The sequence below is a fragment of the Toxoplasma gondii genome, chromosome V, assembly GCF_000006565.2.
Source record: "Toxoplasma gondii ME49 chromosome V, whole genome shotgun sequence".
NCBI lineage: Eukaryota > Apicomplexa > Conoidasida > Eucoccidiorida > Sarcocystidae > Toxoplasma > Toxoplasma gondii.
In genome coordinates, this window is record NC_031472.1 from 2,123,356 (window position 1) to 2,392,345 (window position 268,990).

Here is a 268,990-nt window from a genome sequence, read left to right on the forward strand (position 1 = left end):
GACCGCATGGACTATGGAACGACAGACTGCGCTCCCCTATACAAGGAGATTAGAACTTGGTTCCATTAAACTAAGATCCTCCAACGTGATACCTTACCCGTACGAGTGCACTAGACAGACAGCCGCCCACATAATTTGGGTTGTTGAGTGGCTAGACTGAACCTTCTTGCGGTTGGCAAAAAAATGGTGGCAAACGTGCCATGAAAAGAGCAGAAACAAGGCCTGTTTCCAGGCTGGAAACTTGCAGATGAAACGGAAGAGTTCAAGCCCACTTAGAAGGGGAAAGGGTCCAGCTACGAAGAGATATCGCGGAGAAGACAAGCGTACATTGACATGCAAATTTGTCGCGATATGATCAGCAAGGAGGGAAACAGTTTCATGATGAGAGCGTTGTTCTGAGGAGGAAATGAGAAATCCTTAATCTCCAAAATGGCAATCGCACATACCAAACTTTGTTCAACATGAAGCACGACTTTTCCCGTGTGCCGACAGGACGTCTGCTTCTCTGTTTTTCTCGTAGTCCAAAGACCAAGAGATCGAAGGAACCCGGTCAGACGAGTTATTGCCAAAGCCGTACTACCCTTGAATCGATATTTCGTCTTGGAAGCGTATTCAAAGACAGATACCCCCAAAAGTTGGTGGAGAAAGAGACTTTTTATCTCCTATTTTATGGACAGTAATGGATTTGCGGAGACACATGGCTGCTGTTGGTTGTTGTTTCTGTTCCACTTATATTACCATGATCAACTCATGTACGTTTTGCAGTAACCGCTTTTGCTGCTCCCTGTTTCGTACGCCGTGGTGACTTTCTTGTATTGTGTCTACACCTTTGCCAACCCACGGACATCGTTTTTTCTCGTTCTACCTCATTGAAACACAGTAACTAGGATTTGTTTCGACCATCTGAATCTCTTTGTGTTCCTCGATTTCCACAGAGGGTAGAGTCGAGAAACTCCCTTCAATGTATTTTTCCCCCCGTGTTTCGGGTTCATGTGCCACTACTGTGGTGAGCTCTGGTCGTGCTGTCTGCGGTGATGCGCCTCCTTGGTCAGTCGTATCCCTTAGTGTATCGGATTCGCCTTCTTCATCTCTGTCCTGTTCTTCGATGTCATCTTCTGGGTTTTCTTCTTGCGGTGTTCGCGGTTCCTTCAAATGCTGCTTCTTTCTCTTCGCCTTCCGTGCACGGGTGCATTGTGTACTTCCTCTACTGATGGACACTGCGTCTAATCCCGCCTCTTCACGGCCTTCTTGGTATTCGATTTCATCCCTTTTTCTGTGCAGGAACTTCCTCATCTTCCCTGCTGCACCAGTGATCCCAACGTTTGATCGTTCTTTCCCTCTATCTGCGCTATCCTCTTCGTTGCCTTCTTTTTCCCTCTCGACGGGTGTTTGCCCGTGCTCAAGCACCTTGTCTTTTCCGGCCTTTGACGGGTGCGAATCAGAGTCATCTTGACCTAGATGTTTCCGCAGTTGTCCTTCTAGCTCTACTTCGAGAGGTGTCTGATTGTCGTTTCCCATGAAAATGGAGGATTTATGTTCAATCTGACTCCTGATCTGTTGAGTTGTGCTCGTGCCCTTGTTTCCTGCAGAGAGAGGATGATCCGGTTGGCTCTGGGTAGAGTGTTTCTCCTTCAGTTTCCCTTCTACGTGCCCGCGTTTATCTTCCTCCTTTGTTCTTGCACACTCCCCTTGCCTTCGTTTGGCCCCTGTCTCCCGTTGTTCCTTCATGATATGCGGTTTTGACTTCGTGACTGCTGAAGCAGATTGGTTGTTGTCGGCGATACCCATAGTCGAGGACCGCGACCCCTCGACCCCATTCTTCTTGGAAACCATGTCTTTTTTAGACGCAGTGGCTTCTCCTTCTCCTGCCCAAATTTCTGCGTTCCCTGCCGCTGCCTGCCGCTGATATTCTTGCCTTTTTTGTTTCTTTGCTTGTTTGCGTAAACTGCGTTTTTCCTTCTTGCTCAACTTCGCTGCGTGACTCGTGGCCGATTCCCCGAACAGAGACGTTTCTGCCGGGTCAGCCTTTCCCTGAAGTTTATCTTGGATCCCAGGACCTCTTGCGTCTTCGGCAAACGATTGTGGCGTTACAGAATGCGCCTCAACATTTGTGTCTCCTTTCTTCTTCTTCCCCGTTCTCCGACCAAAGAAACCCATTGCTGCTGTGGCACCGACGGCTGCTTTCGTAAAAGCCCCCCCGAGTAGTTTTCTCTGAGGCATCTTCGTTATTTTGTGTGAGTGCTGTGTGTCGTGTGCCTGAACAGAATTTTTCGCTGCCGATCCCTGCTTAAGACTCGGCATCTTCGGTGCTTTTAGTTTCGCGGGAACCCTGATTTTCGGCATCTTTATTCGCTTAGCCTTGAGTGTACTTTCCTGGAGACCGTGTGCTCGCTTTGTCCAGTTCAGGGCGCTAGGGCAACGACCGAAGCATGCAACGCATGCAGAACAACAGTACTTGCTTATTTGTGCGAGCCGTTTCGAGAGGCTACCAGAGGCTCGGCTGGAGCAACGGAGAACTCCTCCGCACTTCGCTCTGAGGAAGCGCATGCATGCCTTGCACGATTTGCTGAGGATCCGAGCGAATCCCCCGCATGCTTTTACGAGACAGGAACAGTACGTTCGCAAGAAGAAGGCGAGAGCGGAAGCGAAACGCCGTGCAAAACCACAGAAGCAACTAAGCCCGACGCGGAGGAAAGGCAAAAGGACGGGACCGAAGAAGACGAGGAGGACTCCCGCCACAACGACTGCGAGGATAGACACAATCGTCGCCTTCAAGGCTGCGAAACACGTCCGAACTGCAAAGAGCCAGACAGAAAACAAAGAGAAGTGGAGGTTAAAGAACAGTTGTGCCTTTTCCGAAGATGAAGATCCACTGGGGGAAGAAGCGAGTGGCAAACTGATGGAACAACTGAAGACGTGAGGAGTACAGCATTCTGCCAGTAATTTACTTCTGTCGAAAACCAACCCGTCTTACGTGTTTGTTCACACGGTCCATCTCCACAGACTTTTCCATGGTGACTGGCTAAAGGTGTAGACGTCTGTTTTGTCTGTGGGAAAAAAGGACTCTATTCTGTTAGGAAATGGAGGATCCTTCTACACTGATCTCGAACACAGATACACTACGCCACTGCCTCCTGGCAACCCCTCAACTGTACGAGTGACAAGTTAATGAATTCTTTGTGGGGTCGTCTGGTGCTCAGACATCATACTCAAGGGGAGAAGAGAACAGTGTGTCAAAGGAACGAAATGGATAATCGGACAAAGCAGGCCGCTAAAAGTGTTGGATTTCAATAACTTACGACGCTAAATTTATTTCGCAGCGATTATGATACTGCGGTATCTCTCATTACAAGTAAAAGTGTTTCACAGCGGTCTTGTGGTAAACTTATAGGTAGATTACTGTTATATTCTTACATCTGAATAGGAGGCATACGCCGTTATACCATCTGCAAGGACACACTGCCGGGCCGGAAGGCCGTGTGATCCCAAAAAACCGCTCGAAGTTCGACAGACCGTCTTTGTCCTCCTGGAAAGGACACACAGAAATGATGAGCAAATGCCGAGATAAGCGGAATAGCCTGGGTCCGTCCACGAGTCAAGGAGCGGAAACAAACCCGATATACAATGCCTGATATAACATGTACCTTCCCCGTTGCCCTTGCTCCATTTCTTCACCTTCTGTGTAGCGAATCAGAAATGCAGGTATGGGCAGAACAGGGGTAGACCGAAAGAATCCCTGTTGATCCCGAACGCAAGAGTGTAAACTTCTCGTAACAACTTGTGGGCTTTGAATGCATGAATCCTGGCAAAGAGAGTAGAGGTGGATGCTTTTTTCGGTTTTTGAAATCCCAGGGGAGGGGCTGTTGAGACACAACCGCATGCGTGGTTTTCAAGGTACGGTGAGGCGGTCCCGAACACCTCGTTGAATCGATTAGAACACAATGCCGAATCGACAGGAGTCTTCTTCAACTGAGTGACGGCCATCACACTATCACTGTGAAACGCGAGGAGGAAAAAAGTCCTCATTGTCAACATTGGTTTGTGTGAGTGCGGATGTACCTTGCTGGATCACACCTTCTATGCTGTATGCTAAAGAAAAGACTTCGCGAAATAAATGAAACGAACTTCGAGTGCCCGGCTAATGTCTTGTTGATAACACCAGTCTGGGATCGTAGAAGGAAGGTGTATGGCTGATTGAGACTGGATGTTACTCCTGTGCGCTTACGAGATACGTTTTGTTGACGTGTACCTCACCGATACTCTCGTAAGGCAAGAAGACCATTTCCTGCTCATAGGAAAGCATAACATCTGGGTTCTTTGGTTTTTTCTTCGAGGCGACCCCATGATTTGTACCGACAGCAACGATGTGAGTGTGGAAATTCCCCGGAGCATAGTCATCGAAAGACAAGCAAGGCATAGGCAATTCTTTTGAGGCTCGTAGAGCAGATGCCCTACAGAAGCCCGCATGCTTTTGCCATATACGTGCATCCAGCTGCGCAAGCCCAGCACGAAATCAAACGCGGGGCCTCAGCAGTTACCTGGTATTCCGCATACAACGAATTCGCCAAAATACAGGAAAGGAGGCACGATGTGACATGAACGAGCACCCCCTTCAACACATGGGACTCCGCAACTTAAACTGAGGAGTCAAAGAGGTACAAACCTTGCAAGGATTAGTGACGCCCCTCTGTGTCTCAGAGCTGATACGCGGTTCTGTGTGTTAGACGAAAAAGTCAGGGGTAAATATACCGCGGCGACTCGTGCATCGATTGGTCTGTTGCCGCAACGCATTTAGCTGAGAAACGCGGAGGAGTCACCTGAGCAGCCGACGTCGTCACATTGAATGTCTTTTGGTCGAGCATGAGATGCTGGGCATCGTACAGCTTCATGAAACATGTAACGCCAAGACTACTAGAAGAAATGGCTTTAAAGGTTAACGTGAAAACAACCGTTTTGTCAGCAGGCACTGTCGTCCGAACTGGCGTAATGGGATTTACCTGAAACAAAACGGACAATGTGCCAGCCGAGGTGTCTTGCCTCCACCAGCTTGAACAGGTTTTTCATTTTCACGACTCAGTGGACAGAAAAACGACTGGGTCAGTAACTCCTCAACTACAGGCCGTGAACTCCGTCTGTCGGCAAAAGTCAGCTGCGATTCTCCTGTTTCGGTTCTTCCAACGCCAAAGTCGAGAGAACGTTTTCCCGTGTAAGCTCCAGCAACAAGGAGCTTGATAAACGTTCTGGTGTCAAGGCAAGGAAGCCAGAGGAGTACCCAATATGATGTTCGTGAAAAGCATGATGGAATTTTGATCCAGTAGCAAAGACCTTCTAGTTCTAAACCAGTAGTACAGCTCGTAAATCAGATCCTCTTCGCTCCCGTGGTCTGTGGTAAGTTAGCATTAAACGTATTCAGCGTAAAGTTTAAACGTAGGATAGCTAAAACTTCTGTGGTGTTAGGTGGGCAAGGGTCGTGTTGGGAATCTCCACTGTGGCGGAAGTACCGTATTGGCAAGAACATAAAGCAGATTACCACCGTTTACTAAAACTGAATGTCTCCGTAGGCGCTTATCGCCTCGTTTTGAGTTAGTTGTTTATCAAAATTTGAATCAGTAGTTGAAACACTAGCTGCAGCTTTGGAACGCAAGTGCTTTTCTAGGTTCTCCTGAAAGTTGGAGTCAGAACACAGCATCAGACCCAGTATGGTGTCTTACATCGATTGTTCGCTCCTTTGTAATCGAATCGATACAAAAGGGTACCTCTACTGCAAATGCAGCATCTTCGTTGCCTGCGCGAAAAGAAAACCAAAGTGTTGTAGAAGTAAGTGACACAAGTGTCCTGTGGTTTCTGCTCGGATGCACGTGTCTGCCACAGCTAATCAGACACCTACTGACAGCAAAAGAGTTTTTGTGAATCAGAAAGCGAACTCCGACGGAACAATGAAAGGCAACTTAAAGTGAGATGGCTCTGACAACCCATCTCCACACGGCGGAGCAGGTCGAACTCTTAGGTGTTCATTAACGACACTTTCTTTCCATACTACCAGGCATGCTGAAGATAGACTCCCTTGTATAGAGTATAAAATGAGATTCCTCGGTTTAAGTGGACTACCATTTTCTGGCGTACATCCTACTAGGTGGACTATTGATTTAGACTCCACGAGTTGGAGTACCGGCGTTGATCATGAAAGAGCTTGTTCACTGGATCCATGTACCGTTGAGTTAGCACGACTTCGAGAACACATCGTGTGAGTCTTTTTCGGGCACACAGCAGCTATTAAAAACCACTGGTCAAATCCTAGTACGACCAGTGTCATCATTCTGGAGACACGCATTTGTGAAACTCATTCACTCTTATATTTCAGCACAAAACGCTCCGCTAAGGATAGCCCTGTCCTTCTGCGCGCATCGGTGCTGTTGGCCACTAAAGGCGACTTTGACCTACTGTCTGCATATTCTATTTTTACGTTTGCAGTTATTCACGCATATATAGTCTCCTGAGAAGTATCTAACTGCCTTCACAAGGAGATTAAACAAAAACCTCCCAAACTTAGTCGCGACGAAGACCTTGAAGCGCCAATGTACCTGAATTCCAGACGTAGGCTTTCAGTGGACACCCGCCAATGGTACTGGACGAGCATGCGTCTAGCTGAGGCACCCTGAAGCCGCAAAAAAAAGCGTGAAGGAGCCTCGATCAGTGGTTATGCTTGTATTTACTTCACCTGTTTTTAGCTGGTGGATTAGTTAGGATTCTATTGGATTTACACGTGAGTGCAGAATTCTATGACTCCATTTACTCTGGAAAGAATGAATAATATCGGCATCTATTCTGGTTCTTGTCATGTCTAGAAGTATCAATTCTAATGTTTGCTTGTTATGGTATTGTCTCAAAACTGTGTATTCTCGTGCGAGATCGTGAAGAACTTAAAACCTCTACTAAGAGTAGAAACACATGGTTTATCTAAGACTTTGGCTTGTTGGTGAAAAACACTTTACCAAGGCATGTGCCAATCCCAACCCCCCTGCGGTGCAACGTTGTCAACCACCTTGGCTGTAAGAACATCGGAAGTGGATACCAGGATAGAAATGCTGGAGATGTTACGGCCAAAAATACACCAAGGAAAGTCAAGTTTAAAGGTTTTAATAAAGGCTTTCTGTGTGGGAGGCGAAACTGGACGGTTTGAAATCGTGCAACATGCTCCGTTCAACTAAATTTGCACGCAAGAAGCCGTTTCTGAGAAGGATCCTCGGATTCAAGTACACGAATTGGTTGATAACCAGATAACGATTAGAGAGACTGTTAGGCTGGGCTGACAGAGGTTGTCTCCCGAGAAAGGGTGATTTTTGGTGGCACTGGTAGGGCACTGAGATTGCCAAGATGCAGAATCGACTGCCCTGAAGTAGGGAAGCGAACCGCTGGACACTAAGCAGAAGTTTTAGCTAAGCGTCTTACACCTGTACAGGCCTGTTTACAAGAAAACAGTCCCTTCAAATCCACGGTATCTTACTCAATGAAGGTTATGTGACCGGGTGATGTTGCCCTCAACCATGTGACATCGGTTGCATCCATCTCGAAACGGATGTCTGAGTAGTGCTGCTCGCCAAAATCGTAGCCGAGGTAGTGTCTTGTGCCTGTTGTTGAAAAACCCGTTCCATTCATCGGGTTTGGCGCATATCGAGGGAAGCCCCCGAACTCCCGTTTCAGCTGAAGAGCCACATGAAATGCGTATGCTTAATCTGCAGAGGTACCTGTCATGAAAACCTGGTATTTTGGCCTCATCGATTTGTCGTGCGTATATCCGGCCACCGATTGTGGCTGTAATGAAAAGTGGGACAAGAGACGAAGCCTTCCCCAATTTCAAAACAACAAGTCGTGCAAAGCCCCTGTGGTCTTTATTTTTAGGGTAGGGATGCTCCGTTCAGACTCGGGGCTCGGACAGGGAACGCGCGACTTTCGCTTGACATTTCGCGGCGTTTCAGCAGCTCACTGCATATAATGGTGCCAGATTTTGTTCGATCCGTAGCTTGTCGACTTCCTTGAATTTCCGAAGCTGGCCAGTGATACAAGTCCCTGGTAACAGATTGCAAAACTCTCCTCTCATGTCTCCCCATCGATCGAGGCCGGTGCCAACTTTGTCGCATTCATAACCCGTGACAGAAACATAGTCCTTGTCCAAGATGATGGCGTGTTTCAAGCAAGACTTTGTATTGCAATAGACAGAACCTGGAACATACGGAAAACAAGAGTGGCACTGTTTGAGCACCGTTGTCTCAAAAGCAGAATTTGTCGGCGACTTTGTGCGAGGCCGACTGGAATGAGTTCTCTGGGTCACCCCGGTAGGACGGCGCGGCGTACAATTGAAGGCCTTTCACAATTCGCAACCACAGAATCAAGGATTCTCACAAAGCTTTCGCCGAAAGTTTCGTTCTACTGTCTGGATGACTGGCGATAAGTTTCTGCTCTTCATGAGGAGGGCTGCGAAGATGGCTTAGCTAAAAGTGTTGTACTTCAATCTCCTACGGCATTTAGGTTATTTCACGTCGGATATGTTCTAGGCATGTACTTGGGTGACTGTTACCACACCTATGAACAGCGAGAGAAACTTACTAAGAAGATGCTAGTATGGCCACTACCATCGTACTCGAGTATTCATCTCTGAAACAGGATTATTTATAAGTTCTTCTTGAAAGCACGTTTCGCTCTGTACCCACCTTGTTGGCATAATCTCCACAGGTCCGGATCATCTTCAGTAACACCCCACTCTGATGGGTCCGACTCAGTTGAGCATCCGTACTGTGAGAAACGAACACATTGGTCGATACTGTATTGGCCAGTGTGGGGAAAGTCTCATTGTTATTTTGTGCAGATAGGGCGATTCCCCGCTTGCCAACGAAACATTTGAACTAGAGTGGTCCTCGCCGTTGTCGGAGAGTCAGAGTACGACCGTAGCATTATTCGGCGAAAGTTGAGATATCTGAATTCGTTTCATTGCACCTGGGCCGCCGCTGTATTTGTGGAATAGATGGCTATTCTCCTCTCGTACCTCAAGCTTCGATTCTTTCACCCAAGGATGCTCTGGGGGCCAAGAAGGAATGAATAAGAATTTGCCCGCAAGCACATTCGCGACCTACAATGACGAAAGCAAGTTTTTGTAAGCACAGAGTTTGGGTGTTACGCTGTGTAGTGAATCCGTGAACTCGTAAGAACAGTTGCCACAAAGAGACGTGACTGGTAAAGGGAACGGTTTCAATGAACAGACCTTTCCATCTTTCCAGACTGAACGAACCCTCCAGCGTCTTTCGCTAGTTGACTCTGTTCTGACTCCGTTTCTCTAGAAGGCCACATAGATGATGCTGATCGGGGAGCTATAACCAGCCTATGTTCACACACTGAACTAACCTCTTTCAAAGTGCCGTCGGACTCCAGCGAAAGACGAATGTCAAATTCAGCTGCCCACACAGTCCACAATGATGCTCTGCTATTCTCATCGATGGAGTCTACAATTATCTCACCACCAAACAAGATACCTGGCAATAATAATCTGTCCACGACATCATTTCAGTTCGGAGGGAGAACTTGAGGCGGATTCTTGAGTGACAGTGATAAGGGTCCACTTCGACACTTCGGCGTTTGTTCTGCTCCTCTGAGCACGCCGTTTATTTAGATCGCGCTTACGGTCGAAGATTTCTGGTGTAGTGTAGTTCAGTGTGTAAACTCTGTCGGTGATGCCCAAGCGCTCGTGCTTCTCTCTTTCGCAATCTCGGTCCAATGGAACGGTGCCGTCTATTTTCCCGGCTTCACACTGGTCGTAGAGGGTTTCAGTCACCAGTTCCAAGGCGCGGGGCGGGGCTTCACGAACAATTTCACACACGGAACAAGACGTGAAGGGTGAAGTCGGCCCACAAGGAGTTTCAAGCGCACCGATTCCATCTAGCTCTTGCCTAAAGAGATGTACGCTGGTGTTCGTGTGGGGGCCTCGTGAGTGCAGATACACATCGGTGGACCAGAGTGGTCCACAAGGGACAGTCGAAGAGTATCTAGATCCCATCCCCGTTCAGCGTCGAGCGAAGCTCAAGAAATAATACTTCCGGCGCCGGGACGAATGTTAGGGGTGCAAGGGCGATTACAGCGAAACAGCCATTTCAGGTGGTCGAGAATTTGTTGCCTCACTGCGATGCCGTAGTCTAGTGAAACGACGGGTGCAACCGTGCACTGTGTTCTCAATGAAGAGATACCGACTGTATTGCTGCCGTATGGCTCTGCGACCTCTGATTTGAGTAGTGGCAAAGCGGATGGTTTGTGGTACGCACAGAAAGAACATTCCAGAGTGTGGAGAGAGTCGAGCGGAAAGGAAAACGCTCCCTGTGCTACAAAGCGTACGAGAATCGTTCCTGTATGTGCTAAATGAGGCCGGTGTTGTGCCGGCGATATCCACAAAACGTACTCCACCATCGCAGCTTTACTTCGACCGAAAAGCTCCACTCCTTCCCATCACCGATGCGCAGCATGCTGTACCATGGCAGTTCCGTTCTGGGGCAAGACTTGGTCACCCACAATGAACGCGAAAACACAAGCTCTGCACAATGCATCAATCACATCAAATGCGTCAACCGAACCCTAACGACAAGGAACCGTTTCGTCCGGTGAAGCTGGCGTCCCCTGCCTTACGTGAGAAAACGGTGACGTCAAATACTGCGTTGCATTTATCAAGCCGGGGTCTCAGAAACCGGGACGGCGTGCAAACCTTTGTTCGGCCGGAGGGCTGACCACCTCTCTCAGAGTTGACGACATGTCCACCGGTCGATGACACCTGGTCTGTTGCTTACCAAACCAATTGCAACGGAAGTTGCCCCTCTTCATGTTGTTGATATGCGTGAAAGCCAGCACTTCACTACACCAGCAGCAGCGGCCGTGGGCCCATGACAGGGGCTTGCCGTGAGGGTGGACCGCCAGCTTCCCATCTTCAGAGCATTTGTCTGTCGTGTCTTCGTAACAAAACTTCTCCGGCAGTCGCCCAGCCTCCCACCGGGAATATTCGTATATCTCTTCCCGATAATCGAACGGTACCTCCTGCGTCGAAGACAGAACAACACAAAGCGCGAATTCCCATCTTGCTTTTGGGCCAGTAGAGGGTGACTGGGCGTTAACATTCACCGTCTTCAGAATGCAGTATGCTGATGTAAATCTGTTCGGCGTAAGCATGTGAGTTTTTCGGAGTTCGCACTCTTGCATGGCCCGAAGTCTAATTTGCTACCGTTAAGACCTCTGTTTGCAGGATTCAAGTTCTACTGCGCCTTTCATGACAGGGATGTTAAGTGGATTAGGCGTAGCGGTATCCTCAGTTCAGACATCATATGGCTACTGGGTGCCATTGGAGGGGAATACACAAAGTCCAGCAGGGGCTCTCACGTGATATTAACGTTATTCCGCATCGGTTGTGTTCTTGGAGTAATATGTGGATGACTGCTACCATTCGTATTAACAACAAGAGAAAAGCCCATAACCTTTCTGGGCAACTTATGTTCGCTGCTCTTACCTTGATGTACTCTAGAGGCAGCGATATTGTTACGGGAGTCTTCGTAATGGTCACGACGAATCCGACATTTCCCACGTCAGCGTATGTCTTGTCCCGGGAATCGATGGTGTTTTGCATGACATTAAACGAAAATTTCTGTGGAAACAACATGCATGAACAAGGTATGGTTCTGCGTCATGCAGGGGACAACGTGTGCATGCACCAGAGAGCGGACACGTAATCCGACTGGCTTCTTGGCAAAATAAAATGGTTTTCTCCGAGCCAAACAGGGACTACGACTCTGGATACACGCCGCCTTACCTCTTTATTAGATATTCTCAGAGTCCCTAGAATCGTATCTTTGCACTGCATTCGTCTAGGATCATCCTTTCCATATGCGCCATTGACTGTGCAGATCTGTTGCCGTGACACGGCCTGAGGAATGTCGGCGTCCACGCCATTGTGACAGATGGTGGCGATGAGAAAAGCTGCCACAGCCACGGCTCTCCATCGCGGCAGTGGTGGATCCATACGGCCGGTCACAGGCGAATCACTGACGCATCGTTCCACAAGTTAGCGCCAGTCGTAAGGAGCTATGTGTGCGGGACGCTCGATAGCCGCGAAGAGCTGTAGTGCTGTTTCGAGTATCTGACAGAGACTTGCGTAACAGTCTGAGTCACCAAATGATCTCTGAATGGTGCTGTTCAAGGAGTGAGTATATGCGGATACCTGCTTACTCGTTGCCGACTGAGGCCAGAACATTCACCTGTGCGTGCCCCATATTACATTTTGTGTGCCGCAGAGGTGAAGTTCGTTCCCGGAAATGAGTGGATATTCGACGTCTAACGCGTTGAATAAGCCTTTAGAAAGAAGTAACCAGCAAGTTGACGGAGTAATATAACGACACCATTTCTGAAGATATTCTGTACACGGTGTTTCCCTACTCTTTGCAGACAGACGCTGTCAAGCCGCTAACGGTTGAGTTGGGTGCACCAGCTCGCAGGTCGTTGCTTAACTGAACTCAACTTGGACATGTCCTTCTCTGAACCCTTTTCCGAAGGAGAAAATCCGCAAAAGTAATGGTTTTCCTATGCTTATGCACGGGACCGTAACCCACGACAGCCTTTTTTTCTGCTTGCGTCGAGCCTGTTTGTAGTTCTGCATGGCGCAGCTCTACTTTTGCCTGCCTTCGCACTGGTGTGCGAAGTGCCACCGCTGAACGCATCCGCTTCGCACTGCTGTCAACTTCTCGACAGCCGGTAAACAACTCCTCGGTTTGTTCCCGGTAAATTAGGCATCGAATTACAGGATACACGATAGTGGACTCATTCTCAAACTGTTTCTGAGAACCTCAAGAGCACTCTGGGCACCGTCCGCATGTCGATTTCGCCTAAATTTGAACGCCCTACTTTTCCTGAGCATAAACGCATGGACCATAGACTCCTAACAGTTCGTTTGGAAGAATATTTGCAGAAATGGAGGTCAACGGGTAAAAAAAATATTCTGTAGAGTTGCTAGGTGAGAAAAGTTGACGCACCTCTCACAAGCGCTCACCCGCTACCTCGCGCTGTGCGTTCCCTGAACCCGCTATGGCAGTGTCTCTCGTAGCAGACAAACATCGACAGGGTGGCTCACCATGGCATGCCGTTGACGCTAGATGCAGCTGGCACGGATGTGCCGATTCAATTTTACCTGGCTGTGGATCTCAGATTTTTCCAAAATCCATGGTAGCATTCATCTGAGGTGCCTCAGCCGAACCCGACTGCTACATTTTTGCGAAGGAAAGTGTGTTTTCCCCCTCCTGCGGTTCAATCCGAGCGGACGAGGCGGACGGGGAGCTTTCGCGGCAGGTTGTCAACGAGACTCAGCCGCTGAAGGCTACTCAGCCTGCGTTGAATGCCTGCTTTGTTTATTCACCGGCACTTTTCGCGGAGCCAGCATTCTCATTCTCTTCTGTGCGGTACTGCAGCTCTGCGCGTCTCTTATCGTACGCGTACTGTCAGGATATTTTATCTCCTCATCAAGACCATCCCGATTCTGGAGCGTTTGCTCCTTCGGAACCTCGTTATGGCATGCATAGTAATTCATCTCTGCCCTAGTTGACAGTGGCAGTGGTTGCTTCACCACGTCGCTGACGCAGTGTGCGACTGAAGGGTCAACAAAGCTGACGTCGGTAGTATCTATCAACATGAGAATCCAGAACCAGTTACCCCCCCCGACGCACCAAAGCGGCTCCTTGACTTGGTGGCAACGGCCCCTCCGTCTTCTCGATGCTGTTCTTAGTGGATATGGTTTGCCGCTGGCGCTACGGTCGAGAAAAGGAAACAGCTTGATCGAACAGGTGAGCTTCTTCACGTGTGAAGTTGCCGGCGGGACGCGTGAGGGCAGACTGACAGCTTGCAGCATGCGCTACTCAGTTGCTTTTCCGTTCACGGAGTGACGCATTCGCCTGAGAGTGGTTTTGGAAGAGGTATAAACTACACCATTCGTCTTTGACTCATGAGGCTCGATTCTCGCTTTTCACATGCCCACTGCGTTGGATCTTCCGTGTAATTTAACGGGCATGGCCATTTGCGTGGGTGCTGTGTTCCCTCAGGTGCTGGTGACTATCCTGTGCGCAGTGCTAGTTTCCTTGTTGCTGAGAAAGCTGATAACTGACTACAGAGTCGATTTGATCTGGCAGCAATTCTTGGAGAAGCTGACGGAGGCGCTCGCGGTAAGCCAAACTACATGCAGATCGCCAGAGTCAGACACTACTTGTAAGACCGAAATCACTCAAACCCACTGCACCAGACCTCGGCGGAGGATCTAAATAACCGACTCGGAGCGTCCCGCGATATGCGAGACACTGTGCCACTCATACACCGAGAGACAGTCGTCGAATTTGCGTGACTCACTCCTCTGGGCATTTCTCTTTTGTGCCCTCAGGTAAACGAGCTGGACGTGTCTCACATTCAGCGCATGATTCGTTCAGAGCTATCTTCCCCCCAACTTAGCGGCAAGCTCCGCTCTCGTCATGCGTATGAGCTCTTTCGAACACTGCGGCTGCGGCAGGACATGATCCTGACTCAGGTAAGGTGTGCTGTACCAATCGTGGCGTGACGGGAGTTTCAGTTGTCAAGAGGAAAGTGAACATTCCCTGTCCTAATAGCAATTCGGTAGAACCGTTGGGAGAAACACGGGGAGCTGTCTCTCACAAAGGCCGTCACCCTGCAGACCACGCTCAACGAGCTGCAAAGAATAGCTGCGGTCGTGGTGTGGGTTTTTCAGGACTTCAACGCGGTTGCGTCGGAGGTCGCCGCACTCGGCGTGCCTGTAGATCTTGCACTTCTACGAGCTGAGACAAAAAGGTGAGGCTGGACTGAAGGTGAAGCGTATTTGTTTAACATAACAATGTAGAAGACCAACCTGCATTACCTTTAAACGTTTAACTGGTTGCGTTTTAATGTGCGGATATGATGCAGCTGTTCACTCTGTCCCTCACCGGTGTGAGGCGCACTATTTCATTTGCCGAAGCAGTACTGTGTTTTTCTTGTCGCAGACCTCAAACGAGGACATACACTACGGGAAGAGCATTAAAGATTTCTGACTGGGTCCGAATGGGTCCACCGATCAGGACGCTGTTGTTGCACATCGCGAGCATCTGCCGCCTTTTTATGCACACAATCCAAGAAGCTTCAGATATTATTTTCAACGACCCTGCGTCAAGTCTCGTGGCGCTTTGTATTTAATTCATCCCCCCCACCGTGATGGCGGTACTCTGTACACGCTAGTGATACTTCCATTCATTTTTGGTTTCATTGAATTTTGTCAAAGGGTAATGCAGTAAGTGCTTGCCATTTGTGTTCAAAAAGCGTCCGCTCAGTCAGGTACAGCCTCCTTGACACCGGAGATGCGTGTGAGTAATTATCCTTGGATGAAGCTAGTGATCGTGGTTGTGCTTATCTCGCCAAACAGGCAGCAAAATGTTTTCTACCGAAGTTGTGCAATGCGCATCTGATGCCTTCCTGATCGATTACAGAGTTGTGAGCTATTTTATGATTGGAATGCGACTCGAGTGGAACAGAGTCGTAATAATGCTTTAAATTTGTTTCTTTGTGAGCAATGTGGCATGCACAGTAGCAATGTAGCTTCGGTTGAAATCAGCATCAAACTCCAGATCTCCATTCAAGAAATCGGACGAATCGGATCAACTCCGGGAGGCATTTCCTTTCCACAGTGCTCACGGTGCTGGAGAATCACCCATAAAACTGCGCCAGTACATGCACACCGTGGACACGCGAGGCGTGACCCTCCGCATTTGGTGGTGGTCATAGTGCAGCGCTCTCTTTGTCACACACGACTGGAAGACGACCCGACTGATTGCGAATTTATCACACAGTGGCTCGTGCGCACGCGGGAGTCGGATGGATATACACTTCACTACCAGCGTTCTCAAGTGCGCAGCTTACTTGTTAACTCGGTTCCGTCTGAGTCAAGACTAACTAAACAGCTTATTGTCTATCGAATGGACAGTCGTTGACGCTGCGTGATTAGCATTACGTCTTCTTGTACGATCAGTTTCCCCAATGACAGACAAGAGGAATCCTCGTCGCCTGGCATGTTTGCCTGGTAGGGGCCGGCGGCACCGATGCGCTCAGGTAGCTAGGGTGGACCACTTTGGGCTTCGCTGGCTTCTCGATTTTGCAGTTACAAGTCCTTTCTTCCGAGGAGTGCGGCTTGACGCCGATGCGGTGGCAGCCCTTGCTACCGTTTGCCAGCACCAACTTGAGGACGCTCTCGGCTCGCCGTCAACGATACCGTCACGGAAAGTGACTTTCCCGGTCCCAGTTGACGACTTGCAGCCGAACGTTGAACTCCATCATAGACTCGCTCGAGTAGTTGCAAGATTCTACACGGGCGTCACCATCGGTCCTCCACGTTCACTTAAGAAAGACATCTTAGTGTATCTGAAATGCAGGCAAGTGTTTTGCCCTGTTGATTGTTCGAACAGATTTCTTGACCCTCAGATTGACAGGGGATCTGTTGATGCAATTCGGCTGATTCTGAATGACCAATCCATTCCGTATATGGAGTTTCACGTCGGGCGGTCCATCACGTCCGACACATTCAAGGATGAGTTCGTTGCCGCGAGGCTCCCAGACAGCCTTCCCTACTATTCAGACGGAACATGCGAAATGACTGGAGCGGGAACCGTTCTACGCTACGTGTCAGCAAAGACGGGTTTAATGGGAAGGTCACCGGAAGAAAGAATAAAAATAGATTCCATCATTGAATACGGTTTCTCTGTTCTTCAGTCGCTGTGGAGGGCAGAGTGTCAGTGCGGTGAAACACAGAGAATAGGCCAAGATCGAGCCAAAGCGAAGTTTGTCAAAGAGAAACTTCTTCCAGTTCTTCGAACTCTTGATGCTCTGGTGCCGGCGAACGGCCTAGCTGCGACATCATCAGCAGCAGACTGTCAGCAGGGGGAACTGAGTGCGTTTGAGCCCAGGCGGCTACAACCAACATGGGTACAGGACTTCGTAAGTACTGCAGGCCATTGAACAAGGACGCGGAAACGTGAAAAGTCCTTCTTTCAGTTCTCTGTCGCCGATATCGTCATCTACTCGTGTGCTTCTTCTGTTGTCAGGTACTTACAGTTGAATGTTGTTACACGAACTCCGCAACTCATGGAGCTTTGCAGAGAGTTCGGACAGAGCATCCTGCTGCCTTTTGTTAACATTGTGAGGCATTCGGAAGCTGTCGAAGGCTACAGGCCCAACATCAAGGCCTTCTCGGAATCACCTCATCGTTACTGAAAGTGTGTACTGTTGGTGGAAGAGTGCCACCAACGAAACCGAAAGTGTTGTTCACTGTGTGAAAACTAGGGTCACTTTGAAAGGCGGCATTTCCTCAATTATCTCTCTGTACCAAAACTCAAAACGTTGCGGGAAAACCGATTCGGGCTTCCGCTGACACCCGACACGATATGTAAAGCAATGCCAATTTCACTGTGGTCTCCAAAAGAAACTCCTACAGTTCGATCATTCGTCCAACGCAACTAAACGGTTTCTTTAGAAAACTCTAAAAAATACCCATTTTGGGGCCTCCATATCACCGGGCAGTGCACCCAGTATCACAAAACGCCTGGGTCCGCCAAGGGCTGCCACGAGTAGGCTCACTCGGTTACAACGGTCTGTCGCGAATGCCATAGAGTTGTGTGACAAATGATCTATCTGCCAGTCAATAGAAACCAGAAATTCATTCGGATAGCACCGCAGCCGAAATTTAAGAAGCACGAAGAGTTTGACTACCACGGTTGATAAAAGAAAGGGTGATCAAGTTCTGTGTTACACGGGCGATCGCTCGTGGTGGACGAGTGGCAGTGCCCTATCAAGGTCACTGCGTTCGCTTGTGGTTGCTATAAGGAAAGATTGTTTGTTTTGAGAGACGCTTCGTGAAACTCGAGTCGCTGAAAAAAACGAAAGTCGTGCCATGCGATATAGACGGAAGGTCACATGCCCGCGCCTGGAAACATATCGATCCTCTGGCACTTTCACTAACGTGCTGCAGGGGATCATTGGTCACTCTGTAGCGCCCGGTGAACCATGAGTGGCACACCAATATTGAGTAGTCTGTCCCGTGTTGCAAATCGATAACAGGCCTGAGTGCCAAACTCGCTTATTCAGGAAACGATGGCGAGCGAACTGGGTTGATCCTCAACGCATTTTTCAAGCGTCCTTCCTCCAAATTCTTTGGGGCCGGACGGACAAGTCGAGCGATTCCTAGGTCTGCAGCGAGAGGAGACTGCGAAGCGCGACAGCGTGTACCCCTTCATAGTGACACGGCAGTCGCTACAAGTGATTTTCTCCAGAGGTTGTACTTCCGAAAGAAGGGGTCAACTGCTAGAACCCAAAGTGAAAAGTGCAACACTTGGGGTGTATTATCACAAAGGAAGAGTATTATTGTGGGGATACGCGACTTTTGCAGCGTAACCCGCCGTTTTCTATGTAGATTTCTTCTTCCCATGCGCGCCAGCACACCTAGGGGTTCAAAGTAGTATGTATGCTGCGTGGTTGGCCTGCCACATCTTCCCATTCCCGCCCGGCAGGGAATCCCAGCACGAGCACATGTTCTTATGCAATTTACCATTGTCTGTCGCCGCAGATTTTTTTGCGCAGTTTTCCTCCTTTTTGTGGTCGTATAGGGCTTGTAGGTTTTTTTCGGCCCGTTCCTTTATTCTGTAATAAAACCCCATGTGGGTTCCACGCACTTACATGTCTATGCGTTACGGTAGATTCGCGGGTAAAAAAGCCGCTGAGTACAAGTGTTGCTGTTTCCCTTTTTTGCATGTACGCGACCGTGTATGTCGTCCTGGGTATTCTTCGGTGTGTTTTATTTTTCTTCATAAAATGTAAGTCTGCTTCAGCCACATGTATGCGATCTGACCCTCCTAATCGTCCATCTTCCTCTCCAGAGCAAGAGTCCGTGTTCAACGTGTATCGGACAGTCATGTTGCCTTTTTACTCACACTCAATGCATACAAGCCGCAGTGTGGCGTTGGAAATGCTTTCTCTGCAGCGACAACATTTTTTCGCATTTTCGTAACCGTTTCTGAGGTTTCTGTTGCGCCAGCGTTTGGTTTCCATCTTGATATACCCACCAGTATAACACCACAAGTAAGCACTCGTACCATCAAGGGGTGGGACAGTTCGGTGTACATGTTGTGCGGGCTATCGAAACGCCGTAAAAGGAATAGGTACATTGAGACTTTTATACGTCGATTTCCTTTATCTCTCAGAAGCCACTGCCGCATTTCATCGCCCCTCTCGGCGTCTCTGAGCACGTTCAAACACTCCCCGTAACACACCCCGTAAAACAGATGCGGGATTACGGTGAAAATTAGGACAGCAAACGTGTATCCATTTTTTTCGTTGCCGCCTGTACAATTGGTCGACCGCATTTTCTGTCAACTCGGCTGCTGGTTCTGACTCTCTCCGGTTCATTCCCGCTAGGGTTTGCGGTGCCTGTCTGTGCCGTATCCTCGCTCATCCAGTGGTGCCTCGTGTTTTTAACTGGATTCGTTCTGATGTGCACTTCCACAGAGAAGCCCGCAAACTCAACTGAAGTGTAAGAAGGGGAAAAGCACAAAGTCGAGGGAAAGTGAGCAGCTGGTGAGACACACTGCACGTCTGTGGAAGCGTTCTTGACTACACAGCGTCTTTCCAACTCTGGAAAAGAACCCCCACACCGCGTCAGTTTGTCCGTTTCTCTACTGTGTTGGTCACCCTGGGGTGTACACACAGCGTCACGCCTTTCACCTCCCGTCTGGCCGTTACACAGTAGGGTCGCAGTACTTTTGAAGCTTCCCCTTTCCACGTCCCTTCCCTCTTCCGAGACCTCGGTAGCTTTTCTTGTTCTTCCATCCGCAAGTCTGATCGAAACTGCTTATCTCCCCCATTTAAGTTCCATCGTCACGAATGAGTTTCTAGAGCGTCGATTCGACTCCTGAGCTGTTGACGGGGCGAAAGCATAAGGGTGAGAATGGTTTAAAAGCGTCTTTTGTTCCCTGTCCAACCCCTCCCTGGCGCCGGTCGGCAACACCCCCGTTTTTAACTGTCACCATCTGCGTCGATCTCATGACAGTGACAAGAGATTTACAATCTTCTTTGCCTGAAGAAGCGAACCGCGCGGCAACACGGCTGCGTCATCCCCAGAACGATGGAGGTGCAGGCTTTTGGGCCTCTGTCCCGAGAGAGGGAGAGAAAGAGAACTGTGTGGTGCTTCAACACAGCAGGCTGGTGAAGCGCGAAAACACAGAGGAGGCAGAGCAGGAAGAAAAGCGAGAGCCTTCATGTCGACAACAGAACGACATGGTAGATCTGTCTTCGGGAGGACCGTGTGCTGTCGTCCCCCCCTGTCCTCGCACTGGGCAGAGCCAAGAAGCGAGAGAAGAGGAAACGCGGCAGACTTCGACTCGATCCGGAGGTGGCTCTGCGTCGGGCTCTAGCTCTCCGTGTGGATCCGCAAGGACTGACTGCGGGGGCGATGCAGGCGAGCAGCTTTCAAGCGGGAGGAGACTTCTGAAGTCACTCGACAGGGCGGAGGAAGCCGGGACTGGCGCAAGCACAGAGGCAGAAAACCCTGCCTGTCGGGCGAGGAGCGAGGAAAGTCTGCAGAAAGCGTTTTCGCCGTCTTCTGGACCTGCAAGCTGGCTGGAAGGAGACGCAGAGTGTCGAGACACTGCACGCGCGGGGAGAGGCCAAGCGGTACACTCTGGGAGCACAGGCGCCACGAGGCACGACCAGCCGCAGGCAAGCGGAAAGGTCGAGGGAGAAGAACAAGGAGGAAACGAATCGGTTGCTACGCAAGACGAGGGAGAAGCGACTTCTGAAAAAGAGATTGAAGGCGAAGCAGGACGTGCAGCCGAAGAGGGGAACGACGCGCCGGAAGGCAACAAGCGAGAAACAGCGTCCCCATCGTCTCCCCGTGTCTCTCTGCAAGCGTACGAAGGCGTCTGGAGAGGCAACAACCAACACGACACTGTGTTGATTTGTTTTTCCGATGATGGAGGAGAGAACGCCGCCGATGCATGCGACCACCCGATTCCTTCTCTCTCGTCCTCTGCGGTTTCTCTCGCTTCCTCCGGTCCTCAGTCTTCCAGTTGTTCCTTCTCGTCGACTGCCTCGGACTCTGTCAACCACCTTCTCCCCCCGCTCTCGTCTTGCCCCTCTTTCTCGCCGTCTTCTTCCTCGTTGACGGCTTCGTCTCCGACCAGTCCTTCTTCTCTCTCTTCTGAAGCGTCGTCGGTCTCCCGAGTCTGCTTCTCTTCATTGGTGTGCTCATCTTCCACCCTCTCCGCTTCCCCTGCTGCCGAACCGTCGCGGTCGGCCTCTGCCCCTGCCTCTCCTCCCTCATCCTCATCTTCTTCCTCCTCTTCTTCTCCCCGGTCTCTCTCTTGTTCTCTCTCGTCTGCGTCGTGGCTTTCTGCGGACTTGTCTCGGCGGGATGGGGAGACTCGCTGCGGCTTCGACTTGCAGCCGACACTCCCCGAGGAGGGCGTAGCCCACCGAACGCGACGGACGCGAGCGTCTCTGTTTCCTTCTTCGGATTTCCTCTCTGCTGCAGAAGATTTCCCGGCTCCCCACTCCGCTCTCTCGTCTGTGGAGTGTGGCGGGCCGAAGCTGGAGAGGAGCGACGGCGTCGACTTCACCGTCGCAAGAAAACGAGGAAGGACAAGAGGAGAGAAGAAGCCAAGGCGGGACCTTCGGAGCGACGGCGCAGACGGAACAGAACTTCTTTCTGAGTGGGACAACGTGATCTACAGATGTCGCGAAGCCGCTCTGGAACGTGAGAAACGCCGGGGGGCCTTCGGACCCGCCCCCCTCGCCTCTCGCCTTTTACGGCAGCCTCCAGGAGCGTCGCTCCTGCCTCTCGTCGCCCTCTGGTCAACCTTAGACGAGCTCGGGAGGGAAGAGGTCAGAGCCAGACGCCCTGCACACTCACGCGCTGAAGGCGAGGAACGGAGTGGAGACCGAGAAAACGCGAAGGAAGCGTGTGGTGTGCACCTTGTAGAGGATGAGGACAGGGGGCAACCTGGAGAGCGCGACGCCCGCCGTCCTGCACAAATGCCAGGAGGACAAGAGAGACGAAACGAAGAAGGAGAGGGAGAATGGAAGGGGAGAAAAGGACGAGCTGAAGATCAGAGAGAAGGAACTCAGCGGCTGCGGCCAGAGAGGAATGCGTCGTTTGCTTCGCCTCCTCCTCTCGTGACAGACAGTGTGTGTCTCTCGAGCGCGCGGCAGCACCATGTGGAAGAACGCAGCGAAATACGCGAGAGAGAAATTTGGAGCCACGCTGGTCAAAACAACCAACTTGGTTCAACTTGTGAGAACACGGAAGGCATTGGAGAGAGCGAGACGAGGACCCAGGTAGCCTCTGCGGGTTGGGTCCAGGGAACTGAAGGGAGGGAGGCGAGGCCAGACACGCCGAGCGCTTCAGCTCTTCTCGACTCCTCTTCTCAGTTGTCTCTGAATGAAGTTCCTTCGTCTGTCTCCGTGTCTTCTTCTGTGGAGTTTGATTCCTCTTCTTCGGCTTCTCCCTCTGTGACCGTCGGTGTTCCTCTTGAGGGGAATGGAACGACACCAGCTGCGGACAGCCGCTGCGAAGACACAGAAGCTCATCATGTTGATCTCTGTCACCCATCTCAGAGCCGTCAGAATGCCGCTTCTCTCGGGCAGATTGCAGAAGTCACTGAACCCGAAGCTCCACCCCTTCTTGCACCTTCTTCTCTTTCTTCTTCTCCTTCTCTCTCTTCTCTGTCTTTTCCTTCTCTGTCTCATTCTTCCTCTCTGCCACTGCATGCGTCCGCTGTCTCCTCTGTTCCTTTGAGTGTCTCTGTGAACTGTGGCGAAGAACCTTCTTCTCCGGAGTCACCCTTGCCGGCCGCTCCTGGGGAAGCCGGTGGAGACAGGGAAGAGGCGTATCGTCCAACAGTGTCCCCAGAGAGGGAGCAGGAGGCTGGAGAAGACGTGGGCAGCGCCGAGGCGAGAAGGAGATCGGAAGCACAATTGTCCGTCCCGATCGTTCCTCTTTCGCGGCCAATTCGCGAGACGAAGCAAGTTGAAGCGCAGCTGTCTCTCCTCCACCGTCTTCTTCTTCGAGTCGCTTCCTCACAGACTCTGTCGGGCATGCCTCCTCCTTCGTTGTCGCCTCTGTCTTCCCCGGCTCTCAGCCTCGAGCTTCCCGCTTGCAGAGTGGCGAGGAAAGACAAGGAAGGAAAGAGGAGAGGCGGGGCGCCCCGAAGGCCGAGGAAGCGCCTGAAGACAGACGCACCACCTGCTCGGGGGAGCTTGCAGGACAGCGAAGAAGCAGCGAACAAAACGCGTCTCGAATGCGGAAGAGGGAAGCCAGGAGATTCGGAGAGAGAAGACGCGCAGAGCGAGGCGAGGCGTGAGCGAGAAACACGGGGAGCGGACATGGAGCCAGTTCGAGAGAAACTGGAGAGGGCTGCTCTGGGCAAGAGAGAAGCAAATCGAACGGTTGCGTTGGCAAGCATTCGATACATCCGCCAGCGCGTTGAAGATGCACTGGCCCGAGTGCGCTTGGTTTTCGAGATGAATACTGCGATGAAAGAAACGAAAACCAAGGAAGACAGAGGTTGCGCAAAGCTGAGGGAAGGTGCAAACGAGGCACCGGAGGCGAACGAGGTGACTGCGGAACAGAGGGAAGACATACAAATGCGAACACAAGGCGACCGGAGCCGCGAGGAAGGCTACGCAGGAGAAGAGCGAGAGACGGGAGCAGATCCTTCGCAAGAAGGAGAAATGCCTGGGGAAGAGCAGGGAGAATCTGCGAGGATGCAGAGGAAGGTGGAGCCCGTCGAAGGCAATGACGAGAGAGAGAACAGCGGAGACACCAGAGAGAGCGGAGTTGCGCGGAGACCAATATCAACGGATTCCTCGAAGGGAGAAAATAACGAACTGCCACAAACAAGGCGAAACTCCGGAAGTGACTCACCCGATGCGGGAGGAGCGCCCACGCTGCCCTTGTCGTCCGCGGAAATGGGGGTGTCGAGTTCCAACTCGGATTCTCTCTCTTCTCCTTCTTCCGTTTCTGCTTCGCTTGCTTCTTCATGTCCTTCGTCCTTGTCGCTGGCTGTAACTTGCCCTTCGTCTGTCTCCTCGTCTCTGCATTTTTCGCTGCCGCTTTCGGAGCCCACAACGTCGGCGGCAACAGGCGGCTGTGGGGCAACCCAGGAGAGGCCTGGGGAGAAAGCCACTCTGTCTCCATGTTCAGAGCAGCCGACGGAGACAGCTACCAGATCCCTCGACAGGGAAGTTCGCCAGTTGTATCACCTCCTCACTGACGGGGCGAACCGACGGCTGGCGCGTCTGGCTCTGCTGCGCGAGGCGCTGGATGGCGTGTCGCTCTTCATCGAAGTAAGACGTCAATTCCCAGACGCAAGTTTCTCTTCTTTGCTTTTCTAACGTGGTTTCCTCGTGCCCACACGAAAACGCGGAACGCATCCCAGCGCATGCGAAAGCCATCTAAAGGACCTTCATATATATATATATATATGTATATATATATATGTATATATATATGTATATGTAGGTGTCTGTTTACACATGTTAGCATAGGTGCATAAAGATCTATTTATCTACATGTGCAGAGAGAGGTAGATACTCAGGTGTCCACGTGTTGGTTAGGTGTGTGCCTTCTTGTGCTTCTCTTGGCTTTCTCCGTTTACGTTTTCTTTTCGCGTTTTCATTTCTGGGGTTCTTTCCCGGACCAGTCTCACGTTTTTCTGCGTTTCTGTGGCGGTGCTGCAGGATCTCCGCGCGGAGTTTCCGGACCTCTACCTCGACAGTATCCGTCGCTCTCTGTCGCCGCCGAAGGCCGGCCAGACCTTCTTCAGTCGCGAGTTGCAGTTCCTGGAGGAAAGCGGGGATCTATTTCGGGAAGCAGAGAGACAAGAGAAGGAAGTTGAGGATGGCAGCGAAGAGCGAGAAGAGAGCGAAACGAAGGGAAAGAAAGAAATGGAGGAAGACAAAGTAGTGGAAGGATGGAGGAGGTCGCCCAGACGCTTGCATGCGAAACGGGGAAGCGAGGAGAAGCCGACGCACGAGACGCAGGCAGGCGCCTCTTCCCCGTCGTATGATGCTTCATTGTCTTCCGACGCTTCATCTCGTCTAGGGTCGTCTTCTGCATCGTTTTCTTTTTCTGGGGGCTCTTCGAACCCCGTTCCTGTCCAATCGGTGTCTCTGCCTTCTGGCTGTCGAATGCCGTCTCCGTCTTCTCCTTCCTGTGCGTCGTCTTCGAGGACTCCCGGGGAATTTCCGTTCCAGTCGCCACAGGACGTTTCCGATCTATTTTCGCCATCATCTTTCTCTTGCTCGGCCTCTCTCTCTGAGAGACTAAAACGCTCTGTCGGCATGACGCCAGGCCCTGCCCTTTCTGCTTGGCTTCGGCGTACATCTTGTTCTCCTCTTTCGTCCTCTTCCTCGCCGTCTTCTTCCCCTCTCTCCTCTCCTTGCTCTCCCTCGTCTTCTTCCTCACCATCCCTGTCTTCCTCCTCTTCGTCCTCGCCCTCGTCTCCCATTTCTTCCTCTTTTCCTGGATTTGATGGCTCTCGTCTGACGTGGCGTGACTGGGCTGAAGATCCGTTGCACGGTCCGCGTTCGAGGACGGATTCGTGTCGCGTAGAAAGGATGATGGTGGCGTATCACTCGTCGTTGTTGGAAGCGACTCGCGAGTCTGCGTACCAGTTGCTGGCTTCTTCACTGGTTTCTCAGGATCCGTCTTTTCTCCGCCAGGAGAGCCCTCCTGCGCGTCGGCCTCGTTCTGTCTCTTCGGCTTCCTCCCGGTCTGTCTTTTCCCCTCCTTCGCGTTTTCCTTTCGCTGTTTCCGCTTCTGCTTCCCTCCCTGCTTCGTATCCTTTCTCTTCTCCTGTTCCTTCCTTCTCGCCTCGCGCCCTTTCTATGTCTCCTTCAGGCCCCGTGAGGCCTGTAAAGAGCGATCGGTGGTGGACGACGCTGCAGGTGCATGCTGAGAGCGGCGGAAAACGCCGGGCAGACAGAGGAGCTCTTCCCTATTTCTTCGACCCATTCTGTCCTCCCAGTCTCCTTTACTCCCTGCGGCGCTGGGATCCACCCGCGTATGCGGCTTCGCAGCCGTCTGTGCTTCCGCCTCTCTCAGAGGTCAGCGGCAGACCCGTCGTCCGTCCCGCCTCTTCTTCAACCTCGAGTTCTTCGGCTTCTGCTCCCGTGACGGCCTGCTGTGCTGACGAGGAGGCACAGACTGCTTCCCTGCGTCTCCATCTCTCTCGGTTCATCCCTCGATGGTGTCTCCACTCTTCTCACCAGAACCCTCTGGCCTGTGGCGAGCGCAGAGCCGGCATTGCCTCACGATCCTCGTCTCAGCGGCGAGAAGAAGGAAAGAGCAGAGGACGAAGTGAGTGTGTGCCGTCGGCCGCGTCGCCTGTCCCCTCTCTGTCAGCGGGCGTTCCTTCTTCTTCCACGGCTTCCTCTTCTCCTGCTGCTGGCGGAGACAAAGAGAAGAGCAAAGAGGCAGACGAAGTCGACTTGTACGAGGGCTGTGAACGCGTGAGAGGAGTGGCGTTCTGCAGAACGACCAAGTACTGGGTCTGCAGCAAGATGGAAAACGGGAAGCAAAAGTGCAGGTCAGTGGCTGTATGCAGGCAACCGTGCCAAGAGGAAAACAAATCCGTTTCCATTTCTAAAGCATCGAGGTCCCAGCTCGGCTGCCCGAGCGTCGAAGAGTGTGGGTTTCACGACTCGGAGATTTTGTGCTTGTTGAAGATATCTACTCACAAGTTCCGACGTCTCAAGCCGTTCTTGTCAAAACACAGTCCATCGTATCTCGAGACTGAAAGACGCAAGACAAACGGAAATCCGTAGAGCACTTCAGAGAGAGATGTACCGTATGGACCAACGATAGGAATAAACTCAAGATGTCTTACATATTCTGTTCTTTGTTTGATTTCACGTTTTATTAACCATTAGTGAAGGCGTTCGCCATGCTCCCCCACTGTGGTTCGTAATATTGGATTGGATCGAAACACTATGTGCCTCAACTGCTTGATCACGCTCTCGGCAGATGGGCCGTCTCCTTGGTTCTGTGTCGAACGCTTCATTCGCTTCCCGCGGAATGGTAACGTGTGTTTTGGTTCAGTATCGGAAATGTTTTTTTCGCTATTTGTGTGTGCCTCGAGTCGTCGTCTTTGCCGTCTGACGCCCTCCTTCACTCTCTGTTTCAGTCTTCCGCGTTTGCGTCTGGCCGCAGATACTTCAGCACAAAGCAGTTCGGCTTTGACGGCGCTCGACGGCACGCGATTCTTCAGCGCCATGAGTGGAAACGCGATGTGCGTCCCGAGCTCCTCGCTGCTCTGCAGGCTTCTTCGCCTGCCTCTTCTTCGTGCTCTTCGTCGTCTTCTTCAGGCGCTGGGTCGAGTTCTGCGTCGAAGGTGAAGGCGGACGGAAGGGCGGACGACGGAGGACGCGAGCGCGAAGAGAGAGAAGAGGAGGGCCAAGGGGGTGGATCTCCCTCGAGGAGAGAAGAAAGAAGCGAGCGAGGAGACACTCCGGAGGAAACAGTGAAGAAGCGGAGGCGAGGCGAAGACGAAGAAGCGGTGAGGAGGACTCGAGGAACTCGGGCGTCGCCTCGGTGGCAACACAGGGCTCCACTGCTTTCTCTCTCGCCAGAGCTGCCTCTCGGCAACGAAGGCCAGGGAGAGACTAAGCGCAGGACCCGCGCCGACGCGGCGACGGCTGAGAAAACCTGGAAGTCCCTCGAGGAAGAACCAGCAGACTGTCGGAGACGCCGATGTGCCTCTCCGTTCTCGTCGCCCTCCCCTTCTCACTCTCGATCGCCCCCTCTCTCCACTGCCTCCAGTTTGTCTGGCTCCACCTCGGAAGCCGTGCTACGAGGAGACACTCAAGAAGACACTCAAGGAGATACCCACGGAGACACTCGAGGAGACACGCAAGGAGACACGCAAGGAGACACACAAGGAGACACGCAAGGAGACGCAAAGGCGGCAAGGGCCGGGAGTCTTGCCTCCTTGAGTTCGCCTTCCTCTTCGGGATCTCTTGGGAGTTCTGCTTTGCCTTCTGTTTCGTCGAGTTTCCTGTCGAGTCGACAACTGCGTCTGACTCGGCGCGTAAATCAGCGCGTCGACGTTCGAGCGGGCGAGGGGCGGGATGAAGAGTGTCGGACATCCGTGGAGATCTGCTCTGCGTCGTGGAGAGAAGGCCGGCGAGAAGAAAAAGGTGGAGATCTCCAGGGGGGAGACAGAGCAGAAGCGCCAGAGGGTCGATCTGTCGGTATGTCTGGCCGACGCAGAGACGAAGAAACACTCAGAACGCAAAAAGTGGAGGAGGGCGACCTGCGACAGCTGAGAAGGAGAGCCGAGAAGGGAGACCCGCGGTCGTATGTACCGTCGCTGCGGTACGGCTTTCTATGCGAGCCCGGGGAAATCGAAGAATCCGCAAAGCTTCCTCGAGATGTCGACTTACACAGCGACTCAGACTTCTGCACAGGTTCGTTATGTCTTTCTTTGTCAAGCACATTCACCTCGTTGCCCAACTGCTTTCACCTTTATCTTGTCAGTTGTCGTTTCTCCGTTCCTGTTCTCTTCTCTCCTTCGTCGTCACTTCTTTGTCCGTGTTCTCTTCTCCGTGACTCTTCCCTGCTCCGTTCATGTCATATCTTCTGTTCCTGTTCCCTTCATGTTTCGGCTTCTCCGTCCCTCTTCATTCGTCGAGTGAGGTCTTCCTCTGCGTTCTCTTTGTCTGCCAGACAACGAGGCGGACGACGAAGAAGAGCGCCAAGTACTTCTGGGCGTCTCGCCGTCTTGGGCCATGGGCACTGGAGGCGCTGCTCACTCGCCTGCTTCGACTTCTGTCGTTGATACTTCTTCTCTCTCCTCTCCAGAGCAGGAGCGAGGCGAGAGTGCCAGAGAAGAGAACGGCGTCCTCACGCTCTCTTCGGATCCATTGAAGTCCGAAGAAAAGCAGAATCTCCCGGCTCCTGTGTCTTCTGAAGGCTCCCGGCGTGGGCGCGCCTCAGGTTCTTCTGCGTCTGCACTCCGCAGCGCGACAGCAACGGCAGGAGAGACAGAAGAACAGATCCTCTCGACAGTCGAGGCGCTCGTTCAACTCAGCCGAAAACTCACCTTCAACGTCAAAATTCCCGGCATCGGGTTTCACAAAGGCGTCGAAAGTTGGGTTTGCATGTGGAAAGATTTCGAAGGAAGGTGAGGAGAAGAAAAACGTGCGGATTCTACGGTGCAAGTCATAGACAGAGAGAAAGAGGAAGAAAGATAAAGTATGGGCAATCGACGGTGAAAGTTCTACCTTCGAGTCTATACTCATGCGGGTGTGAAAGGGATGCACCTACTCATCTAAAATCAGGGATATATACATATATATATATATATACGTATGTATCCCGCTAAATAAATAAATATATAGATATAGATATATGTGTATACATGTGTGTGTAGATGTGGAGGTGTGTGGGGGCCAAGTTTGTTTCGACGGTTAGAGATAGAGAGGCATGAAAATGAAAGGAAAGGAAGTGAGGGTCTTCGCTTGGATGGGTGGCAGCAGGTGTCTTTCGGTTGTTATGAAAGGAGGGATGTGAAGGAGACAAAAATGTCGCCCTGCGAGAAGACATGCTGGTCTTTGACTCTGTGAGGAGATGTGGTGCATGTGTTCTGTATCTTGGTGTCTCCTCGCCGTTGCTTTTTTCTTTCTTCTTTCGCTTCACTCTCTTGTTTGGTCTGTTTTCTGCCCTCTGCAGATCCGTCAGTCGGTACTTCCGATGTGCGCGCTTCGGCTTTCGACGCAGCTACCGAATGAGTGTATGTACACTGCTTCGCCATGGTACGCCATCGGCAGTCAACAAGGCGCTGGTGGCGCTGAAGGAAATAAAACGACGCCGCCGCGAGTGTCGCCGCTCTCTGGAGGAAGGACGAGAGGTGTGGGACTCCAAGTTTCAGGTGAGGGGAGACGGAGAGACAGACGAAGTTCCAGAGAAGCGCAAAAGTCGAGGCCTAGGAGCCTGTCGACGAGGAGGGAGAACAGAGCGCGGAAAAGCAGGGCACCGTGTAGAGACACCCCACAACTTCGGCGCGGGAGACGCAGAGGCCGAGGCAGCCGACGGAGACCGCAGGGAGCGGGACAAGGAGACACAAAGACTCAAAGACGAGGAACGCCTTGAACAGGAAACCGCGGACCACGCTGGCAGTGCTGCGGCTTTTGTCGGCGAGAGACAAAGACGCAGAACAGCTCGACGAGGAGGAGGAGAAGAGGTGAAAAGCGCCGAGGTTGAGGGCCAGGAGAGACAAGACGAGGAAGAAGCTGGAAGAGAAAATGCAGGAGGGGGACAGGTCAAGGAAAAAGTTCCAGAAGAGGAACTCGCGGTCCCAGATGCGAGGAAGGCACACAGAGAACCGGGAACGAAACGAGAGGAGGCAGAAGCCGAGGGAGAAGGGGAAAGAAAGAGTGACCCAGATGTGGCGAAGAGCTCACGCAAACGCGAACAACAAAAACAACGCGAAGAGCTGGAGAGCCTCCCAGTCGCGGAGAGGAGATGCCAAGAAGAGGAGCAGAAGGGCGGTGCAACGGAGGGAGAAGAGAACAAGGAATCCGGCGTGAGGGCGCACACAGAGGGCAGTGGACGAGCAGAAGGAAACATGTGCGATCAAGAAGAAACGAAGGCACATGGAACAAAAGCTGAAGGCAGGAGTGAGCAAGCGGAGGTGAAGAGAGGAGACAGAGGAGACGGAAGCGAAGACACTCCGGGTGGCGAGAAGGCAAGTGGACGTCTCGAGCGGGTCGAGACGAACGGGCGAGAGGGAAAGAGAGGTGCCAAGGAAGGCTCGAAGGAGGCGGGCGAGGAGGAGAATCTGGCGAGACTGGATGTGGTTTCTCGAGAGAGAATCCTGAACGAAACGAGCACAGATGCTTCGTCGAAGAGAGACGAGAGCGCGAGACGAAGCTGGACCGAGCCGAACGCGGGTGGGAGCGTGGAAACGGAAGCCAGCTCGAAAGAAAGTGCAGCACCGCGCGTGGAGTTCAGACTGCGCCGCAGACGTACGACCGAGACGAGAACGGCATCGGGAGAAACCGAGAGGGCGCTCGCGCGAGGTCGCGGCGTGAATGAGAGCGGACCGACAGAACGCTTTGGCAAGCGGGAAAGAAGGCGAACGGCGAAGGCGGAGGCGGCGCTGAAAGAGGGCGAAGAGAAGATGAAGAGGCGAAGGAGGGATGCGTGCTGGATGGGTCTCCTGCAGAGAGATGAAGAGGACGAGTTTCAACGGGCCTTAAAGCGGGGACGAAGAAGCCGGCCGAGGGGCGAGGAGAAGGGGACAGAGGAAGTCGCGTGGCGAGAGGCGCCAGCGGAAAATGCAGAGGCAAATGCCGGTGGAGACCTGCTTCCTGTAGAGTCTAGGAATGGATCAGGAGAACAGGCCGACCACGTGAGCGCTTCGGCGAGAACAACTCTTCGTTTGGGGAGCTCACAACTATCAAACGATGACTTCAGCCTGAACTCATCGAGTTCGTCGCCCTCGATGTGTTCTTCCTTTTCTTCTTCCTCGGACTCTGTCTCGCCGTCTTCCCTCTCGTCCGCTTCTTCTCGTCCGCCGTCGTCTCCCTTCCGCGAGGTGTCTGGGCCTCTTTCTCCGTCCGCGGCCTCACTGTCTTCCTCTTCGCCTTTCTCATCTGCCTCGAGTCGAAGGCCTGTGCCTTTTTCCGCGATCTCTCCTTCTTCTGCCTCGGATCTGTCGACGCAGACAGCTGCATCGATCTCTCAGTCGACTGCTCTGGACCTCTCGCCGCAGGGAGAGCACAGGGAAACCTCTGCCTCTCCCCGACTTCCTTCTCTTTCGCCTTCTTCGCCTTCTCCTCTTCCGCCTGCGCGTGCTCCTCTCCGTGTCCCTCTCGGCGCAGCTCCTATTCATTCGCCATCTAAGAAGCCTGCCGATCAACAGCCGGGGGACCTTCGCGCTGTGACAGACTCCCGCCCTTCGAGCGGACTCGGCGGAGTCACGAAGCATGTCGGTCCCGCGCCACTCGCTTCGTTTCCCGGCTGCCGAGATGCGTCTTCTCTTTCTTGTCTCTCGTCTCCGAGTGCGTCTTCTGTCTCAGCTCCAGAGGCGCAAGAAAGCCGTGGCGAATGTCCATTGGATGAAAACAAAGACGAAGCTTTCGGGGAAGCGGAGAACGTCCAGGATGCAGGGATAGAAAAGGGGGACTTGTGTGGGCGGCCAGAGCGAGAGAGGCGTGGTCGACAGCCGTTAGGAAGAAAGGAGGACAATGACAGGGACTGCAGGCAAGACGCAGAAAAAGAGAAAGAAGAGACAGTCCAAGGCAGGCGGGGACGTGTAAAAAAGACATGACTCGAATCCACGTCTTCGCGACCAAGAATCTGACCATAAAACACATCCCTCTCACTCTCCGTCCCTGCGCTCGTCTACTCAATTACTCGCCGGCTCATATCTTTCTGGGTTTTCTCAAATGCCTTCATCTGCTTCCCTGTCGTCTTAACTCCATTATTCTCTGTCTTTTGCGCGTTGTTCAATTCCTCTTTCTCATCTGCGTCGGGCGAGCTCCGTGTTGTCTCTGTTTCTCCTTCACCTGCGGACTTGCCTTCGTCTACTGCTCCGGTTCTTCTCTTTCCATTGTCTCGCACAAAGCGAAAGAGGTAGTGAAGGAGGCGAAAGAAGAGTCTCTTCTTCGCTTGAAGAAAGCCTCTGAGGGCGCTGGTGAGAAAGCCATGCGACCAGAAAGAAGAAAAGTCAGAGGGCTGTCGATGTCTCCCTTGTCGTCGAGACAGAAAAAAGGGAGGAAAGCCGAAACGCATGGGCGACGACGGCTGGACACGCAGAAGCGTGTTCTTTTTCGCAACCTGGAAGTTTTGAATTTTCTGGAAAGAATGAATTTATGGCGGTGGAAGAAACACGGAGCGAGAGGAGAACGAACAAGTGGTGAAGGAACGAAACGAAAGGAACAGTGTAATTTTGGAGAAATGAGAAATCGGGAGATACACCGAACGGCAAGACGGGAAGAGGGGTAAACACACTCACCATGGAGTTCGCTCCTCGTGTTAACAACGGTACGGAGGCTGGGAGAAGGATTCTCATATTTCCGCAAAGCCGGGTCAGAGAAGGACAAAGAAGAACACTGTTCTTGTATGTGCGTGCACACCAGGATGGTGGCAGTGCAAAGACGCACATCAGAGTTTTGAGCCTGTTGGGGTGTCACTCGTGGGCGTATGAACGAAAGCGACACAAGCAATGAATTTCCCGATCTGTGGCTAAAACACGAAGATGTTCGGTTTGAAGCACGGAGTGGTGTCCTGGACGAACTCTGCAAGATGTCTGTTTCTTTTGTCTGCGTTTGTCTCATTAGACTCAACCATCAGTGTGCAGAAAGTGTGTCGATTCGTCTGTGTGAAAAAGCATATTTTGCGTGAGGTTGTGGGTAGATTTCTTTTTCTGTAGAGACAGGCAAAAACGTGCGTTTACAAACCGAGCGCCCGTGTGTGTAAGGACAACAACATATACAACCACCAAAATGTATACAGATTTGTGCATGTAGAGAGATACAAATGTGTGTTTCTACATCCTCTTCGCCTGTTCTTTTTTGGAATAAAGCATTGTGGTTCGTAACATTGGGGCTCTGGTCTTTCGACACCCCGCAACCCATTCCAGATCGGAACGGGCACCGAGAAGGGAACAAATTCGAGATTGTGAGGGCTGTGTAAACTTAGAATTGAGGTGTGTCTACACGGGTCCATGGCAGCAAGTGTGCATAAACAACCAATACGAGACATAGTCTTTCACGTGCAGAAAGCAAAGGTCTTTGTTCGAAAAACACGGGAGGCATACCGGCGGCAGACCTAGAGAAGATGAGCACCAGATACTGACCGTTCAAGTTTTTGAGGACGATGAACAACCAGGAAACCTATTGATGTTTTCGCTGATCTCTTGAATGATGCACTCTCGATTAACACTGGTCTGAGTTCGTTAAACGGCACATCCTCTAGGACCCGGATTATGGTGCCGATCAAAAAGAATGGCTCTTTCATCGCCTTTGGCTTCTGCTGTAGACGGTGACAACTCGCCCCCTAGCGCTATACGGGTATGTGAGCAACCGGTTTACTGTTCCGTGAACTGAAAAACATTTTTGACTTAATTTTTCTTATTCAGGAGCTTGGAACGCGTGTGTTGTTCTTCATGGATGCGCTGTGTAAAAGTCAATGTGTTCTGGTTGTGTCGCACGCGCCATGACGACGCTGTGGTTTTGGACTCGTGAATGTCTCCGACTAACTAGCTGACTGCTTGTCCCAGACAACCAGGTCCCGTTGGCTAGATGAACTAGTCAGGTTTCAGAATTGCAACCAGTGAAAGCTTTCTTGATTTTCATGAACGGACATACACATTAGGTTATCTTCGCTCCCCTGTTCCGAAGTCAAGATTCGACGTCCCTATACACAGATGCAAATTTGCGACGCTTCAGCAACGCAAGGCCTCGCATTTGGCATGAACACTTCTTCGAAAGGTACTGAGTGCGGTAATCAACAGGGCCAAACAAATCTGGTAGCTCTTCAGATTTCGTATCGAAAATCCATGGAGACCCCACAGTTTCGTCGCGTTTAACCACACCAATTTTATCCCGTAACTTATGCCCGTAGTGGTCCGTGGTATTTCTCGTCTGATGCTACCAATCCAGCACCCCCATCTACTGTCAGGGCCGTTTCAACCCCTCCCGAGTTTATACAGAAGGGATTCACAGTCGACGACGAAAAGGGAACAAGGAGCTGTACGGTCGCACAAGCACTTATCCAAATGGATGTCACGTGGCTGGTCCCGCTATGTACTTGAGACCACCAAGAAGGCAACATAGGACAACGGGAGTCCTTCCGCTGTCTCTCTGCCGTTTCAATTACATCCTGCTAACGCCCTCAAAAACATAATTTTCACTCAGAAGATACAAATTATCGTCTGACAAAGCCGCATCTGAAGTTGTCGAATTTTCCCTCACATTGGCGGCGCCCGTGGACGAGGCGTGCCTCCGGTTGCCTCGGTGGTACTGTGCACCCTACCATCAGGGTAGAAGTTTCCTCTCCTAGCTGAAACGAGTGAAAATAGTACTACATACGTTACACCTCCAACACAAGAGATGTCAAATCATCGCAGTGTCGTAGTGTACTGAAATCCAGCACTTTTAGCTGTCTTCAGCAGCGCAATGAAGTGGTGGTGCACAGCAGTCATACAGAATTTCGAAGGCTCTGTTTACCACCGAAAATCAGAACAGAGTGAATCACCGCCGCACTTGAGTTATATTTGGGAAGAGTCTGATACTGAGGCTCAGAACAGAAGCATTCCCTTGACACTGCTGCAGATCCAAAACTGCAGCAACATGATGCTGAAATGTGTCAATACAAGTAACGAAAAACATCGAACAATGCTTATTGCCGGACTGACGGCACTGCCCGGCTGTTGGACGCCATGGCTGGCGTTGTCTTGCAGGCTCCAAGCGGAGTTGACGTTATTGGCAGAGGACAGCCAAGACGGAAAAAGCAACGGAAGATTACGTGAAGTGTGACTGAAAACTGAAGCCAATTGCGAGCAACCCTACCTTTGAACTTATGCTTTTCTTGGACCATGAAGATGCCGGAAGCCTTCCCGAGAGGGCGGACAGCGGGTTAGGCGTCCCATTCAAGATGCGACAGAATGAGAAACGTCACCTCTCTCGCTGCTGCCAATCAGTATTTCTGAGAAGCAGAGCACGTCGCCAGCGATGCAGACTTGCCTCATTCCCATCATCATTGATACTGGGCCATACGATGTGAGTCACGCCCTCCGGTTTCCTCTTCAAGAAAAATGTTGCGGTTTGCATTCGGGGAAAACCAGCAGTGCTGTAGAGTGAGGCCGTATACTACTCAAGTATCGATCTCGAGTTCCGTGTCTGCGCAGCCGCAAGGGAATCGCAGCGATACGATCGGTGAGCACTACGAACACTACAGGTTACCCTTCTCAGAGAAGCACAATCTACGACAGCAATGGCCCGATGGAGTTTCATTGCATGACCCAATCTGATGAAATACATTGTCGGATATTTATAGTACCAGGAACAAATGTTCTGGCCTGACGATATTCTGGCTGACGACATTGTGGAGCAGCCTTTGTCCCTTTACACGCGACTATATTCCTCTAATGTCTGCCAGTGGCACGGAAAGCTTCAAACACCAAAGCATCTCTAACGAGAAGGCCGTGCAGCTAAAACGAACGCTGCAGCTTCGAGAATCGTCATGCATTAATCCATTACAGGGATCATCACACTAAGTGTCGGGTATCTCAACGAAGACAACAAGTAGCACCTGCAAGTCTGTGTACTTCCTCTCAAGTTGCTCTGCCGCAACCTGCTCACGCTTGCCCAACCCAGCCTCCAGTGAGTTGATACATGTCGATCGAAAAGAAAATCTCAAAACGTGAGATGCCCCCTCATGCGTGTCTCTCCCATTATTACCATTGCCTCATCCGGACAACAGAAATACGACGTCTCCTCCCCTGTCTTGGCGAGTTGCTAGCATTCAGTGCACAAAAGGGAGTTCTGTACCACACAAGAGTTTCCTTGCTATTACAACCCATATATTTGCACAACACTTGATCCGAAGGTGTGGAAGGGTCGATCAGAACGCAGAGCGGGATGAAAACCCGCGAAACTCGCAATCCAAAGACCAAGGACATATTCGACTAGCCTGAAAGCCTGCCGTAGTTTCCACGCGGAGGGAATACAACTGCGGAAGCGGCCTCAAACGACCGACACCTCTACCTGACTCTGTTTCGTGGACCAAGTTCGGCAACTCAATTTCCGGATGTCTCATGTTCCCCCCAGAAACCCAGCGTTCGTTTGTAAATACGCAGGTGCATCGTTGGTATGGGAACGTCGGTTCACAAACTCACAACTTCGGACAACTATACTCAGTCGACGCCACAATTCGGGTGCTACACAACGGAACGACAAGAAAAGCATAAAACCATCACAACATTTTCATCAACACGACAGGGATAGTGATAAGAGAGATCATCAGTGCCGTGTTCCACTGTCCATGCTCCGCTCGTGATTCGTTAGGCGGGGCAACTGTCGTGGAGCCGGTATCGGTTTCCTGCTTCGCGACCTTAATAAGAACTTTACACGTGTTTTGAGCTTCCCCTTTCATCTGTGCGTTTTTCTTTGTACACTGATAACACAGAGTTTTCTCCTCTGTCGGTAAACTTGTGACGCTGAACGTGTACGCTGGTTTCTTATCATCCGCTGCGTTGGTTCTGGCGTGCTGCACCAGGGAAGCACCGGAAAGATGCTCTGCCAGCGTCGACGAGGTGGTGCATTCTTTTGTGGAGAAGACCATGTCAAAAAGTTCTGGAGAAAGCGTTTCGTTGTCGCCGCAGGCAAATGTCACTGATTTTTTCGATGAGTTTACTTCAAGGCTCAGCGTTCCATTCTTGCAGGCATCTGGAAACAACAGTCACCACAGAACACGAGCCGCATCCAGTCCTTGTCGGCACTGTCCATATCTCCTCCAAATACGAAAGAAGGGTTTCGAAATGCCGATGAACAGCAGAGACTGTTTAACTGGTCTCACCAGTTGCCATCGCCACTTCCGAACTAGTGTTCGATTGCCGATACCAGCAATAGGGGACGCAGCAAATAGGTGTAGTCAGCCAGGAATAGCATGAGGTTTATTCGTGTTTCATGAACCCCAAGGTCGAAGGTCCAGCCTTTAGAGCATGAAAGAGGCAGATCATGACACCCATGATATTGATGTCACTTCCATTTCAACGAAACAAAAATAGCCTTAACCAGATCAGAGAAAGCGAACGCTTCCATTCTCTCAGCAGAGTGTCTCTCTGCAGCACCCCTTCATCTGCAAAGAGCGCGGTGCTCGCGTAGGCAGCAACATTTCGTCATTCATTCTTTTCATCAATTACCTCCCTTATCGAGTGAATGCAGATACGAGGGATGGGTGATTGATCGTCTAACTTCTAATTCGTGTGCAGCTGTGCGTTTCACTGCTACTGACGTCGTCAACATTTATCTCTATTACTCGTGAAACGCGTAATGCACCAAATGCATCGAGCCAACCAAATGTTACTACATGCGCTGAAACTGAAATCATTTAATGTTCTACCACACCTGCCGACACAAAAACCATCGTTGAGCGCGGTCAGCTACACACCACGGGAGTTGGACGTCTTAGATCAAACAGAGCATCTCTACCATAATCGTTCCTCATTTCTTCACCCTCAGGAAAACCCAAATCTCATCACTGCAAAGAATAACCAGAGAAGGGTGAAGAAGCGTGTGCCCCTTGTCTCGGATATGGTGGGAGGATGTTCTGAAGTGTTGCTCACATAGGATATAAACTTACCCGGTGTTGGATACTCCTTGGATCCTTTGATGGGAGGTCCCCAAACTGAAGTCTGAACTATGCATGTTTTTTCTTTCTCGGCTTCCTGACCAGGTTGACCAGCGCCAACGCGTGCAGCGGTATTTGCAAGTGAAGAGCACTTCAAATAAACTGTAGTAGCACCGACCGAGGCATCCGAGACAGTAAATGTTGCTTTCCCACTTGAATCCTTCACCAACGTAGCGTTAGGAATGTTTAACGGGACTTCATTTGTACAACTCGAGTTTTCGCAAACAATCGGAGGCGTTTTACCGGGATTCGGATGAAGGTTTGGCACTGCACCGCCGCACTTGAATTCAACGGAAGAGTTGCCCGTAACTCTCAGGTTCAGAAGAGAACCATCCTGGTCACACTTTTCTGGATCCGCACCTGCAATGGCTCGAATTTGAACTGTGCAGATAAAAAGACAGAAAAGGCACGCATTAAAGAACAGGCATTGGCGACGCGACGCCGCTAGCCTCTTGCAAGACACCATGGCTGTCGTCTTGCAGGATCACAGAGGAGGTGTTGCTAACTACTTTGGATGGAACAGAGTACAGATGCAAGATGTTAGGCGAAAGTACCGATCCAACAGTCTGTTTTGGTTGTGCGATTGAAAACTGAAACAACTTTTGAACAACTTCTTCGTGAATCCGTGCTTTTGTCGGGCCTTGAAGCTGGCGGCGGTTTCACCGAGGGTGGGGCGGCAGGAGAGTGATGTGTCTTGTGCGAGACCTCAACTGATGACAGGCGTTACGCCTCATGCTGCCGCTACTAGGCTTCTCCGGGACAATTGCGCCGTTGGCCGCTAAACAGCCACAACTTTCGTCTCATTGCTGGCACGACTTCGCCAAAAGCGAGTGTTGTCTTCCAACCCCCAGTTCTAGAAGCAAATACGCGTTGTCCAATCACGCAGCGGGCTTCTCGCTCGTTCTGGCGAGACGTAGAAAAAGCAAGTATTAACTTCGAGCTTCAAGTCACAGAAACCGCAAAGAGATTCTCCGCCCCTGTTGAATGGACGCAGCCATGACATAGACGATAACTACGCGGAGCGCGATATATGAATCCGAACAGCACGCAAACCGGTGACTGTGTCGACCATCACATCTTGAGCAAAGGCTGGAGTCTGAGGAACTAGAACTAATCCGACGGCACTGCCCAGCTACGTTTGCCTGTCTACATCGGACACACTTGGTATGATATGTCACTGTGGCAGGATATACACGACCCCCGAGCACACGGGTACTAATCCACGCACGTGCGATTAACTAATACAAAGTGATAATGTCATTTTCGAGTGTCACGTGATCTGATACCAACCATCTGTAGCAGTCATCAAGGGAACAACGGACTAACGGATAACGTGCAGCTCCTTTCTATGTTGTCCTTTTCACACTACTCACGGGTTCACCCACTGGGCTGTACTCTGATTATACATATGCTCGACAGAAGGAAAGCATCTGAGATCTCTAAAGGATGCCTCACGGGCTCCGTGCCCCCTATTAGAAAACGTCCTACTGTGTCGTGAGGTAAACATACGCGTGACGTTGCCTTCCGTGTCCGCACAACTTGCTAAGATTCGACGCGACGAAGAATTCAGTGCCGCGCAAGAGAAATTTCTCCGAAACCCACGTCATCGCACAGCACTTGATCCGGAGCTGGGAAAGGGTCTATGAGATTGCAAAAATGGGAAGCGATTCCAGATGGGGCGATGCTTCCAACTAAGAAAATACAGTTCAACAGACAGGCGCCTGCCACTGTTTCCATGATGATGGACTAGACTGGAGCAGCCACCTCAAACAGCACAACTCACTCTTTGACCGCGTCCCGTCGTTGAAGTTAGCCGCCCCAGTCTCCACATGGTATTACGTCGACAATCACTGCACGCACACATTCAGTTATCCTGTGTAGGTGAAAGCACCCATATTGCACTGGGAATATTTGACTCATATATTGGTCTTCAGATGGATTCTCATTACTCGACGCTACGCCATCGCCGCCAGGAACCGGAAAGCGATACACAGCGACAGGTTACTCAGAGGGCCAGAGCTTCAAAAGACTTTCTCTAAAACGACTGGGATGGTGACAAGCAAGGCGACCCTTGTTGCACTCCACTGTCCAGTCTCAGCTCCTGAATTGTCAAACAGGGATACTGTTGTGGATTCGGTATGAGTTTCCTTCTTTGTCACCTTAATAAGTACTGTACACGCGTCTAGGGGGGTTCCCTTCTCTTGTCCACTTTTCTTCGTGCACTTATAACAGAGCGTCCGCTCATCTGCCGGCAAATTCGTCACTCTGAATGTGTACGCGGATTTCGCATTATTGTCCGTCGTTCCTTTCTGGACGGCGTGATGCACGAGGGAAGCACTGGAAAGATGTTCATACAATGGAGACTCATCGCTGCACTGTGCGCTACTGAGGACCTGATCGAAAAGAGCGGGAAGGAGCATCTCATCTGCGCCACAGGCAAACGTGACTGACTTATTTGAAGAGTTTACTTCAAGGTTCAGCGTCTCTTTGTCCTCGCATGTACCTGCAAACACGACACCTCCCAGGTAATCAGCAACCACATCCAACCATATCCATCGCCACGGAAGTTGCCTGAAGTCCGAGAAGACTTGGGAACGATTGTGGGCTTCGAACACAAGACCTCTACCTTTTCAGTTCGCCACTGTCACTCCTGGATGAGTGTTTCCCTGTTGACGCCGGTAGACATAGGTGACATGTAATAAATGGCCGCCGTTGCTGGGGGCAGTCGTCGATAACTAATAGAATAAATAAACTGTAAAATGTAGTGTGTGTATTCCTGGTATTCACCGACAGCCGGCTTGATGCCTGTGTTACCCTCGGTAATCTGCGGTTGTGATGCTGTGCCCCAACGCAGAGGAACATAAACCTTTTAGCTGGCTACTCCTGCCGGGACTGCGTCCTCGCCACAAGACGTACAAGAAGACGCCAAAGCACCGTCCATGGGGAGGCGGGATAGTTGATTTGAAGCACTTCACCCTGATAATACAACTCCAAAGATCCTTCCACATATTTTTCACACTGCGTGCATAAAGGAAACAGCGAACAACAACTGGAGACACCGCTTTCTGCATAACTTTTGCCAGCGCAACCTGGTCGCAATGTAGCCATCTCTACATTCACTGAGGTGATGCGCGCAAGCGACCCTGTGGCAGCATTTGGTAGTTAGACTGACGCCTTATGCGAAGATCTTTCGCTACACGAAAACTAACCGAACTGCCTCTTGTATCAAACAGGAGTACAGTCCCGTATCAAGCAGCACCCACACTCTCACCTTCCGTGTCAGAACATGTCGCTTCCGTCCGATGCGCAGAAGTGGGTCCGGTGTGACGTTACACACCGCAAAATATGCTAAACAACACCGTTCGAATAGGAAGCGCATTTTTCATGAACCCCATCTTTGCACAGCGCTTGATCCGGCGGTGTTGAGGGATCGACGCTAACTAAAGCGGAGCGACTCTCGATTCGAAAAAAAACTCCCTACATTGTGAATCACATGAGAATCAAACAGCCGCAGGGCCCGCTACTTGTTGTAATCATACACACCATCACTAGAGGAGAGTTCTCGAACGGCGCATTCCAATATGCGAGTATCTTTGGGGTTCATTTCGGCGTCTCAGACTCTGTGGCAGCATGTTCAAAACGCAAGAATCGAATCGTTCTCTGCGAATGAACATACACAGCTTTTTTTGGGGAACACCAGTTTATTATGCCAGTATTTTTAAAGCACATGACTCATTTGACGCCACACTGTAGTCGCTAGGAAACGGGCATAGAGGCAAAGGGACAAGAAATTAGAGGGGGACAAAAGCTTCAAAGCGTTTTCATCAGCGCGGAAGGGATGGTGACAAGAGAGATCATCAGCGCCATGTTCCACGGCCCACGCTCAGCTCCTGATTCTCCAGGTGGGGCAGCTGTCGTGGATCCGGTATCGAATTTTTCCTTCGCGACCTTGATAAAGACTGTACATTTATCTCCATCGTTTCCGTTTGCTTTCCTAACGGAAGCTGCCTTGCACTTGTAACAGAACGTCGTCTCGTTCTTGGGTAAATTGGTGACTCTGAATGTGTAGGCTGATTTTGTTGTCTCCCCTGGAGCGGTGCCGTGCTGCACGAGGGATGCACCAGAAAGATGCGTTGCCAAGGGAGACTCCCCACTGCACTCTTCTGTTGTGAACACCTGGTCGAAAAGCGGTGGAGCAAGTGTTTCTCCCTCGCCGCAAGCAAAGGTTACTGATCCATTCGGTGACTCAACTTCAAGGTTCAGCGTTGCTCCGTCGTTTCCGCATTTACCTAGAAACACCACAACCGCCAGACCAAAGACACCTGAGCACTGTAACCAGCCCATCTCCAACAAAGCCTCCGCAATTACGGAAGAGGTTCTTGACACTGACAACTGGATGCTAGTGCTGTAACTATACCCTAAGAAGTAACCACCGGTGCTTCTATACAAGTTTCCAAGTCATGGCATTCGTATTCTGCAGAAAGCATACTATCAACACCCGCCACGACAGAGGGCGAACGTGAGTGGCTTCAGCGAATTTGTGTGAACAACTGAGCAAAAAACAGGATGGAGTAACCTTCCATGAAACAAAGGTCGAAGACTCAACTTACAGGACATATGTAGACCAAGATATCTCTTCGTTGGTCAAAGAAGCGGTACCCGTGAATTAACCAGATTACTGTCATCCATTCGCTTCGCTTATAACCTCTGCCATGTGAGAAGTAGAGAAAAAGGAAGATTCCTCCAACTTTCGGTTGCTATCCTCGGTGAAACTGCCTGTTGCACTGCAGTGAATTTCACCAACAACCTCTGTTACATCTGAAATGCGTTGTGCATCCGCTCTGTCGTCCCCGAAGTGCCAATTTTCTATGCAACGGCAACCAGAAAGGGTATCCCGCGTGGGGGTGAGGAATGCAGGGCTTCACCTGATGATATGCTGGACAAAACTGAACACACGCATTGTTGCCACTTTGCGTCTGTTAATTTTCTCGGGGAAATAAGAGTGACAAGCTTGTGGGCAAGGTAGGACAGAGAAAAAGCATCCGTGACCAGTTCTCTTATACCACGTGGTGCAAAGAGGCTCCGTGGAGGCATGGTGAAAGTATATTTTTTGCACACTTACTTGGTTCTGGGTGTGCAGTAGATCCTCGAGTTGGTGGACCCCAAACGGCAATTTGAACTGTGCACTTTTGCTCTGTCGGGACCTGATCTCTTTGCTCCGCTTCAGAGGGACTTCCGGTAGGTTGAATTGAGGAACATTTCAGATAGACTGTGCTTGCATGTGCGGGATTTTCCGTGAGGGTGAATGTGTTTTGCTTTTCGCTCCCATTGGTCAGTGTAGCCTTGGGAAGGTCTTCTGATACAATACTTGTACACGATGAATTGGCACATGCCGTGTACGGGCCTCCTTGAGACTGTTGGGGATAGAGGTGAGTAACGTTTTCTCCGCATGTGAATTGAACAGGCTTGCCTGTGGCGGTAGCAGTGAGACTCAGGACAGAAGTACTTGCCGTGCACTGCTGTGCTGCTGCCTGTGCAACAACCGGAGGGAGGAGTGTGCAAAGAAAAATAAGGGAAAAAGATGCTTCCAACGGCGTATATTGGCGACCTGGCACCGCTACCCTGCCTTTGGGCGCCATGACTGTCGGTGTCTTGCAAGGTGAAGGAGGAGGTGCCGTTGTTGCCGTTGAACAGAAGAAAGCCAAGGAAGGATGTGTGAAGAAACATCAGCAACAAAGATCGTTTAGTTGTTGTGTGGCTGGAAATCGAAACAATTTTCAAGCGAACGTACCTGCGAATTCGTGCTCTTTCTTAGACCTCGAGGTTGCCCACAGCCCATCCCTCCCGACAAGCGACAAGTGCAGGGGCGGTGGCTGCGGCGGGACTGGTAGCGGATCGAAGCTTGTACGAAACGTCAGGTCGCACGCTGCTGGTGTTAAGTCGCTCCATGCGACGTAAGCGCCGTCACTACCAATCAAACCCACAATTCCACTCTTCCCTGGTACCACACAATCAAAGGCATGTTTTGATGCAGCATTTTCCCCCCTAAGAAACGATAAGCCGCGCAAGCGGGAAAAAAACTGCGGGTCTCCCACTGGCCAGCTCAAGGGCGTAGAACACGGGAGGTCCAGTTCCGATTTTCTTGTCGCGTAAGCAGCACAAATGATCTCAGAAGGCTCTCTCTTGTTTCTGGCTCTAGTGTGGCATGGAAGAGAAATGAGTGAGTGCGCATTACACACTTCTAGCAAAAACACTACTAGCGAGTTCGATGGCTGTTAGACCACGAAAACCGCAGGGGTTGACGGCAGCAGGTATCTGTTGATCGTTTCTCTGTCGAGAAACTGATATTGGCGTGTAATCAGACTGGCTAGCAGAGTTCTGCCGCTGTGCACCCGCCTGCGACACCTGAACGCCACAGGGGGACTAAGGCGTCAGAGCATATGTACCAAGGAGGTACAGCTGGAAGGGGTCCGCTAGTAAACTTCGCATGAATCCAATGCGTGATTTACCACACTAGGTGCGTGAAGGCACAAACGAAATAACAAATTATAACATGACGTTGCCTCCTCCATCACAACTTGTTCAGCATCTCCCCAGTGTAGCCTCTACTCAGTTGTTCCAGGTGCCGGACCGGAAGGAACCACCTGAGATTTTAGAAAGCAAACAGAAGCACGAATTCTTCCATTTTTTCACGCTTTGCCCACGTTCAGTGCAAAACGACTGAGATCGATACCACAAAAATATTTAAGACAATTCTCTTTGCACAGCGATCAATCAGTACGTGAAAAACTCAAAGTTTGGATGGATCAATTCCATAGTTGAAGAACCTAAAAAATCAGAAAACGTCCCAGTAGCCGGTGCACTCGCCACGCATTCCAAGGTGAGGAAACGCAACTTGAGCATTGACTGTAAACAGTGCGCCAAGCCCCCCTGGCTACAACGAATTGAATTTAAGTACCTCAATGCTCAGATCCCGTTATCTGCAAACAACTCCTAAAATTAGAAAATCGAGCTGCCGTCTCCAAGTACATATCTACATCATGCAATGAAGAATTATTTTTCAGGTACTCAGTATCCCAAATGGTTCTCAGCATCGGACGCCACACTGTCGTCTCCACGAACGCGGAAGACGTTCATGAGGGTAGGACATGAAAATGCTGAATGCTTCAAAACATTCGCGTGAACACGACAGCGACTCTGAAAAGAGAGACTCTCAGTGTCATGTTCCACCGTCGAGTTTCAGCTCCTGATTCTTCAGGCCGGGTCGTTGTAACAGTTTTCTCCTTCGCGACCTTGATAACTACGTTACATTTGTATTGAACCTCTCCTGAGTTTTGTGTTTTGGCTGTACACTTATAATATATGTTGCCTCTTCAGTCGGCAAATGTGTGACTGTGAGCGTGTATGCTGCACCTGACCTTTCTTTTTCTGAGGTTGCGATATGTTGCACGAGGGAAGCACTCGAAAGGTGACACAGAAGCAGCAAGGGAATTCTAGTCGACATCGGATCTGCTGCTTGGACGCAGAGATAAGATAGGATGAAAACCCTGGGGGGAAACACAACATGATTTCTAACGGGTGCACACGCCCGTGGCTCTATGGATGATCAGCACTTTATGCTTTTGATCGCGTATGGGGAAAGCAGTGCTTTGGTGGATGTTTTCGCACAAAGAACAAGTGTTCCAGTCTGACGAGCCTTCACAGACAGGTTTGCGTCTCTCCATCTAACCGCAAAGAAGAGGTATTGGTAACTGAAGTGGGAAAATGAGATGACCTAGTACAGACCCCTACAACTATGTGCAACAGTGAATCAGAAATGGGATTAACTTTGTGCTTCATTTGAGACGGATCCACCAATGGATATGAAGAACGTGAAACGCAATCGGAGGGCTCGAACCGTCATCAAGAACACAGCAAAAGTAGAAGGATATGTGATCTAGCGATTTGACCCTGCTGCGTCTCTGGCAACCTGTCGACTCGAAACAGTTCCTTTTCGTCTTGTTTCGAGCACGCAAGCGCCTGTGTGAAAGCAACTCTTCCCCATTATTATGATTAAATTAGCTTCTTTCAATGCTGACACATCGAACGACCCTTTTACAAATGTATTCCTTTCCTTTTCATGTAAAAACGCCCCATATCGGGAACGCAGATGTTTCAGTTGTGATCGGAGCACGACAAGTAACCCCAGTGGATTGCATCGTGACCCATTTACAACGTCAGCGGCCAAGTTCCATCGAAATCCGTGCATCCTTTTTCCGTAAACAGCCGACGATGTGTGAGATGGTAGCGCTGGGTCATCGTCGATCTACACGTTTACGGCGGCCGGCAGTCGATCCTGATTACAGGGTGGAGAAGCTAATCCTATTCGAGAGCTCGTTGCCCACTATCGGTATCCTAAAAACCTCGCGAAACTCTCGCAAGAGAATGAAGCTGAATCTAATGTAGAAATGGCACACACAAAGCTTGATCATATCTTAGAAGACGAACGTGGAATTGCGGCTGAATCGCTTTTTGCGTACAACGTGTGATATGGAAGCACGATCGTTCCTTGTACTTTTCTGACGTTTCGCAAATGGAAGTTTACAATCCTCGAAGTGCTACTCACTTCCGATTTCTCAGACAATCATCTTTCCGCCGTTTTTTCTGCTACCGGAAAAACAAGCATCAGCACCCCTGAAAAAATCATTAGTTAGTTCTACATGCGCCCTTTATTTGTACGCGTGTCGACGCTGTACCGAGTGGCATCGACAAGCATTTCCTAGGCATATATTATATATCGCAGATGACAGCTCGGTGCTCAATTTCTCATCTGTTCTGTGGTGACCAAGAAACTCTGTGACAACGCCGTCGTTTCCTCAAGACCCGCTCGGAACGAGTGTCTGCCTGGCTGAACATCGAGAGGCGTTCGAATGCGAAATGCGATAGCGGCAATATTTTTCCGTGTGAACAGAACATGAGTAAATTGCCGAACAATCGTTTTCATGGCTTCTCTTTTTGAACATCAGAAGCTTCTGCGCGTCGTGATTCCTCGACGGATCAAAGTCACAGTCTCGATTCATTCGATTCGTTCGAACTAGTGACAGAAGCGGCTCATGAAGTGGCGTAACACCGCCAGCTTTAGAGCTGCGGAAGAGAAATGGAAACACAGTCGAGGAATGCATGCTACCGAATACATGTTGGAGCAGTCGTTCCAGTTTGAGTGACGAGGCAGGAAGCAATGCCCCCACCGAGAGGAAAATCCATCTCGTCTCGTTGGAGAGTCGAGGCGCAGAAGAAACTGAAGAGAAACCCATGACTAATCAAGACTCGAGCACACTCTCCTGGACAGAGAGCGACAAAAATTAGCAGTCTAAAGCAAAGGCAAAACGATGGGATCGCCCACACCCGCAGAACAAGTGGCGATTACGGACTTCGTTTACAACATGCGCGAGCACGTCACTGGAAATTATCTAGCTGAAAAATCTGTGAACTGCGCGTTCACAAAATGTGCGTCTGGAGTGACAAGATACTATAGAGCCTGTTGAATCCTTCCGCGCTGCTTTCAGTGTGTCCTCCGCTTCATGCGTTGCACCTGGGTCCTCTCTTTCTCTCGTTTTTTTCCGATTTATCCACCTGTTCTCTGTCGCCCCCGCACCCTTTGCTTCAAACACCCACACTCTGTGTAGTTGCTATGGAAGTCGTCCTCGTCACCCTGCTGGACCGTGTCGAAGGCCAGCCAAAGTATGGCTTTACTTCAGTACGCCACCGGGATTCACGTTTGCTGCAGAACTGGAGGGATCGACGACGCTTATTTTGCATTCGCTTCACCCGAGACTCATCAGTCGACACTCGAAGATGAGGTCACTGTTGGGCGGGATTGCGGGAGGCGCTCCGCGTCTGCCATACCCTAGAGCGCTGGGGATGAGGAGTCTGCGCGCCTCTCCCAACTGCATGCCCTTGACGCCGAGCTCCATGCCTTTGATGACTTCGCCTCTTCCGAGAACGAACTTGATTCTCCCACTATCGAAGCGTCGGAGATTCTTTGCCAGCAGTCCTTTGTACTGGATCGACACACGGTCCCCAGGACTCGCCGTCTCTTTCTTCCCCTTTGAACCGCCCGAGGGAAGACACACAACCTCATAGGAGACTCCAGAAGGCAGAGACACACGGCTTCCTACGCTCAGTTGGGCGGACCCCTCTACCGCAGGGCTCCTTTGCGCTGCACCCTGTTTTTCGTCTCGTTTCTGGGTCTTCCGGTCTTTCACACCCGATGCGTTCGCGTCCTTCGAACTCTTGTTCGGCTGCTCTTTGTGTCTCTCTTGTGAGGGAACTCCAGAGGAACTGCTGGCTGCGACCCGCTGCTCTCGCGCGTTCTTGTTCGCGCTTCCAGACTCCGGCGTCTTGCCCGCGAGCTTCTTCTGCTTCGAGACAGGTGTCTCTTCTTCTCGCGGCGAAGACGAAAGTTGGTCGGCGAGAGAAGGCAGAGAGGCAATGGGATCTGACAGCGTTGGGACGAGAAACCGTGGGTTTCCTTGGTCTGTCTTCCTCGCTTTCCCTGCCGGAGTTGCCTCTTCCTTCGCTCTCTGCTCTTGTCTCTGTTTCGCTGCCGTCTGGTGCACAGAAGTCGCCGGAATCAGCGTAGGTACCTCGCCGGCTTCAACCTCCTCCACAGCACTCCTCTTTCTCTTCTTCCCTTCGAGCCTTGTCACTTCTTCTTCTTCTTCTTCTTCTTCTTCTTCAGACTCGTCTTCACTGAGGTCACAGCAGTCGCATGGATGAGGAGCCGAGTCTCCTAGGAGCTGGACACCCCACTTGTCTGTGTGTCCAGGAGACAACAGCTTTGCCGAGAACTCTGCATCTTCCTGCGAGACACCGAGAAAGTCACCACTCAGGAACAACGCATGCAACGGAGGAAACCAAAAGAGACCCCCCCGTACCATCAGGTTGGGGCAAGAGGCCTCTTCGCCTGTGCACAGAAAACCACAAGCCGCGTTTTCCGGATCTTTGCCAGATCTAAAACTGGACTGGTAAATTCCATTGCACACAGACAGAGTGGTTTCACAAGGAAGCTCTTTTGTCTTCACTATACACTAGGTGAATGCCCTATTTACGCAACCGTTTACAGGTGATTCATCCCCTTCCTCGTCCAAGAGTCTAGGTGTGCATCCAAAAAGAAGACATCAGAGGGTCTCTGACTGTCTTGAGGACACTGGAACGCTAGACGTCTCGGTCGCGATAGAAAACGAAAAACGTAGCCACGGGCGAGGAAGCCGCAGGCGACGAAACCCAACTGAAACAACGACGACGCGATTCGAACTTGAACTTGTCTTTCCTTCTCTATCTCCTCACCTCGAACAACAATTTGCACCTCGCCTGCATGCGACGCCCGTCGAGAACCATAAGAGGCGAGGCGACCTGCCGACGGAGTGTACGTACACTCAAGAGAACGCGTGGCGGAGGCTCGACCGCGTCTTTTCCGTCCTTCACATGAAGAGGAACTAGCAAAGCCCCAGTGAAGCACAGACGTCCTTGCTCCGCATTGAAGGAGACAGCGGCGGACGAGGAGGAAAGAGAGATCACAGGACCTGTAAAAAAAGAGCAGACACACGAGACAGGGGACAAAGAACGCGAGATGACGGACCTGTGGGAATGCATGGGGAGAAGATTTGACAGATCCGACAAGGACGAGCAGATGCGGCATGAAATACAAGCGGTTTCTATAGCGGCAAATGCAGCCTCGAGGTCACCAAAAGCGTCGCCCCTCAACAAGGGAGACAGAACTGGATCTTCGAATCTGTTGAGGTCGCAGACCTTCACATCACTTATGCTAGAATTTTATCGGAAGCAGTTTCCTGCGTGAAGTCTTTTCCAGCTCGAGTTCTTACCCCACAACGCCATTTTAGAAAAGTTTTTCTCCTTGAGCTTCGAGTGCTTTTGCCGCCACTGAGCAGCGCGTCTCCTCTGTTGAGAGGAAAGGGTCTTGGGACTTCAAAAGGATTTGTCTAGGAGGATCTGTTCCACGTTCCGTTCAAATCTAAGGGAAGCCGAAGAAGATAGTCGCAGCTCCTCTCGTTGTGCCACTCTGACTCCGCCTTTCTTATGACCTCTGTCTCCATCAACGAGCCTCTTTCGCCCTCGACACTTGCCTCTGTCTCCTCAGTCCTTCTTCTTCTTCTTCTTCTTCTTCTCCTTCTTCTTCTTCTTCTATTTCCCCGTTCTTCTTTGAAATAGGTTTTTATGAAGTGACCAGAATTTCTCGACTGTGCAGCGACAAGCCAATCGGCGCTCTCGACGCTCTCGCGCTGCTGGGTCTCCGTTTCTCTCTCTTTCTCTGTGACTCGGAGCAGCGACTTGGTCGAGAAAAGACCGGAAATCACAAATGCAAGGCGCCGCACTCCTGCTTCTTGCGTCCGCGAAACGCACAAGACAGTTGGAAAAGTACGAAGGAAAGAGGTTTCTCCGAAAAACTAAGAAACGCGAGAAGAATCGACGGCAAGCTGACGGGCCTGTGGGGCTTTCGCGCGAAAAGTCGAAGGCTGCTCTGCAGGCCGAAGAGACAACTCCTTTCTCCGCATCCTCTCTGGTCTCTGTACCCCCCGAGTTGTGGATGACGCTTGCTTAAATTTGCAGAAAAGACTCTGCAAAAGAAAGTGAAGCGGCTCCTCCACACGCGGGCCGCCGGTGCAGACTGCAGTCTCTCCTTTCTGACGCTTGGCGTTTCCAAGGGAAAGACCCCTCTGTTGCATGCTAGCGATAAAGCGGATTTCCTAGTCTCGTCGTCGTGAGACTGCATCGTGACACGACAAACGACAACGAAGAGAACTCTTTAGGGAGAGACAAACGCGCGTTTGTCTTTTTCTTCGGACTCTCATCTCCTTCCGCTTCCAGTGTCTCGTCGTTTCCCGCGACTCGCGTCTGTCTTCTCCCCGTGTGTCTCCCCGGATTTCTGCCAAGAAGTCGCCAAAATGCCAGCACCTGGAGGCTCCGTCCTCCTGGGTTTCAGACGCGCTGTCTCCGGCCGTCGCTTCGCTTCTTCGCTGTCTCCTCCGAGCACCCTCCTCTTCCCTTCTTCCTCTTCTTCCTCTTCTTGTTCTTCTTCCTCTCGTGTCTCTGCCTCTGGTGTCTCTTCTACTCGTTTCTGTTCGTCTTGCTTCTCTGCGTCTGTTGGTTTCACTGGGAGGCATGAGGTGTGGAGGCGGCGCAGTCTGTTGACGACGTCGAGTTCTGCTTCTGTCTTCTGTGACGCTCCCCACTCACTTGCTTTCCCCTCCGTTTCGTCTCTGCCAGTGGGCGACGGTGGATCCGACTTCTCTCTCAGACTCGCTTGCGCCTTCTCCTCGACCCCTGGCAGGCCTGCGTCTCCCGGGGAGGCTGCACACCCGGGGGACAAGGCCGAGAAAGAGAAGCCTGTCGATTTGCCTCTCCTCTTCGACGGCGGGGAAGAGCGCCTGAGTCCGCAGCAAGTTGCAGAGAAGGAGCAACTGATAAAGGAGCTCACGCAGCGTTTGAGCGGCCCTCTCGCAGACTCCAATGGAAATGTGCCGACTGGTGAGTAGGGCCTTCTTGTCAACGGGCGTGATGCGAGTTGACACTGTCCCTCATCACGACGAGTCAGCCGGAATACACACAAGGATTTGGGGAACCGTCACCGCAGTGCGAGATGCTTCCTGTACGATGGCGCCGATGACGCAACATCGGAGAAGAAGAGGAAGCGCTACGCGTCTTCACACGGAGAGCAAGTGTCGAGGACGCGTTCCTGCTCCTCCTCTCGTAACTGACGGGGGGATTTGTATAGTCCTTCCCCCTGTCGTCGCTCTCCTCTCCACTCTCCCGTCTCTCTCTTCGTTTGCTCTTCTCTCTACTTCCTGTCCTCTCTTCCCCTTCTCTCGCAGCTCTTTTCCCTCTCTTTTCTTTCCTCTCTTTTCTCTCCTCTTTCTTCTCGCTTCTCTCCTCTTTCTTCTGTGTCCCCTCGCCCTCTTCTTGTCTCTCTCGACGCTCGCTGCGTTTGTGCCTCGCGGTGTCTGTACACCTCAACTTCGCTCTCCACATTTCTGCTCCCGTCTTCCTGCGTTTCCCCGTAGGCGCCGCGCGACCGATCGCGATTGAGGTCGACGGGCCTACTCACTTTTACGCGAACAGTACGCGGTACACAGCGTACACCAAGTTGAAGCACAGACTCCTCACTCGTATGGGGTACAAAGTTCTCCATGTCCCTTACTTCGAGTGGAGAAGACTCAGGTATTTCCCCGATCCCCCAAATCACACGGCTGCGTTTTCTTCGTCGACATCACACATACTTACATTTTCTTATGTATATTCATATACGGGTTCAGAGATTCATGTGTGTATTCATGTCTTCATATACATATTCATATGCTATATATATATATATATATATATATATATATAAATTCATATCTTCATATATATATATATATATATTCTTTTCTTCATATATATATATATATATATATTCATATATTCCTACGTATATTTAGATGTGTATATTCTTATATTCATGCATCTATTCATATATATAAAACCATTTATATATATACATATATGCGTGTACGCATATGGTTCAATTTATATATATATATATATATATATATATGTATACACATATTTATTCTTATGGGTGTTTCGTGTGAACATCGCTACTGATGTTTGTTGGAAAAAGCGCGTTCACCCGTTTCCGTAGATTGGGATTAACAGACTGAGTGTGTGGTTTGTCTTTGTTTTCGTTGCTACTTGCTTATTGCGCTGTTCACGCTGCTGTCGTACACCTGCGGTGGAGGTTTCTATGTTTCGAGAAGCGAAGGCGACAGACTTTTCTGAGAGTCTTTGGCCGAGAGGAAGTGGACTTGCATCTCATTGCGGCGCTAACAAGGAGAGGAGGGAAGGAAGATTCCTCGGGACACACAGAACAGAGGAAGACGCGTTTCTCTGTGTCTTTGTCGTTTGCTCTAGAGGCCAGAAAGAACGCGAAGAGTACATGCGGCGAAAGCTGATGGAAGAGCCGACAGAATGGCTGGACCCCGAAGATGAAAAGTTTTACAACGAAAGAATGAAGGTAAGTTTCATGGTTGGGACTTTCTTTTGCATGCGTGTGGTTTTCATGTTTGTATCGGAGACAAACAGCTGTCCCTTGGATCGGGACTCTTCTCCGTCGTGACTCAGTTGCCATTCTCAGGTTCCTCGTTTCTTCTTTCACCTCGCAATGCGACCATCGACACGAGCAGCGGTGGCCGTAGTGGCTTCACGCTGTTCTCTCTGGGCTGCACTATTCGATCTGCCTTAAATCTTTCTCAGCTTTGTCTCGTTCGCTTCTGTTCTCCCGCCTCTCCCTTCAGTCCTTCGTTTTTCCCCGTTTTCTTTCTCCTCACACCCTTCCTCCTGTCGCACCGCTGCTCCTTTCGTTCTCTCGCGCCGGCCGCCCTCTCTCACCGGCGCTTCGTCTCTGGTCGGCTCGGGTTGCTCGACTGTGTCTCCGTGGATGGATTCGCTCAGTTCTCCGTTCTGTCTCGGAGCGTCGGCGGGGGCCAGTAGAGACACCTGGGGGGCTGGTCGGCGAGAACGCGTCCTTCGCCGCTCCCTCAACTTCCTGCACTTTGTTTTTCGTTTCGCGTTTTATCCTGTGTCCTCTTTCACCTGCAAGACCCGTGACCATTCGAAGCACCGTTCTGGCTCGCGTCCACCTTTCTGAAACCTTCAGTTTTCTTCATGCACATCGCCTCTCCCTTCTCTCTTTTTTCCCCGCCTCTCTATCGTCTTTCCTCGTTTTTCCATCTTTTTCCCCGTCTGGCTCAGGTTCTGAAGCAACAGTACGAAGAAGAAGCGAGACGCGCTGCAGGTCTTGGGCCAGAAACCGCGGCTGGCGCGGCAGAGTCGGTCTCTGCCGTCTCCTCGGCTTCTCCACAAATGCCTGAGACTCGCATGTCTCCGTTTGAATCGTCTCCGTTGAATGCGAAGGCAGAGAGAGAAAGAGACACGAGAGGCCCCCCGCGGTCAGGCGAGGGGAGAGAGCGAACGCGCGAAGATCCAGAAAGACGCCTTCAGTTTTCTCCTCCTGTTCCTCCTCGTCCACCTCCACCTCCTCAAGGGCGGCCGCCTTACCAGTTTTTCAGCTCCTCTGGACCTGATGGAGTTTCGGCTCCTTTCCATCCTCCTTCTCGCCCCCCGCCGCTTTCTTCTCCAGGGAGAGGCTCTCCAGGATGGCCTGTCCCTCCCTACGGGGCTCCGCATCCTCCCTATGCACAGGGTCCGCCAGCCTATCCTCAACCGTCGAATCTACATCCTCCTCAGCATCCCCATCGTGCTGCCTACCCTGTTGCTTCCGCTCCTTCCTCTCCTCTCTCTCCTCCTACTCTTTCTCCTTCTCCTCCTCTCTCTCCTTCTCCTCCTCTTTCTCCTTCTCCTCCTCTTTCTCCTCCTCTTTCTCCTTCTCCTCCTCAGTCTCCTTCTCCTCCTGTTTCTCCCCCTCCTCTTTCTCCTTCCTCTTCCTCTCCCTCTTCTTCGGCGGACGCGGGGAGTATGGAAGAGACAATTGCTCAGATTAAGCAAAAGCAAGACGAACTCGCAAAGATGCTGGCGAAGTTGAAGAGTCTCGAGGAGGCTGTGGGCAAGAACGAAAGCGACGCAGTGGGAGAGGGAGAGGCGCCGGGACAGAGTGAAGGCCGATGAAAGAGGGACCTCGAACGCTAGCGGAGATATAGAGAACAGTGCAGACGACAGAAGACAGTGAATACAGAAGAAGGGTGGAGAGACAAGAAGATAGAGGAGACGGTAGGAGGAAAACGATCGAAAAAGATGAACGCCGTGGACTGGATAGGGGGGGAAGGCATGGGCATGAGGGCAATGAATATAAAAAGTGCATGCACAGCGGCGAAGGAAAAGAGAATGAAGCCGCAACCAAGACCGAGCCGTGGTAGCCTGAGAGCACACGAGGACCTCTTCTGTCTCTATGGTCTCTTCTGTCTCTGTCTCCGGTTTCCTAGCTGCACCTGTGTAGGACGTATTAGAAGATTTAAAGTTTTTCTTTCAGTCGGGGCAAAAAATGCGTGGATAGGTAAAGCAATTTCTCCTGAGATTGATCCGGTTGTTCGGAGGATGAATGCGGAGTAGACACAGCTTTTCAAACCTGGTTTCATTTCCCGCGGCTGGAAGCGGCCCGAGGAGGGAATGCCAAGAACGTGACGCGTGCATGAATGCATGCGTGCAATCGTGCGCCTCGCCTGTTAAGGCAAAACAGGCGAATTATGCATGCTTCTACTCGATTTGCATGCAACTACAAATTCGGTGGCTGGGTGTACTTTGGAAGGCGTGGATTATATCAACACGAGCCTCTCGGGACTTGCAGAGTTCGCCTGTTGTCTCCAGATTAGGTGGCGTCAATAGCGCAAATGGAGTTTTCGTTTTTCCTGCTCGCCTCCGTATCTTTTCACCTTATTGGTCGTCGCGCGTTCGTTTCCTTTTTCCGCTTAACTCCGACGACCTCGTCCCTCCAAGCACCGCTGCAGAGTGCGGCAGGACAGCGTATGAAGAGGAAAAAGTTGCTCAAGAAAGAGTGAAGAGTGCATTGATACTTTGCCTGCGATCGGGCTTGCTCTTTTGTCTTTTCATTTGTTTTTAAAACTCACGCGGTCAGCCTCCCGCGGCTCCTCAGCTCATCGACGTTCCCCTGTCTGCTCGAACCCAAAACGCGCTTCATTGAAATCGACGTTCCCCACCTTGGAGACAGAACGAAGTTGTCCGCCACCCGGCTCTTGATCGCGTCGCCTCCAGTTGCTACAGAGACGAGATTCGCAGCAACACTAGTCGCGCCATATGCGGAAGCACAGAAATCGTCTTTTGCATGATGTAAAGGGGACAAAGAACTTTCAACGAAGGAGACAGGAAAAGTCTTTTTTTCGATGCAAAAGGCGAAAACGTTTCTCAGGACGTAGAAAGGAAACAGGCTTTACCGTGGTGTACAAGGGCGATTGCCGAGTTTGACGGTAGAATACCACGAGAATCCTTTTTACAGTCTGAAAAGCTTGTCGCTGCCCTATTGTGGTGAGAGTGGAGAGAGAGTGGAGACACCTGGAGAGACGTATTTTCCAGCCAGAACAGAGAGTCTGCATGAGCGACTCGGCACCCCAAGGCAGTATACGTAAAAGGAGATCGCGTTGAGACTCGGGATGACGACAGTGAGGAAGGAAGTCTCAGAGCCGCTTCGACTTTCAGAAAGTGCGAACTGTTCTGGACAAGGAAAAAAGAAAGACGAAGGAAACCAGGATCCGTCGAGCGCCTGTTTCGGTCGTGTATATGGCGGTTAACTGCGTCTGATGTGATTCTCTGAAAAGTAAAAACTCCCAACTGGTCGAAAGGTCTTCAGGTGTCGTGGGCATGCACAGTGGCGATCTCGACACCGTTGGAGGCTTCTTTGGGACGGCCTCCCGTTTTTTGCGCAGTTCAAGAGAATTTGTGAAAACGCCGGAAGCGCTGCGGTGCAAGAAAAGGAAGCTGCGACCTCCCGTGGAAGGCCAGACGAAGGCCTACATGTCAAGCCAACCTATTTGTGAAGGCAAGGTAGACTGGCAAAATAAGAAAGAACCGTTTGGCGAGGCGTAAAGCTGGAGAGAAGCGAAGCGCAGAGAAACTCGAAGGGACAGAGTCGCCAACAAGAGGGGAAGCGAGGAGAAGAACCCAAGGAAAGGCGGAAGGGTGTGTCGCAGCAAACAAAACAGTTTGAGAGTGTGCTGTCGGAGAGGAAGGACTCGTGGAGAAGAGAACAAGGGAAGTGACTGACGCAGCAGTTTCATACGTTGGAGGAAAAGAGACTCGGAAACCAGTGTGGAAAGGGAGACTCCGCAACGGAAGGGGAAACCGGTCTAGTCTCTAGGGAAGCAAAGACAACACAAGAAAGCGAAGACAGAGAGAGATAGAGACACAGAGACACAGAGACAAGACGACAGAGAAAACGAAAAAGACACAGAGACACAGAGACAAGACGACAGAGAAAACGAAAAAAAAATCGGAGACAAAAGACAGCGTCTCATTTGTCCAGAGACACTTTTCACAAACCTTTCTCGTGAGTCGCATGTTGCATGCAGAAACCTGGAGACACTCCATCGCTCTGCATCTTACAGAAGTCTTGTTTTCTTTTTGGGCTTTGCCTTCTTCGCAACTTTCTTCTTCTTCCCGTAGTACAAGTCATTGTCAGGTTCTTCCTCCGGCAAATTCAGGAGTTTCTCCAACTTGTAAATAACTGAATACCTTGCAACTTCCTCTCCAAAGGCACTCTTCACCCCTCCCTCTATCATTTCTTCTTCTTCTTCTTCACTCAACTCCTCGTCTATCCTTTCCATCTCTTCCTCTGCAGTTTTCTTTCGTTTCTTCGCGTTCTTGGACGTTTCGGCTCGCCGCAGGCGCGTTCCTGAAACCTTCGCTTGCTCGTCTTTGTCTTCGACCGCGTACGCAATCTCCGCACCGAGCTCTCGTCTTCTCGCCGACTCCAGGAGCTCTTCCTCGCGTCTTCTCGCCTCGTCTTCTTCCATCGCTTCCGCGAGCATGCGCTTTACCTTGGCCAGCAGACTGGGAGGTTTCTCTGGAGCGGCGACAGCGAATTTGACTCTCGTGAGTCTCTCCAGAACGCGGGCGACTTCTTCCTTCTTCGCTCGCATGGCTGCCTGCTGGGCGGCGGTCCACCACGCGAGAGGCGCAGGAGACGCCGAGGAAGTCAGACGCTCGTGCAGAAGAGCGACGGACTCTCTCCAGCCGCCTGAAAAAATGACAAACAGGGAGAGCTTGAAGAAAGCTGAAAACGCGCGCCCACGCCTGAGATGTCGCGGCAGAGAGAGAGAGACAGAAGATCGGAGGAGGGCCCTCGAGACAAAGGAGACGAGACTGGGAAGACGGCGTTCAGGCGAGATTCACCGAGAAACCAACGGGGGCGGAAACAGGAGTGAACAGAGACGAAAAACTGAGGGAGACAATCTCATGAAGGAGACACGAGGGACAAAATAACAGGTTTTCGTTTGTGTTGGAATCTCCGGGATTTACGAGAAGCACTGAAGAAGACGCGCTTCCACGAACACACAGAGACACGATCGTAGGCAGTTCCATTGGAAGGTGGAAAGCACGAGCCATCCTTCCAATCTCCGTTTTCCTTCTTCGCTAGTCAGAAAAGGTGAGAGACGCCGATTCCTGCAAACGCTCTTCTGTGTACTGATGGCCTTTTCCTATCGTTCACGTTGTCGAGCCAGAACTCTGTTCGCGTCACTTCCTCAGTCTCCACCTCTCCTCTTCGTCCTGCTCTTCCCCGTTTTCTCTCTGCTCCGTCACTCTCCTTTTAACTCCTCACCCCGTTCGCCGAGAGCCTTCATCGCTGCTTCTTCGAGGTCTTCTCGGCTCACGATCTGCCCTCGCTCCAGACGTTCTTCGTCCTTTCCGCGGACTGCTTGCTTCCACTTTTGCACGAACGCGAAAATTGCCTGCGTGTCTCGCTTTCTTTCGCTCTCTGTCGATCTGGGACCGGCGTCTCCACCTTCTCCGACGACAGGTCCGCCTAGGAGCTTCAGCGCCTCCAGAGCACGCGAAGGAGATAGCAAGGCCTGCGGCGGATACGGCGCCTTCGCAGAAACGGAGACAGAGAGGAAGCACAGGCTTCATTTACCTCTTTTGCGCGGCCGGCCTCCCCTCACGGGGACGGAGCTCGGGCACAGCAGTGAAAGCGAGAGGAACAGAGGGGAGGACGGGGACGACAGAAGTGGAAGCAGGAAGGAAGGGATCGTCAGAGCTCTCTCTCGCAAGGTCTGTTACGAACACTCAAGACTGTCTCTGTCCTCTGTCGGTCGTCTCTCACCTCGACGAAGAACGGAAGAACTTCAAGCAGACGCTCTGCCTCGCCCTCACGCGATTCGCGAAGAGCAGCGAGAAAGGCCTCCTGGAGGAGACCCAGAGGAAGAGAAGAAGGAGAAGAAAACGGAGTGGAAGGCGAAGACGGAGAAGAAGACAAAGCCGACAGGAACGAGGAGGAAGATGGAAGGAGATAGCCTGAAGCCGGAGTTGGGGAGTCTGCTTGGACAGATTCTTGGAGAGCTCGGAAGACGCGCAAAGCCTCCGAGGGACGGGGCGCGTGACGGATGAAACTTCTGAAGACAACGGCCTCATCTCCGGGCTGCAGAAAAGGAAGAAATTGACAAGAGAGAAACGCAGTGGAAGCCTGCCAAGGATCCGGATATCGCGAAGAAAACAAACGCTGGGCAAGACACCTCCCCTCATCACTGTTTGCTTGGGCGTGAGTCTCCGAGGGGAGACAGAGGAGGAGACGCACATATGGAGGCGCGCAGTCAGAAAGCGAACATCAAAGGTGGAAAAAAGAAGCAGAGGCACAGCTGAGGCGCGCTGCGCTCGTTCTCGCATGCGAGGAAAATGACAGGCGAGAGCGAGACAGAGCAAAGAGCTGAGAGGGACAGAAAGCATAGGCCGCGGGCCAGCCTAGTCAAGTCGAAAACTCCCGAAAGCGATTTGCATGTGCGGCGTCATCCTCAACAGACATGGAAGTATTTAAAATGCAGAACGTTCTTTACAACGCGGAAGAAAAGCCGAAATGCCTGACAACCAGAAGAGAATTCTGACAAGAAGGTAAAGGAAAAAGAAACAACAGTTCGACAAAGAAAATCTCACTCCAAATGCCAAGCCAGGCTGGCTAGAGCGCAGGCGCCACAGACTGTGAACGACCGAGTAGGCCTCCTCGAAGGTCGTAGCTTTCCGCTGCAAAAAACGAACCGGAACGTGAGCAAAAGTCATATCCAAGGGATTCTCTCAGCGGAATCAGAAAGACGCAACGACTCACTTAAACCCACAGATGGACGTCTTAAATATTTACATATATATATATATATATATATGCATATATGCATGTGCAGAGGAGGAATCGCATGTGCAGTAACGTTTAAGTTTGTTCGCAGATACATTTGCAGTTGTTGTGTATCCGTGCATTTATTGGTGCAGGTGAGAAGATTTCGACATGTTAACTCACATCAGCTAACCCGCTCAAGACGAAAGCGCAACGACTGTCATAATTCGAGGAACGCCCCAGAGATACATCCACACAGATCTTGACAAGGCCCTTGCCAAATATGCGTCCCCACATAAGTATATATACATATATTTGACATATAGAAATAGGGATACTAACATGGCTCGACACATGAGTATCTACGTACATGCTTCTAAACAGAGGTACAAACCTAGAGGTGTACAGATACACATATATGGAAAACTATATATCTAGATGTGATTGAACGTACACACATATAAACAGGCAGCATACATGTATATCTATCTATCTAAATATATATATATATATATATATTCATATGTATTTGTGTACGTATGGATATGTTTATGTATATATGTTTATGTATATATATTTATGTATGTAAGCATGTACGTGCATCTATGCATATATGAGTAAACTTACGAGTTGCTGGATCAGTTCTCGCTTGATAGCGAGGCCAGGAGAGAGCGATACGTTTTGCGCTTTCCACTGCATGGCTGTTGCTTCTGAAATTTCTCCATCTCCACTTCGCGTCCCAGCAGAACTTGACTGTTCTGTCTGCACCAAGGCGGAACGAGAAAGGACATACCCCGACTGGAGATCAACATCTAGTGAACACTCGAGCAGCGAAGACATGCATAGGCTTTAAAGAGCAACGGATTCACAGAAAAGAGCATCCGGTGTGCCTACACGGTTCGAACGGCATCACACGTGGATGCCTATATCTATATCTATCTATATCTATCTATCTATATATCTATCTATCTATATATATATATATATATGACGGTTTACAAATATAAGCATGCAGTATATATATGTGCAGGAATACATAAACGTGGAGACAACTACATGGAGTTGGGGTACACTTCTTCATGATGCGGAAACAAGGATGAGAAGGTGGATTCGACAAAGGCACAGAAACGCCGCATTATCGTGAAAATGAGACACCTGGAAAACGACATAGGAAGGCGCCGACGCGCCTGCCGTGGTAGTAACTAACATGAAGTGACCGTAAGTGATACGCACACCAGAGAAGCGTAAAAAAAATATCCTCTTCATGTCCTCGTTGTTTAAGGTTTGGAACCGGGTCCGGAAGGCGCGCCGAGATCCGACTCTAGAGAAAGACACCTACTAACATTACATGGTAGCTCCGCCGCACACGGTGTCTGTCTACGAAGATGCGTCTCTCTCGTTATTTGTATTTCAGTGCCGGCCTCTTTCGACATCTCTTTGTCTCGCTAGGAGTCGCTATCCAAGAAGTTCTGTCAACCATATCTCGACTCCTCGCCTGCGTATCTGTGGAAGGCTGTGTTCCTTCAAACCCACTGACTTCCGTCACTCTCTGTAGACACGCTACGTATGAAGGGGAAGGTTCGCTTTGAAACGCAGCAGCTTCGGAGGTCCTTGCAAGCGATTCCTCTCGTCATTTCTTCGCTGTCATCGCCGCTTACGTTTTCCAAGTCCATCGAGCCGATGGTCTTCCTTTCCTGTCGGTTTCTCTCGTTTCGTCCGCGTTCGTGTGCCATGTTGAAGAGGCCCGCGGGGAGCCTGGAGAGAAGAATGCGATCTCCTGTCGGCACTTTTTCGGCGCTGGCTCCGGTTCCACTTCTTGCGTTCCCGAGCAAACGGTCGACAGTTGCGTCGACCTCTCCACTTCCGTTGTTGCGCCTTCCTCCGTCCTCACTCGCCGCTGCACGATCCGCCGCTGGGGTCTCCTCAACACCCCACAGTGTCTCCTCGAGGGTCGGGGCGAGTTTGGGCCACTCGCGTCGCAGCGCAGCAAGGCCGCGTTGCATGAGGGCTGTGAGGCTTTGAATGGTTTTTTCTCGCTGGATTTCTTTTTGGGTTTGTTCCCCTACTGGAACTCCGAGTTCCTTCAGAACCTGCTCCTTCTCGCGCCGCTTCTTTGCGTCTTCCCTCACGATTTCCAGTCGCTCGTTCGCCAGTCCTTCGAGGCTGTGAATCAGAACTTGGCCGACTGAGACAGGGAGAGGAAGAAGCTGTTGGGCTTCGCTCGAGGCTTCAAAATCTCCTCCACTCTGGTCTTCGTTTCCGCTCTCTCGCTCTTTGTCCTCCAAAGGCGGGTCGCCTCCCTTCACACTCGCTCGTTCGACCGTGAGTCGCCTGCGATGGGCTCCACTTGTTTCCGCTCCCCCGCGTCCTGCGGGAGTGCCTTGTGCAAGTCCTCCACTCACGGACTTCCTAATCTTCTTTCTCAGGGGGAGGAGCTCGTCGAGAAAAATGTGGATGGCGTCTGAAAACGATCCCGAGAAATTTGCGCATTTCATGGCTTCTCCGAATATCCACGGTTTGAACTGGCAGGCATCTGGAGGCGGAGCACAAGCCGCGGGAGACCCACAAGCAGACTTTCGCCTGGCCTCAGACAGCTCTGAAGAAGACACAAAGTCGCTGTAGGCCTGGGCCGCTCTGCGCGCAGCCTCGGCAATCCTCGACAGAAGTTCCGATGGCGAGGACGAACATGAAGTCTCTTCAGACCTCTTCTCACGTGAGACACCAGGTGCCAGCTCGCGCCTGGGTTTACTGTCTCCTCTGTCTCCTTCGTTGCCTCCATCAGAGACACGTTTCAAGAAGGCTGCCTCCACAGCAGCGGCTGCGCTGGAGAGAGCACGATTTACAAGCAGAAACGTTCGGACGTCTGGACACGGTCCCTGTGTTTTGAGAGTCGTGAAAATACCCCAGACCCGGTCGACAGACTCACAGAGCTCCTCTGCTTCACTTCTCGCGGTTCGTTTCTCTTCCACCCTTTCGTTCTCTGCTGTGCGCTCGGCTTCCCCATCCTCTCCTGGTATGTAGATGCGAAAGAGATCACAGAGATCCTGACTCTCCTCAGATTTAACAGGAGAAGCGCGGCCCTCAGACAACGCCCTGAATCGTGCGACGTATGCCTTTAAGACCTCGTTCCACTGCTGGATGCGCGGAGGGAGACGATACATGACTTGCAGGCGAAGAAACCTGAAAACGCAGCGGAAGAAGGATGAGTATGGGAGCGCCTGAAAATGCGTTGCTGTCACCAAAACACAAGGCATGCAGAGAACGAACGTCTACACAAATTCATCGGCTGCTGAACCTTCTGCATTTCCCCAGTGCCAGTGGCGCCTGCTCGCCACTCTAAAAAACGTTTGACGTTTTCCTGACTCGGCAAAAAGCGCGGGGCAGAGACGCACACCACATGTCGTGTCACCGGCGCTGGTGAAACTATAAGAAAACCATGCGACTTCGAAAGAGACCAGTTCGAAAAAAGGGTATGCGTTTCGGCGGATCTGTGCTCCCAGACATACATCCGTGGCTAGAAGAAGAGCGGTGAGAGGTGGACGAAAATTTCCTCTTAAAAACAGAATAAAAAAGCACTGACGGCTGATACACAGACGTCCGAGGGAGAATGCGGGGCGGTCCACATTGGCCGAACATGCGGGCAGCAGCAAAGACGTTCTGGGGACGGAATACTTTCAAATGCATGGAGCGTTGGTCAAGTTTTTCAGGCGAGAGGAGAGCCGCGTTCCGTCGCGTCGCCTTTGTCCTCTCGAGGGATCCACTTGAAAGAACTGCAAATACTCGATTCACCCAACCGTTTTGCGAGGCATGTCTGCTTGTGTGCTCCCCTGTCTCTGGCTACCTGCAACGCACCTCGACCTTTATCAAACCGCATGTTTCTACATCGAAAACTTTGCCTCAATCTCTTCAGAGGAGACTCTCTGTATCTCAATCTACATCGAACGCGTGACTCAACTCCAGGGGCGCTGCTTCCTAGAAAACAAGAGTTTATGTAAACAACTTCCGAGCCGCCAACGTAGACTGACGAACACGTAGGCAGTGTCACGGGAGATCCATTCTCGAATTGACGGCGAGTTTCTAACACCGCGAATCGAATGGAGAGGGATTCCTACGTTAACACCCCCCCCTAAGTTCCCCGTATCTAAGGACATTAACCTGTCGTCCTCTTCCACTTTTGCGCATTTTTCTATCATTGTATCATAATTCGTTGACAGGGAAGACCTCCCGATTTGACAGCCAAGCCTTCAGCTTGCGGATCGTTTTTTGAGTATCCTTTATTTCTGACTCTGAGATCTCTTCTCCTTCTCGACGTCGTGGTTGTGCCCTCCTTTTCACAATGGTTTTCTGCGCCCCTTGAACAAACGCGTGATGAAGACCATCTTTCACTTTCCACCAATCTATCGGCGACCCAGTGGAAACACAGGCTTCCCGCGGTCCTCGCAGTCGCCACTCAGAAGCATCTCAACTCACGCCTTCTGGCGGGAGATCTACCTGCTGCACGGGAGAGTAAAACGCATGTTTCGCGGCCAAGAAAGGCCAGCGAACAGGCACAAGCCTCTTCGGCACTCATGCAACGCCCCTGCGAAAAAGGCGCTGCAGAGACTCTGGTGGAGAGTTCCGCCATGCGCAGGACGAAGGTCGATGCAGCCGCTTGCGCAGCAGGCCATGCGTGAGACAACCCAATGAGAGAGAGACCTGGAGAGCGACTTCAGCGAGACTGCAGACATCAACAAAACCTCCCCGAGAGCGGACATCAATGCAGGGCGATGCAGACACACTCACTGCTCGGCTTTGCTTGGGTTCCCAGCCTTGTTCGCGGCGAAGAGAAGCGCCTGAAAAGACGTCTCGTCTGGTCGTCCGAGTGCAGCCACGCGTCGATCGAAGGCGTTCCGACCCAAGTGGAACATCTGCAGACTTTTCAAGTGAGAAACGAACAGTCGCTCCGCAGTCTCCACGTCGCCCCGCACCGCCTGACAATGCAACAACGCGTTCAACAGGGGAGTGTCCACCACTCGCACTTTCGCGGCCTTCTGCGAGAGAAGAGGCGACAAAGAGCCGTCCTCACGGTTCTCTGCAGACGTTGGGGTCTCCACGTCGAGAGGAAAACGAGGCAATAAAGAAGGAGGAGAACGATGCGATAAAGAGGGAGGAGAACTCGAGACAGAAGACTCGCCAGCGAGCAGCTTCAAAGCAGACTCCGCGAGTCCAGGCTCCTCCGGCAAAAGCGATTGCAACAGAGGCGACGGGTGCATACCCGCCTGCAAAAAAGCACACCGAAAATACATGCTCTTCAGTGAGGCCTCCAAACACATCACTACATATATATATATATATACATACAGCTTATATATATATATATATATATATATAGTTTATATATATATATATATATATATATATATGTTTTCACACGCACAAACGAAACGTACTAACAGCGTCTACAACTATGTTTATATATATATATATATATAGGCGTATGGATATGAAGATGGGAACCGTCTGTCGATAAGTTACGTGTGTATATACACCTGCGTTGCATGCAGATGACGTGTGAGTCTCTGTGTCAGGCGCCGGCGGTCTCTTTCACTCTGCCACTCTTCCGTCGACTGTTGGGGTTCACTCTCCTGCGACATTAAGACGCTTCCACGTCGGTTCTCATCTAGGCATCATCTCTTTCTCTCGAGGCGATCTGTATCTTTCAGCGTCTCTGCGTACCTTCCTGAAGGCCTCTAGGGTAGTCGTGAGAGTCACCGCGTTGGGACCGACGTCTCCGTGCTTTGTCATTTCTCTCAGCAGCCACTCTGCAGCAACTGCGCCTTCCTCGCCTCGACCGAAGGCGAGGCTTCCGGTCTCCTCTTCTGTCTCTCCCCTGTCTCCGTTCGTCGCTGCCTCTCCACTGCCGAGACCTCGAGAGGAGAAAGAAGGCAAGAGCGCAGAAGAGACAGAGTAGCTAGACGAAGAGGGAGACAAGGAAGAAGAGAGAGAAGGAAGAGACGAAGGCAGGTATGTTTGCCGAGCTGCGACCGCGAGGGCGTAGTTGAAACACCGAACGTCGGGGAGACAAACGCGAGACGTTGTCATCCGCCGAATCAGCAGAAGAGCCTCGAGGAGGGGTGAGGAGTCACGGGAGAAGAAAAAGGCGGGAAAGAAGGAAGGCGACGCGCGCTTGCTGGTTGCCTGAAGAAGCAGAGACGCCACAAGAAACCGAGCGAAACAGAGAATACACGAACTGCACACAACGCGCGTCGACGGCAGGGCGGGACAGCGAAGACAGGGACGACAAGGCGAGATGTGAAGGCTGCGAGAGAGCTCCTAGGAGACAGAGAAAAACCGAAGAGGGAGAAACGCGCAAGGAAGAGACCTTTTTGTTGGAACTCGAACTGAAACGCCTGTAAAACGTTGACGAAGGTACAGCTTTAGGGAGAGTATCATAAACTCTGCACAGCCTTTATGCTGGTGTCCGTTTCTCAGATCTACACTCGAGACTACCATACGTTGTGCAGTCTCAAGCTTCCTCTCCGCACTGCCTGTGAGAACAGTCGTCACAGTCGATGCGTTTTTCCTTTTGCCCTTTCGCGCCCACATGAAACGCGGTTCGTCCCCTAAGACAAAAAACATTGTTCACGTCCCTCTTCCCTGGAGAGTCACTTCGTTCGATCTTCGCTCAGCGTTAAGCGCCTGGTTAGAGAAGTAGCAGCAGGACAGGAATTTAGGACGCTGCATGCTGCAACAGCCTCTTTCGTCTTCTTGTGGATATCCGTTCACGTGATTCGAGGATTGTAAATAAACTGGAGCCTCTAATGCTTTTTTGTATTCCTCGCCGTCCTCTTTTTTTCCATTCGGTCACCCTTCTGCTTTCCAGTTCTCTTCCCGTGAATCCTGACGTTAAACTCCCTCGTTCCTTTCCCATCTCTTCTAAGGATTCTCGCGTCCACCCTTCGTCGTCCTCTCCTTCTTCTTCTTCCTGCCTTTCCTTCCAGTCGCTTCCGTCCTCCCGCTGTCCCCGTCTTCTTTCGCCTTTGAGAGTTCTTCTTCTTCCGGATCTCTTCTTCCCCGCGTTTGTCTCTCCGTCACCTTCAGAGCTGCGGCGAAGGCCCCAGCATGCAGATCGACGCCAGCAGACTCCATGAGGTCCAGAAGCTCCACTGCAGCTTGGGCGGCAGTCTCGGCCGCGAAAGTTCCTTCGTTTCTCCCTTCAGGCACAGAGGCGAAACTGTCGGCCGCAGCTGCAAACGCCGAGTAGCTGCGCAGCGCAGCTACGTACGCCCGTGACAAGAAAGAAGGAGCAGACGAAGCATGCGACCGAGAATCAGAAGACGCCAAAGACTGAGGCGGGGGGGAAGAGGCAGAAGATGGAGAGGAAGCCGAGAGAGGAGAATGCGGAGAAAGCTCGGGGGAAGAAGGGAGATGTCTGCGCTGCGACGTCATGTCGCAGATCCGCAGTTCCGAGAAAACAAGTTCGGAGAGGCAAAGAGGAAAAGTGCCATCGTTCTGGAAGGCCCTCAAGAGCTGCATGTAGACACACGCAAAAGACGCAGGCCAAAGAGCAGAGCCTCGAAGGAGAGCGTCCCAGTCCTCCGAGCCTCGCTTTCTTCAGAGACCCGATCTCCTTGAAATCTGATATTCACACTGACCTCTAGCTACAGAGAGAACGATACAGACACAGAGGAAAGACAGAAGCGAGAGAGCCATGCGGAAACGAAGCCGCCTTCCTAGATAAACATGAAGATGCACAAGCCCTTTCAGAATTCGCCTGAACGTCTTTGTGTGAGACACAGAGACCCAGAAACGCATGTTGAAGTGAAGCCGGACACCACCCATAAGAACCTCGAAAGTTTCCTTTGAGCAGTTCTGCGCGTTCGTGGCTGGGTGCGCGCGCCAGCTTCGTTTTGGCATGCAAGAAGTCTGTGCAGACTGCATGCGTCTGTGGACACAGTGTCGACTCGTCGTTGTTGCAAATGGAGACACCGCACATGAGAAGCAGATCGTTTTCCTCGTACGCTAGTGGTGGTGGGACATGCATGTTCTTTTCACCTCGCAAACGTCGTGCGACATGAAAAACCACACATGCATATTCAAGTCAAAACGCTTTATTCCTGGAACATGCTGCATGCGAGCTTCAGGCGTATGTACACGTGAAACAGCTTCCTTGACGATCACATGGAGTCACGCGACTGCATGAGCGGACATGGACGAACGCAGAGCGAAGTCGTGCTTTCCTTCTTTCTGTTGCGTTTTCTCTTCCGTTCCCTTTTCTCGGCCTTTCTGTTTCTCTCACCTGGCCGTACATCGAGACGACTCGTCTGCGTTCTCTGGCGAGGACTCTGCCGACGTAGGTTTCGTCTTTCGACCGACTTCGTCTCAGCTCGTCTCGCTCTGCGCCTGTCTGTCTCCGCGCGCTTTTCTCTTTCGTAAGTTGTTCAAGAAGCCGCATCGTCTGCCAGCGCACAGAGACGATGAGCTCCAGAGTTTTGGCGAAGACGCGCTCCCGACTTGCTTTCTTCATCGCCGCCTCAATTTCCTCCTTCACGCGCTCCGGCTCGCGCCTCTCCATCTCCGCCACTGCGTTCAGAGACGCAGTCAGGGCCGGCGAAGATTCCAACGCAAAAGGAGACGCAAAAGAAAAGGAAGCAGGCGAAGAAGGAGAAGAAGGAGAAGAAGGAGTCCGCGGAGAAGACGAGATCTTGGAACTGTCAGGCTGTCTTTCTTTGAGTGAGTGTCGTACGTGGGCGAGAAAGAAGGCAAGCGAAGCAGGAAGATACGTTTGCATATGTGGAGGGAGGTTGAGGAGCTCGGGAGTCTCGCGAACGAGACTGTATGCAAACGCGAGGAACGCGTCGCCAGCCGGCAGGCTGTCGTCTGGGGTCTTCCGCGCTTCAGCCACACGCATCAGAAGCATCTGAAGAGCCGCCAAGGCCGGAAAGAGATGGAGAGGCTCTTCTGCAGATCGCCTCCCGTCTGGAGACCAGCCGACTGCAGGGCGAGGGAAGGCAGGCTGCGCAGGCGGGGAGAGGAGGCGCGACAGCTCAAATGGCAGCAGTGGGAGAGAAGTGAGGAATCGGCGAAGGCGAGGAAACTCTCCACTGGACGCGAGAGAAATCGCTGTGCTCGTTAGTCCCAGGGTGGTCCGAAGCGCGGGACTCGACACCCCCAACGTCTGTGGCGGAGTCTCCTCAGAGTGTGCCGAAGAAGCAGATGCATAGCTGGGGAGAAGGGCGAGAAGGAGGGCGTCGACCGACTTCAGAATAGACTCCAGTCGCGTCCTCCGACGCCTCATCCTGTCGCCATCTTCGTCTTCTCTGGAAGAGCCGTCGTGATCCTCTGTTTCGCTTCTCTCGTGCAGCAGCCGCAGAGCCTCTAGAAGCGCGAACTGGATCTGGAGAGGTGACAAGAGTCGCTTCTGCGTTTGCACCTTGGAAAGAGGTTTTGTGGCCTCGGTTGCGACGTCTTGCCTCTGAACAAGGGCATGGATCAGCTGCGGAAGTTCGTCTGCATCTCGCGCCTGCCTGAGAGACCGCAGAATCGCCCGTGGATGTCTCGGTGCGCCCAAGAACGCCAGCGTCTTCTCGCGCTCGCGAGCCTCTTCTTCCAGGTAGTTCGCAAGACGACCCACGGCAGCGTCCAAAGTACCCCCCGCTCCAAGGCCAGGGTCCTCCCCCTCTCCGCACATACGGTCACTCTGCCCGCCGTCCTCTCCTTCGTCTTTGTCTCCTTCGTCTTTGTCCTTTTCTTCTTGCTGCATGTTCACGGCGACTTGCGACAGAGACGCCACGCGCTTCTGTGCTGTAGACAGAAACGCTGCAAGTGCGGTGAGCGCCTTCTCTGCATCTGTCAAAAAGACATTGGACGCCGAATCCGGAGATCCTCTAGGCTTGTGTTCGTCTTCTTCTCTCGTGAGCACCGCCTCGCCGTCCGCGGTTTCTTGCTGCTCCACAGCTTCGCCGGCGCCGGCCCACTCTCCTGCAGGTCCTCGTTCTCTCTTGTCCAGCCTTGAAGCGCCGCTGTGCCCTTCCCCCGCCGCGACCGCCGCCTCTTCCAAGGCCTCTCGCCGTGTGAGGCTTTGTCTCCTTGCGATTCCGGTCCACAGTCGGAGACGCAGAACGAGAAACGTGAGAGCATCCAGAAACGTCCTCGCCAGACGCGCCGTCTGAGGAGAGCATGCAAGCGCGGAGGCAGAACTTTCGATGCGCTCATCTCGATCTCCGTGCTGCCCGCCAACGAACTCCGAGGGGACTGCTGTGCTCGCGTGGACAAGCGAAGAAGAGGAAGAAGCCGAGGCAAGAGACGAGAGAGAAGGAGACGGGAGAGGAGAAGAAGAAGGAGAAGAGGAGGAGCAGCGGTAGAACTGCAGACTTCTGAGTCGATCTTGGAGAGCATGAGCGAGCGAGAGAGAAAGCGACACCAGAGGCGGCGGCATGAGCGGGAAGAGAGCGGGAGTCGAAGAAGAGAAAGACGACGATGCAGGAAGAAGGAGGTCGAGAGTCGGGGGCCTGAGAGAAGAAGGCAGGACCGCAAGCGCCTCGGCAGCTGCGACGTACTGCAAACAGGGATTGACACGAAAGAAAGCGTCTGATTACGGTCAGGGATGGGAGACATCGACGCATGGAGAACGCTGGGTGAAGGAGCTGAAAGGCGGTGAAGAGAAGGAAGCACGACACAGAAACCGAACGACCGCGATGGCATGGAGACAGTTGAGAGAAGGGGAGCCTCAAAGAGCTTCTCCCCGCAATGTAGACGCGCTGCAGTTCCATCCCAGACACCACCATGTAGACGTAGATCTTCTCGTACACCCGTACCTTCCCCTAGCGATATAAATATATGCGTACTCACAATACGGAAGAAGACCTACACATATGCCCGTATGTGCATACAAACATTTATACAGATGCATAAATAAATACATATATATATATATAAAAGGTATACATATTTATTTATATGCATGTATGTATATGTATAAGTTTGCATTTCGATTTGTGATGTGGGGTATTAAACTGGTGAGAGACTCGGAAGGCGCGCAGTGCGACTGGCCTCAAGAGGAGAAGACTGACGAGTGGAGAGGGAGTTTCAAGTCGATCGACATCCTTCGCGAAAGCTGTTTTACCTGTTCTTTCTCGGCACACGCTTCTGCCACAGTCGCAGCGGACAGGTACAGACTTCGCTCCCAACTCGCCCTGTCAGTGCGAAGATCCTGCGCGAGAGCTTGCTGTCCGATGCCCCTCTGGTCGAGAGCGAAACGCGTGCCGTTCGCTTCGTCTTCTTGGAACTCCGACGCAAAGAAACGAACAAGCAGAGACAGCTTCTTCAGCGCCTCGCGCCACAGACCCTCTCGCGCGTAGCCGCGAAGAAGCGCGACCTGAAGCTCTCGCTCTTCGGCGCTCGAATCCCGAGGCGCGCCACCCACAGAAAGGAATCGAAACCGAGACTGGAGCGAAGAGACAGGAGAGGGCGAAGAGGAGGAGGAAGGTGACGAAGGAGGCAAAGGAGGGGACGACGAGGAAGCGACAAAGATGTCGTTGTTCGAGACCATTTCAGGTTTGTCAGGAAGGGAAGCGAGAACAGGAAAGGACGGGGTCGAAGACGAGTCCATCAACTCAATGTTTTGGACGCTCGCCTCCGTGACACTCTCAGACGGGACTTCTGCGGAGACCGGCTGGCGTTCCTCTCCCTCGAGGGCGAAGAAACTGAAGTTCACGTTTGAGAACGGCCGAAGGGACTCGATCTCGCGTTCGACTTGCGCTGTACGTACACCCAGAGCCAGGAGGTTCTGAGCGAGGCGGCGCAGCTGAGACGGGGCAAGAGCCGGCGCAGGCTGGAGAAGCGACTGGAGCGAGAGAGACGCGAATTGGGATTCTTTTTGCTTTTCTTCAGATGAGGCTCCACATGTTCCTCGCGGTCGCCTTTCCTCTGCGTTCTGCTCCAGCTCGGGCGTCGCAGCCTTCAAATCCTTTTCGTCGTGACCCCACTCACGCAGAAGACATCTGCCTTCCTCCACGATCGCGCGGACCTCTTCGAGGATCCCGCTGCCTCCCTCTCCGGTCTCAGTGCCCGCCTCGTCTACACGATGCTCCTTCCCCGCCGGTCGATCTTCTTCGTTTCGTTGACTGTTCCGTTCCTTCGCTTCGGCTGCACCAAGTGTCTTCTCGGCCCCCGGCGTCTCCGCCTGCTCTCGGGGGTGTCTCCACCCCACAGGTCCGCGCTGGACCATCCCGAGATAGGTGACGAAGAGGCGTCTGAGTCTGGTGAGTTCTTGCAGCTCGCGAAGCATTCGCAGAAGCGAGTGGAGATCTCTGACAGCGGCCAGGGCTCTCGACGCGCCTTCGGTTCCACCCTGGACTCTGCAGGCCTCCACGCGCTCCAGCAGCTGTCTCCGCTGTTTCCACAGCGGCAAGAGAAAGAGGACGTACTCGACGTAAACGCTGACGGGTCCGCCTATCAAGACGTCGCTTTTCCTCGCGGCCTTCGACTCCAGTTTCCCAACCTTCCCCTGAGCTTCTTGCGGCGTTCCAGCATCCTTCTTTGCCGCACCCACTTCCTCGCCGCCTCCAGCCTGGCCGTCGCCATCCGCGGCGCTTGTCTCCGACCGCGGTCGTGGAGACGCAGCAGCTGCGCTGGCCGTGTAGTGCTCGAGGGAGAGCAACCGTTTAAGCAGGCGATCGAGGCGTCTGTGGAAAGCGTCTAGGCGCTCGGTCTCCTCTGTTGTATCCGTTGCTTTCTCGTCCAGCAGCGAGGCTTCTCCATGCTGCAGAGTTGCCCAGGCGAGTCCCGCGAGCGCTTTGAGCAGTTGTTGGGGAGACAGCGGCTTGCGGTCGGGCGTGTCTCCTTGTTCGGATGCACCGCAAGAGACAGTGGGGGCGGGAGAGAGCCTTCGCCTGGAAAGAAGGATAGGCACAGTAGCTGTGGCCGCGGTCGCCGCAGTCGCCGCCGCGTTCTCCAGGTCGGAGAGCAGAGACAAGAGCAGCGATCGATCTGGAAAAGAGGGCAAGGCGGCGGGCAGAGCCGCCGGCGCTGCAGCCGAAGAAGCGCTCCCAGAAGCGGAGGCGAAAGCCGAGGAAAGGGGACTACTCCGTTGTCCCCAATTTGAGAGGAAGAAAGACGGCGACCGGCTGTCGCGGAGCCCCAAGCGGAAGCGAGAGAGAAAGGGAGTCCCTGAGGCTGTCGAGGTCGAAGCGAAGGGGGACCGGGACGCGGACGACGGGATAGCGATCCCTGCGGAATTCGCGAGAGATGGACACAGAGAGGCGAACGCTTCGCGGTGAACTGCAGCAGCGCTGGACTCCACCTGGGAAGGCAAACCAAGGCGGCTTGCGGGAGATCGGAAAGACCCCGAGAGACGAGAAGAGGAAACCGCGAGAGGCTGCAGCGACCTCGAAAACACGGACGAGGCAGCGCGATAAATGGCTGGCCTGCCGAGCCAAGAGGAATACGTTCTGTTGCAGATTCTCGCCTCGAGACAGCCTCCGGAATTCAGAGTCGTGGAGGGCGCAAACAGACACTTGGAGACTCCGGAAAAAAGAAAGCAAAATCCTCTCCGGGGTCGCGCCGCGAACGCTTCGTGCTGTCGCAGTTCAGGTGGTGGTACACCTGACTGAGAGGCGCGACTGGAGTGCCGTATCCACTCTGCGTCTTTTTCTTCGCCTTCCCGCGGTGGCTGCAATTCGCTCGGGCAATCGCCGTGGGCAGACACCGCGGCGGCGTCGCCACCTGTCGCCGACAGTTGACCGCACTGCGCGGTGTGGACCGTGGCGAAGAGCATGCAGTTCTGGTGTTTCCAAGTCCGCGTTGCTTGGCTGCGCGATCCGAAGAAGCCCCGGGAGTATTTCGTCTCTTTCGGGGGAGAGCCGCTTTCGGCTTGTCTCTCTTGCGGCCACAGTCGAGCTCGACGCGGAGCGGCAGCCTCGGATTTGCGAAGCGAAGATGGAGCGGGGGGAAACGGAGGAAAAGAAAAGATCGAAGGAAGCGAAGATGCGCGCGAGGGGGGCAGCACCGCACCCTTGGACTGGTGAAAGAGAGAGTCGTCATACAGAGAGACGGCAGAAGCCGCAGTCGGGTGCAGCGACGCTGGGTGATCCAGCGCCGAGAGAGAAACGATGCGACAGTTTCTTCCTTCTGCGTTTGAGGAGAGAAAAATAGAGAAACCTAGAAAGACGAGTAACAGACGAGGGCCGGTCATCAGGCCTGAGACCCGGGACGACCGAGTTGCTTTCCTGGGTGGAGGGGAAGGCGGACGGCGAAGAAGAGAAGAGCGAGAAGAGCAGACGAGAAAAGGACGAGAGAGACTAGAACAAGAGAGCAGAAAACAAGCGAGTGGAGGAAAAGCCGGGGCAAGATCCATCAAGGAGACGAAGAACGCAGTGGCAGCAGCACGGAGAAGAGAGAGAGCGGAGAAACAGCGAAAGAAAAGAAGAGAAAAACAACAGATCGCACAAGTGCGGCCTTCGGGTGGACGACCGAAATGGCACAGCAGGACAGACTGCAGAAGCCGAGGATGAAAGACTTTCTCCATTTTTCGACGCGAAGAAAAGAGAAGAAGCCACAGGAGAGAGAAAACAAAGTGAAAAGACAAATTCGAAGAAACCCCTCGACTCGGCAGCAGCGCGGGTGCCGGCACCAGCCTGCCCCCACTCACGGGGTGTACGTACACCCGGTGCATGCTGGCCATAGTGACCGGTCGAAGCCTCTTAGCTTCCTCATGCTCCACAAAGACTTCTCGATGAGGAGCAACAATTTTCTGCAGTTCTTGCCAGCATTATTGCGTCATGAAGCATTGATCTACAACGGGTCTCGGATTCTCCCTCTGTAGGTCCACACTGTCGGCTGCGCGAGTTCGGCATCCCTTTGTCACGAGATGGGGGAGGTGAAAAATTGACAGGAAGAGGAGGACGAAAAGGACATGAAACGAAGGGGATTTGCAGACAGAAGCGAACTCGGATGAACTCGCGTCGTCCGCCTTTTCGCGCCTCCCGGCGCAGCGGCCGCACACGACGGGTCTGTCTTGTCACCTCGATCTTCGATACGCGGAGTGAAGCTCGTCGCGGCGGACAGGTTTGAGGTTTTTGCCCCCTCTAGAGGTACCGGAAAAAGGAATAAAGGTTGAGGCAGCGAACCACGCGTCAAGAGCACTGAAACTGCGGTGTAATCTTCAACTGTGCGCCAAGAGTACTGTGCAGCGAGAGCATGCAGCGAAAACAACAGAAACTTGTGTGCTGGACTGGGGACAAGGAAGAATCGCCTGTCGCCTGTTTACGACGATTTTCTCGCAAGGATTCAAAGGAATTCTCACGTTGATTCGATTTGAACTTCTCCGTTGTCCACAACAAGTTCTCAGAAGCTGCCTGCCCCCTGGGTCTCTGGAGACACACAACTCCACGTGCATGCAAGCGTTTTTCAGCGCTCTCATCTGCAGTGTGGCCTGCTGTGCCGCACATCTTTTTCTCTCTTTCTGTAATTGCTGTTTCTCCTCGATCTCGTGGAGATCCAGAGGGAGAAGAGGTGACGAAGGAACTCGATGAACCTCAACAGCCATCATCTGTATCTCCTCTCGACTGGTTTCTCCTTCCACTTTTTCCGGGTCCCAAAAGCGATGCCAGAAACGGAGATCGCTGGTCGACAGAAAGGGGGATGAGAAGGAGCAGGTACACTTCACGTTTCGAGCTGTTGTTGGGGAGACGCACTCGAGAAAATCAGGTGAATCCAACAGAGACGGAGGGCGCGTAGCGGCAGGAGCAGCCGGCACAGTCTTTGCAAAGTCGTGGGCGGGGCACCTTGGCCAGCACTGGAAATGGGTCGAAACTGCAAAGAGAAGTCAAAATGGAAGAATTCCAGTGGATTCCAAGCACACAGATCAAGAAAAACACGAAGGAAGTCTGCGAGATGGACAGGCACCGCATGCTGTCCTACTGCAGCAAGCACGACGGTAGGAAACCCTGTGCAACTAGATATGGCAATGTCTTTTTACCACCGGAATTCCGATAGAGACATCTGCCGGTTCTGGTCACCTCGACTCTCACGCTGTGTGCTATGATGACTCCTGTGACGACACAGGTTCTTCGTAGAATCTTGTAGTTTCATCTTTCTATCGCCGGTCAAAAACTGCGGGAAAAACGGAGCAACGAAACACTACGAAGGGCCTTTCTACTTACACTCAAATAATTCGGGCACCCCTGCAGGTACATATATATATATATATATGTATATAACTTCTGCTTCTCCATTTGTGGACTGAGTTTACGGAAGTAGAAGAGAATCTTAAGTTACTTGGAGGGTTGATATGTTCCGCGCCCACACTTGATGCTGTTTATAGTAAAGTGTGGAGATACCTGGGGAGTTGCGTAATGGGTTAAATCCTCTGGACAAAGTAGACGAACCGTTCCCGCCACACATCAGACAGACAGAGCACCGTGACACTTCAAAGGAGACAGGAGTAAACCCACGTCTCTCTCCGTCAGAATCTTCAGCTATCGCTTTTTGTTCAATATTCCAAGCAGATATGTATGTTTCTACACCAGCTGGATGTGAAGGAACAATCCCTTTTTTCTAAGCATAGACAGAAAATTGTTTGTGAATACATATATATATATATATATACGTCGACCTATACATAGATATATATAGAGATAGATATATACCCCCCTAAGGGGTTGGTCGCTTCTCATCCCGACGACCAGAGGCTTTGCAGAAACCAGTGCGTGTGTGTTGAGAACGCAGCAGCTGATGTGACGCTTGCGGTTCCTTGAATTATAAGTGGAACTTTTCCCTTTTTTGTGTGACACTCGTCAGTGTCGCAGGTGCCTCCTAGGATCTGGGAGTCCGAGCTGCTTCCACCTTCGCTTTCGCTCGACAGGAAACGGGTAAGGATTCCGGAAGTCGAACACACGAGCCGAGAGGATCAGGCTCTTGGAGAGGAACAGAAGATTAAAATGCTCTTGCAGGGACATCAGGAAAACAGATTTTGACACCAATCGAAGACGAAAGGTCTCGTGGAGAACGGAATTGTCGACAGGACACATTTGAGGCTCAAGAACTGTTGCTGGCCCTGAAGCGACGAAAAATCGACTCTCGACACGAACGAATTTGCGTTAGGGGAGTTACAGACAGAATGTACCTGAGCAACAAAGGTCCAGAAGAGTTGTTTCCCCATATAGATGTTTCCCGACATGTGCTGTGGACGTATCTACATTCCTACTGTGGCTTAATGTATGCCGGTGTACAAGCGCCTTTGTGCGCGTTGATTCCTTTTCGAATCGGATGGTAAGTAAATCTGTGAATCCGAATGGTCACGAGCCTAGCGAAGGCATCGTGAAATGCGAGCATCCACACCATACTCACTCTGGATTCCAGGTGTTTTCCCTCGAGGGGGCTGATTGACACCGGTGATGCAGAAGTGGAGAATGGGTGAAGCAGATTCTCCTGTGAGAAGTCGTTTCATTTTTAGTGCAAAGCTTTCGCCTAAAAAGCACGATTTTCGCCGAGTCTCCAAAGCTGAAAACACAGCACTCCACGTCTTTTCCGACGCATTCGTGCCGTTGCGCGAAGCCCAGACAACCCTCGAGGTGGAGTTTCCCTTGTCTGGACAAATCCAAAACAAGCAGTACACGCGAAGGAATTTCTCGTTTCAGGTCCACATGCTTTTCTTCGTTTCCCCTCGTTCTAAAAGTTCCTTCACAGGAAGGGTGGAGACGCTTTTTTCTTTCCGTGGAGCTCGTCGCTCGCTACCAACACTTCACAGAAAACAGGAATTTCCCGAGTGCTAGCACGGAGGAGCTGGACTCGGCTTGCTGGTCACGCGAGGTGTTCGGCGTGACCGCAGCCTCAGAAAAAAAGACATGCGTGCCTTTCTAGGTTATTCATTTGAAAATGAAACACCGAAAGACCTTCTCACTGGGAACAAGGGTGGAAAACCGATTTTCCCTGCCAGCCTTCCAGGGAAAAGGCGCCATCGACTGCTCCGCTTGTCTGGCCGGACCTCGATGCTCCTTTCGCGGTGCCGGAGAATTTGTGCAAACATCAGGTGTTTAGCTGGTCGGTTGAGACGGAATTTTTTATTCCCGACGTCATTTGTTTCTTTGTGTTGGTGCTGAAGTTGGTAAGGGGTTTGTACTGGTTGTTTTCTCCAGAAAAACGTGCACTTTTCAGGTCGAGCTTGCGCTTGTCTGGGACTCGGGGTCATGCAACTCTGCGTGACTCTCCCGACTTTGTCGTCGTTTTGTTTCGGCGAAGAGGATCTTTGCCTCTCTTTCGTTCTCTTGGAGCGGAATTGACCCCGTTCACTTGGTTTCGTCCTTCTCGCCCCCTTTTTCGCTGCATTTAGGTACTCTTTTCTGTGCATCTGTCGTCTCGGCCAGCGGCTGTATATAGTAGCGGGGCGCGGGCGATCGTCGGCGACCGGCTCTTTTCCGCGCCAGCCTGCCTCTATCCTTCCTTTTTAGACCAGATTCTCTCTTTCTTCTCGGCTTTGCTCTGCCTTGTCTCCTCTCCCGACGCAAAATGGACTCTCCAGGCGGCTCCCTCGCCAAAGCGAGCCGCCGGTCTGCCTCAAATCTTTCTCGTGGGAGCGCCGCGCCGGTCAAGCCGCTTCCGCCGTCCGTGTCTGCAGCTTCCGACGTTTCTGCGGTTTCGCCGGATCACTCCGAGTCTGCTGTCCTCATGAGTTCGCCTGACTCTCCCCTACTGTTAAGTCCACTTTCGCCTTCCGGTTCTCGCGCACCGTCAGAAATCGGGTCGTCGCCTCCTGATCGCGAGACAGTCCTGCACCCAGACGCTTCCCTGCTTTCGCTCGAACTCTCTAGCCACTCTCTGGGTGTGTCGGGAGGCAACTCTCCGAATTCGGTCGTCGAAGGAAGCACCCGTTCGGGGGAAACGTCGCGGAAACGTTCGGATTCTTTGGATCGTGGTGCCAGATCGCCGCGCGCTCAAGATGGCAACGACCGCAGAATGTCGAGGCGACGTCGAGGCGGCGCCGAGAGAAAAAAACACAGCTCCTCTGTCTCGTCGCCGAAATCTGGCGGCGAGCAAGATCAGAAGAAGGAAAGTCGATCGGGGTCAAGGAAAGAAGTACGGATGGGCGGGAAGCTCTACTGGCCGCGCGCGTCGGTCACTTACGGAGAGGGCGGGCCTTGGGAATTCGCGACCGAGGAAGAAAGAGCGAAGAAAAAGGAGAACGAAGCGAGGAAGGCGGGGACCTTCGTTCCGACAGAAAAATTCGTGGAGGGCAGAATCGACTCCACTTCGCCTGCAAGACCGCGCCTGAAAGAAATGGAGAACCTGAGAAACGACGCACTGCCTCCAAGAAAGCTCACGAGTGCCGACTGGGAAGCTGCGAAAAAGAAGAAGGGCCATAAACACGAACACCTGCTGAAAGACGGAGACGGAAAACCTGCAGCAAACATCCAGTTCACTCGACGCGGCGACAGCTTCCATAGACCCGCGGTCGTGCTCCCAGGCGAGACCGTCGTCGACCACATGCGTGAGCTGAAAACTTCGCCACATGCAATTCGAGACACAGGAAACATTTTCTCCAGCCAAAGATATCGAAGCAGAAAGCAGTTTGGCTTCTAACCAGAGGTCTTGAAACAGAAAGCAGCTTGTCTTCTAACCAAAGGTGTCTGCTGAAAAAGGAAGGAAAAAGTCATCTCACACCGTAAGCTGTTGTGGATGATGTTCTCCTGCCGTTCGCCGACGTGTCGATCAGAGTCGGAGCCGGGACGGTATTTTCCTTTTGGAGAAACGAAAAGAAGAACAAAGAAAGGACGTTCTGTGTGGACGCATTATCGGCCGCGACCGTCTTCATGTGGCGCGCTCAAACTGGGGAAAAGGGACCTAGAAAAGTAGAATCAAAAGGCTAAACAGGCACATTAGCTATTGAATTTCTATTGATTCAAAAATATAATTTGAAGCTCCTGAGAATTACTTTTAAGCGTTTCGTCCCTGGGATTCTGAATTGCCGTCCGCCCTCGAGAAGCATGTCGGATGTCAGAGAGCAGTTCGGTATAACTTAGGGAACTGTACATGGTCAGAAACTTCCGGCAGTAGTCGGCGCCTTCCACGTTGTGTAGCAGTCAATCTTTCAAGCAAATCCTTGGAAACACAGTCACCTTACAAAGAATCTGCGACCCAACGTTGTGTGACTCGAATCAAGTAAGAAGAGCTCGTAGAGAGTGAAGTGCTTTGAGAACTAAAGCTTGGAGTGTCGACTTGGTTTATCGGTCGTCGTTTTTCGTCTCCGCAACGCCCCGAGGACGTGAAGGCCCCTCCCCGTGCGTCCACAAGAACAGCATTCACCTAAAGATACTCATATCTTTGCTTTTATTTATTCGTGACTAGGGATGGGTGTGTGAATATACACGTACAGACGAAGGGGGAAACGTCCTGTTGTCGCTGTTTCTATCAGGTATTCCGTGGATTGCATCGAGCGGCCGCTTAGGACTCTTGGCTCTAGAGAAAGGAGAGAGGGAAGAAGCGCCCGCCGACTCCACAGTGGTAAGATCCAGAATTCCCAAAGGAACGGCGTTCTTTGTTCCTCCAAAATGGATATTGTCGAAACCGACGAGCTGCGTTTTATAATGAAGATGCTGTTTTCCTTTATGTGAAAGGACGTGAATGAACGAAAGGAAAACACGGCAGGAATTGCAGGTGCATTCCATCGGCAGAGAGAAATGTGGTGGCATCGAATCGCCTTCAGTATGGCGTTAATGATCCTTTCGTTTGAAGGATTATTTTCGTTTGTTGTAGGGCTCATGAAAGTCTTCAAGTACGTTTGAAGATTGCCGGTGGACACTAACAAGGCATGTGCAAGCTGTGAGCATCAGGTTATGAATGCCGGCCTAAGGCAGTACGCTCTAGAGGTTCAGTTAGTGTAGCAGAGACGTTCAGGTATTCCGTTTCTACACGTAAATGTTTTTATCCCTGTTTCTTGGATTTTAAAAGAAGAGCGGAGGAGTGGATGACTTTGATTTGCGGACTCAGCTTTCCTGTTTGTGCTCCGATGCGTTTTGCCTCGCTCTCCAGTTCGAGAAGACGCTGCAGGGAATGCCGAGTGACCCTCTGAGTCGCATGGACAACGCACCTCTCGAGTCCACGCTTCTCGAGCGCGGCGCCGGTGAGCCTAGCGCTAAGGATTGGCGGAATCTTCCAAGAAATTGACATTTCAGAGGAAGTGTAGAGAACACTCTGGAAGGACACAAACGGCGCATTTAGTTCCTGTAGAGTAGCTCCTCCGCAGTAGATCTTCGGAGACTCGTATTTCCAGGTGGCGGTCATCACCCGTTCTGTGGCGGAATGGAAGATCGTTTCCTCGAGGAGCGTTCCAGGGAGGTTCTCGTTGGGAAGCAGGAACGAGTAGAACTGTGGGGACGTTCGAAACTCTCTGAATCAGACATACTTCCTCGGTATTTCTGAGAGACAGAGACACCGACGTCCTACCAAGGATACATTTATTGTTATAGTAGGGTTTGTCATAGACTCGCTTTTGCAGCCTCTTCCCGCCTCTGGTTGAAGCTGCTCGACGCCTCTCCGCTGACTTTGCTCTATGTCGTCCTTCTTCTCCACATTTCTGTCTTCGTGCAGTGGACGCGCAGAAGGAACGCTCTAGGAGAACTCTCGGAATAAAAGAGGAAAATGCCGCAAAGGAGCTAACAGACATCCTCATTGCAGATTACGACTACGAAAAGCCACCAAAGGAAGGACCTCGATCCGAGTAAGCGGTGATTCACGGATTCCTCGAGGGTCGACGCGTCTTGTGCACATTCTGGGGACGAGATTTCCCTCACAGTGAGTCCGCTCTTTCTCGCGGTTCCCGAGCGTTTGTGTCGTGAGGAAGAAATGGAAAAAACGACTCAGTAGACAGCTGGAGATACACCTCCACCGAGACAGGAAGACATCATGGGAGAGTCAGGAACGAAGAAGCTCTGCGCCAGCTGCAGGGAGGCTATCGAAACTGCAATCGCGACCGCCAGTAGAGACTTACCTTCGCGTTATGGAAGTGTGACTGTTAAGCGGGACCGTTTTCTGCGCAATTCCTGACATCCGATCACGCATCATCTAGGGAACACCGGCGACCTCCAAAGCTGCGCTTGTCGAACGAGAGAAAGTGGCGAACTGAAGAAGAGAAAGAGCGGGAGAGACAAAGAGGAAACAAAATGCCATTTCAAAAGAAAAAAGGAAAGGGCGCCTCTGCAAACATGCTTACGCTACTCTTACAAGGGTAAACCGCAAAGAGAGGCCATATATATATATATATATATATATATGTATGTATGACTATTAATATAGATTAATATATAAGTGTGATCGTGTTTACGTTCAGGTCTTTCTACAGCGATTGCCACTTTCATCGTGCATTGGCCGGGCATGTTTTTGAGTGCGATGCAGTTGCTGCTAGTGAAGTTGAAAACGCGTGTATTTCGTTTTGCTTCCGCCTGGCTGGCTTCTGGTAAAAACTCAAAAAATATAAATTGACTATTTTAGGTGTGTAGGCGGGCATTCCAACGTGAACCTGGCTCATTCGTGTTTTTTCCTAGAACGGATGAAGATGCAGACGCGGCCGTTAGGCGAGACAAGGACCAACATTTCACTCTGAGGCAAAACCCAGCCGTTCCTTTCCCGTACTCCCAGAGACAAGAGGAATGGGATATCACGTCTCTCAGTCGAATTTCCACAACCGCCGAAAAAGTGAGGAGATCGTGAAGTGCTGGACATGAATGCGTCTGTAGTGCATCCTCCTGTTTTCGTGATCGAGCGCCTTTATGAAGATGAGGTTTTGAACAACAGTTGTGGCACCTCTACACGATTCGTCTTCGAGAGACTCAGAGGCACTTTAGATCACGTGAAACTGTCCCGTCCTGTCTTCCTTCTTCTTGCCGTGTCTTCCGAGCTGACGCGCGTCTCTTTCGCTTTTCAGTGCTGTCGCCACGGCTGTTCTGGGACTCCACACGGCCGTTTCTTTGCCAGGTTTTCTCTTGGGAAAGGCGAAGTGAACACCCACATCGCCCAGTTCGGTGCTGGCCTGGGTGTTCTGTTTCGATCGCACTTTCCTCTTCCTTTGTGGCGTTGTCGCCTTGCCAAGTTCTCTCTTTGTTTCACATCGATTTCGCTTCTCTGGCTGTGTCGTAGTCGAGCCCGACACCGGGCCTCTCAAGGTTCCCTCCCCCCTGTTTGCGTTTCTTCCTTTTCGCTTCGTGAACTGTTTTTCTGTGTCGGCGAACTCATCTGCTGCTCGCCACAGGATGGAACCCTCTCTGAAAGTGAATAGGTGCCTTCCTCTGCATGTGCGTGAATTTCACTTCTTGCCAGCCAAGAGCCTTCGTCTGTGCGTCTGTGCGTCTGTGCGTCATCGTCGCCTGTCGCTTCGCAGTCCCCTGCGAGTCTCTTTCTCCGCCGCCTGCAGCGCTGCTCTCGTCTCCTTCGCCGTGCGGTCCACATTTCTTGACTCAGGTTTATCACGTCTTGAACGACCCCGTACCTTTCGAGGGATTCAGTTTCTCGCGGCAGCCGACATTGACCGAAGGCAATGTGGATATGTTTTACAATCTCGACTCCAAAGAGACTCAAGAGCAGTTTCGAGTAACGGATCAAATCAAGTCTTCTCACGAGAGGGTTCGAGTAAGCGCGGTACCACAGTTTAGCGTTTATGGGAGACTGTCTCCTTCGGCGGAGAAGAAGACGCTGGAGAGTTGAGGCTTTTTCGAGAACAAATAGAAGCGTGTGAGGCTACGGCGCTCGTCTCTACCAGGCGAAAGGGCTTATACGCGGTGAAGCGGCTCCTCTGCGTCCTTCGGCTTGTCCAAACGCTTTTTGTTTGTTCTCCAGTGACCCTCTTGCTCGACGATGCGAAGTTCCCAGCGTGCGGTTTCTGTTCGTCATGTTCTCCGTTCCCTTCACCTCCACGCTTTGTGGAAGCATGGTGTTTAGCGAACAACGCGAAATGCGAATCACGTTATCGCCAGAGACGTTCGAATCGCAAAAAACTCTTGCGAAGCCTTTCTCCTTTCTCGGCTGACCACGGTTTCATCGACTAGCGATTCTTTGCAAATCCAGCTGTCCGCCGCTGCGAGGAGGCTGTTGCTCGTGTCTGACGCAATTCGTTGCTGGGCGTGAGAGTGTCTCTTTTGTGCCTCCCAGTTTCTTTGGAGTTGCTTCGCAGGAGGATCCTCTCGGCTCTGCTTTCATTACCCTTGGCCTTCGCGCGCCCTCGTCTGTGTTTCTTCGCAGTTTGCCGCCCAGGTGGTGAGCAATCTGATGGACGAGCCGAAGACGGATAAGCGAACCAGATGGCTGAACTGTAAGCGATTGCGCGTCCTGCGTATTCCTTCTGGCCGCGCTTGCTGATCCTTCGTCTCGGGTGCGCAGTTCTCAAGTTGCGCACCGGGACTGCAGGAAGTCTGGAGGTAGAGCCAAAGAGACCGGGGACCTGAGTGACAACTCATGCAGACGGAGACTTCCACTGTTAGCTGCCGCAGACTCGGTCTAAAGTAGTTCGTGAGAACGCAGCGCCTGGACGTTCCGTCCAAGGCCGCGCTTTGGGCCGCGAACCTGCGCCACAGCTCACGCCTGGGGGTGCGAGACAGAGAGAGAATGAAGAAGAGGAGAACAGGGAAGAAAAGCGGAGGAAGGCAGAAGAAAGAGAGCGAGAAAGGGAGTGAGAGAAGACAGAGGGAGAGAGGGAGACTAAACTAGCGAGAGACAACGAGAGCGAAGGAAGTAGAGGGGAGAAGAGAGAGAAAAGAGAAGGAAGAGAGAAGGAAGAACACAGAGGGAGAAATCGGGAGCGAAGGGGAAAATCAGGGAAGAAGAAAAGGAGAGAGGGAGTTCTGTATAGGCTCACCTCTGTCACGGTGCTCGTTGAAATCCGTCATGTTTACCGACAGCTGGTTTGTTTCTTTTCATGCAGTGAGGAGAGTGGATAAGCTGTACGCAGGAGTCCCCGTGTCCAGCCGAGAAGTCCCGAGTAGCACAGAGGGTCATCTAGAAAGACCGCTGAGGAAGCGGAACGGAGAACTGAGAGCCGTCGGAGAAGAGAGCGACGACGAAATGACGTTGATGGCTGTGGAGAGTCCGCCCCCGCCGGTGGACTCCCCTCAGTTGCCTCACCCGTATCAGCGCCGCGACTGGGGACCTCGGAAGCCAAAGAAAATGACGCTCAACTTGTATGCGGAGATCAGGTACTTGCACCAGTGCGAAAGGGTCATCGAAGCGATCAAAGAATCGCTCGGACCTTCCTGGAGCCGAAGGGTGAGTGCGCGTCACTTGTGCGTGGATTTCCGGCAAGGCGAAGGAAGCGGAAGCGAGAGAAAGGTTTCTGAGTGAAAGAGAAATTTTGCGTAAATTCCCTCCGGATTTTTGGATTTGACGACAGGGCCGAAACAGCTCGCTCGGGGTTCGCCCACACATCGCCTTCTTCTGCGCAAGAAATGGAGCGACTGAGGCCCTGCTCTGCATGTTTCCTTTTCTTTCGTTGATCCTCTCAAGGATTGTTGACGCTCTTCCTCAGTTCCATCCTTGTTCCCTTTTCCCTTTCGTCCGTGTTCTCTTTCGTTTCACTGCTTCGCTGCGCCTTCCCCCTCTTCTGCGATATGTACTCCTCAGCTGCCTCGTGCCGGGGTTTTGGCGTTGCTGCTTCGCCATCCGCTGCCGATTCCTTTGAGCGAAAACTTGGCGCGCTCAGGTGCCGAGTTGATGCAGCGTCTGCATCGAGGGCGCTTCTGGGTGGAAATCTACCACAGCATTTGGTTCCCGCTGAGTCTGGAGAGGTTCCAGCTCTTCTGCACCAACGGCAGCGGCGCATGCTGCCTCGGCTGGGAGAGCACCACGCGAGCATGCGACTGGTTCTACTACACCCGGAACTTGCCTAAAATGTTTCGCCTCTCCAACTACCTGCTGACAGGTAAACGGACAAAGAAAGGGAAGAACTTGGAGTCCGCGATGTCGACAAAAACGCTCTGAGACTGACGAAAAGGAGAAAACGTACAGTGCGACAAGATGCATTTGCTTCTCATCTCAATAAACCTGGGGATACACATATACATATATATATGTATATATACATATGTGAGTGAGCATAAAACTGTAGATACGCATGTGGTAATGATTTGACAAATGTGTAGATATGTGCGCGATCGCATCAAGGGGCTGAAAGGAGCGATCTGCTGAGAGAGACAGTGTCGCCAGGATAAAAGAGAGAAGAGGGCGCTTCGGAAGAATTGCATGAGCGTGCAAGAAAGTTGAAGTTTTGTGTAACTCGCAGAGGCATGCGCCAGCTTTCGGCTGCTTGAGCTGGCCACGAAACGCGTAATTCGGTCGTTTCATCGATTCAAAGCATGTGTTGGGAGAACGGTGGAAAGTAAAGAAAAAGGTCTTCGGAAAGGCAAGTGAGAAGAAGAAGCAGTCGAAGATCATGAACCCTGAGCAGAGGGAAGAAAACGAGCCTTTCTGACTTCGTTATGGCGACAAACATCTGCAACGCATGACGACAAAAGTCCATGTGTCACACGTTTTCAGCAGTCTTTATTTCTTGGCAACTGTCTTCTCCCTGTCCTTTTTCCTGTCGTCTCCAGGAGCGCTCGAGTCTCATGTGCCTGGGCTCCAGCGGCTTTTGTTTCGTTTGAATGCCCTCAATTTCTTTGCGTACCGCATCAGCTGGTCTCTGCACTACTCTTTCTATGGGAACAAGAGCTTCACGCCGCCCAAGAAGAGCATGTTGCTCGGCAGAGACGGTGTGACTCTCGATCCTGTCCAGATGAGCAACCTCGCCTCCACTCTGCTCAGATGTCTCCTCGGGCACTCGACTGCATGCAGTGCGATGTGCTACAACGTCGAAGCGGTGGGGCGTCTCTGGCCCTTCGTCATCGAGTACAAGAGCAACTTCATCACTAAAGAAGAGCTCTGTCTCCGAATCTTCACCTGCCCGCTTACCAACGCTTTCTTCTCAGTGCTCGCCAAGGGCGAGGTAGGTTGCTCTCCTGCATTCGTCGTGGTGACTTTGTGTCGAAACAGATGCATTGTCTTTTCCATTAAGCGAGGAGTGGTACCGATCAAGACACCGTCGTCCTCTGCTGCAGCCGGAGGTCGTTTTGACGCGTGTGACAGTGAAGGAAAGCGGTCTTCTGGGGCCTGAGGCATCCAGTTAGAGAATGCACCTTTGAGTCTACGCATGCGTATGAACGATTTCACATGGTGGACACAGGCGTGAAGCGTCGTGTATCGACCTGACGAGTCACAAGTCTCCCACTGCCCTTTTGTTAGAGACTGTGGCGGAGACGCGCAGGGTCCGTGTCTGTCTGCTCTAAAAAAGCTTTCCGGACATGTCTACATTGTACCTCGGCGGAGATGCCTTCGTGCTCCGCATGTGAGGTTTGAATTTCTGTCGCAGCTTTTGACCTGATTTAAAATTTCCTGTCCAACGCTGGATGCGCGAATACGCATGTCCTTTGGCTACCGGGCGGTGATCCGTCGCCATCCAGGGAAACTCACGTCCATCTGCGTATATTTATATGGTTGTATTTGTGTGTATGTGTGTGTCTGTTTGTCGTTTTTATACACATGAAGCTTGCTGTGTTTGCTCTCTTCGGACTGTCCATGCGTATGCGTTTCCGGTGGGACTGTTGCTTCCATTTTTCTCAGGTCCCAGAGATGCCGCAAGCAGTTCACGCAGTGCATTCCTACTTTGTCCTCCTCACTGAGTTTCTGTATGGAGGTCGTCCTAAAGGTGAGTTCCTTTCTACAGAAGAGAGGCTTTGGATTTCGATGATTTTTCGCTGTATCAACTTTCCTTTGCGCATATGCGTTTTTTCTAGCCAGACGACGCTTGCTGCCGGTTTAGCAACCTCTAGACACTGGGAAGTACATGGCCGCGATAGGTTTGCGAGACACGACTTCCGATCCCCAAAAGAGTCTTCTACAACGAAGCTATCATATCGTCCGTACTGAGCCTGTCCGTTGTTCAAGTGACGTACAGGCTTACGCATGCACAGTCATACCACTGGTCATACACATGCGACTGAGCAGAGAGACTGAAATGAGTTGGTTTATTCCACATGTTCAGTCGCACCGTTTTGGTTTGCCTTTTTAAATGTTCTATTAGAGAGTGTTGGAACTTGTTTTTTCGCTTCAGCTTATAATGTAGATGTAAAGGGCGATTTTCTCTTGAAAACCTAACTCTTCATTCAGTTCGAGTATTTCCGTGCAATGTTAAAAGTTGATGTTTGTGTATTTGTCTTCGCCGAACCTAGATTTCCTCAACTGGTCCTCCACATTTCCCCGCCTTCGTCTGGTCTTTTCTGTGGTTATGGCTGTCGTCGCCTTTCTCTGTTGGTCATGCGACTTCTCCATCTGATACGGTATCTCTGGTTTGAAAGGGAGCTGCCTCTTCGATTCTTGGAGATTTCTTCTTCACCTTTTCACGTCGTTTGCTCTCTGCGTCGTCCTGGCTGAATGCGGTAGGGGACCCCCAAACGCGCAGTCAGTCTTTGGCTTCCCGGACGCTTGGTTTACAGAGCTCCTGTCATTTTGCGTGTCCATCGACGCTTGATTCGCTCTTCGTTTCCTCAGATTCCTTCAAGAGTCGATTGCGGCAGAGTCCGCCTTTCCGTGGTGAACGTCGGTGTATGCATTCACACTACAGACAATCTGTAGAGCATCTTGCTGTTGTGTTTCTTTCAGGATTTTTCGAGTCTCTGTCGAGGAGCTTCGAGACACCTGTCCCGTGCATTTGGACACAGCTCGCGGGAGCGCTGAACGAGCCATCAAATCAAAACATTTTCCTCATCGGAGATATCTTGCTTTTCGTAACGGATCTGTTCTACCTCACGTGTCTAGACGGCGCAGCCCTTCCTCGGAGAGCTGCGAGACATATTCACAAGCGAATAACTGCCAAAATTCTGCCTTTCCTTGAAGAAGGTCGTCCCGACCTCGCTGACCCTGACACGTGGAGTCAGATTGACCGGAACGCTCGCAGTCTTCGAACGGCGCTCTTCACGGTGAGGCAAACAGACGAGAAGCCGTTTCGGAATCAATGGTTAAACAGAAGTTTTCATTCAAATTGAACACGACTGGACGTTTTTTTCGCAAGAACGAGTTCCTAGACCCTGTTCTAGAACCTCGTAAGAATCCGTCTGCGGACGGAACCGGTAGAAAACAAGGCAAGAGTCCGAGGCAGCAGCATCTCTGTTTTTCGGTGGGCAAGATCGCATTCCGTCGCACACTTGTAGAAACAACCGACGGATCTTCCGCTTAGACGGCGCATTTCCTCGTGCAAAAAGAGTCACTGGGATAGGACCGAAACGGGCACACAGAAACGCAAAGAAGCGACGGTCTGGACAGTTTGAAAAACCAGTCTCTACTTCTTTCGTCCAACTCGATTGGACACTGGGTCGCAGGAAAGCGACTGCGTCTCTGTTGCTCTCGATAATTTCACCCGTGAACAGGATTTCGGTTCTGCAGATGCGGTATGAAGCTGGAAACGAAAACTCAAAAGGAATGTAAGGTCAGAGCAGAGTGAGACGTTCTCTTGTCTTCCGCGGCTTCACTGGGCATTTGCGTGTTTTCTTACATACCCCTGTGAAAGTGCCGGAAGCTCCGCGTTTGTGAGTTTTTTTCAGGCAATGCACGACGCGGCCATTGGACCGGAGCTTTTGGAACCTTTCACGCTGCCAGTTCGCTCTGCGCCAGAAACAGACCCGAAAACATACAAACTGGCTTGGCCGTCTCTCGCGCGACTGTTCCCTCTTCCTGATGAGCTGCCCTGCTGGCGGCCGGGATGCAAGAAGACTTTGCGTTTGACCGCAGACAAAGTCACTGCACCCGAAGCCAGCAACTTCAGATACTGCCAACAGTGGGTCACGGGAGGAAGCACCGCGAGGAAAAACAGATGACAAATGGTGAAGAAGTTGGGGATTTGCTGGGGAACACTGGGGATGGAAAGTGACGCAGATCTGAGGGTGTTTCAACGTTTGAAACCATTGATATCCCGCAAAGAGGAAATGCCACGAAAAAACAAGACACACTTGGGACGCAAACGAACGTCAGGAATCTTTGCGTGTCTCTGGAAGTCCATACACTCTTTACTGTGATGTGAGGAAAACTGTAAAACGCCGACTTTTGACACGTTCTTTGCTGGGGTTTGCGCCTTTTAGACGGAGCGATCTCCGAGTTCCTCTCCTCCCGTTAGATTACCTTTATCTTTTGTCTTCGCAACTCAGAGTTTCTCTCCTGAATTCGGTTCTGCTCGATGATGAAAGTATGCCCTTTACGAAGTACGGGTCAATGGGCCTGGATCCTGATGCTGCGGGAAAGGCCAAGGATCGAGTCTCCTGATGTGCGAAAACTGTGGTCCATTTCTGTCGTTTCTGTCTTGCCGCAGATGCAACATTGCTGCGTACTGCAGCCTGGCGTGTCAGAGACAGCACTGGCTCTTAGAGCATCACCAAGTAACGTTCTGCCCATTCACAGTTTTATGCAGCAGAGGATTCCTTTTACTCCTCATTTGCGATATACACACACGGATAGAATCCTTTCTTTGCCTCGACGATCATCATGCGTGGCGTTGCTCCACCTTGTCTAATCCTTTTATGGATGTGCACTTGTGTACTATCCGTGACAATATCAGTGTTTATCTGTATTTAGATTCTAGAGAGGCACCGACGAGGCACAAAAGGAAAGGAGAAGAACATCAACCTTTGTGTATGTCTTCTGCCTGGTGAATTCATGTATTCCATATGTGTCGCGACCGTACATTCGCATAGAGGCATTCCACCTAGGACTGCGTTGCCACTGATCCCTTCGCTATCCACTTGTGCACATTTGCATTACATATATGTTTATATTTTTATATTTATATATCTATATATATACTTGGTGTGTGCGTATACATGGCAGACGTTTGGCTATTTTGATGTATTCTGGGTTGTGTTTCCACTTGAGATTTGTCGATTTTGACGTGTGGTTCAGGTGTGCTGCTATTTTCGTCGGCCTCCAACGTTTTTGCGATTCCAAATGCTTCCTGGACAAGTGCCGATGGAGCTGGAATATCCGGTTTTCGACATTTTCAAGGGAATGTTTGATATCGATTGGTTCGATGACGGTGCAGCATTTGAACCGATTTTCTAGGTGATCCTCAAGGGAGAAGGTTTTCGACAACGGTGTGTCAACCGTTGTTCACTGTGCCTGACCGCTTTCAACGTCGCTGACTTTGTTGTTTACGTCGCGGCTTCTCTTTTTCAGCACGCGTGTAGCGGTCGGTCTCGCGTTTCTTTGCTCCCGCGTCCGTGTCTCGTCCGCTTTGTTTGCTTGGTTTCCCCCTCCCTCGCAAAAAAGTGAAGGCGACGCAGGTTCCTGTAGAAAAACAATGGTTTCTCTTGGCGGCTAAGAGCCATGCCCGCGGGCAGTGGGTGGCCGCCAACACCCTCCGTAAAATCAATTTTGTTTCTTACAGTTTTGTCCGCTGAACTCAAATCGTCACGCAGACGTCGCAAAAGAGCAGCCCAAGAGAGACTGCACTAAACTCTCGAAGCCACTGCCGAGCAGACAGATCGAAACAGAGGACCCCACACGGAAAAGGGAGCTCCTCACGATGTGGGCTCTACGAGACCGTAGTTCCCGTACAATGTCGGAAACGGAAAGCCAAGAGAGGAGATTTGTCACTTCATTCGGATCTCGTAACCGAGACGCTGGGGGGAAAGACGGAAGCAGCGAAGGTCTCCTGCAGCGTGTAGGTACTGAAAGCGTTTTCCCCCAAAAATGAGACATATGGCAATTTGTCGACACAAATAAAAGACTCAGCCACTCGACTCGCCTCTCGGCGTCTCTGCACCTGTCCAGGGACTCTCGAGCTGAACTCAGTGTTTCGCTGCTCCATACAAATTTGTCCTTCCCCAATGAGCCCAAAAAACATTTCGGCATTTTGTGGCCTTACCTCCACAGTTCCACGTGAATGCGTCTGTACAACATTCGTCGGTCGATGCATCAAAGATAAAAGCCGATTAAATCCTCAACAAGTCCAGGAGTGCGCCTCCCTGCGTTCGGCGACGAGAACTCTTTCGAAGATGCGAAAGCTTTCCACTTCTTCTTCCTTTGGCTCTTCACTCTTCCCCTAGGGGGTTCGCTTCTCGTCAACAATCCATCAGGTCGTTTCCTCGTCGACTCGTGCCGTTTCGTCACCCTCAAGTGCGAACGCGCCTTTCTGAATTTATGGTACATGACGCATTTGTCGCCTTCTGGATGCATGCTTCTGCTTTCCTCCTTGGACTTTTGCAGTGTCGCAGACCTTGTGTTCTCTGCTTCTGCCCCCCCTCCGCTTGTGTTTCTCTTCACTCAAATGCTTTTCTTCCTCGCGACACAGGCTCCTGCAGCTGACTCTCGGCGCGCGAAAGAGCGGAGACAGGAGACACTTTGCAAAAACGAGGAGACACCTCACAAAATCGATGAGACCCCTCACAAAATCGATGAGACCCCTCATAAAATCGAGGAGGCACCTCATAAAATCGAGGAGACACCGAAGGGACACGGTCGGCTCCCCACAGGTGTCTTCAAGCCCCCTGCGTCCGTCCCCGTTCCGCTTCCTGTCTCCTCTGTCTACATCTGGAAGCTTCGGACGAGGTCTCTTGCACCCAAATCCAAGCCGAAAACCTGCAAAGGCAGGGGAACGGGACAATGAACCGATGGCACCCATCACTTTCGGCAAAACTAAATCAGCTATACACAAACGAACCACAACTCACACCCCCGGAAACCTCGGCGGGGCTTGGAGTCTTCTGTGGAACAAAGTCTGGGGTATTTCCGGATTCGCCGAATATAAGCCGAATCCTTGGCTTCCTCTCTCGCGTGGGAGTCAGGCGAGTTCGTCAGTCGCAACCTTCCAGTGTTTTTCAGTCAGAGACAACCGCGACGGCTGCCTAGAAATCCCTCCCTGCCGTCGAGAGTAGAGAGGGAGGTGACAGGCGGAGAAGCGTCTGGCCGCGGACTGAGGTACTACTGAGACAGAGGACAAGCACGGCGATGTTGGGTCGCCTCTCTCCTTCGGCGAGACGGAGGGACAAGCCGACCGGAAACTGTTCTTCGGCTTCACATGCGGACATGCGGGGAAGGAACCATGTTCCAGACTTCTCGGGGAGAAAGACGAGAGTCGAGAGGTCGGTCGATGCTTCGTCGCCCCGTCGCCCCTCTCAGACACACGCGAAGGGACCCCAAAGAGAAAGTGTAGGAGCGAGAGAGACTCTGAGGCAGGCGCTGTGGCCGGAGTCGCTGTCTCCTCAAGCTCTTCGTGCTCACGAAGACGAGATAGGAGAGTGTCTGCTCTGGCGCAGTACATGTACGCCATCAGCCGGGCTGTCGGACTGCATGCGTCTTTGTAAAACTCTGCGAAAAGCAAACGCGGATGGTATCCCGCAGAAGGAGTCCCCGCCGCGGGTCCCAGATTGTCGGGCAACTTCGACATCGGCAGCACCTGCTGGCTTGGAAACTTCGGCAGACCGCGAAGGCCCTGGGAGCGCAAAGAACAACAGAAAAAAACGCGGAGAGAAAAGGAGTGACAGAACAGACATCCCACTGGACTGCTTACGACAGCGAAAAGCGTTGGACTGCAATCCACTACCCGTTTTCATGCTTTCTTGGTAGTCATTAGCAAGGATGGTTAAGTAGAAGCATAGAACGAATCAAAGATAAAAAGAAAGGAAAAGAGGCAGAAAAGAGGAAGGAGAGAGCGAGGAGAAGACGAGAAACAGTCGGAGATCGAAGTGCGAAGAAAGGCAGGACAGAGGGGGGAGAAGGAAGAACAAGAGAAGGCGAGAAAGAAGTGAACAGAGACGCCAGAGACAAAGTTCGCGAGAGGCGTGGGGGGAAAACACACGACAGGAGGAGCGACGGAACGAAGAGTGAAAAAACGAAAAACGGAACTGAAGAGAGAAGCGAGAACGATGGAGATATACAAGATGGACTGCTGCTGTTCCACGCACAAGAATCGTGTGAACAGCAGAGAGACGAAATCGACCAAAAAGAAGAGAAAAGGAGACCTGTACTACTACATTGGATCTGGTTTACTCTAAACGTTTTTTCGAAAAACAATTCTCCATTACAAATACACTTGACCTCTTCAAATTGATGTTTAGGGAGGGAAGGAAGCGAAAAAGAACGGCTGCGAAAAAAGACACCACGGTCCTTCCTTTATCCTCCGTTCTTCTGTCGCCCCGGCAAATGAGGTCCCAGGACTGTCCGCCGAAGAGCAAGAAAGACACAAAACGAGACACAGCCTCGGCTTCGCGTTCGCTTCCGAGAAGAATCCATATCGCTCTCTTCTCTTCTTTGGAAATCAAACTGAATTCTCGCTTGAGCGACTGCACAACTCGCGAGCAATGGCACATCAGGCGGGGGCGAGATACTCTCCCGCGAAGGCTGTTCGTGGAAATCGATAGAACATTCTCTGACGGGGATGCTGGCACTTGAGTAGTTCAGCTGGCGAGCGCGGTCCGGCAGCGCCGTCCAGAGGACGTGAAGCCAAGGCGTTCCGCGACGAGAATGCAGAACCATTTAAATGCAATTTACACGAATGCGCGACGTCGTGAACGACAAGATAAAGTGCCAGACAACAGCTCGCCGTGATGTACACAACCAAGTATCTATGAGGGGGTTTGCCGTCTGTTTTGCGACTCAAACGCATGCAGCGAGTAGGAGCTTTCGGTTGTCTGCATGCTTGTGTCGAAAAGCGCATGAAGACTGTAGACCCGTTCTTGCGCAAGTGTGTGTGGAGACAGGCATCCAGAGAACAGCTTCGTTTTTCTTCGTAGAAGCTGGGACTGAACCTCCTGCAAAGAATAGCGTTGCCTTGCTTCTTCAGGCCTTTCTCTGAACTTCTTGCTTTGCTTACGTCTGGCCAGAAAAGACAGTAGAAGAAGACGAAGCCTAGCAGCGCCCAGACCGCGCATGTCAGGCCGCATGCAGCGACGTGGAGAGAATCTGTTCCGCCTTGTCGAAGCGCATGAAACTGGTTGAGCGCCAGCGTCATCACGGAGGGGACGAGAGCGAAGGGCGTCACCCACTTGATGCAGATGGTCCACCAGACTGTGAAGGCGTGGACCGAGGCTTGTCCACTGATGACGCGAGAGAACTCAACTCGCAGAACTTCTGTGTTGCCCACTAACAACCACCACATGCGGTCCTGAGAGCACCAGGGGGGGAGCGGAGACAGAGAGGTTCTCGAAGGTAAAAACAGCTTCCATGTAGGAAACAACCGTGAAGAGAACCGGACGCAGAGGCGAACCTACAATCGGTCAACACAGACTGTGCAGCCTTGACTGGCCTCTGGGGCTGGGCTCGCACTCACTGTTGTTAATTCAGTAGGTCACGCAGCTTCGAACGCTACTCGCAAAAGGAGAACTAAACCACCCCACCAGTTTACAGACGAATTGACACCGTTGCGAGGAAGACTGAAACTAGGCACACACGCGTAAAAGAGAAAATCCGGACCGACCAACGCGCGGTAGGTGTGCTTTCGAGAGGAGGAAAAGAAGGGGATCCCATGAAGATGCGATGCAGAAGACGGACAGCAGAAACAGTTCGAAGGATCAACGGAAGTGAAGAAAGGAGCAACGAGAAGAAGAGAGGGACGCAAACAGAGGACAAAAAGGAGAAACAGTGTGACGAACTGCGAAACATGGAAAGGCAGAGGCAGTGACGAGGAAGAAGGTGAGGTGAGATATGAGAACGAAGACATACAAACGCCAAGAAGGGACAGAGGTGAGTTCGGAGACAAATAACTCAATCAAGAAACAGAACAGGAACTCTCTAGCACACAAGACAAAAGACAGAAAAATTGCAGGACTAGGTCACGCAAAACCGACGGATTCACACTCGGCAGGTTTACTCTCTCGTTACTCGTCATAATACACAGCTACCGTCCATGTGCTCTTTCCTTGATCGTATACATACATATATATATATATATATATATATGCGTCTGCGGCGGAGCATGCCTGAACAACAAAGTTTGAGGATTCTGTTTGATTGCGCCCTGCTCCTTATATGTCTTTTCTAAACACACATACGTACGCAAATACTTATCTATCTATATCCATACTTACACACACAGAGATATGGGTGACATACGTAGCGTTTGATTTGCTGTTTCTTCTTTGATTCCTTTCAATCTCTCGCGCTGACTGTGCCCACCTGAACAGTGACAGCTCGACGTTTCTTGGCAGCCGCAGAGATCTTCCCGGTCTCTGGGTCGACAGACTTCTTTTTCTCCCAAGCGTCTTGCAGCCTCGGGGCGGCTCGAGCGAGGAAATACGCGGAGGCAATGCACGCAAACAGGGATCCTATCCAGTAGGTGAGGAAGGCCCCAGGAGACTCCAGCAGCACCCAGAAGCAAGCGAACGCGGCCATCGACAGCCAGTTGAAGAGCGCGAAGAGAAACACAGCTGAACATGCATGCAGAGACGGAGAGGAGCGAAGGCGATTCAAGCGCTGCTTCAGGCTTTCTGCGCTTCCGTAGCTTCACTCCATAAGCGAGTACCACAGGCGCTGGTCCCGGTGTACAGACGCCGTAGACCAAGGCAGGCGTTTAGTGCCGCGGATGGTGACCGCGCCGACAGAGCTTGGAAATAAGAAAGATAAGAAAGCAAGTCGAGACAGGTGAAAGAACACCAGAATCCGAAGGAGGAGAAACAGAGCAAGAGCCACAGAGGAAGAGGCAAAGAAAGAGACGGAACCACAAGAGGGGGAACAAGACAGAGAAGGAGGAGAAGGGAGAGGCGAAAAAGCAGAGGGAGAGAACGAGCGACAGAAGGGAGAAGTAAGAGAAAAAGGGAGAAGAGAAGAGAGCGAAAGAGTGAGAGAGAGAGAGAAAACGGAACGAGAGAGAGAGCGTAGAGATGGAGACTACATGCATCGAGTGCGATGTCGCGTTTACACGAACTCTCGACAAAGCTACAGACGCCTGAGTGCGATCTAAAGGCGCACTGGTCGGGCGGTCGTGTCTGTCGCCTAAATCCGCCTCTTTGATCGCCTCCCCAGAACTTGTCCATTCGAGCATAACGTCTCCCACAAACGCAAATCTCTCGTGTGAATCCCGTTGCTCTGTTGAGACTCTCCGGAGACCTTTCGCCGCGCATGTCCTCCCGAACTCTGAGTCTCGAAACTCTGCGCTTGCAGCTGCCCCTCGGCGTCCGCTGGCACCTTCTGAGGCCGCGTTTCGTTGTACGTTCGCTTACGCGCTTCGCCGAGAACTTCTGTTTGGCGGCGGATGCCGTGACACCAACCAGCGACCACGGAGATGCCCAGACAACCCCAGAGATGTCCAGCAGCGCCCACATGTTTTCGCAGGAAAGCAATGACCTGACAGATTTTTCGGCAAAGCAGAAGGCCAGACAACGGTGGAACACCCGTCACGCAAAACCTCGGCGGAAGCGCTGCACGGGAGACGCAGAAAGCAGAGGAAAACAAACGCAGAGCTGCTAAGAGGTTTAGTGGACGTTCCCGAAGAAAAACACCGAGGACCTCGCAAACCCAAAGCAGTCGGAGAAGAGAGGACAAGATGGCGGATGTCGATGCCGTAACGAAAACCACAGCTCCAGACGCCAGTGACGCCGAGAAAAGACTTAAGCCAAGTGAAAACAGAAAGCGAGCGAGTTGAAAACACGAAGACGAAGGAGAAGCAGGACGACTCTCTAGAAAGGGAAGAGGCGCTGCTGAAAAGGGAGAGGCCAGGTGAGCTGCGTGGCTGTACGGACATAGCGGCCGTTGACGGTAGCTTGGGGGAGGGAGAAAAGGAAGAGGACGAGGACGAGAATCAGCGGGACGCGATTCGACAAGCTTTTTCCAAAAATGTCGCATTCTTGAATCGCTTTCACTAGCGAGAACACGAGAAGCGACAGCGTAGCTGTGAGCAGCACTGTCGCCCCTGCGTACACCGCAGTGGCCATGATTCGCTGAAAAACCACAACGCATTCGCCATCACGTTGGAAACATCAAGTCGCGTGGAGTCCCGGCACACGAGATTTACAATATCAAAACCAAGTCCCCGTTTGTATTCTCCTCCCTCATGTTCGTCTGTACGATAGACTTGAATCCGTTAGATTCAGGATCTAATAAAACTCACAGTTCAAATCTCTCGGCTGGCAGTACAGCATTCAGTTCGACGACTGTAACAAACACGGTGTGTATGTGGCTCAAACAACACAAGTTCACAGTGCCTAAAGCTTTCGAGTCCACATCTACTACGTGAAGAGGAAAAACATGTTTCCATTGACGGCGCAATCCTTCCTTCAGAGACCCTCACAAAACCAGTTCCATGCATGCAAACAGAGCCTTTTTTCACAAAAACTTTAATGTGATCGAGTAGACATATATATACATATATACATATATACATATATATACATATATACATATATATATATATATATGAGACGCGGATCATGAATGAACGGTTAGAAGGCATCTACGATGGGAGATCGAGAGACCTATGGGCCTGGCTGACTCCCGCTGCGTGAAGGGTTTCTGTGGGGATGTTGTGTCGCACTTAGCACATGCTCGAGTCCCCAGGGACGCCACCCGTGAAAGCGGAAAACAGGCGTTTCTCATGGCGCCAAAGTGCCGTTTGTACAGGCGTCCCCTCGCGTTCTTTCTGAAACGTTGTTCATCTCTGGGTTGCTCGATGTTCCTGCGTGTACGGCTCCCTTCTCCTCGCTCTCCTCCTCTCGTCTTCCGTTCGCTTCTGGAGTTCTGTTTTCGTTTCGACTTCTGTGCTCTCCCCTACTCGGTTACCGTCGTTCATGGCGTTTCCTTCCTCTCCGTTTCCTGGCTTCTATCTCGTGTTCTTCCCTTCTTCCATCTGTCCTCTCCTCCTGTTCTACTGCATGTTCTCGCTGTGCGCTTCTGGTCGCGCGTCGGTCGCTCGCTTCCTGCTCGCTGTCTTCTCACCTCGAACGGTTCGTCGAGGAAGACAGCGGCTGGATAGACGACGAAGATGTGGGCAACAGGCGCGTCTTGCAACACGAGGCGCGCTGAGATGCCGAGGGGCTTCGAGGCGAAGGAGATCGCGCTGACTGGGAGAAGCAAAGAAGCAGAAGAAACAGCGATCGGAACCTGGCAGTGTCGCCCACCCCCACCCGGGAACGGCGAGGCCTCAAGGAGGCCGAGCAGAAGCTGTCTCACGGAATCCAACGACGAGGAAAAAGAGGCGACCACGACAAGACGAACTCCTTTCGTCGACTCCTGTTTTCTGTCCTGCCTCTGTTAACGTCTGTCACCCCGTTTGCATTCAACGCAGGAACATGTCTGAGGAAACGCGCCTCTCGTCTTTCTCGGGGCTAGCCACCGTGACATGCAACAAACCGCGGGCAGAGCGGCTCGCACTCGGCAAGTTTGATTCCTCTCAGAAAAACGGAAGGCGGGCAAAAAGCGTACACCAAGAAGATGGCATGCGGAGGCGTGAGCCGTGAACGCAATGCACGAGACACAATGTAAAGATGCTCTCAGGTCTTCTCTGTTTTTTCTTTCAGTCTCACCAGCGGCCAGACATTTCGTGACGGACGTGACGAGGCTCGTGAGCGTCGCACCCGTCGCCTCTGCCATCACGTTCTGGCCGATTCTGAAAAGGACAGAGCCGAACAGCGCAGTGACAAGAAGAGCCGGGGATTTGTGTCGGCAAGTGTCTTTCAAACTTCGAGTGACAAGGGAGTCGCAGCGCCGCACGACGCGTTTGCTCTCACTCTGACAAAACAAATTCACGACCTTTCTTCCAGTTCAAAAACGATTCCTTTCTAGTGAAAAGAAGATAACTGGAACTGGACAGCGTCGTGTCGTTCCCTTCCATCACAAAAGATCCCATCCTAGAAGCGCAACGACGATCGTCGAGCACATATAAAGAATGCCACGAAGCAGCATCCGCATTTGCCATCCAGAGCCATTCTTCTTGGTACAGCAAGGATTCTGCAGCTGCTCACCCTTCGTCTTCTTCCCTCAACGCACTGCGCAGAGCTGTGGCGAAGCGGCTCTGCACAAACAGCTGCGAAGCGAAGTCTGCGGAGACTCGCATTCAGAGCCTACCTCACGCGCGAGCTGAGAGAGGAGAAGAGTCCGATTCCCACCCACAGATCTCTCGCGGCCGTCAGAACCGCCGTGGTCCACAGCGACGGAGAGCTCAGAGCTCGGAAGAGATTCGCCGAGCCAAAGAGATTCACAGACTTGAACAAGTGAAGTCGAATTCGCTCGTTGAATCCGAGTTCCCCGACTGACAAGACGGTCCACAAACTCAAGACCCCTGCACACACTGGACATCCGAACAGAGACACCGGACCAGAGAAACCTTATTTCCGAGAACAAAGAAGGGGGGTCGCGGCTCTTGAAGAGGCTTGGCGAGACGCCGAAGAAGCTAGCTGCCGAGAGCTAGGAGACAGCCGAAACATGGAGACCTAGAGACGATGGAAACAAAGAAGTCGAAGTTTTGAGTGAGCAAGAAAACGGGTGTTATGGTCAAACGCAGGGTTGTGAATGCCAAGCGAGGACAGAATGTAACGGGAAAGGACGACAAGGAGTGGAATGTCGATTCGACTCACCAATCGACAACGTGGAGCCTCCCAGGGCGTAGAAATAGCTAGCCAGCACCCAGGCGGCAACGATGCCAGCGAGGTACTGAAAATCGACGCGCTCCCCTCCCCAGTAGTAGATGTCCCGCATCGGGCTTGCGTCGGATTGTTTCCTCCCTCCCTGCTTGCTTCTCTTCGTATCCTTTCCGCCTGCTCGCTGTTCCTGTTCCCCCAACTGCGAAACTTTTTCCGTCTCCTCTTCCTCGATCTCCCCGCTCTCGGTCCCTCTGTCCTCTGTCGCCCCATTCTCTCTTTCTCCCATTTCTGTCTCCGCTGTCTGTGTCACCCGTATGCCAGGCTCGGTCGGCGCCTCTCGACTCTTGAGCATCTCCGCATTCGCATGCTTGTCTTCTCTCCGCTGTCTCTCGAGGCAGCGTGTCGTTGACCTCGCCGCAGCCCCTTCCGACTCTCCGGCCTCGTTCGCCCCCCTCTCTGAAGCCTGTGAGTCGCGCGCCGAGGAAGCGTCGCCTTCGCCCCGCGCGACTGCGGCTCCGGCGCCATCGTCCGATCCAGCGAATACGCCGAACAAGCGGTCGCGGGAGGTGTCTCCGACGGGACTGCCGATCAGGTCTCCCGCGTTCGGGGCGATGCGGGCGGCACTCGCCATCGCCAGCGTCCGCGGCGTCAGCGTAGAAGCAGAAAGGGAAGAGGAATTGAGTGACGCATAGAGATGGTAAGGAGAGAAAACGCCGTTTTCTCTTCTGAATCCGAACCGTTGACTGTACATCACTGCAGACTGCAAAAAGCGAGACACGCCACAAACACAGAGTGTAGCGCCTCCGCATACGCGAGATGAGTAACAGCGACATCGCCATCGCCGTGAAAAGGACGAGGAGACCCTCAAAGACTCGCTGCTCCCCCACCCGAACGAGACTGTCCTGCTCAGCACAGAGGCGGTGGCTGTCAAGCTGTGAAAAACGCAGGCATCACTCTGAGTGTGTTGATGACATCGACGATGTGAGAAAAAGAAAGAGGCAAGCTACATTAACTGTCCAGTTCGGCGCGATATCCCAAGTATCTGCCTAAACAGGGAACGACGAAGACAGCTGCGTTAGGAGTTCGCCACAAAGGCGAAACGAGAGACAACTGGACATGCAGGAAAATCTGGAAGAGACGGAACGGACTTGGAGGGGATGGAAGGACAAAAACAACATGCGATAGGAACCGCCAAATCTTCCGAAAAATTCTTTTCGAAACGGCACGAGCGAGTGCGTGTTTTGCCTACCTTTCCTATGTTGTACGGGACACAGTACCCTCTTTCCTCGGAGAAGACGCAGTAACTTCTCGAGTTGCAAAGCGCCTCATTCATCCCAAACTGCCTGCAGTCTTGGACTTCCTCCCTTGTGAGAAGCCACGGTTGAATGGGGCGAAAGGATTCAACGAGGTACACCAGACACTCGGCTGGGCGTCCTGGAAAGGCAAACCAAGCGAGGTAACACGAGCATGCTGTTGAGTTCGAAGAGGTTTTCCACGTCGTTGCAGACTCGATTTCTCCAAAGAGCCCTTCAAGCCCGACACGACTGAGAATCTACTCCTGAATCTCCTCTGCGTTTTCATCCACTGATCCAGCTCCGGATGGATTCTAAGATGTCTGTGCAGTTCGCTGGCGGTTTTGAGGTGTCACACAAATCCTACTTCCGCCGCCTGTCCCTGCAGCCACAATGCGCTGCACCTTCAAACATAAATCCGTCTCAAGGTGTACACTCTTCCTTTATCTTAAAGTCGATCCTTCCACGAAAAGACACACCGGTCGCTTTGCCGCTGTTCTCTTCGAGGCGCTTGCATCCAAAAGGGAACGGAACTGCGAGTACTGGATCCCGCCACTCGCGAATAAGTCGTCGCTCTGCCCTGCGATCCTTAATGACGCATGCAAACAGCGCAACCCTATCAGCCTTCGCCCCGCCTTCCCAGCGCCCCTCCCCTCCTCCGTGTAGAGCCGGGATTCACGATAAAAAGACCGTAGCTAGATCGTGTCTTTGCATGCCCGCTTGTCTGTTGCATGCAAACACCTTGGAAACTGCAGCTTCCAGGAGGAGCACCGAACGCTTACTTGAGTAGGGGACGACTTCACAGAAGAGGATGATGAGACACATGAAGATGCCTAGCCCTCTCGCGCGCTTGCAGAGGCTCCAGTAGACGTAGGGGGTCGAGACGCGCGTGACCTCGCCTATGGCAAGTTCGAACGCCATGATGGGGAGGCAAACCAAGAGGAGGGCTGCTGTGTAGATGAAGAAGATCCAGCCTGCACATTCATACTTGAGAACTTCGGCCCAGAGATCCTCCATCGACTGCGTGCTCACCAGGACAATCACGCACAGGATGTACAGACAGGCTTTCTGGCCCCAGTAGCCCCGGTTTCGCTGGCGGTCGAGCCAGTTCACTGTGTCGGCGTCGAGCGTCCTGATCATGCGAGGGTACTCCAGAAGGTCGGAGAGCCTCGCGACCTCATCTGGGCTCCGCGATGCAATCGCAGGGTTCTGCTCCGCCCACACAAAGTCTTGCGGAAGGACGTCCATCTGCGTCCCGCCAGACAACCGCGTCACGACCTCGTGGAGAGCCTGGAGGTGTGCTCGGCTGTGGTTCGAAGCTGCGTAGCTCACACTTCGGTAGATAAATTCGCGTTCGAGTTCTCGGCGGGTCATCGCGCCTCCGTCTGGGAAGATTCCCGCCACGTTCCGGTACAAGGGACCTGCGCGAAACTCGCCAATCGCCTGGCGATATAGCCCGCGCCGCGCCGCTTGGAAGAGCTCTGCAGGTGTCGCCAGAGTCCGCAGGCTGCTGCCGACACTCGTCGAGGAAACCAGCACAGCTGCGGCGCTGCTTTGAGACTTCCAGCCACCCTGCCCTCGCGTGGGCCGCCGCCTGAGGCTGTCGGAGGAGCGATCGCGCCCCCGGAGTAGGGCTCCGTCTGAGGCGTTCCGCCGCGGGTTTGGCATCCCCGGCACAACCGCTGGGAAGCTGTTGGAAGCCCCAACGTCTGGGGCGTGGCTGTTGAGAGGCGGGGGCACATGATTCCCAGAGGCTGTGAGTCTCTTTGTGTCCAACTTCAGGAGCTCCGTATCGAGTGCAGGGACAGGCGGGCGAGGATGGGGTTCCCTGGTGGACCACCGGAGGCGGCGGGGGGTCCCCTGAGTGTCCGAGCGCCCGCCATCGGTGCGGTAACCTGCAGAGAGGTCCTCCACCGTGTCTGCAGAGGATCGCTCAAGGAGTGTTTGTCGTTCACATGCGGCACCTGGTGCTCGGCCGCCGTCAGGAAACTTCTTCTCGGATGCTGCGTGAACAGTCAGCAGCGGGGATAGCGAACATACGCTTCGAAGACAGACGCCCGTATCCTTGGTCACGTGGCTAAAACCGTCGACAGATTCGTCCTTCGAAGAGGTCCATTCTGACAAGAAAGCTTTGGCACTTCCCGTCCCGAAGGAGTCTCTTCGGGATCGCGCCCCCATGCTGAGACGCACGACGCGAAGCCCCAAACTGTTCAATCTCTCACTCGCATGCGAACATCCGGGCGTGACCGCGCGACCTCTGTCGGCGACACGCACCGCGACCCCTGCATCATCGAAGGCTTCCTCTTCGGAGTCTTCGTTTTCCCCTTTTTCGTCGTCCGCGTCCCCCTCTTCCACTGTGGTGTGCGACGGAGCCTGGCGCGAGTGCCAGGGAACGAGGGCAGAAATCCAGAACCTTCGAGATTCTCCGTCGTCCGCGAGCGGAGGCTCGCGAGTTGAGTCACAAGGAAAGTTAAGGGAATGCGACGGGGGTGCAGCCGGGCTTAGAAGGGGAGAGACGAGCGGGCTAAACTGCGTGAGCGTGTCGGGCAAACTTGACGCGGGGTCGCCGCTCTGCTCGCCACCCTTTCCACTTCCATGGCAGAAGTGGCGGTGGCCTTGTCGTGAAGAAAACGAACGAAGAAGCAATTCTGCAGGCACGGATAGCTCCGTCTGGAACAGGTCTGCAAGGTCGGTGGTGCTCAGCGGCGGAATACTGGCATCCTGCGCCGCCGACTGGGACGTTGCTGAAACCTCAGTGAGCGGCGCAGACGAAACTCCTTCGAAGGCGCAGTCGGCGGGCGGCCGGCCGCGGATTTCCGAGTGCTCGGTCGTCAGCGAGGAGCACTCCCCTCGCCTGGACATGTTGGATTGCGGGTGTCACGGCGGCGACCACACAGCGCGAGGAGTCATGCTGCTACACAAGGACAGAATGCGACGCTTGGTGGACGCAGGGTCGCGCAAGGCGATCCGTCGTTCCGATGTCGGCGAAAACTTAGCCGAAAAAACGAGTCTGCAGGTGGACGGTGACACCCGCGATAGAACGACACAGGAACTGGACTGTCTGTACACCGCACAGGCGCCGCAGCGCAGCGGATTTTGAACCAGGCCGACGGAACCTCACAAACCACTGTCTTGACTAGTGGCAGGAAACGAAAAGTCAGCTGGGGCGGACAATAGAACATCGACGGGAGAATGGCGAATCCGCCTTCTTTTGTTTGATACTCGAATTTGAAGGCGTCCAGGAACTTGGTTTCGTAGCGTTCCCTATCCTTTGCCAGTTCGTGCGTTACTCTAGAAACAGTCGGGGGCGTGCGGGATTCGCGGTGTTCCCACTGCCACTTCGTCCCGAAACGGCCACCGTCCAGCTTGCCGTCCACAGAAGACTAGGGGAAAATGGTAAATGAAACAAGGGGGTCCATTCGCGGCCGAGTTCCGAGATTCCTCAGAGCAAGTTCTTTACAACCAGCTCAAAAGGCGAAGATGAGCCGGAAGAGACGCCCGAGCCGACGTGCGCATGTGTCTGCACAGCGACCTGTCTCGTGTGCCCCTCGCAGTTCGGCAACGTTACCTCTTCGATTCTCCAGTAATTTCCGTTTCCCTTTCGCGTTTCAGGCCAGTTCACACTCAACTAATTACAAAAATGCGAGGAAAGGGAGTGCCTGCGGGCTGTACCCCAGTCTCCCGGCTTCTTTCGGGGTCAAGTAGACATGCGACACACAGTCGGAGACGGCACCTTACCCCCGGAGAGTCCCCGCAAGAGACGGATACCCACACTGCTTTTGAGTCGGGCAAAGAACCGCCAACGTGAAGTCGACGTACTAAGTTTCACTTAAAGAGTTCGAGAAACGCAAGAACTCTCGAGGTTCTCAGCATTTCACGGGGCAAAGCTGCACGACAAAAATCCAATCATGCCGATGAGGTCCAGCCTGTAGTAGTGCAATTGCCGCCAGTCGCAGATCCAAGGACGCGGAGAATTTTTATCCGACACTACTCTAACAGGTGCTCGGATGCAACTTCGCTAAACAGAATAAAAGAGCTGCCAAAAAAGGTCAACTCATTTGTCATCTCAAGTTGTGAGCTAGCGCCTGCCCTTTGCACATGTCCATTCTAGTCTCACCTCGGTGCGACTGAGACGCGGCTGGTGTGGCAGAGAGAACAGAATAAATGCGTGGTGTGCACATCACACCGTCCGGAGGTCAACAGCTGTTTCTTCGCAGTGGTCTTGATGCCAGGCAGCTAGAAGGGGCAATTTTCAAGATGTTGAGCAGGTTCGATTCCGGCGTGGCTAAGACAGAGAGAACAGCAGACTGTCGGGAACCTTTTTGCTTAACAGGAGCTCGTCGCATGCCGTTTTAATACTTGCCTCCATCGCTTTTAGCGCCTGTTGGCCACACCAAGATAGCAGACGCGATCCGCAGGACACCAATTCCGTTATCAAGTCTCTAGAAAGGCGACGCGTTAGGGACGTGCAGCGTGTCGGTCCTGCTCACGTTACTACCGGAACAGCAGCTACAGCGATATGAAGCTGAAAAAACTGTCGAGGACCTGAATAATCTATTTGCCTCTATTCTTCGAAATCTTTTTCCGCTGAGTCAAGGGATGTCAGGACCTCTGCATGTCTTGCGAGTGTTTACTTGTGTCACCATCTCCGTGTAATGTCCTGTTTTCTGACGGTTACGGTTAAGCGCAGGGATAGGGAGGCAGGTGTGCCTTAAGGAATCGGCCTTCAAAAAAACTACTAGACACGAACGAGCAAGGAGCGATGTACTTTGGAGACCTGCTAGCGTCCAGACTGAAGTCATTCTCGACACTCACGCCCAGAGGTGCAACGCAAGAAAAGCGCCATAGGGTTTTTCTGAAATGTCTTCTGTGCAAAAATCAATTTAGACGCGAATTCGCTTGCGATATCGATTGACGTGAAGTGATGATGCTTCGTTCAGCTAACAACCGACTCAAAGGTCAAGAAGAACTTCTACTTCCTGGCTGCCCTACGTATGTATTCAAAGTCGGACGGAGAAACCGTCTGCCGCCGCAGCGAATCATGTTGGCACCACAGACCGCACAGATTGAATCCATTGAATCAGGTGGACTCATTTCACAGCAAACAACAGACAGATGCAGTTTCCCTTTCGGATGGTGGCTGTTCGCACTATGACAGCACGACGCGCTCGCAAGGGAAATCAAAGAGCAGGTTTGAGTCTGGCAAACGAGTGTCACGAACGGACCGTCACTGGATTTGTTTATCTTCATGCCTAGTAAAGTACACCTGTCATGCTACACAAATGCTGCGCGCATCCAGATCTTCTTGTGCGCCTGTGGCTAGAAGTAAAGAGTCTTTCTGAAACGACACTCACGTTCCGCAGTGTTTAACAATTACTCTTACGTGCAGAGGGAAAGAAACGGAAATTTGACCCGCAGCCGCACGTGGTTGAATCAGTCGCAACATAATACAGTTAGGAACATGAAGGTCTCTCAACACTACGAGCGGGGCAACGGCCTCGTACAAGGCAAGGCTAGCGACTACAGGTTTTCAGCGAGGGCTACGGTTAGTCACAATTTTCCTTTTGATCGTTTTTCGTTTGATCGGTTGATGTGAGATTCGATTTCCCTAATCGCACTTCTGCTGAGTTGCAAAGCAATGGCTGAAACACCGCTGCCGAGTTCTGATGTCACTGCTGAAAATGCACCAGAATCGGTTCCGCCAGGTAGCACTGCCGACAGCGGCGTTTCCCCCGATGCTACGATTCAGGCTGCAGCCTCTGGCGAACCAGTAAGTCAAAAGGTCCGCTCAAAGATCCTGCGTACTCTTACCGAGAAGTAGACGCTCGGGAACTGAACTTTTGGTCCCATCTTTGATGTCTCTGTTCACTGGATCCAAGTTCGATTGTGTTTTTCATCACCGCCATGTTTCCCGAAAGCAGGCATAGTGATGTTCAGCCTACATTTGTAAGCCAACCGGTTAGGTGGCTCGACTATGTCTCTCGAAGTTGATTACGTTTCAAACACAGGGTGCTTGCTTGTTGAAGTACTCTTTGTCGGAGTTGTTCACGATTGGGGCAGACTATACCGTCGAAACCTCTTTCGTTTAGGCACAGTGCGTATGCTTTCCCAAACAGAACGCATTACACGGTAGAGTTTTGCGTTTTACAATAATTTCAAGGTGTTTCTTTCTGTTTCCCTCTTTTTCAGGCCCATAATGTCGGTTCAGCAGCACTGATTGAGCCTGGCAACCCTAGCAACTCTTCGCTCCGCTGGACCCTACGGGGAGTTCTGTTAAAGGTCATTTTCTGCATCTGTCTGGCAGCTCTCTTTGGGCTAATCTTCTCGGGTATCATCTTCATCTTCGACCTTCGTAAGCTTGTAGGGGGAGCGTCCGATGAGTCTCAGTTACATCTGACTATGCCACCGTGTGATGCGTACTTTGTACTGCCGTTCAATCGATTCGTGAACTGGGGTAGCTACTGCTCGTTGAAGGTCGATCTCGTGCAGCCTCTGAGCTTCCAGCTTGCCAACATGTTCCTCTTGTAAGCGTTGTCCATCCCGCGTGTACTGTTTTTCCTGCCTGTCAGCTCAAAAAGATTCGAATGAAAGACGCCACCCGCTCTCCCATTTCGCTTTGCCGGCAGCGCCACCGCAGAGGCCAGAATCGGTTGCCTTCCTGCAGCCAGTTTACGCCGTTGACGACACGCTCCCCACTGTTACGATTTTCTTGGCACCGAACGCTTTCGATCCCATGGAGACACTGACGGACGATCCGGCGGACATGCTAAAGAAACCATCGAACAACGATTGGTTGGTGCCTCAGGCTCCAGCGTCAACAGGTGCCATTCGTCCAGCGATACCCCGCGACTCTGGTGACGAAAGGGTGTAATTCTGGTGACTTGAAGCCCTGTACGATTCTGACGGCAAATTTGACGCGATGGGAACTCGCGCTATTTCGTTAGATGGTGAGTTTTCGTGGTGGTGAACTGTGTTAGGATTGCACTTTTTCTACCCGAAAAAACAGTGGCGTGTCGAGTGGGTTGGCGCAACAACTTGCTCAAGAAACATCGTGCGTAAATTCAGTTTGACGCTCTTTCGTTACCGACAAATGGTAGTCCTTCTTACCTGTCACACCCCGCACATGCCGCTTCTTCCAAGCGTATGTGTGAAAGATCTTGAAGATCTGAACAAGTAGTTCAACTCGCGGTATATACGCCCCAGAAAACGCTGATAAACAGTCCTGTCTCAGAGACTGACAAGCCACTCGGGGCCTAACGCCGACGTGATCCCGGCGAAGGGCAGTGCTCATCATGCAGGGGAATTCCGGACACGTTCGCGACAGAACTTTTTAGTTGAAGCAACCGTGGTATGTTCACTTTTCAACCCGGCAGCTCTGCGTTTCGTCCTGGAAACTCGGTTCGCCTTTGACGAGACGTCTGTCAATTCACAGACACACACCAGGAGATACGGCGCCACTGCTTTAGTGTGCAATCTCTTCCTTCTCTCGAGACCGGTCTTCGTGTTTGCATGGAAGCTGAAGACATCAGCAAAATGATGAGTCACTGGAGGACTCGAAACGAGTGCTTCTTGTAAACGCGCGCGTCCTTGCGGCATAGGATCGCGGTGGTCTCTACCAGAGTGACGGAAGTCACACTCTTCCTAAACGCACATGCCGCTGCTTGATCGTCAGTAAACGTGGAGTGGTGTTATGAACCAGTTGACTAGTATCCGATTATTTATGGGGAGAGGTCCAACAAACCAGCTGCCATTCGCTAAAATACTAATCCAGTTGAATACAATAGATTTTCGCCTCGAGGGCACCTGTAAGGCGCGACTCAAAAGACACCGGACTTGTGCGGCTTCATGGCAAATCTCGAAAATTCGAACGAACTCGATAAAGTCCTCTAGTTTGGCGGAGTGAGGCAAAAATCCCAGTGACTGACGAAGTCAGTCAAGAAAGGTCCCGAAAGACAGCCGGTGATGAAGCGCGGAAGCACGGAGATACTTCTGAGCACTAAACAGGACTAAGTAAACCGTGCAGCATTGTGCGAGTGGAAACGCCTTAATTCAAAAGATGCTTCTGCTGGGTGACAAGAGTCCACGAATCAAATACAGGAAATGACTGTTCAGCCCCGACTGTTTCTCTTAGAGACAAATCTGTCCCCACAATGAAAGCACGACCTCGTCTCTCTGACAGCAGCCGCCCTGAGTAGTGGAAACTCATAAACGCACCAAACGGAAGCCTCTGAAGAGCGATGTCTACACACCCGAATCCAGAAGCCGGCGAGAAAGCCGTACGCCGCCAAAACTCTTTCTGACACTCTTGAGAACTTCATTTGCCATGGGCGGTGACCCCTAACCTCCCCCGCGTCGCCACGGCCCCCCCCCCCTCGCCCCCCCCACACACATCCTTCCTGCACGCGCTTTTCGTTTAAGTCGACAAGAAACAGACGAAAAATGCCATGTCTCTTCGTGTGTTAAACCTCTCGCAGTCTTCTCTCCATATTTGCACCAGCCGCCTTTAACGCGGCTTGCCTCGAGTAGAAGTGGTTGAAGTCGAGACGCAGAGCGAGGGCGTCGAGCAACTGCAGAGGCTCCAGCTTCTGTAGCGCAGCCATGAGTCCGTCGCATGCAGTTTGGAACAGGTTCTCGATTTTTAAGAGCTGCTTAGCTGCCACGAGACCTGCGGCGACACCTGCACGCTCGATTCCTCGTTTCGCCGCCAGAATCGCTTCTTCTTCTCGCTGGAACGTCTGATACATGTTGCCGTTCTCCGTCTTGTCAAAGGAGGCGAACGAGGCCCGGACAACGCTTGTCTCCTCTGCTGACACACCACGAATCGCACTCTGCATCTGACAGCGGCGGCGACACAAATCGCTCCATTTCTTCCTCTGCGGGGCCAGCAGGTCTCTCAGATGTCTCTCGTCTCTTTCGAGCTGCTCCTGCAGACCCCGTAGAGTCCACGACGCCCGAAGAACGTCCATCACGTGATGGTGCAGCGGGGCGAGGCGCGGAGACAGGAGACACCTGAGCAAGACAGAGAAACAAGAACACTAACCATTGTACAAAGCGGTCTGTACTCCGTGTAAAGGGAGCCAGAATGCGTCACAAAAAAAAACGAATCGAAAGACAGAGCAGGTGGGACACCCGAAGCCCAGTGGTTACATACACGCGTACGCATGGACCGAGTCAAACACTACGCGATCTGCACTACATGCAGGCATCCACACATACAAAAACATACAAATATGTGCATATATATGTATATATATGTATATGTATATATATATATATATATGTATATATTTGCACGGCCACGTAAGGTGATTCGGGGGGAGACTAAGATGAAGACATGGAAAAGCGTTTGCATCGGTCATCGATGACTCGTGTTTTTGCGTAGTCTTCGTTTCTAATCTGGAAACGACAGGAGCAACACACGCTGTGTGCACCACTGTGAACCGCAGTAGTGTATCCAAATGACAAAGGCACCCCTGAACGTTCTGGCAAAGCTTGGTGGACAGTGCCGATCCTCGTCTCGTTGACAGAAATCCCCGAAGGGGAAAGGGTCTGCGAACCTGGTGTGGATGGACGAAACGGTTTTTCGGTGGGCGGCGAAAAGCTCAAACGCATCAGCTTCTTTCGCTCGACTCTCTGACGCTGACGTCCGCCCTGCGACGTCGTCCTGAACCTCTGGCCTCTCGGGTGTCTCGTCCCCACTGGCTTCCCCGACTCTCCGACGCTGGGGTGTACGTACACCCGGCGCCATCGCTGGGGTACGCGCCTTGGAGGGTCGAGGCGCGTTTTCTCTTCCTTCTTCGGAGTTGAGAACGACGGCATTCCACTGACGTTGGCGCAGAGTCGCATTCGAGGCCTCAGTGGCCGGCGGCACTGACTGCGGCGACGCGCCTCGCGAGATTCCTTCCGAGGGGCGCCGTACCCGCGGCGGGCCGAGAGCCGCCTCGACTGTGCGCTGCACGTACCTCGTGAGAGCGGTCCACTCCGCCTGCAACGCGTCAGTGATGACGTAGCCGTGGAGGGCGTCTGTGACGAATTTCACTTTGACGGACAACAGCCACATGCGCGCGTACAGACCAGGAGGCAGAAGAAAGCCGTCGTCTCTCCAGCTGTCTGCAGAGGCGTCCTTGGCATCTCGGGACTCCCCCCGAAGCCCGGCTGACGCGTGGACATGCGACTCAGGGATAGGACTCGAGTGCACACCTCTTTCGTCGCTTTCTCCTCCGTCTCTCGACGCGCTGTTTCTCCTCGACTCCACGCCTCGCGGAGACACAGAGAAACCGAACCGCTCCTCGCCGTCTCGGAGAAAGACACGCGGCCGAAGCCGCCCTCGGCCTCTGCGTGCATCTGCGACTCGGTGCAGACGACTCAGCTGGAGCCAGACGTGGTGGATGCAGTGGAGCGAGAAGCTCAGCAGCGTGAGAAACTGGAAGATCCGGTTGTACATACACCCCGTGTCCTGTTCACAGAGAGACGGGAGGAGCGGAGATACGCGTAAAGGACAAGGAGAGATCCTCTGCAGAGAAGCGAATGGGGAGAAGCCAAGCATCCCGCGCATGCGTTCGAGTGGGAAGGACACACGCTGCACAGAAGTCATGACTTGTCACGACAGCTACAAGGAGTCTTCCGTTCTGTCGCGCGTATCGGAGAACAACAAGACGCACTACAAAGTGGACGTGACGCTACCTTTCAGCTCTGTACGCTCCTACACGTTTTGCCAAGGCTCTTCATCGCATCTGGTTTCAGCGTTTCTTTCCTCGCGGCCTCACCGCATCGAAGAAGAGCGTGAGTGGAAATGGTGCATGCAGAACGACCTCGACGTCCTTCAGAAGATCCTCCACGTTTCGTCCTCGGACCGCTTTCTCTCGGTTTCCCGAGGCGTCTGGACCGACATCCGCCCCCCCTGCTGCCGGCCTGCCTTCTGAGAGCCGAAACTCCACAGTCATTTTCGAGCGAAAACCGAGGCCTGCGTCGCTTGTCCCACTCCAGTCTCTGCTGCGTCCGTGGAGGCTAGAAGAAACTTCAAAAGGCGTCGCAGAGAGTCCAGACACAACGCCTCCGTCGGCCGAACAACGTCCAGACGCGGAGGAGCGGATGGGCCCCAGCGCCGAAGCAAACAGCGCGTTGATGCGTTCCGTGTACCGGGGAACGTGGATCGCTAGCGAACTCCCCATATGCCCGGTGTACGCATGCCGGGACTGCCGCCACCCGGGATCCGACGCGCTGCCTCCCGCAGCGGCTGCAGCGGAGAACGCGCCCTGCAACTTCTCCTTCTCCTTTTTCTGCAGCTCCGCGATGAGAGCGACTGCGAACTGTCCCATGGAGTCCGAAGCCCCGAACAGAATAAACTGAACATTCAAAACGAGGAACGAGACAGGACAAGAAAAAAGACGGAATGCAGATATGGCACCAGATTCAGGATTGCCTCTCTTCGCCCCGAGACACGGACGCAGAGATCTCCTGAAATAATGAGCAGGGCCATACCGAGGACAACCCACAGGTATTCTCTGCATGCAGTACTGTGAATAGCTACGGACTATCAAACATGCTCATTTCCTGAGTTGACTGCGGTTTAATGCAATGGAGAGACAACGGAGTGGTTGCCTGCATCTCGCATGCAGTTAGACGGATCCACGTTCGGTAATTTTACCGCGACTGGCACACAACACCAGATTCGATACCAGCATGTAAGACACGCATGAAAGAGGAGATCTGCAAACAACACACATAAAGACATTCATGTAATCACGCATGCAGATTTTTGAAAGCAGACATGCCCAGTGTCCTGCAGCAACTTGTGTCTCAACTTCGCGTCACGTAGTTCTTCCCTTCCTCGTCGTTTTTTCATGTTTTCAAGAACGAACTGCTCCCCCTCCGCTCCTACTTTTTTCACGGTGTCTAGCGCCCCGAGGAGATCGCAATGCTGTCGCCCCATGAAGGCGAGGAACGCGCGATTCGCAATTGCATGCTGTGTGGCGACGGCTTGGCCTATACAGATCCATATGCTTCGATTCAAGTTTCCTTGTTCTCCTCTTCTCTCCATCTCTGTCTGCCAATGTCCTGCCTCCCGAAGTCCTCTTCCCGCGTCTTCATATCTCCCCTCTTCGAGTTCCTCGTCTTGGAATCTCTCCTGGGAACTCTCTTGAGGTATCTCTTCGTTGCTCGACACACTGTCTCCGGCTCTGGGGCTCGAGGCCGCAGTCGTCGTCCAGGCACTCGTCGTCCCCTGATTCGCTTCGGAGACAGCAGGACGACACCGCGTTTCTGTCTTAGGATCCTCGCGAGTCTCGTCGCGTGTGACATCCGAGTTTTCTTCCTCTGCTCTCTCCTCTTCTGTTGTTCTCGCTTCTTGGGGTGTCGACATGGGCGCTGGTGAGGACCTCGGGTGTCTGGGACTCACACCTGGACGCGTCATCAGCGTCTCAGGTTCTGCTGTGGTGTCGCTGTTTCTTCGCTGGCAGTTGCCTAGCGGCTCGTCGTTTCGCGCCGCTTCTCTAGACGAGGAAGCAGAAGGAAGAGCAGCAGAGGAAGAGGCAGGGCGTGGAGACGAAGTGACAGACGGGGAAGACGGAAGACGAGTTCCACGTTCGTTTTCCTTCACCTCGATCTCCGGATCTTTCAACAGGTCCCCGACAACGCAGCGGCCGCCAGATGGCTGCGAAGCTTCTCCCTCTTCCCTAGTGTCACCTGCGTCCCCCCGGCTTCTCTTCCGCTCGCGTCGCCTCTCGAGAGTCTGCTCGACACTGGCGAGCGCCGCGGCAGCTGTCTGTACAGCGTGTTCTGCATGCGCGAGGCCTGCAGAGAGTTTCCGCGATTCGAGGTGCGTTTTTGCGGCTCTTCGACCCACGAGCCACTGAGTATTCTGAGCTTTGAGCCCCTCCCCGGCCTGCGGGAGAGAAGAGAGCGACATTCGCAGGTCTCTGTGCAGCTGCTGCAATCGCTTCACCTGCTCCTCGAGTTGCTCGTACTCGCGGCGCTGGTCGCGCAGCTGTCGCTCGAGCTCTGCCTGCACGCGTTCCTCTCTCGCACTCGAGTGAGAATCTTTTCTCCTTCCGCAGTCCTCTTCTTCCTCTTTCTCGCGGTCCCGCTGCGCCGCCGCCTGCGCCTGTCGCTGTTCGTCGAGGAGCTGCTTCTGCTCCTCCCTCTGCTTCCTGAGCACCTCGTTCCAGACTTCGGCGAGGGATGGACAGGAGGTTTTCTGAGACGCCAGAGCAGCGGCGACCAACACCATTTCTCGGGATACTCGCGCTCGCTGCAGCTGCAGCAGCTGCGTCTGATGGCTCAGGCGAATCCGCTGGTGCAGCGCGGCGCGGTCGAGACGGCGCGCCTCCTCGCTGGCCAGGTCCGCCAGATGGACTTGCAGCTGGCGGTCCTCCACGAGCCGGGCAACGCGGGCGAGGCCGCGCGCATGCAGGTCGCGGAACTTTCGCTCCACGCGCAAGAGGTCTCGCAAAAAAACGGAGAATTCGAGGACGCCGGCGCGGGTGGTACGCAGGCTGGTTGGAAGTTGTCTGTCTTCCTCGTCGTGGACAAACGAAGGCAACCACGAGTAGGGACTCGGCGCAGCCAGGAGCGAGGTGAAGGCGAAAGGCTGTGAAGAGAAGAACGAGGGAGAAGAGCCGCGTCGTGCATCGAGCGCGCGTGAAAAGGCCTCCAGAGTCAAGCTCGGCGCCGAGACAGCGAGCTCACAAGTTCGAGCATTCGCGTCTCCCTTCTGCAAGGCTCCTCTCACAATCGCTCCAGCGGCAGAGCGCGAAGCAGGCGCAAGTGCGCCTGCGAGGAAAGAGGAGAAAGTGGAGGGACGAGAGGAAGCCGCAGAGGGGAGAGAAGCAGCGGAAGCCAGGCTCGCCGCTCGGAAAGCCTCGGGCGACGCGTGGAGGAGAATCAGGAGCAGAAGGCCGGAGTTATGGATCTCCTGCTGTACAGAGAGCAGAAACGAGGGAAGGACGAAGGTCGCCTGCGAAGCCTCTCCAACGACATGCGCGGCAGTATCCGCCCACCTTGGCTGCGCAGGTTCTTCAGAGAAAAGAGAGGAAACGCATGCGCAATTGAATTCACCGTCCCTAGGGGGCAGAGCTCCACCGCAGAAGTCTCCAGGACCTGAGGAACGGAAGATCCGGCTGGACATACACTCGAGAGCGGGGGACGAGACTGTCGACAGCGCGCCCGGCGACGCGCGGAGGAACTCATCAGCGGGGTCGGACATGTTTGCTTTGAAGACCCAGTTTTCGAGAAAGTTGAGCAACGGAGACACGCAGTGAAGAAGCAGATGCACAGCGAGAGTCCAGCACAGAGAGGACGAGCCGCTCTTTTCAGTTGCTCTGCAGAACCGGCCGTTCGTCCGCAGCTGACTGTTGGAAAACAGAAGACTCTCTAGAGAAAGGAAGCCGCGAGGCTGCGGTGTATAAACAGCTTCAGACTGCACAGAACTCGCGAAAAAGAAAATCCGGTCCAGCAGACTTGACCCCCGCGGAAACGACCACCAGGTGTCTGTACACCTCTGCAGCAGACGGCTGCGCGTCGATGCATCTCTCCTCTGCTGGCTCTTTTCTGTCAGTTGAGAACCGAGCGACGCTGTTCCTGTGTTTCGCTCTTCTCGCGACAAATTTTCAAATCGCTCTCGAGGCCTGTGTCTCTCTCGGCTGCTGGCTTCGCGCGGAAAATCCAGGCGGCAGATTCGAGCTAGAAAAGCAATTCGCGTCTTCCACTCTCGAAGTCGGGGCAGGAGACCGAGCGGCGAAGAAACAAAGGAAAAAGCAGCGCAGGACGAGGAAAGTTCACCCAGAGAGGAGGCGCGGTACGTCGCACAGGCGGCCGACGGACTGGCGCCCGGACTCAGGTGTGCATACACCTCGCCTGAGAGCAGAAACGCATCGAAATCAGACAGAACGGTCTCCACGGCCGTCACGAACGCTCCGACTGTCAAGCCGAAACCTCTAGGAACCGCCGAAGATAGCGGAGAACTAGAGGCGAAAGCATCGACTCTAGATTTGCCTTCCGATTTCTCTGTCTGAGGCGAAGACGCGAAACACTGGGCTTGTCCCTCGCCGGGAGACAGGGAACGTGGAGAAGCGAAAAACGCGACGAAGGCTCGTAGGCGGCGAAGCAGACTCGCGAGCCTGCAGGCAGAGCAAGTGGCGGCGGCAAGCACAGAAGGGCCAAACACAAAACATGAAGCGAAGGCAAAGGAAATCTCTCTCCATGTACACCTACGTGAAGGAGAAGTTCGGATTCAACAGACAGCGAACACTTTCAAAGTTCCAGATCAGCAGGAAGAGAAACCCCCACATTGTACTCGTTGCGTTAAACAATTCCGCGCCGAACTGAGAATGGGCGCGTCTCTGCTCTCCACTCCCGCAACCTCCCCCTTCCAGGAGTTACGCAACAAACACTGAGGAAGGGACCGCACAGATATAGACAACGACCTATATATATATATATATATATATATATATAAAAATATAAATATAAGTACACATGCATATGCATATGCGTATGTACATATATATATATATATATATAGAGAGAGAGAGAGAGATGGATAGATAGAAACATACGTCTCCAAAGAAATGAACAGATTAATACGGATAGATGTACACAAGAACTTCACGGGCAAGATGTATACATGCATGCGTCAGCCAGTAGATGGCGAGAGCGCAGACGCGAAGCTTGGTTGCCTCTACTTTTTTCAGAGACTCCACTGACTCTGCAATTTCCTCGAAGACAGGCGTCCATGCGGGATCGGCAATTTTGGAGAGGACATCCATGCTGCCGAGCGCGGCCATCTGCGCCTCCCTCAGTCTTCCCTGCTGCGTTGTACATACAGCCCAGGGCCTCCAGTCTCTGACCTCCCGTTCCGTTGTCCCTCCGCCTGCCTTCTGTCGCGACCAGGAGGCGTAGCGCAAGTCGCAGCATGCCGCGAAGAATGGAATGTTCTCTTCCTCGACACGGGCGGAGAAAGCGAAACCTTCCTGCTGCGCGGTTTCCGTCGCTGTCTCGTCGCTCGCTTCTCTCCCCGCTTCTCCGTCCGAAACGAGTCGCGAGAGAGGCGGCAGGCGAATGCAGGAGAAACTGATCTCTGCCTCTCTCCTCGCCTTCTTGTCTATCAGCGGGGTGGCCGCGCGACATTGCAGCGTCGACGCGCAGCCGAGCGAAGGAAGCGGGGAAGACGAAGAGGCTCCGTTCCCCCGACAGGACGCATCCGACAAGCCGAAGGCAGAAAGAGGACATGCATGCGAGTGTGTCGTCCGGAAGAGCAGAGACTCGCACCCTTGCAGGGCCAAGACGCAGCACTGCAGCCAGAGGGGCGCCGTGGGGAAGGTCGCGCGCCGTGTACGTACACCGGGTGGAGGCGCACGAGCCGCAAAGGGCGTCAGAGGAAGAGGCGAAGTCGAGAGAACAGAGGAGAGAGACAGTCGGCACAAAGCCACTGAAGAAGTCGCAGAAGAGGCCGAGGATGAAGAAGAAGACACAAGAGAAGCGGCAGGACGGACAGGGGGGTCTTTACCACGAACTGAGAGACGCTTTCCGGACAGAAGAGCGAACCTGAAAAACAGGGAGAACAAACGCGAGTCTAGACGGACGCGGTGGAGTAAATCAGCCACCAAGAACGAGGTTGTCTGTGCATCTCATACCTAGACGAAATCGCGTCTCTGTTAATTCGATTCGCGTTACGCAGTTCTGCACCGCGACAGCGAGGCGGCGATGTTAACGGGGAAGTTGAGCACCGAAGATGCGACACAGAGAAGTCAGAGGGTGGCGACAGGAAGGAGGATTTGTCAAACCAAAACTCGGGATGAGTGTGTGAGGTGTCACGACACGCGAAATACGCGAAACCCCCCATTTTTATCAACCCGCCTGGAAATGCCAAACGGTTTCGGAAGTTCGACGCACTGTCACCCTTTTACGAAGCTCCTCTGTCCCCCGATAAACGCGCCTCTCCATGAAAGCACAGATGCGCCACCGCGCCTGCGTGAATTCACCGCCACACGCAATCGTAACTAGAAATGAAAGGGTCTCTTCGTCGAGACTGTCTGAAGCCGCCGACAGAAAGAGGCTGTTCTGTCTCACCTGTTGTCAAGTCCACCGACGGTCATTGCGCCGTACGCTGTCGCCAGAAAGGTACTCATACACTCAGTGGTTCGGCTGTCCATACACCTGAGCATCTGGGCCGTCCAGGCGTCTGCTGGCGCGCCTGCGTCGCCCGCGTTTGCGGCTCTGAGGCTCTCGGCAACGCGCTGGATTCTCGGCTGAAGCAGCCGCATATCCCAGGAAGCAAAGCGTCTGATTTCCAGAAATCCGCGATCATCCACGACAGCCGAAGACGCGTGGAGGCGACCTGTCTCCTGGGATTGTAGCCAACGAATCATCTCCTTCTCCCAGGTTTCGGGCATCGCGAGAGCCGCGCGCGGCGCCCCGCCCCCGTCTCGCGCCGGAGGAGTCTTTCTCTCTCTCTCCAGCGAAACCGCTTCTGTCTCTCTTTTCCAACACAACACACCAGGCTGCACAACAGTTCCCCCGTTTCCATCTGCTTCTTCTTGATTTCGAGCGCCCTGACTTCCACTTGAACTGCTGTCGCCTCTCTCGCCTCTCTCGTCTCTATCTCCCTGGAGTTCTCGCTTCCTGTTTCGGAGCCATGGCGCTTCTATATCTTCTTCTTCGAGGGCGAAAGCCGCGAAAAAGGAGACTCCATTGTCGCGGCGTTGGTTGGTCGGCGCCGGGCCGCCGGGCAGGAGCGACTGAGGCAGAGGAAAGAATCTGGGAGGCTCTCGCGCGAACGCGGAGGGGAACGCGTCCCCGCACAATTCGCCACGGCCCGGCGCAGCCGCTGAGAGTCCCGGAAACGCGGGAGAGGAAGACGAAGGAGAGTCAGAGAAGGCGGAAGACGCAGAAGAGGACGCGGAAGAAGAGACTGGGCGAGGAGACAGCAACGACCGAGAGGAAGAAGGCGCGGGATTGCGTTGAAGTCCAGACAAACTGTCTCCCTCAGCCACAAGTCTGTAGAGACACTCACCTTCACTCAGAGGAGGAAGAAGCGAAGGGGCGAGGCTCCGGCGGTCGAAGCAGCCGCGCCAAGCTCCACCCCACGAGAGCGCGTCTCCGCCAGTTTCGGCTTCTCCGGATCTCTCCGGGATCCGTGAGGAGAGTTCAGGTCGCTTCCCAGAGTCGCACAGAGACAGCTGGCGAAGCGGCGCTGAAAGCGGCTTGCCCACACTCGTCTCCAACCGCCGGCGAGACGCAGAAGCCCCCAAGGGCAAGGCGGCGACCCGCCGGAAAGAAAACTCCGGAGGAGACACAGGGGCGAAGACCGCCCGCAGAGAGGAGACAGAAGAGACTGGGGAGACAGAAGAGGCCGACAGCGGCAAGTCTCTTGGCCACTGAGGGTCAGGGCAGAGGGGGGCACCGAGAGAAGACGCGCCATGTTGGGAGAGACCGGTCTCCTGACTTTGAGAAGCATACGAAACTCGAGAGTGCAAGGAATCGGTCGCCGACTCTTCCTTCGCTCCGAGTGGATCTTCTTCGTGAGACGCCGACTCTTCTGGGCTTGCGCTCTCCACTGTCGACTTCCAGGGCAATTCCTGCTCTGAAACGCAGTCTGCTCTGCCTGCTGCTTCGTTGGCTGTACCTCTGTCTCGCTCCGACTTCTCACCCTCTCCGTCCGCCTCCGCTCCTCGAGTTTTGTCTCCTGCCTCGACCTCTTGAGCAGAGCATGAAGTGTCGGATCTCGGCGCGCTTCCCGACAGCCCCAGGCGCCTTCCTGCAGCGCGAATCTCCTCTCTCAGTTTGAGGGAAATTCCTCGAGAAAGTGAGAGAGACGAAGACGCCTGCGAGCTCGCGCGGGTCCCGGCGAAGGACAGCCGCAGCCGCCGCGCGTCGAGCTGGGGTGTATGTACTCCAGCGGCGGTGAGGACATGCCTGGAGAACTCGGAGGCGCGACAGAGGTCTTCAGCGTTCGTGCTGCGTTCCTCAGAGGTATCTCGGCTGTCGCGCGCGTCGGAGAAGGAAGAGAGCAGAAGAAGGAGATAGACGAGAGCTCCCGAGTTCTTCAGTTTCCTTGCGTCGAAGCCAGCGTCGGCAGAACTCGACAAAGAGAACGAGGGAAGAGCGGAAGAAGTCCGAGACAGAACTACCTCGCAGAGGAGAAGAAGCGCTCGACTGTCGTCCTCTCGGCCATGCCATCGCCACTGGTGACAGAGCTCCAGAACGCGCGAACGGGCAGAAGAAGCAAAAGAAGAAGGGAGAGAAGGAGAGAAAGAAGCGGACGACGGTGGAGCAGGTAGGCGATGGCGTAGAGCTGGAAGGAGCAGGCGTTCCCAGGCGGCGTTTTTCAGACGTTGTTGTGTCTCGCCTCGATGGCTAAAGGCGTCTCTTCCTCCACTGTGTCGTTCCAACAGTTCAGCGAGGAGAGAAATCAAACGAGGAGGTCCCCTGGGTCGAGAGGCGAAGTCAGACAATTCTGCGGAGGAGGAGGAAGTTTCTTCGCTCTCCCGTCTCCTCTCCCGTCTGGGGGGGTCTCGGCGCATCTCGGACGATGCAGAGTCGTTGTCGGCGCGAGACCTTAAAAGCGAAAAGGCAGGCATTCTTAAAAAAGGCTCGCGCCTCTCTCTTCTCAGCAAGGAAGCTGCCGCCCTCCAAGACCTCCAAGACTTGGGAGACGTTGGAGTCTCCTCTGCGTCTCGCCCAGCCTCTCACAGTTCCTGGGCACAAGACGCTGTCCCAACACCGGGAGAACGGACGTTCTGCGCGCATGAACCGCAAACGAGGCAGAGTTGCGAACGGCGTCGAGAGGCAGTGGTGGACGTTTCGGAGCCAAAAAAAAGAAACAAAGGCCGCGCGAGAAAGAGGGAGAAGCCGCGACGAGGACGGCGACCTGGAGGGCCGGAAGACACTGGAGATCCTGACGCGTCAGGTCTCGCCGTCGGAACGAGGAGGGAAGGACAACGCAGGCTGCATCCGACAGGACTCTCGCGGACTGGTCTCTGGAGTTTGGGGAGATTCGAAAGGAGCGATCTTCGGTTTTTCTCGAAATTTGTCGAGACATGAAGGCGCACTGCGAGCAGACACACAGCCGCAGCGACCCCCTTCTTTTCGGCGAAAAGTTGCAATGCACACTGACCGTTCGCATGCAAGGGTGAGGCCATCTGTGTTTGACGCATCTCCTTCTCGCAACCTTCACAGTACGACAACGGCCGGACATCTGTTCTTCTTTCTTTGCGCTCTCCAATTCGGTCGAGAGAAAGCAGCTGCGCAGAGGAAAGAATTCTGGAAAACTCGACTCAAGTCGAACTGCCGCAATCCCTCGCTCGAGGGCAACTCGACGCCGGTCCAAGCTGCGGAGAAAGGAGGACAGCGATACGACAAAGACAAGAAAGAGAAGAAAGAGAAGAAAGAGAAGAAAGAGAAGAAAGAGAAGAAAGAGAAGAAAGAGAAGAAAGAGAAGAAAGAGAAGAAGAGAGCAGGACAAAGAAGAGAGAAGAAGAGGGAAGGCAAAGCGAAGAGAGGAGAGAAAGAGCGAAGCAGGGACAGGGGGAAGATGCGCAAGAAAAAGAGAAGAAAGCAGAGAGCGCGTATAGGAAGGCAGAAGCAGAGAGAGAGGCAGAGAGCGAGTTCTTGGCAGCGAAGCCTGCCCTTGTGCATCGGCCATCAGAGAGAAGCCGCAACGAGTAGTGAGGATGACGTAAGGAAAGCGAATGAGAAAAAAAGAGACAAAGTTTCGACAGGAGGCAAACGCAGGGAACGTTTCCAGGTGCGTTTCTTTAGAGGGGAGAGACAGGTGGAGACGCCGAAATAGGCTCCTCACTGGTTCTGGGATTCGTCGATAAAATCTCCTTCCGACGCAGAACAGAGAGAAGAACGGATCTTCCCAAAAGGAACGAAGAACAAAGTCTCCTTTAAAAACGTGACAAGTTTCAGCGAACCTCTCAGGGACTTTCTCTCGACTCGCTTTCTACCTTGAAATCTTTCTCCGTCTTCCAGAATCGCGTCTCGGTCTCCCGACACCCTCCCTCTCACAAAGGTATCGACTATATGCATATATGTATATATATATATATATATATATGGTGCAGCAATATCAATAAACATTTCTCTTTTTCGCTTCCTTCATTTACGCAAACCTCTCGATACGCGAATATGCTATAGAGCATATATCTATATATAAAGATATATGCAAGTTTACGAATATATGAGGATACCTTTGAAGGTGCAGGTATTTTCACAAAGGTATACATACATAAACATATAAATATATATATATATATATATATGCACATGTATATGTGCATATGTATATGTGAATATTTAGATGGATCCCTTCGGTAGTTGTGTGGCTTTACGTCTGTCTTTAAGGAACGAGCAGCCATTTTTCAAGTTGTGAAGAAGCGGCTCTTCTTGGTGTGGGTCATCTTGGACTGTTTTTGAACTTCTGTTCCCTCAACTTTGTTTTCTTGTCTGCCCCATTCGTTTCTGTGCTTCTCTTCACTTGTTTCTCATGCGCGAGCGTGAGTCCACTGTGCCTTCTTTTTCCTCGATTTCCGCTCATCTCGTATACTTTCCCTTTGTCCCTTTCAGCGTTGCCTTGTTTCGCTGCTCCTCTCTCCACCCCCACAGCCCTTTCTCTTGCCTCTGCTTCCGACTTGCCTCAAGTATCCGTTTCCTCCTCCTCTTCTTCCTCGCCTCTTTCCAGCTGCGTCCTGCATTCCTTTCTCGCTTTCTGCCGGCCGGCTCGGTCGCGCCTCGGCTTGGTGCCAGCATGCAGTCCCCCACTGTTGCCGCGGGAGAGCATGCGGTGGAGACGAAGTCCCTGCACTGGTTGCGAGAAAAAACGCAGGCAGGCAGCCGCCGGGAAGAGCCTCTTTTCCTCACTTTCCATGGTGTGTCGCAAGACGCGACAAGAGCGCTTCTCTGCGCTGTCGGTACACCCGATGTCCAGCAAGGATTCCTCTTCGACTCTGCGTTGGGAAAGCACAGCGAAGCAGAGGGTCTCCTCGCGGCCAGCTCTGAGGACCAAAGTTCTCTCGAGGAGCGTTCTCACCTGAGAGAGAAGGAACTGAAAAAGCTCATTGGCGAGGCACTGAACGTCGACGAAATGCTGGAGACGCTCAACGACGTCAAACGAAGCACAGACAAATGTGAGATTCTGGCGGCGTCGGCGCCTCGAATCCCCCGAACGCCGCAGGAAAGGAAAAAGGAAAAGATCTGCAATCCACGAACGGAAGCGAAACGCAAGCGACACGGTTCACGCGGAGTCTCAACTCTGCGTAGAACGCCAGTTCAGAAACGCACAATGCCCCTGTCTCTACGCTTACAGGAATACACAGTCACCGTCAGAATATCCATACACATACCAGTGTCTATCTAAATATCGATGTATGCATATCCGCATGCATACACATGCACATGTATAGACTAGACATGCCTCTCTCTCTACATATATATATATATATACATATATGTATATATATATATATGTATATATATATGTATATATATATATATATGAATATATGCACAGGTGTGTATATACGCACATATGTGTATCTATCCGTATACATAAGTATATATGTGCATATATATATATATATATATACACTCGTATGTATACATGAACTAGTATACATGCAAATAAATACACGCATGTATATATATATATATATATATATATATATATAAATATGAAAGTATACATATACGCGTATATATTTGTGTACGAATGTGTATGTGTTTGCGTTGGTCACTCGTTCTCCCTGTGCGGATTAGAGGTCCACCCACCGGATTTCACATGGCGCGCATCCAAGAGAACAGAAGCCTCGACGGCTGTGGGCAGCAGCGCATTCACAGTTCTCTTTCGTCGCTCAGCGGGAGAGCTTTAGCTGAGGATCGCTTGGAGAGTGCGACTCTGCTGACGCTTCGCGTTCCGTTCTCAGAGACAAAATTCGCATGAGATGTTACAGTTTTCTGTCGGGCCAATCTGTCTCCAAGAGTCGGAGAGGCGAGATGAGGAGGAGTTGCGCAGAGCAGAGGGAGCGCGCCTCCGTTGGAGAAGAGTCTGTTCTATCCGAACCAGTCCTGGAGTCTGTTGAAAAGAGAAAGTGTAGGCCGGTGTGTCTTGACACTCGCCCATTAGAGAAATCGACATGCGGGAGTATCCTAAAAATATGCTGTATTCCTCTTTTTGATAGGTAGTGAGAGAGAAAAATTAAACGGAAAGAAGATGTCGTGCAATGATACGACCTGCTGCACTGAGTTTGCACTGGAAAAACGGAATCGCTGTCTACCTGCTGTTGCCTCAGATCCGATCCGTCCATCGGATTTCGGAAACATCAACGCAGATTTCAAGCGAGAAGAGCCCAACGCTGAGCATCCGCTCTCTGGCCTGAATTCTGGACAACAAACTCTCGACTGCCGAGACGTTCCAGCAGCTGTCGAGGCAAACATCCATCTCGTTGGGCTCCAAAAAGAGGCTTCTTCCCATGAGAGCCTGGAGGAGACACTTGGAGACAGGGGCAAAGGAACGCGTTCGATGGAGACAAGAAGAGAGAGCGACTTCCAGGAGAGAAACATGGAGGCGAAGCGCGCGCTGCAGAGGGAGATTCTTTGCGATTTGTTTCTGAATGCTCTCCTTTTCTGTCGCGATGAAGCCTTCTCAGAAGCCGCTACGTCAACGTTTCTCGGCATCTTGAAGAAGGTTTTACAGGACTCCATGCTGGGGAAACTGTCCCCCGTCGCCTCCGCAAAAGCCTTCAAGCGACTGCTCCTCACCTACAGCATTCAGAGACCACCGAGCTCCATAAAAGTCTTCACCTCTCGAGCTCTCCAAGCTGCCATGACGTACGGCGTCGAAACCTTCTACCGACACTACCAGCTGTATGCCCACTGCTTCACGGTTCGCAACTACCTTGTTTTCCAGCAGGAAACAGTCCCCCTCCCTCCCCGACCTCGCCTCAGCCTCCAAGAGTTCCCTGTCGATGCAGCCGAGGAAACCGGCGGCGAGGAGACAGACAAAGACCCTCGCGCTTCCGCAAAGATGCCCTCGGAGATCTTCGGCCAGACAATCTGAAGAAGAATCGAAGGCAGGACAGAAGTCTCCCCCCGTCTAAAAAGCAATGCTCTGCATGGATTGTTCGGGAAATGACTCGACAAGCACATATGTATACCTATATCTGTTTATAATTATATATATATGTATATATATGTATTTATATTTATTTATATTTATTTATAACTTTGTGCATGCATTTGTATGTGGAGCATTGAAGACATGGCAGAGAGTCCTTAGAGAGGGATACTATGGGAGATTCACTTCTGCACGCGGGTGTCGAATGAGGTAGACACGGTCATCGGCAGCGACAGATACATGCTGTCCGAAATATCTGCTTTTTTAAATGTAGAGATTCCTGTACAAATGCACATACTGACGCAGCTACGGCTACAGGCATCTGAACGTTTGAACAGCTTAGGGTTTACGGGGTAGTGTCTCCTGAAAGACATCCTGCTGAAACGAAGGTTGGCGGATCTTTTTTCTCGGCGTCTAGAGCATAACGAACGCACGAGTTCTGCGTCTTGAGGTTTCGCGCAAGCGTCTATACTTCAAAACTCCCAAAACAAGCGAGGAAATGCAGTCCTGCAAAAGCAAGAAAGTGCGTTCTTGGGGTGTCTCTCCTCTTCTGTGTCTTTGCTCGCGAGTCCTCGGGGATCGTTCCGGCGCGCTCGCGTTTCTGCGTTTTTATTTTACCTTTGTTTTTCGAGAGCCGAGAGAAACCGAGTTCTGAGACGGTGCCTCGGCGGGTGACACCCTTGGATACATCTGCTTTCAAAAAGAAAATCCTGTTCATCTGTAGTGTGACGCTGGCGAGGACGTGAAGCTGCATGCACTGTCTACGCAGTCGCGCTACACACCTGCGAGAAGTCTGGAGCTTGCGCGGCCGGAACTCGAAGCGAGAGTTGAGGAACTGCGCCGCGATGCAAACGCTCCTTTACGACCGTTTCATGTTGCATGCAAATACCTGTGTTTATAGACTCGTGGAAGTAAACAGACTGAGAATGGTGCCTCGGCTGCCTGCTGCCGCGAAGACACAGAGCAGAGGAGGAATCCAGCGCGGGAAGGCGAAAGAAAAGAGCAGACGAGGAGAGAAACGACGCGAAGAACAGAGAGGGAGCGTTGCTAAAGCAAAGTAGGGGAGTATATGATTTGTGTGTGTCGTTTGTCTGCACATTTAAGAATGTCGCAAAGTATTTCCTATATATACATTTATATATATATATACATACATACGTATATTTGTATAAGCATTGAAGATATATATATATATATATATATATGTTTGTGCGAATTCGGCAGTGTTTGGTTACACATATGTCAACCGTTTGTTCCCTGTTTCTCAATCACACCTGCACATGCTTGCGGATGCGTTCTTGAAGCCGTTTATCACCTCTTTTTGTGGGGAAGCGAATCTGCAGATATAAAACTTTTTTGGAGCACGGTAGGTCCTGACAAACGCCTTCTCCCCTTGACGTCGGAGAGCTGAGCAGAGTCGCTTGTTGAGTCAAAAACAAGATTTGAAGACACACAACTCCGGCCGAGTGCGGAGGCCGTCTCTTCGTTCGAGAGCGACGACGACGCCACCTTGGAAAGGCACCTTGGACCCTCGCTTCGCCAGAAAAAAATGCAAAAGGAACTCCCCACTTTCCACGAAAGTAAACAACGAAAAGACACCTTACGAATACATATCTATCTATATATCTATCTATCTATCTATCTATCTATATATATATATATATCAGTATTGAGGTAGATAGAGACATATACAGAATATATATACATATATAAACATATATATATATATATATGTATATATGAATGAAAGAAGGCAGTGAGAGAGGGAGAAGTCGCACAAAAATAAGACGTCTTTCATCTGTGAACGACAGTGTGTGGCAGTTGAACCTCAAGTCCACCAAGTAGTAAATCGTCCGCAGAAGACGCGTCGGGAGATCCCCGTCGGAGGGAGGAAGATTCGCCGCGCGAGACAGAGGATCGGGAGGCTGTCAGGCGCAGCTCAGAAACGCGTACAGTCACGTTGGAGACAGGACGAGCGAGAACGAGGCGCCGAAGAAGGCGATCCGCGAGAAGAAATGCGAAGGAGAGAAGGAAGAGCAAATGAGGGTGCAAGACGCCCAGGACTCTGAGGAGGTGCAGCGAGGCCTTGTAGGGCGTCTACCGGAACGGAGAGGGAAAAGGAGACGCGAGACAGCGACTCGGTGACGGGGCGAAGTCGAGTTCGAGGCTTTTCTTTTCGCCATCGAAGAACCGAGAGAAAGCGTTCACAGCTCACCACACTGCGTGACGGTGACGGGGATGCGGGGGCGGTTGCCGCCGTCCACAGTGACATGTTCGATTTTTCGGACGACTTGCATGGACTCTTTCCCCAGGACCTGCCCGAAGACTACATGCTTTCGGTTGAGCCAGTCGCACTTGGCGCAGGTGATGAAGAACTGACAGCCGTTGGTGTCTGGGCCGCTGTTGGCCAGCGAGAGAAGGCCGCTCCGAAAGTGAGGCAGAACGAAGGCCTCGTCTGGAAACGAACTGCCGTAGATCGACAACCTCCCGGTGCCGTCCCCCTTCACGAAGTCGCCACCCTGAAGAGCGCAGAGAGCAGTGAGGGAACAGCGAGGAATGACGAGGAGAGGAGAGAGGCGCAGTGAAGGAGAGACGACAGGAGCCGCGGCGACGAGAGGGAGGGAGAGAAACGAGAAGACAAACATGCACTCGGAGAACGCGTAGAGACACACAGACAGAGAGAGAGCGAGAGAGCAGGACTTCACGCGCGAAAGACATCCCAGACGACGAGGAAAAGGATGAAAAAACGAGCACGGAGACTGCGACATGCAAACGTTGAAAAGAGAAGAACGGTGACGAAGACGACGACACAGCGCCGACCCCGAGAGAAAGTCTCGCACCGGCTCTGCATTTCAAAAAACAAGCTCCACGTACTTGGATCATAAAATTTTTGATGATTCGGTGAAATGTCGCGCCTTTGTAGCCGATCGGTACTTGGTTCTGGCGAAACTCGCCTGCGAAAGCGAAGAAAACAGTCAAAAAAATACTGACGCAGCAACGGTCCCCACTCACACACCTGAGGGGAAGCATGCAAAGAAAAGAGAGGAAACTGCGTAAAAACGAACCCATACACATAGGCACACATATAAATATGCATGCATAAAGATATACATAAATACATACATATGCGTACATATACATACATATATATACATATATATACACATATGTATATATACACATATGTAAATATATATATATATATATATATATATATATGAAGTGAGACAGATGCATTTGCAGAGGTAGAAGTTAGGCCATACTTGGCGCTCGATGTTTCTTTAGAAGACACATAGAGGCGTAGAGAGACAGCCAGAGAGCTATTTGGAGTTCCATGAAGGCTCAGAGCTGAAGTTGCTACAGAAAACGAGATGGAGGAAAACGCGCCTTCCACGAAAGACGCATTTCTCACCTGTGCAGAATTGCCTGAAGTTTTCTGCACTCTTGGGCGCGAGGTTTTTGAAGAGCTCGATTTTTATTCTGCCTGCTTCGTGGCTGCCGATGGAGATGTCGAAGAAGACGACAGGATTGTCAGGATGGAGCAGCGGCCGAGAGCCTCCCTCCATCGCCTCTGCGTAGGAAATCCCTGCCGGCAATTCGCTCTCTGAAAGCAGCGAAGACTCCCCAGAGTTTGCGGGAGGCGCGGGCGCCATGGTCGCAAAAGAGAGAAGAAAACGGAGAACAAGAAGCCGAGGAAAACTGAGAATGCGGAGAAGCCGAAGAAAACTGAGAAGGCGGAGAAGCAGAAGAAGCGGGAGAAGGAGGAAACGCAGAAGAAGCGGGAGAAGGAGGAGAAGCAAAAGGAGAAGGCAGAGAAGAAGAGGGAGACGACGAAAGGAGACAATAAAGAGACAAGGGAGCAGAAAGAAGAGAGTGAAATGGGCAGGGATTGTGACTTCGGAGAGGAGAGAGGACAATCGGAGAGAAGAATCGCAGAGAAGACGTTGGAAGGTCAAGGCGGCAGAGAAGGGCAAACATTTAAGATGAGAAGGAACCAGAGAGGAGAAGGAAGAGATTTCGTTTGCCGTGGAAGAGAAGGAGAGAGAAAGAAGAGTTTTTTTTCTAGGGTAAAGAAAGGACAGAATACGCGACCAGAAGAAGCGTTAAGGCATGTTTAAGGAGAGATCGTGGGCGCGCGTTTCGGAGACGGAAAATTCTCCTTTTGCCTGCGAGAAGAATTTTTTTTTGTGTGAAGGAAACGCCCTGTAGGTCTCTTGGATTTTACCTCGCCTTTTCTGCCTCGCTCTCCTTGTCGCCATGCATTTTTGACGAGTTGCATGCAGACGGGAGGGTCAGCGATTTTCGCCGCGTTTTCGTTCAAATCGTCGAAGGAAAGACGGGGAGTCAACTTGCACGACGGCTCTCCGTTTTTGACAGGCGATACGCGTGAAAAAGGCGACACACACCGACTCAAAAAATCCGTTTTTTCTGCAAAAAGAACTTGCGGTTTCAACTCACACAACTGCGTGGGTGCGTCCCCAGCGGGCCTCCGAGCTGTCTCCTTAGTTGTCGCCTTAATTCGCTGCACTTCCTCTGCTTCTTCGTTTTTTCTGAAGATTCGCGTTTTCGGTCTACTCAGCGGCCTTCACGTGAGTCTCGAGCGGCTTTTTGGCGGTGTGTGAAGACCTGAAAGGAGACCTCGGCGCCCCAGACGCTCTCCTTCGCAAGGTAAGGCGTTCATGGACGCCGCAATCGCGCGTCTCTACGCGGCGTTTGTTCCCCGGGAACCTGCTGTCAGTTCCATGAACGCCGGTGTGTGTCTTCTCCTCGTCAACCTGTTTTCCCTCATTTTCTCTCTCCTCTTTCTCTCTGCTTCCGCGTCCCCCAGACACACTGGGACAGAAGACATCCGCTGCTTTTTTCTCGTTTCTGGCTCCAATCCCCGGACTTCCGCTCTCCACGAAAGCCTCCAACGCCTTCGCGGCAGCACCCTCCAACGTCTCAACCGTCTCTTCGCGCTTCCCTCTCTGTCTTCTGTTCGTTCCTTCTCTCGTCCCGCTCCCGGCGTCAGCAGCCGTCTCCGTTTCTCGCTTCGTCGAGAGATGAGTCTCCTGCGTAAATCGATTCTCCTCTTCGGGCACTCAGGCGCGCTGGGCGGCGCGGTCGCGGAGGCCTTTGCGGCTGCGCGCTATCGGGTGATAGGGTGCAGTCCCCGCGCTCGGTCGAAGCGATTCGAAAGTGGAATCTTCTCCGTCGGCGGCGCGTCGCCGCATGCAACGATTGAAATCGAGTCGGACTCGAGGTCGCTGCAGGAACAGAGCGAACAACTCGCCAGCAAACTGCAGGTGAGTCGACAAGACGCGACGTCGACAGTGCTGCCAGGTCGTGGTGTATCGCTCTTTGAGTTTCTCGTTCGAGTGTCTCGCATGCAAGGGAACGTCGTTTCTACAGGCCCAGCTGTCCGCAGGCGGCATCTCTTTCGCCAGAAAATCAGAGAGACACAAGTCGATCGAGCCGGCGTTTCGCGTCAACCTCTGTATGCATACATGAATGTATATAAGCATTTGTCGATGGACCCAGATGCCTGCATACCGCCGCAAGTGCGTCTGTCCATACAGCAGAGGAACCGAGAAACGATGACAACTTGAGTGCATGCAGTGAATGGGATGTGATCTTCAGTGTGAGCATATATTCTTTGCGCCAGTCCTTGGGCGCGCGCGGCTTCACCTCTCAATGCACCATCTTCTCTCAAATCCGATTTACACTCTGCTTCTTGTTCGACCTCCTGGACATGCAGCATTCTCTCTCTCTCTCTGTCTCTCTGCGTCGATTCCTTGTCTCTGACTCTTGTCTCTCTCTTGCTTCTCTGTTCCTCACGGCTCCACTCGCTTCGATGTTTTTGCATGTTTGCCTAGCCACTGCTCGCTGATGGCCCCCCACTGCATGCAGCGATTTGCTGCAGCGGCGCCTTCGCTCAGAGTCCAGTGTCTTCGGAGGACTTCCTGGCCGAAGCGGAAAGCCTCATTCGCGCGAACTGCTTTCCATCCCTCCTCTGTGCCCACACGGCCGCCGTGATCTTCCGGAATCGCTCCAAAGCCAGACCAACTTGCCAAGACGCCGCATTCGCTAGCCAAGACACCGCACTACCTAGCCAAGACACCGCAGTAGGTAGCCAAGACACTGCATTTGCTAGCCAAGACACCCTGCCGCCTCTGGTGGTGTTGACGGGAGCGGGAGCCGTGAGCGCGACTGCTCCGACTCCAGAGATGATCGGCTACGGCTGCTCCAAAGTCTTTGTTCACCATTTAGTGAGGTCTCTCGCAGCGAGTGCAGCGAAGGAAGAATCCGCGGCGAGGGAGAGGTCTCGCTTGAACGCGGAGGAGGAAAAACGAGAGAGACTTGACTTTAGGGTGGCGGGCATCCTTCCCGTGACTCTCGATACACCCGCAAACCGCTCTTGCATGCATCATGTGACGGACGAAGAGAAGAAGGACTCTTGGACGAGCGTCGAGGTCGTCGCAGAGCAGCTCGTCAAGTGGATGGAAGGAGAGGACCCGGTCGAAAACGGAGGACTGTACGTCGTGAAAACTGAAAAAGGAAAAACGCACTTTCTTCTCAATCGGGAGATCTAGATCTTTTTTTTTTTGAGAGAGCGAGGAAGACAGGTCGACTCAGAAGAGAAGAGACCCTCGCTTCCGTGTGAGTTGTGAAATCGTGGTGTTTCTACCGATAAATGAGGATTGAGGGAGAACGGGCGTCTTCTCTGCCTGCACAGGAGTGGAGATGCTGGGGGAGAGACTTGGCGGAAGGGAAGGAAACACAGGCGTCGAAGCGAGAAGTTGAGAGCGTCTTCTTTCTCTTTGGGAGAAAGAAAGCAAGACAGAGACTCGTCTCTTCACACAGCCAGAGGTGGAGACACCATCTGGGAGAGATGTTGAGAGGAAGAACCAATTCAGAGAAGAAAGGAAAAGAAATGTTGACAACGGGGATGAAGGAGGTCTTTCCTGTCAAGTGGCTTCTTCACTTCTCTGCCTTTCCGTAAGTATACAGGAAACAAAGTCGCACAGATGGGGAGAAGAAAAAGCTCTTCCAACTGCGTAACTCTTCTCACTTTCAAAGAACCTTGCATGCAACATACAGCCCATGTGAGCTGTGTATACATGTACATACGTGGATCTGTATACGAAGCGATGCCGATATATATATATATATTTATATGTATATATATGCTCATGAATGCATGCGTATGTGTGTGTCTGTATGCCTGTAAAACAAATGTATTTGTGATGACGATGAAACATTGGAGACGAGGCATCCTGTTTCGAGGCTCTTCGTTTCCTTTCAGGGAATTCTCTGCCTCAGAAGCTGTTCAAGAGAAGACCTAGACTTCATGAAAAAAAGTTTACGAGACAGCGAGAGAGTGCAGTGGAGAGAAAGGCTTGAATTGCATGGGCGTCAGTTTTTCTGAAAAGAGGGAGAAATAAGCGAAGTTAACAGCGAGAGTAGGAACAGGTGTGATCAGCTGCGCGGCGAGCGGGAGCTCTCAAGAAAAGCTGTGGTTCTCGTTTTCCTTTAAAGGAGATCGATCGCCTCTCTGTGCGTTTCTCAGCGAGAGAAGACGAAAGGCTCATTTGAATTTCGCGTCAAGAAATGTGAACATTTTCTCCGGCTCCTGCGTTTCCGCTCCAAGAGAAGCTTGACGCTTCACCTGTCTTTTTGCCGAGAACCTCTTTGCATGAACTGGTTTGTCAACGCGTTGTTTCTAATTTAAACGAATGTTTTGGAACTTCCTGTGCTCCAAACGGAGGCCGTATGGCGAGTCGAGGCGGGCAGGCAATTTCGAGTGTCACAGGCGCAAACCGTGACAGCGAAAATGACTCCTTCTCTCTCTTTTGTGAAGAAAGTCATCTTCCCTGTGGGTCCCTCGCAGTGCATTAAGAGTCCACAGGAGGGTCGGTTGCGGAGAAGAAAGCCAGGAAAAACAGAGAGACATCGACACAGAGAAGAGAAGTCGACTGCACAGCTTTTCTGCTAGTAGGCGAGAACAAAGGAGACGCTTCCTACACGAGGCCAAAAAAATTTCGTTTTTCTCTCAGCTTCTTCCCAGTGCCCTCTTCTCTTGAAAAACAAGAGAGAACTCGCTGAGGGCGGAAAGAGAGATTCGAGTGCTCGCCTTTCAGACATCTGACAGGCGACGACAAACTGGCTCTCTCGCCAGAGGAAGCGGGAAGGCTCGCTTTCCGGCTGGCTTCCATGCAGGACGAATGACTCGGTGTTTTTTTCTGAGGAACGAGGATTTCTCTCCTGCCCTCTGTCCGCAGGAAAACAGGTTCTGCTTTCCTCACGTTCCCCGGGACTCACCAAGCTGCTTCTTGCCTTCACAGGCCAAAACGCTTTCCACCGTTCTCAGAAAGAATGATGCGTCTTGCCCGGACTCCGGGTCGCCGCTTTCAAGCGAAAGGTCACAGTTTTTTCTCTCGCGAGAAACGCTGGACTTTTGTTTCCAGGAACCACGAGATTTCCTTCTCTCTCTGCTCAGGCTCTGTCCACAGTCGAGGCGAAGTCCGGCTGGTTCCGCGCCTTCCCGAGTTCTCACGGCAGTGATTCAGAGACCATACAGACGGTGTTTCTTCTCGTTGTCTTGATGCATTTACTTGCACAAACTATAAATAGATTCTACAGAAGTAAATGCATGACCACTGGAATACACGAAGGTGTAGGACTGCCACTGAACCTTTGCAGCGCGGTGTCGCTTTTTTTTGTTTGTCGCTCGTCGTCGTCAGTCGCGCCGAGAACCTAGACTGAAGATGCCGCTAACTGACTTCGTGACGGTAGAGAGGCAACCATCTTGGAGAGAGGGAAGGCGCAGAAGAATCACGGCAACTGTGAAAAATGCCCAGAAAAAAAACCTGCAGCGCCTTCGACAACGCACCGACCTTTTCTGTGCATGCAGTCTGGCCAAAAATCGAGTGTCTGCGTCTGGGCTCCCGTTGCAGGAAAAAGCGAAACTGTTCGCGAGCGCTTGTCTCCAGTTCGTCTGCTAAGCTGTTTTTGTCTCTCAAAAATGCTGCTTTTCGCAAAGGAGTTCGTCCCTGCAGAACGCTCCTTTCTCCGATCTCCTCTCTTAGAAGAATCGCGAAAGCTTCAATGCGCGCCTGTCCATACACACCCGAGAGGAGTCGAACAGGGAAGAACGGCCGATCGGCTCTGCTGTCTGTCCAGGTTCCGTTTTTCGTTTCCTTCTCGCGTTTTCGTCTCTTTTTCGGAGTCACCGCTGCCTTCTTCATTTCTATACTCTCTGGCGTCTCTACGGCGTCTAGAGTGAAGGAGGAACAGGAGCTGGAGGATGATTCTCCTGCTCGAGAGCCTTCTCTTTTCCTCTCGCGTTTTTATGCTTCTTTGACCAACGGGGAAGCAGCTCCTCGAAAGCTCTAGGTCGTTGTTCAGACGTACAGACACACGGAGGCTTGTGTTTTGCCTGCTCCGCTAAGAACCTGCTCTCTGCCTTTGTCTTGATAATAGGTTGCCTCTTGTCTTCCTCACAGTTTCATCTCTCTGCCTCTCTCGCACAGTCTCTCTTTCTTCTTTTCGACGCGGACTCAACAGAACGCGCGAGAAGCCAGAGGAGGCGTCCAATGCAGAGACGGCCAGCTTGCTGGAGGACGGAGAGAGCGAGCGAGGGCAACGAGAGGAAGGACGGGAGGAAGAAGCGCAGAAACGGAGAGGTATTCGTGGAGGTTTGTGCATCTGAAGACTTGCGAGGATGCGAGTCTGTTGGGGAAACCAGTTGAAGGAGATAGAAAAGGATAGAAAAGTTCACTCTGCTACGAGGAGAGAAGTATCTCTGCTCTTTCACTCTTTCTCCTTGACTTTCGAAGCGCATGTCGACACAGAGACGAATCACATTCGTCTTCCTTGTATCGTTTTCGTTTCTGCCCTGTTCAATGATTTTCTTACTGGATTCGCTGTCCATACGCGTCTTTCTTTCGAAAATCCTGCCTTTGCCTCCTACTGTTTTTCCTTTCTTTCGTCTGAATCTTCTTCGAGTAGGACTTGTGTGTCTACCGCGCTAGTTCGTTTGTCGTAGACTCCTCCTATACTCCGTCTTCTTCTACACCGGTCTTCCGAAGATCCTCTTTTTTGTTTCCTTGGCCGTCTTGGCCGCTGGCGCTGAGCAGAAGAAAGGATTGTTTCTTTTGAGTCGCCTTGCTTCTTCTCTTTCTCGTCTTTCACACACCGCCTCCCTGCGAGGCTCTCTGCAAATCCTCCGCCTCGCGTTCGCATTCAGAAAACTTCCTAGAAGCGTACGCAGAAACGAGGCGCAGGGCGCGAACTCTGAATAGAGCCGAAAGCAGAAGCGGCGAAAACGCAGCGAGCGAGAGCGAGAACGCTGTGGACTGGGAGAGATGCGACAGAAGCGTCTCCAAGCAGAGAAAAGACTCTCGTGGGGGGTCCAGAAACAACTTTGAAGAGAGAAACCTGGGGGAGGTTTCTCCAGCGAACGTCTCGCTTCGAGCTTCAAAAGAGAAGACGTCGGACCTGCAGCTTCAAACGAGATTTGATGTTGCTTTCTTTCTCCTCATCGTTTGTCGCATTCGTTTTCTCTTTCCAGTTCCCTCATTTTTTTTCTCTTTTCTGCTTCGGCGGTTGGCGTTCGCGCCTCGTTCGCGTCTCTCCCTTTGCCGCGCTTCTCCTTCTCGAGAAAATGTACCGCCGCTTCCTTTAAAGTTGCGGTGGTTCCAATTCCAGTCTCTCTGTTGACACTCGTCTTGTCTTCACGACCAGAGAGTCGTTGTGCGCATTCTCTCTCTTTTTGTTCGTCACCAGCTCTCGTCTTTCGCTCTTGATCACTCGAGGCTCGTTTGCTTCTCCTTTCTCGAATCGGCGCTGCCCCTTTTTCGCCCATCTCACTCCTCGCTGCACTTTGCTTCCCCTTCGTCTTCGGCCTCGTCGTCTCTCTGCTTCCTCTCATGTCGTTTTTCGTTCCCCTCTCGTCGTTCCTCTTGGCCGTCCAGTCTCCGCCTCGTGCTCCGAAGAAGGGCTTTCGACCACAGTGCTTCGCTCCCTCGAGCGTCTCTTTCTCGCGCATCTGCTTCGTCTCCGGTCGCACCAGCTCGAGCGTTGTCAAGAAAAACGACGACTTCATCTTGTCTCTCCTCTCGTCGTTTTCGTCGCGTTCTCTCTGCAAGTTTTCTCTTCTTCGCGTCTTTTCGCATTCGCACATGCACCACCAAACCAGCTGAAATCCAAGAATGTTGGCCCCCGAGCCTCTCACCTCTCCTCGTCACTCCCCTCCGTCTTCTTCTTCCTCGTCGTCGTCTTCCTCGTCTTCTTCTTCCTCTGCGTCGTCTTCCTCGTCTTCTTCTTCCTCTGCGTCGTCTTCCTCGTCTTCTTCTTCCTCGTCGTCTTCTTTCTCGTCTTCTTCTTCCTCGTCGTCTTCTTTCTCGTCTTCTTCTTCCTCGTCGTCTTCTTTCTCGTCTTCTTCTTCTTCTTCTGCTTCTGCTCAGCCTCCACCTTTTCTTCCTGGGGATGGCAACGCAAACCGCGAAAGCCATTCTCGTGAGTGGAGATCTAGGAGAGGAGACACTCTCACAAACTCGGAAGGCGTCGCGGAGACAGCAGGATCGGCCTCGCCCTCGAAGCTCACCGTTCGCGCGGAGAGATTCTGTGCTCTCCTCGCGCGATCGAACGTCGATTTGAGTGCGTGGACTTCTTTGCTCTCCTCAAAGAAATTCACTCAGTTGACAGTACATGGCACCGGATCCGGGTGTCAAACCGCTCCTTCCGTTGTCCTGTTTGTGCACCGTGGAGAATCCGTCCGGCCGTCTTTTCATTCGATTTCGCTTCGCCTGACAACTGTTCTTGATCTACCTCTATCTCCAGTTCTCCTCGGTCAACCAATCTATCTTTCTACCTGTCTATCCATCTCTTTATGTACCTGTGTATCTCTCTGTCTGTCAGTCTTCGGCCTATATATCATTTTATCTGTCCATATGTCTAACGGTCTGTGTCTTTCTACATCTATCTACCTATACCTCGCTGCGTCTATCTATCCATTTCTATTACTCTCTCTCCGTCTCTGTGTCTCTGTCTGTCTCTCTATCTCCATCTTTGGATGTCTCTATCTTTGTATCTATCTGGCTGTGTGTCGACTTGCATCGATCCGTCTGTTACCGCAGCGAATTTGTCCACCCTTCTGTCTGCCCGTCTGTTTTTCCATCTGTCGATTTGCACCACCGTCCATCTTCATACTCATCTCCCCGTAACTTCTTCGGACGAGCGTGCTGCCTCTGCTACCGGGAAGCAAATGTACCGATATATATATATATATATTTATTTTATTTATTTATATTTATTTATATATATTTTTTATATATATTTATTTACATATATATATATATATATATTTATATATTTTTTATATACATTTATTTATATATATTTTTATATAGCAGCGTGTAGCTATAGGGATGTGTCTGTTTGGGCTTTCGCGTGAATGCCGGTGCATCGCCGAAGCTTCCTTTCGGTGGAGCGATAGGTACGCTCTTCGCCTTGTACAGTTCCAGGTGGATCTCCGTGTCTGATCACACTGCTCAGATGTCTGCGTTTATTCTTGTTTTTCAAGCCGACTGTGAGAACACAAAAACTGTCGAGAGAGAAGAGACGCTGTGACGACGTTTGTGTCTACCTCACGCGTCACCCAGACAGTTATGCACATCGCTCTCTCTGGCTCTTCGAGCTCCTCCTTTGTCTGTCGACATTCCGAATGGAGCCACAACAGAGAAGACCGCGGAACGACGAAGTGAGCGTCTGTCTTCCTTCGCTTTCCTCCTCTTTCCAGACGAACTGAAGCAACTGCTGTGGAGCGGGGTCCCCAAGTGTTGTCCAACTTCCATACGCAGCGACTCTTGGAGAATCGTCCTCGTAAGTGCCTCGCCCGCCGCGGCTCGGCTTATATTCGAAGAAGATCGAGAAACGAGCCGTCGTAGAGTTTCTGGCCTCCCTGAGGTTCGTCCTGAATGCATTTGGGGGGCGTTTGAAGATGGAGAGTGTCGTCTCCCTTGACGGTTTCCAGAGAAGGTCGGCGCCCTCGAGGTTCTTTTCCAAGAGGCTGCGTTTTTCCTTTTCAGTGGCTTTGCTTCGTGTCGCCTTGGCGGAATGGCACACACTGCCAGTCCGTCTGCGCGCGAGACTCGCAGAGGGGAAGCCGGTCTCTGGGTCAGGGACGCCTGTCGTGATGGAAGCGCGAGAGGCAGAGCGATAGAGAACTAAAGAGTAAACAGAAACTCTCTGTGGGCATGTCGATAGAAGTCCATGTTTCGATTTCCTTCTTTTTCCATCTCGTCTCTGCGGACTTCAGGGCTACCTCCCCGTCAATCGCGAGCGCGCTGCCCACGGTGAGTCGATCCTTCCCGAGTGTATGTACACCCCACGAGTCGTCGCCTGTATACTCTTCTCGCTGTCTTCTCAATACTCTGTATAGAATGTATCTTCATAGAAACATATACAAACCTACAAATATACATACGTATGCAGTTCTGATTTTGTATCGATGAGCGTTATCATTCAATTCCATGGCCCTCCTTCGAGATAGAGACGCGTATAAGGAAGGAAGCTGGGCGTTGCATGCAGCTCTCTGTGCTGGTTGAAGGCGGCCTCGCGACTCTAGGCATTCCGCGCCGTCGCTGGCTTCTGATGGACACAATCGCGTTCTTTGTGAGCAGCCGTTCAAGCGCAAGTGTGTGCCTCGTTTTTTCAGTTCTCGCGAAAAAGCGAAGCGAGTACAACGAGCTTCTTCAGGTGAGCTTTTTGCGAACAAGAGAGAGGCTTCTTTCCGTCGCGGAAGTCGAAGACTGGACAGGAAGACGCGCCGACTTGAATCGGGAGAGAACCAACGATGCGAAGCGCGTTCGACGCCATGTCCGTTCCTGAAATGAAGGCATCTCCGCAGGATACACGAGGCATTTACTCGCTTTTTGTGGAGAGAGGGAAGTTATATTTTTTCGTGGTGTTCGGGGAGCCCTGCGTCTCTGTGAACGACGATGCATGTGCACAGATCGTGATTCGTTGGACCACCAGACGGGAGCAAGAGGCGGAGGCGCGTTGTGTTTCTCTTTCTCGTTCCGCCTCCCGGACTGTCCGGGGTGCTCCTTCCGCGAGTTGGTTCTCTCCATGAATTGTCTGTTGCTGGCTACCTTCCGGAAAAGAAGCGAGGCCTGTCTCTGCGGACTGCTTTGTCACGAGCCGGAGACGCTTTTTGTCGCTAACGCAGGAGACTGCGTGTGTGTTAATCAGCCGAGGTCTGCAGGTTCTGATCGCTGCATGCGTGCCTCCTTTCGGCTCGTCGACCGAGAGAAGTCGACGCTCCAAGCCGACGGGGAAATGCAAACCTTTGTGTGTGTACCTTCCTTTGTTGCCACTGCTTCTCCTCGCGTCAAGAGTCTCTTCTCCGTTCCTTCATCTGTGTTGCAGCATTACTACGAGAAAGAAACGCCTTCCGTCGACGAAGCGAAGCTGCTGCGCCAGCTGAGAGTCGACATTCCCCGCACCCACTCTGGTCGTCTCTTCTTCAGCCACCCAAGAATTCAAGCGTAAGTGGAGAGCTTTTCCCGTGGAAAGTCCTTGCTGCGGGTGTCGAATTGTGAGGGAGTCGGAGCTCGCGCCAAGGAAAGCATCTTCGAAGTCACACCCACAAACCTTCTTGCGATGAAGTGATGAATTATTTCCAACTGAACGCTTCGAGTCGATGCTCCCTTCTTGTTGCGTCAATGATGAATAAGGACTGGTCTCTCCCGCCTCCGTCGTTCGCAAGGGGGCTGTCTTTCCAAGTCGCAGTCCCTCCGTTTGCCGTGATTTCCGAGACTTCGGTGTCCTCCGACTCACATGCGAGTCCTCTTCTCTGCGCCAGTCCACTTGCTGCTGGAAAAGGGTGCGTCGCGTAGCCTCAAAGCGGCCGGAAAATGTCCTTTCGAGCGGCGACTGCTTGGCTCCTTTCCGATCACCAAGGAACGAAATTCACTGCAGGACCTCTGAGTCTCCAACACCGACCTGTAAACATCAGCCGGCGTCACCACACAGCGGTTGCAACTAGGAGGAAGCGGAACTGCTTTTTTTTCGTCTCTTTCTCCTGCGCTCTGGGCTGGGGACCCTCTCCGCTGTGTTTTCTGCACAACGGTTCTCCGCAGTCGAGTCCACATCGTTCGGTTCTTTGGCTCTCTGAATTCGGAAGAAAAATCGACTTGTCGGAGTTGAACGGAAGCAACTCTATTGGCCGTGTATGGCCTTCTCCCGCGCTTCTTCGTCTGGATCCAAATCCGGCTTTCTCGCCTCTTTTTTTATTCCGGTGCATGCTCGAGTAGTACCGGTGTGTCTCCGCTCTTCAATTTGTTTTCATTTTTTCAATGTGCGTTTATACCACAGATGCATGGAGCGCGCGCTGTTTCTCTGGGCAGTCAAGAATCCGGCGAGCGGATACGTTCAGGTGAGAAGTCGCTTTTCCTGTTTCGCGTCTTCGTTTTTCCTCTTCTTCCTCTCTGCCTGGATCTCCGCATCCCCAGCGACTGCTCTCCGCGTGCTCTCTCCTGTTTTGTTCTCTGTCTGGGCACTCTCCTTCGTTCTTTGCTAGTTGCTTTGTCGGCCGATCTTTAGCGTCCACCTCGTCGAGGCGCGTTCTAGCGCGTCTCCGCGGCGTACCCTTTGCTCTACTTTCGAGGACGTCTGGGTCTCTTTTTGTTCAGGGCATGAACGACCTCATCACTCCTTTCCTGTCTGTCTTCTTGGAAAGCAGTCTCGGTGCGTGGTTTCTCACGTCGAACGCCGGACATGCATCCGGAGAAGACTCGCGGAGTCGCATGCATACGTCCCTGCGAATTCTCGCTTTCTCCAACTCTTCTCGCGAACAGCTGCAAACGCGTTCTCGCAGCAAGACCGACTACTTTTCACCTTCGGAGGGTCTCGACACCACGGCTGTGGCAGGGAGAGTTTCCCTTTCTTCGTTTCACTTTCTCCGTGTCTCCTCTTCCGTTTTCGTCTTTGTCGACGCACCCGGTCACACATCTTTCTCTTTAGCCTCTCACCTTCTTTGTGTGAATCATCTCTCGTTTCTCGTTCTTGCTTTTACCTTGTTGAGCGCCTCTGTCGGCTCGTCTCGGCTGCTCGTTTCGTCGCATTCTGCCTCCAGCGCGATGCAGTTTTCCTCTTCCTCCGCATCACCTTTTCTCTCTTCCTCAGTCTCGCACTTTGTCTCTTTCGTCTCCCGTTGCCTCCTCCCGTCTCCTGTCGGTGTCGCTGTTCCGTCCTCGCTCCATGGCGCTCTCTCGTTCCCTGTGGTTCTCCATTTCGGCTGCGCAGGACGCGATCCAGACACAGTCTCCATCGATGAAGTACGAAGACAGCTCTCTCCGAACTGACCTTCTTAAAACAGCCTGCAAATGCGTTTCTCCACCAACTCTCTTCCAGACATCCACTCACTTCCAGCTTCTCCACCTCACCTTATATGCACATGATATCTCTTTTAATCCCTCTCTCTATATATATTATATCATATATATATATATATACTATATATACATACGTACAGATTTATATACTTCAGTATACGTGTATACGCGTATACAGCCATACAGGTATATAGTATCGAGACTTCCTGTAAAGATGCATATGTAGGCGTTCACCATAGTTTTATATATACAATTTGTATGTGTACCTGTATCGTTGTATGTGTACATCCATGTGCATTGATGCATGTGCGTAGACGTACATTTAATTGCATATTCGTATATATGCAAAAGGAGTGAGGATGACATCTTTGCGCAGGTGGATGCTCGTTTCGCCTGTCCGTATTGTATTGTATCTCCCGCATGCAGTTTTCTCCCCTTGGAGTGTACATACACTGCGTGTTCTTTCAGATTCCTGGAGGGATCCTTCACGAGGTCGAGGCGGATTCTTTCTGGTGTCTCTCGAAGCTTCTGGCGCACATTCAAGTCAGATTCTCCGTCCTCTCTTTACTCTCTTCATTCCCTTTCCGATGTTTAAAAAAAGTGCAGTCGTCGCTCCTCCACAACGGCACCCAACCTGCCGATCGGTCTGCCCTCCTCCCCATATCCTGTGTGCAGTGATCAAATATATATATATATATATATACATGTAGAGATCTGTAGATATCTTGATCTATCTGTATGTCTGTATCTGTATGTGTATTTATATGTAGATATGTGATGGATTTTTTGTTAGGTTACAGAGTCAAGCACGCTCGCAGGAGGTTATTTTCGAGACCTTGAGGACGCGTTTTTCGTTTTCCTGTCTTCAGCGTTTCCGCCGTTTGTGTCGTTTAAGAAGGCCCATTGAGACAGCCGTGCGTTGTGAAGAAAGCTCGTCAACTGCGTTGGGATGTCTCGTCGAACAACTTCAGAGGACTTTCTTGACTGTTGAGAGTGAGAAAAATGAGGAAGGACGAGAAAAAGATTTTCGAAAAAATGTTCTGCCTTCAGGATCACTTCACGTTTGGACAACCCGGCATTCAGCGATCCGTCATGAAGCTCACCGACATCGTCAAGCGAGTTGATGGTGCGTCTTTTCTCAGGCTTTTTCAGCTTTTCCACATAAATATTCAGAGACACTCTGCACGGTTTTACCTATTGCGCCGTCTCGATCTGCTCACATCAATCCTCTCTCCATATATATATATATGCATATATGTATGTATACATATATGTATATGCATGTATATTCTTCTCTGTATGTGTACGTTCAGGTAGATGTGAATCCATGCTTGTGGGCGCACCGTGTTGCAGCGAACTCGCGAGTGTATGCTATCGAGGGTGATGTTCACTTGGAGATTTACTTGGACAGTTATGTTTTCGTATAGATTTGGTGTCAGTGTAGAGATTTGTTTGTCCATACGTTTTTATCTGTACAGTTCGAGGATCTTGTTAGAAGCTCTTTTCCGTGAAATGCCGAGGTTATCCTGCGTATCCGTCTCCCCCATTGACTTGGTTCTGTCGCTTTGCCAGAGCTCCGAAACAGTTGCGTGATGCTCGAGGCTCCAGTCGTTTCTTCCTCTCGTTTCCTCTCGTTCGCTCTTCCTTTCTCTGAACAGAGCCGCTGTACGTACACCTCAGCACGCAAGGCGTCGACTTTCTGCAGATGTCCTTTCGGTGGATGAATTGTCTCCTCATGAGGTACGCGTTTTTCTCTCATTCAGAATCGTCTGTCTCCGCGTAACTTTTTTTCTTCGTCAACCTTTCCTCTCTCCTGACGACGCTTGTCTGATTCTCTGTTTCCTTTGTTCCTCCATTGTCTCTTCTTCCCTTTTCTACAACGTGACGCTTTGTTTCCCCGGGGACCTCGCTTTCCGGCAGAAAAAGACACTCCATTTCGAGATTCGGCGTTTCTGAGACGACAACGCAGAGTGGAGAGGCGCACCTCTCGAAGGACGCAGAATGTCTTTTCTTCCTCCATTTTCTCTCTTTTCGCGCCTTCTTCTTTCTCGTTCAGAGAATTTCCTCTCCGATGCATCATTCGGCTTTGGGATACGTACATCGCCGAGCACGCAGAAGGCTTCAGTTCCTTCCACGTCTACGTCTGCGCTGGTGAGGATCCGCGCGACGGCGTTTTCCTCCCTGAAAGAATAGAGTCTTCGCACGGAGAGGCGCAAGGAAAGACTCTGAAGAGAGCCGGTCTCCTGTTCTCGGTGTCGACGCCTCAGCGCGGCGGAGGCGCCGGACTCCTTTGAATTCGTTCCTGAACGAAACATCTTCTCTCGCTGATGCAGCCGAGATGGGCAGACCCTGAAGCCTCGATGCAATCGCGAATCGAACGCTGAGTCTCACAAGCCTTTTTTCGAGAACTACAGAGGCGCGTTCGCCAGTTCTGTGTCTGCACTCGAGGATAAGCAATGCACAGCTGTAGAGACACCCGAAATGGGGAGAGGGTTTCTGGACTCTGCTGTCACAGCTTGGCATAGCGACGAAGGAGGGGTTTCCCAGCGTTCGTTTCTCTGTCAAACAAGCAGGCAAAGCGTTTCGAGTCGGTTGCCGAACGCCCGTCGAGCTCCTGCTTGTGACGTTCCCTATAAGGAGAGAAAAAGGGCATGTTCTCGACTCTGTAACGTTTTCTTCCGCTAGGCGCTCGTGTTCTGGCTTTTGCCCGTCTCTTCACCCGTTTGCTCTTTGTGGAATCCGTTTGCTGCGAGCAGTTTTTCTCGTCTTCTGGTCGCAGCAGCTGAAGCAAATGAACTTCCAGCAGGTGCGTGCAACAGACTCAGTAGACACCTGGGGAAGCCGAAGGCTCGGGGAGGGGCTGCGAGCGCGAAGTTGATTCACGCGAAACGCAGTGACGGAAATCGATGCCGGCCACCACGCATTTGTAAATACTTGTACAAATGCACACGCATGTAAATATCATATATATATATATATATATACATATACATATACATATATGTATATATATATATATATATATATATATATGTATATAGTACATCCATAAATCTGGAGACCTCTATACCCATGTTTAATATATGTATATACAAACATATATATATATATATATATATATATATATATATATGTAGGGGTAGAAATAGGCAAAGATGTAGATCGATTTTTCTTCGAGATTTTGTTGCGCTCTGTCTCTTAACATCTAGCTGCGAAAATGTCTTCTTCTACTGTTTTTTTTCGAAGCTGATGATTTTCATTCAAAATTTTCCGACGGCCGACTGGTCCGAGCAGGAGATGGAGACTCTCCTCGCCGAAGCGTGAGTTTCTGCTTTCACCAAATAGTGTCTTCTTTCAACGAGTGCTTTCCATTTCAAGTGCAAGTGTCATATATATATATATACATATATATATATATATATATATATATGAGTTGATGTGTAAATGCGTACGTGCAGTATAATTTTGTAGATGTACAGAGATATATGTATGACTATATATGTGTATATATTCGTACATGCGGATACATCGATGTATAGTGTGTAGATCTACATGTTTAGGTTATTTAGACAGTGTGAACAAACGCACGGTACAAGGTAGTTGTCTTGAATAGACATGTGGAGGCTTCCTTCCTCGCGTTGACGGCTCCCTACATGGAAACACAAATTCACCTATTCATATTTACAATATATATATATATATATATATATGTATATGTATATATATATATATATATATATATATAAAAATACATTGTGACCGACATGTGTCTGTTTCTATCAACGAAAAGCTTTTCTGGGTTCGTGCTTGTCTCAGTCAGGCCTGTGTGGGGACGACGAGTTTCGGTTTCTGAGACTTCTTATTTTTTGAGTTTTCGAGAGTTTTTCCTTTTCAGATTTGTATTGAAGTCTCTCTTCCACGCGGCTCCAAAGCACTTGGGTCCCTGACCGGCTTTCCTCGTCGAGGACGGCGTTTCTCTTTTATATACTTATGTCGAAGGAAGAACATCGTTGTCGCGAAAGACAGGGTGCAAAGAGAAGGGCGTTCCGTGACTTCTCTGTTTTTTTCTTACTGTATCGTTCCGCAGCATCACCCCGTTCGCCAAGTCTTTCAGGTACTTGTCAAGACGCTGCTGCACATCGCAGAGATTCGATTCGCTTCCTTTTTTCTCGTTTATCATTTCTCTTTCCTTCCTCTACGTCCTCCCCGTTCGCTTTCCATTTCGCTTTCTCTTGATTTCTATTCTGTCTGATGTCTTCTCTGTGTGTCCTCCTCCTCTTTCTCTTGCTTGGCCCTGTCTGTCGCTTCTCTCCCCCTGCTCTCTTTTTTGCTATTGCCATCTCTTCCTCGCCAGCCTTCCCCGATATCGCCCTGTCTCTTTCGCTTCTCGTTTACGCTGTGTTCCTTCCTCTGCCTTCCTCATAGCGTTCGCACTGAAGAGGCCGTGGTTTTCGGACGGCTGCGCCGCGAAGACGCGCCGCCGGCCGGCGCCTTCTCGTTGCCGGGAGGTCGACAGGTCTCAACGTGATCGCGGTCGGACAGAAACGGCTGATGTATCTCGTAAACCGGATCCCGCTTGTCAAGTTCGTTGCCTGTGTTTACCCCCCTGCGGCCTCAGGGTCAGAGCGAAGTGATCTTCAAGCCTCGCGTGAAGTCTCGAGGCAAAACCGCTTTTCTCGTCTCACCCTTTATCTCTCTGCAGTGCGTCCTCACTGCCGGCCGAGTCGGATCTGAGTCTCGCCTCATTCCACGGTGGAGCGAAACAGGCGGCCTGCTGAAGGCGCGTCGCGAAACACAGATGCCTCTCCCTTGCAGAAGTCGGAAGGAATTCATCTGTCCGAATTTGTGTCATCAGGCACATGTTGTATTTAATTTTAAATCACACGAACATACAGACCTGGCACCGCATTCGGATTTCCTCTTGCATTCATAGTTGTTCAAACGAGTCAAAACAACATGTCTTCCAGAAAAAACCAATAGCCGAGGCACGTCTTCATGTCTTGTCTCCATGTCTACACCGATATCCCTTCAGAGACTGCCTGCTTACAGTATACACATATGTATATATATATATATATATGTATATATGTATATATATATATATATATACATATTTGGATAGATACATATGTCGGAGCGTATGTGTGTACGCGGTAGTAAACACTCCTCCAGAATTCGACATTTCTGTATGTACCCTCGTGGGGGGGGGGGGAAGGGAAAGGGGGAAGACATGAAAGGGCAGGCAATCACGAATGGCGTTTCTGGAAGAAAGAAAGCGAACTGAAGAAGCGTTTTCGGAGTGTACAGACACGCCCCGCCTCCCAGCGCCTCGAAATTCACGTGACGCAGGTGAAACGAAGCGCCGAACAAATTGCTGAACAGGGACATCCTTTGTCACATACCTGGTCCCTCAGATCTACGTATGGTATATATACCAGTAATAACAATAAGTATGTGTATGTATGCCGCTGCATAAAAGTGAACCAGTACGTCAATAGAGGTGTATATATATGTGTATGTTGACAAGCACAGCAGGCGCTGGGTCGGTGGAGCCGTTTGGTGTGAAAGCAGCTAGGGAAGCACCCTGACATCGGATGACACTGATACCTCCCTTTTGGGAGAGAAGAGAGACACAGAGAAGAGACGGATGCAGAGAAATAGGTTTTCAAGAGCTAATGAACAGACACTCTCACATCGAGAAAAGACAAAAAATAGAAACCGAAGAAATTAGACGCTCGCGACGTGCCATTTCCCTTTCAAATATCCTTTTCAGCGCCTCCCCAGACAACATACGCTTTCAAGAATGTTAATCCTTGACCCTCTTCGTCGAGGCTTTCCCTCTGTCGTTTCAACATCCCCTGTGTCTCTGAAAAAACGATGCTGTCTCGATGTCTTCTCTCATTGATGAAAAAACACCCCTTCTTGTCCGATTGACTCTCCTTGCATCCACTCGTTTCTTTCCTTCGGATTTCCCCCCGGTCTCCTGCTTCTACGCCTCCGAGGCGCCGACTTCCGCGAGGTCATCCTGTCTCTTTGGGCTCGACGTGACTGTCTCTTGACCTCCAGAGACTGTCTCTTGACCTCCAGAGACTGTCTCTTGGCCTCCAGAGACTGTCTCTTGGCCTCCAGAGACTGTCTCTTGGCCTCCAGAGACACTTTTACCGGCCGTAGAGCCGCGGGCGACGACGGCTGCGAGCGCCGCCGCTTGGACTGAAGGGTCGTAGTCTCTTTTGAATCGCTCGAGTTGAGCTTCAGCAGACTCTCGAGCTCTCTGCTCCTTTGTTCTTTTCTGTTGCTCTAGAAAAGGCAGGAAGTCTGTTCGGTACTCCTCCGCACATCTCTCCAACTGCATCACCACATCTGCCATGCCCTGAAAAAAAAGAGACAGTTCTGTCGCTCTTTAAGCGCCGCCGTTCCACGTAGGTCGCCTCTCGATAGAACGAAAAGGACGACGAGAGACGCGTACGCACGTAGAGATACTTCGTTCATTATATACATGCACGTATAGAAATATATACATATATATATATATATATATATATATATATATATATATATTTATATACGGGATTGAAGATAGAGAGGAGATAGAAGCACGTGAGGTGCACTATTTAACTCGAATGCATATATATATACATATACATAAATGAAGAGAAGAGTGAGATCTTTTAAGACTAGTCTGAGATCCAAAATTGTGGCTCTCGAAAGGCAGCTTTTCCATTGACGGCTGCTCACCTCGCCTGTGACGGAGGAGACACCGACAGTCTGAATGACTCGGTAGAATTCGACAAGCATCAACGCACTCGACCGGCTCAGACTCGCCAGGTAACTTTCGTCCGTCAACAGCGCCTCCTAAAAACAAAGACGCACGCATTCCGAAAACACCGCTTCTCCAAAATAGGCACCTCGCAAGGACAGCACCTCGTGCATACATATACGTATATATATATATATATATATATATATATATATATATATATATGTATAAAGTGTCGTCTACATAGAACTTACATAAAAAACATTTATATATATATATATATATATATATGTCATCTTCGTGAGGCGTATGCATGTGAAACTCGCATGCATATATATATATATATATGATATTAAATATTATATATATATATAATATATATATATACGTATCGGTGTCGGAGATGTGTTGGAGGCTGTGAGTGAGGATGGGGCTTCGATGCGTTGCAGGGCGTCGGACCTGGAAGGCGTCGTAGTTGACCATCCACTCTTGGCAGAGTCGGTGGTTCGCGACGTCGACTTTGTTGAAACAGCCCAGAAAAGGGAGTTTCGCTTTATACAAGACGCTGCATGCGTACAGCATGTTGCTCATCAGCGTGACAGGTCTGGAGCATCTGGGCGTATCGAGGACGTAGCAGACGCAGGTGGGGAGCGACGCACTCAAGCTCTCCAAAATGATGGTTCCGCTGGCGGACCAGGTGAAAACCTCGATTTGGCCGGGTGTGTCGACGAGAATGACGTCATGGGTGGCGCGCCGCTGCTCCAGCAGCTGCAGGACGTCTCCAAACTTGGTCGCAAACAAGTTCAGAGAAGTCAAGATTGCTCCGTTCGGCCCGAGCCGGTAGTGCTGCATCACCTTCTTGTAGTCGACGGTGTCGCGGATGTCGATGTTCGGTTCGTAGCCGAGAGAGACGACAGCGGGATCCAAGTTCACGGTGTACACGCGCTTTCCGCAGACCTCGCGCAAATGTCTCTGCAGCCCAGCAACGAACGTCGTCTTTCCACTGCCGGCCATTCCGACAATCACCACGACGACTGCGCTGCGAGCAAAGGAAGAAGAAGAAGTAGTAGAGGAAGAGGAAGAAGAAGAGGAAGAAGAAGAGGAAGAAGAAGAAGAGGAAGGAGAAGAGGAAGGAGAAGAAGAAGAGGAAGAAGAAGAGGAAGAAGAAGAGGAAGAGGAAGAAGACAGGAGAGGAGAAGAGAGAGGCGGAGAAGAGATGGGAAGAGAAGAAGAAGAGGAAGGAGAAGAGGTCTCCATTTTGTCTGTGAAGTGAGGTGAGTGGAGAGCGTAGAAGAGGGAAGAGGAGGGCCGAAAAAAGCAACGGAGGAAGGTTCCTAACGCGTTGAACACAGAAAGGGTCGAGCGAAAAAAGACGGAGAAAGACCAGACAACGGATTCTGCAGAGGAGAGACGGAACGAAAAAAACGGGAGAGAAGAATAATGGAATTCCTAAAAACTCAGCTTCGATTGCCTTTCTTCCAAGAGCGCGGAAACATGCCGACCCGCAGATCGCGAGAAGATACACCACAACGAGAGGCGCCGAGGCTAGCGACGCATTTTTTCGCGTCAAAAAGTTCTTTCAGACAAACGATGAGGAGTGTAGACTTTGGAAAAGAAGAAACTGCGGAAAACGACCGCTCAGCAGTCCGAGGAAAAACGCATGCAACTCCAGCTTTGGGGGGGATTCAGGAGATCAGGAGACGCAGAGTCGTTTGCGGCAGAAAAACAGAGACGTAAAGAGATTTCCTCGGGAGAAGAAAAACGGTTGAGAGGAAACGTCCGTCAAAGAAATTCAAAAAACTCAAGAAAGGGGTGCGACACAGCGCGTGGAAGTGAGAAGAGCCGGTCCTGCGCTCATCGCAATTCGGACCTCCTCAGGCCTTGTGAGGTGTACATACACCTCGCTCAACCGGAATGCATGCACTGGAAGTCTACGAAAACAGGCTGTTGTTAGCTTGTTTTCACGTCTGTGTGGAGTCTGCGCGTTTTTGAAGATCGAGACACGCAACACTGAATGAATCGAGAGAAATCACGCAAGTCGGCGACGTGCAAGGCTGCTCGATGGTGCCTCACCCTCTGGAGACAGCGGCGTATCGCGACTTTTTGAGCAGGAAAGGTCGACCTCGCGCATGCGCGCTGGGCGAGCGGATACTTCTCTGCCTGTCTCGTTGCGCCCTCTCTCCGACTGCTTTTGGCGGTTCGCTTCCACTTTGTTCTCGACTTTGCCGCACTTCGTGAGCTGATGTGACTTGTGCGACTCTTTTTCCGAAGAAAGGTGAGAGGTCTCTCTTCTTGGCAGTGCATGCACTCGAGCTGGCTGCTCAGCGCGCCGTTTCGAGAGCGTCGGCCGCGCCAGCTGCGGCTCGGGTGTCTAGACACACCCGGTGCATGCCGAGAACGAGGCTGGAGAGTGAGGACATGTCTTCAATCGGAGCGTCAGTCACTTAAAGCGGAGAGCGGAGCTTCCTCGGCGCTGTCCTGCGTTCGCTTTGTGGAATCTGACAGGGAAGAAACGTCCCGAGTGTGTCGCTTGTGTCGGCTGTCGCCCTGTCTCCTTCCGATGTAGACATCCGCGTCGCTGTCGATTTCCGTCTCGCCTTCCGGCCTTTCCGCTCACTCCGAAACGCTCACCTCGTCACGTCTGTTTCGAGATCGCCTTGCCTTGCACACAGAGATTCGAAAAACAAGACAACGGGGTGTAGGCGCGTCCGCCTTGAGGCAAGGGTACTTGCTCTTCAGGTGGACGACGTCCTGGCTCTTCAAAAGAAGTGGAGTGTGCTCTCGGTCGGCGCTTCCTCCCGAGGCTTGTTCTTGCTTCTCGCACTGCCGCTTCCTTCGTCCCTCGTTCCACGCACATGCGACGGAAGAGAGGAGGCTAGCGGAAGCTGCATGCGCTCGCTCTGTCGTGACACCCTGCCGAGCCTCGAGACAGAGGCAGCATCCAGACGGCGGACCCTCTCCAGCTCTAAAGTGCATTCGCAGAGGCGAATGCAGAAGGATGCGCGCACCGGACAGAGGATGCTGAAGCATCTCTTTCCTTCCGTCCCCATGACCCTGTCGTTTCTTCCTCTCTCCAGTGCACCTTCTTCCCGCGAACGTCGGGTGGAGCAACACCCGTTTGCGCTGTTCTCGTCGGCACTCCAAGTGCGACGCTCCTACAAACCGCGTTTCAGCTCTCTGTGTTCCACCCAAGATATCGAAGGACCCCTGTTCCAAACTGGGCTCTTTTCCTGGTCGAAACGAGTCCTTTTGGTCATTCCCTTTATCGCAGCTCGGACTGTCCGCTGAACTGCATCGTGGCGATGGAGGCGAGAAGCGAGGGAGAGACAAACGCTGTTCTCCCGCCGGCTGTCTCCGCCGTACAGTCACCGGAAGACCTGAGCGTCATGGTGGACGGTGCCCCTCTTCTCTCGCACACTTCGGTCCCCGAGTGGGCACACTTTTGCTTCAGATCCAGAGCGTATCGAACGGTACCCGTTGGCGGCGTGCTTGACGCCGCAGACGCTGAAACGCGGGAGACACTGTGGGACGGCGGCCGGACGCCAGACTCTCCACGCGGAGGAGAGGAGAAAGAGAAAGAAGACGAATACGCACATATGCTCCACGACGTCCTCACTGCCTACGGAAACGTATCGGAGCTGAACTACTTCGTCAGCTGCGATCCGAGTGTACGTACACCCGACGCCGTCGACGCTTCCCCACGTGTGCATACACCTGAGCCAGCCGGCGGCGCGTCGGGTGTACGTACACCCGAAGGGCCTCTATCGGATGGCGACTCTTGCGCGGCGACTTCGCCTGAGAAGAAAGCGAAGACTGGCGCTTCTGTTTCGTCTCCTCCTGCGGCGAAACACATGCTTGTGTCCTGTCACGTTGGCCGGCGAGTGTGCGGCCACAAGGGCGTCGTCCACGGAGGTTTCATTGCGACGCTGCTGGACAACTCCCTCGGCTACATGGCACACTTTGTCTTTAAGCGCGCAGCCACCAAGAAGCTGGAAGTCTCTTTTGTGCGGCCTCTCCTCGCGAACGCCTTCATCATCGTCGACGTCCAAATCGCGGACATCGACTCTCAGAAGGGCGTCTGCGCAGTCGTCGGCACCGTCTATGCATGCATTCCCGAGCAGTTAAAGCACCTGGGCAAACCAGGCAAGAGAGGCGAACAAGGCGAAAAGGGAGAACAGGGAGACAGTGCGAAGCCGCGAGGCGCGGAACCTGCCGTCCCCGAAGGTGTCTGGGTCGTCGCAGCTGGAAAAGCCATCATGGTGGACGTCACGAAGAAGTGGAAAGGCATACAGTGAAACGCCTCGAACGAAAACGCAAATTAAGGCGTCTTCTGGAACGTCTCGCTCTACTGGTATATCAACTACTTGAAGCCAACCGCATTATCCCTAAAACACGTATATATATATATATATATATATATATATATATATATATATTTCTACATATGCATATATATATATATATATATATGTATGCATATGTATATGGGTATTTATGTGTACAAATGTATATATGTGTAGGCCTGTGTTTCCGTTTGTAGGTTTATCTGAAGTGGGCGATCGACAGCTGTGGTGGAGCGATGGAGTGTTTGTGTGTGTGGAGGCGCGTCTAGACATGAAAACGAAGGTGGAACGTGCTTGGCCCCCAGGAGCATTTCAAGGCGAATCGCCGTTCTTCGTCCTTCGACTGGTTTTTCCACCTCGAGTGCATGCGGTCACGGAACGCTGTGGCTTCGTCGTTTACTGGGGGGGCATATTTGTTTTACGCGGACCCCCCACCACCACGAGTGGAGAAAAACTCGTCATTCATCGATGCGAGCACTGAAAGGCTCCTTAATCTCTCGTTCCGCGCTCCCCCTGTCCCGCCCTCACTCTCTCGTCTGCTCGCCGTCTCTCCTTAACTCGTGATCTCTCGTCTCTCCTCGCTTCTTCCCTCGTTCACTCGTGTTGACTCTTCTCTTCCCGGATGTCATGCGAGTCTCTCCTTCGCTTATGCGTGCTTCGTGTCTTCTGTTCTCTTCTTCTCTCTCTGTTTCTCTTGTTCTCCTGTCAGTCGTCCTTGTGCGACGGCGCTCGGCTCTGTCTCCGTCCTTTCCTCGTCCTTCGCAGGCAGCAGCGTCGTCGCAACGTCGCTATCTTGTACGCAGACATGGTCGGCATCTTCCCCGGTCGCCGCGTTGCCCTCTGCAGGCCGAGAGAAACGCAAACAGTCTGCGTGTCTTTCTGACTAGAGCCGCTCTTTTCGTCTCTCAAAGTCAACATATATCTTCTCCCAAAGCACGTCATTCATCCTTCACATATATATATATATATATATATATATATATATATAGCTAGATACATAGATAGATAGACAGATATACATACATATATATATACACACATATAGATATACATAGATATATATAGATATATATATAAGCAGACACCTAAGTATTTGTGCGTACACGGCTATTTGCATGGAGATATATTTACACTTGTTCTAGGCTGTCGGACACGAATCGGCATTGCCGCGTTCTTGTGAACATTCACTTGTGTCGACATCTCCTGCATGCTGTTGATGCGACTATGCATGCCTGAGCTCATAATACAGACGGCGCACATGCGCCTCTGCCTCCCATGCATGTCTTTCGCCTACCGGCCTGAATCTGTCGAACGTGGAGCCTGAAGGTCTGGCCTTGGATTTTCACAGGGATGACCGAGTTCGCAGTCAAGCTCGAGTAGTGGCGAATCTCTTGTTCGAGCACTTTCTGAAAAAATACACGAGGAAAAACGCAGACAAAGAGCCGGCCCTCTCTCCGCGCATGCCGATTCTCCCGACGACAGATCCGCCGCGAGAGTCGCCATCTCCGATTCGACAGAAAAAGGAGTGGAAGCAGGCAAAGAGACACCCTGCAAACGGTTGGCACAACAGAGCCGCTTCATCAAAATGTTTTTTCTCACCTGAATGTCTCGACCTGTTGCCTGAACGGCTCGCACAAACGCCGAGCTCGTCGGCTGCAGCGTGACGTGACCCGCCAGCGGAAGGCGCTCCCATTTGCATGCAACTATCGAAAACGGCCTGCGCGTAAGTTGTTTAAGAGCACTGTCAAGCAAAAATGTATATATATTTATACACGGATGCAGGTGAACTCGAGTGTCTCCACACATTTACGAACACATACCTTTCTCGCCCACACTCCCCACAAGAATGCATATACATATACATATATATATATATATATATATGTGTATATGTATATATGTATATGTATATGCACACCGCAGTGAATACGTCTGTACACACGTACACACAAAGTATAGAAAGGTCCGAAAGAGGCTGTGACTCTGTCAATTCTCCTCGGGAAACGTAGACGAATACACAGTCGGAACCAGACACTGGTCCAGAACGATAGGCAGGTACACCCAGACGCATCTGCAGAAATACCTGCATACGGAGCGTTTCGCCATACGGAGATTCAAGCATTCTAGACGCCGTGAGAAGCACCCGAACAGAAGAGGACAGATCTGAGGCATGTGCGTATGTGTTGAAGAGGTGAGGAAAACCGTACCGCAAGTCGAGTGCCTTCATGACCCATAAGGGGAGGAAGATGAAGTTTCGGGGGGCGCTGAAGTCGAGGACGCTGACAGACACGCGTCTCGGAGACGTCCTTTGCCTCGCTTTTTTCTCTCCTTCACACTCCGCATTAGCAGCCTTGTCGCCGCCTGGCAAGGCTTGCGGCAGTCGCCCAGCAGCGAATCTCGGAGGCGTGGTTGCGAGAGCCTCCGAGTCGCACAGGTCGAAAACTTTCTCGAGAAGAAAGTGCCAAGGCGCGTCCCACTGTCTCTCGAGCAACTAAAGAAACACAACGGAAAGAAAAACGAGTCACGCAAACAGACGCGGATTCTGATGATGTATTCACCACCACAGAATGGCAAAGACAAAAGTGTATATCGGACCGCTCACATGCGCATGCATCGATTCAGATACATACGCATATACATATACATATATGTATTTACATATATATATATATATATAAATATATGAATAGAAATATATGCATGGATATGTTCAGGAATACACACGGATATTTACAGACGCACATCAGTGAATAGAGGCCTGCGAGAATTCAGATGCCGGGCTACACATAGATCTACAGATGAAGTTGTAGAGAGAGATACACGGATACATCCAGGTGCAGATGGACGCACCAATGCGCCGATAACTACGCAGCTGGCTATAGAGGCGACAGAAGGCACACTGGCAGAGCGACAAAGTTCCCCATGACGGTATTTACATCTACACATATACACACATAAACACGCATATATATACATACGTAGACCTATACATATACATGTACATATATATATTTTATATTTTTATACGCATAGAGGCAGGGACTGATATACGAGCGTATGTGTGTCGAGCGAGAGCGTAGGTAGTCCCGCGGTGAATAGCTGTGTCGCAGGGGGAGATGCATATCTCTCCAGAAAGAGACGAGAACATTTTGTATGGGCCTCGAGACACAGGAGTATCTCATCTGAAATGCAAGCAAAGCTGGAAGACGCGAGAAGGTTGCGAAAAGCCGGAGACAGAAGTCTCGGAAATCCGTCAAGCGTGTCAACGCATTGCGCTTCAAGACGCAAAGGGAAACTGGTCGTTGTTCGAGGAAAGCGGCCTTTCGATCCCTAAGCGCATGCATGCAGCGAAGCATACCAGCGGGAGCACCTCTCGCGGGAGAATGGCTTTGTCGCCTTCCATGATGTGGTTGTGCGAGAAGTGATCTGAAAACAAATGGTTCAAGACCAAGATCACACAAGCGAAGAAAAAGACCGAGTCAGGTTCCATGCTGATACTCCTGGCATTCTGTTATTTTCCTGGGTCGCGTATCCTTCTCCCCATGTCCTCGCAACGCCTTGCCTCAAGTCTCCACCCACAAATTAGCAACTGGTAACAGATGGACAGAGACACAGATACACATCGAATACAAGCCTACACATATGTATATGAACGAATACAGAGACGCACACACAGTCACATACGCATATATATATATATATATATATATATATGTATATAGCTATACAGACGTAGATAGATAGGTACATAGATATAGATAGAGACGGAAGCGTATGTGGACCATCTTCGCCGCTGCATCTGTGAATTGTGCGTTTGATTCCTTTTGTCTCTCTTTGACAGAAAGCAGGCGTTCGAGACTTTTTGAGTCTGCCAACAAGTGATGCAAGAGACATCGCCGCCGTCTGTTCTTGTCTCGAAGACACGCGACTTCTCAGCGACTCGCGGAAAAGAGAGTGCAAATCGCTCTTTTTTACATCACGCAGCTTTCTCGATGGTTCGCAGAGGACAGACTCCTCTCCAGCTGCACCTCGAAGAAAGAGGAGACGACAAGAACAGGCGTCTAGGATGATGACCTGCGCCGAAGTTCGAGGAGCAGTCGCCCTCGGCAGGCTTTACCTGCAGGAGGATTCAACGCCTCTGAGAGCGGCAAGACGAGGTAAACGCGATCTGTGCTTCCCTGTTGCCGAAACAGAATGTTCAGATCTTCCACTCGTTGTTCCAACTGAAACCAAACAAGAAACGTCGAGCGACGGACACAGAATCATAAAACGGCGAACGCTAAACACACTCGAGCAGGACAACGCAAAACCGCATCCACCGCACATTTCTATAGGTGCACATATACATATATATACATATAGATAGATATATTATATATAGATAGATATAGACAGATATAGATAGATATAGATAGATACATACATATGCATATATATTATATACAGATAGACACATGTATATCGACACAAATGCATGCATGCATATTTAAATATATATATATATATATATATAGGTCGGTGTGTAGATACTGTTTTGGACATTGAAAGACACACGTGGATTTTTCATGCTTTCCCCAGCGCAGGTTCTCTACAGCTTCGCAGGTTGTGCGGCAAACGCATACTTGCGCGTTTTGTGCGACGTACATACACGCGGAGATCTGCAAATGTTTGCGCATAGGATTATGATCACATGCCAACGGGGCGTCTGAGTGTACGCGTACCGGCAGCGCCTTGTTGGGCTGCGCGGTCGAGACGCGCGACATCACAAAGCCTTTTTTATTCTTGAATACTCGCGTTTGACTTGCTCACTCGCGCGCGCCGAAGGACATCCGATATCCACGTGGACAGCCGACGTCGCCTTTTTCTGAGATGTATTCCGTCTCTTCCTTCTTCTCCTTCTTTTTCTCCTTCTCCATCACCGCCTTCTTTTTCTCCTCCTTCTTCTGCTTGTACTTCTTTTCCTCCTTCATCTGCTCGTATTTCTTCTTCTCCTTCTTCTTTTGCTTCTCCTTCGTCTCCTGCATGCTCTGTGCGTCGATCTGCTGCTTGCGGTGCATCTGGACTGTGGTTTTCTCCGTCTTCGTCATGACCTGCACCTTCTGCCCCGAGGCCATTCTTTGCCATTCTCTCCACCTTCGCGTCCTGGCAACCACACAGAAAAGCGTTGCAAAGAATCTCGCCGGGTCCCCGGGGAAGCGGCGGGCATCTTCGACACTTGCGTCTCGTTTGAACGGAACCTGTCCTGTCTTCTTCTGCCTCCGCCATCCCCCGACTCTCTCCCTTCTTCGTCAGTGCAGCCAGCGCATGCAACGGGCGCGTGAGCATCTCCGCCTCTCTCCGCTCTCGGCCTATACGCGAGGAAGACTTTCTTCCAGATGTTCGTGGCAATTCTGCAGCGACAAGCGCCGCCGGACTCTTTCTGCATTTCCGCAGACGATCCGACTGCATGCGAAGAGGAAGGAAGCGAGATCGCTCCGTCTCCCATCGATTCGGAGAGGCCTCTTCCGGTTTTGGCGCGGAAGCAGAGGAAGAAGAGGAAAAGGCGAATGGAAAGAAGGAAGAAAAGTGAGAGGAAGGGGAGAGAGCCAAGAAAGGAGAAAGAAGCAAAGAAGCGGAGGGAGTACGCGTAGAATTACAGTGAAAAAAGGGGAGAGTCTTCGCTTTTGCAAAGTCGCCCTGGGTCGACGAAGGAGAGGAGACATGAGCGAAAGAAGGATGGGATGAAGAAGATCCCAGGAAAGACTCCCGCGTACGAGGTGAGAGCTCGACGGTGAGTGCAAAAGCCGACAAGACAAACTGGGGAGAAAGAGAATGACTGAAGACAGGAAAATGAGGCCTTTCTCCAGTTGGTTGACTTCCAGAAAAGGCGGAACGATCGAGGGGGAAAGACGCTGGAGTACGCGAGTAGAAAGCACTGAAACACAGCCACGAAAACGCAGACAGAAGACAAGGGACAACGACGGCAAGACGGAACAGACAAGAGCGAGAAGAGAGAAAAACTTTTTGACGAGGACGAGGCGGAGAAGATGCCAGAGAGGAAACTGGAGAAGAGAAGGGAGGACTGTCCTCACATCCAAAATACCCTTTTCTGCGCATCAGGGAACCTCCTCGACCTGTTGAGCCATGTCTCGCGCCTGCAGCAGCAGCCAGCCCCAGCGTCGGCGTCGCTGTCTCCATTTTTTGAGCGCATTTTTTGAAGGAAAACGAACGGTTTTGATTGTCTCAAACACACAAATGCGTGACAAGTTGCGCAAAAGTAACAGTGAACGAAAGAAAAGAGTTTGGGGCCAGACGCCATGCACGGCGTACACCGCGAGGCGGGGATCTCCGCCACGCACAAGCGAGAGACCTCTGCTCATTCACATGCAGCGGAATCCGAAAGGCATACTTCCTTTACACAATTGAAAGGCTTCTCAGTTTCAGTCTGCAAGAAAAGATCTCCCTAAAGACCCAATCAAGTGAGCGTGGAAGTCTCTGCACACGCGCAGCGCGCATGCAGTGCCAAAGAGACTTTGAGCGGAGACAAGGCTCCCTGTGGTCCAGAGGCAGGAGCGAGAACGAAGTTTGGTTCTTTGTTTACTAGTGGAAAAAATGATATCCATACGCGTTAGGAGAAGAAGAAGACGAATTCAGGCCTCGCATTCTGCACGTGGAAAACGACACGACGCGATCGAGTTGGTGCATGCAGTTCCATTTCCGCAGAGACAGACACGCGCTCAACTCACTGGACATGTCTTGTGAGCCTGGAGGAGCGGCTTCGCTTCGATTTCCTGGAAATGATCTCTTGCAAAAAATGCTGGATACAACAACCTTATCAAACTGTGTGGAAAACAAAAAGTTCCGCTCACTGTGCAACGAACAGCTGGTTGGAGTTTGAGTGAAGCCGCATGCACCTGTCAAAATACGGTTTCTGCTCCGGAAGAAAATCACAACAAAGACGCGAGGTAAGCGCGAAGCTCGTGCGCTGTTCTTGAAATGGTGACTTTGTCCTGCACAAAGAACGAAGATCGGAAGGCTTCTACTCCTACAGACACCTCAAGTGCTCTAAGTCTTGCCTCCGGTCTCGCTATGTTGGCAGCGGCAATCACCATGTAACATCTGAAAAGGAAGTCTGGTGGAAAAACCTACGCATGCCCTCGGGGCACGCACGGAAGGCGAAACAAAATAATAGCAAGCGGCAATCAATGGTCGTGTGGAGGCAAAGGTTTTGACGACAGTTTTAGCAGGTACACTCCTAAGTGGTGGATTCTCTCCACGTTCCTGCCACCATATTAAACGCCTGGGATAAGTTTCCTAAATTCTCATTTTACGGGCGTACAAAGGGAACTGGTGTCCTCTCTGCGTGTGCTTTGTACTGCACGCACGTACTGACATGAACTAGAATTTCCTTGGCGATGATGCCAAACCTGTTTACAAAATTTCGGATGGTCTTAGCGGCTGCGAAGAGTCTTTCTCGGTACGAATTACCTTTGCACGTGTGTACGGAACGCAAGAGGTCCAGATGATTGGGTGTCTACTCTAAGGAAGCAAACGTTGGAACGACAGTGAAGAGCCTTTCTGTCATTTGCTAATGGGAAGCGGAATCTTGCAGGTGAGCAGCTGCAACAGCGGATTGCGGGTTTCACGGCGAGTGAAGCCGACAGCATGCAAACAAAAGAGAAGCGCTCGTCTGCGAGGCTGACACAGGTGCACTTCATAGATCCCCTTGTTAAAATCCGCATCCTCTCTTTACCAGTTCACACGTTGAAACAAGCCCTGCAGACGAGGGTGGACAGTAAATGGTTGGCCTTCTCTATGGACGGGAAGGAACTCGGGGGGAAATGACACTGGCATTTCGATCTCAGCACTGCGAGAAAACTGGAGAGCCATGTGAACGGAATACGGGACCGTTCTGTAGAACACAATTTCACGACTTCTCTCTTTGCCTGACGAAAGCTGCAGGTCTTTCTGTGTAGTGGAAAGGCAAAATCTTCAGTCTCGATCCCGGGGGGATGGCAACGCCACACTCTTCAATTTCCCGTAAATCGAAGGCCCCCAAACGGACTCATTCGTTCACTGCGGATCGTTGCACACTGACCTGCAGCTACTCCCTCTCTCTCTCTATATATATATATATATATACCTATGCATTATATACCTAGGTGTTAGATATATACGTATATCGGTCTACTTTCATACACGCATATGTCTTGTATGGATAGAGCGTACATCTAGGTAAGATCCACCTGTTTGCTGCCGAGGTGCATATCTCCATTTGGGAGAATCTGTCTGCGTTGTCCGTTTGTCACGTTGCGATTTTGTGTCGTTTCATCTCGTTCTACACCTGTCTTCTCACATTTGCGTTTCCTTTGTGTCGTTTCTCTGGCCCCCGATACGTCACGGACCTTGCCCCTGTTTCGCCCATTGCATTACACCGACCCGTCATTCACTAGGTCTATCCGTCACACGTTCTAGCGTTTCTGCTTGCATTATTTAAGGTGCAGCTAAGAAACGCAGAAACCGTTCATTTCGCTCTTTGTGAGGCGTTGTCCCTTGTTCCTTGGGCAACTTGGAATGCGGCCGGCTACTTGAGCAGCCTTCTCGTGGGCTGTTGTTCTTCTGTTTTTTTCTGCTCGTCGGTTTGTTCCGCCAGCTTGTTCTCTACTTGTTGTCCTTGGTGCTCGTCACCGTCTGGTCCGTTTTGTTTCTCCGTCTTCTTCTCTTTGTCACTCGCCGACTCTGCACCGGTTTCACCCTGAGTATTCGTTCTCACTTTTTTGGCCACGGGAAATTGTGGGCCGATACCGTCAGCCGCGAGGCGTTTCGCTAGAGCGGATCCGCGGCAGTCTCCGCCATCCCACTCACTTTCCGCGTTGTAGCAGTTTTCGTCGCAGTTGCCGTCGCCAATGAATTCGCGCGCGCAGAACTGGTACACGTACGGCTTAGCGTCGTAGTCGACCGCGGTGACCCACGTGATGCCGTTGCAGTCGCCGTTGTCGTAGCCGCAGTCTTTATTGTTGCAATCTGGGTCGCAGATTCCGTTTCCGATCATCCACGTGCGACAGTTTCCCGAGCAAGTGTCACAGTCGCCCTTGTCGTGGTAGCACTCGGGGACGTCACACTCTTTGTCGCACTTGCCGTCGCCGAGCCAGACGTGGGGGCACTCGAGCGAGCACATTTGCCGGCAGTCGAAGCCGTCGAATTGGCACTCGTAAGTGTTGCACTCGGGGTTGCAAACGCCGTTCCCGAGTTTGCCTTTGACGCATTCGCAAGCAGCCAGACCGAGCTCCTGCTTCAGCAGTTGAGAAACAGACGAGTCGGGGTCCTCCCCGTTCGCGGCTACGTCCGCCAGCTTCTGCTGGAGGGTATGCACACTAGGCAAACTGCGGTCCGACCAAGCTTTGCAGTCGCCGCCGTCCCAGTCGCACTCCTCTTTGTAACATTCCAAGTCGCACTGGCCATCCCCGGGCCAGCCTGGGCGACATTCGCCGCCGCACCAGCCTTCGCAATCCGGCCCGTCGTACCCGCATTCTGCCACGTTGCATTCGCTGTCGCACCAACCGTCACCCACCCAGTCTTCGAGACAATCTGCTGGACAAGTCGGGTGGTGCTCCCGGAGGTGATCGTGAGGCGGATGAAAGGCAGCTTCTGGAGGCTGGTCCCCTTGGCGGTGGACCGGATAGACCAAGTCTTCGCCTTTACGGGAGGAGTGCCACTGACTCACGTCACGCTCCAACACTCCGGACTGACGGGATGGCTGGGGAGAGGCTGACGAATTTCCGCTCTCTTCCTTCGACTCTTGTGCAGAGGTTGCAGAAGTGGAGGACGAATCCCTTGAGTCCTCTGCCTTGTCCGTGGCTGGCGGCGAGGACGACGAAGAACTCGGAGGCGCAGCGGCAGGCACTCCAAGCAAGCCGACTGCGTCTTCCTGCAAGTCACGCAAAGACCGTCAGGGTGCAGAGAGGTGAGAAACAGAATGTTCGACGGGCAACAGAGACGCAAAGGCGCAATGAAGGATCCGCCAAAGTCGAGAACCACCGAAAGCTGCTTTCCTCCCACCGAATCGGCACAGCAGCCCGCAAACGGATAAGACCGGTTCCTGGAAGTTCGGGCAAACCGACCGACATGGCTCTTTTGACGTGTGTGTATTCGTCCAAAACGTATTTAGATGTGCACATGTGTATCTATCTATGTTAAGATGGAAAATCACATGCTACGGGCGTCTATCAAGACAAGCTTAGATACGTATGTGAACATGCGTGAACAGATTAGAACCGTACAGCATCTCCGTCCACCGCTGTTTGGGCAGCACGTGCGGCAGCGGTGAGGGCGGCAGGATCTGAGAAGCGTATTGTTGCTGGCTTCAGCGTTCCCTCATGAGCTTCGGAACCGCCTGAAAACAGAGAAGGAAAACCAACGAAGGGAAAGCGTAGCAGACTACAAATCCCAGCAGTGAGTTCAAATGCAACTCGGGGAGAGGCGCGAACTTTCAACGGTTTCCACAAGGGGTGGGGATACCGCTGCTCTCCTCTATTTACTGGTTTTCTCTTAGAGTCCCTCCCTCTTCTCGCACCGGCCCAACATAGTGGAGGCGACGCAGTTGCCAGTTGACCATTGTCTGGCGTGAACGAAACCAAAATCTTAAAGGAGAACAAACATCAGGACCTCCGGACAGAGGATAGTGGCTAATTCCATCAATATATATATATATATATATATATATGCATATATATTGGGAGGATGTAACCCTGTACGGGAATGTTATACAAAGATGTTTGTTAAAAGATCTACGCATATGTGCTTATAAGTCATAGCATCCTTGATGTTACTGTCAGACAACGTCTGAGGGTCGACACATTGTCCACGGACATCCTACGTAATCAGGAGACGGCTTTACTCCTGTCTTACCAGAGGCAACCCGTCCTTGAAGCAAGCACCAGAAAAAGGCGGGAAGGCAAAGGGAAGCGAAAAAGACTCTGTTCGGCGCCATGGCGACGAGACTGTTGACCCTTTACCTCAGGAGAATTCACAGAAAAGAGGAAAAAAGTTGAAATGCAGAATCGAGAACACAGCCCAATGTCAGGACTTCCTCGACTGCAGCGTTGGTTGTTCGCACGGAAGGCAAGCGTGCGTCTAAACTGATTTCCCCCTCCGGTAAAGCCAGCCGAGGATACGCGATGACAGAAAGACCACCGGAGAAGAGAAAAAGGGCGATGTAGGAAAACGAGAGCTCCTTTTAGTAGGTGCTTTTGACCGGTTCGTATTACAAGTGTGTACCTGTGAAACCGCTTGGCATGTAATAGAGCTCTTTGTTGACGCTACGGCTGCGCCGGATCCTGGAGTAGCGGGAACACGTATAAAGGGACCAGAGCACTTGAATATCATACGGAAGACGTGGAAATCGAGGTTTGCCGTTTACCGTACCTGCAGCACGCTTACGTTACTACAGAAACGAACTGGATCGAGAATACGGTGGCACCTGGGATGCTTTCAGCCAGCCGCGTGCAGAAATTGTGTAAGGGGAATGCAGTGTTGTGTAGCGTTTCAGGGAACAAGTCTATATACCTGTCCTTTGCGATTGGGGTACAGACACACACATACGTCGATTTTTCTTCTCCGTCCACATCACTGACATGCACATACTCTGGAAAAGTCAAGACGTTCCAGAAAAGAAGTCTGACATTTTGAGTATTCGTGGAGCGTGAGCCAACTAAGACTGCACGCAAACACTGACGGTGACACGAGCAAGTAGCAGTTGTTCAAGAAAGGCACATATGTTTTCCGACTTTCAGTAACTGACCCACACGTGGTTTGGGCTCGAAGCCAGGTTTGTAGAGCCAGGCTGAACGGGCCTCCGCAACTCTCCCTTTTTTGCTCCTCCCTCTCCCTCCCGCCTTTTGCGGGAAAACCCACTGGTGATCGACAGAGGCTCACCACGCCTTTTCACGTGAAATAAGGGAGACGTTCTATTCAACTTTACGGTAGTAAGCATGGTGGCTTTGCACGTGAGGAACTATTGTTGAACTCGCATGATCAACTTAGAGCCCGCGGTTACTGAGTTTGCCCACAACGCTGAGCCACATCGTCTCTAGAAATAAACGGTAAGTGTTCTTAGGCATCTGTAGACGAATCCTTCCCTTTCTCTTGGTGGACGCAGTGTGCTTGGTTGACAGTCATTTTATTGGTGTCGAAATGCCAACCCCGCACATAACCACAATCCCATCATCGTGCAAATCACATTCGCAGTCTCGGAAGCGACAACCAAAGAGTCGCTTTTCGTGTGTCATCTTCGGAGGATCCAAAACAACATTGCCAACCATAACGGGTTAACGTTCTTCCAGTTACCAAACAGGTGCCAGGCGAACAAGAATCCGACCTGTGCCTTCGAAAAACACATAACACCAGAAAGAAAACCGCCACAGTGTTTGTGAAAGGTTTCTGGGAGAGAAGACGAATTACCCGTTCTGCCACCATCGTATCAACCGGAAACCAACAGACGTAGTTGCAACTACTTTCCACGTACATTCTAAGCCGCGTTTGAAAATGCGCCCTAGTGTTTAATGCCACAACGGCTCCAGAAAGACACTACGTTTTATACCGTCAGAGGCCTCGCAGAACGTGTAGGAAATATGTCCTGAACATTTTGTTAGCCTCAATATTTGGGCTTTGCCGCTTGTTTAGTCGAGATCAAGTTTTCGAGCATCCCTGCTGGCTTTCGGTGTAGCGCGTTCTGTGAAATCCTTGAAGCCCTCTCTATTTCGGGTGCGATACTGCTTTCGGTATTCCACGCATATCTACTTGCACATTGACCTACATTAATGAGTATCAGCGCAATTGATCAGGAGTACGCTTAACTGAAGCTCGGTATCTTTCTCTGCTGAGACGGGAAGCTGCTACCGGAGTAGACGAACGCGCATGCAAACGACGACGAGGGAAAAATATGACTCTCTCGCTATAGTGCAGTACGTTTCCGATGTGCTGGAAAGTGACACACGGTGAGCGGAAAAACTGGCTCGGACTTTTGTGTGACCGATTTTTCGGCTTTGAACATAAAGCAAGAAGAATGGTGGTCCCTCTGCATTCATGTCGTTCCCTTTTTGAATAGAAAGGCAATCTTGGTCGGGTTCCACGAGCTTCCCGGCGTCTCCTGTCGCGAACTCGAGTTCGGTTTTCCGTTTCTTCACTTCGACGTTCGTATTGGCTGGTTTTAAAACTCAGAGCCCTGGCCTGCCACACAGCAAGATATCTGCCTAAGTCGGTGTGTGTTTCGGTCTGCCTGGGGAACGCTGCACAGCCAACTTTGTCTTTTCGTGCCTCTCGCTGGGCACCTGCCAGTTTTTCTTCCGTTCCGCTCCTCTTTCCTCTTTTCGCAATGTTTTTGCCTGCTGGACAGACGTCGAGCGCTCCGGCGGCCAGCGCCGTCAGAGCTGTGTGGGTTCAACTGAAAACGCAGCGTTTTGGTTCCGCGTTCCTCGAGCAACATCTGCGGTGTTCATCCACCCCGGGTATTGGTCCCGATGCGTCTGCAACTTTAAAAGCGGAGGATTCTGTGGAAAAGCGGGCGCCACTTTGCCGTTCCAGCTGGTCATTGTCTGCGGTTACCGTACCCAAACATATCTCTTCGTCGTTTGAAGGAGTGTCCGACTCCTCGCTTTTCCGTTCTGCGCAGTTGTCGCGGACAGGGTGCCGCGGCGTTTCTGCGTCTTCACCAAACCAGATTCTGCCGCCCTTCACGCAAAGTGCGCGGGTTTTCCACCCGATTTGCGCTCTCATGCACTCTTCTGCGTCGTTCATGTGCCCTTCCGACGTGAGTGTCCGGTCAGCTTCCTCAAATGCCACTTTCCTGCAGCTGCAACCGCCCGTTTCGGTTGCGGGCGGGATCTCAGGCGTCTCTTGTGTGATTTCGCGCTTTCCGTCTCGACGGCTGCACTCGAAAACCAGCCGCCGTCCCGCGAATTTTGGCTGCAGTTTGTCGCCGTGTGCTGCAGCCCAGACGGCCGAAGCGCTTGAAGCACCTGGCTCGGCTTCCTCCCGCTTTTTCTCCTCTTCCGCTGCAGGACCCACTGAGCACGTCATCAAGGTTCCCTCCCTCGGTGACTCGATCACCGAGGGAGGCTTGCTTGAGTGGAGAAAGAAGGTGGGCGACTTCGTCCTCGTCGACGAGGTCTTGTGTGTGATCGAAACTGACAAAGTCACCGTGGAAATCCACAGCGACTGTTCAGGCATTTTGCTAGCGCAGGCGGCACAGGAAGGCGACACCGTCCAAGTGGGCAGCCAGCTGGCAGTTCTCGACTACTCAGATGCCGCGGCCGAGGCGGCTGCGAATGCAGCGGAAGCAACTGGCAAAGCGGGGGCTGAAGCTTCTCCTGGAGGCCAGTCCGGCGTGAGGTCAGCAGTGGAGAACAACGAAGAAACTGGGCGAGAGGTTTCAATCGCAGCTGCTGGATCCAACAGCTCCGCGGTCGGCGCCTCTCCCGTGGCTGCTGCCCACACAACCAGACGTACGCCGCGGATCGTCTTCAAGTTTGCGGGACGGAAATGCGGAGAAGAGCCTCTGCGTGAAGTATCGGAGGCTGTACAGCCCGCTGAGACGTTCGAAGATCCCCTGCTTGCGTAAGTGAATCCGATCGAGCACAAGGCACCGGCGAACCGCAGCGTGAACAAGTGACTTGGTTCTTCTTGCGATCCCTTTTAGCGCAGACGTTAACGTACTCAAGATTTTCGATGTGTACCAAGACTCTGGATAGTTTATGACTTTCCTCGAGTGCTTTGACAGCTGAATTTCTTCAGGTGGACTCCAGCGTGCGTCTCGGCTATGCATTCGTCCGATTCGCTTCAGGGTCTCACTTCGCTAGAGTACCGAGGCCGTGCCGGCGCATACGAACATCGAAGTGTGAAGGGTATAACTTGGGCGTCACGTTTTCGTGTGAAAAGGGATCCTCAAGCGGTGACAGGTTTCTTCACAGCGCTCGACTCCTTCACGGTTCAAACGATGTCCACGTCCGCGGAGAAGCCTGTCGACACTCGTGCGTCAAGGGTGATTCCTCTCAGGGCGACGGTGCTGCTGTGCTGCTGACATTCGCGCCTCGGAGAAGTTGTTTTCCCTCGCTGGTTCTACGCGTCTCCCGCTCGCGAAGAAGCACCGGTTGCGTCGAACAGCTTTCGTTTCATGTTCCAACCATGTGCATGTGTGTGCAGGCTCTGGGGAGTGCCTAGATGGCGCCCACTCAGCGAGGCAGAAATGGAGGCTGTGAATTTGGGAGGTGCCGGCAGCGAGGCCGACGCCCTGGGGACCTGGTCGCTCTCCCTCAACATGGATCCGGTGAAACCCAAGGGAAAGAAGCCGGAGACGGGCAAGAAGAGCAAGTAGTGTTCGATACGAGCTTCGCCTAGCTTTCAGAAATGGTGCATTTGTTGAAGCTTTAGGTTTTAGGTTGCCGTCGTCCCGTGAGTGTTGAGAAAGAACTCTGACGTTGAAAGCAGATGCAGAGCAGCCACGGCGCAAGGATGGCACTCTGGACTCGACTGGCACTGCCGCATCGCCCAGCGCGCGTAGCTGTCTTCAGGAAGTCAGTGGACGGGTGGTGTACAGCAGCTGTAGAGAGAACTCGAGTTTCTGTCTCTGATTACTGCAATATATCAGTATTCGAATGTCCTCTGATATCAGCGAAACGAACTGGGATGTCTGTCTCTCATAACTGGAGTCACACCAGTAGTCTAAAGAGTACTCGCATGTCAACTCTGTTCATTCGGTTGGAGGCATACAGCTCTAGCAAAAGAGGCGCACCGCACGGAGTGTGCCGGATGCGGAGAGTGCATGCGAAGTCGAAGACAGTAGGAGCGAATGCCAAAGGCGGCAGAGACTCTGGATAAAGCGAGCAAAGGGGGTACAAAACGACATGAAAACTGGACTCGACCACTCAGGGCAGCTGCGCTCGACGACACGCTACGCAAGAGGAAGACGTTGATGCACACCCGCCACGGGATCTTGCACAGAATGCATTGTAGTGTGGACCTTGTGTAACATTTTCGTTCAAAAGGTAGAGACGTGATGGGAGATGGAGTGTGGACATGGATTTTCGTGCGTGAAATTCGATGTTAACATGAACAAGTTGAAGCTATGGAAATGATACTACGGGAATTTCAAAGGCCGCGACGCTGCCTTCATGGGCGACGAGTCGCGGCGTCAAGAAGACACCAGACAGGCAGTTCAGATATCCGTTCCATTCAAGAACTCGACGCACCTCTTACAACGAGCAAAGTGGAAACAAAAACTGCCGTGCAGATGGTTTAACCTAACAGCCACAGAAATGGCCCTCCCAGCCACCCGCACTGAACTGAGAGCGTGGGGAAACGAAAAGGCTTTGTCTTTAAGTAGTGCCCGATGAAGAGCACTGGAGGTGCTCTCGACAGTGTTCCTTTTCGAGACTGCGAATTACACAAGCTGAGAGGGGACGTAGTGTTACCAAAGAATCACACTCGCGCCGTTCGTGTGCACAGGCCAATACATATTCATATATATATATATATATATATATATATATATGGACTATATGTCTTCACGGATGCGTGCACGTAGTCCAGGGGAAGCGGCGGCAGGTAGATGGGAGAAATGGCGATAAGCGAACTCATGCGTTGGTTTTCCATTTTTGTCGAACTCTTCTCGCACCCAATCTCTCGAGACGTACCTGTTTCAGAGGAAACCGACGGAAATGCGCAGGGGTGGACACTCCTTTTAATTCATCATGCTGGCTTCGAACCCCAAAACTACAGTTCTGCTTTAACTGATGATTAAAATTTTTAAGAAGCAACCTGCATTCTTCAGTGCGGTAAAAGACATCTGATACGAAGCATTGGTTCACTGTGCCACACAGGACCTCTCCAAATCTATAAATATACATATATATAGATAGACATATAGATATATATGTACATAAGATGTATTGATCTTGAATCCAAGTTGTGTGTTGGCACTGTCTCGAAAACACTCAGTAATTCTATGAGTCCCTGCGCCGGACGCACGCTGTCTTTTATCGAGATGTTCTTGATGTAGCTTCATCTTTCAAGTCTGTTTCTTCCTTGCATATTCCAATAAAAAGGGTGCTGAGTTGAAGACCGTTACCAGCGCTTGTTTTTCAACTCGACATTGGATATTACTGGATGCACTTTTTTATTACACGATGTTCATGGAAAGTGCCACCGAACTTGGACGGTCGCGGCCGTCTCCGGCAGCACGGCTTGCAGTTCTGCGAAAGAGGATTGAGGAGAGACTGTCCATGTTACCTCTTGTCTGCTGACAATTCGCAGAAACGGACCAAATAAACACAGACGCACAACGGAGACAAACAAGGAGATTATTCCAACACACAAGCAGGAACGAAAGGCAGGGCTGCTCTGTCTCCTCGCCTGCGCCCGGGCACTGGCTTTTCTCTTGTCCCACTGAACAAACACAAATGGAAAAGAATCTGCCCCGCAAAAACGAGGATCTCCCGGAGACACCCGTACCCCGAGGTCTGCTAAACTCTGGGGTCAGCGTGTTTGAGTGGACGCGTCCAAGAAACGCATCCACGAGGTACCTCGAAAACTTGAATGTTTCTCTTCCAGAACTCTTTCTGCGTCTGTATCCGTTCTCTGTTGCGCAGAAAGATGCCCTCGGTGTCTCCGGATCCTCGATGGAAACGCGTTTGAGCATCGGATCACAGCGACCCCTTCTCGCCACGGGGCTTCAACACCTGGAAAATCGATTGAGACTGCGTGGCTCGACTCTCTCTCTAAAACCCAATGGCATTCGTTTCTTCGGCGCACTGACGCGCGGCTCTCAAGTACCCCTCCCTTAAACGAGTGATGAGTCCTTTTGCTTTGTTGCTCTCTCTCTCTATATATATCATTCACAGACGTTCTATCTGGTCTCGCCAGGTTTCTCTCTCCCTTTGGCTGGCAAGAACGTTCTGAATTTTTTACCTTTCCCTGCACCCCTCTACAGTCTGGCGCTCGCGGCGGCTGTCACTGCACTCTTGTTTTTCACAGCAGCCGACTCGGGTCAGGTTCCCCCCTATTTCGCCATGTTTTCCTGAATCACAAAAAAAAATGTTCTTCAAATTTGCAGAGTCCATTGATCCGTTTCTCTTCTCAAGTAAATATTGCGAAAACATGCTTAATGTATCGGGAAACGTGGCTTCGACTCCTCAGACGCACCAAGAGAACTGCAACCTGAGAGCGAGAGAGAGCGACCGACGGAGTTGAAAAATGACATGTCGAGATACTGACACGAAGCGCCAACGCGTTCGTCTCAGCCTGACGGTCTGAGAGAACGGCGTATCGACTCTTCCAAAGTCCCTGTAGATCTGCAAACGTCGAGGAACGTGAGGACGACGCTCCCGCCACACCGCTGACAGCCAGCAGCTCCGTCTCACTCGAAGTAGTCGTCGCCGACTTCCTTCACGACAAAGAGGAGGTAGATCGAGGCGGCCATGAACGCCACAGCGACGGCAGCCCAGATGACGCCGCAGAGTCTGCTGCTGCAGTGCGTGAGGTCAGCGCACTTGTACGCGTCGCTTTCACGGACTTTTCTGCGAATGGTGTCGTCCCAGATGTCCCACAAACTGTACACGCCGTTCATCACGCCGATCCCCAGGAGAATGACTCGCAGCGGCCAAACGAGTTTCTCCATTTCAGTCCACACCCACAAGCCGACGACGAGGGCGAGGAAGAACAGGCAGACGAGCCGCAACGTGCAGTTGCGCGCAAAAAAGACGAGAACCACCAGCATCGCGAAACAGAGGATTCCTGCTCCGACGCGCAGAGTCCAGATGTTAAGCGACGCCATCAGGAGGAAAAACATGCCCCAGACACAAGACCCCAAATACCCGGCCGGCAGAATCACGCACTGCGACCCGCCAGTTGTCTTGGTCACTCCTCCCTCGTTCGTGTGCACCTCTGCGAAGAACAAGACAGACAGAACACAAACTGTTTGAGGTGAAGCGAAAGCAGAGACGGAAGGCAGCGACTCACCAATCAAGGACAGGCACGACAGCCGTGAAAACGAGCAGACAAAAACTCCGAAAAAGGCAAACTGAGAGCCCACACGGTTGCCCTTGAATCCGACACCCTCTTGCCTCCTGGGTGTCCAAGGCTACACCACCTACGGGGGAGTTTCTCGGAAATCTGGAAGTGCAAACGACTTCCTTCTACGGCAGCGCGAGTACCGCAGACTCAAAAACGCAATGCTTGCAAAAACTGAATCTGCATGTGTGGCTATCCACGCTCTCCGTAGGTCCGTTTTTTCTTCGCGACAGGCAGAACCAGTGGAATCCGAGAAGAGGAGAATTCTCTCGGCGGTCTAGGCGCAGAGCGCCCCCAGGTTCAGTGTTTCGACCCCCCAAGACCTGGACGTCCGGCCTTCAGTGAGCGCCCAAGCCGATTCGCACAAGAAGTTGCCGCATCCGCCGAACGCAGAGACAGCATCCCCCAAGGCTCGGGGAGTCACCCTCTAGAGCAGACTCCCACCGGCGGCCGGTGCAGCCGCGCTGCCAGACCGCGAGAGGGCAGCGACAGAGCGGCAGAGAGTCCTGCGGGAGGGTGTCTCGACGCCGAGACGCAGCTGTCGCTCTGCGGAAGAAAAAACGCGCGGGGCGCTGCGCTGGAAGAAGAGTCCAGCACTCACCGATGCCGTGGACTCTGCCGCATGTGAGCCAGGTTGCAGTGGCATGGCCGAACTCGTGGAAGAAGACGGTCAACATCTTGAGCGGCAGCAAGACGCTGTACCCCCAGACTTCGCAGTGCCAGAGAATGACGGCGGCCGCGAGCCAGGCGAGAACGATCCCGAAGGTGATCCACTGCCCTCTTTCGCAGCATGTTGCCAGCGTCCAGTCGAGATGGACGAAGTCGCCTGCGTTGAACGATGCCACTGCAGAGGCCATTTTCGAGCGGTGTGCGAGCGGAAGACCTTGAAGAGCGGACACAAAACCGTACGCGGGCGAAGCGTAGAATGTCACTTGGGGACAACTTGCTTCTCTGCGTCGAATCCCCCGCGGAGAGGCCGTCCAGCTGGGCGCTCGACCTTCGAGGGGCAGAAGGCGCAACGCAGGCTGGACGTCAACGCTTTGGAAGTGAAAAAACGTCACGGAGCGGAAGACAAAGCGCGCTGCGACAGTCGACGGGCGTCGGAGGTGACTTTGTTGAAGGGACGCAGCGAGGCGGGGAGGCTTTTGTTGACTGCAGTTTAGGAATCATGTCCTCACTGAGAGTTCCTTTGGAAGGCTACGAAGCCGACGCGAGCGAGAAACAAGAGATAAAGCGAGCGTCTCGGGAAACGCGTTTGCCTGGCCGCGCAACAAACGAACCGTTCCGAAGTGAGTTTCGCGAAAAAGACACATCCTCCGCGGTGAACTGCGAGGTTCATGCGTGGAAAGAACGAAGAAAGTAGAGGAGAATCCGTGAAGAACGACCAAATATTGGCAGACGAAGTTGCAAGCCACCCCACCAGTCGAGAAAGATCGAGACCTCTTCGAGGCACTCTGTTCGCGAGGAGCGCCAGGCAGAAAGCGCCTGAGGAAACGCAGGTCAATGTCTCGTCCCGAACGTTGCTTGGCTCGAAACAGAAGGGCCAGGAGACTTTTCCATGAAGCAGACGAAACGGAACTGACCAGACGACGGCGTCTCCGAGGGAGAGACTCTCGTCAACCAAGCGCTGGAGCGTCTGTTCTCGAAGTCTCCTCTGGGACGAAGAGACAGGAGTCCACCAACGTGGTGTCTCTTTCCAAGGAAAAAGGTGAAAACGAGTGACAAACGGAAGGAAAGGACTCAGAGTTCAGTCCGTCCACACTTAGACGAAAAAATTGCGATTTCCGGCCTCACACGGGGTTCGCTCAACCGGATCGAACGCACAACTTTTTCGCTTCCGCTTTTCCGAAGCCCGGGACCGTCCAAAAGTTTTCTCCGAATTTGTGCGGCGAGAGATACCTCGACTTCGGCCTGAAGACGCCGACTGGCGCGTAGCCTTCCTCGTATGTTTTCAAATGGTAAAAGTACGCCAGACGCGAACGCAGCGGGTCAACTCTGGAAATCTCCCGACGCGGACGGGGACTCGGTCCCAATCAACGGGAGTCTCGCGAGGTGAGAAACGTCTGTGACAACTTTGAATTTTCTGGAAAAACGTAGGCGATTTCGTTTCGCTCTCCGCCTTGGCAAACCTTCAGAAAAAACACGGCTGTGACACAGTGTTTCCTCAAGACGCAAACAGACGGCCTTCGTCTCCCGCGCTTCTTCCCGGGCCGCCGGCGGGTCGAGGCGGGCGCGACGTGAAGACCCCCGCGAAGAGACAAAAAAAGCGCTCGACCCTCAAGCAGAAAAGTCATCTCCAGACAAGAACCGCGCGGTTCGCCTGCTTCGATTCTTCCTTCCTGACTCAAAAGCGCCTTTCTGTTAACGGAGCTCTGCCTTCTATTTTTTCCTGGCTCTGCCCGTCCCTGATAGAGAAACGCCTTCCAAAAATATCGCGCGAGCTGCCGGCGCCGAGGCCAAAGAGAGCGAGCGAGCCGTGCGGCCGCAGCAGAACGACGGGAAGAACGGCCGTCCTGCTTGTCAAAAGAAGAAGAAAACGGGGGAAAGGAACGTCGACTGGGGGTTCTCCAACTTCAAAGCGAAATATGCAGAAGCCACAACAACTTGAAATGAATGACAAATACGCGTTTCGTCTGCCTTCTTGGGAAACGCGAAAACGTGAAAGCAAACGCCATCAATAATAGAAAGGGAAGATCAGATTCAGATTTCGTTTGCATTCCCGCGCGATGGCTGGAAAGAAGAGTCGAAGAAAGCCTCAGACAGACGACCGACTCTCGTAGAATGACTACCCTCATTCGAAACACACATGCCGATTTCGTACAATCTCTCCAAAAGCGGAACGTCGAAAAGATTGGCCGAGAAACTTGGTCAGACACTTGCGTCGTCAAACAGACATGTTCTAGGCGCGTCAGGCAGCTGGAATTCCGCATACAGCCCGGAGATGTCGGATCTGCCCCGAAAAAAAGGAATTTGCTTTGCCTCGGAAAAGTTGTGGAATCTCAGATGGTGAGAAACCAGCCCAGGCTGTCTAGGACTCGACCGGAGATGTCTCTGGGAGCATGACAGACAGACCCCCGGGAAAAGAACCGCTTCTACGTTTTGAGACTTGACCGAATTGCCTTCTCGCGCGGCAAGGCCTTTCGAAACTCGTTTATCCGGGAAATATGCCAAGAACTCGCCTCTTCTTCCTGCCGTACACCACGACCAAACAAGAAGTTCCCCGTATCACCCATGTCGGAGTGTCAGCGTGGGCGAAACGCAACGAGAGCTGTTCCACTTGTCTGATTGGGGAAAGTCCTTAGCTTGCTTCTCACCGAAATATATGTCTGCATTTATCTGCATGCGCCAGACGTTTATCGATGTGCGCATTAAACTTGAACAAACAACCACATACACAGATACAGACATTTAGGCATAGAGATCGACATATTTACGTCGATAGAGATGGAAATGGCTCGAGACTTTGGGTCGGTCGCTGTCGTTTGCTCGAGTTGCTTCATTGCAGGGTGTTACTTTTCCAGAGGTTCTTTTGCATCAAGTTCATCATCGGTATGCATTTCTTGTGCGGAGGCCAAGGAGAAAGACGCACAGTTTCCCTGATTTACAGGAAAGGCGTTCTCCAGTGCACAACATCCAGGTCAAGTGGTAGAAGCGAGGCTGCAAAGCTGCTGCATCATCTCTTACAGGCATCACACTTCCTTGAACAGGTATGTATGCATGTTTGTATTATTATTTAGCGATCCGCGAACTTTCGTTTTTGTGTGCTCCTTAAATATCGAGCTATCCCTATGTGTATATACGCTTATCCTTCTCTCTCGAGACAGCCCTCTCCTCTTTGCGGTGTCTCTCTGCGTCTGTCGTTTTGTCTCTCTTCAGTTGGGAGACGGACAGACACTTTACAGAATCGAAATCCCTATCTGTGCGGATGCGTATATGTGCAAGCCTCTTCACATACGCATTTACGTAGGATTTCCTTGCCCGATCTTCGACTCGTTACTGCTGCGACCGGATTATACACGAATTTCAGCCGTCCCCTGTGACACTGAGACGCAGTTGCTTCTGTTTTTCTCTGTGTTTGAGTTTGGGATTTCTTTGTACACAGACACCGTCACACAGCGGACAGTACGGTAGAGGAAGACATGAGCGAGCAATCATCTGTGGCGCAAAGATCACTCTTAACGCCTCAAGCTGAGGAGCTCCGAAACTCTTCGCTGCCTCGAGCACTTCGCTGCCTCGAGTACTTCACTGCCCTGCGGTGCAGCGCCTGGAAGAAAAAAGAAATACCTCGTGGTTGCGCGTCAATGATGTTTTCTTGCAGGACGCCAGAGGCGCAAGAGGGCAACGCGAAGAACATGGAGGACAAATGGAGGCGAACAAGAGTGGAACTGAAGAGCTCCAAGTCTCTCGAGAAGCAGGAAATGGAGGGTTGGCAAAGGCACTCTTTTTCCACTGCAAAAACATGTTCGCTTACACACCCTTTTTTTTCCCTGCTCTAAAAATGCATGCGGCATTTTTCGCGAGCGTCTGCTTGTCTTGTCGCATGCATTTCGAGTTTGATAGACGGCCGGCATGTGAACACCCGAATCAGCTTTTCTTGCATTTTTCGACGCAAATCCTACGCAAAAGGTTCTTTCCTTTCTTCTGATATCGCGCTTCGATGGGGGGACGCTGCTGGCGACGGTGTCTCGTTCTGCGTTTCCCCCTTTTCTCGGAACGCATGTGAAACGACTTTTTTCCTCATTTAGAGAAGCGCAGCCGCTCAGGCTTTCTCGCCTTGTCTCCACGCACTGAGAGGGAGTGGAGACTCCAGACCTCTCTTGGTTTCTGCAAAGAATTACACGGAAGAACTTCTCTTGTCTTCCCTGCTGCATGCACCGACCGTGTAGAAAATCGATACACTTCCGCGTTTCGCTTTCCTCTTCTCAACGCCAGACATCCTGCTGCGCTCGACCGTCTTCTTCACTGACACCTTTGATTTCTCTCTTCTTTCGTTTCCTTGCCGCCCTGCTTTTGCCTCTCTCGAACATTCTCGCTGTTCTCCTCTGTCGACTTGTCTCCCCCGCTTTTGCTCGCATCTCTCCGCGTCCACCGCCCGTTCTTCGTTCTTCCCCTTCTGGTACCTCTACGCTTTCTCTCTTGCTCTTTTACGCCTCTCTCTGGCTCTCCAGTTCTTCTCCCTCTCTTCTGCATCTGCCTTTTCCCTCTCCTCTCCTGCACTCCCCTGCCGCCGTCTCCGTCCTCGGACGACCTGCCTTTCTTTCTCCCTGCTCCCCTCGTCTCTCGTTGTTTGCCACGATGGCTGCGGCGGCGAGGCATCTGTACGGCAACGACTCGGACTTCTGGACCTCGGACGACGAGGAGACAGAGGACCTCCCCTCCGTCGAGAGCTCGCGGCTCTCTTTTGCCTCTCCTCCCTTCTCCGAGGCTTCTTCCACCCGTCTGAAAGAAGAGCCTACGCAAGACGCCTTCTCCTTTCCCCTGCTGCCCTCTCCTCTCGCGCTCGCCTCTGCGCCTGCCCAGCGCTGTGAAGCCGTCTGGCGGCGCGAAGACGAAGATTTCCTTCGGAGGACGTTCGGCATTCTCGACGAAGACAACTCAGCGGATAACAACTCTCTGAACATCGCTTCCCCTGTGGTTGCCGAGCCGTCGTCGAGTACAGGACTCGAAGTGCAGTCTGAGACGGCAAAGGACGACGAAGAGAAGAGCGCTGTCGGTCTGCGTTTTCTCTCGGCTTCTGCACCCGCTGAGAGACTTGAGAAGAAAGTTGCAGCTTCATGGGAGGCCGAAGGCGATCCATTTCCTCTGGAGAAGCGCGAACATGCGGACGACGGCCTCGCAGCGACAAACGCGCATGCAGCCTCGGCCGTCTCGCTCTTTGACGAAGACCACCCTGGGAAGCCAAGAGAAGGACCGAACTTTTTCTTCTTCCCTCCTCTTGACTCGGTCGCCTCTTCGCTGCTCTTCGGAGCCTCTGACGGCCAATTGATCCGCGACGGACCTCCCGCACCGTTTGTTGAAATCCTGCCGCCCACCGGTGCTTCCAGCAAAGCCCTGGGGGTCCACGAGGGAAACGAGGACGAGGTGCGTCTGTCGGCAACGGCGGCGGCAGTGACGGCCGCTCTGTCGCTCTCCACCTCGTCTCTCGTGTCTCCAGTCCAGTCTCCCACAGCTGCTCAGGACTCGGCCTCGTCTCCGGTGCATGCGCATGCAGCCGCAGAGACTGAAGACCTCACGCGAGACGACGTCGAAGGGAAGAAGCAGGAGGAGGCGAGAACTCGAAGGGGAAGTCAAGACGAAGCCGCGGTCTCTGCTGCGGAGGGAGGAAAGGCCGCTGGGGAGAAGCCGCGACAGTTCATTCGCAAACGATGGTGCGTTGAAGACAATGAGAGCGATGTCTCTCTCTTTCGTCGACGCGTCCATGCCGCGAGGCGGGAGCGAGCGCGGATGGCCGCTGCGAATGCGAAGAAGGACGAGGAGACACTTGGGGAGACCGGCGAGTGTGGGGTCGGAGACGCGCAAGCAGGCGAAGGATTCGCGGAGGTCGATCCGGAAGTTCTTGTCGAGGACCTTGACGAAGCCACGAAGGCCTGGCTGGCCGCGATTCCTCAGGAACCTGGCGATTTGTCGCCGCTTCAAGTGCCTCTTGCTCTCGAGTTCCCCTTCCCTCTTGACGACTTCCAGAAGCGCGCGATTCTCCACCTCGAAAAGTACCAAACCGTCTTCGTCGCTGCCCACACAAGTGCAGGTGAGTGCCGCTTGGATTCTAGGGAGAAGAACCGTCGCAGTGGCTGGGCGGCGGCCGAGAGGCTCGCGACGGCAGAAACACAGGACGAGAGCGAGCGCGCGCAGGAGAAAGCGCGCAAAAGGGAGCCGAGACGCGGAGAGCGGAAAACTGACAGACACGGGGGAGGGGAGAGAAAGAAAGAACGACGGGAAGGTGCTCAGTGAGCAAGAGGGAGGAAGGCGTAGGGAGAGATGCCGGTAAAAGGAAACAGTTTTCGAGAGAAAACGGGGAAGCCGAAAGAGAGACAGACGACAGAGGAAGGGGGAAACCAGAGAGCAAGCCACTACAGAAGGTTTGTCGAGGAAGAAGCGGAAGGAGACTTACAATGGCGGCGAGTGTGGAGAAGGCAGATGGTGACCTATCTACTCGCCAGAGGAGGCGACTGCTCACAGCAGGTTCGGAGGAAACGCTAAGCCGCCTTTTTCTGTAGATCGTTTGTGACACAGAGATAAACGATTAGGTCGCATTCAAGAGAAGGAAGGCCCTTTGACAGATGGCTTTTTGGCGTGCCATGTACCCACGCGTTTGCTGCAGGAAAAACTGTCGTGGCGGAGTACGCGATTGCGTTGGCGGTTCGGCGGAACCGGCGGTGTATATACACTTCGCCTCTGAAGGCTCTGAGCAATCAAAAGTACCGCGAGTTTCGCCTGAAATTTCCGTCTGTGGGCATTGTCACCGGGGATGTGTGCATCAATCCCGACGCGAACTGCCTCATCGTCACAACCGAAATTTTGCGCAGCCTCCTGTACCTGTAAGGCCTTCTCTTCGTTGAAACGCGAGACATGCGACGCCAATGCGTCGTTGCATCGCAGGAGACGCCCTCACCTCCACACAGTGCCGGCGCATTTCATTCCTCCTCTCTCTCGACTACACTCTCTGCACGCGGCGTTTCCTCCTGTCCATGTCAATGTCTGAAGCCCGGTCTATTCGACCACGCATGCAAATATATATATATATATATGTATATGTATATAAATATATATATGTGTATATATGTATATATATGTATATATATATATATGTATGTATATGTATATATATATATATATACATGTATATATTTATATTTATACACCACTATATATATGTTTACATACGCATATATATATATATATATATATATATATATATATATATATATATATACCTTATGTTTACATCTGATGGCTACGCAAGTGACAGGTAGAATGTTCCCTCTTTCCATTCGTCAACCTCTCAACTGGATCCGTTGTTCGCTGTCTCGATTGTTGGCCTGCTCAGATCGTCTACTCGACTCGTCTATACCTTACACACTACTGCGGGGAGTGTGTATTATGTACTTTTAGTAGTCCTCTGAAGTTTTTGCTTCCAAACAGATTTCAGGAGAACCGACAATGCGCTTGCTCTCCCTCCGGTCCTCCCCCTTGTTCTCACCTGCGGTTCGGCGTTTGCTTTGTCTCCAATTGTCTCTCGATGTCTGCCTGTTTGGCGTCCAGCGGCGATGCCTTGATCGGGCAAGTGGACAGCGTTATCTTCGATGAGGCTCACTACATCAACGACATTGAACGCGGCGTTGTCTGGGAGGAAGCAATTATTCTTCTTCCCAAGCAGGTGGGTCGCTCACGTCTTCAAAATGGATCGTAAATGCTCTTTAAAGTACGCAGATAATTCATTCAGGAGATGTTGTTGAGCCTGTTGAAATCGATTTCACAGGCTCTCCTGCCCGTGTCTGTTGTTGAGTAGCGGAGCGACGGAAACGTTTTCTCTCTGCCCAGTCTCGTTCTTCTCTCCCGCCGTTGTCGGGAAGATATGAAAACGCCTGGAGAGGGGCACCTATAAAGGGCAAGGTCAATGCGATTCACAGACTCGTTCTCGTGATGCATCAACTACGGGGGGATGGCGTACGGGAAGGAAGCTTGCTGGGCGACAAGCGGAGCGCGCTCCAGTCTTCCTTACCCTGCCGCAGAAGCCTGCTGTGTCTCGCTCGCGCTTAATTCGTTTTTCTGCATCCATTTGCCTGGCTGCAGGTGAACATGGTTCTTCTCTCTGCAACGTTGCCGAATTATCGCCAATTTGCGGAGTGGATTGGATCCGTCAAACAAAGAGAAGTTTTCACTTTGTCGACCGACAGACGCCCGACGCCGCTGCGCCATTTCCTCTTCTTCCACGACAAGGCATTCCTCCTCATGGATGCAAAGGGAAGGTTCCAAGCTGGAGTAAGGAGACAGAAGGCGAAGAGTTCATCTCTGAGACAGGATTGTGTATATGCTTCTTCTGGGGAGTATGTACTGCGGGCTGGACTAGTGCGTCAGATCTTGAAGGTTTGAGTTTACCGGGTCCCAGTTCATTTGCGCTGTTCGAGGCCAGCAGGTGAAGGGCGGGTCGCAGAGAAGGGCAGAGAAGCAGGAAGGAGAAATGGGTGAAGGAGGAGAGACAGAAGAACGAGAGGAAAAAGGGAAAAACGGAAGAAGGAAAGAAATAACGAAAGCAAAACAGGCAGATGAGAAAGACGAGACGCAAGGAGGAACGCCAGAAAAAAGAGGAGGGTATAGAGAACGGCTACGCGGAACGAACGCCGCGCCTGCGTCTGTCGAAAAAACCGTTCGTTCTCCGTGAAGCAGAGATGTCGCTGCTGTCTTTTGTACATGCGAACTGCAGGCCTACAACGAAGCCTTCAAACATGTCCGAGAGAAGGGCAACCCACAGGCTGCTCGGAAGCCGCCTCCCAGCAGTGCGGCTCAGCGAGGACGAGGGGGAACGCGGCAGGCGCTGCGCGAGTCTTCTCATCAAAGCAGCAAAGGCGTTTTCCAGACCGCTGAGGCGAAGCTGAAAACCGAGATTCACCGTCTCCAGGGTCTCATCACGAAGCTCGAGAAAGTGAGACTTTGCCGAACCTCCAGTCGACGCAAATGGGGGGGGAAGGTGACGGGAGACTGAAGACGAGTCAGGTGCATCGAAGCTCGTCTTCGAAGCCTCCAGAAATCCACGCTGCGTTGTTTGAGACCTCTGCTCGGCTGTAGTCAAGCTGCGTGGTAAACTGTCTCTTGCACAAATGCGAGTTTTGTCTCCGAAAGTCGAGGCGAAGGAGACTGTTGCAGCGCGCGTCCGAAGGCTCCACCCTCCTCCTCCTTATCGTAACGCCCTCTCTCGCGCAGATACATCTTCTGTGGGAGAGTAGGAATCGAACAGTGGCCATGCCTAAAGCTTCCAAACAGACGTTACAAGCGAGTCGAGACGGAAGACACCCGCGCATGCAAGCGGTGTGCGTTTTGACTAGCGACAAAAATGAAAAACAGAGAAGGGGAACGCGCAAACGTGAGAGTAGGCAATGTAGGAGACGCGGAGGAGCACAGAGCCGGTCGTTTCGCAGGTGAAGGAGACTGGGTGGGTGCTTCTTATAGACACAAGAAGCGAGTCCGTTCTAGGATTGAGCGTACTGGCGAAGGGACGGTCTGCTGAGAGTCACCCGGATCTTGTCCAAATACTTTGCGGAATCTGCCTCCCCTCAGGACAACGAACTCCCCGTCGTCGTCTTCTGTTTCAGTCGTCGAAAGTGTGAGACCTACGCGCAGGCGATGAGGAGACTGGACGTTGTTCTCTCTCACAACGACCGATCCAAAATTCATCTCTTCGTCAAGGTGAGAGAGCGAGAGCAGGCGGAAAAACCGAGAAGGAGACGGTCCACAAGACACGAAAGAAAGAGGAAAGAAACGCGGTTACCGGTGACCTCGAGGGGGACAGGAAGAGAAAGAGAGCTCGGTTCCGCAGGCGCCAACTTCGACACTGGGGAAGACGATGCAGCGATGAGAAGCCGGAACGCTGGAGAGGAGCAGCGACAGCTGATCGCTTGCGCGTTTGTGTAACTTCCTTTCGAGATTGTGTCTTCGGTAACTCTTGAAGGTGACCGCTGAAGCTTCAGCTACTAGCCTTTAACATTTCATCTCGCTGTCGGCGTTTCCCCCTTTCATATCTGCACTTGCGTCTTCTCGTTCAACGCCTTTCACCTTCATCTTTCCACCATCATCTTTTTTGCATTTGTCCTCGCCTCGTTCTCCTTTCTTTAGCTCTTTGCTTTCTTCTTTGGAATGTCGCCTTTCGTTCGCGTAGTGTCGCTGCCCCCTCTCGAGTGCCATGTTTTCGCTCGCCTCTTGCCTTCCTTGGCTTTTCGTTTTAGGCGGATCTCCACTTTTACGTTTTCGATGCGTCTGCGTTCCAGGATTGTTTGATGGCTCTGTCGCCGGCGGACCGCGACCTCCCGCAGATTCGCTTCGTCTGTGGGCTGATCCACCGAGGCGTCGGCATCCATCACGGCGGCCTCCTACCTATCATCAAAGAAATGGTAGCTCTCGCTTCTCTCTCTCGATCTGCATCCTGACGCTGTGCTTCTCGATCTCCGTTCTGACCTTCATCTTGTGCCTAATCTGTGTTTTCATTCTCTTTGTCTCCTCGCCCACTTGTCGCCTCCTTCGACATCGGTTCGTTTAATGCGTCCTGTTTCTCGTGTACGTTTCCTTCTTTGCTCTGCATACGTCTGCATCCAGTGACTCATCTTTGTCCGTTTGCTCCCTTGACGTATGTGTCGAAACTCCTGCGCTGCGCGAGCGGCTGCAGAGAAAACGACGCGTCCATGCATGCGTTGCTTCGCGTCTCCGCGTTCCTCGCGTCTCTCGTCCTCGTCGGAGGTGTAGAGTCTGCAGCGACGGTGGTTCCGCGGGCGTCTCCGGCCCTGTCAGGAAGCGTATTTCCCTCTTCTGTCCACTCAGGTGGAGATTCTTTTCCAGCGAGGACTCGTGCGAGTCTTGTTCGCGACCGAGACGCTGGCGATCGGCCTGAACATGCCGGCGCGCTCCGTCGTCTTCTCGGCGCTGAAGAAACACGACGGCCAGCGTTCTCGCATGCTGCTGGCTTCTGAGTACACCCAGGTACTTGCGCAAAGGGATCGCTGAAAGGCAGCGAAAACTGGAACCGGAGAGAAATCGCTTGTAACCAGTCAATTGCAGATGAAGAGTCCTTGCGGCCTTGGCAGTGACAAAAAAGCGCATGATGGAGCTTGCGACTGCTAGGGTCCTTGCGTCCCCGTTCTCTTCTTCCTTCTTGTGACGTTCTCGCCTCTCCTTTTGCGTTTCCTCTCGTCTCTCTGCCAACTCCTAAATGGCTTTCCTCTGGCGCTCACGCGTTCGCTTTCTGTCTCTCGTCTTCTCCTCGGCCTGCCTCTTCCTGGACTTTTGTTTCGTCTCCGCTCGCCTTGCGGTGCTCACTTGCTCGATCGACCTCCGTTGCTGTGCTCTCAGATGGCAGGACGCGCAGGCCGACGTGGTATCGATACATTTGGCCATGTATACATCTTCTGTTCCGACGACCTTCCAGAGCCAAAAGTAAGCTCGTTGAAGTTTCTCCTTTATCCAATCCGCGGACTCTCCGTTGCAAACATGCCGTTGACACCAGATCGACACTCCCTGATATATATACATATACATATACATATATATACATATATATACATTTACATATATATACATATATATATATATATATACGTATATATATATATATATATATATATACATATATATACATACATATACATACATATACATATATATACATTTACATATATATACATATATATACATATACATATATATACATATACATATATATACATATATATATATATATATATATATACAGATTCATACATATACATATATATACATATATATATATATATACATACATATACATACATATCATATATATACATATATATACATATATATACATATACATATATATATATATATATATATCAGTATCTAGTTTTGCGCGTGATCGTCCGTCTCCCTCTGCATGTGTGTGCTTGAATATTTCCATATGGTGACGTTTGCGTAGCTGAATAGATATTTGCATGTGGGCTAGGTGCATGCATGCGTAAGTCCGAATGTGCCAGAGAGCTAACTGGCAATTAGGCGAAGATTCCGATGACATTTCGAATTGTTTTAACCCTCTGAAGTTTTATTCTAATGAATGCAATCACATGGAGCTCGTCAAGATGAGCGTTAGACTTCCTTGTGCGTCGATGGCTATCCATTCAGGCGCTATGCCGGCCTCGGAGTGAAAGGAAAAGCAAGTATTTCCGACGCAGTGCAACACTGACGCAAATGCACGAGACATTTCTCTGCGTAAAGATGTCACCATCTGAACATACACAACGACTCGTATATGTGTATATGTGTATAGGTTTATTTGCATGTTGTTTATGTACCTATATATATATATATATATATATATATATATATAGGTATATGGTTCTTACGAGTACGTCTGTGTGTGCGTCTGTATTTATACATATATATATATATATATATATATATATTTGATTTGATATGTATACCTACTTGGGATTATAGGATTAATGTGTACGGCAATGATGCATATACATATGGGGTGTGCCTTTGCATCTTGTTTGCATGCATTGAAAATTGTTCGGTCGTGGTTTTATTGCATGCGACAGGAACTCACGGGTATGATGGTGGAGAAGGCAAATCCTCTTCACAGCCGCTTTCGCCTGACGTACCAGACGCTGCTTCTCCTCGCTGCGCGAAGTCACTCCATGTCGATGACGTCTTTCCTCTCCCAGTCGTTCAAGGAGGCGGCTCGGACGTCTCTGCTCCCCGTCTTCAAGAGGGACTTGCGAAGGAAACGAAAGGTCAGCCATGCGCCGGAAAAAACGCGAGAAATCGACTTCGACAACTCAAGCTCACTTGCGAGTCAAATACACTTCTTCAAATGAGATCCGGCACGTGTGCATCTGTTTCTTTATACATATATATACACGAATATTCGTATACGTATATATATATATATATATATATAAATTGATAGAGAGAGAGCGATAGATGCAGTCTGTAGGTATCATGCACATGAGTCATGTATATATATATATATGTATCTATATGTATCTATAAGTATATATATGTATATATGTATCTATATATATATATATATATATATATATATATGTAGTGATGTCAGGTGCATCTGTGGTGGGATGCGTTTTCTTTAGAACGGAAATGAATCTTTCACCGCACATGTGTGGGGTCGTGCATGCATCCCATCCTTTATTTGGATTTCAGAGGAACGCGCGAATGTCCGTGAACGACTCTCGGTTCATCGACAGCTTTTTGCATATGTTTTTCATTCTTTTAGGAACTGCATGCGTTGCCAGATGTTCGCTGCGTCTTCGGAGAACCTGCAATCGAAGACTTGGCAGAACTGGAGGACCGAAGTCGCGGCATCGCAGAAGAGATCCACATGTAAGGCAGTTGCTCGTTGTTCTGCTTCAGAGGTAACGCAAAAGTCGCGCTCCGAGGGAAGCCTTCTGTAGACAGAAGTAGAGAGACGCGTCTCAACGGTGAACGCGTTTTGTGTTTGGACCTCTGTTCACACCCATGCTTTTACATGTACGTGCAGGTGTGTACATATATCTGCGAATGCGTACATCCTGTTTACTGCGTTAAAGAAACCGTTGCACCTGTGCAGAGAGGCGCCAAACAGGTTTGGGTCCCCATGAGCTTCTCTGTGATCAAGCAATCTACATTTCATTCCTCGCGTCAAACTGCGTACATAAATATGTGTACATAAACATGCCTCCAAATATATTTACCAATTTATGTGTCTGCCTCTCTATTCATATATACATTTATGCATACATATATTCATATATATTTATGTGGATGACTGTCTGAACATGTAGAGAACTGCAGTCGAAATGCTAGATGAGGAGAGGACATGTTCCGCTGCATGTTCAGGAAACTGTGGCAGCACAAGGCAGCGGCTTCTTCGATATTTACTTTCGGCCGCGTTTGCTTCGTTCATTCTCTCTGGGGGAGTCTTCAGTCGTCTTGTCCTGCCATCTTTCTCAACGTCGACTTCCGGCCTCTCGTTCCGAGCTGTGAGAAGGAGGGGGAGCAAGGGGAGATCGAAAAAGTCGAAGAAACGAAGAACGAGGCGACAAAGAACGGCAACAGAGAACGAGGAGCAGAAGGATATGGACGGGGAAACAGGAAGCGAACAAAAGCGAACTCGAACAAGCGACAGAGAGGACAGAGACGAAGGGGGCGAGAGAAGCAGGAACGAGGGAGGAGAACGAGAAAACGAAGGACGAAAGAAGGAAGCAGAGAGATAGAACGCTGTGGGCAGAAGACGAAAGAGGATATAAGGAAAGAGGAGAATGCGAAAGCAAGAGAGAGCTTTGAGAGAACGAAGCAAAAGCCGAGAGGAGAGAAGGGAGACATGCTTAGAGACAGACGAAGAAAGAGATACATCGAAGAGAGAGAAACAGAGCCCGGGAGAGCTAGAGGAAGAAGCGAAAGTGAGTGAGAGAGAGGGAGCGAAGGCCATAGACACGCAAGGAGAAGAGGACTGAGACAGAAAGAACAGATGGACAGTCAACGAGGAGAAAGACGTCTCCCGCAAAGATCTTTGGAGACGCGCGACTGTGTTCAAATGGTTCTTTTTCTCGGCTTCCCGCAGTTCCGTTTTTCCGAGCTTTTTTTCATTTTTCAAATCATCAGGCCCACCAACCTTTCGAATGCTGGTGCTGCTGCCCCCTTGGGTGACGGCCGCGAGCCTGGAAGAGACCCGCGGAGCTGGGAGACGAGCGAGCGAAGGTGAGAGAAGTCGCCTCGAGAGATGCGCATAGTCCTTTCCCAGGAACAGGGAAGTCTCAGCGAAGAACTGGATCTTCAATCCATGCAGTGTGCTACATATACATATATATATGTATATATATATATATATATTTATGTAGATGTCGCTGGATCTGACTAGATCTGTAGAACAGTGTGTTTCAACGGATATATATATATATATATATAGAGAGAGAGAGAGAGAGGACGTACCGTACGTAGATGTTGGTTTATTTATGACGCAAATGCGTTTTTCTTTTTGCCGCTTGCTGGCTACGTTCCAGGTCCTGCTGGCGGGGACGCCTCGTCGACCTCGCCGGTGATTCTCTCGTCTGGCGTCATTGCCTCTTCGTCGGCGGCTTCCTCTTTGTCTTCCTCCGAAACCGAAGAGCTTTTTCCGGGGATTCGAGAGTGGATTTTGGTCCGCAGTGTTTCGCTGCTCCAGGTGGAAATGCTTTGCGAGGAAATCGTGACTTGCCCTGTAGGAGTCTCCAGCAAGAATATTGCAAACGGCGCTGTCGGCCCTGAAGACTCTCAACTTCTCGGTATCCTCGCACAAGTATGTTTGGAACAGAGGTCTGCTGGCGGCTCTTTGAATTTCGATTCGTGTGGGTCTCAGCTTTTTTTGTCAACATCCCTGTTTGCGAATTGCCCGTCGTTCCTCCCCGTGGTTTCTATTCTTGGACTCGTCTGTTCGTCTGTATATCTACCGCGAGGCGCCCTTGTCTATGGCTCTGTCGTGGTGTACTGCTGTCGCTCTGGAGATCTGTCTCTGTCTCGCTTTCATGCTGTGCATACATCGTTCTCCCTGATGTCGCGCGTTTTCCGGCCTCCCCGACCTTGACTCTTCTCATCTCTCTTGCCGTCTTCGAAACCTCTTCAGGGGCGCTTGTCGCGCGCCATGTATCTGCTGGGCGCGCCGCCTCCTCTGAGCTTTTTTCTCGTGTATTTGCGCATTTGCATGGGTCCTTCCCCGTCCTGTCTGGCCAGGAACTTGAGAGGCTGGCGTCGGCGGACGCGCGCGGCGAAGACACAACGAACGCAGGCGCGAGGAAGAGTGCATGCGGTGCGTTGACTCCGATGTCGTTTTCAAAGCCGCTGAAACAACTCGAAGTCAGTCTGGTGTCCACGCTGCTCCTGCAAAAAGATCTCTTCTCAGCAATTCGACAGAACAAGTGTTTCGCCTGCCCCCTCAGAGAAACGCACATGCAACTCACCGCGCATAAAAGAGAGGTAATCAACAGCCGAACGCGTCCAGACACCTTGGCGCGAAATTCGCGGTCGATCCACATGCCTATGAGAGTGACCCTGGACAAACCCACAGTCGTGCACAGACATGCCCACAGCAAGATATGTCTATCTACCTATACATATATATATATACATATATATATATATACATATATATACATATATATATATATATACATACATATACATATATATACATATATATATATATATATATATAAATGCAAGTAAACAGTCCGGCTACGCATGTATGCACCTGTATATATATATATATATATATATATATATTTACATGGAAGGGCAAGTGGCGACTGTTTTAGAGTCTTCTTTGTTTCTTGTTTACATGTTCAGGCCGCGTTTCCATTTGTCTCTCTCTGAGGAGCTCAGTTTCTCTTTCTTTGTTTCCCTTTGTTGCGACTTGCATCGTCCTGTCTCCGCGTAGGAGCGTTTTGCGTCTTTCAGGTGCAGGAAGAGACCTGTTTTGTTTTTATTAGATTTTTTCGCAGAGCCCCCATTCCCCTTTGTGCGTATTTACAGCTCATGGCGGAAATCGCAGAGATCTCCAGCCAGCTGGCCGATGAGTCGCTGGATGTGTACCCAGAGATGCAGGCCCGGTTAACCGTGATGAAGAAACTGAAACTTATCGACGATCACACGGGAGCTCTCACCGTTAAAGTAAAGAGACATCTTCGCGTTGCAAAGTCTCTTCTCAACTGTGTCCCTGTAGACATGCCTCTATACTCAAATACGCACATGCATATATATATACATATATATGTATATATACAACTATACATACAAATATATATGTATATATATATATATATATATATATATATATATGTATATTTGTGTAGGTACGAGAGGCATGCTTCCATGTATGTATGTCTGCAGATCGGTGCCGTCGTTGTGTCTGAGTCTTTGTGTCTCTGTGGTTGAAGGCGTCTGTGGCGCGTGTGTCTGCGTTTGGGCGTAAAATGCTGGATTTGCATGTACTCCTGGCGGCCTTTCTTCTGTGCATGCACTTCACACATTGTGGCGCACAAATCGGCATACAGACACTCAGGTGCATGCATTCTTTTATATTTATATATATATATATATATATATATATATATGCACCAAATGTATACACTGTCGCGGACACCGCCCACTGCATGAGAACGCAGATGTACGTTCACGCATGACAGCTTAGCACCACGCGGGTACAACTGGTGATTTCCATCCTTTTCAGGGCCAGTTCGCGTCATCTTTCGCTTCCGTTTTCGATTATTCTACATATATATATATATATATGCATGCGTATATGCGTATAGTTATGTATAAACCGACCTACCTACGCATATATATATATATATATATATATTGATATATACGCAGTTGTCTGTATGTGTGAATGTCGATGCCTACGCAAACATTTGCAAGTATACATGCATATATATATATATATATATATATATATATATATTTATATTTATTTATTTAAAATTGTGCTTGCTTTCCAGGCGTGTGGTTCGGCCATGCGATTGCTTCCACTTTGCACGTAGCATTTGCGTTTTTTCTTTTCATGTTTGTCTTTTTAGGGACGCGTAGCATGTCAGGTGATGTCCGGCGACGAGTTGACGCTAACGGAGCTTCTCTTCCAAGGTGGATTGGAAGTAAGCGGAGAACATGGAAGTCTCACACGGATGTCCGACTCTCTCTCTCTTCGTTTCTATTTGCCCGTCGTTCCGACTCTCTCTCTACGTCTGACAATTTGCACACAGTTACGTACATACCTTCCCCTGTGGACGAGTCTCCATCTGGATCGACGCGAGCATGCGCATCTGGGCCTGCATCATCCGTCTGCAAAGCGCCATTTGTGGAAATCGGATTGAACGCAGATAGTCGTTGTCTCGCGGATGTCGTGGAATGCGGTTTGGGTGTGTGGGGTGCTTCGAGAGTATGCTTCTCCCTGCGGACTGCCGATGAACTTACAGCAATTAGGTGAAGACGAATCGATCGAATTCCACATGTTTCAAACTGGACAGTGCTGCAGTTGTTTCTGCAGTTGCACAAGCTGCACTGTGCCGATTTCGGTGGATAAATAGGTACGCAGTCCAGGGATATGGCCGTGTACAGCTCACGTCTTGGTTTTATTATCTCGCAACATTAACGTCATTCCACGAGGGTGGTGTCTCTGAGTGCAGCCTTGTCTCTGGCGTTTTAGATTACATTCAGTTTCAGTCGTACGCTTTCACGAAAATGTTGACATTTGACTTCACTCTCACGTGTGTTGGCTCAGAATCTTCAACCTGAAGAAATCGCCGCAGTTCTCTCTGCCTTTGTCGCTCCGGACGGACCTGTCGAACAAGTCCCGGCGCCGACAGCAGGCATCCAGCGCGTTCGAGATCAGGTCAGTTTCATTGAATTTTTGACTTTTCGCCTCGTTCGGTACTTCTCGTCTTCCGTCCGTCTGCATCGGATTGCACTCCTGAGGAACAGAGAGGCGGTGCTCGAGGCCAGGCATTGCAAAGTCAAATCTCAGCTGTCCTTCCTAGGCCCTCTCCATCTGCAGCTCTCCGCATGTATGAATATAAACAGATGCATGCGTCTGCAGGTCTGTGTATATGGATGTATCTTTGCATGTGCATGTACACATCGACTTGTATTACATGCCTGGATGCAGTGAGCACTGCCAAGTTGGGAGGGAGTGGATAGTAATCGATCAGCGACGGTTTGGGGTGCGTCTGCATCTGAATGCGTAGAGCGAGAGGCAGAGGCAGACGGACTCAGACCTGCTCACATCGAAAACAAAGGTGTAGAGAAAAGACAACCGCAGCCTTCGGCAGAAAGGTGCATAGCGAAACCGATGCCCGTTCGCTTTCCGTATCATGTGGGGGCCTGGACTCTCCACCTACATGTCAATGTCAGGCTCTTCTTGCATGCATTTTTTTTGTGTTTTTTTGCGATATTTATTTTAACGCATCCATTATATGCTCCACATCTGCCGGTCCCCAGCGAACGCGTCTAATGATTTTACACTTCTCGCAGAATCTGTCTTTAAGATGTCGTGTGGTTAGTCATCGACTTTCTCTCTCGCTGCCCATCGTCGTCGGAACGCACGCGCATTTCTGCGCATTTCTGCGCATTTCAAGAGCTTTCTGGTTGGACGTCGTTGCGATTCTCTGCGGCTCACGGCGTCTCCCTTCGAGTGAATCAGTTAAGCAGAGCGCAACTGATGCACTGTTTGGGAAGACGGACAGAGGGAGGAGTCTGTTGTGAAATTCAAGTTCTCTTCTGTTCGCAGAGCAAGTAGGAGAAAGAAGCAATTGTTGGTAAACTGGAGCCGACAGAACGGCGTGTATCAATCTACCAATGCGCCTTAGGAACAAAGAGCCTCCCTACGATACTGCTGTAGAACTCGACTCGCTCGAGCGGTGTGTGTGCCTTGTCGTTCCTAGGCAGAAGAACTCCACGTTGCGATCTTAAAGCTGCAAGCGAACTCGGGCGTCCGCATCAACGCAGAAGACTGGTGGAAGCTGTGCAACTTCTCCCTTTCCTTGGTGAGATCAATTGACAAGGGCGCTTGGAGCTTTCCAGTCGCAAACCCCACACTCGCGTGCTCTCGCCTGCGTACAATGAATCTGTCTCCCTGTACACCTACATTTCAGTTTCGTCCTCGTCAATTCCTCGTTACAATTCGACAGTGTCTCCCTGCATCTCTACATGTATACGCTTATATAGACTCTTGACAAAGCAGACTCTTCTTTGTATTAACATTCGTTCAGAGGCATACTCTGTAGCGGCTGTTACGCTGATCTGTTCACTCAAAATTGTGTCTGTCCCCTGAGGGTACGCATGTCTATTTGCCCGTGCATCTCCTTCCGCATATGCATCGGCTTGCATGACGATGGGCAAGTTTGCGGCGCGTCTCTCAACGTTTCCAGGTTGCCTACGACTGGGCGAATGGTGTGAGCTTCGGAGACATCATGCACAAGACTAACGCGCAAGTGAGCATTCCTTCTGCCTTCTTTCAACTCGGACTCGTCGAAAACAAAACCTCTCAGTCCGGCATGAATGTATGCTTATGCATCTATTTATATATATATATATATATATATATATATATATACGCAGACCTATAAATATTTGCGCGGGTGGTTAGGCGGATGTGACTATCAACACGACATGCCTATTTCTAAGTTGTTTTTTGTCTTTCTTCTACAGGAAGGTTCAATTGTCCGCGCAATTCTTCGGCTTGACGAGCTTCTGAGAAAGGTGAGGGCGCGATGCATGCACGGAGTTTTCTTCCATGCCCTCGTCTTTCTCCACTCCCGCGTTGTTTGATTCTTCTCAGTCGGTATTCCTCCTCTTCGCGCGCGCGAGCCTTGAAATTTCGGGCAAGAATCACACCGCATTTGAAACGTAAAAAAAGAAACTCGACAGAAGTTTCCAGTGATGTGGTACGATGTAGCGTCGTGTCAAGATTTGTACGCACAAAAACGTTTAACTCCCTCTCTCTCTCTCTCTATATATATATATATGCATGTTTACTTGTATATACGTAAATAAATATATATACATATATATGTGCGCGTTTTTTTTTGTGTTCAATCGCTGTGTTTTCTTTTTTCAGATTCGACAAGCAGCGATTTTGATTGGGGACCCAGATCTCGGCGCAAAGTTGCAGCAGACTTCCGACCGCATTCGTCGGGACATTGTGTTTGCGATGTCGCTCTATTTACAGTAGCGTTTTTTTTCGAGAAATCCTTCCTTTGGTTTTATTTTCTTCTTCCACGTCGCTTCTTCTCTCCGTTACTTGTTCCTTCCCCTCTTCAGTTGCAGGTCTCAGATGTCTCCTTTCTGGAAATTCGACTTTTCTCCTTCGCCGTTCGCCTTCCTCGGCTGTTGTTTCAAGTTCTTCTTTCGCCGCGAGCTGTCTCCACAGACCTTACGCGCTGTCTGTTCCTCTATCTCTGCTTCTTTCGACTCTCGGTCTCTTGCGTCTGCGTCTCCCTCCACGCGTCCACCAGCCTAGGAGGCATGTAAAGTCGGCTCTACGAACGAAACTGATGCCGAGGACGCCCAGCTGCTGTCGCAGCCAGATCGTCCACGAGCAACGGATTCAAAACGGCAGCGCAAGTTGCAGGAGAATCGAGTTTTCCAGAATGATTCGAATCGCCAGTTCTTCTCCTACGGCGAACACCGACGTTTGGCGCCTTCTAAACCGAAGGGGGGGGCGTTTGGGCTTGCGGCGAAAAAAACGTTTTTTCCGCCATCCCCGAACGACGGAATAAGCGCATTTCTCTACTCGGATAGATGCACATCTCACAATGCAGAATTGAACAGAGCATTCCAGACGCTCACAGAGAAAAAGAGCAACTCAACCGTTATTATGCATTCCTATAATCTCGTATACATGTACAAATATACGTACATATATATATATATATATATATATATATATATACATGTATACTTAGGCATGCTAGAATGCATATTGATATCTAGCGTCGACGGTGAGAATGCATAGAGTGAGAAGGATTCGCTCCAGTTTAATTTTCTGCGAATTATTTTCACCGGAGGACAAGAGTCTGAGCTGCTGGGCGTTTTAAAGGAAAGGACACCATGAAAGACATCATCACTGGACCTCTATTTTTCCCCTCCGTTTTCGTAATCTCTTGAAAACGCGTTTCTCTGCTGTCTTGCTACACCGAAAAACCATGTCACTCGCGCTCTGAGTCCGGTACCCATGTCGCTCTTGTTTTTTTTTCTGCGTCTCTCTGGCCTCTCGTCTTTTGCTTCGGTTGCAGTGGCATTCTCTATGCCGACCTCGCGTCCCTCTAGTTTCGATTGTTTACTCTGCTTCGTTTTTCGAGGAAAAATGAGCTCCTGGGGGAGCTTAGCGCCGCTCCTCGCCACAAACAGAAAAACAGAGGCGACTCTTCAGGCGGGAGCTCGAATGCGAGATCTTTCTTTCGGCGGGACTCTCACGCGTTGGCATGCGAGAGTGTTTGAATACGTGGAGAGACAGGTCCTTGAAACAGACCGAAACGCAGGGACACTGAAAAACGTCGTGCGTGCAGCAGAAGCTTTTGCGAAAAAACGCGCTTACATTCCTAGAGCGAGAACTGTTAGCGAATCTCGCACTCACTTCTCAAACACACCGAGGGGCACTCCGGCCTCGCATCCGCGCGCTCACGCAGGATTTGCGTGCGAATCAAAAACGACTTCTTCTCGGCAGAAGATGTCGACGAGGAGACTCCGAGGCAGGAATGCGGGAGGGAGACCCCAAAGAAAGGCGGCTGGCCTGTCTCGTCTCGGTCGATGAAAAATGACTGAGTGGCGAACGAGAGACAAGAGAGCTTGAATTCGCCGTTGACAGAGATTTGTCTTCGCCTTCGGTCTTTCATGAATATCCTCTTATCTCATTCGTTTGTCGTGTCTTCTTTGCCTCTCGCTGCTACGAAAACACAGAAAGACCTCGGGGGTCTGGACCCGCGGAAGGCTTCGATGGTTGCGTCCGTTGCTCGAGAAACGCGACGTGATCCAGCCGAAGAAAAGTGCATTCTTCACGAAAAAGATTCGGCGCGCGGCCATTTGCGCCAACACAGTTCCCCCAATTACCTTGTTTTCACCACAGAGAATGGTACTTTACACTGCAGGGTGTCGGAAGCGAAGCGAACGTCAACGAAACATGTCTCGTGCTCCTGTAAAAGACTCGGCAAAATTGGTGACCTCTCTGAACCGAAGGTTAACCTCCCGCGCCAGAGTTGTCTGTGCCTACTCGCACAGAACATGCACCACACCCGATCCAGCCAGGTTATATCTGTGCGGCAAGGAATACAATTTAAAAAACGACGCCCAAAGAGCACAGAACCTAAACATGATCGCGGCGGCTCTGACGAGTTCCCAAAGGATCGATGTTCTTCTCTCGATAAAGTCCTATTCGAGAGCCTACAGGGCTCTTCTTTTCGCGTCGATCGCCTGCAACTAGTTTCCAGGAAACGCAAGTTGAGAGGTGAAAACGACACGGTGAGGGCAGGCCCTCGGCTGCACGCAAGGCGGCGCGAGCTGCCTCAGTCTCGCCGGACGCACCTCGTCGTTGGATCCTTGAGAATTTCCGGTCGGTGCATACACCATCCCGGAGACTGAAGACAGGCCGTTGTCCCTTTCTGCGAACAGATGGTTCTTAACCAAGCAGGGAGGCGAGACCCAGGAAGGCAGCTCTCTGCCCTGAGTCCCCTCCCCCGCTTGCGTCCGCTCCGTCTCAGTCGGTCCTGTCCTCCCGCTCTCAGCGACTGAGGCGCCAGAGGATCTCGAAGCGACGGTCTGTCGGGCAGGCACTGCGTCCGTGAAGACGCCCCGCTGCTTCTCCGTCTCTGCAGGTCTGGCACCCCACACACGCCACGGTGCTGTCGCGCGGCCTTCGCTTTTCTCGAGCGGGCGTCGGTGGGTCCCGACGACAGCTGACAGCTGCTTCGGCTGCAGAGTTCGCGGTGGGAGAGAAATCGGAACGAGAGGAGGGAAACTCTCTTCGGCGCTCAAGGGAGGAGGACTCGAGGCGGTGTCGCGCATGCAATCATACCCGAAGCGCCCAGACCCCAAACCGCCAGAAAGCGAGACCGAGACAGGGGGAAAGGCAGACACTGAGGCGACAGGCGCTGCCGGCGCCAGCGCTGGAGACGCTTGGACAGCCGCGAAGCGGGTGCCGAGGCCTCCCAGGCGTCCAGCTGTGCCCACGCAGCCGGCCTGCAGCGACGCCCTCTCCGGCGGCGCATGCAGCGGGTACCCAGGCCGCGTCAGCGGGGGACTCGACGCTCTGTCGGTTTGGCGCACAGCAACCGAAACTCCCGAGAGCGGAGACACCGCGGGCGCAAAGGCTCTCAGGGGCAAGGTCGCCCCCGAAGGCTGCCTCAGAGTCGTGCGTGGTGGAGCAAGACCATGAGTGAGAAGAGACGACTCAGCTCCTGGCACAACGCAGTCTCTTCCGATACTCAGGTACCTCGGTGGGGGGGCAAGAGACACCGATCCTATTAGTGGGTTACCGACCTGGAATCCGTGACTGATTCTTTCCAAATTTCGCCGGTTGTCCACTGACTCTCTAACGCCTCCAGCGGAAACCCCTTGCGCCGGTCCGACGCACAGCACGGACCGTGGCGCCTCGGATGCCCTGCCTTCCCCGTCCACTCCCTGAGAAAACTGCGGAGATGCGCGCGTCCTCGCCGCGTCCAGAGCGGAGGTTTGCTGGCGAGGCAGACCCTGGACGCGCGTCTGTTGGTCCCCCAGGGATGCGACGGGGACGCGACTTGCTGGCAGTGGCTGAGAGAGCGCTGAAGCTGCTTTCGCCGCAAAGCAGTTCGACCCCCCCGCCAATGGATGCGCTTCAAATCCGGATCTAGGCTTGGGCATCGGAACGCCGGCGGTGTGTGAGGCCGACGAAGCGATCGTGGACGAAACGGGGGCACTGACCTGTGTTGGGGACTGTTTTTCCTTCGCCTTCCGCTCGCGCTCCCGAGACGCAGCTTCCTCTGCTCTCACGCGCAGTGCAATTCTCTGCAGAGCAGCTCCTGCAACAGTCTGGGTCCCGGAGTGCCTCTGCATGGACGAGCCTTGGCTCGAGTTGTGGAGATTCTGGTCGCGCCTCCCTTCGCCTTCCGCGGACTGGGCATTCGTCTCGAATGAAGCAGTCGAACCCCCGTCGGTTTCCCCAGACTGCCGCGGAAGAGAACACTCGTCAGAAGCCATGAGGCCACCGTTGTCTTCTGCTTCGCTGTGGCTTCGACTGTGCTTCTCCAAGGTGCATGCTTCCTCTTGGAAACCGAGTGAGGACCAGCGCAGAGACGGTCTCGACGAACTGGAGCTGGGCGAACTGTCTGCACCGTCGCCAGGAATGGGGATCTCTTCCTCTAGAGCCCTCGTAGCCTCAAGGAAGGTCCGAAGCTCTTCTGACACGCTAGACGTATCCCGCAGAGAAGTCTCCTCAAAGAGAACGGAGGCGAGGCGCCTTGTGGATCCCTGCTGCTCCGTCGACCGCGCATCAGGTCTCGAATCCGCGCGGCCCACGCAGGTCTGCAGGCCCAGCAGCGAGGGAGGCAACGGCCGGTGAGTCTCGAGAGCTGTGGCCGAAAGGGAACTCGCGCCTTGGTGGAACGGCGCGAAGAGGTCGGCGTCGCCTCGCTCCTCAAGACCATCGCTGATCGGGCTCCAGGAGTCCAACGCGGGACTCAACGGGGTCACCTTGAAGCCGTCCGCGGCCGAACGGCTTCCAATCATGGAGGCATGGGTCGTGAACCGCGGATTGACAAGCGAATGCATGAGACCTTCTGGAAAAACGTTTGCCTTCCCTTTCCCCTTATCATTCGAGTCGCTTGCTGGAGTGGCAGCTGCCTGTGCGATATCCTCGAGGCCAGGTGACGCAGGATTCTCATCCCGCGCGCGTCTCCCTCGTTGCTGTCTCTGTGTCTCGTCCTCAGATCCTGAGGGCGTTTTCGCCTTCTTCCCAAGTCGCCGGGTACTGACAGCCGCAACTGTTGTCTTCTCTTCGCCGGTGACCACCCCTGTCTCCTGCCGACGCTCGAGGGCGTCCGCCGGGGAGCGGTGCCCCGAACTTCGGCTGATGGAGGATACTTTTTCTGCTGGCGAGGCCTTGTCTGTCTCCGATCCGAAGGCCGCTTTGCCCACCTCCCCAGTTGCCTCGGGAGCTCCGAGCTCGGTCCCCTCTGCCCGCTGGAGACGGCCGATGGCCTTCGCGAGAGGCGGCACGACGGTGGATTTGTTTTCAAGCCTGCAAATCCGCATAGAGGGTCGAGCACTCCTAGGCTTGCGCGCGGAAATACCTCGGGGATTCGCCCTGCCCCGCGCGCCTTTCCGGACGAGCTTCAAGAGCCGCGGACCCTTCTCCGGGGCCTTCAATATCGCAGCCGAAGTCCGTGTGCCCGCGGAAAGTCCTGAAAGCCCCCGCCGAGCAGAGGGCGGGGCTTGCCGTCTCCTCAAGGCCTCCTCAGACGCGGTGCGTTTGACGTTCCGACCTACGCGTCGCAGTGACCACGGGGAGATGCTCTGAATGGAGAGCCGCAGAGTCCCCCTGCCGCCGGCGGCCTCCATGCAAGCTTGGAGGGATTCGTCGCGAGAGGCCAGGGGCTGAGAGCCGCCACTCGACCCCAGCGAACTCCGTGCACTTCCGGTCAGATTGCCAGGCGAGACTTTCGCTTCACAGGCGGCTGGCCCAGACGCGTCGGAGACAGGAGCGAGGGTGACGGGGCGTTTGGGAAGTCCGGTTCTCTTACCCTGTCCGCGGCAGGAGACGGTCGGCCGGGTCAGGCGTCGCTTGAGGCCGTCAGTGATGGATGCATTCTCGGATCGGTCCTCGGATTCAGAGGCTTCGCCTTCATGCGAGGCTTTCTCGCTGCGCTTGCCTTTGTGGCCTCGACGCAGTTGCCTGCTCTGGAGTCCTTTTCCCTTGAAAGTCTCTTCCATCTCCTCCGATGATGCAAACCTTTCGTGTCTGTCCCGTCTCGAGATTCGCACCTGGCGACGGGGTCGCGTGCGAGACTGGCTGTGCGACGAAGACCTCGAGCGAGTATTTCCGTTGTCCTCCTCCTCGGAAGTCCACGAGCACTCTGTTTCTTCTCTGCGAAGTCCCACAGATTTTGGAGTTCTTCCATCGGCTTGGTCTCCCCCTTCTTTCTCCCCTTGCCCCCTCTCGCTGTTCTGGGCCTGGGCGGCCGCTGCCTGTCTGGCGCGGGACCTCTTGGCTAGCCCATCCCGCCGTTCCTTCGCAGCGACTGCATGCGCTTTGGCGATGGCCTGGAGCGAAGGCACTGCCTGCAGAGCCGCGTTCTTCAGTTCGTGGAGCATTTGCTTCTCTTCTTTGGAGACTCGAGAGAGCAGCATGCGCTGAGTGTTCGCTGCTCGCCTCGCAGTGTGCGTCCCGCACCCAGGCCCTACGCGAGGTCCGGTAAGCGAGGCCGCGAGCGAAGGGAAGAGCGAGGAGAAGGAGGACTCCCGGGCAAGAGATCCGCGTCTGCCCAGACGCGAGTCGCCGTGGAAAAGCGACGGTTCCAGAGAGGTCCGAGAAGGCAGACCCAGAGACAGCCGTTGAGACCGCAGACGCTGCTCGTGAGAAGAAGGCGGGATCGGGGGCGCGGCGGAGACACCTCGACCTGAAGGCCCCGACGAAACTGTTCGGAGGGCCTCACCTCTGGGGGCTTTCCCTGTTTCACTGGCTTCGTCAGTCGATGTTCCAGATGTCTCGACAGTGGAGTTCTGTTCTGATGACGCTTTCTGCAAGAGTTCAGGCCGGACGTCGTCTTTCTTTTCGACGTCATCGAAGGTGGAGGCATGGCCACTAGCGTTTAGCTGTGCGCGGCACTCTTCGAGGGCCTTCCTCTGGAGAAGGCTTCGTCGGCGTTCGGTCTCGAGACTTCGTCTGGCCATGTGGAGTTCAATGCGAAGAGCCTCTTTCTGTCGCTCCGCCTCCTCGATCTCCTTTTTCGCCACCGCGTTCCGCTCCTCCAGATCAGACAGTTTCTTTCTCCAAATCGCTATGGATCGCGCGCTAAACCTAGATGCCAATGGCGGCGCGAGACCCGGCGAAGAAGCTGAGGAGCCAAGCGAGTGGACAGAAGCGAGGTCTGAGTCTCGAGAAGCTCCTGGGGGGCTTGACGCCCCTGAGACGCCTTGGAGAAGACCGGAATGGGGTGTGGCGTGAGGCTCGGAAGACAGGGAAGGCGACGGAGAGACGAAGCTTCGACGGGAGTTTGATCGGAGGAGAAGTCGTGCCGTTTTCAGTTCATGTTGAAGTTTCTGAATCGTCGCTCGTGTCTCGGATTGGGTGGTGTGAGCAGCCTCCTCAAGTTCTTTCACGTGCCTCCGGAGGCGGACGCATTCGCTTTCCATCTGTTTGAAAGCGGGAGACTCAAAGTCCCGAAGGAAAGATGTCACTTTCCCCTTCTGCTCCTCCGCAGCCTTGAGCGCATGTCGGTACCGCTGGACCTCGGCGTCGGCCTGTCGGTACACCTGGTCGAGTTCCCTCTCGAGCTGATGCATGCGTTTCGCGAGACATGCGCGCGCTTGCTGCGACGGAACATGGGTCGGATCTGCTTCGTTTTCGAGTTCGAAGGAGACAGACACTTTCGGTCGGCAGAGATCCATCCCAGCACTCCACGCCCGGTGAAATCCCTCGTTGTAAAAGTCCATTTGCCAAGGAGTTAAAGGAGCAAGTTTCCCCTCAGCTCTGTTCAGCGCCAGCCAGACAGTGCCTCGCCTCTCTGCTCCGCCTTTCGCAAGCAAAGCCTTCAGAGGCACCGTGACGTAGTAAGCGACAGTCCCGGTGTTGAGATGCTTCTGTCGCGTCGCCTGCGGCAGGACCGACGCCGACGCAGCGAGGCGAGGAGTTCCACCTTGAGCTGCAACTTCGAGAGGCGACTCGTCCGACTCGGGTGCAGTCGCAAGAGTCTCTCGACTCACGGCAGACAGTGGAGGGGCAGGCTGTCCACACTGGGGAGAAAGTCCACTTGCCTTGGACGTGTGACAGAAAACCACAATGCGAATGAGAGTCGTAAAGAAATGTTTCGACTCCTCTTTTTTTTCATCTTTCCTGTCTAAAAAGCTCTTCCGCCGAACGTTTCTGCCGCCGAGTCGGTCATGAATCGACTCCACCTGGCTTTTCGATACTTCTCTTCTCCCCACTCGCTGCTCTCCTTGCCTCCCTGTGGAGTCGCCGTCCTCGGTCGTCCCTGGCCGAGAGAAGAATCCGCGACGAAGAGGCAGAGAAACCGAAAAAGGGAACTGGAGAGACGATGCCTCGAACGTCTGCATGCACGGCAGCGTGCAGATCGCCATTCGCTGGAACTTTCCCTCCAGCTGCGTCGGCAAATTCACTGTCAGACGTACCTCGGGGGGCAAAGACTCTTCCCCCAGCAAAGAGGCACTCCGGGGGAGGCGCTGGGTGGGGCCAGCCGCTCGAAGCGAAGCGAGTTGGTTCTTCTCAGCCGCAATTGCATGCGGTGTTTCTTCTGATTCGCCAGGGATATTTTCGGAAGTGACTGTTTCCTCGCCTACTGGCGTTTCGCCTTGGAGCTGTGCCGCAACTGGGCACTCAGGTCGCGATTCCGAGGACAGAGAACGACGTCTATCTGAGCCGGGCGTCTCCGTTATGCCCCGAGGAGGATCGACCTCGTGAGACGGTCCTCGATTCGGAATCGACGCGCGCAGATCTAAGACGAGAGGCTCCGGCGTCGAAGGCGATCGTGGCTTGTCCCCCTGTGGAAAGGCTTCTGGACGTTCTAGACGATGAAACGAGATGAAGAGCGAGCTGTCGCCTCCATCGCGCGAAGGCTGCGTGCGTTCCCCCAAAGCGAACTCACCCTCGGATGTCTCCTCGCTTCCGGCTTCTCGAAGGCTGAGGCCGACGCCCGGCTCTGAGCTGGAGCAGGCCGAGGCGTCGACTTCATGTAGGAGAGGCGAGGACTCTGACGGCGAAGCAGAGAGGAGAGAGGCTGTATCTGACGGAGAAGAAGGCAGAAACTGGAAACGGGGAGAGTCGCAAGACGCGTGGAGCTCAGGTGGGCTGTCGTTGTCTTCTACATGTACTCTGAGGTCTTCATAGGCACCGTGTCTCGTCTCCGAGTTGACAGTTTCGAAAAGAGAAGAAGGCGTCGAACTCGAACGAGATGAAGCACAGGTCTGTTTGTCGCCACTTGCGAATCGGAGATCTGCGTCGGTGACTCCACTTTTCGCCGGATACACTTCGCCGTCCCTGAAGGCAGAAGTCAAAGGCGACTTCGCCTCCACCTCCCTCGTAGCAGGTTGTGTGTCTTCCGTGGTTTCGTCCATCCTTTCAAGAAACGCAGAAACGCTTGCTAGCGAGCTCGGAAAAGCGTCGCGTCAAACGGGCAAAACGCGAGACGAACTGCGCAGCCACCCTTGCGAGGAAGCGACAAACAGAGGGGGAAGCCGAAGGGGAACCGTGATCACTGAATCGAGTAAAGTGACGGACCAGTGAAAGCGAAGTTACGTTTGCTTCCTGTGGTTCACTCGAACAGGGGGATATCTACAGACACACAAGATAGGAAAGGGGAGAAACAGCAGAGAAGCGTGGTGTCAAGGATCCTCGCCGCTTTCTTTCAGTAGGCGTCTTTGCGCAAGTCTGGCTTGTCTCGAAAGGAAATGCACAGAGAAACCGAGGCTCCGCAGACAAGAGGAAGGTTGCAGAAAATAACAACGACGTTCCTTCGAAGGCCGACAAGCCCGAGCTGCGATTCGCCTGAGTCTCGTTCAAAGTGAAAAAGGGAGCGGTAATCCCTAGTCTTGCTTTGGAGAGAAGATGAAACTTATGAAACGCTTTGCAGAGCCTTCGTTCTTGTCTTTAAAGAACCAGAAAATCAGTCGGCGAAGAGAAGCGCTGGCCGCAAAGACACCTTTCTGCAGAGGCACCGGATTTAAAAAGAACAGCAGCCGAGAGCCGGCAGTGCAAAAGAGCTGGGAGACTTGCGATGTGAGAAATATGTCCTTCTTGAAGTTCTAAAGTTCGAGAGACGCGAGGGACCTCAACACAAATCACCGGGACTCAACTAAGAAACTGGGAGCGCGTCGGCGGAGGCGGGGTTGTGTCTTGCCAAGCCGCTTTTTAGGTTGGCTGCAAGTTCCGCAGAAGATGTTTAGAGCGAGAAGGCGCATGCAATAATTCCTTTGAAAAAGCTTTTTCTCCAATTTCACGCAGGAAAAAACTCGACGCAGGGAGTTGATTGCGGGAACCGGCGGTGTGTCGAGACGTCTTACGGGGTGTCAAATAAAAGCAGCCAAGACAGGTCGCGAGCTGAGGGGGAAAGACGAAAGTGAAGAAGAAGGTGGCTGTGGTGTCAGCCGAAAAGAGTTGAAGCCCGCAGATGAGTTTCTTCGAGGAGAGAAAGAAAGACAAAGCCAAGAGAAAGAACCTGAAGAAGAGATTTGAATCATCGCAGATCGCGAACTCCACCCGCCACCCCTTGCAAGACACCGTCTCGCACTATGGAGGCGACAGGACAGAGCTCTTCTTCTCTTTGGTGGATTTCTTGCGGATGTTCGCTTTTCTCAGAAGACGGAAGCAGCTTCCCATTTGTCAGAGAAAGGACAAAAGTTTGTCTTCGACCGTAGGATGGAAAGCAGAGAAACGGGCTCTTCTGTCAAATAGGAAGGAGTTCTGCGCGTACACGAACGTACACGGTCGGCAAAACGCAATTTCCGTCTGATAAAGACGTTCGGACTCTAAGCTGCGACCTTTAACATTACCACCGGATGGGTTTGTGGGGGAAACGAAACAATTCTTCTTGAGTTCGGTAACGGTGAGCGCTAATTTCGAGGAATGCGGTGTCAGCAGACATCGTGAATGTGCAAATGGTCCGCGATTCAAAACTCCCTCAAATCGAATTTTACACACGTTAGCACCAGTTCGCTTTCCAGCTCGTTTCGGTGGGTGTTCGCTTCCTGTTTTTAGTTCACCGTGTCTTTTCCACTTTCGTTTCTCTTTCCAGGTAGACAGAGCAGCTGCGCTTTGACGAATGCAGTCTTACGCGTTTACCGCAAGCAGGGAGGGGAAGAAGCTGCTCGTTGTGGACCAGAGGATGGCGTTCTACACTATTTACGAGAGTCTCTCGCTATCCTCGGGTATAGCACACCAATTCCAACATCTCTGTCGTGTAAATTAAATAACGCGACTTCAAAGTTGTCTAGACTGTTTGAAGAAGCAAACAGACCATCGGAAAGTGTTTCAACATCTTACGCGTACCAGCTTTGGGTTTACGAAGGCAGTGGGATTCAACGCAGGCAAATCCACAGATATGCGATTGTGCGGTTGATTCAGGCTACGCGCGGTCTTTAGTTCTTTCGAGAGAGCATACGTACTCTCAGATCCGTTTTCGTGTCAGCATCTCATCGCGGCAGTTCCAGCCAGAGCTGCGTTTTGTAAAGGTCGTTAAAGGTGTATCGACCACCGAAACAGAAGAACAAATTTAAAATGTACCAATGAGAGCAACCAGCTGTTTCAAGAAACGCCCGGGAAAAGGAATTTGCCGTGGTAGAAACTGCGAAACGCAAACACAACCTGACGAAACGCAAAAAATCGTCTGGAGAATGCGTACGTGTAGGTCGGCGCTCTCCCGTTAAAGAACGCACTATGAATTGTATAGCAAGCATGTTCTTGTTTCGTTTCCTGTATCATGTGTCGTTTTGCCTCTGCTTAGTGCAAAGACATGCTGCGGTGCCCTCAGAACCAGTTTCTCTCCTCTTAAAAACGTGGAATGAAACAAAAAAAAAACATGACGAAACACAAAGGACCCCGACTCGCGCTTAGCCGGATGGCACGCCTTCGTGGAAGCAATGAAGAACTGGAGCAGACAGTTGTGGGCGTTAATGTTTCATCGCGCTGCTTCGTTGTTGCGACCGTTGTACTCCAACTCATAACATGTGACGTTCTAGCGTTCAGATCTCCTTCAGAAGCAATCTTACTCAATCTGGCATTTTTTGCCACTAGGCAGCTTGAGACGCGATCATCTGTCGGTTAAGGAAGCTACAGGAAAACCCAAATAGCAGTTTTGGATTCGTTTGGAGGCGAAGGATACACTCTTTTTGCTAGTGGCAATGCGCGAAAAAGAGGCAGAAACGGCTTCGACCGTACGCCTGGCTGTCTCCCTGTCGCCAAAGTTGAGCCGAGAAAACCAAGGTTTTCTTCCCCCGCTCATGCATCCGGTTTTAGTGTTTAGTACAGTGCATGGAGCCTCCAGCGAAGTTCTTTCCAGGTTTTTTCGAATGGCCCACTCTACTGGACTCCAAGCACAAACATTCTTCGCGGGAATCGAATTGTTTTGCGTGTTGTGGATCTCGTGCGACCTAAACATAAATGCTAGGTAATATAAAAATCGACGTTCTCTACTCAAGAACAAACTTTCTGCTAGAATCAACGGGGGCAACCCTGGTGAGACTCTCTGCGTGGAACGGCGCTTTTCACGTGAGTTAATGTGGAACGTTTGAGCAAAAGAAAACTTCTGTAAACGCGTCAACAGGCGCTTGCGACTCGCGCGACAGACACGACAGACTCCTGAGAAGCCTCATCGGCACCCTGATTTCTGTATGCACTTCGTTTCCCCTTTTGATAATTTCCTGGGTGTCCAAGAGTGCTGGGATGCCGCCCCGTGGAACAGAGGCGCTTTTCACACTTGATTGTCACCTGCAAACGCATCTTTGTGCGACAGGAATCCAAGCCGGCACTGCGACAAACTGTCTTCCACGGCGACGACGGAGCCCAGAGACTCGGTGAACTGTCTAGCTCGTATGCGAATGATGGTTTTTCAGCGTGAGCTGGATACCACTATGCATAGAGTACTTGACACGAACTTGATCATGAAAGGCGGAAGAAAACTTTTCGATCCGGTAAGCGAGACCTTGTTTCTGAACCGTCCATAACCTTGCTGCTTTTTGCCGTGGACATCCGATCGGAGACACGCTGGCTGTAAGGGATTGGGCCTTGTTTTCATTCTGTGTCTCCACCAACTCCACAGAGACATAAGTTGCGAACAGATGTGAAGGAGCTGGGAATTCTCCATCCTTGAGAATTGCGCCAGGAAATCCTAGAGATTTTCGAGAGAAGACAAAAAGGCTGTCGACGGCATTTCTGTTCGCGTTCGCAGGAGCGACTCACAGTAGCTGGCTGACTGTTGGACGCCCTTGTGTCAACGCATTTCCAGTTAAAGTGTGCAGCATTTCCTAGGCTCCTGGTCCAACAGGACCCTGTGCCCCTTTACATCCCTTGAATTGCTTAAAGCATTAACAGGATCAAATCTTCCTCGAGTGACTCGACAGGCACTAGAGATAGAGTGCAAGCTCTTTTGATTTCCATGAACGGAGTTGGGGTTCCTACCAATGCAACGAAGCCTCGGAGCTAGGTGCTGAAGTTTGCGTTTGTGTGTCTTTCAGGACTTGACACACAGTCCTTCTTGATTCTTTCCAATAGGAATCAACAGTCTCGCTGTGAAACGCATGCACAAAAACGACTTCTCAGACATCCTGGAATGAAACGATATGAGTTTCAGCGGTACGCCAATATTTGCTGAGGCAGACATGCATGCCGTCTAATAGATTTTCACGCACATATACAGATATGAGTAAAATATGTATATTTACAGGGATAGATAGATTCATAGATAAATAAGTCACAGGAGAGATGGACAGATCGGGTAAACAGGTATGTATAAGGGAGACAGATAAGGTCGATGAGATGGACGGACAGAGAGAAAGACTCTGAGTACCGCAGCGATCCCAAGGTTTGCATGCATGGGCATCTTCCTGTTCAAGAGACTGGGGGTTCTTTGCCTACGCGACGGTATGTCGATTTCCAGAGACAACAAAAGAGATCTCTTCCCGAAAATCGCACTACTGCCAACCAGCATTGTGGGAGAGGCGAGGTGACTTCTAGCCTTTTAAGAGCTGTAAAGCTGGTGACCGACCAAGCGCGTAAAAAACCGTTTCGAGTTGCCGAGAAGGTTCCAAGAGCCAGCATACAAAAGGGAAATGCACAACAGTGCAGGACGCCTTGTGTCATGTCGTATCCACGGCCGTACCCTTGTGTTCCGTTCTCTTTGATTTTAGTGAAGGCGACAGCCATCTTGTTTCATGTCGCAAAAAATAAAAGAGCAACAACAGACGCCTGCGATGCAGACTCATGCATGCACGCTGAAATGGGAGACTCAGATGTCTTGCATGTACGTTTGCTTCCGGGAACCCCCACAAAGGCGTTTTCTTGTAAAAATTTTATCTTCAGCCCTCGTCGTTCTTCCGCCATTTTCCACTCCGGATAGGAAAACAGCGCTTCAAAGAGGCTCCCGTCTCCGTTCGCTGACCTTCTCTTCCCTTTGTTGAGCCTTTTCTCTTGTTTTCTCTTGAGAAGAACCTCGACTAGCTGTCGCGCTGCGCAGGAAATCGACACTGTTCGCCTGGAAACAGTACTGTCTTTCTGAATTGCCTTTGTCTCAGATGCCAATGACATGCGGTTGGTGTGTGTTCCACTCGACGGATGAATCTTGAAGTTTTACCCGTCTAAATCGCGATTTCCTGCCGTCTAGTCCTTCTCGCTGACCTCGTGGACGCACTGCTGCCTTCCCCCAGGGATAACTTCCGAAACATTCTTATTGGGTTCCTCTTTTTGTCTCATCTGACTCAGACGTGAGTGAGGAAAAGCGTCGGTGGCTCTGTTGTGTCTCTGCACCGTTTAAAAATCATCTCTCCGTCGCGACAGTTCGCCTGGCTCTCTCCATCTCTGCCCGCGCTCAGATTCCATTGCTTTTTCTTCTCTGCCGTCCTCTCATCCGTTCTCCACTGGTGACGCGACGAAACGACTGTGCCGTCTTCTTCCCTGACTTTACTTTCGCTCTCGCATGTGGGCTGTCTGTACACGTGAACGTCTCTGAGGTCCGTTTTTCTGTTTCCGTGGATTTTTTCCGCGAGGCCACAGACGCCGTCCGACTTCGTCATCTTCTCTCTCCCGTTCTCTCTCCTGCTTTTTTCAAGTCTTGCCTCGATGCTTCTCTCCATTTCCCCTCCGCCCCTGCTGTTAAACCTCGGTTTTATCCGTTTCTTCTGCTTTTTACGGTCGACGTTCTTCCCTGCTCTCCGCGACTTTTGAAGTCATGGCGCTACTTCGCAGGGAAGGCGTCAAGGGAAGGCGGACGAAGGCGAAAAAGAAAAAGAAAGCTGGCGGTGCTGCATGCGGCGGGAGAGACGGAGAGACTCTGCGCCGAGACGCGCCTTCCAGCAAGCCGGTACCTCACACGGATAACCACAGAGGCCGTTTTGTCGAGGAACGGAAAAACCCTCAGGCAGACTCTGCCTCGGGATCTGCTGTCTCCGCAGGATCCCCTTCTTTCCAGGTTCCTCCCAGTCTCTCTTGCGCCTCTCCGTTGTCCTCGCCGGCCTCTCCCTTCTCTGACTCCCCGTCTGCCGCTGAACGAGAGCGTCCTGCGCCCTCGACACCTACGGACGGCGACCGAGAGAACTTTGCCGGGAGACGAGATGAAGAGTTCCTTGGAGCAGACGGATACTTCGTGGAGGAAGATCTCGAGAAGACTCAGAAACAACTGGTGACGAACAACAAGATCCGCGGACTTCTCCAATCCTTCAGATCCTCCGCATCCCGACGAACCACCGCGAACGCTGCTGCTTCGTCTGCTTCGTCTGCTTCGTCTTCTTGCTGCTTTTTCGACGACTACCCCAGGGTGGAAGAAGACGAGAGCGAAGAAGGCTCTGGGCGTCGGTCCGTTTCTCCAGGTGTCTCTGCTTCTCGCGACGCCGACGCGGCTGTCACCGATTCCGGTGCGCCGAGCAGGAAGCGAGCGCGAGGCGGAGGCGAGGAGCTGGACGACGCGCGGCAGAAGACGCGAAAGAAGGGAGAGACAGGTCGGCGGGATTCTTGCGCGAGAGACGCGGAGGCCTGGAACGGCGAAGAAGTCAGGGAGGAAGCGACTCACACTGAGAAGAGCGAGGGATCGAGGAAGCGAGAAGAAAGCAGCAGCCGATCCAACGCGCCCACCTGGCTTCGCGCCGACCCCTCCAGAGAAAAGCTGGATTTCTTCCATCGTCTTCACGAAGAGTGTGTCGACTTTCTTCAGTGGATCGATGCAACTGAAGAGGAGCAGCGAAACCGAGCCAAGGTGAGCAAAGGCCGACGCCCGGAAGGGAGAAGCAAACCACAGAGGGGAGGCGCACATGGAAAAAAGGGGAACAGCTGAGAAATTACACCCGAGACACAGAAAAGAGAAACAGGACGAAGCCGAACGCGACCAAGCGCTGTCGACTTCTCTCGGTCGGCAGCGTCGACAGGAGGACGCGAGCGCTGTCGACCGAGAGAAGTCGACAGCGAAGGGAGAAGAGAAGCGACGAGAGAAGTAGCTCGGAAGGATAAACATCTTTGCTATCTTTGCTTGTCTCTGCAGGTGCTTGCGCGAGTGACGGCCGTCTCGCGACTCCTCTGGCCGAACTGCGTGGTATGTCCGTTCGGGAGCTCTTACACGAATCTCGCTCTTCCTCACGCAGACCTCGACATTTGCATCTTCATCAACTCGGACCCCCCTCTTTTGGAAGAGTTTCGCGAACTCGCCGCAGTGGACTCTGCCAAGGAGATCGCGGAGTCTGCCGCGTCTGCGCAGGCGGCCTCCTACCGCCGATTCGGTGCCCTCGCCGAAAAGGTGATGGCTGAGGCCTCCCGGTCTACAGAGACCTTCGGCTACGGATCCTCCTTCAGAAGAAAAAAAGAAGAAGACGCTTGCCATCTCAGAGTAAGCTTTCCTGCACAGCAGCCACGAACCTATATATATATATATATACATATATACATTATATATATGTATATGTATAGGTATTTGTTGATGTGTACATATGTGCGTGCGTTTCGCTGTGTATTTTTTTATCTTTATCTTTGATTTTGCGTATTCGCGTTCCTGCGTCTCTCAAGTGGAGAAAATGAAGCGAGGCGATGCAGGACGCGCGGTATGGGGGACAGCTGTTTCTTTGTTGAGAAAAACAGCCTGTTGTCGCGAATCCCCGAGTCTGCCTTCCACTGCTTGTGGGCACCAGGGAAGTTGGCTGCAAAGAACGAATGCCGCGCTTTTCTACGCAAGTCCATCTGAGAGTGTCTCCGCAACTTGCGGTAGATGAATGCATCTTGGGCGTCCCCTGCATTCCAGCTGCTGCATGTCGTAGTCCAGCCTGCGCGTTTTAGGCTTCCCTTGAGACACACGCTCACTGCAAGAACAGACCAGGTCTGCTTCCTTCGCTTTTATCCAGTTTTAGTCTCGCGTCATCGCTGCTCCGGGAGCGTTCTCTGCTTCTCGACATCTTCATCGTTGAAGCGAGTTTCGTCTCCTCAGCCTCCCCCATGCGTCTTCTTTCTTGCCCCTCCTCCTTGTCTTTCTCGCCAAACGCTCGATCGCGCCTCCTCCGACTGCGCCGCGCCGTCCTGTCCCACCGTCGCGACTGGTTTTCTCTTTTCCTCGTTCTCTGTCTTCGCAGCGCCTGGCTGCCGTCCTCTCAGCATGCACAGTCTCGCTGCCGAGCCAGGACGCCCCGTCGTCCTCCGCTCCGAATCGGAGAGAGTCTCCCCGGCGTCGCGACTCCCCTTTGGTTACGGACTTGCAGTTGATTCTGGAAGCGAGAGTCCCCATCTGCAGATTCGTCGACACAGAGACGAACCTCCCTGTCGACATCAGCCTCGACCAGCCATCCGCTGTCTTAACGTCGCTGTACATTCGTCTCCAACTTCTGCGCTTTCCACTGCTCCGGCCTCTCATGCTCCTCAACAAGACCGCACTGAAACTCTGGCGCTTAAACGAACCTTTCAAGGGAGGTGTCGGATCCTATCTCCTCTTTGTCATGGTCAGTTCTAACTCCGGCGTCTTCGTCAGACTCACTCTTGCATTTAAATAGACACCGCGTTCATACGTTTGTGTTGATGAATAACTCCTGCAGCTGGTGAACGCCGTCCAGGGGCTTGGTGGCGTGCAGGATCCACGAAGAACTTCGCTGCTGCATCTCATAACTCAAATGTAAATGTCTCAATATATATATATATATATCTACGTTTATATTTATGTATATATATGTATAGATACGCATGTATGTATATATATATACAAGTTTGTATGTATACGTGTCGGATCCTATCTCTTTTTCGCTGTCACGCTCAACGTTTTGGTATTTTCCAAATTCATTGTGCACACATGGAAACAAGGACATACCTGTATCCATGTATCTCTGTTTATATGTTCATATATGCATGCATTGTGTTTGCACATGTTGCGTGCATGTGGACTTGTGTATATAAGCATGTGGCCGCTGCTGTGCGCAAAAGAACTCGATTCAAAATGTTCATGTATGTGTCGACACATCCTAAATTGGATATGTATATATATATATATATATATATATATACATATACACATTTATATATATATATATATATATATATATATGCATATATACATTTATATGTACATATATATGCATATATACATTTATATATATATATACATACATATATATTTATATATATATATATACATATATACATTTATATATATATACATTTATATATATATACATTTATATATATATATATATACATTTATATATATATATATATATATATACATATATACATTTATATATATATATATATACATATATACATTTATATATATATATATATATACATATACATTTATATATATATATATATACATATATACATTTATATATATATATATATATGTACATTTAGTTGAAGGTGTTGCACCGTTGGACTGTGGAGCGTCTTGCCGCCTCTTGTTCGGTGTGGTTTTGCGTTTTCGTTTTTCTCCAGACGCTGAGTTTCCTTCAACTCAATCCTCGTCTGTACGACCGAAGAATGAGTCAGCGCTACTCTCTCGGCCATGCTCTGTTCGAATTTCTGCACCACTACGGCGTCGATTTTCACTATCCAACTGTCGGCTTGAGGTCAGTTGGCTTCACCACGAAAACCGCCCCTCTCTGTTTCTTAACATTCACATATCTATACGTATATGCATCTATATCTTTGTATCCATATATCGATATCTATCTATCGACCTATCTACCTATCTATCTGACTATCTACCTATACATATATATATATATATATATATTGATATATATATTGAGACATGAGAATCTGGGCGCGGATGCATGTCCATTTGCATACGTACGTTTGTCCGCTCGACCGAGTGTATTTTCCAATTACATGATGTATTTTTCAATTACGTGGATGCATTATTTGCTCCGTTCCCTGTGTGGATCGCTGCATCCTCTCGTGGGGGTGCGTCGCTCTGCGTAGAGGCCTCGTGATGCAGGGAAAACGTAGGATTCGCTCTTGACCGAGGTCCAGGTTGTCTGCGTCTGCATGCGCGGCTGCCGCTTGGCCGCGCGCGAGAGTGTACTGTTGAGGCTTGTGCGCTTGGGCCTTCGTTCTCAGTGTGCGGGACAAAGGCCGTCTGTTCCCCAAGGAGAGACGCAGGTGGCAGTATGGCCAGGACAGAAACTGGAGCGAAGGCGGCAGGCAGTTCGCGTTCTCGACAGAGTTCGACAGATTTCTTCTCGCTGCAGAGTCGCCCCTGGTAAAGCGCGCGAAGAAACGGGGATGCGAGAGAGAAAGAGAGACGGAAAGGGAAAGACAGACGGAGCGAAGGAAATGGAGAGAGACAGGAAATTACAGGAAATTACAGAGGGGCTACATATTCATGTATATATATATATATATATACATATGCATGGGCTTATATATGTGTATGCATATATATATATATATATATATATATATATATGTATATCTACATATATATATATATATATATGTATATATATACATAGTGTATGTAGAGAGAGACAGGCACAGAGGGAGAGGTACATACACGCAGAAAGAAGAGGAGAGAGAGTCGATACTTTGGAACGGAGCAGGCAGCATATACGCGGAAACTGGAGGGAGAGAAAGGTGAAGAAAAAGCAAAGAGATGTGGGCGCGGTCCAGGTCTGGCGAACCCACAGTCTGCGTTTGCTGGGAAGAACAAGTCTCGCTGGCTTCAGTTTGTTGTGTCGTCTTCAAGGAATCCACACGAGACATCGGAAGAGGCGCCTATCAAATGCCCCAAGTGCGGAGTGCGTGGCGCTCGGCGTACGCGGTGAGAGAAAACCAAGCAGAACGAAAGGAAGAGGTGGAGAGAGGAAGAGACGGAGTCAGGCGCTGAGGACGCCAGATCGAGAGTTAGGTGACGAAGAAGATCCACTGGGACATGGAGAAAGAGAGGGAACTAGGAGGACGAGGAAGGCAAGAAAGAGACGTCTGCAGAGCACCAGAAGCAACCTATCTTCTCGCTGCAACACGGCACTGTTACAGGACTCCTATCTCGAGGTTGCCGAATTGTTTCATATAGTTGCATCTGCGTGTATCCTACAAAGAATGGAGAAGGCAGAGGAAGAGAAGATGAACCGTTTTTTGTGTTGCTTCAATGTGGTATTCTCAGAGAATGGCCTCTCGTTTGCGAGAAGAAACGTCGTCTGCTTCACGGTTGTCGTCGATACGTGACGATTCGCTGCTGTCGGCTCTCATCTCGCCTACAGTCTTCGCAGATCGACCCGCGCCTCCGCCTTCCCAGTCAGATCTGTCTTCTCTTCGCGGCTCCGCCTCTCTCTCGAGAGAAGACGCAGAAAGCGAGAGAGGAGAAGATGAAAACGCAAGAGAGCAGGAAAACGGAACGCGTGACTCGGAAGAGGAGGCAGTGCCTGTAGGTCGCCGAAAGTTGCAAGACCTCAGTTTCGGACCCCTCCCCGCTTCTTCGGAGTTCAAAAGCGTCTGTGGCCTTCGCGCTGTCCTGACGCAGCCGAGGAGAGAAGATTTGGAGACAGAGAAAAGGCGACTCGAGGCCTGTCTTCTTTCCTCTGGAACTCGCGGGGCGTCGGACCCTGTTCGCGTCGGAGAGAGAAACAAGAGAGGTTTGAAGCGTCTGAAGAAGAAGCTGCAGCAACTGGAGAAGGAGCAGCGACGCCTCGAGAGACAAGGCAGAAACAGCTTCGGTGCTTCGGGACGCGCCAGACAAAATACACAAGTTTTCTTCGAAGCTGACAGCGACGCTGAGCGAAACGACGACGAGAGCGAAGCCGAGGCCGAGTCTGCACTGAAGGCCTCCACGCCTGTGAAAGAAGAAACGGTCTTGCGTTCGTCCTCAAAACAGAGAACGCTTGAGGAAGACTGGCGCGCAAACGCTTCAAGTGAGTCTTTGCTGCATGGACGTAGCGCGTTCGCGCAACTCAACCTGCGGTCTGGAGAAGCGTCTCCAAGTTGCGTCAAGTGCGAAGGAGTTCCTCCAGGCAGCCGGATTGTCTCATCGCTCGCTCCAGCAGAGAGACAGACAATGCAGGGGAAAGCTCCTGGGTTTGCCGACGAAGGGAGCCAGCTGGACAGAAGCGAGGCGACAACAGAAAAGAATGCAGAGGGAGGAGCTCGCGAAGAGAAGATGTCGATGGAGAATGGAGAAAACCTTGCATGCAAATAGCATGTTCTCATCGTGTTTTGAGAACATCAGATGACAAACGCGAGAAACCCCACCCTGCTTCGGTTTGCGCAATGCCGGCCGTTTAAACATTCGCAGCTATCAGTCGTTCATATCAACTGCAGAAACGTCTTGTCCCCCGCTTACTCCTCGTCATCTTATCCGACAAGTCGCATCTATGCAATTACATATATATATATATATATATATATTTGCATTTGTATATGTGTTTGCGTTTAGACTTTTATTTGTAGAGGGAACGGTTGCACTAGCAGGCGGATTTGGAAATGCAACGTTGCGGGAGGGTGCTGAGTTTCTCGACTGCATGTGCGTTTGTCGCGACGCGGAGCGAAGAGCTTGTAGGTCGCTTCCAACTCGAGCTTCATCTTGGAAAATGAAGTCTGGATGTTCTCTGTTTTTCAGATCCGTCTGCGCCTGCCCTCGTGAGTCTCTTAAGTTCCTCTTCGTCCGAGAGTGGAGACGACGCCCCGTCCGTGAGCGCTCGCCTTGGCCGGGCCGGCCGCCGAGGGTCGAGCGGTCGGAGGCGCGCTGAGGCTTCTTTGGCCGCTTCCGATGACAGGTCAGAGAGCTGTTCACCTCGAAAGCGATCCGGCGTTGAGAACAGAAGCTCGACAGGTCTCGCGCTTCTAGCCTGTCGTTCTCGAAGTGGAGCGTCTGGTTCTTCGATAGCCTCTTCCGGAACCGAGTCAGAATCCGAAGTCCCGAACGAGTCGAGCCGCGCGCCCAGAGCAACTTGTGGGGCGTCTCTGCGTGCGTCGCGTCCCCGAGCCTCGCCGCCGAGTGTCATGAGAGACTCAGGTCCCTCTGGGGAGCCGTTTTCGAGGACCTCGCATGAAGCAGAAGCAATTGTGCTTTCTTCGTCAGACGCCAGCGAGGCCGAAGAGCGGAACGAGAAGTTCGAGAAACGCAAGTCTGTACATTCTGCACTCCGAGGAGACGCGGGAGGCCTGACGAACGGCGAGACGTTCAATGGCGCGGGCGCCGAGAGCGAGAGGACTCAGAGGCGTTCTGACAGCGCGGAAGAGTCAGGGGAATTGGAGGGAGAGGCCAGAAGCGACAGCGAGAAAGAAGAGCCAGAGACACCGGCAAGCCGAGCGCTCAAGGCGGGGGCGAGAGTGAGACTCGCAGAGTTCCGGTCCTTCGATTTAGGCAGCAAAGAGGCGGAAGAAACTGCAGGAAATGTCCTGACTCACTTGGCGCGCAGAAACGCGGTCGGTCGAGGCTGGGAGGACGGAAGTTCGGAGTGAAGCGCTCGAGCCGAAGACGAAAAAACGAGACAGAAGAAAAGGAGGAAGAGGCGCGCAGACAGAGGAAACAGAGGAAGGAAGAAGGGAGGAGACAAACACCGGGACGAAGAAGGCGCCGGTGCCGGAGGTTTGCAAAGAAGACATCGAGAAAGAGAGATGGAGAAAGAACAGAAGACATCGTGCGGCCTGTTTGGGGAAGATCGAGCAAGAGTGTGGACGAGCCAAGTCGGGAGGGAAGCGTTCGCGAAAAGAAAAAAGGTGACAAGGAAAGCGTGAGACAAAGAAGTAAAGCAACGATGTGAAAATGAAGGCGACCTAGAAGAAAGAGAAGTGACGGAGAAAAAGTATGCCACCGAAGCGGGAGGAATTTCGGGTCTCCGCTGTTCGCACAGACCTCACGCATGCACAAGCGTCGACGTACGGAAACAGCTCGCTATATATATATATATATATATATATTTCTTTATGTATCCTTGTATAGATATATATATATATATATGCCTATATCTCTGTACGTCTGCATGTATATCCTATTTTGAAGCGCGTAGTTCTGGAGTCAAGTGAAGGACTACAGGCATGGTCCTTGGCGCCTGAGTTCTAAGTGCATCAGCACAACTTTGTGTCTTCAGTTTTGAGACATCATTTTGTGCGTTTTTAGACGTTGTGGCAAGCGCACTGGTGACCTGCATGCAGACAGAGGGAACATTTGAGAAGTGAAAGGACGGCATTTGCCATTGAGGAGTTGTTTCTCGAGGGAGGAGCCTCGGAGGCTCCCAGCTTGCCGGGAAGACAATTTGTGGAAACATTCATATCGAGAGGAAGGTCTCGACCTGGCATTTTTCGAGCCGTTTCAGACCTCACGCTCGAGAAACAAAGAGACAAGAAAAGTTGACAGACACGCAGAAACCAAGTAGCGCGCTCCACGGGAGAAGTTGCGCCTCGCAGTAGACGACGCACAGATCCTTCTCCTTGAGTTTGTTGGAGCACTGGAGAGAAGAATTGGAGCGAGAAGGACATCACAAAAACGCGTTTCCAACCTGGAGAGGGTGCCGAGTCGTGCAGCCGACGACTTGCTTGCGCGTCCAGTTGTTTTGCGAGGCATCTCGCGCGTTTCAGCAATCTCGAAATGACACACTTCAGAGCGGTGGTCAACACAGCGTTTTGAATCTGAACCCAAACCGTCGATCGGCTTTCCCCGTTCTCCAACTGCCACCGTTTATCTGTCTCGTCTGTCTCGGCCTGCTCCTCGGCTTTGTGCGCCTACGCAGCGTCGAGGTCAAGAGTTCACTGTTTGTGGTGACTGAGTCGTCACACATGTTGTTCTGTCCGTTTGTCCCTTGTTGGCAGTGGCGTTTTCCGTTCGTTTTTTCCCGCTCCTGTTCAGAGCGCGTTGACGCAGGTGCCGAAACGGCGTTTGGAGAATCCACGAAGAGTCTTCTCGCAGACCTGGCCGTCGGAATCTCTGAAAGTCGCAGCGCCTGCGTCGTCGCGCTGCCGACGGACGCTTCGGCGTCTGTGCGTCCGCGTCTCGGTGCCCCCCTACGGAAAATATTTTTTTTCAGTTACTTACTTCCGCGGGACAAACCGGGTTCTGAGCAACGAAGTGGTGTGACCAACCGTCAAGTCTAAAGCCGGTTGAAAAAGCCGGTGACTCTGATTGATGGAGTGCGACAAGACTCTGAGACATTTTCCGCTTGAACCGTTACGCTCGTGTGCATCCCATCGTCCGAATCGATTGTCTTCTGTATTCATAGGGGCCATACTCAAGTCGACAGAGATATTGCGTACGACCGCGCTGGTTCCAGTTTGTGTCGCACTGCACAAGTTTCGTTTCGCACAAAGGACCCAACCTTTCCACCCCCTGAGCTTGATTTCTCGTCGTTTTCTGTTCGGTCTGGAGCAGCCCCCCGAACCCGCAGCGTCTGTAGTGTCCCGTTCCTTTTCTTCTGCCGTTCTCTGTCCTTTCAAGTGGTTCTTTCTCCGCTGCCTTCACATATTCCAGTTTGTGCACGGTCTCGCAAAGGCTGTCATGAGCTCCGAAGCTCGGGTACAGCCCCAAGACGCGTTCCACTCACATCAGCATGAAGCGTAACATATCTACATATCTACAGGCAGAAGGGAGGTCGTCTTGTGTTCCGACACCCGGTGACACAGAGAGTCTGCGAATGCCGGAGGCTAATTACCGTTCAAGCGCTCAGAGACACACATACGATGCGGGAACCATGAAATCGCAGTTTCTTGCGATAGAACGGGGCTGTCGAGAAAACAGGTGCAGTCGTTTCGTATACGTGGTTTCAATCGTATATGCGCTCGAAACAGACTGTTCTCCGGTAACGCCTTTGAAACAAATAGTCTTCACACTCTGCTCTCTTGAAACAGTGCGAGCGTCGTGTAAACGGATTCGCAAGCGTCTCCTCGACGAGGTGTGCATCTCGGCTGTGTCCGTTCTTTCTCCGTTCTGATTCCTGCTGTGCATTCGCGTTCCCCTCCCGTCCGTTGTCTCTCCGTCTTCGGATTTCTGCTCGCTGCGTCACTCATTTTTTTTCTCCTCGGTCTCTTCATGTCTCAGCACTCACTGACGACACATGGCACGCTCCTCCAGACTCGCCGCAAGTCCTTTAACGAAGTTCGGACTTCTGTTTACACAGGAGATACGGTGTCGGACCGAGACTACGAATTCAGAAGAGAGGCTTCGTGGTACTGACACCCAAACTAACATGTGTAGTGCGCTTCGAGAAAGCCTTTTCTCTTTTGAAGGTGTTCCATATTTTCCCTACGGTCTTCCACATTCTCTGCCAACTCGCGTCTTCTTCATCGCGTAGTTCACCCTCATTCGCATCTTCGAGTTCTTTCTTCTTTCGCTCAACCCAGGAAAACGCAGCGTTACTTCCTCTGTTCCCGCTCTCGCTTCCGCCCTCGCGAAAAAACAGAGAACGAAACAGTCCTTCCCTTCCTGAAAAATGCAGAAGAGAGCAGGAGAAGAGATCGCCGTGGTTTTGCGTCCTCAGAGGATACTCCTCTAAAAAAAGACAGTGTGTCTTTGTCTCAGATCCAGTTTCCTCGTCCCGATATTTTGTCTTCACTGCATGCGTTCCCGTTCGGCGCCGATATAAACTACACACTTGTGCGCGTAACCGGGAGAGAGACTGGCAGAACGACCGCATCGCTTCTCCTGGCCTCTTCACTGCACAATTCAGCTCTCTTCGTCCTTCTCTCTGTGTGAGTCTTCTTTCTAGCTCTTTCTCCATTCCATTCCGTCTTCGCCTCTTCTGTCGCGGCATTTTTCTCCGCGGGCGTCGCTCTCGCCCAGACGAGTGCCGGCGCATGCAGCGCGCAAAGACGTACCCGGCGGAGCGAAACAAAGACGGAGAGAGAAACGGAAAGAGAAGACGGAACCAAAAGAGGGAGAGGAGAGAAGAAGAGAAAAAAGAGAATGTCAAGGTGGGAAAGAACGCATGTGGAGAGCGACGCCTCTCAACCTACGTACAGCCAAGTCTCTCGACCGCCATGTGACCGAAGCATAGCGTTTTACAACACGAGATTGGAGGCTCACCTAATCAATATCGCTGTGAACCTCACCAGAACATGTAATTGTGTTGAGAGAACAATAGGAACTGTTTACTTGGTGCGAATGCCGCTGTGCAGAAAGGAATTCCCGACATCGAAACGTGTGTGTCCTTTGTTTCAGACATGTCAGAATCGTTGATCCTTTTTTTTCCAGCGTCGCCGCTCGCTTCGACCTCTTGCCCTTTCTTTCTAGCCTCGTTCTTCCGTCCTTCCGCTCGCTCAGCTTCTCTCGATCCTTCAGCTCTCGAAAATGCGCCTCCTCAAACCTCTTTTTCTCCTCGTTTTGCGTCTCCTTCTCCTGACTCCGAAGCCTGCACAAGCCGTCACTCGTTCCACCTTTTCTTCCTCGCCGTCCGCCGTCTTCTCGCGTCCGTCCGTTCGCCTCTGGGAAGATCTGGACAAGTCTTTGCGCCTTCCGGGTGGGTCTGAGACTCGCGGTTCGTCCTTCGCTTCTTTAGCGTCAACTTCGCTTCTTGGCACTTCTCTGTCTCATCGTCCACCTTCCGCTTCTTCTACCGTGTTTCCTCTCTCTTCTTCGTCGCCGTCTTCTGCTTCTTTCTTGTCCTCTGTTTCCTTCGCGCTGCGTTTCCATCGGCTCGGCTCTGATGGCTTGTCGGAGACGAAGAGTTCTTGCAAAAACCGCTGTGCGTATTCCGTTTTCGCCTCGGCGTCTAGAGACTCCTTTTTTTCTCCGTCGGCGAGGTCTCTCGTGTCTCATCTCCCCGCATTTTCTGAAAGCCTAGGCTTCGCGTCAAGTCCCTGCTTTGTCTCTCCTAGCTTTCGCATCTCTTCGCCTCGTCCTTGGGGGGCAGGAACTGCCTCATGTAGCCAGTGGAAATCCTTTTCAACAGCCGGAGATCATCACGTCAGTCCCAGTCGCTCTTTTTCCTTTTCAGAGTGTTCCTCATCCCCTTTGATCTTGCAGGGAGGGGATGCATTCTCTCCGGCCTCTTCTGTGTTTTCTCCCTGTCGCTCTGCCTCTCCTTTTTCCTCTCCTTTCTTCTCTCCGGTGTTCGCCTCCCTGTTCTCTCTCTGTCGCCTTTCTTCTCGCTCACAGTCTCTCTCCCAGTTGTCGACTTCTTTCTGCATGTCTGAGTCTCCCCTCCGTTTCTCGGTCTCTTCTTGCCCTGACTTGCTTCCCCCGAACCTCCGTTTTCCCGCATGTGACGGTGAAACTTTCCAAGCGGAGGACGCCGACCAGGCTGTGCGGACCTCTTCTGTCTCTGGCGACGAGGCTGGAAGGCCAAGGCGAGACGACCCTCTGTGTGTTTTTTCCACGGCGAATGGCGACTCGTTTTTCTCTTTCCGAGACGCGGCGAACGCTGAAGAAGGTCCGCGTCGAGGCTCTGCAGAAAGGATGAGCCTTGCGTCTCCCTTTTCGCGAGGCGAAGCAAGCTGCGCCGCGCAGAGAGGCGTCTGCAGCTTGCACATGAAGGTGAAAGTTCCAACGCCGGCCCTCAAACCTCGGACGAGAAAGTCGATTGCAAAGCGATTCAAGATCACCGCCACCGGGAAGCTGCTGTACAGACACTCGGGGCGACAGCACCTGATGAGCTCGAAGAGTGGAAGACGAAAACGTCGTCTGCGAAAAGTCTGTGTCTTGACGGGGGTGATGGCAAAGAAATACCTTGCATGCATACACACTCCGAGAGCGCGAATCAAACGGAGAAAACGACGTCCTCAACCTGTCTACAAGATGTAGTGTCGAGAGCGCAAGAAACAGCCAGACACGGTAGAAGAGGAAGAGCGAATGGCAAGGTGAGGGTGAAAGAGGAGAGTCAAGAAAGGCGGAGAAATACGTAGAGGAAACAGAGGACCCGGCTCGTGAGAGACAACCTGCAGATCGAACGTTCGGTGGAAGGCGCATTTCAAATTTCCGACACAGTTGATGTTTCTCGCCTTCGAGGGGGGGAGAGGTCGTCTTATACTGTCCTCTCTCTTCTACTCTCTTGTGTTGTCGCTTGCTTCCTTGCCGCCTCATCGATGGGTCGCCTCTTGTGCCAGTCACTCCGTTTCGCGCCTTTTCTGTCGCTCTTGGAGAACTGTTCTCTCCTTCCATGCCGCGTTGCCTTTGCGCTTCTCTGCGTACGTTTCTCTCCTCGGTTTCCTTGTCTGTTTCTCCTCTTGTCTTTTTCCTGTGGTTCCCTCCCGGAATTCACAAGGGTCAAACAGTGAGAACGTCTCTGAGACGAGAGACTCTCTGAAATGGACGAGCACAGGCGCGCATGCAGCGATGTGTCTGGAAAGCGTCACAGAAAAGAGAATGCTTTTGCATTTTTCACCGTATCTTCCACGTATATTCAAAGGATTCCAGGATTCTGCTCACCACCTGCACATAGACCGCTCCAAAGAAGGTTTCATTTCCTCTCTGCGCCGGAGATTCAGGCCGCAACGATCAGGCTATGACGGTGGATTGAGATTCTCACGGCTTCCAAGTAGATGTTGTCTCCGTACGAAGGATGTGAGGCTCAGACGACTTGTCGCTGACACAAATGGTTGTCACTCGACGAAGAAAACAATGACGGTTTTGACAAGTTCCTCGTTCCTCACCATCTCTCTGAGTTATGGAGGCCGCGATGACTCCAGCGGCTTCTTCATTTCGAAGCCAATGTTTCGCTCCTCTTCAGACATATTTTCTACCAGAGGGAGGTTCGCGGAATTTTTACTGTGTTTCGATAAGCATGCGTATGTGCAATAACTGTGCAGTTTATTTGTTGATTGAATTCCGCTTTCCACAAAGGAAAGCCTCTCTAAAAAAGTAGATTTACTCCATCCAGTCTTGAAATCTATACACTTGAATAACTTCAGATGCACGGATCAAACTAGACATCACGAAAACTCGATGCTCTGCAACCTGCACAGAACGGGCGTGCCGGCAACACAGGCGACCTCTCACAGGCTTGTGCTTGAAAGGAAGAATTGCTTCTTCCAATTTTTTCAAGGGGTCGAAAACAAAGTTCAGCGCGTGAGGACACAGTGCGTTTGTCTTGGAGCTTCCCTATTCCGTCGTGCACAGTTCCGCTCAGTGTGCGGTTCTTCATTTCAAGGACATATGGCCTTTCCAGAGGAGACATGCCAGGCTGAAAAGCGAGTCCGTGACTCGGAAGGTAACGCATGCGCGCAGAACAGTGAAGAGATCTCAGTTGTTACAGAGGAAGGTCGCTGCGGATGGCGAGGAAAACACCGCACAATCTAAAATGTCATGGGGGTCGCGTTCACCTATATGTTCAAGTTCCTGCGAAAACGCCAGAGGCTCTTCGCAACTGTGTCTCTAAGGGACCGCACACAGTCCGTCACTGCGGACTATTACATACGCCTTCCTCTCATATCCGAAATTCACTTTTCTCCCGCTCTCCTCCCGACAATTTGCCGTCGTCTCGAGGAATTGCCTCGAACAGCGAAAGGCATGTAGTGCATTCGTTGACAGGACGTCTTTTCCTCGGAGAGCGTAGATCTGTCCGTGCGCTTTCGAAACAGAAGAAACGCAGAAAGACAGAGCCCCGTCTTTCCACGGAAGACATTGAGGACGTTCTTCAACTGAACTGTTGGGGGGATGCAGAAAAAAAAAGCTCTGCACATCTGATAGGAGGGCTGCAATACCTGGAAACGTGAGGGGTCTGGCCGCAAGGAGTAAAGTGACGGCTATCGATTTTCGATCGATGTTCAGCGTTTCCAGTTGAGATGCTTAACCTAGATTTCACAGTCCACGTCAACTGTGGGCACAGTGTCGGCTGCTACCGCAAGGCTAAATAAACAGTGCGGCGGTGCTTAGCCTGAAAGCCTCTCACTTCACACAGATGCGCTGGAACGTCGAGTTCCGTTTCAAAGCCTTCCTCACTTTTGTTGAAGCCACAAAAAGCAAGGAATGTTCGCCTTCCGCGGCAAAGGCTTTACCCGCAAATCCGAGTATCACAGGGACGACAAACATTGAAGTAAAGCGTGAAAGGGACTGGTCTCTTGTCGTCCCTGTCGGAGATACGCGTAGAAACTGGCAGCGACGCACAGCCCCTGCCGTCTTTTTCCTTTTCCAGCCTCGGATCTTTCACCTCTTCTTTGTGTCTGAACAGAAACAACTTCGAGAGATCGACGCTCTTCTATCTCAGCTTTTCTTCGGTTCTGCGCACTGGCCAAGAAATGCGCTGGAGTTGCCACCCAGGAAACTCGGTTTTCTTCAACAAAAATATCAACTTTTTTGACGCTCCGCTTGCAGCGCCCGAACATACAGCAGAAGCTAGATTCACTGCTGCACCTGATAGGAGTCCCGCACAGGTGTGTGAGGGATTTCTTTTGTTCCAGTTCAAACGCAAAGAACGCGAATTGAGCTTGTTCTCTGCCTTGTCGAGGATTTAGCAACGAGCTCGAACCTCGGATGCTTTGCTCACGGCTGGACTCGCGGAGAGTCGCGACGGTCGCTTTCCTTTCTGACGGTTTTCTCCAAAAATGAAAATGATAGAGTGGAGATCTCGAGTGTACAGTTTTGCGGCGTTGACGATCTGCGAAAAATCAGATGGTCTCGACGCATGCGCTTGCACACGCGTAAATTCATCTCAAAACGCCGAACTATAGAAACATGTTCGGTGGTTGCTTGGCGAGTCGATTCGCTTCCCGAATTTAAACCTTTTTTTCTCCTCTCAGAGAGAAAATCCTCTTTGTTTTCGCGTCAGGTTCGGTCTGTTTTTCTGCGTTCTCTTCTTCGATCGCGAGGCACCCGTTCTCAGGCTTCGCGCTCGGCAGCAAGCGCCTCGGTTCCTTCCAGGAAATGCACAAGACAGCAAATGGCTTTTGTGTGTGCTGCTATCTTTTTCGTTCCTAGTTTGCTTTGCATCTGCGTTTTCTTCTCTCTCGCGCCTCCACCGTCTCCTCTCTTGTTCCCTTTTCTTGGCGCCTCTCGCTGCATGCAAGCATCTGGCTGTCTCTCTCTGCCGCCCTCGTCTCCATCTCACTGTATTTCCCCTCTCTCCTCTCCTTGCTAGCTTTCTTCGGAGAAACAGTTGTTCCGAAAAGAACGCCAGAGACTTTCTTGCATGCTCTGTCGCTCCTCTCGTCTACAGCTTTCTTCGGAGTAGCCTTAAAGAAAGGAAAAGAAGAGAAACGTTTACCTGTGTTCCTTCTCCTCTCATTTCGCGCGTTCTTTGGCGGTATTTTATGTCTTTCAAAAAAACATCTTTTGCGTCCAGCCTCTCTCCTCTCGTTTGGAGCTGTCTTTGAGAAGGAAATGCTCCGCATAACTCATAAGAGGGTAAAGTCAGTGTGAGGCAGACGGTGGTCTCTGACGCAAACCTCAGTGTTTTGCCATGAGACGAGACACAAGAGAAGCGAGGAGAACCGCCCGTCCTCGTGGATCGTGGAGGACGAGGCCGCAGAAGAAGCGGAGCAGAGAGCTGCGTTTTTCAGCGGAGAACGCGACGCACAGAGAGCGATACGAACGGATCACAAACGCCGAAGAAGGCGGAGACTCAAGAGATATGTTGGCCAGTCGAGACGGACGACGACCTAATGCGGAGGAAGAGGAGCCGGAAAGCGAGCAGAAAGATGAGGAGGAGAAAGAGGGAGGAGGAGAACAGTGCGAAGGAGAGGAAGCGAAGCCTGTGTCGGAGTCACGACGGCAGGACCTGGCGAGCGACGCAGAGACCAAGTTGATAGGGGGAGGAAGGCGAAAGAGGAATCTGGGGAGCGGAGGAGACAGCCGGAACGAGAGAGGCGATCGTGAGAGCCTTCAAGATCCAGAAAAGGAAACAGGCTTTCGAGGAGACAGCACGACGAGACTTCGAGAGACGACGCGAGGGTCAGCAGAACAGCAGACACCAGGAGGACAGGAGGGGAGATCTCGACGACGAAGTCCTGAAGAAAGCGAGAGCAAAACTCGAAGAGGAAAGAGAAGAAAAACACTGAGTGGCGAATCCGAAAATACGGAGAGTGTGGGTGACGAAGAGCTTCTCCAAACCTGCGAGGAGATCCCGAGGGCTTCCTTCCCGTCGTCTTTTTCACCTGTTTTTCCTTCTCTCTGTGTTTCCTCTCCCTCTGTCGCCTCTTCCGTTCCTTCCTCATGTCACTCTCCTTCGTCGCGCGTCTTCCAATCTGCCGTTCGAGACGCTTTCGGCGAATCTGAGAAGCGCAGAAGGCCTCCCTCTCGCCTCCTTCTTCTGCCGTCGGCTTTCTCATCTCCTGCGGACCTTTCCTCTCTCCCTTTGGAGACAGACGAAGCCACTGAGAGGTCTCTTTCTTCTCGCCGGCGCAGTCTGGCAAAGAAGGCGCTCTCGTCCTCACTGTCGGAAGCAGAACGCGATAAAGACGCCGGCTCCAACGACCCCTCCTCGGTCAAGTACGCGAACTCATCAGACGCTAAAGTGTAAATTTCAATGGCCTGCCGGCTTTCATGTTTGCTTGGAAGCTGTAGTCATTAACAACTTTCACTCAGTTCAAGCAGTGAACCAGTCCGGGAGAAAGGTATCAGCGAAGAGCTAATCTACGATGTAACGTGTACGGCGTCTGTGGCACCACCGCGTTTTCGCTTGTTCTCTTTCTCCTTTCTCCTCACCGACTTCCTCTTCGGCTTGCCTTTTCGAGCTCTCTTCCTCACCTCTCTTTTCTCTCTCTGCACCGGAACTCCGACATATACATACATATATATATATATATATGTGGATTGTTCGCTCTGTACCTTGCGAAGGCGTATGGGGTTGTGTCTTCAGAGATCCGAAGCGCTTTACTCTTTTTCACCGTTTCGACCAAGGGATACAGCTGGACGAGGATATGTTATGGTCTGTGAGTTACGAAGACATGGCGTTGCAGATGGCGTCTTGCTGCTCCTGTCCCCTTCTCTGGGACGCCTTCGGCGGGGTAGGGGAAACTCTTTTCCACTGGTGAAAACAAGTTCTCAACTTCCAAGAGATGCATGCACATATACACATACAAATTTATTCATACATATATATACATATATATACATATATATATATCTATGTATATATATATATATATGTATATATATGTATATATACTTGTGCACATCTGTAGATAGAAAAGCATACATTGTTGTGTCTGTATGCCGACAAGGATAGCATGGAGTGAGTAGGATATGCGTCCAGACGTTCAGATACATGGCGAAAGAGCCAGCAAAGGATATGCATGTAGAACATACGGATAGAGAGATACCGACGGCTTCAGTATAGAGAAGGCATATGGAGAAACCGATATATATATATATATATACTGATACAACATATATTTGTATATCTTAGTGAATGATATATATATATATATATATATGTATGTATGTCTATTCATTGCTCGGTGGTCGCAGGTTTTTGAGGAGTTCGTTTTCGGCTGAGTATTTCGAGCAGGTTGTCTGGGCGCGTGACTTCCGGCGCGTGTTTGTGGAGCGGCAAGTTGGGGATGGAAGTGCGTTTTGTTTAGTTTTGTTTAGTTTTGTTTAGTTTTGTTTAGTTTTGTTTAGTTTTGTTTCTTTTTTTCGTCTCACAGGTCGCGGGGAATACCACGCACTTTGCTCGAGGTTTTTGCGGCTTCGTCGTTTGTTCGGAACTTTCTCCAGAGCGCGTCCGAATGGCCAAACACAATGTCTCTGTCTACGGTAGGAAGGGGGGAACGCTTCCGTGGAAGCTACCGGACAAAGACTGAGACGCAGCTTTCTCGATCGAGGAGCTCTGCAAGTCCGCGACTGTCCCTCCGTAGCGATTGTGCAAACGAGTCGCCGCCAACTGGACTCGAGACAGTCTCTCTTGGCAGTTCCGTCTCGGCGTTCTCTCACGATCTTTCAGTCCACTGTCGAGAGGTCTGAGATTCGCGTTTCGAGGAAAGGAGGCGTTTGTAAACTGGAGAGAAGAACAGCAAGAGAAGGACTCGAAGCAGAAGCGAAGGAAACGCGCTGACGGCTTCGTGTGCCTCCGGAGACGACGAGGCCTGCTGTATCTACAGAGTCCGCAGGTCGTGGAGAGACTTGTGAAGTCCTTTCTTCTCCTGAGTGTCTCCTCGCTCGGTGCGACGGTGACAAGCCAAGCGCGGAGGGGGGGAGTATGCACAGCTGATGACAGCTGCGACAGCCTAGCATGCGTTTCGGAAGTTGACGTCGTTGGTTCTCTGGAGATCTGGCCAGCTGGACAGACCAGGTCTTTTTTTCGGGGAAGAACCGTGAGTGTGTTCGTCGCTTGCATGCGCCTGTCTTCGCTTCCTTTGTTTAGGTCGGCAAGTCGCCAGTCGGGTGGATTTCGTTCTGGGAGACTTCCGCCATCTCAGCTCGCGCATCTTTCGCCGGGGTACCTTTGATGGAGTGAGTCTTTCCATACAAGAGTGGAGACGCAAGTGAGAGACGCCGAGTTCCCAGGAAGGCGTTCCTTGGCCTTGAATCCGACTTTCGTCTCGCCATTCTGCATACAACAGATGGAGTTCCCTGCATCCAGCACAGCGGCTGACCTCGGATGTCTCCAGCTTCGTTTGCAGGCGTCCACCCTCTCAAGTCACCGTTGTTCAGTCCTGTGCGTCCCAGGACCAAACAGTTCCTGTTCGACTTCGTCTCCAGTGTTTCTCGCCGCGTTCGTCGTCGCCGGCTCCTCTCGCTTTTATGACGGGTGGCTTCCAGTCTCGGCTTTCCAGGAAATGCAGTGGAGTGCCATCGCCCGCAAACACACGAGCCGAGGCAGACCAGCGCCGATTTTGTCGAGGTGCACGGTCTCTGGTTTTTCGTCTCAAACGCAGAATCTGGAAAACGCCTGAGTCCGCCTTTTCCGTCTGGCTTCTCCTGCGCCAGTGGAACTCCAGTGTCTTCTGTAATAAAGGTGGAAAGTCTGCTCGAGACAAACGCGCATGGACATCAACTCTGCTTGTCTTCTGCGGCCTGTGCTGTCTCCAGATCTTCCTCGCCCCCCCCTGGGGTGGGCCGGCCTATCAAGCTTCTCCGGTCTTCAATCTAAGACGACTCGGTGCAAACTTGGTACGCAGGATCTTCAGAAAACGTTTGAGTCTCTCTGATTTCAGACACGGTTGCTGTTTCCCCAGAACTGACGCGGCCGCGTAGCCCTGACGTCGTGCGGTTCACTGACAACTTCTTCACCTTCCAGGAAAATGAAAGGCTTATGTTGGAATGTCGTAAAATGCTTGTTGAAAAAGGACTCGATACGATGGGGTCAGAATCTCAAAAGTGTGAGGCCTGAATTCGGTGGTGGCTTGGGAGGATCATGCATCCTCCGTTTGAAGTCGTACCAGGTCGACAATTCAAAAGCGTGAGACTACTGTCTTGTCAACTGGGGAACTCTTCCTTTCTTCTGTCATCGACTGTGGCACCGTGCTCCCGAAACTGTAAAAGGTTCAGGTTTACAAGAGTTCCGCGAGACGCAGCGAGGCAGCCAGACAAAGATAGAAACGTCGAGAGAGATAGTCGGGACGGGGAGGTAAAAAAAGAGGAAAGAGAGGTAGGGAAGTAGAGACATCCAGGCAGACAGATAAATTGATATATAGAACAGAGATAGATATATCAGATATAAAGAGTGATGGATACGATAGGGATAGACAGGATGGACAGATCTTCGCCGTGCTGTGTTCGCGGACAGGCTACTGCCACCGTACGCGTTTGTCTGGGCGAACGTCTCCACTGTCTCTTCCCTCGCATCGACTTTGCGCCTTCACAGTGCTCCACTTTCGTTCCGAGTCTTCGTATTACCGTCGCTGCAGATGGTGCAAGTCGAGACTGCAGACAGTCGAGAAAAGAGAGCGAGCGGAAGTCTAGTCACAACACCGCTGTGTGGTAGACTGAGCGAAGACTATCAGAGCTTGACGTGCAGCCGTTTTCGATTCATTGCGAACCGCACCCTGCTGGACGGTCGGTTTGGATAGAGTTACTGGTAACGCCGCAGAAACAACATCTTGTGTGATTGAGTTGCTACATTCGTGTAGCTGCGATTCCTGTTTCACCCTGAACGTTGCGCCTTGGTGTTTCCTTTGGACTTCTCAGGATGCCTTCGACATCGTCCGAAACGCAGCGCGTCTCGCGCCGAGTGCTGCTCTCTATCTGTAAGTGTCTGTCGGTGCAGTGGTCCACACATATACGTAGCCATGGGTCGGCGACGAGGGAGATTTCTAAGCTATTCAGAGGTCAGGGCGTTCTGAAGAAGTTCTCTTCTCTGCCGCCTTTGCTTGGCTCGAACGATCACACACAAACTGCCATTGAGGCTCTGTCGTCTTTCGCCGAAAAACTGGAGATCCACGTCTGGCTGGGCTTCTTAACTTCCCGGACTCGTGCAGCTCTCTGCTACGCGCGGCGGAGCGACAGAGGTCACAGCGACTTTGTCGGCCACCGTGCCGCATCCGGTCTAGGCAGTTGCAAGGAAGGAGGGTGCAAGCGAGAATTCGATCTGTGAATGCCGTATGCAGACTCAACCTGGGAGGGAGACCACCGAAGTCCACCTCACTCCAGTAATCGATTCGAAACTCAATTTTTGCCCGCATATGCATGCTGGCGACTTTATATGGGAGTCTCCTCGTCTTTGCAGACCCCGGAATACGCGTCTCGGCGACATTCAAGAATTCGCAGAGCTGTTCGACAGTTCGCGCAAAGGCGACAGAGAGAGCGACGCAGGACGAACGGATGCCTTTTTACGAGACGAGGGAGAGAGACTCAAAAACGACAACGCGAAGAGAAAAACCGGTGCACCGGTCTCGAAGGCGTTGTCTTTCGCGCCTCCCGGACCCCCAGCGGAGCCGCGCTCGCCGACCGCTGCTGCGATCCACAAGGAAGAACGGAAAGCAGAAGGAGAAGAAGGAAATAAGAAGACAGGAAGCCTGCGTGCGAGTCAGGAAGAAACCCGAGAAGAAGGGCAACCGTCTGCGTCGTACTCCTCTGATCCCCAGACAAATGAGGACGAATTGTGCAGAAGCTTGGATGCAAGCGGCGCCTCTCCCGCCCCTGCACTCGCGGTGGTGCTTCTGCATGCAAATCGACTGCAGTTTGGCCAGAAGGCCCCAAAACTGAAGTTCGAGAAAGGAGACCTCTGGAGCAAGGCGACGCTTACCACGGCTGAGCGGCAGCAAGAGCGAGAAGCAGGACGGAGGTTTTTTCATCCGGGCAAAGAGGACGCGAGCGCTTGGTCGTCGGAGAGTGGAGAAACGACAAGTGGAGAAGCAGGGAAGGCAACTGCAGACAGCGAGCGGATTGCTAAGGGAGGCGAAACTCAAGACGCCACCGGCGACAGGGTGTCCGACTGTGCCAGGATGATGGGCGAGGTAGAGAAGGTGACAGTGGGAGGTGAGCCGCAAGAGGCAAGCGCGTTTGAATCTGCGTTGTCTCCTGGATCTCCTTCGTCGCTCCGACCGCGCGTGACTTCCTGTTTCGATGAGAACGCGTTTCTGGGCGTTTCAGCGTGTGGGATTGTTGCCTGTCCTCGATGCGCCAGAAGGGCGTATGGGAGACGGAAATCTCAGGTGACAGCAGAGAAGGAGGTCCGAGAAGAAAGGGAGCAAACGGAGGAGGTTCCGGATTTCCAACGTGAAGCAGAGGAGCTCGATTGCTCAGCACAGACTGCGGATATGGTCGATGCATCCTGGGAGCCTTGGAGAGCTCTCTGTCCCTTCCAGTGTGGAGACAACTGGCTGGAGGAAGACTCCAACTCGGCGTCTCGGGATAGGCCTGTCGACGTACCGCTTGTGCGTTCTGCTTCTCTTCCGTCGTCGCCGCCGAGCTGGAGGTGGAAACTGGTGGGGATCACTGTTTACTTGGGCGACTTTGCTCGCAGGCTTTACAGTGAAGTCGCTTCTTCTCCTTCTTCTTCGTTTTCTGTGTCTTCTTCTTCTCCTCTTTCTTCTTCAGGAGTGCCCTCGAGCGTTTCTTCTCTCTCTGCACGCTCTTCGGAAGCGTACTTGTTCTCACCTGTGGCTGGGCCTCATCCTTCTCCCTGCGGCTCTTCAGCATTTCCTTTTCCGTCAGTTGCTGGGCCTCTCTCGTTGTCTCAGCCGACTGACGCGACGACTCGTGTCTTGGCTGTTCTGAAGTCTCTCGGCAGGGCCTCGCTGCACCTTCTCGGTCTGATGCCTCCTCGTTCGCTCCCGCAGTTTGGAGTTTCAGCGTCGCTTCCTCGTTACTTCTCCCCTCCCTTGATAAGTTGCCGCTCGGCTTCCGGGGGGGGGGATGGTCGCGAGGCCACTGGCGCGCCACTGGCGGTTGGAGACAGAACGGCAGGGGAGACTCAAGACGAACGCAACGCAGAGGAGGACCAGACTTTGAAGGTGCGGAAACGAAGAAACGCCTTCTCTCCTCGGTCTCCAGGCCATGTCGAAGGCCTCGGAGAAGGACAGCAGCAGGGAACGCACGGCAGGCAGGACTCCCCAACTGCTCCTCTTGTTCTCTCTCCGTTTGGAGTGCCTTTGTCACTCCTTCCCCCCGACGACTGCGCGCCTGACAAAGCGCCGGAACGACCTGATTGTTCGAGGACTGGCGACGCGGCCGAGGACCAGTCAGCTGCTGTTCGCGTCTCCTCTTCTCTCCGAGGAAGGCGGTTTGTGACCGTGGGGAGAGCGAAACCTGTACCACTTGGCGGGGGGTGTCGCACGGTCTCTCAAAGCCGCGAAGCCGAGGGCGAGGGATCGCATGTTCAGACGCCACAGGGACGGAAACGCCGAAGAAGTGAAACGGCGAATGCGATCGAGTTGCATACTCTGCCTTCCCTCTCTTCAGAGCGAAAACAGCTGCACTCCTGGGTGTACGGAGGCTTTGTTCCCAGCTGGACAGAGGGGGGAAGCGAAGGCGAGCTGGACAAGTCGCATGCAAAGCCGAAGGTTGGAAAAGAAGCGTCGTGCCATTCGCCTGCCTGCAGAAGTTCAGGCGAAGCCACGGAGGAGGAAGAAGAGCAGCGTCGAGCCGTCCAGGGACCAGAAGACGGGGAAGGGGAAAAAGGAGAAACGGAGGTAGGGAAGGCAGCAGAGACGCGAGACAGAGACAAAGAAACGTCGCAGCTTCTTTGGAAAGCCTCCCGGCTTCTTCTGTCCCTTGAAGTGAAGGCGCAGTCACGGAAGCAAGGCGCAGGCGAAGAAGTACAGGAAGGAAAAGAGAGCAAAGAACATGTTCCAAACGGCGCAAGTAGGGGCGATGAGAAGGGGATCGAGAGGTCGGCCGCCGAGCGCGTTCAGTTCTTCCTTTTACCTGCAAAACAGCTGTCCAGCATTTTTCTTCACTTGTTCTTGGCTGCTGTCGTCGAACGCACCCTGGACGTTCGAGGCGTCGACCCGCGACAGAATGTCATATGGTCGCGTTACGCAGACCAGGGCGAGAGAGAACATGGCAACTCTTCTGCGAGAGGCAGACAGACGAAAGAGAGCAGGAAACCTGAAGAAGCCGCGCGGAAACGCACACGACGCGCCGCGGATTGTCCAAGCAGCGAAAGAGAAGCAGAAGAAGAAGACACAGAAGAGAAGCAAAAAGTGGAAGGAGAGAGAAGAGACCTGCAGATGAGGAGGTGTCATGTCGTGGACGAAGGAAACCGTTCCCGGATGGCAGATTCAGCGGGCGTTGGAAATCCGTCTAACAAAGGAGAGGAGCGCCGATGCACAGCTGAAGAAGAAAGGGAGTGTGGTGCAAGGGCAGAGGGGAGGCAGACTCGATCCGGACAGTCCGTCTCTGCAGAAAGAGACACCGACTTGCACCCGTCTTCTGGGACGACTTTACTGGTAAATTCGCTTTTCATAGGAACGGCGAAGGCAGCCATCGAACGCGCGTTCCCTCAATTCTCCGATGTCCTTATGGACGGAGATGTGGAGAGCGGGAGACCACTTCCAGAGAACGCAGAGGCGAAGCAAAGTGAAACCTTGTTGAAGAACGAAGGAGAGCGTCGCCCGTCTCTGCATGTGGCGAGAGAGATCGCATGCAGTTTGATGAACAATAGCAGTTTTCAATGGATTCTCAACCTCCATGTTGAGAGGCTTGTATCTATTCTAGCTGCGTGTAAGTGAGGTGCTCTCTACTGTCTGCTTCGCGGAGTTCTGCAGTCCATGGCCATAATCTTCTTTCTCATCCTCTTGTCTTTCGCGGTGTGTCTTCTCTGCATTATGGGATGAGTCGGATGTTTGCGCTCGAAACCGAAGCCGGCGACACAGTGAGCAGCGGCGAGACTCTGCATCTGTGGGCGGCCTCATTGGTATCTCTGAAAGGAACCTAGACGGCGCTTCGCATGCAACGCTTCCACTTTTCTTTTCAAAGACGGTCGTAGACGATCGCAGCTGGGCGGTCAAATTCCAAAACGAAACTGCGTCTCACCTCAAACGGTCCTACCATATACACGGTTATTCGATTATTTTTCAGAAGTGCCCATCCCGGCCTGGTCCTTCTTGATGGACAAAAATATTCCTCTTGCACGTCCGGATGGCTTGCTAGTCAGGTTCGACACAGGCAAGCAAAGACGTTGACGGGTGAAACGCGTCACAATCGAAAGCGAAAAGGAAGACGCCGCAAGGACCGAGGCGCGAGCACTTTCTCTAATTGAACACGATAGGCCTTCCGCTTTATTTTCGGCACATCTCCCGGAAACGGCCATTAGTTGGGTTTCAGGTTCTTTAAACTGCGCCGCCAAAACATATTTTTAGAGCTATCGGCACAGTCGAGGAACATCCAAGTGATAAGGAGCTGCCTCAGAGTCACACTGTCGACGGGGAATCTGCGAGACTCAGACGAAAACTTCTGCACGGTATCATATACTTCTCTTGCCGCTTTGCCGGCCTGGTATGCTCTTGAATGTAACCGAAGGCAAGCTCCGAACGGTAGATCAGGACTACGCACTGCATCAACGAGAGCATCTGTTGTACATCAACACTAGCAACTGGTAATACCACTCCAGAAGTATTTCAGTAGAGAAGCCCTGCGAGGTAGAGACACAAGTGAATCACGAATTATCTTTGCTCATGGAAATTCGACTTTTGCCGGATGACGCCATCTCCTTTTTCACACGATTCCGAAAGTCCCATCTCACGATCAAAATATTTCCTACTTTCCCGTAGAAAGCCTGGCACTCGGCATTCCTAGCATCAACTGCGTCCTCGCCTCGAGCGTTTTGCTAAACGTAACCCCGGAACGGACCGCAGAAAATAACTTATAAGCGAGGGATAGAGAATTCAAGGCACCGTGAAAAAATGCCCCGGCACTGCCACTTGCTTCCCACCCGAGCACTGTGTTTTTATCGGCCTACAGTGTCGTGGAGAACGGCACCTTCTGGAAGCGACAGAACTAAACGAGACAGTGGATCCTGAGTCGCGATGTCCAGAGACTAATCGGATTGAAAATCAACTTTTAATGGGAAACATGGACGGTAGACACTGCTCCCTCATATCTCCGTGGTTGGCCTCTCAAAAACGAGTTTACTTTGAGGGCCGCGTCGTCACATCACGTGCAGGCTAGTGTCGACAGGAAGCGTCGTAGTGAGAAGTCTTTCCGCAGACCAAACCGTTTCTGAGTCTGCCGAGCGAACCGTGAACAGAAGAGCAACAAGGAGGAACTGAAGCGAACTGAAGAAGTCTTCTAACGGTGGGATTTGTGTTTGTGCTCTCGGTTGCACGTTTCGTAGAAACCGCTGTTGTCTTTTTGAAGGCTGAGTTGGGGTGGCCAGGACTCACGCACACGAATCTCGCATCCTGTCTTCTATAGTGAACGAGAAAAAACAGATCAGTGTCATCACCGCGTGGATGCACGAGGTTTACTCATTTCCGGAGCAAAAACAGTCCCGAGTCAACATGAAGAAACTCGACAGCCGAATGCAGTTTATCACATTTGGTCTGTACCCGGTTTCAGCAAGAAATGCCGTTCCTTTTTCTGCCGCTTCTTTCCATCCACTTCCTGGCCAGGGACCAGGGCTCTCTCTCTCTCTCTGGCTGAATTGGATGGACGGAGATCCTCGCCACGAGCCGGACAGAGTGACGAGAGAATCTCCTGAATTCTCCAGGAAGTCATCAGACCAAACGCAAGTCGCTGCTCTAACGTCCTTTTCATTGGGACATATTTCCAATCCCTCCTTTCTCTTGTCTCCACACCACCGCCAAAAACGCGGGCAGGACCATTGATCCGTTCTCACGCTTCACGGCTCTGGTTCGTCTTCTGTTTTCAGTTTCTCTGTCCTCTTTCTTTGCTCAGGCTCCCGGATTCGGGCGCAGGCTCTCCCATTTGTACGGGATGTGACCGTAGCCAGGGAGGTTTAAGTCGGCTTTCAGCGAGTCCGCCACTCGGTCGAGCTGCTCTTTGCTCCTCACTGGAGCGACGGCAGATCCCAAGTCTGTCGAGTCTACATTGTAAAGATGTTTCACTTCCGGCCGCAGTTCGTAGTGAGGCGGCGAAGACGGCGAAGAAGAGAGAACGAGGTGAGGACCCTGGGGTCGGTTGCACTCGCGCATCGCCACGAACTCCTTCGCACAGAAAGAGGGATCCGGATTCCTGGGAACCACACAGAAGACGAAACAGCTGGTGACGAACGTCCCTCTACTACCACAAATCAAGCTACGAAAACAGCTTTCTTCCGCGTGTATGAACTCCGAATGGCACCACTGGTGCAGATTTCAGTGCGTCTTCCGTGGAAAACAGAGAAGGCCAGAGACAGCGCGGAGCCGAGACGCCGACACAGGAAAAACGAAATCCAACGAGGAAGGACGAGAAAGAGAGAAAAACAACGACGGAACGCAGCCTGGACAGGGGCTACAGAGAAAAGCGAGAAGTCGAGAAGGTCATATTTCGTTTAAAGCAAATTGTAGTAGACGCAAGAGACGTGAACATGTGCATGCGTCGACCATATGAACTGTTTCGGCTGCGCCTTACTTGGTGCACTTCATCAGATTGATACCCTCGTCAATGCAGTACGAGGTCCCCAACCTGAGAAAAAGGCATGCAAACACACACAAAAAACTTTCTTTGTCTCAAAGTGAATCAGAATATCTTTTTTCTGGTGAAGGAAACGGAACAGGGCAACCCAGGTCTAGGGAGTGACATGCACATCCAGAAACGAAAAGACATGCCCTTCTGGTTCCTGGAACAGGGTCTGTCTTCGCCCTCTCCAACAGCACCAGGAAAGCGCGCCACAGACAGACACCCCTTTCAAGGAAGTGATACATGCACGCGTAAGGATATATTCCCATTTTGCACATACTCACATATATATACATATATATATATATATATAGATAGATAGATATAGATATAGATAGACAGATATATATATGTGTACGAACAGTAGAGAGTCATGTGAATGGTTGTGTCATTGGTTGGGGTTCACAACGAAGTCTGGCTGCGAGCCTAAGTCTCACATGTTTTCGCACGCTCGAAGTTTGCTGTGGAAGTCCGTGCATGCGCTGAAGTGGGTTCGGCCGTTCTTGGCGAGGCATTGCTTATACTCGCTGTGAAGCTGCTCGCATGCAGCCCTTTGATGGGGCGCGACGGAGTCTCCAGACATGATGAAGAAGGGGGGAGATGTTGGAGGAAAGCACACAGAAACGATGAGGCGAAAAACGCTTGGACGAGGTCCTCAAAACCGTGTGGAGTCGTCGAGAGGGGGAAAGCCGTACCCGCGACTGTTGAACGCGAGAGTGGCTTCGGAGCAAGAAAACAAGAAACGCGAGGCAGGGGCCAAAAGTATTTGAGTGTCCACAAAAGCTTGTGGAATTTCAACGCATTCGCAGGGTCGCGAGCGAACGGGTACACCGAGACGAGCAAGACACCTAAAGCGACAAAAGGCCGACGCTGGGGTTTCAGGTAAGCTGCAAGGTGGAAAAAACTCGGTACGTGAGGACAAGTAATAGTTTCAGCAGGGAAACGAGTGTCTATCGTTCTTTGTATTTGCACAGCTGTGCATCACTCGAAAGAAACAACAGGGGAAAGACGGACGACCTTCGCAGTGCAGTGGCTGTGACGGTCTTCACGGTTCGTGCGACGGAGTGAAAGTTACCCCAACGATACAGGGAAAGGCTTCCTTTAAAAACCCATCAATGCCGCGCATGCGCACGATGGAAGTGTTTGGTGAACCGTCACAACTTCACGACGCACAAGAAGAGAAACAACGGAGAATCGGTGGGAGCTACCGACTTTGTGAAGAGCAGCATCTGGCGGCAGCACACAGCACCGAGGCCACAAGAAACTGTACACGAGAATGAGAAACAATGTTTTGCGGAGAAACTGGTCGACCTCTGGTCTGCAGGATGAAACCGTCACGAAACTTTCTCCCGTCTTCCTCAACGACGGGCCTTCGCCTCCTCTGCTGCGATCGTGCATGCATGCGGTGACACTCCCAGGCAGCACCCCGATCGCTGTCTCCCAAACTGTGCTGTCTCGTGTCAGCGTTCAAAGGAGTTTTCTGTTCATTCAGCACCACAACTCGCCGTACACTCGCAAGTGTTTTTTCCGTTATCGAACACCATGGACGCTCAAAGTACGCAGTCTTTGGTGCAGTTAACTTGTCGCGCGTGCAACCAGTACGAAGAACCTTGAGACACTGTCCCCCCGTCAACGCGGGAAAGAACCCGAAACGTTTAGTGGGAGGTCGTAGGTTTTGTAAATACACGAAATACACCGCATGACACGAAGTATCTAGTGTGTGGGTGAAAACGCGCTTGCCAAAAAATGTCTTGGAAATCCGATTGTCTGCAGAAATCCTCAGATCCCTGGTTGCACATTGCTGACAACGCTTAACACGTTTCGTTTAATCATGGATAGACAGAAAGAAAAACAGATGTCAAAGGCTGCAGCCATATCCTTAAAAAAAGGAATTCGGGATAGCCATCACGTTTCATCGGACATCGCGGAAGTGATCCTCAGTTGCTGCTGTCACTTGACGTGCCTGGGACGAGCAAGCAAACACAAACGTTCCCTAGAAAAAACGTTCCAGATAGTTTCTCTTTCGCTGGGAATCTGCTTTTGTACCCAGGTCGAGACTACGACCACCAAGGAGACGAGCGTTTCGTAATCGCGGCCTCCTGGCTCGACATGCTGGTGCAAAAAACTGCGGTCTTTCCTGTGCACACGTGAATATGAGAAGCTGGTTTCCGAGAGGAGAGAATCCATGATATGAACGGCTTGAGAGATATTTGGTGGTTCAATAAGTATAGCGGAGGTCTGTAATGGCAGTGAAATGCCATGCATACAGATGAAGTTCGGGTTAGTACCACAATCTATGGTCTTTTCCAGAGACGTTGGTGACTCGGAGATACCCTTCACTTAAGTGAAACCTTGTCAAGGATCGTAATAGATGCCGCTGAGCGAGTCTCTACCCGAGATTCTCAAAATCACACGATGCCAGTTAGAGATTACTCGTTGGCAGTTTACAACGTGAAGACCGAAACAGCAAAAACGCTGAAATAATAGCACGACGACAATCGTCGGTTCGTGAGCAAAAGCATGGAGAATACAGACTCTACTTCCTTGTCTTCGATTGCCCGTAAAGAATGAACAGAAGCCGTTTCCCATGAGCAGGAAGACGCTGTTGCTGCCGTTCATATGAGTGAGGCGTGACGACATTATGCATGCGATGTGACAGCCGAATTATTTCAGATCACCTTCACTTCGTTGTTGCGTTATTCACTGAAGTGGCGCTAAACAGGATTTCAGTATTTTCAAGAGGAGCTGTAGCGTGAGACCGAATTCCTCCCGCGACATCGCAGGGAAGTCAAGGGTATAAATTGCTTAAATGGACAGTTAGAACACGTTCGAGTTCAAGTACAGGGGAGGCTTCTCAAAATTCCAGCGTTTCAGTCGAAGCGTAGCCAATGGATGTCCCTTTCCCAGCGCGTGTTATGAGAGCACAACCCCTATGAAATGTCACTGTGTTACAAGGAGAATCGATTACAACCAGCAGCCGAATTTATTCGGAGACACGGTTGGTTCATGCGCCAGACGTCTTTTACACACGAAGGTTCCATGAGGGGTATGATTCCTCAGAAGCTGGATCTCCCGGAAAGATTAACTCTATATAGGACGACATGTATAGGCAATCTTCAATCATGAGTTTCGATGCGACGTTCCACACAAGAAGCTGGCAGTTGCAAGCGACAAAGGAGCTGAGATTGCTTATTGCTTGCTGGCACGAATGGCCAGATTACAGCCTCATTCTGACACACGTACCTGCATCTCGGCAATGTTTGACGCCAAATCATGTCAAGATTATGAAGTGTATCGCGAACAGCATAGATGTCTCGGTACCACTATGATTGCACCACCCGGTTCAGTAAGACTTCATGCGCCAGTGGGATGTGTCCTGCGTTTGAATCGTAACCTCGTTGTATTCGCGACAACTTCGCACCATTTCTTTCAACACTCGCCTGTACTGAATTCCTCGCAAAACTATAGTTTGCTGTACAAGCCCTACTTCAGAGCGGTCACCGCACCGTGATAACGCTGCAACTGTCCGCCGAATTCGGGGTGCTACTTCGTGTGAGATAATAACGAGTTACGGTCTCATATAAATACGTACGAGCGGATTTTCCATTGCTAAAACTACAAAAATATAATCCAATTAATAAAAGGTTAACATCGCACTCATGAGAACGAGCCACAATCAACAACATCCTCAGTCCTACGCACGGTCGCGCCTTCGCGGGCGGCGTAGGTTGTGAGGAAGCAAAATCTGCAGCAAAATCACATCGCCTGCAAAAAAACGAAAGTCCTAGTACAAAACCTACGAGCATCAATTGCAGCGTACAGTCAAGGCTGAATCTCGGTGAGTGTGCACAACGCGTACGAAGTCCAGATCACGAAAGCAAAGCGTACCTTCTCTAGATAATGTTCGCTCCGTACCCAATGTGAAAGCCTTCACTTTCTCACATGTAGGCAAACCCGGAACCGGGACTAAAAAAGCCTTCTTTCAGGTGAACTACCGTGACAAGGCCACGACAAGCAGGTGACTCAAGTGACCGCAACAAAAAGCGGGTTTCCAGGGTGGGGCTCGGGTACACGTTCAGTCAGTGGCATGTTGTAGCTGCTGGACAGAGCTGCAAGCCAATTTTTTTCTTTCTTCATTGTGGTTGGCCTTCGACGCTTAGGGTACTTGTTTCACGGGACCGCTGTCTTAGTCCCCTTTTCCAGAGTCTTGATCTTCTAAAACACCTTCTGACACACAGCGCCCGTGTGCACCTCCTATTGCCCGACGTTGGAACGCTGTCGCAGACGGCTAGCTACTCTGGTAACACTAGCGATTCAGACAGCAGGCAAACAAAACAATTGTCAAGATCATTTCCAAGCAGAGATATTCACACAGGTACGCGACGGACTTCCTACTACATGAGCAACACACCATGACGAAGTTTTGAGGACAGTTTGTCGTACACTGTGGAAAGACTTTGCTGGGAGATGCCTGCAGGATTTCCTTTGCGGGAAAACTAAAGAAGTTTGGAGGTTAAAGTGAGAACGTTTAGCAATGAGAATTGTGTGCTGCAAGACCCCCTTCAGCAGCACGGCGATCCACGCCGGAACCTGAAGCCACGCGGAGTCGGAAACCCGGCCTGGATGCAGGTCCAAGTATACACATGAACATCTGTCATCATTTGTTTTTCAGCAGGTCGATTTGGACTACGGCAAAGTCTGTCTCCCTAAGGTATTGCAGGCAGCAGCACATGGTCACCGGGAAGGCTGAATGAGGATCAAATATGTCGGAATTCTGGGCAGATTCTTTCGAAAGGTCATCACGTCAATTGAGAATGAAGTCAACGAGCAAGAAAGTCTATGGAGCGAAACTCGTGCTGCTGACCTGCGGGCTCGGTATGGCGCTATCCGAGTTCGCAGTCAGAGGCAGTGAGGTTCCTGAAGGGTCGTACACGGTAAAGATCCCGAAGGGAGGCATTCTCGAAGATGCGGAACTCTCTATTCATTTGACTCCGTCTCAGTCGATCGTGGTGGACAACGCGGAACCGAATCGTGTGTTGCAAGACCCGCTAGAGATTGACCGACAAGTGTATGTAAGAAAGGGAAACTCCTGCAAAACCGACAGCCGTGTCGACTGGGCAGAGCTGTTTCCTGAGGCACCAGAAAAATACCCATTCGCCCAAGTTACAACCGGCCGCCAAAACGGGGCGTCATCCATGTTCTTTCGGATGCCGTCTCGTGTGTATGCCAAAGCACCCGCAAGCTACTGCTTTCTTCTGAAGGACGTGAAGAGCGAGAAACAGTATACCGTTTTTGTTGAAACGAGTGGTGCCAGCACCGCACTTGCACCGTATTTTGCCAGTACCTTAGCCGTATCTTTGTTAGCGGTTTTTGTCTTGTACTCAAGCTGATTCCCATACATGTGACAAGACGAGATTCATCGCTGCTAGTTTCAGTATTTTTACGCTATACGTTCTTGATAACAGTCGCAGTGTCCCTCCATCGTTGTGTCATCTCGTTGTTTACCGCGACCTACAAGCATGTGCCACGCTCCTCTAAAAACCGAAACGTATGGCATGTAAATTTCATCAGCGGCTATGATGCCCTTTCCACGTCGCCCGAGGCTGCCTGCCGCTGCGCTTGTGTCTCCCTGGCAGGGAAGCAGATGCCCGTGTTAATGCTGCGACCCCAAAGGCTCTTGCATTCACATACTACGAGCCAAAATACCCTTTAACATGCTGACTGGCGCATGCTTGTGTTAAGTGGTCTCTTTCTCAGTACACAAAAATCTGCCACGTGCATCATATCTTAGCAGCATCATTCTGGTGAACCTCTTGAGCCGAGTAACGCTTTACACGGAATAAACTGATCGAGAAAGCTCTTAATTCTTCTTGCGACAGTACTAGTGAAGAACTTCTTGCTGCCCATAGAATCGCAGTGGCAAGGATTTCATTTGTGAATATGTTGAAGTCCCAGTTTCCTGTCGTGCATCCTGCGCATCTGTGTTCCAGCCCCCTCTCCGCCCTTGAAAGGATTCAGCAGCGGAGAGCGCTATCTGAGAAACCCCATTCACTTAACCGTTTCATATTCTGCCCTGTATTAGCGCTGGACTGGACCAGGTATATTCACTTCGCTGTTGCTGCGTTGTCGCTTTCAGTTCCGCTTCCAAGTCGGAATCTGCCTTGATTCAGTATTCGAAGACTTCAGTGCTTCATCGACTCATCAACACATTCCAGCCAACAAAAGAGTCTTGTAGTAACACATGCTTTCTCGGAGGTTGCTGCACATTCGTGAATCCAACGGACCTGCAGGGGCAGGGCGCGAACACAGCCTGCGGCAAAACTCTTACCGTTCATCACGTCCCCGCATACTCACACGTACCTGAAAAACTACATCAAGATAAAAAGCCCTGTGCTATCCCGTCCGCAACAGAAATACGAATGTAGGTTCTTTTCAGTTTCACCCACAGTTGGCGTGGAATACGTCAGTGGCGTGTCTTCGCGTAGCGGCGGCGGGAGACAGACATCCACGGCTTCACCGTACGGAACATCACAAGCCATTTCCACGTTACGGGTGGTGTTTAACGGCTACAGTCCCCCGAGTTAGTTGCTTCTTTCGTGAGAGGGCCGGGCACACGCTGATCTATATGTTTTTGACTGGCAAGTAACGGACACGCACTTTTTTCTTCGGCTGGCAGCTCCCCATGAGCGGGGCTGCCCCCAACCGCATTCAGCTGTCTCTGAAAAGCTGCCTGCCAGTCTTCAGAGCTTTTGATATGTGGATCAGCGTGGAAGGTCTGGGGTTACAGGCAGCTCCTTTGCGAATTTCTTCGACTTAAAATACCACTTTGACATTTCTTCGACGACGCAACCTGCCTTGTGCGGCGTCTCGCGAGGCGCGACAGAACGAATTGCGTACCAGACATTTTCCAACGTCGCATGCTGCTCGGCGATTGACCAACAGCCAGACCCCGCGAAACCCGCTTGGTGACACAATCGAGCGAAAAGGCAAGTCATTTTCTGTGGTATCTAAACACTGTTGTACGGCGTTCACACGTGTAGTGGTAGCACGGCGTTTGCGATTTTTGGGTTTGAGGCTCGCGGCAAACGATTCGTCCGGCTTTCCGCTTTTTCCCGTGCAACATTGCCGTTGCGCGTATCTCAGCGAACTTTGTTTAAAAGGCCCTCGCCTCATCCGTCGGCGGATCCTTGGGCGTTTCTTCCCGGATTTTTCAAGGCCGGTGCAAAAAGTTTGCGTCCACGTGCTCACGTTGAGAGGCGCCGCGTGTCATGGGTGTTTTCTCCATCGTCGTGTTCCCAGAACCCTCCTGCATGTGGCTTTGCCCCAAGGCCGTCTGTGACCTTATAAGGAAAGAATGCTTTTGATCAAAAACGGTAAAAGTGCTTGTTCTGTATTGAAAGGAAGTGCGTCTCTTGCGCACTTGCCAACCAGCCGCCAGTAACACAGCCCCGTCTGTGCGCCTAGTGCCCTCGCAAGCGAGTGTCCCGCCAGGCTATCTCGTGCTTGATTTTTTTTCCAGAGAATCCTCGCCTTTTTCTCATCCCTAAGTTCATGCCGTTGTGAGCGGCGTCGAGGCTGTCCGGTGCTTTCACGACGCACGCGAGTTCATGCAAGCATTTTCAACTCTCTCCGGGGCGCCACGGTGAATTCCGGTCTCATAGAGGTTCCGTTGGCTGTCGTGACCGGCGTGGCGGAGATTCTCGACGCCACAAAAAAGACGCACTGGGGAGTGCACTGTTTCCTTTGCCAGGCAACGCACATGCACATGATCAGGAGGGGGGCAGTCTAACGTTCGGGACTCTGCGAGGTTGAAATCTCTCAGACAGAGGAATCTGGGATTTTGCGTCTGCGACAGGTTCTTGAGTCACAGGAGCTGAGCGTTCCTTCGCGTTATCCACTTTTTGGTCTGGGGTCGGGTCTTTACTTCTTCGAGGACAAAGAACTGTTGTCCTAAGAAAGATGCCAGAGCACCGCGATGATATTTTGCCACAGTGATGCATGGTAGGGATTTTTTCCTTTGACGTTTTCTTCGACCCCTAGCATTGTAGGCGAGTCGAGAATCCTGCGAGAAGAGGAGGCAAGTTCTTTGACTCGCTTCGCCTTCTCGTTGGTATTTGTTGCCGAGGTTTCGAAAGAACTCAGCAAGATGAGACTCTGACACACCCTCCAAGTTGTCAAGACAAAGCCGCCAAGTGAGTTTGAATAAAAGAAGCTTTCTTGGTTTTTCCTTTCTCCTGTGTCTTGTGCGAGCGAACTTCAGCAGCATTCCAGTCTCACTGCTCTTCGCCTTCAGTCCACTTCAGGATCTGCTCACCGATACTGTTTCTTGCACTCGCTTACTGTTTACTCTTGGTGATCCCTCTCAACTTGCCAACCCCCCTGCATCTGTCTACAGACTCGCAGCCACCTCCAGGTCGAGGTGTGGGTCTTCGAGGCTCTCGTTCTTCTGTGGTCCCGGGGCATCTTGATACGCTTTCAGAAAGGGAGTCTTTCCAGCGCTGTGGGATTGGCTTCCCAGCGGTGTTGATTTAATGTTTTTTCGCTTTCACACTTTTTCTTTCCGCGTTTCGTTGTGTCTTGCCGCGCGAATGGGCTATCCAGAATGGCTTCTTGGCTGTCGGCCAAGATCTCTGCTCTCGGAGAGCGGGTGATGGACAGCGTCCTTGACGCCGTTGTCCAGAACCAGGATCTACACCTGAAGAATTTGCAAAACATGCAGCAGGTTCGTGTATGTAGTCAAGGATCAGCCTACATTGGACTGAAGCAGGGAAGAGAGTCTGCAGGAGCTCGCGTTTTCTGCATGAATCTATACGCATTGTGCAGCTGAGACGCCTAGACGTAGACTCGGGGAACAGATCGATGTGAAGCCCGGGGAACGTGCAGGATCGATTCAACGGTTCAAACAGACATGTAATAGACTAGCTACGTACTCATATGGATATGTATTGGCGCGGTCGTTTCTCTCATCTACCGTGTTTAAGAGTCATTCCAAACGGCATGTGTACGTCAATCCATCCCTGCTTAATCGTAACTGACGCAGATACCGACGCGACTCGGAGTGTGAGCCACTGCGTCAGCGAGCGGGTGCGGTAGACAAGTTACGTTTTCCGATCGTCCGCTCTCTGCGCGTTTCCGCGCGAACCTAACCGAGGTGTCGGTCCACGCGCGTGCCTTTTCTGAGAGAGGGAGAGGCTTCATGTCGCTTGGTTCTGTCCTGCTCCTCCGCTGTGCAGTGGAATATCTCGCGTTTGGTGAATCGGGTAGTCAGCGCGAAGTACTTTTACAAGCAACAGAACGTGGAGTCGTGTGCGGAGTTTGATGAATTATTTCCGTCTCCGGATTCTCTTCTGCGCTGTTCACCTTCCTCGCCGCCACCGCCGAAGCCGACGTCGTTCGCCTCCTCTTTCCTGGTACCTCAAGAGCCCCTGGGGCATCTGGACATCCGCGTCCGCTCCTGTTCTCTCGTGCTTTTCACTGCCGAGAATGGCCGCGTTCTTCCATCTGTTGCGATGCTTCAGAGACAGCATCAGCAGCTTCTGTGGCAGACGGTGATCCACGTGGAAAACCAGGAACAGAGAAGCCCCTGCTACAAAATGGAGAAAAAGGATGCGTACGCCACGAACGAAATCCTGTAAGGACGAACAGCGAGACGGCCTGGGGATTGAGACGGTCCAAAGGAAGGCCACCGTGCTGGGGAGAGCGGTGGAGGATCGTTCCGCAAAGTTTCAGATCCACGTTCTGTCCACTGTGGGGCTTCGTTGCTCTTCACCTGCTCACGTTGCCATATTTTTTTTCTTCCGTTTGCGAGACTGCTTTCTGGACAGTTCTTGTGCAACCGTCTACTGGAACTCTTTGTGAACGGCGTCAGGCGGGCGACCTTTCACGAGCAGAGGCAAAGGCCGCTCTCAGCGCAGGTGCTAACAACGAGGCCAGGAGCCGATGCATGCTTGACAAGACGCACGCGGCATCCATCGTTTTTCTGTGTGTGCAATCGCGTCGAAAAATGCAGCAGAAAGCACCAGAAACACCAAGCGGACACAGAATGCCCATCTTTTCTCTTTTCTCAGACGTCTGCCTTTTCCGTTTGCAGATTGTAGGTTGGTCTCTCTTTTCGTTGTCGAACTGTCCTTCGACTCCCCTCTCCTCTTCTCCCCCCTCAACTCCCTCTCCTTCTCTCCCCCCTCAACTCCCTCAACTCCGTCTCCTCGCTCCAGGTTGATCCATTTGCCGCGGTGTCTGTCTGTGTGGCGTGCGACTTCAGGTTTGACGACTCGTTTGAGTTCCCGATCCGAGACTTGTGGACTGACATTTGCATCGACGTTGTCGCTTTGAAGACGAAGCGGCACATCATCGTCAAACCTGCTTCGTCCTCGGCTGCGAATTCGCCTGCGCCGAACTCGGCCGTTCCCGGTTCTTGCTGCAAACACTCGCATCCGTCCTCGCGGTCGCCTGCCGTCCCTTCCGAGAGAGCTGCGAGCACTGGCGGCTTCACAGCGCTAGGAGCCTCAGGCGCTGGAGACACTCGCGTGGGGTCCGCGGACGGGGACGCCGACAGTCCCGAGGGCTCCAGAGGCGCCGAGGAAGGTGCGCGCAAGTTGGAGCGAGGACGAGTGACCACACTGAAGAAAGAAAGCAAAGGCGCATGCAGGAAAAGAGAGATGCGAAGCCCGGTCACAGGGGAGAGAAGTCTCAGGGCAGCTCGATACACTTTTCGACTTACCACGGCGCGGAGAGACAACGTTCGCCTCCTCACGATTCGTGCTAGACTGGTTTTTTCACATGTTTCCCGCTGATGGTTCAAGCTCCAAACGGTTTTTCTCATCCTTGCTTTGCTCTTCTGCGGATGTCTCCTGCATGCCGACTTTTCTCAGGCCTGTGCGTGCTCGAAAGTCCGCGAACCGGGGCGACTTCAAGGTCTCCTGGTCCAGATGTGGAACACCTTGGGGCAGGACCTCCCTCAGCGTCTTCGCCGAACCATGCGAATTCTCCGCGCGCCCGGACAGGCGCCAGTTCTTCTGCCTCTTCTTCTCGTGAGGGCCGCTATTTGTATGGACGAGCAATTTTACCTTTATCTGCCTTCTTGTCGTCTTCTCCGCCGCAGTTGGAAACGCGGAAGGACCTCGCGGGCAGAAAGCGCGAGTCTTCTTTTTGGAGAGCTTTCGCTGGGATGGACTCCAAGGAGGCGAAGGCGCACAGACGCAGAAATCCCGTCGCAGGCGACAGCGAAGAGGGTGAGAACGGCCGCGGAAAAAAGCGAGAGGAAGACTCCTCTTTCGAGCCGTGCAGAGTCAGTCGAGCGGAGTTCTGGGTGCAGCTTTTCCCCGACAACCACAAACTCTCCGAAAGGAAATATCTACGACCTGTGAAAGGTGAGTACACACGAGAAACTCAAAGACGGGAGCAGTGGACGCTTCGTTGAAGAAAAGAAGGTGGAGAAAGCGTAAACAAATCGTGCGTTCGTCAACCAGACATCTGCAGATCGCTGCGGCAATGTAGCTAGGCACTCGGCATTATGGAACGTGTCTTCAACGAGGGATGAAAACGCAGACGTGAGCTGCCGTCTAGTTTCGAGGTAGCCGACAGAGTGGCTGACGGTTGCTTTGTCTTCAAGCGCTTCACACGATGAGAGGAAGCGTGCGTATTCTCTTTTTTTTCGAGCCTATGGCGTTGAATCCGAGCTGGGACACTGATTCTCTTCCCTGCGTTGTCGTGGGCGTCTTTTCTCGATCTAGGTTTTGAGGAATTCGGCATGAAGAATCCGCTGAGCACTCTCGGCTTCCTTCACGTCACTGTGGCATTCGAGTGGACGCGTCGACCTTCGATTTCGCCGCTGCTCTCGTGTCTCTTGCCGCCTTCTCAACTGTGGGTCGTTCCTCTCAAACCGGAGCCTCACTACGTGGAGTCCTTCTCTCAACGGTGCAAGGATGCTTTTTCAGAGCCACCGCGCTGGATCGATCTCTTCTTCCACTTCGGAGGTAGGCTGCGTCTCGTCCTTCGTAACAAGACAGTTTCAAGGCAACGCAGATAACAGTAGCGACACCGGAAGAAAGTCGAGCTGGCTGCAGCAGGGACAAGAAAGGGTGAACGTAAGACACGGCACATCACAGGCAGGATGAAGAACGCGACGCCTTTGCTGTCCATGAACGGAGTGACGTAGGAGGTGATGTCCGCCTACCGTAGCTCTAGTAGAGGTCGACAAGAGTCTTCGATGACTTGCGGAGTAACGAAAAAAGAAAGAGCGCCAGCGAACAAAACGCGGGTGTTTAGCCGGGAGAAAAGGCCGCTAGAAGGCAGCGAGAGTCAGACGGCCTTCTGCCAGAGAGACAGAAAGGGGGGTATTCTTGAGTCGTAGATAGACTCCTCTGTTCTCTCTACAAGCTTGACATGTCCGAGAGAGACTCACCTGTTCTTCGTTTCCCTTCTTTCCGCGAGACCTGAATCGGACTTTCGTGACAGCGTTTAGGATTGAGGACTCCCCGCGTGTGACTCGGTCTGTACCTCGTGAAGTCATGGCATGCGCCCTGGTTTGACGGCATGACTGTCGGGGCTCTTCATCGTCCTGTCACCCTGTCGTTTTCTTCGCGACCCCCTCATCCTTCTTCTGAGTGTGTTTCGCAACTCCTCCAAGCAGTGCCCCGCGAGCCTCGCCTTCTCTTGGATGTTCCGTCTTCGTCTCTCTCTCTCTCTGTTCAAACCGACGTTTGTTTACAGGTCACCTTGAAGACAGGACGTGGGCAGGGTCATGTTGCTGGTTGTTGTTTTGGTTGAATCTGCTTTACGGGACATGTTTCGCGCCGTTTTACCAGCTTCCAGGTTGCGCCTTTGTGGCCGTCGCTCTCGTGTCTTTCGCGTACTTTCTTCTTCGTCAAAACAGATTTTTCGTCTACTCCCTTCCACCCTTTGGGTCTCCGACGCTCCCAGTTGCGGCGCCGCCTCTGTCGTTTCACACTCCCATGTGGGCAGCACCGACCTCGCCGCTTCTTCCCTTCTTTCCGGCTCCTGCGTCGCTGTCGACTTCTGCGGGTGCTCCTCCACACCTGCTGCCGTCTCTGGGGTCCGATCCGGTGACTGCGGCCGCCTCCAGATCCGTGGAGATGCCTGGACCGAGGCAGGAGACGCCTGGGGAGCCGTCGAGTTCAACTCCGTCTTTCCGGCACCGACAGAGTCGCGAGAAGGGAAGCAATCCGCTGTCAGCTCCTCTCGGGGACTGCGGTGAGAAGAGCGACTTGGACGACTTTTCTGACGACCTTTCCGACGAGGATACGGGCGCGCTGACAGGCCATGCCGCGTCGCGCAGAGGGTCGGCAGCGCTTTCAGAGACGAAAGGCGCTACAGAGGAGCGACGACGGCGAGGAACCATCGACGCCACGAACAGGCGTCCAGACGACGGCGACTGTGTCAACGCGCGTGGAGAGGAGGCCTCGGGGCTGGGGACTGAGGGGAGAAGCGCTGTCGAGGAGACAGAACTGAGACACGAGAGCAGCTTGGGGACAGCCGCGAGCACTGCAGAGGCGGCGCTTGCCACCCTGGGCTTCCCCTCGTTTGGGTCGTCTTCTTTCTCTGCGGTTGCAAAGGTCGACGGGAGGAAAGAAGACGGACAGACAGAGGGACAGAGCATCGGCTGGCCAGGGAGTTCGGAAGATCCGAAGAAGGAGAAGCCAGACGTTTTCGCGCTGCTCAGTTCCGGCGCGCCTGCCTCTGTCGCCTTCACCCTCGACGGCGAAGAGGCTGTTCGAGCCGCGTCTGTCCACGAACAAGGAGAGGAAAGCAATCTGCTGCACCCGCGTCGCGGACGAGTATCGAAAGTGTCTTCACCCTTTGGAGACATCACGCTCTTCGTCCGAGAAAGTGCAAAGGGGGAAGAAGGCCAGGGACGAAAAACCGATGAAACTTGGCCCATCTTTGCAGACGATGAAACAGAACCTCTCGTTCAAGAACAACTCAACAAACTCATCGAACTCGCCACGGGACTCCAGGTCAAACGCTAAACACTCTCTCACCAAAATCACAACGTACACTCGTCATGCCACGTATATATATATATATGTATATATGTATATATATATATGTATATATGTATGTATAAATGTATGTATATATATATATATGTATGTATAAGGACTTTGGGGAGATGAACGCTGTGGGCATGTCTGTTGAATTGTTCCGCTCTGGTGGCAGGCCGGTTCAGATAAATGCAAAGGTCACAATTCTCTACATGTCCAAGTGCACGCAATTTGTACGATCGCCAGTGCACCGAGAAGTGCTAAGGATGCGTTTTTTGCGTTTCTCTGTCGTCCGTGTGTATTGTAGGGAGAGCGTCTCTGCGAGTTTGCATGGGCAACGGGTGTAACTGCGTGATCTGCCAAATCGAAGCTTCGCATGAACGCGGTGTTTCGATTTCTGACTTGCCTCTTTTCAGATTGCGACGGGGTACCTGTCCTCGGTGTTGGAGAAGATTCGCTACGCATTCAACTGGGCAGATCCGTTTCTTTCCTACGCGTCCCTCTGTCTGCTGTTTTTCCACTGCGTCCTCTGGTGTCTCCTGCTGTTCGCGGCGAGCTTTGTGCCGCTTCTCGCGTGGCGGCTGCTTGTGTTTTTCGGCTTTCTGTTGTTCGGCGTCGTCACCGATCCGCGCGTCCAGGCTCGGATCGACGCGAAACTCCAGAAGGAGATCCAGCTGCGCCTCGAGGCGGAAGGGAAGTCGGAGGCGATGAACTCTCAGGAGATGGCGAGGTTCGCTGCGCAGTGCCGCCCGGCTTTGCCCGACGCCGGCACACGAGAACAGAATGAAGATGACGCCTGCGCGAGGCGGCGGTCCTCGTCTTCGTCGCTCTCTTCCTTAATTACGCGCTTCCCCGCTGCCTCTTCGAGCGACAGTGTTTCCGCGAGAGACTTCCGTGCTGGAGGCGAGGCAGCGAGACCCGGCGGTGGGGACGTCGAGCAGCCGTCGAGGACCTTCGAGAGAGAAGACAACTCGATCGAGTCGCCTTCTCGCGCCGCTGGCGAGGGTCACAGTACACCGAGTCTTGATTCAAAGGACAAACCGTCTACTGTCCCTAGCGGAAGCGGTCCAAATACGGCTGCTTCCGGGGGTTCGGCCTCGTGGCTGGCTGCCTTTGTTGGGCCTTCTGGAGTGACGCCTGCCTCGACTTCTTCCCCTGAAAACGCTTCTTCCGCTGCTTCTGCAGCAACGTCTCAAACGCCTCTCGGTCTGACGTCCGCGTCGCCGTCCTCCCCGGGCGGCGCTCCTTTCTGGACTTTGCTGGACGTCGCAACTTTGATCAAACGCCGAGGCCCGGGGGGAAGTTGTGTGGGTGGTCTGCAGAAGGCTGCTTCGCCTCAGAGCGACAGAGATGGCGACGAAGGAAAGTCGCCAGGGACGTCGGCGACTTTGAGGGCAAAGTCGCTCGGATCGGAGTCTGACGTGAACTCGGGGAGCATGCCGGCGTTTCCTGTCGCCTCGCTCGGGCCGGGTCTCCCGCGACCGTCGGAGAGCCTCGAAACGTTCCGCGCCACCCGTATCACACTCTTTACCTATCTCGTGCAAGAAGCAAGTTCGGTGTGTTGCTTTTTCGGGGATTTATACGCCTCTCTCGTTGCCTTCTTCCCCGCGGTTCTCGGCCCACCCGCAGCGCCTTGTCTCCGCCTTCTCGGGATCGGGGCGGTCCTCGATTTCCTTCGCTTCACCCTTTTCTCGCCGCTCTTTCGCTTGCTCGAGTCCGCAGTCTTTACCTACTTCTCGCTGCTTCATTTCTGGTGGGCACGACTCCCAGACAGGCGAGAAATCGAGCACCGATTGATCGCCTCGACGCAGGTGATCTCGTCCCTCGCGTCGCTTCTTCCACCCGTTTCGCCGGACCAGGCTGTGGAGAAAAAGGACGAGTCCTCGACCTCCCGCGCCCCCGTCTTCGCTGCTGTGTCCCCGCCCTGCACCTCGTCGCCGCTCTTCCCCGTCGACCAGCTTCTCTTTTCTACCGCAAATCGGATCGCACTCGCCCCGCCGACGGCAACGCCTCTCGCCGCGTCAACTCGCGTCTCAGAGTTCCTGCACAAGTACTTCCAAGAACGGTGGGAGAAGGAGAACCCTCTGACGGCGTCGGTCTACGCGGCAGCGCCGTACCTCCTTCCAGGCTCGCAGAAGAAAGGTCCGCGCGACGAGGCGCGGGAGGCGCCTGTCAAGGACAGGGAAAGCACAGAGACGGAGGGAGAGCGAGTTGCATCCAAGGCGTCGCAGCGAGAAACGACGCAGAGCAAGACCGGCGCCCAAGACAAAGAGGAAATCATTGCGAGGGCCGCGAGTGGCGGGTATGCACCAGACGTAGCGTGGCTGGCGTCGCATTTGTCCTCGCAAGAACTGCAACGGTGGCACAAAGAACAGTCGAAACGCCTCCCCAAACACTTGCCTTCACTCCCTTCAGGACCCCCCAGTCGCCTGCACTCTTCGGACGCCCTGTCTCCTTCCTGGGAGGCCAGGGAACCGGTTGGAGGCGCGCGGTCGACCGGCGACTGGCGCCAGGACTCGGGGCGTGAAGGAGACGATTTCGGCGACAGGGCAACTCGGCGCGGAGACACCGACCGGAGGCGCGGGGACGCCGAGGGGAGGCGAGGAGAGCCTGACCGGAGAAAAGGAGACACCGATCGCAGACGTGGAGAGACCGACAGGAGGCGACGCGACATAATGGACCACAGGCAAAGAGACCCTGACGGGAGTCCAGGAGACAAGTTGGAGGAAGGGAGAGAGTCTTGGTCGAACTCGCCGGACGAAGGGAGGCAAAGCCACGCTTGTTCGAGGTCGAAGGCTCGACGATCGAGTAGACGAGAAAGAGAGGACCGCAGCGGACGAGTAGAGAGATTTCTTGGGCCTGTCTTCGGTTGGGGAGAGGACGTAGCCATCGTCACGCGGCGCGCGCCGGTCGACGCTCGGAGCTCCGCAGGCGACAGTAGGCCGCGTCGGGAAGAGAGAGGAGACTCGGAGAAGAAGAAGGAACGAAGTTCTTTGGTGGGGGGTCTCCATTTTTCAGACTTCCCGGCTTTCGACTTGCTTTTCGGCAGACACAAGAAAGCCAGCGAAAGAGACAGCCGTCAAGCGAGAGCCACACGAGCAGCAGACGTCTCATCGCTTGGCACGCATGCATGCGCAGACAAGATGCAAGAAACGCGGCGCCGGGAGGAACAGGCGAACGAGGAGAAACGTGGAGAGGGAGAGATCCAGAGAGAAGAGAACTCGGGGAAGCAGCCGAGAGTGTTCGAGAGTGCCTTGCGACGCATGTGATGATTGTGAAAAGAGGACGATCGAGCACCTTCTCAAGGCCACAGGAGCATTCGCTTTTCTGGAACTTGGAGGCAACCACGTTTACAGAGAAACGAATCTACCAAGAAAATCACTGGTAGAGGGTACGGTTGCTTATATAAAGAGCTCACCCAAGCCGTGGTTTCAAATCCGCACTCGCGTCTTCACTGTCTGCGACAGAAGCCCCATCAGCGCGAATCGTGTGTCACAAAAATACAAAAATCAGCTTTTCCTTCACGAAAACAGCAGCGAACCTCGAACCTCCTCACCCGCCTCTCTGCTCCACACCGTCCACCCAATGCGCCGTTTCAGTGGGGTGTTTGGACACACACATTTCTCCACCAAATGCATGAACGCATTCAACCAATCCTATAAAATCAATTCATGTGGATATATGCCGACATAACTAGCCGCCTGCCGAGTTGCAGCTGCCTAACTCTAGAAAACACATACATGTATACAGTCCATATACCCCTACGTAACTATTCATTGGTCTCTGTGCACCTGCCTCAATACAAAATACATGCATACAGATACATATATATCATGCATATCTATATCTATATCTATCTACCTATATATTATGTATATATATATATATATATATGTATATATATATATATATATATGTATATATATATATATACATGAAGGTACATATATCTCGGCGGCTACAGAATGATGCAGAGCCGTCCATGCATTTGGAGTAGGAATAAACTTGTCAAATCCTTCATGTAGCGACGAAATCTTCCTGAGGGAACACTCCGTTCTTTCGATTCCCTGGAAGAGACGTGCCTGTGGGGAACGCGCGAGAGAACGGAAGTTGTTTCTTCTATTCCTCGAAAGAGGTACGTGAAGGCTCTACGGAACAGCCGTCTGATGACTCGGCCCACTGCTCTGCTGTGAAGAGCTGCTCAGTCGAGAAGCGACGGAGACTCCAAAACGACGGTTTTGCACTGACGAAACTGAAGCTCGAGAAAGTAAGGCGGGGCATGTCGGCCATCGAAACCGGCTCCTCATGAGCAAGAGTGGGGGATAGCCAAGAGACAGGCGACGCGCCAGACTCTCGGAAAAAAGAATTTGTTTCTCGGCATGCAGTCGGCTACGAAAAAGGATCGAAAGTAAAATGTCAAGTCTACAAAGGAGGCGACAAAGCGCCGGACACAGTGACAGCGTAAAAACAACCACGCCAAGCGAAGACACCGTTTCAGGGATTTTGGAAATAGCAGAACTTTTTTTTTTAATGAAAGCAGAGTTGAAAACAGACATTTTCAAGAACGCCACAGTTCCCCCGTCCGGTTGATGGCATGCTCTGTTCTTTCGTTTTGTCGCTTTCGCATCCTTCGTCTTCCTTCTCGTGCGTCTCCGCCCCGTCGCAGTCGCCTTACCTCTGCCTGGATACCTCCTTCGCGGTTTTTTGTTTCTTCTTTTCCTCCCTTCGTCTCCAACCTTGTCTGACCTACACGCACAGACTTGTGTGGCGCAGCCTCCGATTCGCTGCGACTTCTCCCTCTCTTGTTCGTCGATAAATTCGCTCTCGGTGGCGAGAGTCTCCGAAGCAGCACGAAGGCGAACGCGTCTCCCTCGCCACGAGCCGCTAGAACGCTCAGGGATCCCACGCCTCTCGAACCCCCAGGATCGTCACCAGGTCTTGATCTTCTTCAGCGCTCTCGCACTGCTCCTCCTTACTGGAATCCGAGTCTACGATTTCCAGTGACGCGCTGTGCACTCGAAAGTTCGTCCCCGCAAGGCCTTCAACTTCTGCCTCTTGTTCACCTTCTTCGTCGGATTGCTCTTCGCGGCCGGGGCCACTGTTCGTCGATCTGACAGACTCAACAGGAGAGCAGAGGATCACCTCTTGCTTCTCCTTGTCGTTTTCTCGGTGTTCCTCTGTCGCGCACACAGATGTACCTCCTCTCCCGTCTGTTTCGTTTCGACTTGCCCCACCAAAGTCCTGTTCACCTCCTTCGGCGACACCGTTCACCGTCTCTGCTTCTGTTCGCTCTTCTTCTCCTGTTCTCTCTTCTTCTTTCAGCCACTCTCCGCATCTTGGTGTCGCGTCGTCTGCCGTTCTCTGTCCCCTCCTCTCTTCTTCTCTCCTGCATTCTTCTTGGCTCTTTCTCTCTTCTTCTCTGCTTCGCCAGGGCTCGGAGTCTCTCGTTTTTGCAGCTTGGTCTCCAGTGCCTTCTCTCGCCTCTGGGCAGCATCCAGCATCTGTCTGTGCTCCTTCTAGGTTCTTGTTTCTCTCCGTCTTTGCGTCGGTTTTCTTCTCGGCCCTCGCGAGCACCGCGGCTCTCTGCCGGTGGACGCAGATATCCGCCAGCCAGCATGTGGAGCACCTACAACGTAAGGGAGGCCGGAAATCGCCGAAAACGAAGGCAACATCGAGGGAAGAGGCCCAACAAAGTGACTAGCGAGAGAGGCGGCACAGCCAGGAAAGACAAGCAAAAAAGGGGGACAAGACGCACAGGCGCAAGAAACAGAGAGATGCAGAAAGGCAACATCGACAGCGAGGCGAAGGCGAGAACTCGAAAGCCAGGGCATCACCAAGACAGAGTAAAGGAATAGGTGCAGGGTAGAAGACGGCAGGCATGGAAGGAAAAACAGATCGTTCCGGGGAAAAGATGGCGCGCTGGAGGAATGCCGTTGGCGAAAAATACGCGGCAACGCGGGAGAGAGTCTCGCGGCGCCTGTCCAGAGGCGCGCAGCAGACTCAATCGAAAAAAAATGAAAGTTCGATTGAAATACAAAGCTTGAAAAGCAAACGTCAGAGAGACATGGAAAGCAGCAGAAAGAGCAGTAGACAGAGCGACAGAGGAAAAGACAGGAACCTGAGACACCGAGAGAGACAAAGCGATACGCAGTCAGATAAAGCGGAAAAAAGGGAGAAAAGATATGGAAAGTCGAGGGATACCTATGGCGCAATCTGGAGAGGAAATAGGTAGAAGAACGAGAGCAAACTAGACAGACAAATGGGGAGAAAAGAGATCGAATATAGAGGGAAAGGTCTCCGGGAAAAGAGAAGGAAACTAGGGGGAAAAATCGAGGGAGACCGCTATGAAAAAAAACAGAGAAATCGAGGGAACATAGGAAGAGATATACACAAACAGAGTTCAAGAGACGGAGAAACTCTACGACATGTACATCTGAACTATAGAGTCAGGATCCAGCGCTTTCGACTGTTTCCAGAGAACAAATAGACATGCAGGAGAGAAAGAGACCGCCACAACGAGAAGCCCGCAGAGGCACCGTCCATTCGTCGTCTCCTTCAAATCTGTTTATTGCGCTGTGTCTTGAACTTGGAGGCGAATTCCGTGGTCAAGCTCCCCTGGCGGCTCTGTCAAATTTACGTCAACCCAGTGGGAACTCGGAAGATGGACGCGAAAAGGAGTTGCGCGTACGTCGCGAAAAAGCGCGAAGGCGACGCGAGCAGTCCAGCTCTCAGAGGGCCGACAAGAGAGACAGCAAACACGGAAAAGCCGCGCGACTGCCCACCAGCTTACTTGGGAGTTTCGCGGCCACACAGAAGCTGGAGCAGACCGGCGAGAAGAAGTGGAAGTTCGAAATACAGTCCGGGAGGGATCCAGCTACGAGAGACAGCAGAGAGACGAGAACGATTCAGGCTTTCCGGAACGTGAAACGCGGAAACGTCGTGAGCGAAATAGGTAGAAAGACAGTGTGAGAGACACACCGGTCATTCTCCGCCTTTTAAGCGAAAGAAAAGGAGATGAAGTAAGAGAAGGAGAGGCGCAATCCAAAACAGGGAAAGCTGTCGTGCTGTCCCCGGTCCGAGGCGCGGTAACACCCGAGGACGCTTCGCTGCAATCCTGCATGTCTTCTGTTTTCGTCTCTCTGCATGCAGCAAATGGGGTACCGAATCTCGCAAAGAGTCGGTCTACCGGTTTAGATCTCGAAGGTCTTTGTTCACCGGATCCCAGTTCTGATGTGCGTTTCATGATCATCATGTTACGAGCACTGAGTAGATAATAGACTTCTGCGTAGAGTTGAAAAACTAACACAGAGGCAGGCCAGCCATTGGTCCTGTTTTCTCGGTGGACGAGTTCTAAACGAAGGGCACCGTGTGAACCCAGTCATGAGGCAGACAGAGTCGCGCTTACGACCGAAGGTTCCGAGGCTGCACAAACGAGGACGAACCCCAGATGGAGATCACCTGCCATCGGTGATGGTGTAGCCGTGACATATAGATCACTGTTATCACGCGCATTAACAGCGACAGAATCAACTTCTCAGATGCTAGCATGGTCAAACGCCGCGCAATCAGGGTGACCAGAAAATGGCGAGACCGGGCCTACCGTTCCAGTGCCTCCTTAACCTCCTGCAAACTCATCACCGTGTCTCTCGGCAACCAATTGAAACAGATGGCAAGTCGCTTCACGTTCGTATCGACGAAAAGGCCGCCTCCGTTTCTCAGGAGCTGGCGAATGTGACTCTCGTTGATGTCCAGCGAAACTGTGTCGCCAGTCTGCTGGCTCGAGTCTCCACTTGTGTCCTTTGCCTCCTCGGCTTCTGCATAGTCGCGAGAAGGCTCCTCCACCCATGGCTTGTGCCCACTGTGGCGGCTGTCTCCTGCGGGCATCTGCGCCATCGGTCGCTCTTCTTCTCGCGTCTCAACCTCCTGAACAGAACAAGAAGCAGAGACACAAGGAGACGAGCGAGCGAGCAGACTGGGGAGAGAAGCACAGAAAGACGCGCAGAGACAAGAAGAGGAACAAAGGAAGAAAAGAAAGGCGAAGCAGTGGAGAAAGGAGAAGCGCAGGGAGGAGACGTCACGGACACGAAGGGAGAGAGGAAAAACGGAGAACGGAAGAGGGAAGAAGATGCCGAAGAAGCTTCGAAGGAGAGAGAGGGTGACGATACCTGCCAGTTGACTTCGCCGGCTCTGGGGGAGAGCATGGGGACAGAGAACAAGAGAGGTTCGTTGTCCTCGGTGTCGGAGAAAGCCTTTCTCGACTTCTTCAAACACAAGAACCGAGCCGGTAGCGTTCGACGTGAGGGGGCTTCATTTCGGCCGTACTGTAGAGACAGCAAAAGATTGGCGATCTGAAAGGCGAAAGGAGCAACAGACGACAAGGCGGAAAAGCAGAAGGAAAGCCGAGTGAACTTGCAGAACAGGAGACGTTCGACGACTGGGGAGAAAATGAATTCGGTGGCAAAACACAGGGTAAGACGCGAGGGAGCTGGTGACGCGTCGAGAACGATAGTAACAAAAAGGCTAGAGACGACAGAGCAGACACCGAACAGAGAATCGATCTTGAATGCGAACCTCACTGTTCAATCGCGTCTTTCAGAACGATGCGAAACCGGCTGTCCAAGAGAAACTCGGAGGCAGAACAACAGACCGGAAGGGGAGGTAAAGCGCGAAGATCTCACCCGGATGCTTCAGCCAGCAGAAGCGAGAAAAACGCAACAAAGGTCGATCGACGGAGAAACGCAGTGCACAGCGACCCGATTCTCAGAGCCCCCGAGACACTTACCGAGAACTGAAACATGCGATCAGACACAAATCACGAACGGCCGAATCGAGACAAACGCGTGGCGAAGAGCGGAACAAAAACACAGAGAATCCAGAGGAAAGAGAACCACTGCAGAATATCTCAAGCGCAAGGCGGCCCGGAAGACAGACTCGCCCCTCGAGTTCCCTCCACACATGCCCAGTGCGCGATCGATGTTTTGTTTTGCGACGGCGACGCTCACGGCGCTTTCTGCGGCACTGGAGTCACCCGCAGACACCTGAACTTCAGATCTGCGACCAGAGGCTTTCCGCGGCTTCTCTCCGGGGGCAGGCGAGGTCCGGTCGCGTCGTCTGCACTCTCGACGGACGCTGAAACGAAAGACTCGCTCGTGAAAACGTACCGTGGGTCCTACGCCGGGGAGCTTGACAAGCTCTTCGTAGGTAGCCGGGATACGCCCGCGGAAAGAGCTGTGGAGCGTCCGCGCGAGGAGAAGGATGCGACGCGCCTTCGAGTCCTTGAAATTCACACTTGCAATGCACTCCTGGATTTCGCGTTCCGACATGTGCTGTACCAAATTGAAGACAAAGAGAGTATATGCGCAGAGGACTCTCCCGGATGGAGACACCTCGCGAGACGGTTGGCGACGACATCAAATAAAAAAGAAAAAAACATCACAGACGATCGCAAAAAGTCGACTTCTCCAGAACCCCGTTGGGTGTCTTCTCCTCCCAAGAGAAGGAACGAAGACGAACCTCACGCGAGACAGACCGCAATCAAGAAGGATGATATCCTCCGTACAAAGGCGGCACTACGAACACAGAGGACGCGACAAAAGAAAGTCCATTTCGCAAGCCACGGCATGCTGCCAGTTGCCCAATACAGCGAAAATCGAATGAACGCAAAAGGAGAACGCACCATTCCCCGAACGCATTTAAGCGACGAACGAGAGATTTACAGCGAAGCTCAGAGATGTAAGTCGACATTTTGGGTCGAGTCGCAGTTTATCCCCTTCTGTCACAACTCAGCGTTCTCTTTTCCCCCCCCGCTGTCTGCTCGTTTGTTGTTGTTTTCTTCTCTCTGGCGTACCCTCACTACTTCGCATGTGGGGCCTTCGTCCTCGAACTTTCTCCATAGTGCCTCTTCTTCTCTCCTGTTTGTTTCCTCTTCACGGTCACCTCTTTCGTCTTTGCGACTGCTCCGTTCTTCGTCTCCGCTGTTGCTTCGCTCTCCGTCTTCTGCTCCTTTCCCCTCTTCGCGCATGCTGAGTGCTCCTTCAGCATCGGTGTCTCTCTCGTCTCTTCGTGTGTCTCTTTCGCCTTCGCTGCCGGAAGCCGAGGAGCGCCTCATCGAGTCCCGAAACGAGGAAACAGCAGGAGAAATCGAAGTCGCGGGAGACGCACGAAGCGAAACACCACGCCTCGCAAGCTGCACCGCTCGGCGAGTAGCTGCATGCATGAAAGAAGTCATTGCCCTGAGGGCGACGGGGTCGCGACAGCGGATGCTTAGAACGGCCGCAATCATGGCGAGGAAGTTCGGCTCTTTGAATCGCTGGAGAATCACAAAAGAGTTGTCACGTAACAAAAACCAAGACGCTTCACACCACCGCAAAACGGAGAGAAAGACGCGCCTCTCTTTAGATCTCGTGCGTTTTCTTCTCGTTCCCTCAAACTGCCTGTCGAGACAAACGGGGAAGCGCCGTCGGGCCTTCGAGCTTACGTCTTCAGAATGTCTGTTTACCGGTTTGAGGAAACACTGCACGGAGTCGTGAGGGATGAGAAAATAAAAACACAAGGAAAGCCGATGAAACTGAAAGTTACATTCTAGTAACGAGACAAGGGACAGGGCAGAGTCACCGGAACAGACCGCCTCTTTCCCTCACGCTGTCACTACGCTGTTTTTTCAACGACTCGGCACCTCATCAGCTTGTCCGTCCGTGAGCGTCTATACACAAATATAAATCTATCAATCAATCTATCTGTATCCCTTTTTATTTATTTACACATTGCATGGGTCATGTTTATATTCACAGTCAGTTTCCAGCAGAGCACCTGTAGTCCACGATAGGAGCATTTACTGCAATAAGATCTGCATTGAGGCGATTTTCCCTTATAGGTGATGGATTTCAATTTCTTTGTGTGGATTATAGAAACAAGCTGCAGAGGAAAAACGCAATGTGGATTTGTACACTCGTAAGCGCTGCACTGATGTCCTTTTTGATCAGTGTGAAACCCAGACACGTTGATATCCTGCACGAAAGGGCATCTGGCAGAGGTGGAGAAGCGTAGAAGGAAAAAGAATTCTTCGCTGCATGCGACGTACATTCAGCCGGACGAGGAACTCGTAGAATTCGTCAGGCCTCGTCGCTCGCGCGTATTTCTTTCTGAGGCAAATGAGAGCTCCGACGATTTTTCGCCATCCTCGAGGCGCCTCCGCGTCGTTCGGAGATTGCAGCGTCTCCGGCGTCGATGACAAGAAAGGTGCATGCTCCAGGGACTCGACCCAGTCCGAGAGAGAGAAAGGTTCCTCAGTGTTCTGCGCGTCTCCACCGGCGCGCTGGCTGCTGCTGCGCATTCGCTTCTTTCGTTGTCTGACTTCGCCGTCAACGACCCCAGGAGACATGCGCCCTCGAGGCTGTGCAGCAGGAGATGCAGAAGCAGAAGACAGAGACACCGAGGAGGAAGAAGACAGAGACGCCGAGGAGGAAGAAGACAGAGAGGCCGACGAGGAAGAAGACAGAGACGACGCGCCAGGTGGATACGAAGAGGAGGAAGATGGCAGAGACGAGACCGTGCGAAAAGAGGAAGACTCTGAGAGGGGGAGAGAAGAGGGGCAGGTGGGCGGCGAATGAGGCAAGGCCGTATGAGAGACTGGAGAGTCGGAGAGATGCTGTGAAGAGAGGGAGGAAAAGCGTTTGTCTGGTCGCTTTGCCCGAGGAGGAAGGAGGCCTCGACCAAGATAGTGTCGTCCGCGAGAAGGTAATCCTCCAGTGGGTTGAGAGTCAGGCGAAGAACCGCGAGACGAAGACAGAGTCTGAGAAGCGAGCGGGCGTTCCTCAGACGGCAGCGGACGAGCGGAAGGAGAACAACTGGGGGAAGCGGATGGCGAAGAAGAAGAGCAAGGTATAACGTCGGTGATGTCTGTGGGCAGCCCAGGCACGGCCGGCAGAGACGATGGAGGACTGGGGAGACGAATGCACTGTTTTTTCTTCACTTCTTCTTCATTTTCATCGTGGCTTGAGAGGTCTGGAGACCTAGATGTCTCTCCGGACGCCAGTCGCTCCCGCACCGTCTCTCCTTCTCTCGGCTTTGCAAGCGTTCGCAGAGTTCCGCCGCCACGACACCCTCGAGGCGTCGAAGAAGACGGAGAGGCCGCGGATACGCTCGACTCTGCGCGCGTCCGGTTCAATCTCTCCGGCGCGCCTCGCCCAGGCGTATGTACACCCGATGCGTCAGCCAGGGAAGGTGCATGCTGCACGAGGGGAGAAGAGGCGGCGGGAGAGGAGACGGAGTGAGGGGAGGAGAGGTCGGGGGGAGGGAGGCCTCGTCGAGCCTGGAAGGCGAAGAAGGCGAAAGGATTGTCTCCCTCGTTCGCCATCGGAGGAGAGACAGCAGAGGGGGACGTGTACGGGGGTCAGAAGGTGACTAAAAAGGTCGTTTGAATGGAGCGTGGAGAGGAAAAACAGGGGAGAGAAGAGAAGTTCCGGGCAGACGGAACCGCGGGGAGAAGGAAAAACGAGGGGAAGGGAAATACGTCAACCGTGCTGGCCTCTGTCCTTTCTCTCTTTCTCTTTTTCCTTGTCTGCTCTGCGGCGTCGCTTGAGCTTGACGAGCTGCTCGCGCTCCGTGGCTCGTTTCTTTTCCTGGGTTTAACGTCTTCTCCCCATGGTCGACAAGAGCCGAGACAATAGGTGCAAGGAAGCGAAAAGGAACAGCGACAAGAGCAAAGGATTCTCTGTCGGCGTTTGCGGAGCTAGAGCCGCGAGTCTCTCTTGTGTGCGGTTTCCGTGGTGTAGCCGGAGACACGGTCTCCCGCGAGAGGTGACCACGAAGGAGAGACGAGGGAGACCCGGAAGAACAGAGTCTGCAAAAACACAAAAAAAGGAGAAAAAATGAAGAAATATGGACGACGGTTTGCGGGCCAAAGGTGATGTTAGAGTCTCTCGCCTCTTCTTGTTTTCTGCCTGCGTTTCAGGGGGTATATAGAGCATGCGCAGTCCGAGGAGACACGCGGACGACAGCGAACACAGAAGCTCAATTTTTTCGCCGCTTCGAGGAGAAGAAGTCCAACAGCGTCGACCGTCGTTTTTTTTTGCAGAAGACCGCCTCATCGAGTTGATGAGTTCTGCGTCCACTCGAATCTTCAACTCCGTCGTCTTCTCGCCTTCGAATTCGACGAAGAAGGGTAGAGAGAGACACCTGGGGGGGGGGGGGCATCCGAGCGAGAACGCCCTCCTCTTTCTCTGTCTCGTTCCACCCGAGTCGTGTCTTGTACATGCTTCTTTTCTTTTCACATTTTTCTCTTTGTTTAATTCGCTGCAAAGCGCCCCCACTCTTCCAGTTGTCCGTCTCGGACCGCTGGAAATGAAGAAGCACGAACGTTTCCGCCGATCCGTCAGAAAGAAGAAGAATTTAAGGAGACGAGACGCACAGCAGAGAGAAGCGTCAGACACCTCGAGAAAGCGTTTCATCCTCCTCCTTTCGGATTCTTCCATCTTCTCTTCTTTCCTCCCTCTTTTGATCCTCCCTCGACTTTGAATCCGTTCATCACTCTCTCCCCCTCTGTCCCCCTTCTCTCGTTTACCGCGCCTCCGGGTCTTCTGTCTCCTCTTTGCCTACGCTAAAAAGCGACAGCGCCTCGGTCTCCATTGCGGCCTGTTCGTCTCGGCGCGTCTTCTTCTCTTCTCTCTTCTCTCCTTGGTTTTCCCTCTTTTTTCTCATCTTTCTGTGAGTCTCCTTCGACATCAAAGGCCTCACTTCGACTCACGCTGCTCTCTTCCGCTTATGCGTGCGTCTCGTTTCCTCTTGCGTCTTCGCCTTCGTCTGGTCTAACGGAGCCGCTTTTCTTACTCTTCTCAGAGACAGTCTCTTCCACTTGTTCCTCTTCTTCTCTTCGTCTCCCTCCGCTCTGTCTTATGCTTTGGGGGAATGGAGGCCTTCGAGGACGCCGTCGTCGTCGATGATGACAACAAGGAGGAACCTCGCATATCTCACTTCTCTTCTCAGCGCTTCCCTCCAGTCTCTTCTTCGCCTTTCGCTTCCTCTTCCTCTTCTTCAGCTTCTTCGTCAACTCCTTTGAGGTCGTCGAGAGTGCCTTGCGAGGATACGTCGGCTTCGAGTCCTCTGCCGAGCGACGTGAATCGCCTGCATGCGCGAATTCAGCTGCAGCGCGCGAAAATTGAATTTCAGGAAAAGCGGATTTCTCAGCTGCAGCGAGAGCGAGAAGAAGCGCGTTTCCGCCTCGCCAGTCAGCAGAGAGACGCGGAGACAGGCGAGCGGAGAAGGAGACAGAGAGGAAGTGACGGAGAAACTGACGGCGAGAAGGAAACAGCCGAACGTGGAGTAGGCTCCTGGGGAAGAACCGGGAAGTGGATCGGCAGAGGCGGCGCGTCAAGCGAAGGACCCGACCGAGAAGATGCACTTGTAAGCTTGACGAGACGAGAAAAGGTAGATAGATGAAGGGAGGGGAATCGACAACGAAAGAAGGAACGGGGAAGTTCTTCGAAAACTGGAAGTAGAGGATGAACCAAGAAAACAGAGAACGAAGGAAGCGGTGATACACCTGCCAACGCGGGCACAGTGGTGGAGGAACGAGGCGGAGAAAGGACCCTCTAAGAGTACAGAAAGACCGCGCAATGGCATGGCGTGAGGCATGGAGAGAGAAGCAAACGATAGGAGTAGGCTGAGAACAGACAATGGCTCTTGCCATAACGTTCAGGAAAGGAAACGCAGACAACGAGCCAAGCATCCAAACAGGGGAGTCCACGAATCGTAGACCCCAAAACCTAGAGACTTCCTGTTGGGAAACCGGAGAGACACAGCCGCGTTTCGGCCTGACAGGTGGGGTGTACGTACACCCCGCGACAGAAGAAGCCAAATTGCCTGTTTCTCCAAACGTTTGGTTGGCATAGTGGAAGTCAGGCGAAAGCGTTTTTCTGCTTTGTCTCTTTGTAGGCTTGCGAGAACGACAGGCTTCGACAGCGAGTTGAGGAGCTCGAGCGCCGGCATCGAGAGCATGTCTCTCTGCTTTCACAGTTGCGCTCTGCTCAAGGAATAGAAAGAGGTGCTTCGGTGGCCGGTGTCGCTCTCTCTTCTGGAGAGCTGCAGGCACCAAGCAGAGGCGAAGAAAAGCGAGAGGACCCGCCGCTTTCGTCGCAGAGAACCACAGAGAAACGCCTCCAGAATGAGGCGAGAGATGGCCAGAAGAACGGAGACGCATTTCTGGAGAGAGCCGCGAACGCGCGACAGAGAGATGGAGGCGCAGAGGACGAGCGAGGGGCCTGGAGAGAGAAAGAAGATGGTCATTGGAGGAAGGCGCTCGACGAGCTTCTAAACAGCGAAGAGGCACTGGGCGACTTGCCTGAGATCTCAACACAGAAACTAAGAGACATTTGCATGCATCTCCGTCTGCCTGTCAATCGCCAGGCAACACAGCAAAACACTGGTTCCTCTTTTACCTCTTCTTCCTCTTCCGTTCCTGAGTCGAGCGGCACCTTTGGGGGCGCTGCAACTGGACCTGCAAAGGGAGAAGAAGAAGGAGAAGAAGACGAAGAGGGAGAAGAAGAAGGAGAAGAAGAAAACTCGACAGGCGCGTCTGAGGAAGGCGCCAGATCGAGTGTGGGAGACGCCGCTGGTAAAGGGAGAAGAGAGACAGCGACCGCTGCGGATGGCACAGAGCAGGTCCTTCTCCGTTCGCTCGAGTTGATCATGGCCCAGAGGGGATCTGAGACCTGGGGGCCGGTGCTGTCGCCGGCCTCGTTCCGCCTGTTGTCGCTGGCTCTTCGACGACTCGTGAGAACCAGCTCGGCGCTTGCGCGCTCGGAGGCTGCACTGTTCGCAGCTGCAAGTCTTGGGTCTTCTTCGCCTGGGTGGGCCTCTCTCCAGCCTTTTCAGGAGGCTGGCTGCGACACGATTCAGGCGGTCTCCTCGCTTTTGAAAGAACTCGAAACGCGCAACGGCGAGGACGGAGAACGTGGTTGTACAGACGCGGACCCAGTCCAGGCAGCACGAAGGCTCCTGTCGCATCTCGAGCGGGAACAAGAGAGCTACAGACACGACTTCGTCTCCGCCTTCCAAGCGTTCTGGATTCTCTTCTCCGGCGAACTGGAGCGCAGCCTCCAGTGTTCGTACACCCCAGCTCGGCTGTGCGCCTTCCTGGACTTCCTTCACGTCCTCTTCTCTCGCTTGCCTGGCGCCTTTGTCGCCTTTTTCCTTCACGAGGAAAGCAGCCGGGAAGCAGGCACTCGAGTCGAATACGATGGTATACGGCGAAATGGAGAAAGTTATCTTTCTACGTCGTTTGAATCTCTGCAGACGCCGAGGGAAGGCGACGTCCTTCGCGACATTCTTCACAGCGTGCATACAGCCTTGAAGCAATTAGATCCGGCTCTTCCTGACTACGTGGAAGACGTTTACCTCGCCGGTCAGAGACCACGAGATGAGACACGACGCAGACTTTATCGGCACCAGCCAGAGGGAACAGATGACGGCGCCATGACTGAACATGACATCTCCAAACGCATGTCGCGGCTCTCAGAGCCACAGCGGCCTTCTCCGGCGCCTCTTGTGCGAGCTCCCGAGGCTCCGGGCGCGCATTGTGGGCGAGAAGGACGGGCCGGCGACGCGCCGGAGAACGGAGACAGCCAGCGAAGTTCACTGGCTTCCGCTGCGCCGAGACAAGACCCGCAGAGACATGTGGGGACAGGCGCCCGTGGCAACGCGAGGACTGAGGAGACACCGCAGACTCTCAGGGATACGCGAACAGAAAAAGGCCTTTCAGGACCGACGCGCCTGCCAGGGGATGAACAGCTACCTCGGTAGGTCAGAGCGAGAGAGACGCAGAGAGATGACCGGCAGATAGAAGGAACATGCAGAGAGAACGCAGACTGAGAGACACAGAGAGACAGCCGGCAGAGACAGGGAGGACGGAAGAAAGGGAGAGCGGAGGAATGGCAGAGGTGGAGACGAAGTGGCAGAGTGAAGCAGAAGGAGGCGGTTAGACGCAAAAAGAGACCGAGAGACACAAAAGGAGACAGAGGAACACAAAAGGAGACAGAGGAACACAAAAGGAGAGAAAGCCAGACAAAGGGAGACAGGGATACAAAAGCAGACAACAGAGAGAAATAGAAACCTAAAGAGACAGGGAAGCGGACTGGGTCTCGGGGTTCAAGGCCCCCCCCGATAGGCAGCGCGGTGTGGAGATGTTCGCAGTGGGGCAGAGGACAGTTTCATGCTACTTTCTGAGGTGATTAAGGAAGCTACAAGCAGGCACGACTCATGTTTTTCCTTCCACTTCCCAGTACGCTCCCCATACCTCGAATGAACACGCATGTTTAGGTCTTCACATACTCATCTGTTTACATAGAGAGATCGAGATTAAGAGTCATACACACGAATCGAAGTCGATTCATGTCTGAATCTCGAAGCATGTAACGCTCACTTGTTCGCTCTCTCGTTTCTCCGTGTTTCAGATATCCGACCCCCTTCTTCTACCGTCTTGCATCCTCTCCGGTCACCGAGTCTCCTCATTCTTATTCATTTGTTCCTTCCCCACCTTCGTCACTTTCGTCTTCTTCGTTTTCCCCCGCTTCGTCATGGACTCCTGTCGTCTCGAGTCCGCTGTCTGCGCCTGCGTCGGTGCCGCCTCTTTGGGCCTTCTCGTTTATTTTGAATCGCATGTTACGCCTCTTCCAGAGCCTCGCGTCCTCGCTTCTTCTGCACCAGCATCGGCTACTTCACTTTCTTCGGTCGCTCGACGCGTCGACGTCT

General features: G+C 52.1%; 38 protein-coding genes across 38 annotated transcripts in view; 22 read left to right on the forward strand and 16 right to left on the reverse strand.

Moving 5' to 3' along the window:
• Positions 1-516: 516 nt before the first annotated feature.
• TGME49_285940 (hypothetical protein) lies at positions 517-12,188 on the reverse strand. Its single transcript, XM_018781967.1, has 11 exons — positions 11,834-12,188; positions 11,534-11,668; positions 10,824-11,067; positions 9,673-9,846; positions 7,985-8,220; positions 7,505-7,701; positions 6,582-6,655; positions 5,712-5,785; positions 4,818-4,997; positions 3,415-3,526; positions 517-2,795 (listed from the first exon to the last, which is right to left on the reverse strand). The coding sequence occupies exons 1-11, from the start codon at positions 12,041-12,043 to the stop codon at positions 862-864; spliced, it is 3,570 nt and encodes a 1,189-aa protein (XP_018637799.1). The 5' UTR covers positions 12,044-12,188; the 3' UTR covers positions 517-861.
• Positions 12,189-13,175: 987 nt separating this feature from the next.
• Positions 13,176-15,899, forward strand: TGME49_285930 (hypothetical protein). Its single transcript, XM_002369190.2, has 5 exons — positions 13,176-13,853; positions 14,109-14,228; positions 14,441-14,584; positions 14,783-14,862; positions 15,054-15,899. Exons 1-5 carry the CDS (start codon positions 13,701-13,703, stop codon positions 15,241-15,243), a joined length of 687 nt encoding a protein of 228 aa, XP_002369231.1. The 5' UTR covers positions 13,176-13,700; the 3' UTR covers positions 15,244-15,899.
• Positions 15,900-16,013: 114 nt separating this feature from the next.
• On the forward strand, positions 16,014-17,549 carry TGME49_285920 (hypothetical protein). The gene is made up of 4 exons (XM_018781966.1): positions 16,014-16,472; positions 16,530-17,034; positions 17,092-17,141; positions 17,196-17,549. Exons 1-4 carry the CDS (start codon positions 16,081-16,083, stop codon positions 17,308-17,310), a joined length of 1,062 nt encoding a protein of 353 aa, XP_018637800.1. The 5' UTR covers positions 16,014-16,080; the 3' UTR covers positions 17,311-17,549.
• A 2,581-nt stretch (positions 17,550-20,130) lies between these two features.
• Positions 20,131-32,265, forward strand: AP2V2 (AP2 domain transcription factor AP2V-2; the record flags this gene model as incomplete). Its single annotated transcript, XM_018781965.1, has 6 exons — positions 20,131-24,432; positions 24,826-26,675; positions 27,299-28,554; positions 28,814-29,270; positions 29,819-32,078; positions 32,170-32,265. 6 exons carry the CDS (start codon positions 20,131-20,133, stop codon positions 32,263-32,265), a joined length of 10,221 nt encoding a protein of 3,406 aa, XP_018637801.1.
• A 183-nt stretch (positions 32,266-32,448) lies between these two features.
• Positions 32,449-34,619, forward strand: TGME49_285880 (hypothetical protein). The gene has a single exon (XM_002369185.2). It carries the CDS (start codon positions 32,798-32,800, stop codon positions 33,095-33,097), a length of 300 nt encoding a protein of 99 aa, XP_002369226.1. The 5' UTR covers positions 32,449-32,797; the 3' UTR covers positions 33,098-34,619.
• A 569-nt stretch (positions 34,620-35,188) lies between these two features.
• SRS20A (SAG-related sequence SRS20A) lies at positions 35,189-39,186 on the reverse strand. Its single transcript, XM_002369184.2, has 2 exons — positions 38,459-39,186; positions 35,189-37,542 (listed from the first exon to the last, which is right to left on the reverse strand). The coding sequence occupies exons 1-2, from the start codon at positions 38,970-38,972 to the stop codon at positions 37,070-37,072; spliced, it is 987 nt and encodes a 328-aa protein (XP_002369225.1). The 5' UTR covers positions 38,973-39,186; the 3' UTR covers positions 35,189-37,069.
• A 1,686-nt stretch (positions 39,187-40,872) lies between these two features.
• TGME49_285865 (hypothetical protein) lies at positions 40,873-41,833 on the forward strand. Its single transcript, XM_018781964.1, has 2 exons — positions 40,873-41,031; positions 41,361-41,833. The coding sequence occupies exons 1-2, from the start codon at positions 41,004-41,006 to the stop codon at positions 41,534-41,536; spliced, it is 204 nt and encodes a 67-aa protein (XP_018637802.1). The 5' UTR covers positions 40,873-41,003; the 3' UTR covers positions 41,537-41,833.
• Positions 41,834-42,316: 483 nt separating this feature from the next.
• On the reverse strand, positions 42,317-44,192 carry SRS20C (SAG-related sequence SRS20C; the record flags this gene model as incomplete). Its single annotated transcript, XM_018781963.1, has 2 exons — positions 43,629-44,192; positions 42,317-42,795 (listed from the first exon to the last, which is right to left on the reverse strand). The coding sequence occupies exons 1-2, from the start codon at positions 44,143-44,145 to the stop codon at positions 42,317-42,319; spliced, it is 996 nt and encodes a 331-aa protein (XP_018637803.1). The 5' UTR covers positions 44,146-44,192.
• Positions 44,193-47,687: 3,495 nt separating this feature from the next.
• TGME49_285850 (peptidyl-prolyl cis-trans isomerase, FKBP-type domain-containing protein) lies at positions 47,688-50,937 on the reverse strand. The gene is made up of 3 exons (XM_002369182.2): positions 50,371-50,937; positions 49,835-50,070; positions 47,688-49,347 (listed from the first exon to the last, which is right to left on the reverse strand). Exons 1-3 carry the CDS (start codon positions 50,381-50,383, stop codon positions 48,310-48,312), a joined length of 1,287 nt encoding a protein of 428 aa, XP_002369223.1. The 5' UTR covers positions 50,384-50,937; the 3' UTR covers positions 47,688-48,309.
• Positions 50,938-51,125: 188 nt separating this feature from the next.
• Positions 51,126-56,213, forward strand: TGME49_285840 (RAP domain-containing protein). Its single transcript, XM_002369181.2, has 4 exons — positions 51,126-52,033; positions 52,567-52,723; positions 53,456-53,558; positions 54,296-56,213. The coding sequence occupies exons 1-4, from the start codon at positions 51,451-51,453 to the stop codon at positions 55,166-55,168; spliced, it is 1,716 nt and encodes a 571-aa protein (XP_002369222.1). The 5' UTR covers positions 51,126-51,450; the 3' UTR covers positions 55,169-56,213.
• Positions 56,214-57,357: 1,144 nt separating this feature from the next.
• On the reverse strand, positions 57,358-75,564 carry TGME49_285830 (hypothetical protein). The gene is made up of 12 exons (XM_018781962.1): positions 71,431-75,564; positions 68,605-70,863; positions 67,401-67,835; positions 66,042-66,503; positions 65,109-65,584; positions 61,985-63,506; positions 60,954-61,088; positions 60,155-60,241; positions 59,331-59,645; positions 58,830-59,097; positions 57,810-58,247; positions 57,358-57,742 (listed from the first exon to the last, which is right to left on the reverse strand). The coding sequence occupies exons 1-12, from the start codon at positions 74,986-74,988 to the stop codon at positions 57,708-57,710; spliced, it is 9,990 nt and encodes a 3,329-aa protein (XP_018637804.1). The 5' UTR covers positions 74,989-75,564; the 3' UTR covers positions 57,358-57,707.
• A 384-nt stretch (positions 75,565-75,948) lies between these two features.
• TGME49_285825 (hypothetical protein) lies at positions 75,949-77,437 on the forward strand. Its single transcript, XM_018781961.1, has 2 exons — positions 75,949-76,242; positions 77,106-77,437. The coding sequence occupies exons 1-2, from the start codon at positions 76,137-76,139 to the stop codon at positions 77,279-77,281; spliced, it is 282 nt and encodes a 93-aa protein (XP_018637805.1). The 5' UTR covers positions 75,949-76,136; the 3' UTR covers positions 77,282-77,437.
• A 465-nt stretch (positions 77,438-77,902) lies between these two features.
• TGME49_285820 (hypothetical protein) lies at positions 77,903-78,805 on the reverse strand. Its single transcript, XM_002369179.2, has one exon. The coding sequence runs from the start codon at positions 78,652-78,654 to the stop codon at positions 78,169-78,171; it is 486 nt and encodes a 161-aa protein (XP_002369220.1). The 5' UTR covers positions 78,655-78,805; the 3' UTR covers positions 77,903-78,168.
• Positions 78,377-91,723, forward strand: TGME49_285810 (MYND finger domain-containing protein). The gene is made up of 15 exons (XM_018781960.1): positions 78,377-79,791; positions 80,716-80,804; positions 81,333-81,423; positions 81,891-82,020; positions 82,844-82,994; positions 83,757-83,924; positions 84,534-84,603; positions 85,213-85,553; positions 85,908-86,205; positions 86,876-87,267; positions 87,942-88,026; positions 88,980-89,296; positions 89,918-90,150; positions 90,679-90,745; positions 91,266-91,723. Exons 1-15 carry the CDS (start codon positions 78,813-78,815, stop codon positions 91,422-91,424), a joined length of 3,570 nt encoding a protein of 1,189 aa, XP_018637806.1. The 5' UTR covers positions 78,377-78,812; the 3' UTR covers positions 91,425-91,723.
• A 21-nt stretch (positions 91,724-91,744) lies between these two features.
• On the reverse strand, positions 91,745-106,182 carry TGME49_285800 (hypothetical protein). Its single transcript, XM_018781959.1, has 11 exons — positions 102,948-106,182; positions 102,123-102,307; positions 100,868-101,633; positions 100,359-100,581; positions 99,818-99,900; positions 99,231-99,355; positions 98,039-98,236; positions 97,520-97,643; positions 96,477-96,727; positions 95,176-95,466; positions 91,745-93,795 (listed from the first exon to the last, which is right to left on the reverse strand). The coding sequence occupies exons 1-11, from the start codon at positions 105,025-105,027 to the stop codon at positions 93,145-93,147; spliced, it is 4,977 nt and encodes a 1,658-aa protein (XP_018637807.1). The 5' UTR covers positions 105,028-106,182; the 3' UTR covers positions 91,745-93,144.
• A 1,532-nt stretch (positions 106,183-107,714) lies between these two features.
• On the forward strand, positions 107,715-109,190 carry TGME49_285790 (hypothetical protein). The gene is made up of 3 exons (XM_002369176.2): positions 107,715-107,935; positions 108,355-108,517; positions 108,735-109,190. The coding sequence occupies exons 1-3, from the start codon at positions 107,804-107,806 to the stop codon at positions 109,034-109,036; spliced, it is 597 nt and encodes a 198-aa protein (XP_002369217.1). The 5' UTR covers positions 107,715-107,803; the 3' UTR covers positions 109,037-109,190.
• A 1,434-nt stretch (positions 109,191-110,624) lies between these two features.
• TGME49_285780 (hypothetical protein) lies at positions 110,625-121,742 on the reverse strand (the record flags this gene model as incomplete). The annotated part of the gene is made up of 6 exons (XM_018781958.1): positions 110,625-111,174; positions 111,723-112,621; positions 112,932-113,510; positions 114,047-117,281; positions 117,868-118,707; positions 119,233-121,742. 6 exons carry the CDS (start codon positions 121,740-121,742, stop codon positions 110,625-110,627), a joined length of 8,613 nt encoding a protein of 2,870 aa, XP_018637808.1.
• A 167-nt stretch (positions 121,743-121,909) lies between these two features.
• On the forward strand, positions 121,910-126,220 carry TGME49_285770 (hypothetical protein; the record flags this gene model as incomplete). The annotated part of the gene is made up of 4 exons (XM_018781957.1): positions 121,910-122,828; positions 123,139-123,178; positions 123,733-124,292; positions 125,454-126,220. The coding sequence occupies 4 exons, from the start codon at positions 121,910-121,912 to the stop codon at positions 126,218-126,220; spliced, it is 2,286 nt and encodes a 761-aa protein (XP_018637809.1).
• A 1,821-nt stretch (positions 126,221-128,041) lies between these two features.
• Positions 128,042-130,442, reverse strand: TGME49_285760 (U-snRNP-associated cyclophilin family protein). Its single transcript, XM_002369173.2, has 3 exons — positions 129,690-130,442; positions 129,152-129,231; positions 128,042-128,796 (listed from the first exon to the last, which is right to left on the reverse strand). Exons 1-3 carry the CDS (start codon positions 129,928-129,930, stop codon positions 128,482-128,484), a joined length of 636 nt encoding a protein of 211 aa, XP_002369214.1. The 5' UTR covers positions 129,931-130,442; the 3' UTR covers positions 128,042-128,481.
• On the forward strand, positions 130,076-133,974 carry TGME49_285750 (6,7-dihydropteridine reductase). The gene is made up of 2 exons (XM_002369172.2): positions 130,076-131,562; positions 132,133-133,974. Exons 1-2 carry the CDS (start codon positions 130,957-130,959, stop codon positions 132,847-132,849), a joined length of 1,323 nt encoding a protein of 440 aa, XP_002369213.2. The 5' UTR covers positions 130,076-130,956; the 3' UTR covers positions 132,850-133,974.
• Positions 133,975-135,109: 1,135 nt separating this feature from the next.
• On the forward strand, positions 135,110-135,715 carry TGME49_285740 (hypothetical protein; the record flags this gene model as incomplete). The annotated part of the gene is made up of 1 exon (XM_002369171.2): positions 135,110-135,715. One exon carries the CDS (start codon positions 135,110-135,112, stop codon positions 135,650-135,652), a length of 543 nt encoding a protein of 180 aa, XP_002369212.1. The 3' UTR covers positions 135,653-135,715.
• A 1,012-nt stretch (positions 135,716-136,727) lies between these two features.
• TGME49_285730 (TBC domain containing protein) lies at positions 136,728-146,908 on the forward strand. Its single transcript, XM_002369170.2, has 15 exons — positions 136,728-137,917; positions 139,059-139,141; positions 139,578-139,614; positions 139,977-140,017; positions 140,690-140,808; positions 141,638-141,698; positions 141,955-142,009; positions 142,568-142,599; positions 143,125-143,199; positions 143,707-143,782; positions 144,315-144,396; positions 144,713-144,807; positions 145,413-145,462; positions 145,903-145,976; positions 146,552-146,908. The coding sequence occupies exons 1-15, from the start codon at positions 137,470-137,472 to the stop codon at positions 146,601-146,603; spliced, it is 1,380 nt and encodes a 459-aa protein (XP_002369211.1). The 5' UTR covers positions 136,728-137,469; the 3' UTR covers positions 146,604-146,908.
• Positions 146,909-147,860: 952 nt separating this feature from the next.
• Positions 147,861-151,412, reverse strand: TGME49_285720 (ATP binding protein, putative). The gene is made up of 3 exons (XM_002369169.2): positions 149,873-151,412; positions 149,392-149,508; positions 147,861-149,026 (listed from the first exon to the last, which is right to left on the reverse strand). Exons 1-3 carry the CDS (start codon positions 150,668-150,670, stop codon positions 148,646-148,648), a joined length of 1,296 nt encoding a protein of 431 aa, XP_002369210.1. The 5' UTR covers positions 150,671-151,412; the 3' UTR covers positions 147,861-148,645.
• A 429-nt stretch (positions 151,413-151,841) lies between these two features.
• On the forward strand, positions 151,842-154,260 carry TGME49_285710 (hypothetical protein). Its single transcript, XM_002369168.2, has one exon. It carries the CDS (start codon positions 152,716-152,718, stop codon positions 153,706-153,708), a length of 993 nt encoding a protein of 330 aa, XP_002369209.1. The 5' UTR covers positions 151,842-152,715; the 3' UTR covers positions 153,709-154,260.
• UFD1AP (ubiquitin fusion degradation protein UFD1AP) lies at positions 153,908-160,204 on the reverse strand. The gene is made up of 7 exons (XM_018781956.1): positions 158,566-160,204; positions 157,874-157,979; positions 157,115-157,182; positions 155,964-156,247; positions 155,356-155,473; positions 155,051-155,162; positions 153,908-154,596 (listed from the first exon to the last, which is right to left on the reverse strand). The coding sequence occupies exons 1-7, from the start codon at positions 159,931-159,933 to the stop codon at positions 154,403-154,405; spliced, it is 2,250 nt and encodes a 749-aa protein (XP_018637810.1). The 5' UTR covers positions 159,934-160,204; the 3' UTR covers positions 153,908-154,402.
• A 1,166-nt stretch (positions 160,205-161,370) lies between these two features.
• TGME49_285690 (notch (dsl) domain-containing protein) lies at positions 161,371-165,532 on the reverse strand. Its single transcript, XM_002369166.2, has 3 exons — positions 164,644-165,532; positions 164,016-164,128; positions 161,371-163,663 (listed from the first exon to the last, which is right to left on the reverse strand). The coding sequence occupies exons 1-3, from the start codon at positions 164,723-164,725 to the stop codon at positions 162,320-162,322; spliced, it is 1,539 nt and encodes a 512-aa protein (XP_002369207.1). The 5' UTR covers positions 164,726-165,532; the 3' UTR covers positions 161,371-162,319.
• A 1,160-nt stretch (positions 165,533-166,692) lies between these two features.
• Positions 166,693-170,222, forward strand: TGME49_285680 (dihydrolipoamide acyltransferase, putative). Its single transcript, XM_002369165.2, has 2 exons — positions 166,693-168,348; positions 168,934-170,222. The coding sequence occupies exons 1-2, from the start codon at positions 167,108-167,110 to the stop codon at positions 169,103-169,105; spliced, it is 1,413 nt and encodes a 470-aa protein (XP_002369206.1). The 5' UTR covers positions 166,693-167,107; the 3' UTR covers positions 169,106-170,222.
• Positions 170,223-170,842: 620 nt separating this feature from the next.
• On the reverse strand, positions 170,843-174,937 carry TGME49_285670 (hypothetical protein). The gene is made up of 2 exons (XM_002369164.2): positions 173,399-174,937; positions 170,843-172,671 (listed from the first exon to the last, which is right to left on the reverse strand). Exons 1-2 carry the CDS (start codon positions 173,652-173,654, stop codon positions 172,145-172,147), a joined length of 783 nt encoding a protein of 260 aa, XP_002369205.1. The 5' UTR covers positions 173,655-174,937; the 3' UTR covers positions 170,843-172,144.
• A 1,219-nt stretch (positions 174,938-176,156) lies between these two features.
• TGME49_285665 (hypothetical protein) lies at positions 176,157-176,928 on the forward strand (the record flags this gene model as incomplete). Its single annotated transcript, XM_018781955.1, has 2 exons — positions 176,157-176,504; positions 176,878-176,928. The coding sequence occupies 2 exons, from the start codon at positions 176,157-176,159 to the stop codon at positions 176,926-176,928; spliced, it is 399 nt and encodes a 132-aa protein (XP_018637811.1).
• Positions 176,929-177,666: 738 nt separating this feature from the next.
• On the forward strand, positions 177,667-194,470 carry TGME49_285660 (DEAD/DEAH box helicase domain-containing protein; the record flags this gene model as incomplete). The annotated part of the gene is made up of 22 exons (XM_018781954.1): positions 177,667-179,542; positions 180,116-180,332; positions 181,057-181,171; positions 181,588-181,776; positions 182,219-182,437; positions 183,070-183,198; positions 183,777-183,899; positions 184,324-184,482; positions 184,852-184,935; positions 186,075-186,269; positions 186,770-186,876; positions 187,372-187,514; positions 188,137-188,232; positions 188,535-188,809; positions 189,241-189,483; positions 190,039-190,176; positions 191,085-191,159; positions 191,786-191,896; positions 192,945-193,046; positions 193,431-193,493; positions 193,711-193,761; positions 194,120-194,470. The coding sequence occupies 22 exons, from the start codon at positions 177,667-177,669 to the stop codon at positions 194,231-194,233; spliced, it is 4,824 nt and encodes a 1,607-aa protein (XP_018637812.1). The 3' UTR covers positions 194,234-194,470.
• A 525-nt stretch (positions 194,471-194,995) lies between these two features.
• TGME49_285650 (hypothetical protein) lies at positions 194,996-204,404 on the reverse strand. The gene is made up of 2 exons (XM_018781953.1): positions 196,582-204,404; positions 194,996-195,943 (listed from the first exon to the last, which is right to left on the reverse strand). Exons 1-2 carry the CDS (start codon positions 203,320-203,322, stop codon positions 195,893-195,895), a joined length of 6,792 nt encoding a protein of 2,263 aa, XP_018637813.1. The 5' UTR covers positions 203,323-204,404; the 3' UTR covers positions 194,996-195,892.
• Positions 204,405-208,310: 3,906 nt separating this feature from the next.
• Positions 208,311-217,746, forward strand: TGME49_285540 (DNA-directed DNA polymerase). The gene is made up of 8 exons (XM_018781952.1): positions 208,311-210,164; positions 210,447-210,788; positions 211,522-211,884; positions 212,870-213,003; positions 213,497-213,638; positions 214,125-214,199; positions 214,542-215,286; positions 215,991-217,746. The coding sequence occupies exons 1-8, from the start codon at positions 209,145-209,147 to the stop codon at positions 216,833-216,835; spliced, it is 3,666 nt and encodes a 1,221-aa protein (XP_018637814.1). The 5' UTR covers positions 208,311-209,144; the 3' UTR covers positions 216,836-217,746.
• A 2,508-nt stretch (positions 217,747-220,254) lies between these two features.
• On the forward strand, positions 220,255-223,046 carry RPL35 (ribosomal protein RPL35). The gene has a single exon (XM_002369160.2). The coding sequence runs from the start codon at positions 220,653-220,655 to the stop codon at positions 222,102-222,104; it is 1,452 nt and encodes a 483-aa protein (XP_002369201.1). The 5' UTR covers positions 220,255-220,652; the 3' UTR covers positions 222,105-223,046.
• Positions 223,047-225,032: 1,986 nt separating this feature from the next.
• Positions 225,033-234,667, forward strand: TGME49_285520 (RNA cap guanine-N2 methyltransferase). Its single transcript, XM_002369159.2, has 7 exons — positions 225,033-226,724; positions 227,095-227,242; positions 227,885-227,993; positions 228,601-228,689; positions 229,269-229,349; positions 230,367-230,425; positions 230,905-234,667. Exons 1-7 carry the CDS (start codon positions 225,697-225,699, stop codon positions 234,350-234,352), a joined length of 4,962 nt encoding a protein of 1,653 aa, XP_002369200.1. The 5' UTR covers positions 225,033-225,696; the 3' UTR covers positions 234,353-234,667.
• Positions 234,668-235,851: 1,184 nt separating this feature from the next.
• On the reverse strand, positions 235,852-238,564 carry TGME49_285510 (hypothetical protein). The gene is made up of 3 exons (XM_002369158.2): positions 237,680-238,564; positions 237,195-237,248; positions 235,852-236,816 (listed from the first exon to the last, which is right to left on the reverse strand). The coding sequence occupies exons 1-3, from the start codon at positions 237,823-237,825 to the stop codon at positions 236,516-236,518; spliced, it is 501 nt and encodes a 166-aa protein (XP_002369199.1). The 5' UTR covers positions 237,826-238,564; the 3' UTR covers positions 235,852-236,515.
• A 6,712-nt stretch (positions 238,565-245,276) lies between these two features.
• Positions 245,277-255,121, forward strand: TGME49_285500 (hypothetical protein). The gene is made up of 8 exons (XM_018781951.1): positions 245,277-245,434; positions 245,844-245,964; positions 246,476-246,873; positions 247,504-247,826; positions 248,114-248,611; positions 248,975-249,217; positions 249,954-251,218; positions 251,662-255,121. Exons 2-8 carry the CDS (start codon positions 245,845-245,847, stop codon positions 254,512-254,514), a joined length of 5,700 nt encoding a protein of 1,899 aa, XP_018637815.1. The 5' UTR covers positions 245,277-245,434; position 245,844; the 3' UTR covers positions 254,515-255,121.
• A 498-nt stretch (positions 255,122-255,619) lies between these two features.
• On the reverse strand, positions 255,620-264,149 carry TGME49_285490 (helix-hairpin-helix motif domain-containing protein). Its single transcript, XM_018781950.1, has 7 exons — positions 262,326-264,149; positions 261,093-261,554; positions 260,407-260,571; positions 259,411-259,593; positions 258,846-259,168; positions 258,036-258,119; positions 255,620-256,871 (listed from the first exon to the last, which is right to left on the reverse strand). The coding sequence occupies exons 1-7, from the start codon at positions 263,598-263,600 to the stop codon at positions 256,139-256,141; spliced, it is 3,225 nt and encodes a 1,074-aa protein (XP_018637816.1). The 5' UTR covers positions 263,601-264,149; the 3' UTR covers positions 255,620-256,138.
• A 422-nt stretch (positions 264,150-264,571) lies between these two features.
• Positions 264,572-268,990, forward strand: part of TGME49_285480 (hypothetical protein) — an 8,062-nt gene continuing 3,643 nt past the window's right edge. The window contains exons 1-3 of the mRNA XM_018781949.1: positions 264,572-265,645; positions 266,177-268,038; positions 268,693-268,990. The exon at positions 268,693-268,990 is cut by the window's right edge and continues 1,676 nt beyond it. Of these exons, the coding sequence (XP_018637817.1) occupies positions 265,151-265,645; positions 266,177-268,038; positions 268,693-268,990 (2,655 nt within the window). The 5' untranslated portion in view covers positions 264,572-265,150. The remainder of the gene's footprint in view (positions 265,646-266,176; positions 268,039-268,692) is intronic.

Excerpts from the sequence above, each read along its gene's own strand:
- TGME49_285940 (XM_018781967.1), bottom strand. The coding sequence starts at position 12,043 with ATGGATCCACCACTGCCGCGATGGAGAGCCGTGGCTGTGGCAGCTTTT. Across the intron at positions 6,656-7,504 it reads GGTCACATAACCTTCATTGA|GGTGCCTCAGCTAGACGCAT; the intron begins GTAAGATACCGT and ends TTGCGGCTTCAG. Across the intron at positions 3,527-4,817 it reads TGACGACGTCGGCTGCTCAG|GAGGACAAAGACGGTCTGTC; the intron begins GTGACTCCTCCG and ends TGTCCTTTCCAG.
- TGME49_285930 (XM_002369190.2), top strand. The coding sequence starts at position 13,701 with ATGAGAATCCAGAACCAGTTACCCCCCCCGACGCACCAAAGCGGCTCC. Across the intron at positions 13,854-14,108 it reads GAAACAGCTTGATCGAACAG|GTGCTGGTGACTATCCTGTG; the intron begins GTGAGCTTCTTC and ends GTGTTCCCTCAG. Across the intron at positions 14,229-14,440 it reads AGCTGACGGAGGCGCTCGCG|GTAAACGAGCTGGACGTGTC; the intron begins GTAAGCCAAACT and ends TTGTGCCCTCAG.
- TGME49_285920 (XM_018781966.1), top strand. The coding sequence starts at position 16,081 with ATGACAGACAAGAGGAATCCTCGTCGCCTGGCATGTTTGCCTGGTAGG. Across the intron at positions 17,035-17,091 it reads CAACATGGGTACAGGACTTC|TTCTCTGTCGCCGATATCGT; the intron begins GTAAGTACTGCA and ends TCCTTCTTTCAG. Across the intron at positions 17,142-17,195 it reads TGTGCTTCTTCTGTTGTCAG|AGAGTTCGGACAGAGCATCC; the intron begins GTACTTACAGTT and ends GGAGCTTTGCAG.
- TGME49_285880 (XM_002369185.2), top strand. The coding sequence starts at position 32,798 with ATGCGACCAGAAAGAAGAAAAGTCAGAGGGCTGTCGATGTCTCCCTTG.
- SRS20A (XM_002369184.2), bottom strand. The coding sequence starts at position 38,972 with ATGGTGTCTTGCAAGAGGCTAGCGGCGTCGCGTCGCCAATGCCTGTTC. Across the intron at positions 37,543-38,458 it reads CAAGGAGTATCCAACACCGG|ATGCCTGCAAGAATGGAACG; the intron begins GTAAGTTTATAT and ends TGTTGTTTCCAG.
- TGME49_285865 (XM_018781964.1), top strand. The coding sequence starts at position 41,004 with ATGTACCTGCAAACACGACACCTCCCAG. Across the intron at positions 41,032-41,360 it reads GCAAACACGACACCTCCCAG|AGGAACATAAACCTTTTAGC; the intron begins GTAATCAGCAAC and ends GCCCCAACGCAG.
- TGME49_285850 (XM_002369182.2), bottom strand. Across the intron at positions 49,348-49,834 it reads GGTGCAAATTGTTGTTCGAG|GAAGATGCAGAGTTCTCGGC; the intron begins GTGAGGAGATAG and ends GGTGTCTCGCAG.
- TGME49_285840 (XM_002369181.2), top strand. The coding sequence starts at position 51,451 with ATGCCAGCACCTGGAGGCTCCGTCCTCCTGGGTTTCAGACGCGCTGTC. Across the intron at positions 52,034-52,566 it reads CAATGGAAATGTGCCGACTG|GCGCCGCGCGACCGATCGCG; the intron begins GTGAGTAGGGCC and ends GTTTCCCCGTAG. Across the intron at positions 53,559-54,295 it reads TTTACAACGAAAGAATGAAG|GTTCTGAAGCAACAGTACGA; the intron begins GTAAGTTTCATG and ends CGTCTGGCTCAG.
- TGME49_285830 (XM_018781962.1), bottom strand. The coding sequence starts at position 74,988 with ATGGCCAGCATGCACCGGGTGTACGTACACCCCGTGAGTGGGGGCAGG. Across the intron at positions 60,242-60,953 it reads GAGAACTGATCCAGCAACTC|CGGAAAGCTACGACCTTCGA; the intron begins GTAAGTTTACTC and ends CGTTTTTTGCAG. Across the intron at positions 57,743-57,809 it reads AAGGATAGACGAGGAGTTGA|GTATTCAGTTATTTACAAGT; the intron begins GTGAAGAAGAAG and ends GGAAGTTGCAAG.
- TGME49_285825 (XM_018781961.1), top strand. The coding sequence starts at position 76,137 with ATGGAAGAATTCCAGTGGATTCCAAGCACACAGATCAAGAAAAACACG. Across the intron at positions 76,243-77,105 it reads CTACTGCAGCAAGCACGACG|TGTCGCAGGTGCCTCCTAGG; the intron begins GTAGGAAACCCT and ends GACACTCGTCAG.
- TGME49_285820 (XM_002369179.2), bottom strand. The coding sequence starts at position 78,654 with ATGCACAGAAAAGAGTACCTAAATGCAGCGAAAAAGGGGGCGAGAAGG.
- TGME49_285810 (XM_018781960.1), top strand. The coding sequence starts at position 78,813 with ATGGACTCTCCAGGCGGCTCCCTCGCCAAAGCGAGCCGCCGGTCTGCC. Across the intron at positions 83,925-84,533 it reads CTTCTCACGAGAGGGTTCGA|TTTGCCGCCCAGGTGGTGAG; the intron begins GTAAGCGCGGTA and ends GTTTCTTCGCAG. Across the intron at positions 90,746-91,265 it reads GGCTCTTAGAGCATCACCAA|GTGTGCTGCTATTTTCGTCG; the intron begins GTAACGTTCTGC and ends CGTGTGGTTCAG.
- TGME49_285800 (XM_018781959.1), bottom strand. The coding sequence starts at position 105,027 with ATGTCCAGGCGAGGGGAGTGCTCCTCGCTGACGACCGAGCACTCGGAA. Across the intron at positions 100,582-100,867 it reads AGGCTCCACGTTGTCGATTG|TGTGTGCAGGGGTCTTGAGT; the intron begins GTGAGTCGAATC and ends TCGGATGTCCAG. Across the intron at positions 97,644-98,038 it reads CTACCGTCAACGGCCGCTAT|GTCATTGCTTTCCTGCGAAA; the intron begins GTCCGTACAGCC and ends AAAATCTGTCAG.
- TGME49_285790 (XM_002369176.2), top strand. The coding sequence starts at position 107,804 with ATGGCTGAAACACCGCTGCCGAGTTCTGATGTCACTGCTGAAAATGCA. Across the intron at positions 107,936-108,354 it reads CTGCAGCCTCTGGCGAACCA|GCCCATAATGTCGGTTCAGC; the intron begins GTAAGTCAAAAG and ends CCTCTTTTTCAG. Across the intron at positions 108,518-108,734 it reads CATCTTCATCTTCGACCTTC|CTCAAAAAGATTCGAATGAA; the intron begins GTAAGCTTGTAG and ends CCTGCCTGTCAG.
- TGME49_285760 (XM_002369173.2), bottom strand. The coding sequence starts at position 129,930 with ATGGCGCCCGCGCCTCCCGCAAACTCTGGGGAGTCTTCGCTGCTTTCA. Across the intron at positions 129,232-129,689 it reads CTTCAGGCAATTCTGCACAG|GCGAGTTTCGCCAGAACCAA; the intron begins GTGAGAAATGCG and ends TCGCTTTCGCAG. Across the intron at positions 128,797-129,151 it reads TCAAAAATTTTATGATCCAA|GGTGGCGACTTCGTGAAGGG; the intron begins GTACGTGGAGCT and ends TGCGCTCTTCAG.
- TGME49_285750 (XM_002369172.2), top strand. The coding sequence starts at position 130,957 with ATGGACGCCGCAATCGCGCGTCTCTACGCGGCGTTTGTTCCCCGGGAA. Across the intron at positions 131,563-132,132 it reads AACTCGCCAGCAAACTGCAG|CCACTGCTCGCTGATGGCCC; the intron begins GTGAGTCGACAA and ends ATGTTTGCCTAG.
- TGME49_285730 (XM_002369170.2), top strand. The coding sequence starts at position 137,470 with ATGTTGGCCCCCGAGCCTCTCACCTCTCCTCGTCACTCCCCTCCGTCT. Across the intron at positions 139,142-139,577 it reads ACTCTTGGAGAATCGTCCTC|GGCTACCTCCCCGTCAATCG; the intron begins GTAAGTGCCTCG and ends TGCGGACTTCAG. Across the intron at positions 139,615-139,976 it reads TCGCGAGCGCGCTGCCCACG|TTCTCGCGAAAAAGCGAAGC; the intron begins GTGAGTCGATCC and ends TCGTTTTTTCAG.
- TGME49_285720 (XM_002369169.2), bottom strand. The coding sequence starts at position 150,670 with ATGGAGACCTCTTCTCCTTCCTCTTCTTCTTCTCTTCCCATCTCTTCT. Across the intron at positions 149,509-149,872 it reads TCAACTACGACGCCTTCCAG|GAGGCGCTGTTGACGGACGA; the intron begins GTCCGACGCCCT and ends CTTTGTTTTTAG. Across the intron at positions 149,027-149,391 it reads TCTCCTCCGTCACAGGCGAG|GGCATGGCAGATGTGGTGAT; the intron begins GTGAGCAGCCGT and ends CTTTTTTTTCAG.
- TGME49_285710 (XM_002369168.2), top strand. The coding sequence starts at position 152,716 with ATGGAGGCGAGAAGCGAGGGAGAGACAAACGCTGTTCTCCCGCCGGCT.
- UFD1AP (XM_018781956.1), bottom strand. The coding sequence starts at position 159,933 with ATGGAGACAGCGACGCCGACGCTGGGGCTGGCTGCTGCTGCAGGCGCG. Across the intron at positions 156,248-157,114 it reads CGCGAGAGGTGCTCCCGCTG|TTGCTCGAGAGACAGTGGGA; the intron begins GTATGCTTCGCT and ends GTGTTTCTTTAG. Across the intron at positions 155,474-155,963 it reads ATGAAGGCACTCGACTTGCG|GCCGTTTTCGATAGTTGCAT; the intron begins GTACGGTTTTCC and ends ACTTACGCGCAG.
- TGME49_285690 (XM_002369166.2), bottom strand. The coding sequence starts at position 164,725 with ATGGCGCCGAACAGAGTCTTTTTCGCTTCCCTTTGCCTTCCCGCCTTT. Across the intron at positions 164,129-164,643 it reads TCAAGGACGGGTTGCCTCTG|GCGGTTCCGAAGCTCATGAG; the intron begins GTAAGACAGGAG and ends CTCTGTTTTCAG. Across the intron at positions 163,664-164,015 it reads CAGCGGTGGACGGAGATGCT|GAAGACGCAGTCGGCTTGCT; the intron begins GTACGGTTCTAA and ends CGTGACTTGCAG.
- TGME49_285680 (XM_002369165.2), top strand. The coding sequence starts at position 167,108 with ATGTTTTTGCCTGCTGGACAGACGTCGAGCGCTCCGGCGGCCAGCGCC. Across the intron at positions 168,349-168,933 it reads TTCGAAGATCCCCTGCTTGC|GCTCTGGGGAGTGCCTAGAT; the intron begins GTAAGTGAATCC and ends ATGTGTGTGCAG.
- TGME49_285670 (XM_002369164.2), bottom strand. The coding sequence starts at position 173,654 with ATGGCCTCTGCAGTGGCATCGTTCAACGCAGGCGACTTCGTCCATCTC. Across the intron at positions 172,672-173,398 it reads CGGCAGAGTCCACGGCATCG|AGGTGCACACGAACGAGGGA; the intron begins GTGAGTGCTGGA and ends TGTTCTTCGCAG.
- TGME49_285650 (XM_018781953.1), bottom strand. The coding sequence starts at position 203,322 with ATGGACGAAACCACGGAAGACACACAACCTGCTACGAGGGAGGTGGAG. Across the intron at positions 195,944-196,581 it reads CTCAAGGATCCAACGACGAG|CGAGAGGCAAAGAAGACACG; the intron begins GTGCGTCCGGCG and ends TTTTCGTAGCAG.
- TGME49_285540 (XM_018781952.1), top strand. The coding sequence starts at position 209,145 with ATGGCGCTACTTCGCAGGGAAGGCGTCAAGGGAAGGCGGACGAAGGCG. Across the intron at positions 213,639-214,124 it reads TCGCTGCAGAGTCGCCCCTG|GAATCCACACGAGACATCGG; the intron begins GTAAAGCGCGCG and ends GTCGTCTTCAAG. Across the intron at positions 215,287-215,990 it reads CTGGCGCGCAAACGCTTCAA|ATCCGTCTGCGCCTGCCCTC; the intron begins GTGAGTCTTTGC and ends TCTGTTTTTCAG.
- RPL35 (XM_002369160.2), top strand. The coding sequence starts at position 220,653 with ATGCGCCTCCTCAAACCTCTTTTTCTCCTCGTTTTGCGTCTCCTTCTC.
- TGME49_285520 (XM_002369159.2), top strand. The coding sequence starts at position 225,697 with ATGAGACGAGACACAAGAGAAGCGAGGAGAACCGCCCGTCCTCGTGGA. Across the intron at positions 227,994-228,600 it reads ACACAATGTCTCTGTCTACG|GTCGGCAAGTCGCCAGTCGG; the intron begins GTAGGAAGGGGG and ends TCCTTTGTTTAG. Across the intron at positions 229,350-230,366 it reads GACGACTCGGTGCAAACTTG|GATGCCTTCGACATCGTCCG; the intron begins GTACGCAGGATC and ends TGGACTTCTCAG.
- TGME49_285510 (XM_002369158.2), bottom strand. The coding sequence starts at position 237,825 with ATGTCTGGAGACTCCGTCGCGCCCCATCAAAGGGCTGCATGCGAGCAG. Across the intron at positions 237,249-237,679 it reads CTTCGAGCGTGCGAAAACAT|GTTGGGGACCTCGTACTGCA; the intron begins GTGAGACTTAGG and ends CCTTTTTCTCAG. Across the intron at positions 236,817-237,194 it reads AATCTGATGAAGTGCACCAA|GAATCCGGATCCCTCTTTCT; the intron begins GTAAGGCGCAGC and ends TGTGGTTCCCAG.
- TGME49_285500 (XM_018781951.1), top strand. The coding sequence starts at position 245,845 with ATGGCTTCTTGGCTGTCGGCCAAGATCTCTGCTCTCGGAGAGCGGGTG. Across the intron at positions 246,874-247,503 it reads TACGCCACGAACGAAATCCT|GTTTGACGACTCGTTTGAGT; the intron begins GTAAGGACGAAC and ends GTGCGACTTCAG. Across the intron at positions 249,218-249,953 it reads TCTCTTCTTCCACTTCGGAG|GTCACCTTGAAGACAGGACG; the intron begins GTAGGCTGCGTC and ends GTTTGTTTACAG.
- TGME49_285490 (XM_018781950.1), bottom strand. The coding sequence starts at position 263,600 with ATGGCGAACGAGGGAGACAATCCTTTCGCCTTCTTCGCCTTCCAGGCT. Across the intron at positions 261,555-262,325 it reads AGTTCCTCGTCCGGCTGAAT|CGATTCAAAGAGCCGAACTT; the intron begins GTACGTCGCATG and ends GTGATTCTCCAG. Across the intron at positions 256,872-258,035 it reads TGTGGCCGCGAAACTCCCAA|GTGCTCCACATGCTGGCTGG; the intron begins GTAAGCTGGTGG and ends CTTACGTTGTAG.